The 232,801-nt window shown below is 38.8% G+C and overlaps 12 protein-coding genes and 4 long non-coding RNA genes across 18 annotated transcripts; 8 read left to right on the top strand and 8 right to left on the bottom strand.

Annotated features, from left to right (window-relative positions):
- Positions 1–9,700: 9,700 nt before the first annotated feature.
- Positions 9,701–10,086, bottom strand: LOC133527029 (dolichol-phosphate mannosyltransferase subunit 3). The gene has a single exon (XM_061863916.1). The coding sequence runs from the start codon at positions 10,061–10,063 to the stop codon at positions 9,785–9,787; it is 279 nt and encodes a 92-aa protein (XP_061719900.1). The 5' UTR covers positions 10,064–10,086; the 3' UTR covers positions 9,701–9,784.
- Positions 10,087–10,517: 431 nt separating this feature from the next.
- LOC133527018 (phosphatidylinositol 3-kinase catalytic subunit type 3) lies at positions 10,518–61,471 on the top strand. Its single transcript, XM_061863905.1, has 19 exons — positions 10,518–10,661; positions 10,737–10,925; positions 13,566–13,722; positions 16,577–16,714; positions 17,482–17,604; positions 18,919–19,014; positions 20,096–20,268; positions 21,672–21,739; positions 43,770–43,875; positions 46,794–46,900; positions 48,377–48,484; positions 49,371–49,482; positions 51,766–51,965; positions 53,553–53,980; positions 54,459–54,663; positions 55,893–56,106; positions 56,515–56,622; positions 58,898–59,042; positions 60,983–61,471. The coding sequence occupies exons 1-18, from the start codon at positions 10,591–10,593 to the stop codon at positions 59,019–59,021; spliced, it is 2,727 nt and encodes a 908-aa protein (XP_061719889.1). The 5' UTR covers positions 10,518–10,590; the 3' UTR covers positions 59,022–59,042; positions 60,983–61,471.
- A 1,794-nt stretch (positions 61,472–63,265) lies between these two features.
- On the bottom strand, positions 63,266–66,015 carry LOC133527020 (vacuolar protein sorting-associated protein 33B). The gene is made up of 2 exons (XM_061863907.1): positions 65,679–66,015; positions 63,266–65,377 (listed from the first exon to the last, which is right to left on the bottom strand). Exons 1-2 carry the CDS (start codon positions 65,846–65,848, stop codon positions 63,592–63,594), a joined length of 1,956 nt encoding a protein of 651 aa, XP_061719891.1. The 5' UTR covers positions 65,849–66,015; the 3' UTR covers positions 63,266–63,591.
- A 243-nt stretch (positions 66,016–66,258) lies between these two features.
- On the top strand, positions 66,259–84,360 carry LOC133527025 (probable isocitrate dehydrogenase [NAD] subunit alpha, mitochondrial). 2 transcript variants are annotated; one of them, XM_061863911.1, is made up of 7 exons: positions 66,259–66,414; positions 66,749–66,916; positions 67,275–67,453; positions 74,941–75,156; positions 76,186–76,321; positions 77,441–77,554; positions 83,621–84,360. In XM_061863911.1, exons 1-7 carry the CDS (start codon positions 66,388–66,390, stop codon positions 83,846–83,848), a joined length of 1,068 nt encoding a protein of 355 aa, XP_061719895.1. In that variant the 5' UTR covers positions 66,259–66,387; the 3' UTR covers positions 83,849–84,360. The 2 variants fall into 2 exon arrangements, with proteins under 2 accessions (XP_061719895.1, XP_061719896.1); XM_061863912.1 differs by lacking the exon at positions 83,621–84,360 and adding an exon at positions 80,096–80,781.
- LOC133527032 (uncharacterized) lies at positions 71,482–73,545 on the top strand. 2 transcript variants are annotated; one of them, XR_009800809.1, is made up of 3 exons: positions 71,482–71,643; positions 71,914–72,088; positions 72,586–73,545. It is a non-coding gene; the product is annotated as an uncharacterized LOC133527032 (long non-coding RNA). The 2 variants fall into 2 exon arrangements; XR_009800808.1 differs by lacking the exon at positions 71,482–71,643 and having other exon boundaries at positions 71,723–72,088.
- Positions 84,361–85,305: 945 nt separating the features above from the next.
- On the top strand, positions 85,306–123,013 carry LOC133527031 (nucleolar protein 6). Its single transcript, XM_061863918.1, has 15 exons — positions 85,306–85,413; positions 85,555–86,620; positions 87,355–87,616; positions 88,326–88,541; positions 89,329–89,433; positions 102,408–102,550; positions 104,568–104,756; positions 105,476–105,640; positions 107,775–107,977; positions 110,061–110,158; positions 114,973–115,208; positions 117,778–117,992; positions 119,440–119,622; positions 121,617–121,718; positions 122,859–123,013. The coding sequence occupies exons 1-15, from the start codon at positions 85,402–85,404 to the stop codon at positions 122,985–122,987; spliced, it is 3,324 nt and encodes a 1,107-aa protein (XP_061719902.1). The 5' UTR covers positions 85,306–85,401; the 3' UTR covers positions 122,988–123,013.
- A 3,590-nt stretch (positions 123,014–126,603) lies between these two features.
- Positions 126,604–138,089, bottom strand: LOC133527021 (myogenesis-regulating glycosidase-like). Its single transcript, XM_061863908.1, has 10 exons — positions 137,984–138,089; positions 133,905–134,024; positions 132,420–132,620; positions 131,344–132,004; positions 130,863–131,055; positions 130,460–130,569; positions 129,913–130,062; positions 129,434–129,539; positions 128,380–128,536; positions 126,604–127,692 (listed from the first exon to the last, which is right to left on the bottom strand). The coding sequence occupies exons 1-10, from the start codon at positions 138,000–138,002 to the stop codon at positions 127,505–127,507; spliced, it is 1,905 nt and encodes a 634-aa protein (XP_061719892.1). The 5' UTR covers positions 138,003–138,089; the 3' UTR covers positions 126,604–127,504.
- A 2,164-nt stretch (positions 138,090–140,253) lies between these two features.
- LOC133527252 (myogenesis-regulating glycosidase-like) lies at positions 140,254–156,420 on the bottom strand. Its single transcript, XM_061864189.1, has 10 exons — positions 156,322–156,420; positions 152,768–152,884; positions 146,112–146,321; positions 145,206–145,866; positions 144,771–144,963; positions 144,064–144,173; positions 143,394–143,543; positions 142,940–143,063; positions 141,010–141,166; positions 140,254–140,559 (listed from the first exon to the last, which is right to left on the bottom strand). The coding sequence occupies exons 1-10, from the start codon at positions 156,344–156,346 to the stop codon at positions 140,291–140,293; spliced, it is 2,016 nt and encodes a 671-aa protein (XP_061720173.1). The 5' UTR covers positions 156,347–156,420; the 3' UTR covers positions 140,254–140,290.
- A 1,403-nt stretch (positions 156,421–157,823) lies between these two features.
- LOC133526955 (myogenesis-regulating glycosidase-like) lies at positions 157,824–170,454 on the top strand. The gene is made up of 9 exons (XM_061863811.1): positions 157,824–158,328; positions 158,868–158,969; positions 159,304–159,471; positions 161,803–162,656; positions 163,934–164,043; positions 164,310–164,459; positions 164,900–165,005; positions 166,826–166,982; positions 170,010–170,454. Exons 1-9 carry the CDS (start codon positions 158,304–158,306, stop codon positions 170,189–170,191), a joined length of 1,854 nt encoding a protein of 617 aa, XP_061719795.1. The 5' UTR covers positions 157,824–158,303; the 3' UTR covers positions 170,192–170,454.
- A 920-nt stretch (positions 170,455–171,374) lies between these two features.
- LOC133527048 (chymotrypsin-2-like) lies at positions 171,375–173,532 on the bottom strand. The gene has a single exon (XM_061863933.1). The coding sequence runs from the start codon at positions 172,751–172,753 to the stop codon at positions 171,965–171,967; it is 789 nt and encodes a 262-aa protein (XP_061719917.1). The 5' UTR covers positions 172,754–173,532; the 3' UTR covers positions 171,375–171,964.
- A 2,881-nt stretch (positions 173,533–176,413) lies between these two features.
- Positions 176,414–177,586, bottom strand: LOC133527292 (uncharacterized). Its single transcript, XR_009800853.1, has 2 exons — positions 177,022–177,586; positions 176,414–176,770 (listed from the first exon to the last, which is right to left on the bottom strand). It is a non-coding gene; the product is annotated as an uncharacterized LOC133527292 (long non-coding RNA).
- A 389-nt stretch (positions 177,587–177,975) lies between these two features.
- Positions 177,976–181,534, top strand: LOC133527291 (tubulin-specific chaperone A). The gene is made up of 2 exons (XM_061864266.1): positions 177,976–178,238; positions 181,336–181,534. Exons 1-2 carry the CDS (start codon positions 178,030–178,032, stop codon positions 181,463–181,465), a joined length of 339 nt encoding a protein of 112 aa, XP_061720250.1. The 5' UTR covers positions 177,976–178,029; the 3' UTR covers positions 181,466–181,534.
- LOC133527290 (programmed cell death protein 7-like) lies at positions 181,512–186,164 on the top strand. The gene is made up of 4 exons (XM_061864265.1): positions 181,512–182,039; positions 183,180–183,366; positions 183,668–183,872; positions 185,044–186,164. Exons 1-4 carry the CDS (start codon positions 181,512–181,514, stop codon positions 185,126–185,128), a joined length of 1,005 nt encoding a protein of 334 aa, XP_061720249.1. The 3' UTR covers positions 185,129–186,164.
- Positions 186,165–193,731: 7,567 nt separating this feature from the next.
- LOC133527256 (DDB1- and CUL4-associated factor 12 homolog) lies at positions 193,732–229,394 on the bottom strand. Its single transcript, XM_061864194.1, has 10 exons — positions 228,940–229,394; positions 228,141–228,288; positions 211,580–211,732; positions 210,471–210,592; positions 208,612–208,711; positions 207,549–207,699; positions 202,237–202,394; positions 201,958–202,114; positions 200,438–200,535; positions 193,732–195,219 (listed from the first exon to the last, which is right to left on the bottom strand). The coding sequence occupies exons 1-10, from the start codon at positions 229,035–229,037 to the stop codon at positions 195,067–195,069; spliced, it is 1,338 nt and encodes a 445-aa protein (XP_061720178.1). The 5' UTR covers positions 229,038–229,394; the 3' UTR covers positions 193,732–195,066.
- On the top strand, positions 196,820–198,444 carry LOC133527015 (uncharacterized). The gene is made up of 2 exons (XR_009800807.1): positions 196,820–197,364; positions 198,203–198,444. It is a non-coding gene; the product is annotated as an uncharacterized LOC133527015 (long non-coding RNA).
- On the bottom strand, positions 198,983–200,275 carry LOC133527014 (uncharacterized). Its single transcript, XR_009800806.1, has 3 exons — positions 199,891–200,275; positions 199,492–199,690; positions 198,983–199,421 (listed from the first exon to the last, which is right to left on the bottom strand). It is a non-coding gene; the product is annotated as an uncharacterized LOC133527014 (long non-coding RNA).
- Positions 229,395–232,801: the final 3,407 nt, after the last annotated feature.

The raw sequence follows: 232,801 nt of genomic DNA, 5'->3' as shown, positions 1-232,801 counted from the left end.
TACTCAACCACATCGATTTGAACCTACACGTGGTTATAAATAAACGCCGAATTCAGCGCTAAGCCCTGACAGGCGAAGGCGAAGGGTGACGGTGCAAGATGTTCGGGCTTTTAAGGTATACACAGGTAGACTACACGTAGGTTACACGTAATTTCTGGCAAAAGGCCGATTCTGAATTAACAATCTGTTATACATGTATAGGCATCTCACACGCACCAATGTGCGATATGCCTAATGAGACAGTTTTCTAGCTGTTTTGGTTACCCACTAGCAAAGAGAATTTGAAATAGAGGTTAGAGGATCGTCAAAGAAAATTTTGTAGCCACGGTATATTATATTTACTCCCATATTTAGACACATTATTAAAACTTTTAAAACGCCATTAGACTTTGATCCTTATTCTTTCACTAATATGAGTTACATTTGTTAAATATCAAAAAGTGACGCTATATTACCGGGCACGGCTAAAGGTTGTGGCGCCATCGCTCGAACCCATACTTCTTATATCTTTGCCCTTTGATCTATTATATGGCGCCACTTTTTGATATTTAACAAATTAAACACATATCAGTGAAAGAATAAGGATCAAAGTCAAGTGGCGTTCTGAAAGTTTTAATCATGTGTCGAAAGATGGCGGTAAATTTACTGTGGCTACGAAGTTTTCTTTGACAATCCACCTCTATTACAAATTCTCTTTGCTACTAGGTTGGTGGTCAGTGTGTAAACCATTAGCTAATGACGTAGAGAGTGTTGTGTCCAACCCGTCATTTCACAATAATGCCGAAAACGAGGGTAGTTTGTCGCCTCCCCTGCCGCCACCGTTGCTCGCGCGTGGTCTCGTTAAAGCTCATCTTTATGGAGCGAAACATGTCGAGCCATCTTCGACTTATAATACGTGAGTGACTTTAATGCGTATACTTTAATGTCTGTCTATATGGCGCTGGTAGCCTAGCGGTAAGAGCGTGCGACTTTCCGATCCGGAGGTCGCGGGTTCAAACCCGGCTCGTACAAATGAGTTTTTCGGAATTTATGTACGAAATAATATTTGATATTTACCAGTGGCTTTTCGGTGAAAGAAAAAACCGTGCGGGAACCGCACTAATCCCAATGAGGCCAAGTTTACCCACTGGGTTAGAAGGTCAGATGTATGTTCGTGAAACGTACCTACGCCAATTCTTGGGATTAGTTGCCAAGCGGACCCCAGGCTCCCACGAGTCGTGGCAACAAGCCGGGATAACGCAAGGTAGATGATGAATTTAATATCTGTGTCACGGATGTTATTAAAATAGCGTCACATGTAGTACTATCTAGGTACTGTGTACTGTGTACACGACAGTACGACGTGGGTTACTGTGTACACGTTGGTATAATACTAGTCCTTTACATTTAGCAGTTTCCACTTCGACTGTACTATTAATAAATTATTATATTTACTCCTTAGTCTATACTATATTGTTTAAATCTTGAGAGGAAAGTTTCGGACCAATTTTAAGTAAGTACCGAGTAGTTCAGTGTATCTTATTTGATATGGAAGGTAGATTTAAGGAACGCAATCTCCATAGGCAGAACTTATGCAAAAGTGTCCAGTGGTCAGCTATAAATAATAGTTCCAAATCTCTCCAGAGTAGCGCTAGAGTAGCTAAGAACCTAGGCGTTATTGACGGAGAGAAGTGCGCTGTCTATGATTTGATTTTTTCTTCAAGTATTCTAGGTATTGTAGCGCCACCTATTTACGGTTTTTTGATGACACTTTTTGGTATATGGAGATTCCATTCCTTATCTCCACCTTCCGTATATTTGATTTTCGTTTTGACGTTTAAATATGCTGTGTCCGGTAGAATAATATTTAAAAAAAAATCGGGTCGAGAGAAGTGTTCTTATGCCAAGAGATCGAACCATGAAAAAAGTTGTCAAACACTGAGTTACATCAACACTTGGGGCTTACCGAATGACATAATAAAAATAGCTGAGCTTAATATACAAGAAGAAATGTAAGGATTTGATTTTTACTTATTTCCAAGATTGCATATACTCGAGAAATTGCGGGGATCTTTCTCTTTTACTCTCACTAAGACGTAATTAGAGTGACAGAGAAAATGCCCGCATGTTATGGCGTTATGTAACAGCACACCCTGAAGACGACAGTTCAAATCCAGCCTCCGCAACTGGAGAGCTTCAATGCCGGATTTAGAGGTCTGGAGGCCTCGGGCAATAGAGGAGTGGAGGCCATTGGCCCCAAATTTTTTCCAAATAAAATGGTAAATTTACCGAATTTTCTATTGTGGAGCCCCTCTTTTGTGGAGGCCCGGGGCAGTAGCCCCGGTTGCCCTCCCCTAAATCCGGCCCTGGAGAGCTTTGTCACTTATTCATTTGTAGGTACATGAGACCTATTTCAGTTTATGAAGCTATTCCAAAGCTATTCTTTTATATCATTTGGAAGCTCTCAGTGTTTATGTAAAACTATTAGGTTAGAAAAAAACGTTGATAGTAAACATAGTTTACCTTAATAACACAATTTATCTCAACTCCTTAGTTAGCGACACGAAATATATCTAGATAGACGGAACTTTATAAAAGTTGACCGTTATATTTTATTCATGAGTACGGGGCGCCTGGAGCGATACCCGGAGGCCGATTTTGATTTGCCAATTTGTTACGGTTTTTTTTATTATTAGTGTTCGTCAGTGTGCGCCGCTGCGGCTACACCAATATGCGAGATCAGCCCGCGTAGCCAATCGTTAACGCTTCGTAGCGAACGAAGCGCAACTGTCACTGTCGCACTAAGACGAAAGGGGACGATCGCCCCGAAACCACCTTTCCTTACAAACGTAGTCCCCATTTTCCTCTCTGGATATTAACATTATTGAAAATATTTTTACGCAATTTGATGTGTTTTAATCATAGCTATCGTTTAATTTTTTTCGACATTTTCCATATTATAAGAGTTAGGAGCATTTAAAAATTTGTATGAAACCTGTTTTTCGCTCCTAACTTTTATAATACATAATTAAAAAAACCAAAAAATCAAATGGTCGGCCATAGCTATGACTAAAATACATAAAAATCTGTAAAAATATTTTCCATAATGTCAATATCCAGGAAGGAAAACGAATCAATCGTGCTCTTTCCTCTTAATATGGAAAAATGAAGTGAAGTGTGAAGTGGGTAGTGGAAGTGAGAGAGATGACTACGATACGCTACGGGGCGTTGACGATTGGCACGTTGGCTACATGGCGAGGGGGCTCAGCATGGTCGCATTTTATCACCTGTCACCATACCTGTCACGTTCTAACAGCGATGGCAGCATGATTCCATTTCTATCACCTGTCACTATGCCCGTCACTTTCGCACTCACATACTTGTTAGAACGTGACAGGCATGGTGACAAATGATAAAAAGCCGACCCTACAGGAATGTAATTGCGAAAGTGACAGGCATAGTGACAGGTGATAAAAATTAAATATATTTTTTTTGATTAAATTATTTTTATGAAATAACTAATTCTTATTATATATTTACAAGTGACTACCAATAGAAATAACTATATGTAGGTAGTACCTATAAGGTTTTTGTTGCGCTTTAGGGTCCACGTACTGTACACCTGTCATTGAGTCGCATGTTTTGGTTGCAAATAAATCATTGAAATTGGAGATCAAAACCTTATCAAATTGTTAAAACAAAATTGGCCTCCGGCACATCGACTATGAAATTCATTCATGCCTCGTGCCTATCTGAATTCTTGAGGCAACGGAAAATGTAGTGTTCTTTTTATTTGGACCAATCAATTTATGCATTACATTTTTGCTGTCTCCTGTGTTACCTTTCGAATTCATATTTAATATAACTACAAGTATTTCTATGTTGAGGTATTTTAATACTATCAATCGTTACCTATACCTACGATTTATAAAAGAGAACGTAATATCAAAATCTTTCTAATCACTTTAGTTTTGTCTCTTGTGTTACCGAGCAGAGTGAGCGTTTGAAAGTTTTATGCTATATATAAGACGAATCATCTGAAAAATGCCACATTGAACTGATTTTACGTGTTTTAATAACGAATTAGGTATCTCGTAAAATATAACAAACAAAACATTGATATACAATGAACGGGTACCGCCGCAATGTACCTATACCATGAATAAATTATAACGATACAAAATAAAAGAATTTTAGTTAATAGATAAATATTAAATAATTCTCACTTCTAAATCCTTCACCTACGTAGTTAGATACCTCAATTGTAGCTTTAAATCTACATCATATCATCCGCTATATAGTAGCTGATTTAAGCAAAGTTAACATTTATGCTGATTTTACTACCTACTACATTTATTATTTACTTCAGACCATTTTCGTCATAAAGTTATAAAGTCAGGCAAATTGTCGTAGATACATGCAATGCTATCATATTTAAATTTTATCTATTATATCCGCTGCTATCTTATAATTTACATTCAACTTGTTAGAATAAATGTTTTTTTGTTTATGAATCCTAGCTTGTTTTAATGGTTCATCTTCACTCTATAAGATAAAATATATTGCATTTTTTTTCTGCTTTTTGTAATCAACTTCGACAGTAATGAATCATAGTGCATCACTTCAAGCCAACACTATGACTTTCTTCTAGAATGTCCTATTGTTAATATTTCTTTTACGTTTAAATTGTATAACTAGAAAGTGTATGTAGATCAGAGGGCTATATATAATATAATTGCTAAAGGTGTAGACAAAATCATAATTTAGCACATTATTTGTAAATAGAAGCATTCACCGATGATTCATTGATACTAATTATATTTCATATTCTACTCGAAAACAGAGCAATCAAAACTACCCACATAATTATGGCCACTGACGGAAGCAAATATGTTAATGATTTCTCAATGAACCGATAAACTTTAGGTATTTTTTAATTAATCAAATGTGGTTTAAATTAGAAATCCTAGACAACGTATATGGCTGTTCAAAACCTGAATGTCTAGTCTAGATATAGCGTCCCAGTACTCCTAGTAGATCTGTAACCATCTAAAGTAGATAGATGTATTGGGTGAATCAACTTTTTAGTGTCACTCGTTTCCACGCTTACTTTCCCCTGGACAACTCTTAAACCTCTGATTTTATGGTATTTAAATTTACCAAACATTCATTTTGTGGTAAATACATGCCACAATAGACCATCTACTAAGTATGTTAGTAGATCGTGACACATTTCTTCTAATAAACTGTACCACAGTACCCGTACCATGAATCACTGACAGTGTCAAAACTGACATATACGCTATCGAGAACGTAATTTACTTTCTATACATCTCGCTCGCACTTATATGCGAGTACGAGCGAGATGCATAGAAAGTAAGTTACGTTCTCGATAGCGTTTACGTCAATGCCGAACTGGTGGTAGCCACACTATTGTCTCTATAACAATACAAAAAAGTTGATCCACCCATAGATTATAAATTATAAACAAAGTGATTGAGGGAACACCATGTATAATTTGAATTGGACCATAAGTGTGATGAATTAGAACAGGGGTCTCCATTACACACGCAAGCTGATTCTAATCGCGCACGAGTATTCACCCACTTCTTTTTTCTTGAAAGTTGCCTATAGGTACATAATAACGTTAATTAACTTATTTGTGATTCAATACTTAATAAGCTGAGAGAAGGAGGAAAAACGAAAGGTTTAGTCTTCATTGTCATCGATGAACGAAATGATATAATGTACCTAAAGTCAGACCAAGCTAACTTTGCATAGCATTTGCAATGACAAAGTGTGGCCATATCATCGTTAATGTCAAATTTATATGCTAATATGACGTTTATTCTGACACTTTGTTCTGTTCAAGTCGATGTGAAGTCAGCTTAGACGGATTCTAAGCAAAAAATATGGGTGACTCTTGTTCAATCATTGTAAGTAGCTACTGTGTAAATACATTAGTATCGTATTGCCCACGAGCTTAGACGTGGAGACCCCTGTAGTAGATGCGCTAGACGTAGTTAGGCGCTTCTACATCCTTCATCTTTTGTCAAAAGGTTTACCTTCTTCTTCTTGCAGAAAAAGCGGAATCAAATTTTAGACCGACAACTTTCACGTCTCTGGCATTACTGTGTCTCTGGAGTTACCGAGAATTCACTTTTCCAATTTAATATTTATCTTAATTTTAGGTATATCTGAGAACAAGTAGCTTATTTTAACATATAAAATAAAATTATATTAAAGTGATATATTATTTTACAACCGAAATTTTCTATTGAGGTTGATGTTGTGGTCAGATTAGTGTTGGTCTAAAAGTTGATTCGCCCAAAAGCTATTATAAAACCAACTGGTGAGAAGTTAAAAACACCATTTAGAGAATTTTGTATTCTACTATTACTCGAAAGCACTGTTTTTAATTCACCAAGTAATTAGATAGTGAAGATAGCTATGAAGTAAACAAAGTTTTTTTTTACTTATCACGCCTTTTCATTGGGGACCTAACTTTTATCACAAAATTTAATTTAAATCTATAGCTACAATGTGAAGACAGTAAATGGGCATATTATCTAAATATATCGACGAGAAAAGATTTATTTAGAATTTATCTAGACGGTTAATAACCAACTAAACTTTTAGTGTCATGAAAATTACGAAGAATTACCTTACTTAAACTGGTTTACCTTCTTTAAAAACATGGTTTTTAAGAGGAAATTGTAAGAGTAAAATTAAATTGTTAATTTTCATTTAAGCTGTATACTTATTGTCTCCTGTGTTACCTGATATAATAACAGCTTTTACAGAGTCGTACCCAATTGTAACTTTAGTTAGCCAGACCCTGTTGTATTATGGTGTATTCGGGTAATTCCGAAAAGTTCAGAATTTCTAGTAGTTCCAAAAATGCACTCTTATATAATGGAATGGGTGATTTTCAAAATCAGCCAACATTTTGAACTAGTCAGAAAGTACCCGAATATACCTTAATACCTATAAAGAATATCAAGCCTATAGGCTTTTCGTTATAGTTTTCCCCCTTGCACTTCCATTGATAATACACAATAAGGTATGTGATATTTTGCCGGTTGTATACTTTGCATATTGTATTGATAAGAGAAAAACAGCTTTAAAGTTTGTTGTAAATAGAGTTAAGATGCAATTTTAAATTTAATTGTATATTCAAGGTCCAAATTGTGGCAAAATGTTGCTCATTTTGATGGTTATTTGAGCTTAATGTAAAAGTTATGTTTAAAGATTCACTCCTTAATTTAAAAAAAAATGTATTTAGATAGTAACACTTTTTTAAATGTCTTACTTCAGGGCAGGCGTTTAAGAATACATTTTAGAAATTAATAACCTATTATTAACACGTAATATGAGTAAATAAATCTAGTGTTGTCAGGTACACATACAGTCTAAAAGAATACTTCCAATCTGATTCTGCTGTGAGAGACGGAGAAAGGTATATGTTATTTCCTTGTCACTCTCAGCAAGATAGCACAGTGTTGTCCAACCGGATAGATGTAATTACTCTTAATTTATTAATGTATGTTAAAATGTTGCTATCTAAACTATTTTCAAATTAAGGGCAAATAAATTAGTTGCTTTAAGCCAAAAAGGACCAATTTTTGTCAACATAAAACAACATTGTTTTGAATAATTTTATAGAATTGTTTGCTAATATAATATTGTGAAATGCCTGTTATGTTTGAGTTGATGGCATTAAAATTCTATATAATAGATATATTGTAAGTAATTCAAATGTAAATATTCTATGCAAATAAATTAACTCTTAACTAGCTTAAAATAAATCTTAATAAAATATATAATTGTTTTATTGTTTCTTTCACCTTGAATGAATGGTATTTGAATAGTGAAATTAACATAAATTAAGAGCAAAAATATATATAATTCTTATCATCATACCCCACACTCTAGACTCTAGAGGCATTTTGCAGGCAAGTCAGTAAGGTTTACAAATAAACAATAAATTTGTGAGTTGTCAAAACAAGGTATTGGTACTTAGGCCGCAATTAAACTATGATAGAACGCCAAATTTGTTAAAATGGTTGTTATTTAATTAACCTATGATGGTGTAATAGGGCCCATCAACTTTTTTATATAATTAATAGTGTTTTTTTTTAAACTTCAATTCCTATTTGTTTTTGTATATTTGACGTAAAACTATAATTAAATTGTTGCCACCCATAAAATTCATTATTTTGACAACTTCTGCTGTTTATTGTGTTCCGATTACTCAAAACGTGTCCCCTGGGTTACCCACGATTGATCTAATAAAACTTAATTTAATCGAAAGAAATGATTGTCTACTATGTAAAAGAACTCAAACGCTTTTCTTCTGGCAACTCAGAAATGGGGAGGTCCTGTTTGATTTTCCATAACAGTAATCATATTTCTTCTGGGTCACTAATGACAAAAAATCCACGGAAAGTTTCTATATTAGTGTAAATTATTCTCCTGGGTCACCACTGGGGCTAAAAATACTAGGTAAGTTACAAAAACGAAGTAAAAGTTTCCTTAATATCCTTTGCTATAGATCTCAACTTGGTCACACATACGGATCGTATTCCAGTAGGCTTAAACATTTCAACCTGCCATGTCTGTCGTCGCGGAGACAGTGCAGTGAATTATTCAAAATTCAAAAATTTATTCTGCAAGTAGGCCTCAAGGGCTCTTTTACAAGTCAGTAAGACATTATAGTAACATCATATAGTGACATGAATAATACATAACAACATTTATAAATACAACAGCCAATACCTGGGTAAACATTACATTATAATAATCTTAAAATAAATATATATTAATGTCTCTCCTCACTTGCACTGACACATGTAATACTGACATGACTTATCCTTAATAATTATTTGCAAGTTTGATGCCATATATTATTGGAGTTATTTTATACACAGACACTAATTTATTGCATGTAAATTTGTTTCTTGATGTGCACACATATTTAGGGTTAGAGTCCAGTTCAAACCGCTGTAAGCCTCTAATATGCATGTAAACGCAATGACTGTAACCTGTTGTGTGAGCCTAAATAAATTAAATTAAATTAAAAGTATATTAACTTGTAAGTTAAGTTTTTTTTCGGCAAACCTTGCTAACTGACATACCCACAAAATGCTCCCTTGAGTGTGATGCTGATGTATGCTTATCATTTCTAATTTCCATTAACTTTTGGATGCAAAACTTTGAATACAGCAGCTAATTATGACCCCTATCAAAAATGAATAGTAATATTTCTTACAGTACATATAATGCTACTTTACCGCCCTAGTACAGTAATTAGCACTATAACTTTAAAGGGTCATATTTACTGTAAAACACTGTACAATATGCATGCAAATTTCCTACTTTTTGCACTTGTATCGTAATGTACTATTTCTAAATACAAGTTTACCAACTGCTTAACAGTGAAGAAAAACATTAAGGAAACCAAATTAATCCCATAAACCAAATTAAACTAGGGTTGGCAACATGCATGTAACAGCTCTCGAGAGTTGCAGGCATCCATAGGGTATGGTGACTGCTTACCAGGCGGGCCATATGTTTATTTGCCACCGATGTGTGGTAAAAAGTCACTAACTGTCTGACTACACATTCTAGTGTAAGTAAACATTTAAAAAGTTGCTTTGGCATAACTTACCTAACATGAGTTGCAGGAGAAGACCATCACAGCCATATTAAAAGTCTGTAATCAACTTCATTAAATATATAATATAAAATTTACAAATTATCCTTACATATACATCTTAATCTTAGTCAACTGGAATGTATGGCATCACCAACTGAGTCCCTTGCTCGCCAAGTCCTTCTTAGCCTCCGCAATCTCTTCCTGCAGCTCTTTCGCTGCTTCTTCGCAATTATTGAATGTAAAAACTCGATATAAGACAACTGTTACCGCGTATAAGCCAAACAAAATCACAAAGATTATAGGCGATATCAATATGAGATTCATGTTGGCTTCTATCACTGGGTGCTTTACGTAGCCACCGACGAGGGAATACCAGACTGCTAGCACTGCTGAGAGCACCGATATCCATTCTAGTAGCTTCGTCATGATCCTGTAAAAGAAAACAGAATGAACAATACAATCTGATGATGGCAGTTATTTTTGATAACTATAAATATTAAAAAAAAATCCGTTATGCTAAAAAGGAGTAAAAAAAGTATACTTACTTCTTTGAATAATATAAACTGCTTTATTTAACTGGAAGAAGTGAAGATTACAAGCAAAACATAACCTATTCTTTTATAACTTTTGACATTTGTCAGACGTCGCTGACGTTTCAGATTAATCGAGTTGTTAGTATACATGTTTGAAAATTAAATGTTTATTTGACTGCCTTAAATAGCTACGATGTCTAAGCTATTTGAGCTCTAAGGTTTACAGCGCTAATAAGTTTGCTGCAAACTCTTAAAGCAGTTTTTATTATGACATAGATACCATTTTGAACTGCCAGTGTCAAAAAAAGCTGTCATTTATTTTATTTGGGTTGCGTTTCATTATTCATACGAAGAAGTTGTATTGTAACACGTCGTACGGACGGAATTTCATAAAAATCTTCGTAACATTACAATTTCACTATGAACGACATAGATGATAAGTTTTACTACGTGTACAGTTCATCGTTAGATCACAAATTGGAGATAAAAATGTGTGTAATCAACCTTGTTTACAACAACCCTTTGTTTTTCAAGTTACAAAAACTATTCAAACCTTTCTGTTATAGAGGAACTTTAGAGGGTAAGCGTGCGAAACCAGAGTATGATAAGTTGCTCTCGGACCCCATGTTGAAGTTCTCTGGCTTGTATCAAGAAGGGTGCTCTGATTTGTACGTGAGTTGCCAAGTGTTGACCGATGGAGTTCCCTTGGCACTGCCAGTCACTACGTCGTACAAGGCGTTCACTAATCGATGGAAGTAAGTTGATATTTAACACAAGTATGTGTGGGTATGCTCACAATTTTTATGTTTTAAGTAGGAAGATTCAGATGTGTTAGACATTTTTTTTTTTATAAGACACACCAACAGTACATAAACAAAGCTAGCAAAGTAACAAGTATAGTGGCCACGTATAATATCTATGCACCAATAACAGGTGTGCAACAACACTCAAACAGTTCGAGGCTTTTTACACTACATTATTAACTACAACTACAACTGAATTCTAAAGACATCTGAATTTACTAGGTACATAACTACACCCATATACATTGTCTCCTATCTGTTTCTCTATACCAAAAGACGGGTTTTAAAAGTAACAAATATGAATCAATACATGTATATTTGTCACCCAAATGGATGACCCAATTAAGCATGCTTTTTGGGTAAAAAAAACTTTTTGAAAGTGTTGATATAAAGTGGTAAAGGTCTTTTGATAGTGTTAATTCACAACATATGATATGATATGATATGATATTTATTGGTAAATATTTACATTTACAAGTCCTTTTATATACAATTATCTTGTGATAGATTTTACATTGTTTTACTTACTATACTCATGTATTAATAAACATTTCATTGTTAAAGTTATAACCTCATAAAGCCCACCATACAAAATATTCCTATTTTTAATTTGACCCTTTTTATATTACATTATGTTTTTTTAAACTCCATTAACTTCAGGGTATGGCTAAGTACATTTTTGGAAACTGAATGGCATAGTTAACTATTTTCTTAAAAAGTATTAATAGTGTTGTAAAGCAGACAGTACTTTTTAAATTCAGTGAACTTTTGATAATTATGGCATATCAATGGCATTTCGAATATCGATCGTCCGAGATAGTACTTGCATTTAGTAGCAAATGTATAAACTCAGACTAAACACTAATCAATATGTAAACAGGCCCTAAGGCAAGTGTACACACTCATAGGGGCCTAATCACATAAATATAAATCATTGATTATCTCCAAAATGCAGTTAATTAGAATAGTTTCTTTGAGAAAGTGACTTTATTGAAGCTCAGGAATGCACTCTTAAACTTAATGGACTTTTAAAAAATACAGTGTATAGTAAATTGGGATACATTTTGTTTGTTTGACAAAGTAATCAAACAAAAGGTATGCTACTTTATTTCAAATATCAAATATCAAACATTTATTCAGCAAATAGGCCACAGGGGCACTTTTACATGTCCATTTTTACAAACAATAAATTAAAAAAAAAAAAACAATTACAAATATCGAATCTATGAAATAATAAATACTTTATTAGAGATGTATACTGTCTCTAAATGTCAAATTACACAAAAAAAACTATGATAAAAAAATAAAACCATAAAATACTAAAATTCTTTAGAGATGTATAAGTCTCTAAGTGTCAGAGATAAAATATAAAAATATATATTAAATTATCCTTAGAGATGTAGAGGGTCGCCAAGGCTTGAATTCTTATATAAATAATTAAAAGACAAAAAAATTAAAACAGACAAGAACCGAATGAAGTGTCTCACGTTAATGTCACTCAAAAGTAAAGTTACATACTTTACATTTGGTTTATGAAAAATTCTAATTAGATTGAAACTCAGTGTTCCTTAGGAGGATAATTATTTGGTGAGTTTCTACATTTTAATTTTTCCTTGTAGCTGCCCAAAGTTCTATGAAAAGACCTTTCATTTTACATTTAATCAGATTTACAAATCTAAATGGCATTGGTGTTGACAAGTTTGATTATTGAGCTAATATGTTTCTGTTTAAAACTAATTGGCATAGTTAATTTAAAAAAAAATGTTTATATGATTTTATTTTTATAAAACGTAATTAAATGTTGCATATAGTGTTGTTGTATCATGGGCATTACATTTAATTAAACCAAACAATTTAAAACTGACATATCTAATAGATAGTATTTACGTTTAGTAGCAAATGTACACTCTCGTACTAAACACTAATCAATCTGTAAACAGGCCCTAAGGCAAGTGCATACGCTCGTAAGGGCCTTATATGACAAAAATAAACTATTGATGATCTCCGAAATGCAGTTAATTAGAATACCGGTGTCTTTGAGAGAGTTAAGCTCGAGAATGCACCCTTGAAATTAACAAAAAAAAAAAAAAAACTTGGTGTATAGTTTTGTTCACTGTAAATTTTTATTCTTACTCTTAAAAACTTGTATTACCATCAGTATATATGTATAACGTATTTGCATTAACCACATCACGCTGCACTATTGCCCTTGCCATTTGTATCCTTTGTCCTAGGATATCAGTATCATTTGTAACTTGAGAATATACACATTAGTGACCAACCAAAGCCAAAGTTGGCCAATCTTTTATTTCATCTATTTATTATGATTTATTTATTTAAGCCTTTATTTTTCCGTATATATTTTTACATAATAAAAGTTTTCTAACAGTATCGTTTTTCATTTTTCTATGTTAAGGACCCCTGTCGGGTATAGGCCTCCTCCATATCTTTCCACCTTCTTTTATTTCATCTATGCTTATTTATTTATATATATCGTTGTCTGAGTACCCACAACACAAGCCATCTTGAGCTTACTGTGGCATTTAGTCAATTAGTGTAAGAATGTCCCTATAATATTTATTTATATTACAGTTGGAACGAATGGGTGACCCTGCCTGTATACTACAGCGACCTCCCCCGTAACGCCATGCTGGCCATGACCATATATGACTGTGCCGGCCCCGGGAAACTCATGGTTGTGGGTGGGACAACCATATCTTTCTTCGGGAAACATGGCATGTTGAGACAGGTATTTTTTTAATGCTTTTTTGTTCACTTGTACAAACTGCCTTTACATGGTTATTTGCAGTCGAAACTGGCTGGCTGATGGTTAGCCGGGATTATAATAGTTGTTAAAAGCATTAAGCCCATATTAATCTTACTTTGGGATGAATTTCAAAAACGCTCTATTAGTGGAGCTCTACAACATTTAAAGAATATCATTATCTTCCTTGCATTGTCCTGGCCACAGATCAAGGGAGCCGGGGGTCCGCTTGGCTACTAATCCTAAGATTTAGCGTAAGCACTAGTTTTTACGAAAGCAACAGCCATCAGACCTTCCAACCCAGAGGGTAAACTAGGCTGTATTGGGATTTTTCCGTTTTCCTCTCAATGTTTTCCTTCTTCGAAAAGCGACTGGTAAATATCAAAATATTTCGTACATAAGTTGCACATTTCGCACACGGTATAGTTCATGTCATCCACGATGACGCGCGGATTTCTCAAATCAACCCTTTAAGAACATCAAGATGGCGTCGTCGTGAATGACCCGATCTATAGTTGATTATTTACGTATAAATCCTTACCCGTTGGTATAGATTTCATCGACCTAGGTCAGAACGTTACGGTAGATGTGCCCGCATTTGTCAAGTCCTTGTCAATGATATGTTTAAACACACACACACACACTACCACTAACAGACACACTACCACTAACACAGACACTACCACTAACACACACACTACTACTAACACACACACTACTACTAACACACACTACCACTAACACACACACTACCACTAATACACACTAATAACACTAGACCCTACTCATGGAATTGTTTTCCTGCCAGTGAGTAAGGTTGCCAGAGTATTAGGATCGGCAGAGCGCATGTAACACCTCTGGAGTTCCAGGCGTCCATAGTCTACGGTGACTGCTTACCATCAGATAAGCCGTATACTTGTTTGCCACCGACGTAGTATAAAATACTTTTGACCATACTTATAGAGGAAATTGGCATATTGCACAGCAGGCTGGGTGGTATACATCATTATTCAAGTCTCGAAACTATGGCCCTTGTGCCGAAGGATAATTAAGGCCTGGCCGTGAATCTCGGGTCAAAAACTTTTGAGATAGGTAGCTAAGTAGCACAGTAATAGTGCCCATAAAGATACTATGCAAGTTTTGATAAACGCGGTACAGAAAAGAGTAGAGTCAGACGAAGCTAAAGTGGCAGCGATTTTAATAGCCCATACTGTGCAAGTGTTATTTAATCGTCAAACTTCTATGAAATTATGACGTTTACTTAACACGTGCACAGTCTGGGCTATCAAATTCGCTGCCAACTTAGCTTGATCTGACTCTATACTTTGTATCTTTAGGTATTTAAATAAAATTAAACAAAATCTACCCTCAAATGGCTCCTTAAGCCAGTTGAGGGTAGATGAAAACATTACATGATAAAATAATGTAGGCTAAGGTTAAGACATTCAGTCACAGATCCAGGCGGTTTTGTATTTGGTTGGTTAACCAATAAATGTGAAAACTACCCGAAAATGTAAAAAAATGGTTTACTTTTATTTAAATACCTAAAGATACAGAGTATAGTACTAACTATTCTTTAGAGCTATTGAAAATGGTTGAATATATACACATTAACATTTCGAAGAAAATTGCTCTAGACTTACCGAATATCGCTAGATCAATATTTACAAATGGATCATGCACGTTGGCTGACCGGTGGGAGTCACCGTGGCTGAAGCACTGGGTGCAGCTACATGCCCCAACATGTAGGAATTTGTATTAATGTCATGTCATACTAACCCTAGATTTAAGTATTTGTATGTTACTAACACAATATGGACATTGTTCGAAATAAATTGTTTTTGATTTGATTTGATCATACTTCGATATTTGCCTAGATTGAAATGTATACCTACATTAACATAAATAAGGAAAAACATACAAAACCTCTAGCCTTACCACGAGTTTGACACTGACCTGACACTGACATGTTCGCTAGGGTGTGCGTAACTCACTTTCTATTCATCTCGCACGTAGTGGCTTCGGGTACCCACAACCCATATTGGTGCGAGCAAGATAAGTGGCATATTAGTGGTAGCCGTACTCAACATATGCGCGTGAATTCTATGTTCTGGAAAAGTTTTTATAAACTATTAGAGATAGCCGAGTCGAGTGCACGACCGGGCTACGGTTCAATAAGTCGCTGATTTATGTTATGATCGATAACTTTAAGTAGACAGTTGGAATCTGCCACTCCCCCAGTTTATTTCTCAAGTCTCAGGATTGTGCACGTCTTTTAATGCTTTTTAAAACTTTCACGCATTCAAACTCCTCAAAAAAGTTCTTTTAAACAAGTGAAGAACGCCTAATAGTTTCTTAAAAACATTTAGCAATATTGTTGTTCCTTATGTGTTTTTTAAATATCGAAGCGGTCCTGGGAGTGCGTTCGTACAGTAACATGCTAGTGCCGCGGCATCATAAAAATTGGCAAAAGACTTTCAAAGTTACCTAACATTGACAAACATTGTGTTTCGACGCTTTCGAAGTGGGCATAGGAACAGTGCTGTTACAGCGAATGTGTTTGTTGTTTCGTTTAAGAATAGAAATATCATATCATGTTTTTTTCTTCGGTTTAATGATATAAATCTTAGAGTGATCGAGCATATTTTCTGAAAAAAGAAATATAATAACTCAAAAATATCCCGTAAAAAACTTAAATCAAACAGTCTTTAGCTTCAACTTAATAATACACCAACCTTTTCAAAACGCAGTAATGGGTCATTCGTTCAGCATCCTCCGCAAGAAATACTACCTATCCTTCAGAGTATCGTTGAAGAAGTTTTCTTTCTCTTTGAAAAAGGGGATGTTCGACCTCCGCGTGTGGCCGGGAGTGGAGGGGGGAGAGAAAACGCCGGGCAAGGCTCCGGACCGGGGGAAGGAGCAGATGCAGCGGCTGGCCAAGTTGGCCAAAAAGCACCGGAATGGACATATGCCGAAGGTATGTTTTACTTATGAAGGTTTAATTTTGCGGCATTTATAAATACAAGTGATTCATTTGATGTTCTATTTTTTATGCCGTGTGTTATTAGATTTGTTAAAGCAAGACATGGATGGAGTTTAGTACACTTACTCGTAACTGATTATTTCTCACATTAAAAAAAAAATGTTAAAAATACACAGATTAATGCTACTTACTTGTGCGATTTCGACTATTGTAGGTACCTTATATGACCGACATAAGACGTCATAATATAACATATTCACGGTCATTCAAACTTCATTCTAACTAATTGTTACTGGATTTCGGAAATTGAATGAATTGCTAATTTGAGTAGCTATCCCAATCCCCTTCCTTAGATATCAAATATTTCATGACTTTAGGCCCATGGTACAAGCAACACTCTTAACCGTCCATCGGTGGACCTTATGCCTTTTGTATTAAGGTCTATCGATGGACAGTTAACAGTGTGGGCGATGGTACATACGATGCGATGGAAGATGGTACACATAAGAAAACATCTAGATTCGGGCAAGTGTAGCTACAAACAAATATGCACTAGTAGATTTAATCGACAAGTCTGTATAAACTTGCATTCGTATCGTTGCCAACACTGGTTTCCGGCGAGTGTGGGGTGTGATGCGACGTTTCCAGCGCAGCGCACGCCCTCCCATTTACTCGACCCCCGAATGCACAGAATTGATACGCGAACTATACGTACTAAATACAAAATAGTCAACTTTCTAATAAAGTCAGTATACTTTCAGGTGGATTGGTTGGACCGGCTTACGTTCCGTGAGATAGAAATGATCAACGAGAAAGAGAAGCGAGGATCTGACTACATGTACCTCATGATTGAGTTCCCCACCGTCCACATTGATGGTATCAACGTAAGTACTGTCATACTCCAGGTGGGCTGGCTGGCCCGGCGCCGTGAGATCGAGATGATATATGGGAAGGAGAAGCGAGGGTCTGACTACATGTACCATCACGTTCAAATTTACATGGACATTTTATGAGTGATTCATAACTTGTCTATGCACTTTTGAACCCTACTGTACCTCATGATTAAGTTCCCCACCGTCCACATTGACGGTATCATCGTAAGTACTTTGTTACTCCAGGTGGACTAGCTGGACCGGCTCACGCTCCGTGAGATCGATATGATTATAGGAAGGAGAAACGAGAATCTGTGTTTTAACGTAAGTACTTTAGTTAGAGGTAATTTGTATTAAAGTTTTTGATTCTCCGTTCCCTAAAGAAAGGACGCCTAGCACGAGGAATTTCGTACATTTAACCGCCTGTTCCGCTCTCTATCGCACGCGCACTGTTATATTGTTGTCCCCTTCGCACAGTGTCATTAACTGCCGCCAACATGGGCGGAACAGCAATATAATTACTCGAGAGCGCTAGAGATAGAGATACAGGCGGATCAATGTACGAAATTCTTCGTGTTAAGCGTTCTTTCTTTAGCTTAAAAAACGTGGGATAAACTAAACGTAATTTACCGACTCTTCCTACTACCTTATTTAAAAGCAGCGGTGATGGCCTTCCTACTTGCTACCGGCAGCGCTGAGATGGGCGGGTCACCTGGAAAGCTACCCGATATAATAGCTTCAAAAATTATGACTAGGTGGACGCCATAACAGAAAAGGCCTAGTAAGCAAAAGGGGGCTGGACTGTGTGGAAGAAGATTTTAGGAGGATAAGGAAGTATACCAACTGGAGGAAGGTTGCCAAGGATCGCGACAACTGGAGGAAGATAGTGGAGGGCCTCCTCCAAGACCCACAAAGGGCGTTATACCATCGGAAGTAAGAAGTAAGATGGCCTTCCTACGGATAAGAGGACTGTACTTTAACGGACCACTCTGTATTGTTTTGTGTTTATTTTTATATTATTACGGCTACGAGGACTTAAAAGGCCGCCTTTATTCTGACGATTTGATGGCTATTGTAACTATTTATAACTGAAACCAATTTAACATATAAATAAAAACGCACAGACACAACTGCTAGTGAATTACAAAAATGTTAAGCTTACCCTGTACCTAACTCTATCATCTCTGCCGTATGACTCCTCACCAACCATTAAAACTCAGCAAAAAGCCTATAGGAACTGCTTAAACTTTTCTTGCCGTTTTATAAAAACAAAATCTATTTGTGATGTTCGGCGTTGAGTTGGTGCTGACGTCATTGTGTTTGCAGCACGCAGTAGTTTACTACGAGCAAGACGGTGACGAGATGTACCAGTTCCGCGCACAGGCGGAGATCGTCACAGTACCTGATCATGAAATACAGCAGGTAAGCACTCAGTCAGCGAGCAACAAATTTCATTCATAATGTGTCTATGCACTTTGACGTAGAACCAAATAGAACTGTAACTTAAATTGCTAATCAATATTGACCCTTATTACTGAGCAAGGCAGTTGATCATAGGAGACTAGAGAAGACGTATCTAAAAAGAGGATCAAGCTAAAGGACTGTGTCTTGCACTAGTTAAAGTATTATCATAAACTGATATATTGACTATTTTTATCGAGTTCTTTATCACTGAAAGGTTGAACCACTGGTTTTTATTACATTTTTGTATTTCAATGATTGCAGTCTGCATCGTTTTGTAGTATAGCTATTTTTGTTTAAATGCTACTTTTTATATCACTAGTTGCTATGTAACTTGGAGCATATGTTAGCCACACCCTCAATACGTCATATTCATATGTTGAATAGGTTAAAGGTGATATTGAAATGATATCTTACTTTCACAGTACGCTTGCAAAATAATTTATGACGTAATTATAATATATTAGTACTGAGTTCTGATTTATTTTTATTACCTTTCATTAGGTAAACCTATTAAATAATCTTATCATAATGCAATACGGTTTATATAAAATTATAAAATGTAATATAACATACGAGTATACAGACAATATGCAGCAAGTAACTGCATCTCCTTAGAACGTCATTCGAATAATCTTCTAAAAAGCCTTAAAAATACATAGTGGCTCTCACGGTGAATTTGTATGTATAATAAACGAGTTTCAAGTGCGAAAGTAACCCTGAAGTTGCGAAAAAATGTTGCTTATCCTATATAGAAAACATCGACAACAACAATCGTTTTTTCGCGATGACGGGGTGGGGTAAAGTAAAAGTTATACAGTATGACCTCTTATTCACCTAGAAGAGTCTGACACAGTAAACGTTGTTAAGTATGACCTAAATATTCACCTAGAGGAATCGACTAAAGAAGTTTTCATCAGACATCGTTATATGCTTAGCGCTGTCTCGCTCATACAACGCAGCGACTTGTGCATCCGCATTAGTATGACAATCGCTTAAAAAATTAAGAAACACCGTATATAATAAAACCCTTCTTTGACAGGAGAACCTAGTAGAAAACAAACAGCATCGTCTAGCGCGTTCCCTCCGCGCCGGCCAAGGCGGGCGAGACGCCAAACCAACTGCAGCTGAACGCGACCAGTTGACTGCTATTGTTGCAGCACCCCCCGCCTCACCCCTCACTGCAACATACCAAGACTTGCTGTGGAAGTACAGGTACATACTTACATTACATCCATTACAATACATATACCTCCGCTGCACAGCCTTCTCTAAAACCATTTTTTTAGCCTGCTATGGTGTCCCACTAGGCACAAGTCTAAATCATTACCAAAATATTATTACTTATAAAGAAAACCAGCTCTGTACCAATCTCTAACGACCTGGTTTTGTTTGTTGGGTTTCTCTTAAAGTCGAATTTACCATAGTTAGATTAGGAACGCTTTTACAATTGGTGCCTTGACCAGGATATCAACTGATCTAAGGCAAGAATACCATTACAAGACTAGTGTTTCTTTCTTCAGAGCCATACGGCTCAATTCGAACAATCCTTATAAGATGTCACACCGATACGATACTAATCTGTCATTGTCAAAAGTGACATTTCATCAACCAAAAACTTCACTTTTGACATCTTATAAGCAATGTTCGAATTGTACCTGCAGTGTCCACTTTTTCAGATGGCGATAGTATGTCTGCATATTTATACTTGTATAAAGCTATGGAGTTTCATTTATTTTATACAGAAACCATTACTGAAAAGGTGCTACATCAAGATGGTCACCCTGCAAATGCATAAAATTTTCTTAAAAATTGTTTAGTACTTAAAAATGTATAGCATCAATCAAGCATTTTCATCACGCTCTCAAAGTTGTCCAGTTCCAGGCATTTTATCACGGAAAAATGTCTGATATATTTGACATTAGATTGAGTTGCTTTACTTCAAACTTGAATAAATTCAGTTGTCAGTTTTTGGCGATTTTGGTATTAAGAAAAGGTAATAGGGTAGATATTTCCTAAGGTCGCTGGGTTAGGGACCTACTGGACGTAGAAATAATAACGCGGACTGTATAAAATAGTCTGGTTATTCCGCCTTAAGTACAAATAATTCCCGGCCAAACAATTATAAAACCTAATTCGGTATTCGCTTTACCTACTCGGATGACGTCGCGCTCTGTCCGCCGCCCGCGTGTCTCTTCCCGTGCGTATGTCCAGTACTTAACATGGAATAAAACGTGAAGACTTCCGGCGCCGTCAGCAAGCTCGTACAGACTGCCATACAACACCGGCGAACATTACGGCGTGCATACGCGCGGTGCACCGAGGGGAGGAGGGGAGCCGTGCTAAAACCGTGGCCGTGTACAAACCTCCATAGTAGCCCATACAACTTGGGAGACCGCGTCTAGACGCGGTTTAAAAACCGTGGATTATTAGGGCAAAAAAACGTGTGTGTACAAAAGGCCTAAGAGGGTCTGATCGATTTGTCCTAATTTGAAGTTAAACGACTAAATTGAACATGTCTCTAAACTCTCTCTCTCTCTCTTGACTATTCCTGGATTTTGATTATTTTATTTCCAGATGCGATAGTTCCGATATTAATATTAAATTGTTTGTGCTAGATTCTACCTATCTTCGCATCGACGCGCTCTCACCAAGTTCCTGGAATGCGTCAACTGGAACCGACCAGGTATGTCACAACTTTCAGAGGAAGCAGAGTAAGATTAACTTTTTGACACAATTTCATTTTAACCCCCGGTGCAAAAAAAGGCTGTTATATATTTAACGCCAATCTCTGTCTGTGGCATCGTAGCTCTCTAACGGATGGACCGATTTCGATGCAGTTTTTTTTACGTGAAAGCAAGTTTCGAGTGGTGGTTCGGTAGAAATCGACCCAGCACTTTAAAAGGTATCAGCACTTTTCCAAAAGGCATTTTTGGCATGATATTCGACGACCGGTTCGAGGCCTAGTGGGTAGTGACCCTGCCTACGAAGCTGATGGTCCCGGGTTCAAATCCTGGTAAGGGCATTTATTCGTGTGATGAGCATGGATATTTTGTTCCTGAGTCATGGGTGTTTTCTATGTATTTAAGTATTTATAAATATTTATATTATATATATATCGTTGTCTAAGTACCCTCAACACAAGCCTTATTGAGCTTCCTGTGGGACTTAGTCAATTTGTGTAATAATGTCCTATAATATTTATAATAATATTTATTTAATATTTTTATCGTTTTTTTGGCATATAGAGTTTTTATTTCATTATTTAATAGTTATTGATACTGCTTTTATAGCTGACTGTACCTTTTTTTATCAGGCGACTAATACTCATCGAGACAATTCTAAATACCCCAAACACAATTAGGTTACGTTGTTTTATCACAGAGTTCCTATGGCCACCTCCTGTCTCCATCATCAGATCTGCTGGATGACAATATAATATTATGGCACCATCACCAACACCAACATAATATATGTATGTATATGTGAAAAACTAGACAGTGCGAGTTGGACTCGCCCACCGAGGGTTCCGAACTTTTTAGTATTTGTTGTTAAAATATGTATGTGAAAATTTCAACTGTCATGAGATACAGCCTGGTGACAGACGGACAGACAAACAGACAGACGGATGGACAGTGGAGTCTTAGTAATAGGGTTCCGTTTTACCTTTGTGGCACGGAACCCTAAAAACAAATCATTTATGAATAGATTTATTTATATACTTACGTTGGTGGCAAACAAGCATATGTACGCCTGCAACTCCAGAGGAGTTACATGCACGTTGCCGACCCTAACACTCCGCACCCTCGTTGAGCTCTGGCAACCTTACTCACCGGCAGGAACACAATATGAGTAGGGTCTAGTGTTATTTGGCTGCGGTTTTCTGTAAGGTGGAGGTACTTCCCCAGTTGGGCTCTGCTCTAGATCTGGAATGACATCCGCTGTGCTGTGCCCTACCACACAAAGCGAGATGCCATTCACAATGCCCATACCTCTCTTAAAAAAGGTACTTAAGTTGTATATCAACTTTTACATGCCTTAGCCGTGACGATATGTTCCGCTGGCTAGTGACTTATGGAGTCATAAGTCACGTAATGAGCGATAAATAATAATGAAATGCAACGCTTTCTATAAAATAACTTGTATTTATAATTAATTAACTATCCAGCACCAAAATACAATTTACGCTTTAAAGAAGCGCTGTTGGTCTAGCGGTAAGAGTATGTGACTTTCAATCCGGAGGTCGCGGGTTCAAACCCCGGCTCGTACCAATGAGTTTTCGGAACTTATGTACGAAATATCATTTGATATTTACCAGTCGCTTTTCGGTGAAGGAAAACATCGTGAGGGTACCCGACTAATCCCAACAAGGCCTAGTTTACCGTCTGGGTTGGAAGGTCAGAAGACAGTCGCTTTCGGAAAAACTAGGGATTAGTTGTCAAGCGCACCCCAGGCTCACATGATCCGTGGCAAAATGCTGGTACAACGCGAGGGAGAAGAGACAGCACAATACAATTTACAAAATTAAAGCGGGAATATCGATAGAAAGAGACAGAGAGAGGCCTACCGTATAAACCGAAATTCGCAAATTGCGGGGATCTTTCTCTTTTACTCCAATGAAGGCGTAACTAGGGTGACAGAGAAAAATGCCCGCAATTTGCAAACTCCGATTTTCGCGGTTACAGCCCAGAATCTTCCTCCCTCGCACAGCTCAACTTGGGAATGAAGTGTTGCCTGCGGTATTCCCGGACAGATTCCTTCCCTTCAAACCTTTATGAAAAAAGCGTCCTCCTATTTTAAAGGCCCTTGCAACCCAATCTGCAGGTTTCCATAGGCGACAGTAATTGCTTACCATCAAGCAATTCGTCTTCCTTCTTAGTGAATCTACCTTAGAAAGAACTGAATAAATTTATGGCTCTGCCATTTTGAATTATCTCCTAAAACTGAATCGACAAAGGAAGTCCATATAATTATCGAACCTGCTTACAAATTTCATGGTTGGGTAATAGTTATTTGTGTCCCAAGGGATGAAAAGTAGGAAATTGCGTGCCGCGTGTAAAATTGTTACCCGAGCCGAAGGCGAGGGTGGCATACACGCGGGATGGAATGTCCTACGTTTCCTCCCGTGGTGCGTATACTCTACAGCGAGCGTATGCTCGACGGAGGCAGAAAGCGGCAACTTCGTTTAGCGCAGCGGGAGCAAAGTTAACGCTTTCCGCCCGGAGGGCAGAAAAATGTTGTTCCCAAAAAATGTGACGGAATGGAAGTTTTGTATGAGATGAAATTTAGTTTTTAAATTTTCTCGTGTTAAATATAATCTACAGATAGAAAGACATACAATATCACTCTTTTTATTTAATTTGATAAAAAATACAAATACAAGCGGACAGAGTGGCCAGAAAAACCAACCAACCAACCAACCAAACCAATCAACCAACTGGGGAAGTACCTCCACCTTACAGAAAACCGCAGCCAAATAACACTAGACCCTACTCATAGTGTTGTGTTCCTGCCGGTGAGTAAGGTTGCCAGAGCTCAACGAGGGGGGGGGGGATGCTAGGGTCGGCAACGTGCATGTAACTCCTCTGGAGTTGCAGGCGTACATAGGCTACGGAGACTGCTTACCATCAGGCGGGCCGTAAGCTTATTTGCCACCGACGTAGTAAAAAAAAAAAAGACCACGAAAATAATTTTGACCCAGTTGTGTTTTCGAAAGCATTTTTTACCTAAGCCGAAACGGAGACGCTTCGCGCTCGCTCGATCGAAAATCCATAAATCGCCTAGTTCAAAGGCCTATGCCACGGAAAACCGTCGTAACAAATAATTAACCTAAGTATCACTTCGCACAACTGTCACATTAACTATATTGCACATTAATCGTCCAAATATTACACAATTCTACAATAACTTCCAAACCTCACGTTTAACGACTTTTTAAATATTTAAAAGCAACCTTAAACTATACAGCTTAAAATACATTGTTCAATAGAACGGTTAATGAAGATAAGAGGTTATAAAAGTAATTGGTAATGATTATACAAGATTTAGGCAACCTGGCGCGTGCCAGTTTCAACCGCATTTTTTTAAGAAACGAACGTGTTTTAACGGTTTTAAAGTTTTGAATAGTGCGGACTTTAAAAAAAAAACTGAAGTGTTTTAAAGTTTTATTAATGTGACTTTGATTTGTGTGTGTGATAAGGATTGTAGGAGGAAATAATCATATTATATATTATTTACTAAATTATTATAGATGTGGGTGTTAAGGCCGCTAAGCTTAAGTGGGGTTGGGCAGGACACGTCTGCCGTATGCACCCGGATCGGTGGGCCAAATTGGCTACCGAATGGATACCGCAGGTTAGCCGGGGCAGAGGCAGACCAAAAAAGAGATGGCGGGATGACCTCGACGCGTTTTGCAGAGACTGGCGGGAACATACTTCAAACCGTGATGAGTGGCGGAAAAAAGGGGAGGCCTTTGCCCAGCAGTGGGACACAAGATAGGCTATTTAAAAAAAAAAAAAAAAATACTAAATTAAGAGTTGTTAAAAAAACAACAGAACTGCTTGGGAGTAGCGTTGAAATAACCCGGAAAATTTCCAAACAACTCGTTTTTTTTCAAGTTTCTTTCGAAAAAAACAATGCAAATTATATTTACAATACTTCCGAAAAATCAAGTTTTTTTTTAAACTTCTGTATTTATCCATATGTACTTAAGTGGGAATTTAAACTAGAAGGTTAAGGTTGCACGTCTAATGTGTTAGTTTCTGGCATTTTATATATTAGACACTGTCATCACTCATCAGTGGCATTGTCTATGACGTATTTAATTTCTCTGAATAAAACAGGAAAAAATTGAAAAAGACGAAATTTGGTAAAATTCTTGAAATAAACATTTGATTTTCTCCGGAATTTTCATCCCTACTTGGGAGCAAAAAGTAAAGATCTAAGACATAAAATAAATTAGAAAAAAAGTACCTATATACAAATAATATATAGTCTTTTGTGAGGTCACAACAAAGGATTGATCTACACCAAATGCAAGTGTTGGCATTTTTTCTAATACCTAATTCTAGACGCGTTATACGATTGACGACCGGTCTGGCCTAGTACATAGACCCTGTCCATGAAGCTGATAGCCCCGTGTTCAAATCCCGGTAAGGGCATTTATTTGTGTGATGAACACAGATATTTGTTCCTGAGTCATGAGTGGTTTCTATGTATATAAATAAGTGTGTATTTATCTACATACGTATGTATAATTGTCGCCATTTTACAAGCTTTGCTTAGTTTGGGGCGAGGTCGATCTGTGTAAGGTTGTACCCATATATTTATTTATATTATACATATCCTTGTTTTTTATTTAATATAATGAAGTGCTTTAACAGTCTGTAATATTATCAAAAGTTTAGAAAAGTGGTTTAAAAATCAGGAAAATGGTATAGCCTTTGATTAGATAATTATTAAAATGATAGTTAAATTGTATCGTAAATTATGTTAATAGTTAAAAATAAAAACCGGGCCAGTGCGAGTCGGACTCGCGCACGAAGGGTTCCGTACCATTATTTATAAAATGGCAAAAAAAATATGTTTGTTGTATGGGAGCCCCACTTAAATATTTATTTTATTCTGTTTTTAGTATTTGTTGTTATAGCGGCAACAGAAATACATCATCTGTGAAAATTTCAACTGTCTAGCTATCGCGGTTCATGAGATACAGCCTGGTGACAGACGGACGGACGGACAGCGAAGTCTCAGTAATAGGGTCCCGTTTGACCCTTTGGGTACGGAACCCTAAAAAGCACGTGGCTAAATTAATATATTTCTTTAATTATTTTGAAATAGAGCGCATGGAACCAGTTTTACGATTTGATCGGTACCAACGTTAATGGTACCTAATATTAATAGTTACCTCCGTGGTGGTAGGTACAGAAATATCTTCTTCTTCCTCGCGTTGTCCCGGCATTTTGCCACGGCTCATGGGAGCCTGGGGTCCGCTTGACAACTAATCCCAAGATTTGGCGTAGGCACTAGTTTTTACGAAAGCGACTGCCATCTGACCTTCCAACTTCCAACCCAGAAGGGTAAACTAGGCCTTGTTGGGATTAGTCCGGTTTCCTCACGATGTTTTCCTTCACCGAAAAGCGACTGGTAAATATCAAATGATATTTCGTACGTAAGTTCCGAAAAACGCATTGGTACGAGCCAGGGTTTGAACCCGCGACCTCCGGATTGCAAGTCGCACGCTCTTACCGCTAGGCCACCAGCGCTTAGGTACAGAAATATGTTATAAAAAATTAAATACCGAACTAAATAGGTACCAATGGTTTTTACAATATCATTACACATTAACACAAATACACAATAAGTTTTACACAACAAGTAATTTGTCGTATCCATACTCTATAATAAACGGTCGCTACTCAAAAGTACTTGTGTTCAAACATATACATATTCTGCCACCGTATAGTAATAGTTACAAGAACATGACAGTCCCATCACACAGACAGACATAAATAGCCAATAATAATCATATCAGCCTTTTATCGCCCACTGCTGAGCATAGGCCTCTCTTCTAGTACGCCACTTATCCCGGTCCCGAGCCAATCTCATCGAGAAGTGTCCCGCAGTCTTCCGAATGTCGTCCACCCAACGAGCCAACGGACGCCAAGCACTCCTTTCGTCTGAAAGCGGCCACCATTCCGTTAGCATTTTGGCCCACCTGCCATCACTATGCCTGGCAACATGTCCCGCCCAGCTCTATTTTAATTTGGTCCAATTCATTTTTGAAGTGAAAACTTCTTTAGGGGCGCTGTGCACTTTTTTTGATGGGGTTTTTCCCCTGTTAAACTCACGTCAGGTGTCACGTGACCGTCAGATTTAAAATTCGTCAGACGGACACGTGACATCATGGTGACGTGCAAATTGAATGTCATCGAAGCCTGGTTACTTTTGTAAAATCGTATCTCATTCATGTGTGACATTTTATTTTCTTCATAATCAAAGTGCTGTCATAACGGTTAAAGAGGTTTAATCTTTGTTAATTGTGTTGTATTGTATCTTTGTGTTGTTGGGTGTCCATGATTGTAGATACTCAAATTTTTCCTTACTAAAAAGTTAAATAACATCTGAAGAATCCTAATTGTTTTACTTAATATGATGGTGAACGATTCATTAACATTTACTGATTGTGTAGGCTGTAGTCCTGCTCACGTCTCATGAAGTACTCTGTATATGTTATATATTAACACTAAAATTCGTATTTCAAAATAGCTTCCACACTCTTATTTACTTAGGTATAATAGAGAATCATCTCTTTTTATAAAACTGCTACTCAATTTCTACAATATATCAAAAATGCACAACGTTAATATTCTAGTTTTCACTTCTGCCGGCACTCCCGGAGTGCAACCCGTTGTTTTTTTTTACACGGTACGTCGAAACACCTTTCTTCCATGCAACCTACGCTAATGCAATTGAGGTCAATTTCGTTGACAAACGAGTTCCGCGACTTTGACTTTTATTTTTAATTCTCGACCGTGAATAGTGTTGAAAACATTGCGTTACTTGAAACATTTTAGTTATAGCTCTTTTAACCAAAGTTGTGACCAGGAGTAATGTAAATAAATAAATATTTAAGCTCAAGAAGGCTTGTGGTGTGAACAGTCTCAGACAACGATATATATATATATATATATATATATATATATATATATATATATATATATATAATACAAACACGTAAATACATAGGAAACACCCAAGTTTCAGGAACAAATATCTATGCTCATCACACAAATAAATGCCCTTACCGGGATTCGAACCCATGACCGGTCACTACCCACTAGACTAAACCGGTCGTCAAATTTCGTAGTCAAATAAAGTGTAAAATTAAATAATATCCCAATCTCTACTAAATATTATAAATGACAAAGCAAACCTGATCTGATGATGATGATGGTATCCTATTATGCCTCATCAGGGACATAGGGCTCTCAGAAAGGATTTCCATTTTTCACGGTCCCGCGCGGCCTCCTCCAGCTCCGCCCAGCCGAGGCCAACTGATGCAGCCTTCTTTCCACTTTGCGCCTCCAGGTGGCGCAGTACCTAATATGAATAACATAATTCCGTTTATTTTTTGCCATATCTGTCTGTCTGACGAATAGGGGTCTATAAAAACCATTCATTGATAAAGTAAATATTTTCGGAAATACTTCTTCTTCGTCATTCCCTCATGCCTGAGGATCGTGACCAACAACTATATCCCTCCATTTAACGCGATCAAGTGCTATGTGGCCTGCCCTCTGCGTGGAACCACATGTTTGTCTAATGGAATCCACCCATCTTGTAGGGGCTCTTCCTCGAGAGCGCTTGCCTTCAACAAATGTTGTTCAGTCTACAAAACTATTTCCAGATCAAAATAACGCTTTTCTAAATACATACGAAATACAAATTCAAATCTAAATAAATATCTGATAAAGTAAAAGCTAATATTAATTTAAATCGTTACAAAAACTTCGCCAGTGAAAAAATAAACGACTGCCAAGTAAAATTGAATCTTATGTCAAAGTCACAAGATTTTTTATGATTTATTCTTAGTTTATCTAAAGGTGCAATGTTTTAATAACCTGTAATAACTTACTCAGAGATAAGATATTTAGTTCAGATAAATCCCAGGAGGCGTAATTGAACTATAAAGCCCTCAACTTGATTTGATGTTGCATTATCTCGGGCGCACCACGCACGAACTAGATGCACGGCTATAAATCCTTCCTAATATAATATACATACCTATACATATACAATGTTATAGTTAAATGCGAAAATAACTCGTTATATGTGCTACTTTTTCACGCATACACCGTTAGCGTCAGACCACGCTAAGTTGGCAGCGATTTTAATAGCCCACCCTGTGCACGTGTTAAGTAAACATCATAATTTCATAAATGTTTGACGTTTAGAATAACACTTGTAGTATCTGGGCTATCAAAATCGTTGCCAACTTATCTTGGTCTGACTCGAAACTGATTTATTTAGATGAAAGGTATGGAGATACTTTTAGTCCTCGGAAATGACAGGATAGTTTTTATCACGGAAATCATCCCTTAAAGGCGTGAAAAGGGGGTCAAATTGACTCCATAGTCAATTCACTATACCATAGCCTTACCAGACCATAGCCTTTTCACTTCCATGAATGGTATGTGGAAATACTATTTCTACGCAGACCAAATCACGGGCAGTATCGAATAAATATCAAACTAAGTTGAGATTCTTAAAGTTCAATTAGGCTTCCATATTTTCCACGCAACTGTACAGCAGTGGCGGATCGTTCAAAGAACTCGATTCCCATCGGCTTGTCTAAACTTCAGCCCGCTGAGTACTTTCACGATCGGTTCATGGAGAAAAGGAAAGCAAAATTAGCTCCGGGTTCCCTACGAATGTTTGTGACGCGCCGCCACTGCTGTACAGAGTGTACAGTCACAATCATATGTTATACATGTTCATGATTATGACAGTACTCATTTTGACCTTATTCCAATACGGTAATGTCAACTTTGCCAGTAGAAAGAGGCGGCAAATTTGATAAATGTAGGCGAGTCTTTTTTTTCTATTTCACACTTTTACTAATTATAGGGTAAAAAAACTGTTGCCTTTTTTAAAACCTTTTACTGCAATTAAGACTTGATTTGTGTAATGTGGTACTAATTAGAACTAAATATTCAGCTTAATTAGTACGAGTGTACATTACGGTATCGATAAGTGCATTATTATGACCGTGACTGTACCTAACGTAAAAATAATTATTTTCATAGTGCGTTACTGTTGAATTTAATAGTGTAAAAGAATAAAACTATGTGAATATTGTGGCATTTGTGAAATTGTGATGTTTTGAAGACTAATGTGAAGTGTTAAGAATGCCGCAAAAGGAAGTTAGCAATGGTATGTATTAATTTATTCGAAAAAGAAAAAAATTAAAATGTGAAAAGATATAATATAAAATATGTATGTACAACAAATACAAATGTATGTATGTATGTACCTAATTTAACTGTGGAATATATTGAAGTAAAATCAGCATGAAAAATAAAACGGAACGCATATTATACTTGTTCATTTAGTCACCTGCAATAACTTACGGGGTGAATATATAGGTCATACTGAGCAACTTTTACTATGGGACCAACGCCGAAATAGCGAAAAAAAAATTGGCTGTTTCATACATTTTGGCTGTCTGACCTTGACATTTTCTATGGGAGAGTAGATTTTTTTCGCGATTTCAGGGTTGGTCCAAAATTGCTCTACGACCTATATATTTATTATTTATTTATTTATTTAATATTTAATATATATATACAGCATTACAGTCGAGACCAAAGCACTGTACAATTCAGATTATATGATAGGATTACATACTAGGAAAAACAGATCACAATCAACTTTCGTCCATCACCTCGCAATACCGCAGACACATCTGATACACAGCCGTCCATCGACTTGCAAACATATCACAATCTGGTGCCCATGACAGAAAGGAGTTCAGCAGCCTTAGAGCCCGCACAGCAGGCGAGTTTTTATGTGCTACAGTGCGTGTAATTGGGACGGCCAAAAGCTTGTGACTTCGCGGTCGCAGGAGATTTTTGGGCACAAATGGAATAGCGAGTCTAACAGTTCGTCCTACCAGTTCAGGACAGTCTGTCTCGCCACGTAAAACTCCACATGCTGTCACCAGGAGATTGTAATTGCGTCTGACTGCAAGGGAATTAAAACCTAATGATCCTAATAAGTACTTGGTCGGGTATAAGAATGGATAGTAAGTATATAACTTCTTATACAAGAACCTAAGAAATGTTTTTTGCACTTTTTCTACGAGAAGGGCGTATGTGATTTCAGCTGGGTTCCAAACAATACTTGCCGCCTCAAGCTTACTCCTCACAAGAGCCGTGTAGAGCAGTTTGATGGCTCTGGGATCGTTAAATTCGCGCACATTCCTGATGACGAAACCAAGTCGCTTATAACAATTGGCAGCTAATCCTTTTATGTGGTCATGAAAAGTAAGAGAGGCGTCGAAGGTAACACCCAGGTCTTTGACAGTTTTTACACGAGCTATGACTTCTGAGCCAAGGACATACTGTGCAATTAAAGGTTTTGGCGAACGAGTATAGGACATAACGCAACATTTAGAGACGTTGAAATGCAGTTTATTCGCAACACTCCATTGCAAAACCTCATTGATATCTCTTTGCATCGCTTCACAATCCGCCATCTGTTTAACACCAAGCATGAGTTTTAGGTCATCTGCGTACAAAAGGCACCTAGTATTCTCTTTCAGAACTACCTCGAGATCATTTATCATGATGCCAAATAGCAGAGGGCCAAGAATGGATCCTTGACTAACTCCGGATTGTGTAGAATAAGTGGATGAAACAAAACAACCATGCTTTACGAATTGTTGCCTGCCGCTCATGTAACTGGCAAACAATTTTAACAATCGCGGCGAAAAACCAATGGCACACAACTTTCCAAGTAAAACATCATTATCAACTTGATCAAAAGCTTTCCTGAAGTCAAGATAGAGGACATCAACCTGTGTTCCTCTATCTTAGTGTTCTGAAATGATGTTGGTAGCCGTCAACAGGTTGGTGTCCACTGATCGTTTCGACCTAAAGCCGTGCTGTGCGTCACAAAGGAATGGTTTTAATTGGGGAGAAATCAATGCCTTCAGTACAGATTCAAACAGCTTCGCTAACGTAGAAAGTATGGCTATGGGGCGGTAGTTCTCTACACTTGAAGTGTCACTAGATTTGGGAATTGGAGTTACTCGAGAGAGCTTCCACCGTTTAGGATACACACCAGTCGCAATCGACAAGTTAAAAATGTACAATATTGGCTGAAGAAAGTGATTTTTACATCCCTTTAGTATATAAGGTGGAATATTGTCCGGTCCTATGGAGCTTTGAGCTTTAAGTTTAATTAAGGCCGTTTCAACGTCGCGGGGTGTAATAAGATTGATATGCACATAGTTCGCGGATCTGAAGCTATCATTCAGCATCACGGCATTATGATCTAGGGACGGGGTATCGGGGAAGAAAACGCTAGAGAAGAATTTCGCGAACGCATCAGCTGCCTCCTTACCGCTGAATTCCTGATCACCAAACCTAACACAAGGCTCAAAGCCACCTCTGGACTTAAGGCTACCTATATACCTCCAGAAAGCACGAGGATCGTGACACACATTAGCTTCCAGTCCACTGACGTAGTGATCATAAGCTTTGTCTATTCGTTGCTTTATGTCGGCACGTAGTTTTGAAAACTCATCGTATATAGCTACATTAATTCAATTCAATTCAATTCAAATATACTTTATTCATGTAGGCCTAGCAACAAGCACTTATGAATAGTAAGACAGTATTACATATAATTATCTTAATCTAATTATCAGAGCAATTTATTGATGTTGTAAATATTATTCCATATATAATACTAATGAATATAATTCATAGATCAAATTTAATACTAAAACTTTCACAAAATACAGTCATACAAAAAAAAATGTATAAAAAATACTAGTCTAGATTGTTTCTAGAATAAATTCTAAATGTCAAACAAATATAATAAAAACAACAAAGGAAATACATGCATTGGAATATCCATTTCATCATCATTATTCAAATATAATAAATAATTAATCATTTCGAATCACAATTAATCCCACGTTGTTTTATCATTCATGTAGTCTTGTGTGGTATAATAAGCTTTAGAAATAAGTTTACGCTTTACATGATTCTTAAATTTATTAATTGGTAACTCAGTAATATGGTTTGGAAGTTTATTATAAAATCTCACACAATTACCCATGAATGATTTTTTAATTTTATGGAGCCGAGTGAAGGGCACGGCGAGCTTATGTTTATTTCTAGTATTAATATTATGAATGTCACAATTTTTCTTAAAATCGGCAATATTTTTATGCACATACAGAATATTCTCATAAATGTATTGACAGTGCACTGTCATGATGTCAATTTCCTTAAATTTACCTCTCAGTGAGTCTCTATGGTTCATTTTATATATTGCTCGAATAGCCCTCTTCTGCAGAACAAAAATGGTATTTATCTCTGAAGCACCACCCCACAGTAAAATACCATATGACATAATGCTATGGAAGTAACTAAAATATACTAATCGAGCTGTTTTGACATCAGTTAACTGACGGATTTTGCTTACTGCAAAAGCTGCAGAACTCAGTCTATTCGAAAGAGTAGCAATATGGGGACCCCACTGGAGTTTAGAATCTAAAGTTATACCAAGAAAAACTGTACTATCAACTAATTCCAATTCCTCATCCTTCACAATGACACTTGTTTGTACATGCCTTACATTACTAGTGACAAACTTAATACATTTAGTCTTATTCTCATTTAACAATAAATTATTAACATTGAACCAATTTACTACTTTAGAAATAGCATCGTTTACATCATTGTAAGCTTGTTGCTGTCGTTTGACTTTGAAAATAAGTGAAGTGTCGTCTGCAAACAATACTATATCATGGTGGGTCTTTACAAGGAATGGCAAGTCATTTATGTAGATAAGGAACAGGAAAGGTCCCAATATTGACCCCTGTGGTACACCCATAGAGACCAATGACCCCGGTGATCGCTGTCCATTCACATCGACCCTTTGTATTCTACCATTTAAGTAGGACTTAAGTAAATCCAGTGCCGCTCCTCTAACTCCATAATAGTGTAGTTTCCTGATTAATGTTTCATGACAAACGCAGTCGAAGGCCTTAGACAAATCACAGAAGATACCTATAGCATCTCGTGACTCCTCCCAGGCATCGAAGATATGCTTAATTAGCTCAACACCAGCATCGGTTGTCGAGCGACCCCGTGTAAAACCAAACTGCTTATTATGCATTAAATTATTGACGTTAAAATGTCGTACTAATTGAGAAAGAATTAATTTTTCAAAAATCTTACTGAACGTTGGTAGCACAGATATCGGTCTAAAGTTAGTGGGGTCAGAGTTGCTACCCGATTTAAATAAAGGAGTTATTTTACTATGTTTCATTAAATCAGGAAACTCGCCGCAATCAACACTGTTGTTAAATATAATTACTAAGTCAGGCGCTATAATTTCTACTAAGGATTTGACAGCATGGACAGAGACTCCCCAGAGGTCATTCGTTTTTTTTGACATTAACCGAATTAAACGCCTTTACTACATCGGAGGTACAAACACGTTCAAAATGAAAATCTCCACAACACTCTGGAGCGTTATCTTTTAATAGAGTAACAGCAGATGAGGGTGATGAATTTAAATCCTTAGTTGTGAAAACTGGTACGTCAGTGAAAAAATTTTCAAATTCTGTAGCTACTTCTAAATTGGAATCTATAATTTTGTTATCAATATTTAGTTTAAAATCATTCACTCTGTGTTTCGAGCGACCAGTCTCCACATTGATTACTTTCCAGGTTGCTTTAATAATGTTGGGACTATTTTTTATTCTTTGACTTAGATAATTTCGCTTAGCTATATGACAATCTATTTTAAACTTTTTCGAATATTGCTTGACATGTTCTTTAAATTCATCACTCGTGTTAAACCGCCGTTCCTCATACAAGGCATACAGTGCACGTCTTCGTTGATGTAAGTCCGCAGTAGCCCACTCACTAAAAACTGATGCACCACTAACTATGACCGATTTTGAAGTAAATATCGCATTATAATGATCCATAAAAGTGTGAAAGAATGAATTATACATACTATTTGGACCCATATCGGAAGACAAATAGGGTAGCGCCTGAACTAGACTTTGCTTCATTCTTTCTACGCGGTCCGAGGTTACTGGTACAAAAGTTATTTGTTTTCTCAAAGTATTTTTCCTTAATGTCTCAAATACCATTAATTGACCTAAGTGGTCTGATTCTAAATTACTGATAACTTTTTTAGTAATAGGAACAATATCAGTGAAAATATTATCTATACAGGTTGCACTAGTAGCAGTCACTCTAGTAGGCTCCATAAACATGTGGTTGAGATTACCAGATTTGAATAGATTCAACAATCTACAAGACATTGTTGAATTTTCCAAAATATTTACATTAAAGTCGCCGCATATAAATAATTTCTTACTAGAAGATGATATTTTAAGTAGCACAGAATCCATTACGCTTTCAAATATTTCAAAATTACTTAATGGCGGCCTATACACACAGACAACAATAAATTGCTCCAATTCTACTGCACTTAGTTCTATAGTCCGTTCAACAGACATGGATACAATATCCTTACGTTCCTTAAATTTTAACTGACTATTTAATATAATTAACGACCCACCATGTATGGAACTAATTCTGATGAACGAACTTCCCACCTGATGATTATTAAATTGAGGCATTAATTCATTATTTGTTAACCAATGTTCAGTAATACATAAAATATCAACATAAAAATCGTTCATAAAAAGTTCAATCTGTAAATCTTTTCCTCTAATACATTGAATGTTTTGATGTACCAGGTGGATATACTTTCCATGTTTACAGTATTTTTCATTATATTTATTTAAAACTAAATTGCCAGAGACAGAATCTTTTGTCTTAACAGCTAGTTTAAATCATTGGTTATGACTGGAACCAATTCCAAGCTCACACTGGGCTGCTCAATAGGAGCAGAGTTGTCTGCCAAATTCTTGGCAGAAATGTCAAGTAAATAGGATAGCGATAAAGCTATTTGTCTCTTGTAATAATTTGAAAGGTAACACTTACCTTTAGTCAAAAACACCATAGGCATATGGTATTTACTAACAAATTTGTTAGTGTCAATTATGATAAACTTACTACTATATGTACAAAGATTATATAGAGATATATTCAACTTATGTCTAATGTTATTTTCTGCCTCTGACATTTGCTCACAATAGGGGAATGTGAAAATAATAATTTCATGCACTGCAAGTGAATTTAACTGTTCAAAGTATTTAAGTAAATTATTTTTGTTCACATTTCCCCTATTACCCATAAGAATTAGCAGTGTTGTCTTAGAATTAATATTACTGTCATTTAAAATTTGTTTTAAGATATTTTCAAAGCTACTGTGAGGCAGACAATTGCTGATTGTACTAAGTCCCTTCAGGTGATAGTTTAAAAATGAGCTCATATTGCTCCCAATTTCATCACAATACATAATAATATTAGGTTTAGGTGTGCTTTGTTGTGGAGTGTGGAAGGAGCTATTATCATTTATTTGCTGTTGTGGTAAACTGTCACACAGGCTTGGATCGACTACACTGGTAAACAAATGTCCAGTCGCTTGCTTACATGCACATGACTGGGCATTGGTCAGCGACTCAAACCGCTCTGAATTGTGCTTAATCTGGGATATTAAATCATCCATGGCTAAAGAATATTCATTAATCACCTTTTTCGAACTCTCATTTATTGTTTCTAGGGATTGTATAGAATCCTCCAAACTCTGAACTTTTGATTTTAAAATCTGTGTGTCAGTTTCATACTGTAGTTTACTATGTTCTAATTGAACAGAATACAAGTCTAACTTATCCACTAAATTAACATTAATTTTACAAAATCTCAATTTCTTAAAAAACAATTTATTCATTTTTGATAACCTCTGGTTTTTTTTAATCTTTCTATTTAATTTAATATATTTTTTGAGTTTGTTTCCGCTGCAATTTACTAGTCTTGGTGTGGTGGATTCATTGATTAAGTCTATACTAACAACAGGGTTTTCAATTGGAGCGGCAACCAACTGTGAGTCGGGCCGGACCAGTTCCTCGAATAAGTTTTGAGTGTGTACCGCCGCAGCAATATTTTGGGCCTCCTGTAGCTCGTAGATTTGCTCGTGGGCATCGTGCAGTGCTCTCTCTAATGAGTTGATGTCTGTCAAGGCCTGTTCATATGCTGCACTACACTCAGTAAACTTGTCAACCGTCTCCTGGAGCCGGGCCCGCTCTGAATTTACATCATTGTAAACATTTTCTAAAGAACATAGTTCCTTCTTTAACTTCTCTACACTATCAAGTGATAATAATAGTTCCTTTTCACTATCCTCTCTTTCACTAAGCAATTGAGCACACAATTCCTTGGATTTTTTTAATTCCAGCAAGGTAATTTGGAGTTTGTCAGCCTCCTGCTGGCGAACCGCTGCAGCTGCTCTGCGAGTTAGCATTATAAATGTATTTTATAGTAGGATAGACTCAAAACAAACCAGGGAATTGCTTACTCAAGCTAAGCGATATTACGAGCGTACTTACATGAAATAGTGACGTTTCACTATGCCTACACTGTGTTCTGACTCTGTACAATGATTTACTACGCTGTAATACAAACAAAATTGGTAATAAATAGCGATAAAAACATAGAAAATATACCGAGACGAACACAAATTTAAATTTATAACCTACAACGGCTACAAATTTAAGATATTACAAGACACTTGTAAACGTCACTAAAGCACTTCACTTATTATGTATACATTAAAATTAACACTAAAACTATTTAATTGACACCAAAATGGCTTAATATTACATGAAATATAATTAAATATAGAATAATTAAAAGGGACCTAGCAAAATCAGCTGCTGATTCTTTGACAGCCAGGGTTGCCATCTGACAGCCAGGGTTGCCAACTACATTATTAGTGCTTTTCCATTTCTTGTGCATTCTAGCTTTGCGGGTTATATCGTAAATAATATCTTTACTAAACCAGACCGGGTAACATCTAGAACGACGTGTAGACCTCTTTTTCCTTAAGAATACTTTATCAAATAAGTCATATACAATACTATAAAAGATGTCAACAGATTTGTTAACTTCCTGCGCAGCCAGTACATCTTGCCAGGATACTTGGGATACGAGTTCATAAAGTAAGTTCATATTATGGGGGTCCATGTAGGAGGAGTCAAGTGTAAACAGCGGTATAGTCAGTTAAATAATGAACATTTATTGAAACGTATCGTCGTCTTATATACAATTCCTAAACGTACGAAAAAATAGAAAGATAGGTATCTTAGAACTACAGAATCTAATCTACCCTTTTACGTAAATCGCACCTCTCTAGAGTGCGATGGCATATCTTGTATCCCGCTCACAATCGCCGGTTGCATGAAGTGGGTAGTAAAAAATACAGCAATTCAGGACTACCGCAGAGAATGTCGCTTGCGAGAGTAGCACGCCCTGTCTTCCATCTCGCTCCAACCGCTGCATAAATACGTGCGCGCCGCCTGCGCGCGCCTCAGTTGCGTCCGGCCGTCGATGCGAGCGCATGTCCCATAGCACTCCCTCTCAAGCGAAGCGAACACGTTTCGTGACTCTGCCCGATCTCGTCACATACGTCTGAGTGTTTGGGCTAGATGCAGGAGTCTGGCTGTCGCTTGTGACGTCTTCATTGTAGATGTAGGCTGGCTTCAGACGCTCTATAGTGACGACAGTAGTTCGTTGTGGCATTTGTATCTTGAAATACTTGTCGTAGCGTTTGAGGACTTCGAACGGGCCATCATATGGTGGTGTGAGCGGGGGTCGTACGGTGTCATTACGCACGAATACGTGAGTGCACGACGCAAGGTCCTTATGCACGAAAGGTCTCCATTGCGTGGCGTGCGTCCGGGTTACAGGAACAAGTGATGACATTATCTCTGACAAACGTCGTACAAACTCTGCATCTTCAATCGTCGACTTTGTAGGTACGAAGAAATCAGCTGGCATGCGTAGTGGGGATCCATACGTCATCAATGCAGGACTTAGGTTGTTATCGCTGCGTAATGCGGCTCGTAATCCAAATAAAACTGTAGGCAGCTCTTCGGACCATCTTGAACTTTCGCCCCTTGCCATAAGAGCGGCTTTCAAAGTGCGGTGTAGCCTCTCCACTTGAGAATTCGCCTGAGGGTGGTAGGCAGTGGTACGTATCCTTGTGGTCCCAAGCTTCTTCAGGAGAGCGTTGAAAAGGTTTGACTCGAAGGTACGACCTTGATCTGACGTGATGCGTAGCGGGCATCCAAATCTCGTAATCCAGTGCTCGTACAGGACTTTAGCGACAACTTCAGCTGTTATGTCGCGTACTGGTATTGCCTCGGGCCACTTCGTGCAGCGGTCGATCATTGTGACGCAATATCGATAATCATTTGATATTCTTAGGGGTCCCACGATATCGATATGCAGATGCTCGAAACGCTGAGATGGCGGGAAATCTCCGATAGGTGGAATCACGTGACGATGTATTTTAGCTCGTTGACATCCAATGCATGCTCGAGTCCAAAGTGCGACGTCTCTGTTCATTGCTGGCCAAAAGAACTTAGATGCCATAAGTCTCCTCGTTGCGCGTACACCTGAGTGGCTTATATCGTGTTGCGCTTTGTAGGCCGCATAACGATAAGCGATAGGTAGGTACGGTCGCGATGTGCCAGTTGAGAGCTCACACGTGATTGGTCGATTGATGGCTGGTAGTGTGACTTCAGTGAACTTCAGATTTTCTTGAGTTTTCAATTTTGTTAGTTCTTCATCGGTGCGCTGGTCGGTGGCTAATTTGTCGAAATCTATTGCGGACGGACATTGTATTTCTTCGATTCTTGATAAGGCGTCAGCGATGTTGTTTTTGTCGCCTGGGATATACTGGATGCTCGAACAAAATTGGCTAATGAAGTGCAGTTGGCGCTCGCGTCTCGGAGTGTCGCTGCTGCTCGGTGCTCGCGTAAGTGCGTGCGTAAGTGGTCTGTGGTCCGTGTAGACGATGACGTCATTGCCTTCTATAAGTCGTCTGAAGTGCTTTACAGCCATGTAAATCGCTAGGAGTTCGCGATCATACACACTGTAGCGGCGTTGCGTCGGACTCAGTGCCTTCGAGAAAAATGCCAGCGGTTTCCAAACATTATCAACTTTCTGTTGGACCAATCCTCCTACGCTGTGGTCTGATGCATCACTCATGATACATAGAGGAGCGCCGTGAACTGGATACGATAGCGTAGTTGCTTCCAATATGCTTTGGCGGCATTTCTTGAAAGCTTCATCTGACTCGGTGTTCCATTCGATAGGAGTCTTGTCATTTTTCTTGGAGTTGTGCAGATACTTGTTGAGTTGAGACTGAAGTTCCGCTTGATGTGGTAGGCAGTCACGGTAAAAATTTAACATGCCTAGAAATCTTCTCAGCTCACAGACTGTCTTCGGCTTTGGGTAATTCGATATTGCTTCGATCCGCTCTTGAGTGGGACTGATGCCGTCGGGTGATACTTCATAGCCAAGGAAGTTGATTTTTCTTCGTCCGAACTCGCATTTATCGACATTGAGAGTTACGCCGTATTTATCTAGGCGTTCCAGGACTTGTCGAAGCAGTGTTTTGTGTTCTTCTTCATTTTCAGAGGACAGGAGAAGATCATCGACGTAACAGAAACAACCATCTATGCCTCGTAGAACGTCGTGCATGAATCGTTGGAATGTTTGGCTTGAGTTGCGGAGCCCGAACGTCATTGAGTTAAACTGGAACAACCCGAACGGTGTGATTATTGAAGTTTTCTGCGCGTCTTCTTTGTTCATGGGGATCCAAAAATACGCCATCTTCAGGTCTAATTTTGAAAAAGTCAGCCGGTAAAATATTGCAGGTGACTAAATAAACACCCTGTATATACACACTACCTTGCCGTACAGTCACGTTTGAAAATATCGACACGAACAATTTCCCAAAAATATCTATACTTACTTAATCCGTTGGCTCAGCGACCCAAAATGAGACTTGGCATCCAACACAAGACAGCGCCACTTTTCTCGGTCCTGTGCGACCTCTCGCCAATTGTCGACTCGAAGCTCGCGCAGATCCGCCTCCACCACGTCGCTCCAGCGATACCTAGGGCGTCCGATAGGTCCTCCTGCTAGGCGACCCAGGTACGCTCTTTTTACGTTCCGATCTTCCGATCTTCGTCCATTCTCTCAAGGTGTCCCAACCAACGGAGTCTGTGGGCTTTATTTTCTCCCATGATGTTAGGTTCAGCCGCTAGGTCTTCAATCTCACACAAAAATATCTATACACATCCATTATTAATTTTTGGATTGTGAGAGTTGCAACGTCGTGCCACAAGATTGTAACAGATGGCTTTAGCACGTTCTGCATCGCGCTTACGGAGTTGCGAATTTCAGTATATTATATTTATATTAATACAACCCGGCAGCTTGAACATGTCATGCTCGCTTAAAAGTCTTTACTTACGGTGGCGTCGTTGATCGGGTCGCCACTTTCCCGAATGAAGGTTGAGGGAGGCGATGGCTGAGATACGCGTCATACTCGTGAACGGGTGCTGTTTGTGGAGACCGGTCTGTTTAAGCTTACACGGGGTACAGGTTATGTTAAAGTATGTAACTTTACTTTTGAGTGGCATTAACGTGAGACACTTCATTCGGTTCTTGTCAGTTTAAATTTTTAGTCTTTTAATTATTTATATAAGAATTCAAGCCTTGGCGACCCTCTACATCTCTAAGGATAATTTAATATCTTTTTTTATATTTTATCTCTGACACTTAGAGACTTATACATCTCTGAAGTCTCTAAAGAATTTTAGTATTTTATGGTTTTTTTTTATCATAGTTTTTTTTGTGTAATTTGACATTTAGAGACAGTATACATCTCTAATAAAGTATTTATTATTTCATCGATTCGATATTTGTAATTGTTTTTTTTTTAATTTATTGTTTGTAAAAATGGACATGTAAAAGTGCCCCTGTGGCCTATTTGCTGAATAAATGTTTGATATTTGATCAGTTAATATACAAAACTTACCTCTCAGTGGATTTCGGTCCCCAGGCACAACAGCCGCCTAGAAAGAGTGCTCTCAATTACGCCTCTCCTTGCCACAGTGATTATACCCCAGTTCATTTACCATGGCGGGATTCCACCTGTCAAAAAAAAGTCAATATATTTCTTATTCAAATAGGCCTAGCAACAAGCACTTTTAAATCGTCAAATTTTACAAATATCATCTTATCTAAATATCAGAGCAAACTGCACAAAGAGAATCATAATGTTGATCTATTGTTTAACAATTGCTTTACGAGCTCTGCTCTTCAAAGCGAGCGTGTAATCAAATAATAACACATAAGCAGCAGGACTGGATAGTTACATGTAAGACACGACGCCGCAAAAAAAGTTTGCCGGGTATATTTTGTTGTCACTGCTGTATTGTTTACGCAATAGGGTTGTTTCCAATTTTTTGAAACGCTTATATTACGTTCTATATTAGCTAAAAGTTGCCCTAAAATTCAACTTTTATACTAAAAACGGCTTTAAATATGTTAAATTAACAAAATATATTTTGACAGATGCTTTCGCGCCCAAAACGCTCTTTGAAAATAGTGTGACGTCACAGTTTACGGTTTGACACAACTACATACACACGTAGAAGATACGAACTGTCAACTGACATTTGTCATTTGTTGTTTATCGCCTAACTGTCAACAGTGTCAATCCGAGAGTTGTGACGTCATCAGAATCTTCAAAGACGTTTCGAGTTTGGTCACATGAAGTGTGCCAAAAGATATTTAAAATTCAATATTTACAAAAATATGGTCATTACAGGTCCCCTAAAAGTAGTTTAACATGTTGTTATAATCCAAAAGAATTTATTGGGATACAATTCTGCCCTAAGATTTGTAGATGGAAACAACCCTATTGGAATCCCGCCAAGGTAAATGAAATAGCGTATAATTGAGTATGTTTTGCAGCGGAGGTGCGGCAAGCCCTGTCGATGATGAAGCAATGGGCTCCCATGGACGTGGAAGACGCTTTGGAGCTGCTCACACCGAAGTTCACACACCCCGCCGTTAGGAAGTAAGTTATAGGCAGCATGTTTGAACTGTGGGTAGAGGGCAGCACCAGCACATGAGCCCCCTGTTTATTGGCGCGAAGTGTTAATGTCAAGTTTAAGCGTCACTCGATGGCAGAACCTAAAATGCACAAGAAAACGTACCTGAACTGTAGAGCCTGCTTTGGCGTTAAGTGGCAATCGGCCCGATTCGAAGAATGTGATACGATAGTGATAAGTTCTGGTTTATATAAGTTCTCATTTAGATATTGTTTATAAGTCGTATAATTGACAGAAGCAGTTCGATTCGGGCAACCAATGTCACTTTGACGTTAGAAATATCGTAGATAGACTTATTGGGATCACAGCGAATTCCAAGATCCTAAACGTTAATCATTCTTCGAATCGGGCTGAATATCAAGTTTATCTTTACCGTTCAGGCCACAAGATGGCAGAACCTTCAACGCGCACTTCCCCTATACTAAATTGTACACCTTATTTTGTAAGAAATATACACACGGTTGCGTCGCCAGTTCCTTTTTCTTTGAACTTGGCTGGACACGCTACCGCGTGTCTAGATATAGCGGTTAAGAGGCTGTCAACACCCAATGTCCTTGAAATTGATGTTACTTAAACAGTTTTTTATGAAAGACTATTTGTTTTAGTCAAGTAAGAAAAATATATGTTCATATTAATTATATTTCAAAGACCTTGGTTGTACTCGATACATGATTGAACGAAATCGGCTCGATAGAAAATAATTGCAAAGATTGGTCTTAAAATCACAATTTCAAAACATTTATATCTAAACCGTGGTTGAGTAAAATATTACACTAATAATCTACTTTTTTAGGGTTCCGTAGCCAACTAGGAACCCTTATAGTTTCACCATGTCCGTCTGTCTGTCTGTCTGTCTGTCTGTCCGAGGCTTTGCTCCGTGGTCGTTATTATTTAAATATTTTTCTTATTATTGCCTTGCCCAGGCCCAGTAACATGCGACAGTGCTATCTCATTTACTCCGATACAAATAGACAGTGTGCGCGCTTTAGGTATTGACAGCCTCTTAAGTCTTCTAGTGAAATAGTAAGAGCAGAGGCGGCCACCGCTTACGACCTGGCACCTCAAATGAGTAGGTATACGTCGGACACAACGTAAAAATGTTCGTTATTTCTTGCGCTCGCAGAGGGCCTCGCTATATGTACCTTGCCCACATAAAATTTTAGTCTTGCCCCGCCACTGAGTACAGTTTTCATACCCTACAGTTAGAGTTATATAGTCCTCCTCGTCGATTTCGTTGAGGGCGACCTCAGTAATCACGGATTACGCCGATTATGGGCCCTAATGTCGCTGGCCAGGCCGAACTGGTCTTAAAGACTCTTTTGCAGGTGTTACAATATAGTTACCAGATGCGTTGTATGTATACGTGTAAGAGGGCTTCGGTCTCTCTTTACGTTGTTGGCGTTTGGTATCTTTTTTTTAATTCATTAAAGTTCCAATTAGTTTAAAAAAAATCGCAGAATTCCATGTATACTTACTGCTAAAGTCATGAATGGCTTAATTACAGCAAGGGTTCGGACTTATTAAACTAATTTATATAACAAAGCAAATATATGTTTACAAAATATAGTCGTAATGGGGTTGGCAACTGTCAAAGGTTTGCATAGATGGCGCCATCATAGCTTGCCCCTGTCTCTAGTTTTGTTCTATGAGATTTGGCTTAAAGTACTGGAATCCAGGTCACAAAATTCCAAAAAAAAAAAACAAGAATTTGACACAATTCTAGGGATTGACAGGGCAAGCTATGGTGGCGCCATCTGTTTAATACTTCAACCGGCCAACCCCATTATTTGATATGCAATAATTTTTAACTTTTTTAATTGATTTAGAGTTAGATAGGTATACATCTTGTATGTGTTTCGGAAGGCTATTTATTATTTTCGTAAGTATGAAATTATTAGTTCTCGTTCCGTAGACATTATTATATGATGGTAGTATGAATCTAGGTGCATTAGGGATACTTCTTAATCTATTGTTTCTGTGATATTCATTTAATTTATCTATGTGTAGGTGTTCTTCTTTAAGAATGGACAATTTAACTATAGGGAGCTCGCATGAACTGTAGGAGGCAGCACAGGAGCCGTCAGATTTTTGGCGTGAGGCGTAAATGTGATGTTTTTTGTTCCGATGTAGCCCACAAGATGGCAGAACCTACTATGCACAAGAAAACACGTGACGTGTGAATGTACATGTTTATGGTTCCGATTCAGGCCACAAGATTGCAGACCCTCCAACACGCACGGTCCCTATATTTTGTATCTAAGGCATTGAGGCGGTTTTCCTCAAACGATTTGATATGGTTAAAAATGGTCGCCAAGATGTTCTGTCTGCAGCAAGCTCCTCCCAGCGCGCAGGGTTGATGTTGCAAGCATTCCGGTGTCGTTTGAGCACGTCCTTGTAACGCAGATGCTGACCGCCGTGCTTGCGTTTGCCTTCCACCAATTCAGAGTAGAATACGGTTTTGGGCAAACGGCGGTCATCTATACGGACGACACGACCACACCACCTTAACTGTCGCTGCATTAGTAGTAGATAGTTAGAGTTATAATGCTAATTTTTAATTTTTTAATTGACGACCGGTTTGGCCTAGTGGGTAGTGACCCTGCCTACGAAGCTGATGGACCCAGGTTCAAATCCTGGTAAGGGCATTTATTCGTGTGATGAGCATGGATATTTGTTTCTGAGTCATGGATGTTTTCTATGTATTTAAGTATTTATATATTAAATATATCGTTGTCTAAGTACCCTCAACACAAGCCTTATTGAGCTTACTGTGGGACTTAGTCAATTTGTGTAATAATGTCCTATAATATTTATTTATTTATAATTATTAAATCACGGCAGTCGAGGTGCAAAGTAAAATATTGTTTGTAACTTTACTGTGCAGATACGCCATTTCAAGACTGAAGCAGGCACCAGACGAAGATCTTTTGCTGTATCTCCTGCAGCTCGTGCAAGCTTTAAAATACGAAGATTTCAACGAAATACACGAAGGTAGGATAAAATGCTTAAAATATCACGCTATAACTATTTATTGTAATACGGTGGTGTATAGGTGATAATCTTAACTACATTTTTTTTACTAAATTAAACTTGTCTAAAACAATAAAAATTAAAAAATTATATATAAACTTGAACATATAAAAAAAAAAGTTAGTCACCGGGCGTGATTCGAACGCGTAACACTCGTTTCTAGCCGTCCGCGTCTTAACCCTCTGGACCAGACGGACAGTGGCCGGCAACACGAAATTAGCGACCATATTCTGCGTCGAAAGAAAAACGCATGAAAACTCGAAAACACGCGTTTTCCCAAACATAAGACTAATCTAGATCGATTGTATACCCTCAAAAACCCCCATATACCAAATTTCAGCGAAATCGTTAGAACCGTTTCCGAGATCACAGAAATATATATATACAAGAATTGCTCGTTTAAAGATATAAGATTACATGTTCCTAAATTTAGTAACTGACAAGAAGGACGCCGCAATATGTGAGATACAATGAAGATGTCTCGATCTCACTTCTATATGTGACAGTCCACCTCAAAAGTGACACTAATACTAATTCAGTACTATATTCGACCTAATGGCCGACCGCCATAAGGTCCCTTTTGATGTGGACTGTCACATATATTGCTGCACTGCAGTCATTGAGGTGTACGACGCCTTTTACCCAGTAGATAGTTTTCATCACTACTTAGGTAGGAACTAAAGGTGTTAATCAAAAAATAGATTGATTATAGTTAATTTCACATAAACTTTACGAGTTTATCGACTTATAATCTGTAGGAATTGTGGGCAAAGGCTATATTCTGTTTCTTTAGGTATTTAAATAAAAGTAAACAAAATCTATCCTCAAATGGCTCCTTAAGCCAGTTGAGGGTAGATGTAAGCATTACATGATCAAATAATGTAGGTTAAAGTTAGATCGTTCAGGGACAGATCCAGGCGGTTTTGTATTTGGTTGGTTAACCAATAAATGTAACTACCCGAAATTATACAAATTGTTTGTTTTCTTTTAGTTTTTGCCAAAGTTTTTGGCAAAAAATTCATTTTTGGTACAAGCTTTTATCGCTGACTGTACTTTTCTTTCCACATGCAACTAACACTCATCGAGCAAATTCTAAAAACCCCAAACACAATTAGGTTGCGTTGTTTTATCACAGAGTTCCTATGTCCACCTCTTGTCTCCATCATCAGATCAGCTCGATGGTACCATAATATTGCATTGTCATCCGACTTACATATGTATGCAAATTTTCAGCTCAATCGGAAACCGGGAAGTGGATCAAATTTAACTTGCAAGATTTGATTACAAACAGACAACGTTCAGGTGAAAGTAAATAAAAGCTTGTAATAAATTTGAATCAATTGACCGGTTTTAGAAATATTTCAAAATGGCGAACCAGTGGGTGTTCGCTAGACAGTTTACCAGTTAGCCAGTATATAAATTGGTGACTTATTGCAGAGTACGCGCGCATATGCGGCAAAGATGTGGCCGTGTATTCGGATTCAGAGGGACGTCTGTTGCAGAGCGGCCCGAGGGGAAGCCAAGCGAGCCTGCTGTCCACGTCTGGTAATACCTCTTTTAACCCTTTGGCTCCCACCGTCGGCCATAGCCGACAAAGGTTAAAGTATAATATAAACCTTAATGCCCAGAAAGATCGGTTTACTGCCGTCTTTCGAAACATGATTAAAACTTTTAGAACGCCATTTGACTTTGATCCTTATTCTTTCACTGATATGTGTTACATTTGTTAAATATCAAAAAGTGGCGCCATCTAAAGATATGGCGGCATCGTTTCGAGCGATGCCGTCACAACCTTTAACCGATGCCCGGTAAGATGGCGCCACTTTTTGATATTTAACAAATTTAACACCTGCTTGGTCCGGTTTGGCCTAGTGGGTAGTGACGCTGCCTACGAAGCTGATGGTCCCGGGTTTAAATCCTGGTAAGGGCATTTATTAGTGTGATGAGCATATATATTTGTTCCTGAGTCATGGGTGTTTTCTATGTATTTAAGTATTTATATATATTTATATATTATATATATCGTTGTCTAAATACCTTCAACACAAGTCTTATTGAGCTTACTGTGGGCCTTAGTCAATTTGTGTAATAATGTCCTATAAAAAAAACATATCAGTGAAATAATAAGGATCAAAGTCAAATGACGTTCTAAAAGTTTTAATCATGTGTCGAAGGATGGCATTGAATTTACTGTGTCTACAAAATTTTCGTTGACAATCCACCTCTATTTCAAATTCTCTTTGCAGCTGATCACTCAAAATGTGGGGGGCGCTCCCTTACAGTACCGAATAGTGACAAATCAAAAGAAGCGCTTAAAATCTGTAGCCTTATTTTATCTTTTTACGTTTAAAAAATTAAGCAAACAAAGTTTTTAATTTGAACGCGATTTTTAGGCGATTTTCAGCAATAATTAGATTAATATAATTTTCAGTACTAACAGCAAGCGAGATGACATCATCGACAAATAGTCGGCGTTCCGAAGACGATACGCTGACGGACAACACCGATAACAACAATTCTGTCGTTGACAACAACTCTTACGGGTGTGTACAACTTGATTGCCTCTAGTTTGTGGTTAACAGATAGTTCATATCTGTACTCTGTATCTTAAGGTATTTAAATAAAAGTAAACAAACAATTTGTACATTTTCGGGTAGTTATAACATTTATTGGTTAACCAACCAAATACAAAACCGCCTGGATCTGTGACTGAATGACCTGGCTTTAACTTACATTATTTGATCATGTAATGTTTTCATCTACCCTGGCTTAAGGAGCCATTTGAGGGTAGATTTTATTTACTTTTATTTAAATACCTAAAGATACAGTTGATTGAGTAAGATGCGTAAAATCTAAGACAATTTCGTGCTTCGAATTTCGACAAGTAAACTAGATGGCGCTGTACAGCTCCATACATTTTGCGGTAACTCTGACTATCAAAAGTTGACGTTTGACAATAGTAACATATGGCGCAGTACAGCGCCATCTCTTTTTACAAGCTTTTATTTACTTTCACCTGACCGTTGTCTGTTTGTAATCAAATCTTGCAAGTTAAATTTGATCCACTTCCCGGTTTCCGATTGAGCTGAAAATTTGCATACATATGTAAGTCGGGTGTCAATGCAATATTATGGTACCATCGAGCTGATCTGATGATGGAGACAAGAGGTGGACATAGGAACTCTGTGATAAAATAACGCAACCTAATTGTGTTTGGGGTTTTCAGAATTTGCTCGATGAGTATTAGTTGCCTGTGGAAAGAAAAGTACAGTCAGCGATAAAAGCTTGTACAAAAAATGTAATTTTTGCCAAAAACTTATTCGATGTCAAGCTAAGGCTCACTTTGTTTTCTTACACCCTTACTCTTAAAACTTTACGAGCCTGATTTAGTTAAATAATGTTTTATCATTTTCTTACAAATACATAAGTCAAATGACAGATAAAGACAAACGATTCATAGCTAATTCAGGCCAGTAACGCCATTAGACTTTATCTCTCGATTACAATAAATAATATAAATAAATAAATATTATAGGACATTATTACACAAATTGACTAAGTCCCACAGTAAGCTCAATAAGGCTTGTGTTGTAGGTACCTAGACAACGATATATATAATATATAATTATAAATACTTAAATACATAGAAAACACCCATGACTCAGGAACAAATATCCATGCTCATCACACGAATAAATGCCCTTACCAGGATTTGAACCCGGGACCATCAGCTTCGTAGGCAGGGTCGACCCACTAGGCCGACTGAAAAAGACCAAACAATCATCTCTTTGATACCTATACGTAATTTGATTTTCTCCTACTCTTAACAGTCATACTCATAGCCATGGGGCGGGGTATCCTAAATATCGAATCCGTTGTTTGTGTTCAGGCACAGACAAGTTAGATTTTTTATAAACACCTTTTTGAATCATTGTTAATTCCGAACGCGACCGTAAGGCCAGAGAGGACAGCTTTGTCAAGTTTACCAGGGGGGAGAAACTGCAGCATTCGGGCATTCTCGGCTCAGCTCGGCCCAGCATTGCTCCGAGCAATTATTAGGGTTGGCACAACTTGACGTCCCTTTGCGTGGACGACCACAGATAAAATTATGACTTGAATTTTGACAACCCTAAATAGCCGAAAGGGACAGTGCCATACATGTGAAAGAGACAGCATGATTCGTCCCTGAATCGCTGTCAAACTTCGGTTTTGTAGGAAGTTTCTTTTCTGTACGACAGTACTATTACTTCTATGAGTTTACAACTTGTCAACTAGATCTGCCTCTATCGTTTTTCCATATTGGATGGAGAGTCATAACGAAGGGGCCTGGCCGGAATACCATAGTAAATGTAAAGAGAATTTCAAATAGAGGTGTATTTTCAAAGAAAACTTTGTAGCGACGTACATTTACTGCCATCTTTCGACACATAATTAAAACTTTTAGAACGCCATTTGACTTTGATCCTTATTCTTATTGATATGTGTTCAATTTATTAAATATCAAAAAGTGGCGCCATCTAATAGATCAAAGTCCAAAGGTATAGCAGCATCGTTTCGAGCGATGGCGCCAAAACCTTTAGGTAGTGCCCGGTAAGATGGCGCCACTTTTAGATATTTAACAAATTGAACACATATCAGTGAAAGAATAAGAATCAAAGTCAAATGGCGTTCTAAAAGTCGAAAGATGGCAGTAAATTTACGTCCCTACAAAGTTTTCTTTGACAATACACCTCTATTTCAAAGTCTCTTTGGTAAATGTAAGGAAGCCCATACTTTCCTCGACTCTTCTCTTTCCGCACAGACTCTATTTTGCCTTTATTTCACAGCGATGGAAACGACCCAACAGAGGAACGCCTAAACCTGGCAACATTCCTCATCTCTCGCGCGTGCAACAACAGCGTCCTGGCCAACTACTTATACTGGTACCTCCTCATCGAGTGCGAGGATCGGCAGACCACACAGGAAATGGCCATCAGGAGCATGTACCTTACTGTCATGAGGACCTTCAGCCATCAGCTCGCTAAAGGTAAAAAAAGAAATTTTTCGTGTACCAGCTAGTAAAAAAAATCTGTCTGACCGAAACTTTCAAAGATACCTAGAGCTAGTTGTACTAAACCTGACCTTATACATCTCCAAACTTAATGTATTAACCGTGGAGACTATACGTCTCTGTCATACTGTATAATATATTTGACTTGGTACATACTAGTTATGTATTCTGTAGCATTAGTTTATGAGACTGCTAGTTTAACAGTCCAGACGCGGTTTATTTATTTAGTATAAATTTTATTTTGACACTTGGAGAGACTTTACACCTCCAAATTTTATTAGTATTAGTACGACATTGGGGACCTTTTACATCTCCAGATTTAATGTGTTTTTAACCATAGAGACTATACATCTCTATTGTATTGTAGTAATTATTTATTTTAAGGTTATTATAATGTAATGTTTACCCAGGTATTGGCTGTTGTATTTATAAATGTTGTTATGTATTTTTCATGTCACTATATGATGTTACTATAAATGTTGTATTGACTTGTAAAAGAGCCCTTGAGGCCTACTTGCAGAATAAATTTTTGAATTTTAAACTATCTATTAACATACCTAGTTCGTTATTAATTATCTTATATATTAAAAGTTTGACGGTTCTATATGGGACAATGCGATTTGGGGGATCTTCGAAATATCCACCTAGCCCGAAACTGTGTTAACGGCACCAATCATGGGACATTTAAGAGAAAAATTGAAGTATCTTTGATATTTTACCGACATCTGTAAAATTTCTATTGCTTTTAAGTTGAATGTCTAAATTCATCCTGTATGTTTTCTATGTATTTAATAAAAGTTACTGTAATTGGTTTCAATATTAATCTATTAATATTTATTTTATTGGTTTCAATATTTATTTGGTTTAATAATATATATTTATTTGTATATATGTATGTATGTTGTGTATATATGTAGGTATATTTTGCTATGATTTTTATATGTGTAAATGTATAAATAGAATATTGTTGTATTATTTAGAATAACTTGATTTGTGTTTCATATTCCCTCTCGTTGTGTACAATCCTGCACTAACTGCAAGTTTCTGTTTGACCCAATGGTTGACTGGTAGAGAATGCCTTAAGGCATTAAGTCCGCCATTTGTACAATTTTATGTCATGCAATAAAGTTTAAATAAATAAATAAATATTATTGGCCAATTAAAACTATGGTTTTTGCTCCACTCATGGGATGTATGGTGTCATTAATTTTCAAAGTAACAAATATCAATAAAAAATTAAAATTCAGCAGCTCTTTGGCAGGCTTCGTGCGTGCGTGCGTGCGTGCGTACGTGCGTGCGTGCGTGCGTGCGTGCGTGCGTGCGTGCGTGCGTGCGTGCGTGCGCGTGTTTGTATGTGTGTGTGTGTGTGTGTGTGTGTGCGCGTATGCGTGTGTGTGTGTGTGTGTGTGTGTGTGTGTGTGTGTGTGTGTGTGTGTGTGTGTGTGTGTGTGTGTGCGTGTGTATGTGTGTGACACTGGGGTTCAGTCGTCGGACTTCGGACCTTTTCGCGGATTAGCAAAGTAATAATTTTGTTTTAATTTTAAAACCCAGTCTTTTCCCCAGGCACCGCCTCGCACCAGCGCACCCGCTCGTTCCTGGCGCGCCAGCAGGTGTTCCTGGACAAGCTGGTGCGGCTGGTGCGGAGCGTGGCGCGCGAGAGCGGCAACCGCCACAGGAAGGCCGAGCGCCTGCAGCAGCTGCTCGCCGACCCCGACGCCTTCAAGTTCAACTTCGCCAACTTCGAACCCATGCCGTTTCCTCTAGACCCTAACGTTACCATCAAAGGAATTGTCGCCAAGAAGGCCAGCTTGTTTAAATCGGCTTTAATGCCTTCGAAGCTGACGTTCTTGACGACGGAGGGGGTGGAGTATGAGGCGATGTTTAAGCATGGGGATGATTTGAGGCAGGATCAGCTGATTTTGCAGATGATTACGCTGATGGATAAGTTGTTGAGGAGGGAGAATTTGGATTTGAAGTTGACGCCGTATAAGGTGAGATTTTTTGTTACGATAGATATAAGCTATTTCAAGCCCCTTTTAAGTTCTTACAGTGCTTCTAAAAGACTTTTTTAAATCTTTAAAAAAAAAAATTTAGCCTCCTGGATCCCAGAAGCGATGTTTTGTTTTTGAATTTGGAACCCCATGTCTTTTTTAGTGAAAGTAAAATATAATGTTGGGATTTTGTCCTTTATAAAGGCCTCCGGGACTCAGGAGGTTAAATTAATGATAACACTGTGTTTTTATTTGAGAATCTGTCGATTTTTAGAACTCAATACAAATACTGACTTGAAATACTGTTCTTGTATGAAAGGGTGCAGGTAACAAAACTAAAATATCACTTAATAACGATTTCAATTTTTAATCGATTTAAAATTATCAGGTACAGGTTATAACGGCTATGTATCATCTACTATTAACTACGGCATTCTATTATGGGGTAATTATATTCAAATTCTTGATACTTTTACAGGTCCTAGCAACAAGCTCAAAGCACGGCTTCCTCCAATTCATCGAATCCGTGACCGTGGCCGAAGCCCTAGCCACCGAGGGCACTATACAGAACTTCTTCCGAAAACATAACCCTTGCGAGGGCGCGCCGTATGGGGTCAAACCGGAGACGATGGACACTTATATTAGGAGCTGCGCGGGCTATTGCGTTATTACCTATCTTCTCGGTGAGTTTTAATAAACTGTAGGACTAAGATGGTCGGGTCTTTATCATTTGTCACCATGCCTGTCACGTTCTAACAAGTATGTAAGTGCGAAAGTGACGGGCATAATGACAAGCGATAAAAAAGTAATCGTGCCAATAAATGAAATAGAAATATAAATGATTTAATTGCTGTGAAGTGTGAACACAATAGAAAAATTTAAAGATAAAATTAGTAAGCATTATTTCTTGTCGGCTGTAGCTGAAATTAAATAACAGGTTAACAAGCAAAACTACTAAAAAATTATAGCGGAAGAAAATATCATAGCATGTTCAATTCTTAAAAATCGTTAGTAAAGCAGACATCTACAAATAGCGATTTAGGGCTTGTACACAAATCGCGCGAGGTTTTTTCGGTTACTTTTTGCTTCCGCCCCCCCCCCCCCCCCCCCCCCTTTCCTTCTCCTACATAACTCGAGTGTTTTTTTTTTTTTAAATTTTATCGACGTAATTTTAAGATAAACGTACTGTATAAAGTAAATCTTGTTTATTTTTCTTTTTGCGTTATGTACAGTCAACCAATTTGATTCCTAGGCCACTATAGAACCATGCCATAATGACTTCTACGACAGTGCTTATTGAGTGATGCGTGTCAAGTATCTAGTAGTTAAAGCGACAAGGTTCTATAGTAGCCTAGGATTCAAATTAGTTGACTGCACGTGATGTATATTTATTTTCATTACACCAACTGGTAAAGGCCCTGTTGATTGTTCAGAATGAGAAAGTTGCATCTTAGCCACATGTGGGGCAAAGTAATTAGATGCTAATTTTGTCTCCTTATGTTAGCTGGTAGAATTGACTTTTGATGATTTAGAATTCTATTTTTTACCTGACTGCCAAAGGGAGGAGGGTAATGTTTTTCGAGTGTATGTATGTATGTCTGTTTCTTTGTGGCCTCCTGTAGCCTAAACGGCTTGATGGATTTTGATGTATGACGTATCGCTAGATTCGTCTTGATCACGGGAGTGTTATAAGATTTTTTGGGGGTAACTAAAAAGTTATAACAAAAAATTAAAAAAAAAAAAAAAAACCTGACTGCACTTCTTCTTTTTTAGTGTGCAGTCGGGTTTTTTGTTTTTCTTTATATATATTTTCTTTACGTGTATTTTGTCTCCTTACCCCGCACCCCCTTTCGAACCTCGTGTGATTTGTGCACAAGTCCTTCCCACAAATGAAAAGCGGCGATGTGTCCAGGCGTGGGCGACCGGCACCTGGACAACCTGCTGCTGACGCGCGGCGGCGCGCTGTTCCACATCGACTTCGGCTACATCCTGGGCCGCGACCCCAAGCCGCTGCCGCCGCCCATGAAGCTCAGCAAGGAGATGGTGGAGGCCATGGGCGGCGTGCACTCCGACCACTACCAGGAGTTCCGCAAGCAGTGCTACACGGCCTTCCTGCATCTTAGGAGGTCACTATAAGTAAACTAGCCTGTCTTCTGTCCACGACTCTTCGACTTCGCACTAGCTGGTTTCAGTGCTCCACTGCTGAGCAAAGATCTCTCCCCTTGATTACCACGAATCCCGATCGAATGCTTCCACCGGCTAGTTGTTTATTCAATGGGTCAAACTAAATTGACATCGATTTTGATAGCGCAACCTTAAAGTAACGTTTAACCTTTTGACCGCCAAAGACGTCATATGACGCGCGCGGCTACAGCCCGATATCAACCTTCATGCGTACCGACAAGGTTCACGATTACGCGCCGCGTGCGATAGGCCTGGCGTTCAAAAGGTTAAAATAAGACTTGCACTGTCTGAGTTGTTAAAACCGCTGCCAACTTATCTTCGTCTGACTCAATACATAATTAACCTTTCAGACACGCCAACCTGATGCTGAACCTGTTCTCCCTGATGGTGGACGCGTCCGTGCCTGACATAGCCCTGGAGCCTGACAAGGCGGTTAAAAAGGTCCAGGACAAGCTACGGTGAGGAACTACTAAACAAAATTACGATGAAATACAGCTCGTCATTGAACTAAAATAAATTCTTATGTTTCGTAACACTTACATACTCGTATATACCCCCTTATTCATAAACGTCTACTAAAGTTGACAAGCCGCTAATAATTGTTTGTCCCTTTCCATCATACTAATACGTCGAAAAGGGACAAAAAATTATTAGCGGTTTGTCAATTTTAGTAGACATGAATAAGGGGGTTAGTCTTTTCAAACTCGAAGGGTAGGCTGACACATGAAACAAGCAATGATAGGGTTGTGACAATACAAAAATAATAACGATTTTTACGATTCTCGATTAAATCTGCAGTCCACATAATCGATTCTGCTGGTGATCATTTATATTTTTAAACGATTGGACACGAGCGGAATCGATTCGGCCGATAAGTAGAGTCAAACTCTATTGCAATAAGGAGTATTTCTGCAATGTTCTGCCGCCAGAGTGCAGCACTAGCACCTTTCATAAACCATAGAGTAACTTATACATACTGTGCCTTAAACTGTTTGACAAGTTTTCACAGATAATGAAATATGACATTGATGCATCAAGGCGGTTTGTTTACTATGGGCCTAACGGAAAACGCGAAGACTGAAATTTAGTTATTTGCGTTTCCATCGCTCGAATACGCAAGAGTGATAGAGAGGTTAGATAACAAAATTTCGATTTTCGTTTCGCGGTAGACCCTCAGATTGTGATGGATTGAGGGAGTGGCGCCCCCTACGCAGAGTTTCGCGTAATATTCCGTATTGAGTTCCGTTTTACGTTTTAATGAAACTCAACAATATTAAAATTTATCTTTTTATTTTTATAACTTAATTTATGTATAATTTGATGACTTGTGTCTATTATAATGAGATTATTTTTTGTCCTATTGGGATTCAAGTTATTCTTAAAAAAATAAGGATTGGTCTGAACTGAAACGTCAATGGCATGAATTAAAAAAAAGCGGCCAAGTGCGAGTCGGACTCGCCCATGAAGGGTTCCTTTATGACGTATTAAAAAAAACTACTTACTAGATCTCGTTCAACATTTTACCACTTTGGACACACATTTTACCACTTTGGTAGTGTCTCTCGCGCAAACTATTCAGTTTAGAAAAAAATGATATTAGAAACCTAAATATCATTTATGAAGACCTATCCATAGATACCCCACACGTATGGGTTTGACGAAAAAAAAATTTTTTTTTTAATTTTATGACGTATTAAAAAAACTACTCACTAGATCTCGTTCAAACCAATTTTCGTTGGAAGTTTGCATCGTAATGTATATCATATATTTTTTTTTGATTTTTCATTCTGTTATTTTAGAAGTTACAGGGGGGGGGGACACTTTTTTTCACTTTGGAAGGTTCTCTCGCGCAAACTATTCAGTTTAGAAAAAAATGATATTAGAAACCTTAATATCATTTTTGAAGACCTATCCATAGATACCCCACATGTATGGGTATGATGAAAAAAAATTTTTTTTTTTAATTTCATGACGTATTAAAATAAAACTACTTACTAGATCTCGTTCAAACCAATTTTCGGTGGAAGTTTACATGGCAATGTATATCATATATTTTTTTTAGATTTTTCATTCTGTTATTTTAGAAGTTACGGGGGGGGGGGACACACATTTTACCACTTTGGAAGTGTCTCTCGCGCAAACTATTCATTTTAGAAAAAAATGATATTAGAAACCTCAATATCATTTTTGAAGACCTATCCATAGATACCCCACACGTATGGGTTTGATAAAAAAATATTTTTTGAGTTTCAGTTCTAAGTATGGGGAACCCCCAAAATTTATTGTTTTTTTTCTATTTTTGTGTGAAAATCTTAATGCGGTTCATAGAATACATCCACTTACTAAGTTTGAACAGTACAGCTCTTATAGTTTCGGAAAAAAGTGGCTGTGACAGAATCGGACAGACAGACGGACATGACGAATCTATAAGGGTTCCGTTTTTTGCCATTTGGCTACGGAACCCTAAAAAATCAAATGTCACCCTACCCTTCGCGTTTGAATAATACTAAAACGCTCATATCAAATTAGTGGTTTTCGTTTTTCCTATACGATAACTTACCTGATAAAAATTAATTGACAAGATTTTTTAAAGACAAAATTGATAGGTTTTTTACGAAACGCCATCTAGTACTTAAATTGCTCTTTCTAGAGTCCTTTTTATGCATAGAACTGTGAGAAAGTACAACCTACGAAAGAAGTTTGTATTCTTTTTATATATTTTTTTATTTCCAGGTTGGACCTTGGCGACGAGGAAGCGGTACACTACTTGCAGAACCTCCTGGACATGTCAGTGACAGCTGTCATGGCGGTCCTGGTGGAACAGTTCCACAAATTCGCTCAATACTGGCGGAAATAGACGTCGACATTCGACAATACAGTATGCAAATAATTTTGGAAGGTAGAGGCAAGGTACAAAATCTCCATATACCAAAAAGTGTCCGACAAAAAACCATAAATATGTGGCGCTACAATACCTAGAATACTTGAGAAAAAAATCAAATCATAGACAGCGCACTTCACTTCGTCAATAACGCCTAGGTTCTTAGCTACTCTAGCGCTACTCTGGAGAGATTTGGAACTATTATTTATAGCTAACAGCTGGACACTTTTGCAACAATTCTGCCTAAGGAGTTTCTGTTCCTTGCCTCTACCTTCCATACATATAATAGTAAACAAATAAATAATAATAAATAAATATTTATAGGACATTATTACACAAATTGGCTAAGTCCCACAGTAAGCTCAATAATAATATAATAATAATAATAATAGACGTTTATTCAAAAAGTTTAAATATAGGTACATAATAAAAGTACACAATAATGCTTAGAAACTAATTGAAAGGGAAAGTGGGAATAAGGCTTGTGTTGAGGGTACTTAGACAACGATATATATATAATATATAAATATTTATAAATACTTAAATACATAGTGATGATGATGATGATGATGTCCTCCCAGACGTATCCGTCGACGGCGACATCCTGACAAATAAAAGGGTCTTAACTATTACGTGCATGGGCGCGGACGTGGCTTGCGAATCCAAATTTTGTTTTAAAAGTCCGGCAACACGAATCACAGTAGAGCTGCCCAGATGCGTTGTATGTGTAATGGTAGGAGGGCTTGGGCTGAGTTTTTCGGAGCTGGCGTTTGGCGTCAAGATCTTCAAGTCGGGTGTGCTCGAAGTTACTAAGACCTGTGTTGACAGCAGTTCGCCAGTCCGATCTCCGAGATGCAAGCTCCTCCCACGACTCGCATGATACGCCGGTGGCCGAAAGGTGGCGTTTTAAGACATCCTTGTAGCGTAGGTACTGCCCACCAGCCTTGCGTTTACCTGCAGCTAGCTCAGAGTAAAACACTACTTTAGGCAGTCTAGATGGTGCCATACGTACAAGGTGCCCACACCAACGCAGTTGGCCCTTTATGAGCAGACATTCCATACCCGGCATGCCCGTTCGACGAAGAACCTCCGAGTTTGGAACACGATCCTGCCACTTCAACCGTAGTATTCCTCGGAGACATCGTAGATGGAATGTGTCTAGCCGTTTTATGTCCCCTTTGTATAGACACCAAGTCTCCGAGGCATAGAGCAACAGAGGTACAATAATTGCTCTATAGACGGCCAGCTTTGTTTGAAGACTAAGATCATGCGATTTCCAAACTCGTTGGTTCAGACCGCCAAAGGCTGCAGCAGCTTTGGCAATCCTAGATGAAAACACCCATGACTCAGGAACAAATATCCATGCTCATCACACGAACAAATGCCCTTACCAGGATTTGAACCCGGGACCATCAGCTTCGTAGGCAGGGTCACTACCCACTAGGCCAAACCGGTCGTCAAACAAATATAAATATTTTGAGGACAATGTCCTAGCCTCAACCTAATCAAAGCTTGTATAAGTATTTAAGTACTATGGGTACTAGGCGACGATATTTTGCACGCACGGTGTTTCACGAGAAACGCGGAAGATGTATTCCTGATCATATTTAAAGGCTAAAACTTTTCTGGAATTCGCCTAGTGTCAGAGTTAATGCCAATTAAAAAAAAGTCATTTTTATTGTTACTCAGTGCTAAACGCCTTTTTGATGGTGATGTTGCTACTATGGGACGTAGTCTGAATATCCTAATTGATAGATGTAAAAATGTAACGAATAATACCTTGCGAAACTAGGTAAAAAAAAAAAAAAACATTTTAAGAGACAGGTTTACTAATAAAATTTGATTTTTATATAAATATACATTCAAAAAATCATACAAAAAAAAATATTTTTGAAATGGACCTTAACTCAGTTTTTTTTGCTTTCTTTTGTCCTCAGAAATGCGTGGTTAGAATCTTTCGGGTTCCTCGGTTACATCGTGTATAGATCCATAACTCAACCTGCGACCTGTATCTTGTTTTTTTAGGGTTCCGTACCAAATCGAGACCCTATTACTAAGACTCCGCCGTCCGTCCATCCGTATGTCACCAGGCTGTATCTCATGAACCGTGATAGCTAGACAGTTGAAATTTTCACAGATGATGTATTTCTGTTGCCGCTATAACAACAAATACTAAAAAGTACGGAACCCTCGGTGTGCGAGTCCGACTCGCACTTGTCCGGTTTTTTTTACATTTGTTTAGGAAAAGATATTAAAGTTATATTTGAGAAATCTGCGAGTCATCGTGGATGACATGAACTATGTAGCTTATATTATAAATCTTATAATTTAGTGTAATGCTTGTTAATTAAGAAGTGTTGCTTCTAAGGTAATCCATTTTGTACTGTGATAATAGTATTATAAAATAAAATATATTAATATAATAACATCGTTTTATTTTCATATGTCTATTTTTTCAATAAGGTATCATATCAAACGATATAAATAATATATGAGATTCAGGTTTCATAACTATTCAACTAAATATCTCTTAACTAGGTGTATAGTATACTAAACTTCACGCAACACCGGCTTCCGATACGTCGGAAGGCTCAGCCCAAGCGATATCTCACCGTACAAATCGTTCCGCCATTTCTTGCGGGAGGAAACGTGCACCTCTCACTCACTACCATAGAGAAATAAGAAGTAATAGAGTGCTCACTCCATACATCAGTTTTGGTACCAAAATGCTTATTATTTTCGGAACTATTTTCAACTCCTTACGCTTACTCTGGTTATAATATTAGCTGAAAATCGTTGAGTATTAGACTTTGTTTGCCGCATATCTATTGTCGAGTAGCAGTACTGAGAGTTCCGCTATTCGATGCTAGATGTCGACTGCGAAAATAATCATTTTGGTATCAAAACTGATGTATGGACTGAGCACTCTATTACTTCTTATTTCTCTACATACAAAATCCAATCTGTAATGACGACACAAATACATAGAAAATGACAAATCTTGCACACCTCGATCTCTTTTTGTGTACGGACGAGTCACAACATGCACCGCCATAGGTACAGTAGTACCTATGTTTCGGCAGAGGGGAAATAGTACGAATGCCGTCTCCCTTCCCGGTGTTGCTCGAAGATAGTATACCTACACTGTATAGATCGTGTCGTTCACGAAGACGCGTGCCTGAACTCGTATTAACATCAATCAATCAATTTTTCGTGTTATGGCTCCATCAAGGTGTTGATGATTCTGCCAATGTCGAGGTTGGATATGTTACTAAAGGTTAGAATTTGACAAATCTGCGCGTCATCGTGGATGACACGAACTGTACATTTTAAAACCTTTTCGCCGCCATTGACTTAATATAAAGTCAGTACATTTCGTGCCGCACACACCACGACTTCATATCGAGTCATGGTTTTGGTCGAGTTTGTGTATGTGCAGTTTTTGACGTGGCGTTGATGACACTATTACTTCATTGACGTGGCGGCGAAGAGGCTGTCAATACCTAAAGCGCGCACACTGTCTATTTGTATCGGAGTAAATGAGATAGCACTGTCGCATGTTACTGGGCCTGGGCAAGGGAATAATAGGAAAAATATTTAAATAAAAAAAAGTAGATTATTAGTGTAATATTTTACTCAATAGCGGTTTAGATATAAATGTTTTGAAATTGTGATTTTAATTGCAGACCCATAAGTCAAAACAATAAAGACATAGAACCGTTTAGTCGTGATTTTAAGACCAATCTTTGCAATTATTTTCTATCGAGCCGATTTCGTTCAATCAGTCTTTGAAATATAATTAATATGAACATATATTTTTCTTACTTGACTAAAACAAAGTCTTTCTTAAAAAACTGTTTAAGTATCATCAATTTCAAGGACATTGGGTGTTGACAGCCTCTGCAGCGCGTCATTGTGAACCTTGTTCATGTACACGAAGGTTGATATTCGGTTGTAGCGAGCGTCAGTTGAAGTCTTTGACGGTCAAATAATTAATCTTAGAGCCTGCATATAGAGTTAGACCAAGCTAGGTTGGCAGCCATTTTGATGGCCCAGAGAGTGCAAGTGATATTTAAACATCATAATGTCATAGTACTCTGTTTAAAATAACACTTGCACTACGTCTACCTTCCATAACTTGCACGAAATGGCTGCGAACTTAGCATCGCCTAACTCTACCTTACTAAGATGAGATTTCGCAATAATAAAAAAAAAATAAGTGTTTAAAAAAACCCTTTCTTACATATGTATGGCCTTTATAATCTTATAATATAGCTTATTAGGTATGTTTTTCTTTTACATAGAACACCAAATATAGCAAAAATAAATAACTTTTTTACACATAATACTTATGTTTTACTTAAAATTAGCATATATTATTTACCCAGGTGATTCTATTGGACGCAATATATTCAGCAAACGTTTTACGGATTCCATAATGTCTGAAACTATACATATATTTCTGCTTCTATTATAAAACAAAGCTAAAACCTCACTATCTATCTAAATAAGCCGTGAAATACTTAAGCCCCTTTATACAGTTACCTCAAGTGTTAGCAGCCATAAGATCACCCCCATTAGCTATGCAGTCGCTCGCCACATATATCTTGCTGCCTGTCGCAGTTTGTACGACATCGCATGCTGCTATCTCAGCATAATTCACACCCCCAACAACATATACTAACACACTTTTAGGCTTGAGCGGAAACCCACCGACCCTGGTGTCATTTTTAAGTAATTTAACTAAGTTTTTCGCATCTTTGCAACCGAAATCAAGGTCACTATGGGGTTTTAAGTTGTCTATTTTTTCATCAAAAGTTTCGATACCAACTTTGAAACTCTCAACTATTTTTCCACCAACTTTAAAATCAGGTAAGGCAGATAGCTTAGTCAAAACATCTAGTAAGGAATCTGCAGTCAAGACAGTATTGCAAAGTGTTGCAATTAAGGGTATGTAGCCTCCGTTAAAAACATAGCCTGGAGATGATTTACTGGAGTCTTCAGGAGGCAGCATTTTAAGTTTGTTAGCTGTAGTTTGGAAACTGTTCTGCCATTTTGGTAATCTGTCACTTAAGTTTCCGAGATTTGAAATGTTAAGAGACAACTTTAATGTTGAAGGTTGAATCAGCAATCCAGCATTTATCAAATTGTTAAATACATACAAGAAATTATATCCAAAAGCTAATAAGTACTTGTTTTCTAGTGAATTATATTCATCATATGACAGTCCTTGTGTTAAACTTAGTAAACACATAAGCCTTAAGCTGTTGTAGATGTGTATATCAGTGCCAAAGTTCTCATCAACAAATGTAAAGTTTGATTTTTTATTCTTGTTATTCAGCATATCTGTCTCGGTCAGTTTAAGGTTCTCAAACTTATTGCTCATTTCTGAAATGATGGTTTCACAGGCTAATACATGGTTGACTAGACTTTGCTTGAAAAGTGTGACTTGTTGTAATTTTGTGGCTACAAAATGCTTAATTTCTTGTATTCCCAATGCTTTAATATCTTCATTTTTCAGCAGTTTGGCTTTTGAACTAAGAACACTTAGCACTTCTGAGAAATGTCTGTGTTTTATCTCTCCATATAGGCAGTCTATTGAACTATCTAAGGTCATCATTGTAGTTTTTGCTACCGTTTTATCTTCTTCAAAGTCAAAATTCAGCTTTCCTTTCTTTATCTTAGTGTCTTTGACATTTAGCTCTAAATGTCCACAAGTAATTTTAAATATTTCACTCAATAATCCACTGTAAGTAGCAGGAGTGAGAAGACTGGAAGCATAATCCTGACTTCTATCAATAACTATCAATGCACCAATTTCATTTGAACTTTCTTCTGTCAAGAAATCCCTCACATATGTTTCATTGTAAACCTCAAGCATATCTAAAACACTTGCTGATAACTTCCCAACAGAAAAAATAGCTTTAGGCCGGCCTATGACATGGAATAAACTCCACAAAGACATAGAAATGCTTGACAATAAGGAATGATTTTGCTCAACAAATAACTGCTTGAATAAAAAAGGCAGTTCTAAGCTTAGTAGCTGTTCATCTAAGGCCATTAGTTCCCAAGTAAAGGGATGTAGTTTCACTACACCATATAGGCCTCTACTCTCTAGTAGAGAATCATAAGAACATACAACTTTTGGTACTATTATAATGTGAAAGCAGTTCTGGTCGGCTAGGGAGGAGTTATGGCTGAGTACAGAAGATATCTGGTCAAGGACACACTTGTATTTCTGGATGCAGGATGGGATGAAGTATACACGGTTTGTATTGGCTGTAGGACCCAACTGCGGGTCCATTTTGTAGATTTTTTCAATTCCATGCTGCCTGTAATATAAAATTAATATTATATACAAATTGGTAAGAGAACAAATCAAGTGCATCAACCAAAGAGGTATACCAAAACATAAACATTTAAAAAGAGTCATAATATGAAGATAATGCATTTTTACCAGCAAAGCAAAATATTACTTTAGGTATGCTAAGAACCATGAAACACTTTTATTTAAAAATTTGGCGTATTTAATGCCAACTCAGAAAGACTTTCCTGTACCCACTTTGAAATGAGGCTGGTGGCAATGGATTTGTTAATAGGCTGGGTTCATTAATACGATCAAATGTAACCTACCGTAGCCAGCTGACGCCACAAATTCTTTCCAAAGGCTTGATTAGTACTGGATCAATAATTAAGTCCTTTTTATCACCACATAGCGACAGTATCCGTTCTAGTTTGCATTGAGATATGGCGCTCAAAGAACTTAGTTTGAGGGAAAGAGGATGCTCCATGTTTCTGCTCATTGTATCTTTTACGGAGAAAAGCTTTCTTAGTACTTGAGCCCTAAACTTTATACATGACGTATCAATAGCATCATCTTAATTTAAGGAATAACGTGATTATATGCTCTTTGATAAGAAGGAAATTATTGGAGAAAAGAAAATATCAACAAATTCCAATAAAAGACGCAGTGTCAAACTTATGTCATGTGTCATTGTCAACATGACAACTTTTTGCCATTTTTGACATTATAAATGTTGCCGGGGAAGAATAGTTATATTAGAAGTAAATCCGATCAATACACGAGCTTTCTTGGTAGAACATTATAAAATCACAACATTTGCAGCATATTAATGGATAACCCTTCTTAATAAATCCATATAATTAGCCATAATGATTACTAAACAAGCTACAAATAACAATCACATCGATTTATTCAACGTTTTTAATGACAATTTCCGGTCATGCGCGTAGTTGATTTGTCGCAGTCGTAATATCCTCCCCTCCCTCCACCCCTTCGCCGCGGAGCTGTCTCTCGTCGTCGTATAGCGAAAATTTGGAAATGGCTTCAAGAATCATCAGGAAAATTGTAAGTTTGTAGTTCGGTGTTCCACTCTTAACATTCCTTGCGAGTAATGCATGTAATATTTGTTTAATCAGTCCAAACAGACCCTACGCTTTTATTCTTGCATTCCAAAAATAGATTAAGTATAGTTATGTCGAAGAATTACATAAAAGAGCTTTTGAAGCCTTTTCGTGAGAGTAAAGTGTTAGGAAGTTGGCTGAAGTGGTTCGAAGCTGATGCCGGGGGTGGCGCCGGAGGGCATGGGGTCACGGAAACCAAGGTTGAGTGTGTTTTTTTGTGTTTTTTCTATTGTTATGTGGTTTGGAGGTTATGTGACGAATTTCTTGGTATTCTTCAGGTCCCGGTGACGAAAGTAGGGACGGCGCAGTACAGCTCGGGTGTGAAGCGGGTGACGTTAATCCCTGGCCATGGGATCGGCCCGGAGATCACCGTGGCGGTGCAGAAAATATTCGAGGCCGCGAAAGTCCCCATCGAATGGGACGAAGTGGACGTCACAGCTGTTAGGGTAAGCCCTTGCGTGTTTTCACACGTACTGAAGTGATGATCGTGAATCTCTAATAAAATAGTAATTGAGTGAGAGCCATTCAATAGTGATACAATGTTACTCCTTTTGGCATAATGATACACAATCTTGGCCAAAGCTATTTGATTTCCATGTGTTCTTTGCACAGAAATGGAGGTTCAGTTTTTAGTTAAGTATCTTAAAAGTCTACTGTATGAAACTAATATATTGACCAATAAAAGAAACTATTTTTATTCAGACACACTTTAATAATGCTACTTTAAAATGACATGGTTATGGTATATTATTTATTTATAATTGAACAGAATGAACTGTTTTAATAAGTTGTACAATCTTCCAGGGCCCAGATGGAAAGTTCGGCATTCCCCAAAAGGCCATAGACTCAGTGAATGAGAACAAAATCGGGCTAAAGGGGCCTCTCATGACCCCTGTTGGCAAGGGCTACCGCTCCCTCAACTTGGCGCTCCGTAAGGAGTTTGACCTGTATGCCAATGTGAGGCCGTGCAAAAGTTTAGATGGGTAAGTTTTTTTGTAATTCATTTTAAAATACCCTCTAGCTGCCCAGAGGTCTATAAAAAGGTCCCATTCCATTCTAATTTGAATCTTTATTCTGACAAATCATAATTGCATGTCTTGGCAGGTTTTGATGTCTGGGTGGTTAGAGGTATTGAGGTACATGCTTTTGGCAATGTTTTACATATAAATTGGTTTTTTATTTCTGCAACTTACGCAAAGTATTATTCATTGGACTAAAAGGATATTCCTCTTTCTATTTTATATATGATTGAACCCGTTAATGATCATAATTAAATAAAACATACAATTCAAGCCTCATCCGTCTCATCACTTAAAGTCCTAAAAATTCAGGATAATAAAAAAAAATACAAACAAATGAATTTGCCATTTATAATCGAAGTCTGCTCTATAAAGGGTTAAACACAAAAAATATAGAAGCCTGAAATCTGTACAAGAAAAACTTCAAAAATATTCAAAGAAAATTTTCAAATCTTAAAAGAGTTGAAGGATTTTTTGAACCAATTGTTTTTTGGTATTTCTTCATAGGATGCACTTTGGTCAGTAACAATCCATTTGATTTATAGACATCATTCATTCACATCCGCACTTGAGAGCTTATCTCCTACGTGAGTGTCTAGACACGGTCAGATAGTGTATCTGCCGAGATAAACCTGAATCGTGATATCAATGACCTTTTTCATTACCAATCTGGTCACACCCCCAAAAACAATGTTTTCTTATTTTATCATTTAATTATTTTAAGCTTTATTGTCCATAAAGAAAGAGTACAACAGGCGGACTCAATGCCACTATAGGCATTCTCTGCCAAATAATCATTAAGCTCAGATAATCATTATGGGCTTGGTTACTTGCAGTTTGCGATTTGGCACTTTTAGCTCATTAACCGACTTCAAAAAAGAAGGAGGTTCTCAATTCGACTGAATTTTTTTTTTGTATGTATGTTGCTTGATATCTCCGAGAATCGTGAACCGATTTTCAATTTTTTTTTTAATCGAACGGGTTTTACCCCCAGATGGTCTCGTTGGCACCAAGTCGGGGTCTGATGATGGGATCTTGGAGAAGTTGAGGACATTTTTCAAATGTTATAGGTACATGTATGGCGGTTTTGGTAATATTTGAAGTCGGTTTTATTTTTTGTTAAAAAGTTTTTTTTAACACGCGATCTATAAAACAATTAAGTACTGTTTGTTGGTTTGTATTTGTACCCCATTCTCTAATAAAAGAGCAGGTTTTCCAAGTATATTTAGTCTGTCTTTCCCTTGAGGCGGAGATAAGAGATGTGCAGGAATCAACTAATAGTAATCTCGACTTGTGTCTATTCTCATACCCACACTTTGCCATCCTGCACCAAACTGTCTCTGTTTAGACCAATGGTTTACTGATAGAGAATGCCGTAAGGCGTTAAGTGCGCCATTTGTACTTTTTTTTTTTTGTAAATTGGTGCAATAAAGTTTAAAGAAGCGCTGGTGGCCTAGCGGTAAAAGCGTGTGACTTGCAATCCGGAGGTAGCGGGTTCAAACCTCGGCTTGTACCAATGTCTTTTTCGGTACTTATGTAGAAGTGCAATAAAGTTTAAATAAATGACTAAAGTAAATAAGGTGGAGTTATCAAAGTCAAATAATTGATAGATAAAAAAGAGTTAATAAAACCGGGCAAGTGCGAGTCGGACTCGCGCACAAATAATGGTTCCGTACCATTATTTATAAAAAACGGCAAAAAAATTATGTTTGTTGTATGGGAAATATTTAAGGGGGGCCCCTTAAATATTTATTTTATTGTTTTTGGTATTTGTTGTTATAGCGGCAACTGAAATACATAACCTGTAGAAATTTCAACTGGCTAACTATCACGGTTCATGAGATACAGCCTGGTGACAGACGGACGGACGGACAGCGAAGTCTCAGTAATAGGGTCCCGTTTGACCCTTTGGGTACGGAACCCTAAAAATGATAAGGCAATCTTCACCCTATTTGTATGCAATAACCGCGTATAATAATAACACAGATTAAAATCATTATACAATTTTCAAAAAAATTCCATGAAAACAAAATAATAACTATAAAACCATTTTCCATATCAGTAAGTTGAACCGATTTTTCTGGACTGCAAAATAACAATTCGGGTTCTGTGAACTCCTTACTATAACTTTAAACACAGACTTACAACACTGTAAACAAACGCTCATAGCCATAATTACTAGAATTCCGTAACACGACACTGATAAGTCGACTCTTATGATACATAACTTCGACCTTCTAGTAGATTACAGGCGAGTACTTATGGAGCAATGTGATAATTTACTAGGACATGTGCAAATTGGCAATTTATGGATATTGTGGTAGAAATAGTTTTAATGGCATACACTACACTGCTTATAACAATAATAATAGGCACTGCATTTCTTGGTTTTTACATTGACTTGAAAAAAATATGACACAAGCAAAGAAAAGACAAAGTGACTCAAATAAATTTAAAACATGTGAAAATTTTAACCACACCTGCAGGGCTAAGATGGTCGGCTGTCTATCATTTGTCAACCTACCTGTCACGCTCTAACAAATACGTAAGTGCGAACGTGACGCATGATATGACAAGTGACAAAAACACGACACGACCATGATACCGCTGCTGTTTGATTTGTCTGTTGTCTAGTTAGCAGTAGAAGCTAAGCGAGCGTGTGTTCAATATTATCTGAACACTTTATTAAGAGCATAAAAGCGTGTGCAGTAGGTTTAGCACAGGAGCGCCGTGACAGTATCTCGACCAGGGTACGGTATAACGGTATGGTAGCGGTATAAACTTACGATACCGATACATTATACCGTTTAGGCCGCGCGGCTCCGATATAAAGGTATCGCTACCGTTTTAAAATAACGGTACCGGTATTTTTCCGGTATATACCTTAACCGTTATTATAGCCAAACTGATAGTATTAAATAAAATTAAAAGGGTTTACGGGCTTACACTTACATAGACAGCTTCATCCAATAGGAACCAAGTTGGCGCACGGCGCGGTGGCTTGGCAACGACGCCTATTAAGCTGATAGGGTACCTTTATGAAAGCGGTTAAAGTACCCGAAAAAATAACGGTACCGTTATTTACCGGTAGCGAAATAAATGTATTCGGTTACCTAAATGATTCGGATTAAAACGGTATGACGTCATACCGTTATATAAAGGTATCGTTATTTTTTTGGTTATGCAGTCCCTGATCTCGACCGCGAGCCACTGGGCATTCTGAACACTTGGCCCGCTTAGTTGCTGCTAACCAACCATAAAAAAATCATTTTTCAAGCGGCATAAAATTGCTTATTATGCTCTAGTGCATAGAGTAAAATCATCTATTGAGACCCTTATTATCTTAGCAATAAAGTCCAAGATCTGCCATACAAACTGGCAGCCCTGCCGGTGCGCCCTCGACCGGCACGAGTACGATTTTCTTTAGTCTTGAACAACACAAATAGACAAGTCCCACAGTAAGCTCAATAAGGCTTGTGTTGAGGGTACTTAGACAACGATATAAATACTTAAATACATAGAAAACACCCATGACTCAGGAACAAATATCCATGTTCATCACACGAATATATGCCCTTACCAGGATTTGAACCCGGGACCATCAGCTTCGTAGGCAGGGTCACTACCCACTAGGCCAAACTGGTCGTCAAAATGGTCATGGTCGTTACTTGCTTTCTTACTCACAATCTCTTTCATAATTTCTTTTCTTTTTTACTCAGAATCGAAGTGAAAAGTAGAGTATACAAGTAGGGCCTGACACTCTTTGATAGAGAAAGATAGTCTTATTGCGATTCCTATAAGAGGAAAGAGAAAATAGTGCAATGCTTTGTCTTTATCACCGACCGGGTTTTTTTTCATGGTCGGGTTATGGCAGCTTAGGAAGGAGGCTGATGGCGATATACCGAAATTTATAAGAGTGAAAGAGACAAAATCCCGCAAGATGCCATACATTAAACTGTCAATCATATTGTCAAGAGTGCTAGTAAACAATGTGGTTTTCTTATTGTAGAAGATTTATAAAGTGAATGATTGTGTTTATTAAGTATTTAATGGAGGTGTAAGATGTTTTTACGTACAATTAACATGGTGGGGTGTTCAGTGGTTGCCTACAAAAGCAATAGCTTGCGAAAATAAGCGGGTGTAACATTTCATGCGTAAGTACAAGTTTTTCGTATTTTGATCATGTATTTCTTTCTCAAATCTCACAGGAACCAAGTTACTGAGTTACATCATTAGTTGGATTATGAAAAACTTCATAAAATAGGAGATATCAGTAAATTATTGCTAAAAATAAAACAGAAAGTTTGGTTATGTAAACCAGTCAAATTCAGTAGTATTTTATTTAGGGTTGCAAACAAATAGAAAAAAAAGTCCCCTGCAATTACCCCATATTTCGGGAGTTTCAAGCTATTTGATATTTCCAGCTTTCCGACGGAGGATGAAATTGTTAAAGAATGGATTGCGGGAACTGGAAAATCAAATTGGATGCCTCACAAATACTCGCGTATTTGTTCCAAACATTTTGAACAACATTGTGTCCGCAAACTGGGCAAACGAACTTTCATCGAAAAGTTTTCTTTTCCAACCTTGTTCATACACGTAAGTTGGCTGTTATTAAATAAGTAATAGTAACTAGTGGGAATAACCCGTTACACTATACACTATATTAGAGTTGGTACATCTTATCATAGGTCTCACAGTGTTTTGAAGTATTTATTTGGGTTCTTGAACTCTAACAAATTATTGGGGGTAATTCAGTAATCACCCCCAATAATTTATTAGAGTTAATTCCCAGTGGAATTAAAAATCCTACCTATTACCAGTGGGAATTTTATTTCCCAGTAGTTACCAGTGGTAAAAGGTGGGAATAAAGTTAGTGTAACTACCTGTGGTAAAAGGTGGACAAAAGTTCCTAGTAGTTACCACTAGTAACAACTTGGTGGTAACTAGTAGGAATAACCCGTTGTACTATTAAGACCACAGACTTAAATTTTTAAATTATTTCTTTGGAGGCTTGGCACATGGGATTACGGATTATATGAGTATAAAACTCTAAAATAATGTAATTATTAAAATTGATTAATACTACCCCGCAGGAGAGGAGAGAGAAAATTCTTTTCTTCATCATGTCATGGAAATCGTCCATTCGTGCACGTCGTCGTCGTGGCAGTCTCAACAGCATTCTGAAGCTATTATTGAACTTCATATAATTGATCCACAGGTTACAAGTGTATGTGTAAATAAAGTTTTCTTGACCCCCACAGTATGTACAACGCGCAACACGTAAGATTTTTTATTTAAACATAAATATTCGGTTTTAAGTAACAGTTTTTAATGTAAGCGCTGGTGGCCTAGCGGTAAGAGCGTGCGACTTGCAATCCGGAGGTCGCGGGTTCAAACCCCGGCTCGTACCAATGAGTTTTTTGGAACTTATGTACGAAATATCATTTGATATTTACCAGTCGCTTTTCGGTGAAGGAAAACATCGTGAGGAAACCGGACTAATACCAACAAGGCCTAGTTTACCCTCTGGGTTGGAAGGGCAGATGGCAGTCGCTTTCGTAAAAAATTGTGCCTACGCCAAATCTTGGGATTAGTTGTCAAGCGGACCCCAGGCTCCCATGAGCCGTGGCAAAATGCCGGGACAACGCGAGGAAGAAAAAAAAAGTAACAGTTTTAATGTAAATGACCATGTTAGCTTAAAATCATATACTGCGTATCTAATGAGGTGTCGCTCAAGCACATCGTCAAGAACCTTCGCTGCAATAGGGTTGTTTCCATTTTGAAATGCTTGTATTATATAATATATATATATTTACCAAATTATGGCCTAATATTCAATTTATTTGTGTTGTTCTCAAGTAAAAGGTACCGCATTGTCGCTTATCATAAGAACGCTCTTACAGGTTGTACGTATAGAGAGCAAGCAAATTGTATCCTTATGGTAAGCGACTATGTGGTACCTTTTACTTGAGAACGACACATTTAATTATTATTTCTAGTAAGTACAGTTATAATAATATAAGTTTTGAATAAAGAAATTACCTCTTTTGATAGTTTATCCTTTTTATTCCAACAATCACCTAATCTTATATCAACTCAAAACTTCATATAGGTAAGTAAGGCTTATTTACAAGTTACTACAAAAACAAATAAACCGACTACTAGTTGCGATTATGTTCGCGATTTCTCTTGCGATACTTCGCAAGTTAGGGAGTCAAAATGGCGACTCACTCATTACGTAATTTAAGTACTTGTTGCATCGTTTTCCTATTACATTTTAGGGTAATTTTTTGCGACCATGGTAACCCCATATTATGATGTCATGATGACGTCATATATGTCTTTCTCTTACCCCTGGTCGCTCGACTTCTTGTCTAGTTATATTGTATGTCTATGAGAGTATACGACTCGGGCATAAATGCCCTATGCTATCCTCGACCCATATACATTGCCTCGGATGACATTAATCACTTTATGCCCTAGTTGTATAATCTATTACTTTTTCCTTATAAGCCATTGGACATCATTATTTTTCCTTTGTTCTATATATTTACAATTCTTAAAGGTAATAAAGCCCATTTACTACGCCACACTTGATACTACAATACATGTAGCGATCAGGTGCCAAAATTGGGGGACATGAAATGTGCTAAAGCGAAGTTTGTTGTCCATTCTGTGAGTGACATTCGTGAAAGTACTACAATATAAAAACAAGATAAGAATGGGAACAATAGGTACATAAAATGTTGAAGAAATTATTTCAGCTTCATGCTTATCACTAGCAACAAATTATACATATTAGATATCAGCTTAGTCGTTAGAATTTGTAGTATAAACATAGCAGAATTTACGTACGCTTATTTGTACTTCTATGGGCATGGTATGAAAATGATGGTTTTGTTCATTTGAAATGAATAATTTGAGGTCGAGTTTTATCATTTGATAAGCTTACAACAGAAACATATAACGCTTATAAGTTATTATGTTGAAAGTTTTATCAACTTTGGTCGGAATCAAATACACTGGCAATGATTCTATATTTGATAGATACACACACAGGTGTGGTAAGATTATTTCCCTTATTTTATCACTTTCTAACAAACATACATTTCAAGGAAGAAATAAAGTATAGGAACCCAGGAACAAAGGAAGGAGGATAGGAATTAGATGTTCAGTTGGAACGCTCACCACAAACGAATTAAAATTCGCATTGTGTCGAGATTCCAAGTACAGCAGCGTCGGCAGTCTTGCAGGGCGTAGCAAATGGTTGGGCGCAGTCGGTCGCCCATGATGAATAGGAATATAGATTAAATTTAAATTAAATAATATTTATTTCATTTTTATAAAACATTTCCATCATTGAATCTTTATATATAATAGTTCAAATGACCGACTTAACGACTCCATCAGGAATAAATCAGTAAAATTATATATTTACATTTTTCCAGTATCAAAACCCTTTACGACAACGTGGACGTAGTGACCATCCGAGAGAACACCGAAGGCGAGTACTCCGGCATCGAGCACGAGATCGTCGACGGCGTGGTGCAGAGCATCAAGCTGATCACCGAGGAGGCCAGTAAGAGGGTGGCCGAGTTCGCCTTCCAGTTCGCCAGGGATAACAAGAGGAAGAAGGTCACCGCTGTCCACAAGGCTAACATCATGTGAGTGTTTGTAGACTTTTATCTTGTTGCAATAAAGCTCAAGAATAGTCAATAGGGTCCACACAGAGCGAGCATACGCGCAAGGCAAGTTCCTCGCCCACAAAACGGCCAAGTGTAGACGTGTCTCGCTCGAGTGCGACCTTTGCCAAGCCGCTCAAAGGTGCCTCAGACGTTTGGCGCACGTCAGTGTAGACGTATTTGTTTATGGTGCGCGTGGTTATTTTGTTCGTACTTACGTTAAAAGTTGTCAAAATATGACAACGTTGGAACAAAATAATAATAACGAGTGTCGCAAATTGTCGCGTCCTTTTTTTCTTCATTTTCATTTGAATTGCTTTAAATAGCAAAATGAAAGATACGCAAGCCACTGCAGTCATTACGTGCGGCGCCATTTTGAACAGCTGACTGAGTGACGCCATCTTGCTGAACAAACTGGCTCGGGTGAGGCAAAAGTTACACGAGCACGCGGCCGCGCAAGGCCGAGCGTTTGTCGCGCGAGGAAATTTCTTCGCGAGGCTGTTCGCTCTGTGTGGACCCGCCTAATAACTGTGTCGAGGGTCGGTTAGCGTCCATCCGCGAAATACCCCATTTATTACGCCACACTTGATACTATTAAACATGTAGAAATCAGGTGCCAAAATCGGGGAACATTAAATGTACTAAAGTGAAGCTTGTGTCTTATTAATTGAGGGATATTCACGGACGTACTACACAGTCTACAATTGTATAGACGTGTCAATGGAAATTTCAAGAATTGCGAAATTTCCCATATAGAAATATCCCGAACACCCAAAATTTCCGATGAAGAAATTCTACACTAGTTTCTGAGAACTTACCAGAAACGTTATAAATCTTCCACCATCGAAGTTTGTGTACGTTCAGGCCCTGGTCTGCCGACCAGGAATATCTAGTAGTTGTTAAAATGTTTCAACTAAGCTAACTAATTCATGCGTAGCACATGATTTTAAACTTATCTGCGGAATTGATGAAAACTAATGTTTTTTTTTTCCTTTTTGTGTACAACTCCAGGCGTATGTCGGACGGTCTGTTCCTGCGCTGCTGCCGCGACCTGGCCACGAAGTTCCCCGACATCCGCTTCGAGGAGCGCTACCTCGACACCGTCTGCCTCAACATGGTGCAGGACCCGTCCAAGTTCGACGTGCTGGTGAGTACACCAACCTTGCGATAAGGCTCGTGGCTATGGAAGGTGGAGGTAAGGAATACAATCTCCATCTACCAAAAAGTGCCCGACAATAAACCTGCAATAGGTGGCGCTAAAATACCTAGACTATTTAAAGAAAAAGTTCGCGCACTTCACTCTGTCAATAACGCCTAGGTTCTTAACTACTCTAGCGATACTCTGGAGAGATTTGGAACTATTATTTATAACTGACAGCTGGACACTTTTGCAATAGTTATGCCTATGGAGATTGTATTCCTTACCTCCACCTTCCATACTCGTAACTCTAGCCATATGTCACTAAGTACCACAAGTTAGATCTTATTCCACTGTAATAAGGTTCACATGTAGTTCTAAACATTCGTATTTTTGCTTTCTGCTAGAGAGTTATGGCTTATGGCGTCATTCATAAACCCTTGTCAAGTCTAACAAGCATTTGATTATATTTTGACCTTATCCATAATTTTGACATAAAATTTTGTGAGAGAGGGACAAAATTTAACAGTGGTTTGCTAAGTTTAATGAATAAGGGGTTTTGTTTAACGACCGGTCTGGCCTAGTGGGTAGTGACCCTGCCTATGAGGCCGATGGTCCTGGTTCGAATCCCAGTAAGAGCATTTATTTGTCTGCCCTGATATTGTGTTGCCCTGAGTCATGGGTGTTTTCTATGTATATAAGTATGTATTTTTGTATTACAAATATGTATATCGGCACCCATAGTACAAGACTTGCTTAATTTGGGGCTAGGTCGATCTATGTAAAATATCTCTTATTATTTATTTATTTACGAAGATGTATAATATTTAATTATGGTCTAATTAATATCTAATATGGCTTGACAAAACAGTGATACCCTACCTAGCGATTTTCTAGCTCGAAAGACAGCTGTTCACCTTCCCCCATTACTAGGAATTAATTAGATACCTATACATAAATAGAAACATTGGTAGAAATCACTTTTCAAGTCAGACATTGCTGATTAAGTTTATGTTAATATTACAAATTTGAATTGAGCAATTCCATTTGAATGACTCAGTTGATTATTGTGTTATTTATTGAAATCTGGTTTAAAAAACGACCTAAATATTAACTGTCCATTTTCAGGTGATGCCTAACTTGTATGGTGACATCATGTCTGACATGTGCTCGGGTCTGGTCGGAGGCCTGGGTCTGACCCCCTCAGGAAATATCGGCAAGAACGGGGCACTCTTCGAATCTGTAAGTATCTCCTGATGGCGGCCTACATTGCGCTATACCCAGATGCAGAGCGATTAAATGTAGAAGGTGGTTTATTTTAATTCCCATGGCTCAAACGCCTTTATTATGCTTTCATTGTAGTTTTGTGCCTGTTACAGTGGTCAGGCTAGTCCTATTTGACGTTTTCAGGGTGTCCACTTTATGGAAAGTCAGGAAAACATTTCGGGGTTTGTAGTGGACAACCTGTGAAGTCATAAATAGCAGTAGAATTGCAGTTTTACACTCAAAGCTACAATGCAAATAGCGCCATCTGCAGCAATAATGTGGTGCCGGCTGCGTAAACATGACGCCAATCGTTAACGCTCCGTGGCGAACGAAACGCAACTGTCACAGTCACACTAATATGGAAGAGTGATAGAGAGAGATAACTACGCTACGCTACGGAGCGATTGGCACGTTGTTTACGCACCCTGATGTAGTGAATATCGTATTTTCTCAGAAGCGTTCGTATTTGGAATGGGAGAGGATTATTCACCACACGTGTACGCGGTACCGCGGTGTTGTATTAAGATGAAGTGTTGGTATACAGGGGATGTAACTAAAATTGGGACTGAATAGAAAAAGTAGAGGATATTTTTTTGACGCGAAAAAAACTACTTTTTCCTATTTAGAACACCATACCGAATATGCTCTTAAACGGATTCCCACTATTTTTGTTTCACCTTGTTGGTTCACGTCTGAAAATATCGATACGAACAAAGTACCAAAAATATGTATACACTATCTTATTATAAGATCATGTATATATATTTTTGGCACTTTGTTCGTATCTATATAATTAGACGCGACTGTATGATCTTGTTCATGAAGAGACATACTAGATGTAGTTACGCGTCCAATTTACGAAGTAATTACGGTTATTTTTTAGTTTAGAAAGTCTTTAACGACTTTTTATACAACTATTGAATTTTTTTATATTTATTATACAGTGAATAATAATGAATAATAAAAAACAAAAGTAAGTCTGTTTCTCAAAGTATATGCGTGTCGACTAACTGGTGTGGATCATGTTCGTCCACTAACACATGTCATGTTCAATCAGTTCTTGCATGATGTCAAATGAATGTATTACTAAACGTTAACCCCCTTATTCATAAACGTCTACTAAACTTGACAAGCCGCTAATAATCGTTTGTCCCTTTCCGACGTATTGGTATGATGGAAAGGGACAAACGATTATTAGCGGCTTGTCAACTTTAGTAGACGTTTATGAATAAGGGGGTAAAATCTTCTGTTATTACTAAACTTTCTGTCATGTTTTGTGGCTCAATTCAGGGGGTATAACAACTAATTGATTTTAGTAACAAGTTGTCGAAATTAATTAAAACGATCATTTTGACTATAAATTCTCGATTTTGAATTTAGGGGTATAACTAATATTTAAATAGGGAATAAAGTCAGTCAATGTTGAAATATAAAATTAGAATTTTATCCATGTACTTACTTAATCATATAATAAGTCAGTCATAAGGTTCTGAACCGGTTTTTTTTTTCATACAAAAAATACCGGTGTTATTATGTTCTTTTTCGTTCTTTGGTTTATTATTTCATTTTTAATGGGACAATCTAGTAATACGAACTTGTTACCTAAATATATCATTCAGTTCTATGTGAAGAGCATAAAATAATTAAAAATATTGGGCTATTTGGGTTAAAAAAAAACTGTTCTGAGCCCTAGTTATATATCTAACACTAGAAATCGCAAAGTAATGGTTAATTATGATTTTTCAATGTTAGGATACTTAGGATCTTGATGTCAGTACTGTATATTCAAGTTTGCAGCTTCGAAAGATCTCTGCCAATTTTGTACCACTTATAAAACCCTCAAAAATTTTCGCCTTTCATGGTATTTTTTTAAATATATTCAATTTTTGTAGTTTTTATTTTAGTGATATGATTGTACTGGTAATGATGCTATTGCTAATAACATATTAAAAATTGAAAATTAGCCGTTCGTTTGCGATTTTTAAGTCTATGTGACTGGCTTACGTGTACAGTCAAGTGCAAAAATATGTATCGAATAAATATGGTACTACGCTCTTATTACACTGGAATAAGATGCTATGGGACATATTTTTGAGTAAGATGTGTACACCTATATTTACACTTGACTGTACATCGATTTCATCGTACTTTCAAAACATCTAACCTTATACCATGTGTCAGGCTAAAAGTATGGAAACAAACTATTCGGTACTGTCGGTTTAAAAGATTTTTTGTCAATTCATTTCAAAGATCGGTTAATTGTTATCTAATTTATCTTAAGCTGTATTATGAACTGAAACGGAGCGTGATTGCGTGTAAATAAATTATCACCGATGTCCCCCGAGCGACGTCGCTCCCGTAGTCTCGGAGAAGCAAATTTAATAGTAGTAATAAGTAAATTTTGTGTGTCATTTTGTGGTACAAGTAGTAGACCAGTTTTAGTTTAGTTTCCATACTTTAGCGTCGTCCGTCCATAAGTTTCCGTTCGTGTATGTGACGCTCGGCACTAACCTGCAGGTGCACGGCACGGCGCCGGGCATCGCGGGGCGGGACCGCGCCAACCCCACGGCGCTGCTGCTGTCCGGCGTCATGATGCTGCGCCACCTGCGCCTGCAGCAGCCCGCCGCGCGCATCGAGCGCGCCTGCTTCGCCGTGCTGCGCGAGGGCCGCGTGCTCACCGAGGACCTGGGGGGGAGCAGCACGTGCACCGCCTATACTGATGAAATCATTAGGAATCTAGATTAAGGGGATTCTAACCTCAATATGCATTTCGAAGTTGGTTAGGCGAGGAAATTGTCACGCGAAGCTCGGACCCGCTAGCGTGAGTTGCATTCTCGTCCGTTCCTTACGTCTAGCGCGACTTCAAGTATGAGTTCGCGCGCGAGAATGCTATAGCACTAGCCGGTCAGGTTGGGTAGGCCGAGGTTTTCGGCGAGGGCGTTAATCTCGAACGAGGCACATAGTCAAACTGACATGACAAAGTGTTGTCACACATCATCATTAATGTCTAATTTCTATAAAAATATGACGTTTATAATGACACTCCCTCACTTTATTCTTAATCGGTGCAGCGTAAGCTTAGACGGACTCTGTAAAGCTTCGTGTTGCAATTTTCTTACGAGTCAGTTCGTTCTGTGTGAACCCACCTATACTCTGTGTCTTTAGGTATTTAAATAAAAGTAAACAAAATCTACCCTCAAATGGCTCCTTAAGCCAGTTGAGGGTAGATGAGAACATTACATTATCAAATAATGTAGGTTAAAAGCAGATCGTTCAGTGACAGATCCAGGAGGCGATTTTGTCTTTGGTTAGTTAACCAAAAAATGTAACCAACTTCCCGATTTTTTTATTCACTTTTATTTAAATACCTAAAGATGCAAAGTATATTATGTTGAGATAAAACTTATGAAATCTAACACATTTGTATGTATTAATCCGACTACTGACCGGCAAATACAGTTAGTTTTAACGACTGTACTTGCTGGTCGTCTGTTAGTTAAAATTTACGAAAGAATTAGTTTTAATCAATGCATTAAATTGATGGTTTGGTCACTTTCAATCTCGGTGCTTAACAATATAAGTTTACTTAACACTAGAAATATTTCAAACATAGTTTATGAAGAAATCTTAGACCTTATTAAACTATGCATTAAATATAATAACAAGTATTCAACTACACAGTATTACTTTGCGATTAGATTAGTGACCAAAACCGCAACTATTCTTTACATTCTAATAATAGTTAAATTATTAGATAAATTGTTGACTAATACCCATCAATTACATAGTATAGTGACAGTAGTAACGAATTTTTAACCTTATTTATAAAGACATAAGAATGAAATTCTAATTCATTTACATTACTGCCAAAGAAAGTACTCAGAGGATACTTATCTGAGATTACTTTTAATGTTGAGATCTCGGCATTTCTTACTTTCCATTTTAAATAATAGCCGTTACATTTGGTGTTCGAAAATTCTAGAACTAACAATTGGTCATAAAAACATACAAAGTTTTGTAACCAAGTTAAAACAAGATGTTTAACCTTTTGAACGCCACGCCTATCGTACGCGGCGCGTAATCGTGGACCTTGTCGGTACGCATGAAGGTTGATATCGGGCTGTAGCCGCGCGCGTCAATATGACGTCTTTGGCGGTCAAAAGGTTAATTTATTGGAGTCTACGTTGTCAAATCAAATTTGACCCTAAGATTACATTTATTACAATATAACCCAAGGTTCCCTTGTTTGAAAGATTATTTAGTTTAAGCTTGACATTCCGTTATATTTCTGACTTATTTAGGTTATTTATTTATGCATGTTTGTTATCAATAAGTTAGTGAGATACTGGCTGTTTTCGAATAAGTGCCACAAATGTATTTTTTCCATCAATAAAAATAATATTTCCGGACCGATACGACCTTCAAACCTTCAAGAAAAGAGCGTACTCCCATCTTAAAGGCCGGCAACGCACTTACAACCCCTCTGGTGTTGCAGGTGTCCATGGGCGGCGGTAATCGCTTACCATCAGGTGATCCGTCTGCTCGTTTGCCTCCTATGCCACAAAAAAAAAACATTTGAAGCTTATGGATCTTATGTCACCTAACTCTAGTTGCGCACAAAAGAGACAAATAAAAAAGAGCGCGTTGGGTGTAGAGATACAATAATAACCTAAATTCATGAAGTTGAGGGTTTAGCCACCTTGTGGCCTAAATCGAAAACTTAAACTTGACAATTCACCGCAGTACCTAAGTAGGTGCTTCTCCAGATTATAGTTTACACATTGAAAAATTTGAAAAATACCAACTCGATGGAAAACAGGTTTGTGGAATAACTAAAGTGTAGTTTTAACTTTGTGTTTAGAAACATTTTATGTTCCTTATGAAGTATTAAATTCGTATTTCTTAAGTTACCAGTATATTGAAGTCTACCTAGGTATTTCATTCCAGTATTTTTTAGTTCAAGCAGCATTTTTTTTTACGATTTAATTGTATTAGCTCTATAGCTCGATTTTATGCTATTTTTAACATTGAAAAAGATATAATATGTATGTGTTCTTGTACCGAAAAATCGAAAATGCTTATTTTATTTTTTTTATATTTTATTTATATACCATTTGTATTTATTTTACTTTGAAATGTGATTCAGATAAAATCTGACAATAAATGTAATTTAAGAATCTTACACCAATAGATATTCTGATTGCTTTTGCAAATAGGTCAATGTGGAATCGTATTAGTGTTTATTTATTTATGTAAATAAAATAAACGCCGAAATAAAGATATGATTGAAACATTGTTTTATTATTCTAACATTTACAGTCAGTTCCTGCATTAGGTAAGTTGTTCAAATTATTTGCAAAATGCGACCCTGGCTACCCATTAGATACTTACAGGCCAAATAGAACGAACACTGATATCAGAATGATATCTACATGAGGTCATTTAGTTATCGTCAATTTATATTAAGTACATTAAAAATGCACAACGTTAATATTCAAGTCGCGCCGGCGGTCTACTGGCTTCAATGACATTCTAAGTTTTTCGATCAGGTCACGTGTCCGTCTTACGAATTTTCAATCTGACGAATCTGTCGGTCACGTGACCTGACGCGAGTTTAACATTTTTTCCCCATCGCAAAAAGTGCACAGCGCCGCTAAAGAAGTTTTCACTTCAAAAAGCGGGGGGTGAGGGTTCATGGAAGTTAAATAGTGAAATATGCTTCGCGGGATTATATTGTTCGATTAGTTAACGGAGCTCTATTTTGCTGTTGCAGTACATACTCGAATTCGAGTGACAGAGATGGCAAATTATTAATAACTTCATCTACTGGTAGGTAACGCAAACAGAATGACCGTTGACTATCGTAATATCAAGCTAGGTACCTTGGAATGCACTAAAATTTTAAACTTTAAATTCTAGGATTTAAGTTCTGTTCATCAGTAGGGAATGCCAACTCTTCAATACAAATAGTTACAATGGTAGTAGTTAATTTTGTGTATAGTAGTTGTGTCTAATGAATTGAAATGTTTATCTCACCCTCAGGTCCACGGCACAGCACCTGACCTCGCCGGCAAGGACATGGCCAACCCCACAGCTCTACTCCTCTCCTCCATCATGATGTTAAGGCATCTGCAACTCAATGAGCATGCTGATAAGATTCAGAATGCTTGCTACGAAACTCTGCGCGAAGGAAAACATTTGACCGGCGATTTGGGAGGCACTGGCAAATGCAGCGAATACACCGCTGCTATTATTTCTAAGCTGAACTAAATAGTTACAGAATTTATTGAACTTGATTTGATTCGAATCCACCAAATATTCTTTGTAAGTTGCTTGGCGCCATTTTTACGCCTACTTTTTAAATTCTGTCCACAGACAAAGTTGTAAAAAACAGTTTGACTTCCGTTTGATACGGGCGCATTTTAGTTGAATGGCCGTGTAACGGAACGTTACTGATGTTGGTGGAAAAGTTTGCAAAGAAACATTACTTTCTTTAATGCTTACTTATTTATTGATTTCCTAGAAAGTATTATTTATATTGTAAAAATGTCTAAACTCATGTAAATAATCCGCTATTGAATTATTTATGTGATAAAATCTGCATAAATCATATTCTACCTACCCTTAACTTTACTCTTGTAGTGTACCTTTAGTATAGATTTATAATACAATAATAAAATAAATATTTATTTATTGGTGCAGATTTGCTCCAAACTATTCTTCATTACAAAATGTAGACTAATGATGACATAATACTTTGTTAATATAATTTTGTTTAAAACTGTTGGCATTTTATTGAATATTATAAAATAACAATTATAGTCTGTCAAGCCATTTTCATTAGTAGAAAAGAGCAGCCAATTAAAAAAGTGTAGGTGCGAAGGGTTATCGTCCCATAGAAAATCTGAATTTCGCACCTTTTTGTACTGACAAAGTTGTTTGACAGACTATAGCTGTCAAGCTAGCGCCTCATTCATCCATATCCATACAGACAATAATTTAATATATCTTGGGGACAATACAGAAACACTGGCCCGGCAAACCCACCTTGTCAGTAGAAAAAGGCGCGAATTTAATGTCCATGGGAAAACAATCCTTCGCGCCTACATTTTTATAAATTTACCGCCTTTTCTACTGACGAAATGGCTTGCCAAACTATATGATTAAGTTTATTATACAATATAGTTTGGCTAGGGACCAAAGAATACAATACTCACTAGGAGCTTGCGACTGTCATTTCAAACATAGACAGTGAGAATCATACGGTCTGTCTTACGCTAGTGCTAGCACTTAAAACATATGAGTATAGTTTTTTCTTATTTACTGTTAATTTTTTTTATTATAGGACATCGGTTTGCCGGACTCAAAGAGCATATAATCACTACGATATATTTCTCCATGCCTTCATTAATTTAATAATCTTGAGAATGAACCGAAAAAGTGTTGAATGAACCGTATACGTCAAAAGTGATAAGACAGCAAGCGTTCCGATAGTTTAACTTATAAATAACAAGGTTTTTGTTTCTATCAAGTTTCTACTCTCTTAGTGAAATTTAATTTAAAATTTAAGCAAATTAACACTATCTAAATAAAGTTTTAATAGTTTTTAGGTGAAAGTAAATGGGACATTACAAAAAAACCTTGAATACCAATCGGTGTAGGCTAAAAGTTTAAAGTTTCTGAACGCACTCGATATGTGTCAAAAGTTTCATTTAGTTTCGTTTCAACGTTTCATGCTGTCGCACGTTGTTTACGTCTGAATAACCTATATTCTCTCATGAATTACTGTTTAATAAAGCTTATTTATCCTGTAAATTGTGACAATGGTGAAGAGAGTAAGTACAGGGGCTAAATATTACTCTGTTTGTTATAATTTACGTAGTCCGATGCTTAATGCTTAACAATTACCACGTCTGAAGTGAAATTAACACATGTTTGAATTAATTCGTTCTGTAAATACTGTATAATTGTTTTAGGGTGCTAAAGCCTCTATATCAGAGGATGAAGAGTCATGCCAGTTGTTAAATGAAAGCGAATCAAAGAAATCAGAGCCCGCGAAGAAACGCTTAAAAACTAAAAGTTTGTATCGGCAACCGACTGTCAACGAACTAAATAGACTTCAGGAAACCGAGAACTTGTTCAACTCAAACTTATTCCGTCTCCAAATAGAGGAAATATTACAAGAGGTTAAGTTGAAAGAGAAAACTGAGAAGAAAATACAAACTTGGTTTGAAGGTTTAAAAAAGCATCTAGAAGATATCCCTGAGGATGACACAGAATATGATTTAACTGAAAAAACCTTAGTTAAGAAGCTCAAGGTTAAATTACCGGTGAACAATCAGCTAGACAAGACAAAATGTGTCTTTAAATTTCACAAGTTTAAAAGTGTTGAACTGGTTGGTTCATATGCCTTAGGCTGTCCTATAAACTCCAAATTGGTAATAGATATACAAATAACTGTACCCGCAGAGACTTACACCAAAAACGACTCAATAAACTACAGATATCATAAAAAACGGGCAGCATATTTAGCATACACAGCGTCACACTTGAAAACACTAGAAACTCTTGAAGACCTATCATATTCGTTTTTAAACGGATGTCAAACACATCCAGTCCTGGATTTAAAACCTGTTGGAAAGTTGGGGAACTCCATAACAGCCCGGATTCACATAGCTTGTGAAGCTGAAGCATATAAACTGCACCGATTCGGCCCTAGCCGTAACAATTTAAGAGAGACATGGTTATTAAATAAAGAGAATGAAAACAACTCCGATGTTGGACCTCCTACCCCATACTACAACAGTAGTGTTCTCTCCGATATAACAGCATCAGCGAATATAGATTTTCTAAAGGAAACCTTAAGTAATAGTGAAAATTTAAAGCAAGCGGTAGTGTTGCTGAAAATATGGCTTCGGCAAAGAAAGCTGCAAGTGTCAGGGTTTATCATCAGTATGCTGGTTGCACATCTTGTTCAGATAAAGAGGATAAATAATATTATGAGCAGTTATCAGATTATTAGGAATGTCTGGATTTCATTAAGTAAGTAAAGATTTTCAATTTGTTTTTGCAATTCTCAAGTTGGAGAAAAGAGAAGTTTTAAACTCACTAAGTGAGTTATGGGTCACTTCAGTAATTACTTGGCTATTGGAAGATGAATAGCACATTATTGGCACACCTCATAGATACAGCTTAAATAACGACAATTGAGTAGTTGATTGGATGTTCATTTTATTTACTTTTTTTTATTTTATTATAAATGTATGTGTTACCTATTTATGTTTCCAAGGCTCTTCCAAATCACTGTGGTATATAATAGTTATTTACGATACAAGTGTGAACAATTTGGAAATTCACAAGGAGTGGTGAGAGAGATTTTACAGTGCATATGGTGCTTAAAAATTTTGACATAGCCACGGAAGGTGCTCATGGAAGGTGCAAATTCTCCCCACCAGTGCGGGAATGTAGCACCATGTGTCCTGTAAACAATTTTAAGAACCACTAAGGGCCTGGTTCACAATATCCAAGTAACGCCCTGAATAAGCTACTTGCCACTTATCTGACAATAAAATAAAGTCATTGTTGGCGTTTCACAATCTTCAGATAAGCTTAACTGATCGATAAAGTGCTAAGTTTTGCAGGAAGTTTTTTTCTGGCAGTTAGTTTATTTGTTAATTAGCCATCCAATACTTTACTTGGACATTGTGAAACAGGCCCTAAGTTAAAGAATACTCTTCATATCATTTTGTCACTCACAATAAAAAATCCATTTTCAGAAACCTCCCAATGGGCCAAAGGCATCTCCCTCAATAAAGACACCAGCTCTCCACCGGTCTCAGAGTTCAACTTCCCCGTAGTATTCCTCGATATTACTGGTTCCTACAATATTTGCTGGCAGATGAGTGCTGGAACATATGAGGCGTTGAAGCGTGAGGCGAGCTTAGCGGTTGATATGTTAGATGATGGTAGTGTGAACAGCTTCATACCGTTGTTTATGACACCGGTGACGCCATTACTGCAGTATGATTACATTTTGAGGTAAGTGCTTGATACCACTTGCTACTACAATATATGAGTGTTAGGACATATGAGGTGGGAGGTATTGGTGGTGGATATGTTGAATGATGGCAGTGTGAATAGTTTTATACCGTTGTTTATGACACCGGTGACGCCATTACTGCAGTATGATTACATTTTGAGGTAAGTGCTTGATACCACTTGCTACTACAATATATGAGTGTTAGGACATATGAGGTGGGAGGTGTTGGTGGTGGATATGTTGGATGATGGCAGTGTGAATAGTTTTATACCGTTGTTTATGACACCGGTGACGCCATTACTGCAGTATGATTACATTTTGAGGTAAGTGCTTGATACCACTTCACTCAGCATCACTGCCCAGGGAAGTCTATCTGGGTCCATATGTAGAACATGGCCTAGCCACCGCAATCTTCGCTGTTTCAGGGTGGCAGTAATACTACATCAGACAAGAAAGTCGAGAACCGTTTTTTTTTTTTCATTTTTGCAAAACAAAAAGATTTTTTTTTCATAAAAGCGAAACTTATAAAACCTATATTATGCTGAAGCGATTGACATCAAAATCACAGTGATTTATTAAGATTTAGTTAGTTGAATTCTCCTGAAATGGAATTTCATAAAAAAATTATGTTACTTCACTAGATTAAAAAAGCTATTCTTCACTCTTAATTATATTTAATTTAAACTTATTAAATTATTTTCCTTCCAGGTTTAAAAACTTCCCAAAACTGAAGCAAGCAGTTCTAGATAAAGCACCTCTAGACTCCAAAGTGAACTATGGCATAGACGAGCTACCTCTAGTAGTGGAAACTCTACACTCTCTTCTAGCAAAAGGCTTAACTTGTAGAGTGGATCTGATACTGCCGATTGTGGAGGCTGACTTCTCCTGGCCTGTTGGGAAGACGTATGAGAAGGTTCGAGATGGGTGAGTTCACATGGACAATATTGAAATGATCTGCCCAAGTCTTGTATAAATTCCGTTTTACCATCATAATCAAAAATTAAATTTTAGGCAAAAATTCCTAAAAACCCCCAACACCTTTCGTTGTTTTATTACAGAGTTCCCACGGCGATCTCCTGTCTTTATCATCAGATGAGTTCCATGGTACCATAATATTGCATTGTCACCGACTTACATATGTAAGCAAAATTTCAACTCAATCGGAAACCGGGAAGTGGGTCGAATTTAGCATCCAAGATTTGACCCACACAAACATACACACATACATACATACTAACAGGGCAACATGGTTTTAACAGTAACCATGCTTGGATAGATGGCGCCTGTAAGCATAATAGGATGACCGGTCTGGCCTAGTGGGCCACCCTGCCTATGAAACTGATGGTCCCGGGTTCGAATCCCGGTAAGGGCATTTATTTGTGTGATGAACACAGATATATGTTCCTCAAAGTCATGCGTGTTTTCTATGTATTTACCTATATACATATGTAAATCGTTGTCTAGTACAGTCAGCTGCAAAAATATGTATCGAGAGAATCGTCTCATAAATATGGCACTACACTCTTATTACACTGGAATAAGATGCTTTGGGACATATTTTTGAGTAAGATGTGTACACCCATATTTTTACACTTGACTGTACCCATAGTACAAGCTGTAGTTTAGGTCGATATATGTAATATTGTCCCTGAATATTTGTTTTATTTATAGTATGAAAATCCCTTATTTAAGCATAATTTTTGTATTGTAGGTATGAAGAGAAGCTGTGTTTCGGCTTCATCCTGAACCAGGAGCACGCACTAAACATCATCGACAAAGGGCCCGCCGCCAACTTGCCCGAGGCTGAAGAATTCAGGTATTTAGGACTAACACCAGTGGGGCGACACTCCTCCTTTCGGGCATTCTCGGCTCCGTTCGGCTCAGGGGGCCTACCGTGAAAACCGAAATTCGCATTCATAACATCACTCAAACCCCAGGATCCGGGGCGCAAGCGAGCCAATGTAAACCTTGCTCGAAAGTGTGAAGGTTGCTTTGACACTAACACCTATAGGTGTCCTTGGCGCTGTTGGCACGACTAGTAACGACGACTTTTGGTGGTCTTGGCGTTCAATAGGTTAAATAAATAATAATAATAATAATTAAGCCTATATACGTCCCACTGCTGGGCACAGGCCTCCTCTCATGTGCAAGAGGGCTCGGGCTATAGTCCCCACGCTAGCCCAATGCGGATTGGGGACTTCACATACACCTTTGAATTTCTTCGCAGATGTGTGCAGGTTTCCTCACGATGTTTTCCTTCACCGAAAAGCTAGTGGTAAATATCAAATGACATTTCGTACCTACATAAGTTCCGAAAAACTCATCGGTACGAGCCAGGATTTGAACCCACGACCTCCGGATTGAAAGTCGAAATCGGAATTGGAGGTTAAATAAAAGCTTGTAAAAATACAAACTATAGTGTTGATTTTGTATCCCGAACAAGCGAAATAATAGTACATTGTGCAACGAGGGGTAAGTGAAATTTTGGAAATGGGGGTAGGAATTTAAGACCCGACGAGTTACAAACAATGTTTTTCATCACACTTGCGAAGAAAAAACTAAAGTTTAACCGAGATAATTCTTTTTTTTTTTTTTTTTATTAAAAACTGATCGGCGATTGGCTCTAGTCACACCTGATGGAAAGTGAAGACAGGGCCTAAGATGGAGCTCACCGGTTCAGTAGTAGCCTATTCACTCTTGCTTTAAAGAGACCGAGGTCATATTTATCAGGGAATACAGAGGGCGGGAGCGCATTCCATTCTTTAGCCGTCCGTAACAAAAAAGAGGAGGCAAACCGTTTAGTGCGAACAAATGGAATGTGTACCACGAACGGGTGCATTCGCTCCCCACGCCTGGACGTCCGATGATGGAAAGGGGAAGGTGGGATCAGATCGTGCAGTTCCTGTGCACACTCCCCGAAATGTATCCGATAGAACACCGTGACATTTCAGATAATTCTTAAATACTGTGACATTTCAAACCAAAGAGTAAAGTAAGTATCTTCTTCTTATTTTAAAATATGGCTTCCATCAAATCTATGATGATTTTGCCAATGTCAAGTTTCGTTGTAAGTTTTAAGTGTGCTCGTAGAGCATGACGTTGTTCGGTAGTTGCTTTCAACTTCAACTTCAAAAATCGTTTATTCAAGTAGGCTTAAAAATAAGCACTTTTGACAAGTCAGTATAGGTACAAAAAATAAAATATATCTATATATAACAAACATTCATTGGATTTTAAATAAGAAATAAATAATAACAATTGGTAACAATTAATCAATGTCAAAAATTACATATAAACAAGAGAATAAAAGTCAACCCGAAGAATAATAAAAAAAAACAATATAAAAATAAAAATCAGATGTTAACTCAGTCCCAAGCAGTTTTGTCATTAATATAATCTTTGATGCTATAATAAGATTTACAAATTAATTTACTTTTAATGTATTTCTTAAATCTATTCATTGGAAGATTAGTTATATTATTTGGCAGTTTATTGTAAAATCGTACACAATTACCTTTAAAAGAATTTTTGATTTTTTGCAGCCGTGTGGTTGGTATTGCTAACTTGTCCTTGTTTCTTGTGTTAATATTATGTATGTCACAATTTCTCTTGAAGTTATTGATATGCTTATGAACATAAACAATATTTGCATAAATGTATTGGCAGTATACAGTAAGTATATTAATATCCTTAAACTTATTTCTAAGAGAATCTCTAACCTTCATTTTATAAATTGAACGAATGGCGCGCTTTTGCAGTACAAAAATGGTATTGATTTCAGCAGCATTACCCCAAAGCAAGATGCCGTATGACATCACACTATGAAAGTAGCTAAAATACACCAATCTAGCTGTTTTTTCGTCCGTTAAGTGACGGATTTTGCATACTGCAAATGCTGCAGAACTAAGTTTGCCTGCGAGAATATTTATGTGGGGGCCCCATTGCAGCTTGGAATCTAATGTCAGACCTAGGAATACTGTACTATTGATCATTTCCAATTCCTCGTCTTTGATAGTGACAGTCGTTTGTATATTTCTGACATTTGTAGTGGTGAACTTTATATAATTGGTTTTCTTCTCGTTCAATAATAGGTTATTGACATTGAACCATTGCACTACTTTTGATATAGCACTGTTTACATGATCACTGGCATCTTCGTGACGTTTGACTTTAAAAATGAGGGAAGTATCGTCAGCAAACAGTACTATATCATGGTGATCTCTCACTAAGTACGGCAAATCATTTATATAAATGAGGAAAAGAAAGGGCCCTAATATTGACCCCTGGGGGACGCCCATAGAAACAAGTGATCCTAGAGACCGTTCCCCATTCACGTCCACTTTTTGGATTCTTCCATCTAAATATGATTTTAGCAAATCCAGCGCTTTGCCTCGAACACCATAGAAGTGAAGTTTCCTCACGAGTGTTTCGTGACAAACGCAGTCGAACGCCTTGGATAAGTCACAAAAAATTCCAATGGCATCATGTGACTCCTCCCAGGCATCGAAAATATTTTTAATTAGTTCTATCCCAGCGTCAGTGGTCGATCGACCCCGAGTAAACCCAAACTGCTTGTTGTGCATCAAATTGTTCGTGTTAAAATGGCTAAGCAACTGAGATAAAATTATCTTTTCAAAAATTTTGCTAAGTGTGGGCAAAACTGAAATAGGCCTATAATTAGTGGGATCAGTCGTACTACCTGTTTTAAATAAAGGAGTATTTTTGCTTTGCTTCATTAGGTTTGGAAACTCGCCACAGTCGAAGCAGTTGTTAAATATGACTACTAAGTCAGGTACTAGTAATTCAATAAGGGGCTTAATAACGAAGACAGAAACTCCCCAGAGATCATTCGTTTTTTTAACATTAATAGATCGAAATGCTTTTAGTACATCTAGGTTAGTAACGTGTTGAAACTTAAACTCCATGAAACATTTAGGCAAATTATTTTCTAACAATCCAACAGCAGACGAACTTGATGATTTAAGATGGTTGGTCGTAGTAACTGGTGCACTAGTAAAGAAAGTTTCAAATTCAGTGGCGACATCTATATTAGACTCTATTAATTTCCCATTTACGTTAAGCCGGTATGTGGTTTTTGTCCTTTTTTTGCGACCAGTCTCCTCATTTATAATTTTCCATGTAGTTCTAATGACGTCGGAACTATTTCTTATCTTATTGCTTAAAAAAATACATTTAGCTAAACGACAATTCAATTTGAAGCTTTTAGAAAATTGCTTTACATATTCTTTAAATTCATCGCTCGTTCTATAGCGCCGTTCCTCGTAAAGTTCGTATAATTTTTTCCTCTGATTATATAATTCTGCAGTAGCCCACTCACTAAAACGATTTGCACCGCCAGCTACAACCGATTTAGAAGTGAATATTGTATTATACTCTTTTAAAAAGGTTTTGAAGAATGTATCGTACATATCATTGGGACCCAATTCCGCTGTCAAGATCGGTAACTGAGGAGCAAGGTTATTCCTCATCCTCTCCAAACGCTCTGAAGTTACTGGTACAAACGTAATTCTCTTCTTTAAAGGACTTAAACTCTGCATTCGTTCAAATGTAATTATTTGACCCAAGTGATCTGATTCCAGTGCACCGATTACATTTTTACTAATAGGAACAATATCAGTAAAAATGTTATCAATACAGGTTGCGCTGGTAGGAGTCACCCTTGTAGGTTCCATAAAAATATGATCTAATCTAAAAGATTTAAAGAGACTGATCAAGCTAACACTTAAGGAAGAGGTTTCTAAAACATTGATGTTGAAGTCTCCACATATAATTAGTTGTTTTTTAATGTGTGATAATTTTGATAAAACTGTTTCCATTTTATTTTGGAAGATTTCAAAACTGCCCAAAGGTGGCCTATAAACAGAAATGACAATGAACTGCTCTAATTCTACAGCGGCTATTTCAATAATTCTTTCGACTGATAAGGACACAATATCTTTACGTTCTTTGTATTTTAACTGATTATTTATAATAATCATAGACCCGCCATGTATGGATTTAACTCTACTGAATATACTACCAAGTTGATGGTTGTTAAAATTAAACATTATTTCATTAGAGCTTAGCCAGTGTTCGGTAATGCACAATATATCTATATTATTACAATTTAAAAATAACTCAATTTGTAAATCTTTGCCTCTAATGCTTTGTATATTTTGATGGACCAAGTTGATGCGACTTACATGATTGTAGCCATTTTTTTTGTCATTAATCCTTACATTATTATTATCACTTAACTTATTAAGTCTGATGCCAGCACTGGAGTCCACTGTTGTCGCATGATTTAATTTAAATTAATTGAGACCGTTACCACGTTTGTGCTTGTCTGCTGGAAATTAATGGACTTGCCAGCCAAGTTTCTGGTCGTTACATCAAAATAATATGATAGGGACATAGCTATCTGTCTCCTACAATAATGATAGAGGTAAAATTTACCTCTGTTCAGTGTGTAAAAATTCCTAACATATTTGCTAGTGTCAATAATATGAATGTTTTTATTATACGCACACAGATTATACATTTGTAAATTTAACTTATACCTAATTCTATTCTCGGTCTGTGACAACTGCTGGCAGTAAGGAAATGAAAACAAGATAATTTTTTTAACTTTGAGGCCATTCATTATGTCATGGTATCTAATTAAGTCAAGTTTATTTATTGATCCTATATTCCCTATGAAGATAAGTAATGTTGTATTACTGTGAATGTTATTGTCTTTCGTCATGAAATTTAAAATATTCTCAAAGCTATTACCAGGCAAGCAATTACTAGTAACACTTTGTTCCCCAGAATATCTGTGTAGAAGTGTGCCAATATTTTTACCAATCTCATCACAATACATGATTATGTTAGGTTCGAGACCATCCGAAGGCAGCGTGCGCTCAGCCGTAGGCGGCGCGGACCCAGCCAAAGGCGGTGCGGGCTCAGCAGAAGGCGGCGCACGCTCAGCCGAAGACGGCGTGGGCACAGCCGAAGGCGGCGTGGGCACCGCCGAAGGCGGCGCGGGCTTAGCCGAAGGCGGCGCGCGCTCAGCCGAAGGCGGCGAGGGCTCAGCCGACGGCGGCGCGGGCTCAGCCGAAGGCGGCGAGGGCTCAGCCGAAGGCGGCGAGGGCTCAGCCGAAGGCAGCACGCGCTCAGCCGAAGGCGGCGCGGGCGCAACCGAACGCAGATCAGCCGAACACGATGCGGGCTTAGCCGAAGGCGGCGCGGACTCAGCCGAAGGCAGCACGCGCTCAGCCGAAGGCGACGAGGGCTCAGCCGACGGCGGCGCGCGCTCAGCCGAAGGCGGCGCGGGCTCAGCCGAAGGCGGCGAGGGCTCAGCCGAAGGCAGCACGCGCTCAGCCGAAGGCGGCGCGGGCGCAACCGAACGCAGATCATCCGAAGACGACGCGGGCTTAGCCGAAGGCGGCGCGGACTCAGCCGAAGGCAGCACGCGCTCAGCCGAAGGCGGCGCAGGCGCAACCGAACGCAGATCATCCGAAGACGACGCGGGCTTAGCCGAAGGCGGCGCGGACTCAGCCGAAGGCAGCACGCGCTCAGCCGAAGGCGGCGCGGGCTCAACCGAACGCAGATCAGCCGAAGACGACCCGGGCTCAGCCGAAGGCGGCGCGGGCTCAGCCGAAGGCGGCGCGGGCTCAGCCGAAGGTGGCGCGGGCTCAGCCGAAGGCAGCATGCGCTCAGCCGAAGGCGGCGCGGGCTCAACCGAACGCAGATCAGCCGAAGACGGCGTGACCTCAGACAAAGGCGACTTAGGCTTAGCCGAAGGCCACATGCGCTCAGACGATGGCGGCGCGGGCTCAGACACAAGCCTACTTGTTTGGGTTACGTCGCTGGGCTCCATCTCAAGATAGTTATCTAGGAACAACTCTGTCAATTCTCGGTTTTGTTTGCTCAGCTGAGTAAGTTCTGCCGTAGCAATGGAGAGTTCCTGGATCTGTCTGTAGGCTGAGTTTAATTTTGCAGTCAGAGTTTCGAGCTCAACACTTTGACTTAATAATGTAGTACTCATCTCCAGCAATTCCTTTTTTGATCTGATATATTTCCTACAGATTCTCATACAATGCTTAATTTGTGATCTTTTTTTAATTTTTTGTGTTGTCTTCGAATGCCTGAACAATTGTTTTTTATTGCCGTAATAAAAGCTATGACCTGAGTCGGAAAAAGATAAAGATGACAGTTCCTCAGATAATGTATGTACTCCATCATGTCCCTTAGCTTGTTTTAAAATATCTATTTCATCCTGAGCTTCACCAAGCTGATGCTGTAAGAAAGAAATTTTTTCGAGGGCGGTCTCGTACACTGGTTGACACTCTTGAAGGCGGTCCACAAGTACCTGCAGAGAATTTCTTTGTTCTTCAGTCTCTGCTAGATGGTCAGACAACTCGTTTAGTTGGCGCTTTAACAAAGAGTTTCGTGACACAACAGACTTAATTTCTGCCTCATTTTCCTCTTGTTCTGCTAATAGTTTATCACATAAAGCTTGTTTACTTTTCAGCTCTTCTTGGGTCTTACATAGATTTTGTTGAAGATACATCCTTCTAGTGGTCATTTTTATTATTGTTATCAACTAAATAATTAATTGTATAATTACAACAACTCATCAGTTCGGTCTCGCTTAACTTACAGCGCAGTCGTGTTCCGATTTAATTGCAATTATTTTAATACACCGAACAACCAAAACTAACCTTATAATCGTGATCTCTAAAGTTGACTTTTGCTTGGAAGTGTATCTATAAGTTGCGCGTGCACAGTGCGTGTAACCCTGCTCTTCACCCCCGCGCGTCGTATGCGCCGCCGGTCGCTAAGTTGTAAACAACGTTAAGGAATTCGGCGTCGTGTGGAATCACCCGCAATTCCTACCTAAATTATGGGTACTCCTCGTACACCTACTAAAAGTGGCTCCCAGCCGGAACTTCCTACATATATAGACCAAGAAAATCATCACATCACCTTACGGAAGAGAAGGCATCCGGATCTTGATTATGACATCAAACAGGAACTTGCTGCCTTTAGACAGGATATGACAACACTCCTTAAAGATTTCACAAAGGATTTTACTAGCTCGCAAGATCAAAAGTTGGCCGACATGCGTGAGGATATAAGGTCTGAAATTCGGGAGCAGCTAAGTGAATTTAAATCATTGTCAGAGAGCTTGAAGGAGACACAATCACGCGTCGAAACCAGTTTGTCTGATTTCGATACTAGAATTACTACCGCCGAGAAGAAAGTTGCCTCAGTAACATCTATTACAAAAAATCTCCACGAAGCCCAGGAAACTATCAATCGGCTAGTCATTGAAAACAATTCTAGTAAACAATTTTCAATGCTTAATAACCTCGAGATCTCTGGCATACCGTACTCCAAAGGTGAAAATTTAATGACCATCCTTCGAGACATATGCGCCAAGGTCGGGTATCATTTGGGTGAAAGTGACGTCGACGTTATTCACCGGGTGCGTCGCTTTCAAACGAGCCAGGATGAAGCGCTAAAGAATAGCAGACCACCGGCAATAATTGCTAGATTTACACAACGATGCCATAAAAATGAATTACTCGTTGCCGTTCGTGCGCGCCGTGGCCTGACAACGGCTGACATCGGTTTGCCGGGGCCCGCTGCAGCTGTGTACGTCGGCGACCACTTGACCCCCGCTAACAAATTACTCTTGAAGCAGGCTAGGCAATTAAGATTAGAGCATAACTATACTCACCTTTGGGTTCGTGATTGTAAAATTTTCATTCGAAAAACCGACCAAAGTAAAGTTTTACTCATTAGTAACGAAGCCGATCTCAAAAAAATAAAATGACCATTGTACTCTTATTTCATTTGGTACCTATATAGCATTGTCATAATTATTTCTGTGAATTTATTTGCATTAGCTACCTTTTTAACACCATGTATACTCACACAATGTTATCACGATATCCCCGATTATTTGGTCGGTATTTACGCTTGTTATTTTAAAAACATGTTTACCTATGCACTTAAACGTTTTTTCCGAGTTCTATTTAGCAAATACCATGCATGCACGTCTTATAAATATAAATATATTACTGATCTATTTTTGATATATTTCCTTACTTACATCTTTTCTTCTATATTAATCAATTATTTCTTTTTGTCTCTTGGCGCAATGAAACCTGTTTATCTGAAACATTATATTTTAAATATTTATGCCTATAATAATGGCTAATACACTCTTTAGTGGTTATTACCAAAATGTGAGGGGCTTGCGAACAAAAGCTGGTGAGTTTTTCTGTAAAGTAGCTCAGTCAGATTATGATTTTATTTGTTTGACGGAAACCTGGCTTACTCCTGATTTTTATGACGGGGAATTCTTTGACAGTAGTTTTAATGTTTTTCGGTGTGATCGGTCGGTGGCGGATAGCGGCGCGACTCGTGGCGGCGGGGCGGCCGTGGCCATCCGAGCTTGTTGCCAACCGGTACGCCGCGACTGGCCCGTGCCGCCGCGCGCCCATTGTGAATGTGTCTGGGTTTCTATTCCATTCGACCCGCATGGAAGAAATGCTCGTAACCCTCAAAAACAATCTTTTTTAAATATAGCCTGTATTTACATTCCCCAGGGTCCTGGACATAGGGATTCCCTAACTTCTTTTTTTGAAACTGCAGATCAAATTATTACCGATAGGCCAAATGATCTATTCTTGCTTACAGGAGATTTTAATATACCGGAAGCCGAGTGGGTGCCCCACTCGTCCCCGGGAATGCATTTAATTACAGGTAACAGTTACACAACACGAGTGCTGCATGATTTTTTATCTTATACGGAATTAAAACAATTTAATGGAGTTCATAACGTTAATAATCGCATTCTCGATTTAATATTGTGTAGCACAGAGTGTACAGTTGCTCCTTGCGACCTACCACTCACGCCTGAAGATAATCACCACAAAGCGTTAACAATAGATTTATATTTAAAATTTGAACCCTCTCTTAATCCGAAACCTAATAGTATTTATAATTTTAAGAATGGTGATTATAACAAAATTAATTTAGAATTATCTAAAATCAATTGGTATTATATCATGGAAAATATCGATTTGACAAACTGTGTAACAAAATTCTACGATATTTTAAGACAGTTGATTAGTTATCATATCCCTATGCGTCGAATCAACGTATCGGCGTCCGTTCCGGTGTGGCACACTAGACCATTAATAAAGTTGTTACGTGAAAAACGTAAGTTTCATAAGAATTGGAAAAAATACGGCAATCCTTTGGATTATGAATCTTTTAAAATATTACGTAAACGAGCAGAAAAAATGGAAGCACAATGTTACAAAAATTACATTTCTTATTCCGAATATAAAATAAAATCATGTCCAAATTATTTTTGGTCTTATATAAAATCTATAAATTCTAAAAATAAATTACCACAAACGATGAGATATAAGGATCATGCTACCTCAGATGGCGCAGAAATCTGTAATTTATTTAATGACTTTTTTCACTCCGTTTTTGAGGAATCTCGTAACAGCTTATTTGTCGATACTTTACTGCCACCCGCCGAACCCTTAGTAGATATGTGTACTATAAACATTAATCGAGCATCTGTCCATAGGCTTTTAAATATAATTAATACGAACAAAGGTGCAGGTCCTGACGGCATTCATCCTATTTTCATAAAAAAATGTTCAGCAAACCTCGCAATACCATTAACTATAATTTTCCAAAAGTCTATTAAATCTGGCTGTGTTCCCGAAATCTGGAAAAGAGCATTCGTGACGCCTATCCCCAAGGGTCAAGTTAGCAACAATATTGAACAATTTAGGCCTATATCAAAATTATGTCAATTCAACAAAATTTTTGAAAAAATAGTCACTAGTCAGCTTTCTCAAGTAGTTAAAAACCATATCAACCCCAATCAACACGGCTTTTTCAAAGGTCGGTCGGTAGACACTAATCTCTTAACTTTTGCCAATGATATTTTAGTCGCAATGGATGGAGGCTCATGTGTAGAGGCTGTGTACACTGATTTTGCCAAAGCCTTTGACAAAATTTGTCACAATAAGCTTCTTCTCAAGCTTTGGCACATCGGAATACACGGAGACCTTTTCCGTTGGATTAAATCTTATATTGAAAATCGAAGCCAATGTGTAGTATTATCGGGTTACACTTCTCAATGGAAAACAATTAGTTCCGGTGTACCCCAGGGATCTCATTTAGGCCCGTTGCTTTTCACGCTATTTATAAACGATATAGATAAATATATCAAACACTCGAAGGTTTTGCTCTACGCAGATGACACGAAAATTTATAAAGTCATAAATACGATTGATGATTATTACTTGTTGCAGGATGATTTAATAAGTTTTGAGACATTCTGTAAAGATAATGATTTATTTTTAAATATAAATAAATGTTCTGTAATAAACTTCACACGGAAAAAAAATAATGCACAATATAACTTCACTTTATATAATAATTACCTGCGTAGAGTAACACTAATCCGTGATCTTGGAGTTCTATTGGATTCTAAACTGTCGTTCATACCTCATTTAGATTCTGTCATAAAAAAGGCGTACAAACAACTAGGCTTCATTCTAAGAGTTGGTAAACCATTTAAAAATAGTACCACCTACAAAATCCTTTTTAATAGCTTTGTTCGCAGCCATCTCGAGTTTGCTAGTACAGTTTGGAAACCTTATCATAACATCCATATTGAACGGGTGGAACGGATACAAAGAAAGTTCCTTAAAACTCTCGATTTTAGAACTGGTCACACACATGTTAGCTATAGCGAATCACTGATCCACCATAAACTTCAAACACTTAGTAACCGCCGAGATATCGCAGATTCCGTCTTACTCTATAAAATTATGCGCAATATATTAGATGTCCCCTCGCTACTACACCAAATACAGCTCAGAGTTCCTCGTAGACGTCAGCGCCACTGTCAGAAGAAAAGGTTATTCTCGATTCCCAACAGTAGAACGTGTTATGCACAAAATATATTCATAAGACGTGCCTGCAAACTATTTAACGAAAATGACAAGCTCTCTAACATAGATATATTTACTTGTTCCATTAATATTTTAAAACGTGCTTTTCTTTAGGTAACAAATGTAATTATGCATGTTTTCTTTTCTTTACGCTCTCAAATGTTTAGTTTTGGGTAACATTTAAAATTGTAATCTTAAAGAAAAAAAAAAAAAAAAAGAAACAGACTGATTTTATGTAAAAAATGAAACTCTAGGTCTAAACTTAAGCAATTTTGTATAGGTACTGTTTGTAAACGACTGTATGTTTCTAAAGTATAATAAATAAATAAACTTATCTGTAGTTTCAAATTGTGTGAGGCGTTTTTGAACACTCTCTTTTTCGAAAGCGGTGTGATTCCGTCCTTTAGTATCGGAACGTACCCTGTTCATATGTCAATGTCACTTCCGATGTTAGTCTCAGTGTCAAACTCAGCTGATGATTACCGCTGTTTTTAATTAATATTAATGGACAATTTCTGTTGTTTTTAAAATGTTTCAATGTGTGAGTGTGGTTTTTAAAAGTGCCGTTATAATCCTAAGTTGTGTTTTGGTCTAAATTCACAAATACGGCTCACCATAACGCCTGAGGCTTCTTCACTATAATGCTCGTATCTTCTCGTAAGTTTTGCACATAAAGTAGAACTATTTTTAGGAGTTTAAACATTATTTCATAATTAAATTGAAAACACTGGTGATAAACATGACTGTCAAATCTCACGCACACACACACACTCCCGCACTTTTAGCACAGATCATAAATAATATTTTAGTAAAGAGATAGCTGGACTTTACTAAAAGCCACGATGGATTGCCGGATGTTGATTAAAACATGGTTAAACGCGTTTCAAGATTAGTTTTTCATTAACTGCACACTTCTACGATAGTTCACTGCATAATAAGCTATCAATACTACACTTTGAACAACATAAATGAGCAAAACACAAAAAAATATTCTCGAGACGTCTTCGCCATCTTGAATCTCAACGACAACCTAAAGTAAATATGTTTCAAACATTCGTCCGCCATATTGTCATTTTTGATAAGTTAGGCATCGAAGGCACAGACCTATATACTTACTTTACTCTTTGGCACAGACCTATTTGGCATTCAGCCACAATTGAAAATTATGTAAAAAAAAGTTAAAACGGCTACTTATTAAATCAATCAAATTAAATATTTTTAAATATAACAAAAATATTAAATTATAAACGTTAGTATTTTAAAAGTAAAACTCATAGTGTTGTGTTTAGTGTTGTGTTCCTGCCGGTGAGTAAGGTTGCCAGAGCTCAACGAGGGGTGGGAGGGGGTTAGGGTCGGCAACGCGCATGTAACTCCTCTGGAGTTGCAGGCGTACATAGGCTACGGATACTGCTTACCATCAGGCGGGCCGTATGCTTGTTTGCCACCGACATAGTATAAAAAAAAAGTCATTTATGCTACTTGGTTTGTATGAATTAGTGACGTAATTTAACACATTCACTGCCGGGAACCCACCTGGTGGGCGCTCGTGAACTTTGTTCAGATGCCGGACAACCCGCTGGGCAGATTGTTTTGTACGCAGCTATAGACAACCGGTTTCTGGGGTAGTGCGCCGTTTTTTGTCTGGCAGTGAATGTGTTAAAAAAATCTGTAACTCCCTAGGGAGTAACAATATAGGCCTTTTTCCTTCAGTACACCTGCATGGAATAAGATCTTTATCGAGCAAGTGTGATGAAAATTTATTTACATTCTTGGTCGTAGCTTTAGTTTTTTACCGATTTTTTTTGTACAGAGGTTTCTGGGGCGACAAGTCTGAACTGCGCCGTTTCCAAGATGGCTCCATCACCGAGACGTGCGTGTGGGAGGGAGACACCCTATCGGAGCGCCGCTCTATCCCACGACAAATCGTGGAATACCTTCTCAAGATGAAATATGGTGAGTTTAAAACACATATAGCTAGTGTTTTTAATTCATAATTCATAATTATTTATTTGCACCTAAAAGGGGTTTACATAAAATGTGTTACAAAGGTTACAAATCCTAGCCTTTTTAGCCGTTTTTGACAGCATGCAAATGGGTCCCTATAATACATAAAATTTGTACTACATGAGGACCTTAAATTAACTTAATTAATTACGAAACTACATTAACGAAGATTAAACTAATATAGAAAAAACAATAAGTCAATTTTCCAGTATACAGTGCCAGCTATAGCTACAGTTTATAATAGGCTCTGAATACTAGATTAAAATGCAAGTACCGTCTGAAATACCAACCTTTTTTATTACAAACTATAGCGATAACTCCTATTCTAGTCTGATGGTTGATTACCATTGACATTATATCTAAGGACGGGCCTTACGGGCAGTAAGAGTAGAGTAAATAGCGCATATTCGTGACAAAATAAACGAAAACGACAAGTAACAAAACATAACATATAACTCACGAAATAGTTCCGACTCCGTATTTAAGTATTTAATATCGCGGAGACCAGCAAGCTTTGCTTGGAAAACATATAAAAACTCAAACATGCGCTTTTTCCCAGAGATAAGACCTAGCTAGATCGATTTTACGTCCCCGTAAACCACCATATAGCAAATTTCAACGAAATATATAAATGTACATTATATACAAGAATTGCACATTTAAATGTATAAGAGTACCTGGGCGACCGGTTATAACTATTTATTGTAATATGGTGGTGTATAGGTGATAATCTACATAAACTTAAAGAGTAAAATGTGAACTGACAATTATTATTATTTACAATCGATTTCAACCTTACAGCACTTGTCACAGAGTAACGCCATCTATTGTCAATTTCTCTTATTACATAGCTCATTTTTTTACTAAATTAAACTTGTCTAAAACAATAAAAATTATATATAAACTTGAACATATAAAAAAAAACAAAAGTTAGCCACGGGGCGAGATTCGAACCCGTAACATTCGTTTCTAGCCGACGCGTCTTAACCCGCTGGACCAGACGGACAGTGGCCGGCAATACGAAATTAGCGACCATATTCTACGTCGAAAGAATAACGCATGAAAACTCGAAAACACGCGTTTTCCCAAACATAAGACTAATCTAGATCGATTGTCTCTATATATATAATATCGTTGTCTAAGTACCCTTAACACAAGCCTTATTGAGTTTTCCTACTCCTCTACCGTTATCTGTCATTTATGCATTCATTAAAACGAATATAAGAACATATATAAAAGATTTCAAGAAAAGTCTATATTGTCTATTCCTCATAAAAGCTCTTGTGCTTTTATAAGCTATAATGTTACTGCGATTAATGGCTACCAACCTTACAAAACCAAAACGAATACAGTTTTAAACTAAGTGCATTGATGCCAACTTACAAAATATTCATTTGGTTGCATAGTAAAAATAATTACTTCATAAGTCAGAAACACGCATGTGACACCCGTAATATAGCAACACCCATAGACTACGAAGACCGCTTAGCGTTGCTTGTTAGTCTCCGTAGGCTACGGTGGCCAAAATTGAGAAAAAACTGTCCAAAAAATTAATTTAGCAAGTAGCAAGTACCAGGGCCTCACGAGTTACGAGGAGGTGTCGCCGACCGGCCGGCCGCGGCCCGGGGCGGGCCGGGCGCGTAACAAGGTATGCTCGCGCGTCTTGGCTATATACTTTTGCTGTAATTTGTTTACCTAAATTAAGATTTATTTTTGTTGACTCGTAGGAAAAATATTGTATGCAACGTTGTATAAGTTGGTCAAAAAATTCTCGTGACGTATTCCTTTACAATGTTCGCCTACGCCTTCGGCTCCGGCTCACATTGTAACTCACGCCACTCGCCTTTTTTGACCCTTCTTATACAACTGTTGCATAAAATACTATTACTGTAGGACTTATTCAATTTGTGTAATGTCCTATAATAATATTTATTTATTATTTGTTTAATAAAAACTTTATTTGCAGACATCCCACCCACAGACTTATTCCACATCCTCGAACAGCTGAACTCTCTCACAACCCGCAAACAGTACACGCGCGAAAAAAGAATCGAGAGCGAGGAGAGCGCTCTAGCGGCGTTACAGGCGGCCGATGATTTACGCAGAGACTTACGTGCGCTTACGCAGTTACCGTTAGATGTCAGCGCTGTTTATGGTAAGTTTTTTTTAGTTACAATTTTGGATGCAAAAGAGCCTAATGAATGGAAACATCCTCTTAGATGAATATAGGGGAGACCGAGGCGAGTTGTAACAACGTACATTTTGAGTTAGACTGTTATCAAGCTGGAAAAAACGATGTTAAAGCCGCGCCCCACCGTCCGCAAGTCCCACCGTTTCATTGCCTCAAGACGATTCTATAGATACCGAAAAATTGACGTTGTTTCAACTTACCTCTGTCTCAACTCACCTCGGTCTCCCGAGACCTTAGCTTCGCGTGATACATAAAAGGTTTCAAGAAAAGTCTATATTGTCTATTCCTCATAACAGCTCTTGTGCTTTTAATCGCTATAACGTTACTGCGATTAATGGCTACCAACCTAACAAAATCAAAACGAATAACAATAGAACTGCTTCTGGGTCTTAGGAGGATAGGCATGTCTTATTCCAGCTACACAACACATCATCCATATAGGGAAGGCCCTACAAACCTACAGTATAAGTGTATGAACTGTAGGGGGCACCACATACAATACCATGTTTATTGGTGCGAAGTTTAAACGTAATGTAAAATGTTTATGCTTTCAATGTAGCCCACGAGATGGCAGAACCTATAATGCTCAAGAAAACGTACATGAAATGTAGAGGCAACACTTGCGTTGGCACTTGTATAAGCGCCATCTACCATCATTTTCAAGAACTAACTCAACTTTCTAGGCACATCGTCGGTGTTTAGTTACTGCGACCCCACACCGCCGTTGCCGGCGCCGCCATACAATCCGTGGCGCCGAGGCGGCACGTGTCTGATTAAGGATATAGAGAAGGATGGCGTTTTCCAAGCACCAGAATTCGTGCCTGTTTGCGAAACCGTTGTTGAGTTGGGTAAGTTTTTTTACTATAATCCACACTATAAAAGACCCGATTTTCAGTCATACATAGATAGATTTATATTGCATGATAAAAGACCCAAAATCAACTATATTTCTTACACTGTAATAGGTTCAAACTTCTCTGGCATATTTCGGACTTTTTTCTTGTAGGGCGGGGCGTTAGGAGGGTGATAAGATAAGATAAGATTTCTTTATTGTCAAAGCTGTGTTTGTACATAGGTCTAATAAACATCACAAATGTCCATCAGCTTGCCCATTTCGGGCGTACAATAATAAACTAAACTAATACATGCAAACGTAAAACAATAACAGTATCATAACATCAAAACAATTAATTTTCTATGTACATCTTAGGTGAGCATCTTACTATATCCATTCTTTACTCCTAGAAAAAGATGACATAGTATGTGGCATTTGCAAAGCTATTTACACGGATACAGTATTAATAATTAATAAATGAAATACATTAGTTATATTAAGCATTTCATACAGATTACAATGGTACCTTACACCATACACGTGCCATAGTGCGCACGCGTACTCGTCTGCGCCTGCACTCCCCCGTACTGCGCGCAACTGCGCTCGCTAACTCCTTACTCCCGGCCCTACCAGAGTGTGATCTGTTTGCGACAGGGATAGGAAGGCTAATATCTGAGTGGAAGGGAATGCTTGAAAGGATGCAAGACAGATATTCGTAGATGTAAGTTAGTTTTTAATTAATAAATAAGTAGTTTTTAAGTTATGAATCTACGTAACGCTTTGGCGTAAGCTGTAATGTTATGATAACTTGATTCAATAAATAAATACAATTTAAATAAATATTTCAGGAGTAATCGTAAATGGAAGTTTTCGAGCCATATAACTTGTACGAAATGTTAAAGACGCTATCCGCATTTAGTTCTAATTTTTACCACCTTATGCGCTGGGATCGCTTTACTTACCCCCGCCATGCACTTCGTACTAGACATGTGTAAGTAATGCGCGTAACATCACAAATGAGATATCACTCAAACGCGTAATATTGCATTACGCATCACTCCGAGAAACCAAGCATTACTTCAAACATCACTCGAGCACATGACTGGCCGAAGCGCGCGTAAACTCGTAAAGCATCAATATAGATTGACGCGCCGGTAGTCGGTACGAAAGGTCCGTTCAAGTCTATATACAATCCGCGTAATGTATAATGAGCAATGAGACGTGATGGTGTGATGTGTGATATTTGTTTGCCATGCTATCATTACTTTGCTATCCCGCTCGCACCCGCACTCACTGCTCGCTCGCTCTCATTCCGCAATGCTTTCGGAACACTTCGGATCGGTCCGCTCGGCCGGTCGGTAGCAGTCGCATTTGAGTTATTGCAAATTTCATTAAATTGATACGATAACGGATTTTTGCAACTGTAATACGTTAACATAGAGCTTACAATGTTTTTAGTATTTTACCTATAAGGATGCGGCTAAATGATAATTCGCTTGCGAGTTTGAATTTGACGAACAAAAACGTATTTACTGTTTATTATTGTTGTGAAATGTTTGGTTTGGTTGACTTTCGCGGCAAACTAAATTAAGCACGAGTGAAGTTACTTATTTATCTTTAATTTAATAGTGAGCTAGTGTTTACAGTACATTCTCGTATCAGTATCATATCATAATTTTATTGATATACCCAAATAAAAAGACTACTACGTGACTCTCGATGGCGTTATCTCATTAATTAACAGATATTTTCTTTTATTTTTTATCTATGATGCATATTTTACGACTATAAAAATAAAAACATTAACAAAAACGATCTATCACATGGCGGTGACAAAACGCAATGCGTAATAGATCGACGCGCCGATATGATACGCCCTAGAGTCCTAACACTCGCTGCGTAATGTAGTTAGTACTGTGATGACTGTGATGAGTGTGATGTTGCCATCACGCGCACGCCCGCGCGCTGTATTCGTTCGGGTAAATGTTTCGTTTCGAGTGATAAGTGATGTGATATCTCAGTGTAACATTACGTTTTCGAAAAAGTGATGTGATATAGCATTACTTTTTGAAGCACTGTTTCGCGCATGTCTACTTCGTACGTAGCCAATTGCCACGTATTCATTTAATGATATATTCATATTTTAGGTCACAGCGGCAAATGGCCCGGTGAACTAGAAGCCTTCCGCTGCCTCAAAGCTGCCTTCAATCTCCAAATAGCAGACAGATTAAACAAGCAGTTCGATCTGCCAACCCAGGCCTACCCGACGCATATAGACGTCTTGAAGAATGGACTAGTTTTCAGGCTGGTTATCGCGCATCCGAAGGAAATCACTCTTTTGAGGAGAGAGGTAGGTTTCAAGCTACTGATAGATTAAATAGACAGATCGATCTGGCAACCCACGCCTACCCGACGCATATAGACGTCTTGAAGAATGGACTAGTTTTCAGGCTAGTTATCGCGCATTCGAAGGAAATCACTCTTTTGAGGAGAGAGGTAGGTTTCAAGCTACTGATAGATTAAATAGACAGTTCGATCTGGCAACCCACGCCTACCCGACGCATATAGACGTCTTGAAGAATGGACTAGTTTTCAGGCTAGTTATCGCGCATTCGAAGGAAATCACTCTTTTGAGGAGAGAGGTAGGTTTCAAGCTACTGATAGATTAAATAGACAGTTCGATCTGGCAACCCACGCCTACCCGACGCATATAGACGTCTTGAAGAATGGACTAGTTTTCAGGCTAGTTATCGCGCATTCGAAGGAAATCACTCTTTTGAGGAGAGAGGTAGGTTTCAAGCTACTGATAGATTAAATAGACAGTTCGATCTGGCAACCCACGCCTACCCGACGCATATAGACGTCTTGAAGAATGGACTAGTTTTCAGGCTGGTTATCGCGCATCCGAAGGAAATCACTCTTTTGAGGAGAGAGGTAGGTTTCAAGCTACTGATAGATTAAATAGACAGATCGATCTGGCAACCCACGCCTACCCGACGCATATAGACGTCTTGAAGAATGGACTAGTTTTCAGGCTAGTTATCGCGCATTCGAAGGAAATCACTCTTTTGAGGAGAGAGGTAGGTTTCAAGCTACTGATAGATTAAATAGACAGTTCGATCTGCCAACCCACGCCTACCCGACGCATATAGACGTCTTGAAGAATGGACTAGTTTTTAGACTGGTTATAGCGCATCCGAAGGAGATCACTCTTTTGAGGAGAGAGGTAGGTTTCAACCTCCTGACAGATTAAATAGGCAGTTCGATCTGTCAACCCGCTCCTACCCGACGCATATAGACGTTTTGAAGATTGGACTAGTTTCAGGCTGGTTATCGCGCATCCGAAGGAAATCACTCTTTTGAGGAGAGAGGTAGGTTTCAACCTCTTGACAGATTAAATATACGGTTCGATCTGTCAACCCGCGCCTACCGGACGCATATAGACGTTTTGAAGATTGGACTAGTTTCAGGCTGGTTATCGCGCATCCGAAGGAAATCACTCTTTTGAGGAGAGAGGTAGGATTCAAGCTCCTGACAGATTAAATAGGCAGTTCGATCTGCCAACCCGCGCCTACTCGACGCATATAGACGTCTTGAAGAATGGACTAGTTTTCAGGCTGGTTATAGCGCATCCGAAGGAAATCACTCTTATGAGGAGAGAGGTAGGTTTCAACCTCCTGACAGATTAAATAGGCAGTTCGATCTGTCAACCCGCTCCTACCCGACGCATATAGACGTCTTGAAGAATGGCCTAGTTTTCAGGTTAGTTATCGCGCATCCGAAGGAAATCACTCTTTTGAGAAGAGAGGTAGGTTTAATCCTCCTGACAGATTAAATAGGCAGTTCGATCTGTCAACCCACGTCTACCCGACGCATATAGACGGTTTGAAGAATGGCCTAGTTTTCAGGCTAGTTATCGCGCATCCGAAGGAAATCACTCTTGAGAAGAGAGGTAGGTTTAATCCTCCTGACAGATTAAATAGGCAGTTCGATCTGTCAACCCACGTCTACCCGACGCATATAGACGGTTTGAAGAATGGCCTAGTTTTCAGGCTAGTTATCGCGCATCCGAAGGAAATCACTCTTGAGAAGAGAGGTAGGTTTAATCCTCCTGACAGATTAAATAGGCAGTTCGATCTGTCAACCCACGTCTACCCGACGCATATAGACGGTTTGAAGAATGGCCTAGTTTTCAGGCTAGTTATCGCGCATCCGAAGGAAATCACTCGTTTGAGGAGAAAGGTAGGAACATAATGAAACAACTCAAAATTTGCAAGATTACTTTGCCATACATGTGGAAAAAACGGAACTATCTCATTTTTGAACAATCCAGAGAGCCCTTACCAGCTTGTGTGATGAAAATATAAAAACCATCTCTCAAGAAACAAACCTACTACATACCAATTCTCACTCTCATTGTAAATTTTCTTCAGGTGGAGAACGGAGTAGTGAAATTCAAAGAAAGCGAAGAGAGCATAAAGTTGCAGCGAGATACAGTCCTGTTACCGCGACTTAGAGGTGCTTTGCACGGGTAAGACAATGCTATTAACCAGTAAGAAAATGCTATTAACCAGTAAGAAAATGCTATTAACCAGTAAGACAATGCTATTAACCAGTGAGACAATGCTATTAACCAGTGAGACAATGCTATTAACCAGTGAGACAATGCTATTAACCAGTGAGACAATGCCATTAACCAGTAAGACAATGCCATTAACCAGTAAGACAATGCTATTAACCAGTAAGACAATGCTATTAACCAGTAAGACAATGCCATTAACCAGTAAGACATTGCCTTTAACCAGTAAGACAATGCCATTAACCAGTAAGACAATGCTATTAACCAGTGAGACAATGCTATTAACCAGTGAGACAATGCTATTAACCAGTGAGACAATGCTATTAACCAGTGAGACAATGCTATTAACCAGTGAGACAATGCTATTAACCAGTAAGACAATGCTATTAACCAGTAAGACAATGCCATTAACCAGTAAGACATTGCCATTAACCAGTAAGACAATGCCATTAACCAGTAAGACAATGCTATTAACCAGTAAGACAATGCTATTAACCAGTGAGACAATGCTATTAACCAGTGAGACAATGCTATTAACCAGTGAGACAATGCTATTAACCAGTGAGACAATGCTATTAACCAGTGAGACAATGCTATTAACCAGTGAGACAATGCTATTAACCAGTAAGACAATGCTATTAACCTAACCTATTAATATTTGTTTACAATGCGTTATTATTATCGCGACATTTCCTTTAAGCACTATACCTCTATAGTTTTGTTTTGTAAATGCATTTCGCACTTGTAGTTTATCTCCTGGTTCTGAGTGTGATATATGTAACCTTAGAGGTAGATTTCCTAAATAACAAATTCTCCAAAGCTAGTTAATGTATGGCTGTAACAATGAGGTCAATAAGCGATCGTATTTTTATTATATTTTAGAAGTTATTGACATGACTCAGGGTATGGGTCACCGTGGCCTGGCGCTACTTGTAAAAACTACGAATGTTTCCGTAGCAGGCCAAAATAAACTTTATTGGCTGGTTTTAAAGCTTATTACATGATGAAGCTGTTTGATATTGTACCATTTTACAACCGATTACTGTTTAGATACATGCAAGCAACATTTACCAAGCCGTAGTATATATATTTTTTTTTTGTAACAACGAGGATTTTCTCCCACTGTACTTTTATGTCATAATATTTGGTGATCGTTGTATTGGGTAAGCAATTACCTACTTACAATTATAGTAATATTAATTATTTTTTTCGTTACAATATAAAACAAGGCAGTTGAAATAGTCACCACCTCACCACTATAGTCTGTATCTTTAGTTATTTAAAAAAAGGTAAACAAACAATTTGTAAATTTTCGGGTAGTTTTAATATTTATTGGTTAACCAACCAAATACAAAACCGCCTGGATCTGTCACTGAACGACCTGACTTTAAACCTACATTAGTTGATCATGTAATGTTTTCATCTACCCTCAACTGCCTTAAGGAGCCATTTGAGGGTAGATTTTGTTTACCTTTTTTTAAATACCTAAAAATACAGACTATAACTAATATTGTATTTTTTAAAACGCCTTCGTGGTTTCTACGGTAGATTAGAAATAAAGTACTATAATACATTTGAAGTGGTCTATTGTGACTAAGTATATTATAATGACATTTACCAAAACAAAGATAACGACCGACCAAGTGTAAGCTTATCGGACACACTTGGACAATAAACAATGAATGCATCCGAGCGGCGGTATTATCTTTCATATGGTATTTTCACAGGAGTTCAAGAAGTGTTTCATCCCATCCCCCCCTATTAGAGATGTAATTTGGAGTAATATGGGAAATATTATTTAGTCACGATTTATTCGTCGGCAACTTTGTACTGCTCCTGCGGTGGCAGCATGGTTGCATTTTTATCAGTTATCACATATCACTATGCCTCCCACTTTCGCACTTACATACTTGTTAGAACATGACAGGCATGGTGACAGACGATAAAAATGCGACCGTGCTTAGCCCGCTGTGCTGTTTATTGATTTCGTATTATTTGACCTTGGCTATGAATTACCGGAACTTTTTTGTTTTATTTTTAATTTTTGGTACAAGCTTTTATCGCTGACTGTACTTTGTTTTTCACATGCAACTAATACTTATCGAGACAATAGTAACAACCCCAAACACTATTCGTTTGCGTTGTTTTATCACATAGTTCCCATGGCCGTTTTCTGTCTTCATCATCAGATCAGCTTCATGTTAATTATAATGTTCAAAATTCAAAATTCATAATTTATTCTGCAAGTAGGCCTCAAGGGCTCTTTTACAAGTCAATACAACATTTAATAATAATAACTCCACGGCCGATTCGGCCACGGCGACTGCTATCAACTCCGTTGCTGTCTCTGGTGTGCTCGCAAGTGACTGATGTAGCCGATCTTGCTACTAAAAGTTCGCGAACATTGCGGGCATGTGAGCACACAAACAACATACAACATTTATAGTAACATCATATAGTGACATGAAAAATACATAACAACATTTATAAATACAACAGCCAATACCTGGGTAAACATCACATTATAATAATCTTAAAATAAATAATTAATACAATACAATAGAGATGTATAGTCTCTATGGTTAAAAACACATTAAATCTGGAGATGTAAAAGGTCCCCAATGTCAGAGTACTAATACTAATAAAATTTGGAGGTGTAAAGTCTCTCCAAGTGTCAAAATAAAATTTATACTAAATAAATAAACCGCGTCTGGACTGTTAAACTAGCAGTCTCATAAACTAATGTTGCATTGTCATTCGATTTTAATATGTATGCAAAATTTCATCTTAATCGGAAATCGGAAAATGGGTCAAATTGAACTTCCAAGATGTGACCCAAAAAAACAACAACAACAAACACAGATAGTTAAATATGTATAAAGTAAAAATGTTCATTCATACAAACTGCAATCTTTTTTCTTTGATATGCACAGAAAAAAGGTGATTAGTAAAAATGTTGCATAATGTTGTTCAACTGGCCGGCTTCATAAGCGGCGATTTATTTACCGTACGCGCCAAGCCAGAGACCCATAAGCTGAGTCATACGTTTTAGCTAAAAATGGTTTGTATGGTGGCCCGGCGCGGCGTATTGTGTACGTTCGACAGGTCTTGGCCATGAATGGGTTAATAGTTAGATAAGCTAAATTAATAGTTTTGCTGGCTGTACCTACGATGTTTGTAAATAACGTAATAAAAAAACCACCGACATTACGATGGTATTTAGATTAATAACCCACACTGTCGTATCCGTGACATATTTTTTTTAAATAACCTAACAAAAAATTAACTACTTCACAAACCATTTAAAAATGCGATCATTAAATGATCATCTGAAAATATGAAGGCTCGAAACTTTCATTATACGTGATCCTAAGTCTTAATCTAATACCATGGGGAGGAAACTAGAGCATTGCTCCGAGCAATTATTAGGGTTGGCACAACATGACGTTCCTTTGTACGCACGATCACAGATAAGATAATTACATAAATTTTGATAATAAATAATATTAAAAGGCTTTTATTTCATGCAAAGAATAAAAGTTATATATTTTTCAAGGCGAGAAGAAACTAAAATTAATTCAAAAAGTAAAATGAATCATATATTATGTGTTTTCTTTTTTGTTTGAGAATTTTATACTTAACCCTAAATAGCCGGAAGGGATAGTTCCATAGATTAGAAAGGGATATCATGATTCGGCCCTGAATCGCTGTCAGACTTCGGTTTCGGAGGAAGATTCCTTTCTGTACGGTAGTACTATTGCTAAAATGTGACGTTCTCAAGCAAATTGGTTCACACGCACATATTCATACATATATACTCACATATATATACACATACCCTCACATAAACACTTTCACTTACATACAACTTACTGAAACCTTTTTAACTGTTTTTGTGCTTAGTTTGATAGTTAGTCATATAATAAAAAAATCTTACTTAATTTGGCTTTAACAATAATGTTATAAGAACCGCACCATTTCGATACTTCTCTGAGATTCCCACGTTACAGGCGAAGCCTAGTGTGGGGATCAATGTACTGCTGCTCTCGTAATGCCAAATTCTTGAAATAAATATATTATTCTATTCTCTTCAAATGGTACCACATTGTTGCTTACCATAAGGACGAACTTTGCTCGTATATTTATGAGAACCTACCTTTTGCTTGAGAATGAGACAAATAACAAATTACCCTCTGAAGTTGTGAACTCTTGTAGTGTGAATCAATTTAAAAACAATCTTGACAGACTATCTAAGCAGTGAAATCGTGTAGTGAACTCTGATTTAGACGTACCAGCATCAGCTGCCTGTCTTAAACCAAATAATAATAATAATAACGCAATGTTGTCCCCTTGTCGCTCCGTGCGAGCGGCCGTTTTCGGGGACCCATATTGTGAGTTGGCAAGTCACCACCTGCCCATTTTGTCGTGTTTTTAAAAACATATGATCAGGGCAGGTGCCATAGTATTCTCCATAGTCCCGGTTACCAGTCCACATGCAACTCAACCCAATAGCCCGGTTTATTTTGGTATCCTTTTTTTTTACAATAGTCCTACACTAACCGGGGCTTGTCCTTGGGTGCACTGCTGTAGTGTGAACAGGGATAATCGTCGGTTGGTGTCGAATTACTTTTAGAGTAAATTGTCTTATTACAAGGGGCCTCTACGTGTTGGCTTCGGCCCCACGCACGCCTTCAAAATGCCCGGGACCACATGGTCCCGAGAATTTGTAAGAGACATACAAATAATAATAATACTTACTGTCCCAGGCTCCACCAACGCCACCCGTCGTTCGGCGTGTCCGCCTGCCTGCTGCAGCGCTTCCTGTCCGCGCACCTGCTGGCGCCGCAGTTCCCGGCGCGCGCCGCGAGCCTGCTGGCCGCGCGCGTGTTCCTGTCCGCGCCCGCCGCGCCGCTGCTCGGGTTCATGAGGAGCCTGAGGCTGCTGTGCGAGACCGACTGGGGGAGCGAGATGGTGGTGCTGGATTTTAATGGGGATATGAAACGTGAGTTCATTCATATCTTATACCTTTAAACGAGCAATTCTTGTATATATATATATCATCATCATATCAGCCTTTTATCGCCCACTGCTGAGCATAGGCCTCTCTTCCAGTACGCCACTTGTCCCGATCCTGAGCTAATCGCATCCAGAAGTGACCCGCAATTTTCCGAATATATATTTCTGTGATCTCGGAAACGGCTCTAACGATTTCGCTGAAATTTGGTATATGGGGGTTTTTGGGGGTATACAATCTATCTAGATTAGTATTATGTTTGGGAAAACGCGTGTTTTCGAGTTTTCATGCGTTTTTCTTTCGTCGCAAAATATGGTCGCTAATTTCGTGTTGCCGGCCACTGTCCGTCTGGTCCAGCGGGTTATAACGCGGACTGCTAAACGAGTGTTACGGGTTCGAATCTCGCCCGGTGACTAACTTTTTTTTTTTTTATATGTTCAAGTTTGTTTTTTAATTTTTATAGTTATAACCGAACAAAGCTCGGTCGCCCAGGTACTGTTTTATTAATATTACAGAAATTACTCGAAGCCCGAAGTCAAAGTCAAAATATTCTTCATTCAAATAGGCCTAGCAACAAGCATTTTTAAATCGTCAAATTTTACAAATATCATCTTAATCTAAATATCAGAGCAATTTATTGATGCAGTTATTATTGTTCTAAAAAAAACATTGAACTATTATAGATATGGTAAACTTAATAATAAGAATTTCACAAAAGGATCGTCAAACATCAAAATTGTATTAAAATACTAGTCTAGAAACTTTCTAGAATACAATCTAAATGTCAAAAAATACGGTATATATATACATTGAATTATCAATTTCATCATTAATAACATAACAATAAATAATTCATTCTTTACAATCACACTTAATCCCACGGTGTTTCATCATTCATGTAGTCTTGTATGCTATAATAGGCTTTAGAGATAAGCTTACGTTTTACATTGTAAAATCTTACACAATTACCCATGAATGATTTCTTAATTTTATGGAGCATCAGGTATGTGTGTATTGGGTTAATTTCGAAAACTGGGTAGTTTTGAATCACTAATATATACTAAATGGTAGCGGAAAGAAAGGTGTTACGGATGATCCTGGGACCTATCAAGAGATGACGGCACCTGGAGGATCCGTACGAATGCCGAAATCGAGGAGTTAGTGGCCGAACCCAATATCATCGGCGAAACGAAATGCCACAGACTTTGGTTCGGCCACTGAGAATGGGTGAGGATCGAGGTGTTAAGAGAGCTTATTTGGGACGACCGACTGGTCGCCGTTCAGTGGGTCGGCCCAGATACCGCTGGAGCGACAGTGTACAGGCGGATCTGTGCCAACTCAAAGCCGATAACTGACAGATAGTGGCACAGGATCGGAACAGGTGGCGTTCTCTCGTTTTAGAGGCCAAGACCCTCTTTGGATCGCTGCGCCACAATAGTTAGTTAGTTAATATATACTAACCCTTATTCATACAAACTTAGCGACCTCTTACAAATTGTCTTCCTCTTACCCTTTGTACGTTTCTAACAAACACAAATGTAAAAATGTTTGATAGGGACTAACGATTATCAACGGTTTGTTAGATTTGACAGACGTTTATGAATATTTTTTTTTTTAATTTTTTTTATGGAGGATAGGCAGGCGTTTGACCACGATCACACCTGATGGTAAGTGATGATGCGGTCTACGGTGGAGCACGCTCACCTGAGATACCTATTTACTCTAGCCTTGAAGAGATTCAGATTGTACTCATGCGGAAACACAGACTCGGGCAGGGCATTCCACTCCTTGGCAGTTCGCATAAGGAATGTTGAAGCAAAACGCTTCGTGCGAATTTGTGGAATACCTACCATGAAGCGATGCCGAAGTGCCGATTGTCTGGTAGTCCGATGGTGAAATGGGGACGGCGGCATAAGGTTGTGCAATTCCTCAGCACACTCTCCGAAATGTATCCTATAAAAGATCGTTAGGCTGGCAACCTTGCGACGATGCTCCAGACTTTGAAGTCGAGCATTCGTCAGATCGTCGTCATTAATAATTCTCTTGGCTCTCCTCTCGACTGACTCGAGCGCCTCAAGCTGGTATTTGGCTGAACCATCCCACAGATGTGAACAGTATTCCACACACGATCGGACTTGTGCTTGGTAAAGGTCGAGCAGCTGCCTAGGTGAAAAATACTGCCTCACCTTGTTGAGGATGCCCAGCTTTTTTGCTGCTAACTGTGCTTTCGACTCGATGTGCGGGCCGAAGTTGAGTTTCGAAGTCAGCGAGATTCCGAGAAGCTCAAGATGGTCGGTTATCGGAAGGGATACATTTCGGAAAGTAGGAGTCAGATGGAATGGACTCCGTTTAGCGGAGATAAGACACGCCTGGGTCTTACTAGCATTGAACGAGACCAAATTGGCTTCACCCCAATCGGACACTGCCTTCAGTGACAATATAAATCAAAAACACTTCATGTTTTGAAAACAGGAATTAATTACACCACTCACATTCTATCTTTAAAATAATTATATAATATTTGCTTCATATTTTTACACATCGTATTCATCCACAGGGGAAGAACTCCTAGAAATCGAAACCAAGTTCTCCCAACGTGACTCCACAGCGCCATACATGTACATAGTGACGTCATACGACGGCGACCTCCCCTCAGTATGGACCATGCAAGCACCCACTAAACATACTGTACTACGTGCTCAAGCGTTGGCAAGGAATACATTAACTTACATGGAGAATAAGTTGATGAAAGACATGCTTGATAACGTATTGGTGAGTAATTTATGCTAAAAAAAATACACGAACCGGCTCTCTTTCTCCGACTGAGGAATGAATTCAAGGAATACGTTGAAGGTCAGACATACTTTGACATTCGTGGAGATTAAATTGATGAAAGACATGCTTGATAATGTATTGGTGAGTAATTTATGCTAAGAAAAAATTACACGAACCGACTCTCTTTCTCCGGCTGAGGAATGAATTCAAGGAAAACATCAAAGGCAAGGAATACGTTGAAGGCAAGAAATACTTGGACATTCATGGAGATTAAATTGATGAAAGACATGCTTGATAATGTATTGGTGAGTAATTTATGCTAAAAAAAATTACACGAACCGGCTCTTTCTCCGACTGAGGAATAAATTCAAGTAATACGTTGAAGGTTAGAAATACGTTGACATTCATGGAGTTTAAATTGATGGAAGGCATGCTTGATAATGTATTGGTGAGTAATTTATGCAAAAACATGTTTTCACGAACCAACTCTCTCCGACTGAGGAATACATTCAAGTAATACGTTGAAGGTTAGAAATACTTTGACATTCATGGAGATTCAATTGATGAAATAATGTATATTGGTGAGTAATTTATGCAAAAACATGTTTTCACGAACCGACTCTCTTTCTCCGACTGAGGATTTTTTTTAATACTACATCGGTGGCAAACAAGCATACGGCCCGCCTGATGGTAAGCAGACTCCGCAGCTATGTACGTCTGCAACTCCAGAGAAGTTAAATGCGCGTTGCCGACCCTAACACTCGCACCCTCGTTGAGCTCTGGCAACCTTCTAGTGTTATTTGGCTGCGGTTTTCTGTAAGGAGGATTTACTTCCCCAGTTGAGCTCTGCTCTAGATCTGCGCCCCCTACACAGAGTTTTGCGTAATATCCCCTATTATTGTCAGAACTTGGCACCAATTTAGATCTCAATTCTTTGGTCGTTGAAGTTAAGGACCATGTATAAATATATTTTCACCACACTAGCTGGTAAAGGCCCTTTTGATTGTTCAAAAACTAATGAGAAAGTTGCTTTTTATTCACATGTAATCAGATGCATATTTTGAGCTGTTTCCTTATGTTAGCTGGTAGAATTAAGTTTTAAATGATGATTTTGAACGATATTTTGTTTTAATACGTTCATTTGGATTTGATTTGGATGGATTTTTTTGATATTGCATTTTGAGTTTTTTCTTCGCGTGGTGAAAATTTTTGTGTTTCACTCGGAGGCAAAGTTTGATTAGCTCTCGTACCTTGAAACCCTCGCCACGTTTATGATTCCGCTTCTCGAACCACTCGCTACGCTCGTGGTTCAAAATTGGAATCTTTCGCTTACTCGGGTATCAATATTAGCACGAGCTGTTAAACAACAACTTTGCCCCCTTGTAAAACAAATAAATATTATATTGAATAAAAAATATAATTTTATGTTTATTTGTTATTTCAGAGCATCTTCGTGCCGTCCTACGCCGGCTACGACGTACTAATCCACCTCCACCCCTCACTGACCCCCTACTTGTCTGAGCGGGTCGACGTGAAGCCCAAACCTAAACCGTTGCCTGACGGCGCCGGTGACGTCATACCGGTCGTGCAGTTCAACCCTGTCAGGAGATACTTGGACGAACTTACGGTAAGTTTCAAATGAACATCATTTCCGATATAATTTATCTACATACATTGTTAAGAAACACTGTTCTTTAACATACCAACGGAGCGGCAGCTGACGTTCACGTGGCTTTCTGTAGGCCTAGCACATGATTGTTGCGACAGTATCTCGCGGTGAGATAGACTACCCGTCTTTTTCTAATTATATTACGTAAAAAGGGACGGGTAGTCTATCTCGCCTCGAGATACTGTCGCGCCAATTATGTGCTAGCCCGGTTAATACACATACTATATCTGTCACTTAATGTGCGAAGCGCATATAACATAATATATATTTTAATATATATTTTGACGACCGGTCTGGCCTAGTGGGTAGTGACCGTGCCTATGAAGCTGATGGTCCCGGGTTCAAATCCTGGTAAGAGCATATATTTGTGTGACGAACACGGATGTTTCTGAGTCATGGGTGTTTTCTATGTATTTAAGTATTTATACATTATATATATCGTTGTCTAAGTACCCTCAACACAAGCCTTATTGAGCTTACTGTGGGACTTAGTCAATTTGTGTAATAATGTCCTGTAATATTTATTATTTATTTATTTAGTGTTAACAGTGTCTCACGGGTGTCGTCGATCCGAGATTTAGGTCATTTAGGGATTACTCTGGATGCTAAACTCTCCTTTGTTGAACACATAGATAATATTGTGGCGAGAGCATATAAAAAATTAGGAATGATTTTGCGTTTAAGTAAACCATTCAAAAGTACATTCACGTTAAAAGTTTTGTATTACTCTTTCGTCCGTAGTATTTTGGAGTTTGGCAGTGTTGTTTGGAGCCCACATTTTGGCATTCACAAGTCACGACTTGAAAGGATTCAGAAAAATTTTTTGTAAGTCCCTTGATTACAGAACCGGCCGCTATAACTGTGATTATTTTTCGTCAGCAGCTAAACATAGTCTCCCTCCATTGGAGAAAAGAAGAGCATATCTAGATGTTTTATTTTTATTTAAAGTTATTAGAAATCACATAGATTCTAACCTTTTATTAGATAGCGTTTCCTTCAAAATCTCTCGTTTCCACTCACGTTCTAAACCCACATTTTCTATTTCCTCCTGTGGCACACAGTAATTATGCTAAAAACTCTTTCTTTAGGCGCACTTGTTATTTGTATAATGAATCTCTTAACGATATAGATATTTTTGTTCATAGTTTGTCCGTGTTCAAGAACAAAGTTCGGCAAATTTTGTTTTCTAGAAATTGATCAATTTGGTTCCAGTCATATTTTTCATACTTTTGTATGTTTTCTTAACTTACTTGCATGTAGCACACAACTAAACCGGTAATTTATAATTGCGTAATTTACATTTCCATGTAATAGTTTTCTTAGTAATGTAGGAAACTTTAGGCCTATTTTTAGTTCATTTACTTTAGACATATTTGTAAAAGGCTGTTTGTTTTCTAAATAAATTAAAAAAAAAATATATATATATTATTTTATAATAAGAGCGCGATGCAATTTTTACTATATCTGTATATTTATACAGCCACACATTGCAACCGCAAAGTCCGTACAGTTAGTGTAGGCAGACTGTATGTATGTGTGTCAGTTAAGATTGACGACATGCTAATCCGACTTGTATAATGTATGAAATCTTCTTCCTCGCGTTGTCCCGGCATTTTGCCACGGCTCATGGGAGCCTGGGGTCCGCTTGACAACTAATCCCAAGATGTGGCGTAGGCACTAGTTTTTACGAAAGCGACTGCCATCTGACCTTCGAACCCAGAGGATAAACTAGGCCTTGTTGGGATTAGTCCGGTACCCTCACGATGTTTTCCTTCACCGAAAAGCGACTGGTAAATATCAAATGATATTTCGTACATAAGTTCCGGGAAACTCATTGGTACGAGCCGGGGTTTGAACCCGCGACCTCCGTATTTCAAGTCGCACGCTCTTACAGCTAGGCCACCAGCGCTTGTATAATTTATGAAATATTGCAAGTATATTGTTTATTTCAGAGTGCATACAGTGACTTCGCGTTATTCTTCCATGATTACTACGGCGGTGAGATAATCGCTGTGCTGTGGAAACCAGACATTGGAGACGAGAAAGAGTTCCAGGTGAGATATCATCATCTTCAAGTGTACATATAGAGGTATATAGTGACGAGCATGTACAATATTGCATGGCTTGAGAAACAGATATAGACGAAAACAGTTGAAAATAAGAATTACTTACTATAAAAATAGAAAAACGGTTGTAGGCAGTTTCATACTTATTAGCTAAAGTGTAACGATGGTAAGGATATATATTTATACACATCACATCATCATCTATTTATATATTATGAAGAACAAATAAGTATATATGCCATTTAAGAAGTTGAGAAATATTATAAAAATTAGAACAAATTACATTGATATATCTGTAGATACAAGATGTAGGTATGATTTATGGGTAAATGCGTATAAACTTTAAGCCTGGCGATTTGGGTAATCCATGGTAGGCGACGGACACGGCATTTGCAGACTAAAAATATATTTTACAGTACATATGGTGCTACTTTATAGCACTAGTGCGAAAACTAGCATATTACGTTACTGTGTCGAACATTTTAAGGGCCATATAAAACGGGCCACTGTAAAACGTTGTACGATACATGTGCGAATAGGTAATTCGCAACTCGTGTCGATTTAAAACACTCCCTTCGGTCGTGTTTTAATTTATCGCCACTCGTTTCGAATTTCCTATTTTTCGCACTTGTATCGTAATGTACTATTCCAAATTTGAGTTTGAATGTGAAAAGTGTCGTGGCGTTACGTATAGGAGGAGGTATGTTATTCCAGCACTTTGTGGCAGTTTTCCGAAATTATCATGAGAAACATTTCGCGATTTTGAAAAGGACTGCGTCAAGATGGTCCAAAAACCAAGAGAGTTGAGAGTTATCTCATTTAAAATCCAATTCTATTACAGAACTGAAATAATCAAGTTATAATCGAGAAGTACGCATATATTGGTTCCTTCGATCGGTCAAATTATTTGCCGCGCTCGCCCGGCGGTGCGCAAACATCTGCCCTGCAGCAATTCATTTTCTTATATGAACTCTATTGCGTAGGTAATAAGGATGAAGACATTTTGACTAAAATACATCGCTGGAATTCCGCTTTGTGCCCATTGGACCAGACTCCATACAAAGCTGCCCATGGTTCTTTTACGTTGGCATATCAGTAAGAATATTCAATATTCTCTCTCCTATTCAGGTCGCTAATGCAAGCGCCCTACGACCGACAGGCAATGGCGACAAGTACAAAGTGAACACGGCAGCCATTATTGAAGACTTCAAGATACTGGGTGCGGGGTTAGTGAAACATGTCACTGTTAACAACTAGAACATTTAATATAGTTGTTGAAGTAATTACAGACTTTTATTTATCACTTATCATCAATCATAATAATAATAATAAAAAATAATAATTCAGCCTATATACGTCCCACTGCTGGGCACAGGCCTCCTCTCATGTGCGAGAGGGCTCGGGCTATAGTCCCCACGCTATCATTCATAGTCTAGAATAAATTTAAAAGTGGAAAAATTACTGTCTTGGGTGAGACTTGAACTCACGGCCTCTGGATCGATACTCCAGCGCTCTGCCATCTGAGCCACCAAGACCTCATCCCTAGGCAGCAAAAGTCTCATCCAAGACAGTAATTTTTCCATTTTTTCAATTTATTCTAAGCTTTAATAGCATCGTTCGCAGACGTTTCTGCATTAAAAAATTAATCATAGTCTAGTTTAGTGCATACTAGAAATAAACCATTTTAAAACAGCGCGTTCTTTATAGTATTTTATGCAACAGTTGTATAAGAAGGGTCAAAAAAGGCGAGTGGCGTGAGTTACAATGTGAGCCGGAGCCGAAGGCGTGGGCGAACATTGTAAAGGAATACGCCACGAGCATTTTTTGACCTACTTATACAACGTTGCATACAATATTTTTCCTACGAGTCAACAAAAATAAATCTTAATTTAAGTAAACAAAGCAAAAGTATATAGCCAAGACGCGCGAGCATACCTTGTTGCGCGCCCGCCCCGGGCCGCGGCCGGCCGGTCGGCGACACCTCGTAACTCATGAGGCCCTGGTACTTGCTACTTGCTAAATTAAATTTTTAGACAGTTTTTTAGCCTACGGAGACAAACAAGCAACGCTAAGCGGTCTTCGTAGTCTATGGGTGTTGCTATATTACGGGTGTCACATGCGTGTTTCTGACTTATGAAGTAATTATTTTTACAGTACATATGGTGCTACTTTATAGCACTAGTGCGAAAATTAGCATATTACGTTATTGTGTCGAACATTTAAAGGGCCATATGTACTGTAAAACGTTGTACGATACATGTGCGAATAGGTAATTCGCAACTCGTGTCGATTTAAAACACTCCCTTCGGTCGTGTTTTAATTTATCGCCACTCGTTTCCAATTTCCTATTTTTCGCACTTGTATCATAATGTACTATTACTATGCAACCAAATGAATATTTTATAAGTTGGGGGCAATGCACCTAGTTTAAAACTGTATTCGTTTTGGTTTTGTTAGGTTGGTCGCCATTAATCGCAGTAACGTTATAGCGATTAAAAGCACAAGAGCTTTTATGAGGAATAGACAATATAGACTTTTTCTTGAAACCTTTTATGTATGTTCTTATATTCGTGTTAATGAATGCATAAATGACAGATAACAGTAGAAGAGTAGGAAAAGGGCGGTTTCAGACTAGTGTATTTTAATTTTACTGCGCGTAAACGGTCTGTTCGGCGTTACGAGCTTACACGCGTCGTTTTATCTCCGCGTGCTTAAAACGTTTCATCTAAATAAAAGGCTGTTTTTTATTCCGTAGACTATTAACATTGCAAACACAAATGTCAAAAGTAGAAATTATGTGAACAGCTTAAAACAAACAGTGCTGATCTTTAATTTAGGTTTGTTAATAACCGATTTTAACCAATATTAATTGGGAAAATAAAGACAAAAAAAATATTTCAAGTTATCATTATGAATAGTATAATTCTAAAACAACACAAAGTTTCCTTAAGAAACTAATATGATACAGGTAAGCGTTTACTGCTTCGTAATCTAAATAACTATTTATAATCATGTATTTAATTTTGTTTCTATTATTAAAAGTGCTTGTCAAATAATAAATACTTACTTTGTGCAATAAGTTAATGTGGCTAAAATTATAATCTTAAATACCATACACCAAAGAAAGTTACCAAATCCACCGGTGGCTGAGGCGGGAATCGACCCCCCGTCTTTAGCGTACGCGGCTAAAGTCCTGACCACTAGGCCACCGGCCACGGTTGTACCCCGTCCCAAATTCTCTGGTGTATGCTATCTTTGATACGCTAGACGCCTTCGACCAACTCTGACGTCCTGAGGGCCTACCGCGAACCACGTTCGACGTGTTGCCTCCCTATCACACTTAAGCACGAATTTACAAGTGCGACAGAGAGGCAACACGTCGAACGTGGTTCGCGGTAGGCCCTCTGGTCACGACATTGGTCTTAGCGACGGGCGGTGCGACGGACGACGCAACAAAGTAGAGCGAAGCGACGAGCATGCCACGTTCGCTGTAGCGTGGCTCAATGGAGCGAATGGGACGTCTTCAAGTATTTAAAAATAATGTTTTTATCGAAAGTGGCTACACTAGAATGAGTGTAGAAACATTAATATTTTTAGTTACGAATACGGGACTTAATCGCGTAAACTTACGTTTATTAACCCTGTTGTCTGCCTGTGACTACGAGCGTAACGTCACGTTCGAAACGTCAGGCCATTTTTTTTTACTAATTTAAAAAAATGTACACAGCATTACAGCGAACTAATACACTGTGAAATTTATAATAGACAGTATTTATACAACCTTGGAACATTATACAGTCTAGAAGTTTTAGGGTCGGCAACGCGCATGTAACTCCTCTGGAGTTGAAGGCGTACATAGGCTACGGAGACTGCTTCCCATCAGGCTGGCCGTATGCTTGTTTGCCACCGACGTAGTATAAAAAAAATGTAAGAAAGAAGACTAATACAAGACAGAAGATTCTCGCTTATCCATCGTCTCACAGAACTTCATACATTCTTTACACAGATCCATCCAACTACTTGCAAATACATCACATTCCGGTGCTGAAGTAATAAATATAATAAACGTAAGTTTACGCGATTAAGTCCCGTATTCGTATTAAAACTATGAACGAAAATCGTGTTGGTTTAAATCAATATATTAATATTTTTATTTTATACTCCAACATTTGGACAAGTATTTACACAAACCTGTACTCGGATCAAAAAGAGTTTTGAACAATGCACAAAAGCTGTTCTGTATCTGTTTTTTATGTAGTGTGCAATAAAGAATTTTATTATTATTATTAAAAGCTGTTTCTCGAGTTAAGGTAAGCAAAAAAAACTACATAAGTTATACTTATGTCTTCCATTAATCTACTTTTGTACGTAATCGCGCGCGATCCGTCTAAAAAAATTTGTTCCTTGATTCGCCGTCGCTGTCGCAAGTCGCGCAACGTCGTGGCCAGGCGGTAAGGGCGAGCAGTGTGTTGCACCTCCTATACAAATCCTTTACTACAAATGAAAACATATCACTGGAAAATCTTAATGTTTCTATAATTTGTAAGTTCATCTGATTTCACATATATATATATATATATATATATATATATATAATGTATATGCATTTGTATCAATATTATTTATATATATATGTTTGTTTATGTTTGTGTATTTCTTATGATTGTATTGTGTTCGTACATGTACGTAATTGTTTCACCTATACCTCATGTTTTACCGCCTACAACTTGTCTGCTTTGCCTAAAGGTTGACTGTTAGAGAATACCTTACGGTATTAAGTTCGCCAATTGTACAGTGTGTTTTCTTATGTGCAATAAAGATTAAATAAATAAATATCAGAAATATTTTATAATTTGATTTGTTTCCTAGCTGGTGGCTAAAATTGTTAACGAGAGTGGAATATCGAATCGGGTTTCCTGAGAGAGCTCTAACGATTCGTGTTTATAATTTGATCATATATGGTGTGACAAACTGTTCTTATCATAGGAGATAAATACAACATAAAGCCAAAATAAATATAAGGTATAAAAATTAATAAATAAAATGTTGGTAATAGTTGAACTAATATTAGTTGGACTTTGCACTGCACTAGCCCAAGCCGAAAAGCTCAGTTGATATTAACTTTACTGTAGATTATGTGTCGATAGTATTTTTAAAAATAAAATTTACCTATATATTATCTCCTTTGTTAACATGATTTATTCAGATATTATGTAAGAATAATTAATAGTTTAAAAAACACTAGAAAGACGCTTTTTTAAATGTGAAACCTGATCGTGTTCAAAGTCCATTACGTGACCTTTCTCACAAGTGCAAACACGATTATGATACGATATTCCATCATGGAATGCCAGGGCCTATCTTCCGGCTTCATCATCAGACCTTGAAACCTAATCGTGGTCGATGTTCACAAGACTTCTAACAAATCCAAACACAGCCCTACGATGTTCCATCATGAAGTTCCAGTTCATATCTTCCGGCTCCATCATCGGATCAGTTCGACAGTACCATATTATTGTATTGTCATCAGAACTACATACAGCTGCCAATTTTCATGACGCTACGATCCTTGGAAGGTGGTTAAATGGACCTTAGATTCCATTACATAGTTACATACAGATCGACCTAATAAAAGCGTGTTAAAAAAAGCACTTTAGATAATATTACTCTTCCGTGGGGCGAGAAGAGTGTGAAATGTTGATAAACTTAGAAAATTAGAAGTATATTATCATTGAGTCATGTTTTAGCCACCCTACAATCACACTAACATAATATTACTCTCTAACAAAGTAGGGTAGGGTATCCAACGGCGCCGGGTAGTTGCGTATCCAGTCGCCGCCCCGCAGCGTCGCGCCGGGCGCGCCCTGCGCGCGCCACGCGCCGGCCGGCAGGTACACGTCGCGCGCGCGCGCGCCGCGCTCCACCACGGGCGCCACCAGGATGCTCTCGCCGAGGAGGTATTCTGGAACAGGTTTTAGGTACAGATTTGGTGAACTCCTTTGTCTATTTTAACAATTTGATATGGTATTTTTTATTTTATTTTGTGGCGGTGAAATGCAATAAGGAGTTGTTTTAGATATCCCTCACACGTGGTGCGAGCGAGATGCGTTATCCTCAAGGTAGTTTTAAAATAAGATGGAAACCATACCAAATTTTTAAAACAGTCGGCCTCCTGGTTGCCTGCCCGCTTTACTAAGATTCGGGGTCGCACTGACAATGTAGGCGCTCTTTTAGCGCTAGTTAAGTGGCCTAACCAAAGAGCGTGCGACTTGCAATCCGGACGTCGCGGGCTCAAACCCCGGCTCGCACCAATGAGTTTTTCGGAACTTATGTACCAAATATCATTTGATATTCACCAGTCGCTTTTCGGTGAAGGAAAACATCGTGAGGAAACCGGACTAATCCCAATATGGTATGGCCTAGTTGGGTTAGGTCAGATGGCAATGGCAGTCGCTTTCGTAAAAACTAGAATCTACGCCAATTCTTGGGATTAGTTGCCAAGCAGACCCCAGGCTCCCATGAGCCGTGGCAAACTGCCGGAACAACACGAAGAAGATAAATGATTACAAATTACGAGAACTTTGGAATGCATAGTCGTAAAACTCCGTTTTAAACATTAGTGTAAATGATAGAACACATTTGTGCTTACCGTCCCAAATGTCATGCGCAGTGGTGTCAGTAGGGTCGATCCACCAAATGGGCGGGTTGACGGGCGCGCCGGTTTGCGCGGCGCGCGCGCACGCGGCTACAATCTGATCGGCGTACTTGGCGTGGAGCTGTACGAACTTCTTGCTTATTGCGATCGTCTGGAATCGTAGTAAAATCATTAATACATATTTCCCACCGTATTATGAACTTTGTATTTTTTTAATAAGGTTTAAAACTTATGAAAAAACAGACAACCTCATGCTCATTTAAAGGGCTAAATCCACTATTAAGTATATGTGACGTCCCACGGGTAAAGGTACCTTATGGAGGTTGGCGCTTACGACGCGTAGCAGCGTGTTCGTATAGGAGCGTCGTGAATAACAGCGTAGGCGCCAGCCGCCATAATGTACCTTTTCCCGTGGAACGTCACATATATACTTTATGTCTCTTTCATTTTGTGGCAGATCTACGTACGGCCAGCGCAATGCTGAACAGGTAGTCCATTATTTGAACTTGAACCTTAAGAAAATCTACGTCCATTACGTAAACGCATCGGAAATGGAAGTCTATCGATATTTCAATGACCAGGATCTGCGAATCAAACACTTTTCGAAGGTCAAAATGCATTAAGAAAAAAAAACATTTAAAACAATTGAAATTTTGTAACGTTTATTGCTTTAAACAGTTCCATATGAGCCTATCGAACAAAACAGTAAATTTTACTGCTTTGAGTAACTAAAATGTAGTGACTTAGTTTATTTTTGTAGTTTTTTCGACATTTAGAAATGTTCAAACAGTAACGTTACTGTTTTGTATTTTACTGTTTTTCAAATAGGTATTTGTTGATATTGTATAAAGCAGTTAACCTTAATGAAAATCACTTATGTTTGCTCGATGGATCATATTTTTTTCAGTGTGCGTTTGCAAAAACCAGATCATTTGTTTGGTCCTCCTTGTATATTTGCGTCACGCCACACGGTAGGATAAGGAAAGTAGGTAGTCGTTCAAATGATCATCAATGTCATCATAAAGTCGGAGACAATAAAACGACCTACCTCATTGTCAAAGTCCCACGGCACGTATGAGAACTGCATGCTGGGCATGAAAGTGTTGGCTTGAAGCCATCGGATGAATAGCTCTTTGGTCGGAGCCTCGTTATACCTGAAAGACACGGTTTAATCAGTATGAAGCTTAACGGTCTTCGTTACCTACTTTGATTCTAATTTACCACTTCATTGTGTATCGTCAGAAATTACCAGAAAGAACTTGAGAGATCGGGAGCGGTTTCGAATATTGCTCCAAGTGTTATGAAGGCACATAGGAGCCTTCATAAGCTAACGTCACATTTCTCGATTCCCAGCAATGCTCCCAACGTCACGTCCTAATGGTTTCGAATGCTTCTCATGAATGTCCGCGCTCGAAAAGTGCTTTTTTACCTTCAAATAATACTTCCGAACTACTTTTAGGTTAGAATTACCTATAATTAAATAAAATAAATCTACCGAAAAATTATGCAAGTGCTCGGCACACTTACCCATTCCCTCCAATCATATCAGGTAACACGAGCGGATACCCGTTGATGTTCATCTGAAGCAGCGTTGTAATTAGAGTTGGGAGACCGTTCTCGAACGTCCAGTACGTGTCCTTGTCGATCATGCGCACGAAGATCGGGAGGTCTTGCGTCCTGAAGTAATGTGGTGATTTGTTATAAATTGTTTATACAGATGTCTATCACAATGAAAATGAACAGTGATCAACTTAGGTTAACGTGGGATTCCAACCCACAACTCTAAATTGCCGGTCCAACGTCTTTTAATTACAGCTGACCGTTAGAATTTCACAGCGAATGTTGTCATTGCAATCATGATACGTCACTAGAGTGACATGGTCATTTTTTTGTATAAATTCTAGGCAGTTGCTTTCACCAACTCGTTCTCCTATTTGTGCTTGTTTATATTAAATTACGCAAAATTGTAAAGTTTTGTAGAAGAATGTTTAATTTTTGGGTAGTTGTCGTCTTTCAAGATTTTATCTAAAAACTAATTCATTCTGTTCTGAACGGTATCGGTAAGAACACAGACCTGTAGCCAGCTCGGACTTCGGTGATGGGCCCGAACGTGGCGGCGGCTCGAACATAATCGGCGGTGATCACTCCAGGCTGGTCGCGGATGTCGCCTTTAAGTACCGGAATCTGAAATGTTTTATAATTATAAATATTATAATCTGCAATTCCTTTAAAGATTTGCTTGATCTAATTTCGTCTAGATTGTCCCAAAGATCGAAATCGATCATCAGCCTGAGCACTACGATATGCTACAAACACATTTAAGTACAAAAGTATAATGCAATGGCAATGTGAGCCCGTAGGAAAGAAATACAAATCAAAGTTATCTGCTGTTTTATCTTGAAGCATGGTTTTGAAAGATCTTTGAAATACAAACACAAAAAGCACAGTATCCATTGCTTAAGCCTTAAACATTATACCTGCGGCGACCAATCCGACTCCCCCCCGTCAAACTTATAGCTGTCGAAGCCATATGCGTTCTGAAGGTTCTTCAGTCTCCCAATGTGCCAGTTCCTCGCCTCCGGCTTCGTGAAGTCGATGTAGGCCGTTGTCGTCTCATTGTCGTTCCACCAGCTCGTCTCCACGGAGCCGTACTCCGAGAAGACCAGGTAGCTGAAAGGTAAGCTGCTTGGTTATTTGTTGTTTCCAACATGATGACAGCGTATCTATAGGTATCTATGTTGCCAACAAAAATATATCTATACAGGGTGTCAACTTTATAGAGCTGATGAAGACCATAATAGACCTTCGTTTGATCCGTGCTTAAAGCAACATGTACATGGTCTTTTATTGATTTAAAATCATGTATTGCTCTTTTGAACCAGGTCTCTGAAAGTGCATGGCTTCTTGCCGTTGCAGTGGTTTACATAGGGTGATTTGTGCCTCTGACTAATAACTTACCCTTTGTTAAGCGCTTCCGTATACCACGGCTCGCATCCCTTATTGATGAACGGATGTGTCCAAACCGTCACCCTGAATCCCTTCGCTTTCAGCATTTGCACTGTGTTCTTCATATCCGGAAATCTATCTACATCCACTGTCTGGGATCCGTAGCAGGTTTCCCAAAGATCATCAATTTCCAACTGGCTATTAGGGAATCCATAGCTGTTGATCTCATCTGCGAATTTTAGAACTGTTTCATGGTCAACGTTAGTTTTATACCTTGCCCATGTTGACCAAATTGGATACTTAATCATCAATGGATCAGGTACGCCGCTTGGCTTACCAAGATATTTACCCACCGCGTATTCATGTGCCTTTCTGACATCATCAAAGATGCCTACGGCATATACTAGCTCATTTCTCTCTCGCTTACTCGAATAGGGAGGTTTGACTTGAGCTACGAAACACGCTGCGTTTTTCTCCAAGTCATTTTGGTCGACGAATAAAGGGACTTTCTTGTCTAAGTAGTAGAAGATGCCTTCGGAGTTAAGCCAGTAGGGCTCGGCGATGCCGCAGTTGTCGGCTTCCTTGGTGACGTAGGAGTAGTCAACGAGGGTCAGGCGCTCTATCGGCCAGTACTGTCGCTTCTGCTGAGGACCGCCGTACCAGTGTCGGGAGCCTGTGGAACAATACAAATACGTTAGGGACTTAACTGAACATGTACTGCATATCATGACAGTGAGTACCCCAACTTAAGTACCTTAGCACGTCGCCATACTAGCTGTAGAGAAAAGTGGGTTAGTGCACCGACTGTACCTAAGTTAAGGGCAGATAAATAAGTTTTGAAGATAGGCTGTGTTGGCGACAAGGCAAAGGAAGGAAGTTTTAGAAAGGAAAAGCATTCCTTGTGTCCCGCCAGGTGAGATGCGGTAGAGATAGTTGGAAATAATTTAACGGATTGGGTTTGCTCAATACTGATTATTGTTTATAAGTAAAACTGCAGTTTCTACGACAATCCGTCGCGTCGACTCGCACCGTCGGCTTTCACCAAATGGTTTATCATAAAAATATTACTGAATGAATAGATAACCTACCTAAATTAACGCAGTCCTCCAACCTCATGCCCTTAGGTGCCTCCCAACTAATAGTAAGTATCTGGCCTCCCCCCGCCGCCTCCACCGACACCCGCATGGACGTGTCGTTGGCGAACTGGATCACAACGTCGCCGTCTTGGACCACGTCTTTGATCGCGCCGGTGCGCCGCCCGATTACTGCTACCACTTCAGATAGTCCCTCTGTTGAAAAGGAATATCGTTAGTAATATCAAACGAATCATAATTTAGTCTTTACTTGCTATATGTATGTAACAAATTAATAATATATTGTCATCAAGGTACAAAAAGGTGGAAACAATTCGTCATGTGGTTGTTTCCCCCACTCCACTTTTGTGTCCCGATAAAAAGTTGTTCATTTATAACCTATAAGCGGGTTTTATTTACGCCGTTTAACATAATCACTGCCAAGAACGTATGTGTTCATTTTGAACTGGAAACGGGGCGACCGGCACCGAAAGTGTTAAGCATGAGGTTTAACTCTAAGGAATATTTTCAAGGTGTTGTTACCACCGTGTATTTGTAACCTGTCGTTGATATCACCGCCAGGTACATGAAGGCTAGTATTTTGAACCTACATACTTATACTCGTTAGTTTTCTAGCAGGCCTTTACGGCTAACTCATTGTCTATTGTAAGTAAAACCGCACGGGCTACTTACCTGCATAAAAAAGGTTCGGTCACTTTAACCGGTTATTGAATTACAAATCCTATGGAAATTGCAATAAGATTCAAAATGAATATAATAAAATATGTTGCCAGGCTGTCTGTGGTTCCTCTACGGTTACTGAGTGCCGGAGGGTCGAACGCTACAGAACCAGTCTAAAATGTGTCATCGAGATGCGTAATAAAGGCGCGTTATCGGAGAGCGCACTTACACTGGTTTTTTTAAGCGTTGAACTAGCTCGCGCTCAGGTGCCAATTAGAATTATTTTTTACAAGCTTTTATTTAACTTGCCCTGTTAGTATGTACGGGACAAATCTTGCAAGTTAAATTTGATCCACTTCCCGGTTTCCGATGAAGCTGAAAATTTGCATACGTATGTAAGTCGGATGACAATGCAATATTTTGGTACCATCAAGCTGATCTGATGATGGAGTCAGGAGGTAGCCATAGGAACTCTGTGATAAAACAACGCAACCTAATTGTGTTTGGGGTTTTTAGAATTGTCTCGATGAGTATTAGTTGCCTGTGGAAAAAAAACTACAGTCAGCGATAAAAGCTTGTACCAAAAATGTAATTTTTGCCAAAAACTTATTTTCATATAGTAGCACGTGCGGTTTTACTTACAATACACAAATAATTAGCCGTAAAGGCCAGCCCGAATACTAACGACTTATACGCTGTTACAGCAATAGGTTGTTGTCTCCATACACTTTAGTTTCAAGTCTCGCCTGCATTGTGATTCAACGTGATCAGTATTTTGATTATTATTAATGTTACAGGCGATAGTATTTAAACACTTACTTCGTTTAAGTAACAGGTTGAGTCCTCCATAAGGGTTGTTTTCGAGCCGCGCCTGCAGCGTCGGCGTGGTCAGTATGTTGATGTCCACTGCCTGCGTAGTCGCCGCCATCGCTAGCATCACTGTTAGATAAATAAATGGACTGTAACACTTAAGAGGAAATACCAGCGGAGCCCCTTCTCTGATTTGAAAATTTTAGGTGAATATCTCCGTCGTGCTGATGGGGGCGACTCCTAAAATTAAAGCGATAAGGATAATTGCACCTTAGGCGAAAAATTCTGCGTAAAATCTCAAAAATCGAGGTAACGAAATTTTGGGGAGGGAATTTTATTTTATTCGGAAAACCAACAACTTAAATAAACTAAAACTAGGTTAACATAAATATGTATCAGAGAAGCCAATTACAGGTTTCCACAGACAAGATACAAAGGTAGTCATATTACAGGTTAGCACAAAATTAAAGACTTTACAAACGCCAAAACATGCTATGAGAAAAGAAAGAATTAATTTGTTTGTTATTTAAATCAATAATTAAATTAAACCTATGCTAATCTTCTGCAGGCAGGGGAGCAAAGAAACTAGATGCCACGAGGTTTTTAATTATAGCAGGTTTCATTAGATGTAAATCCAGTTGATCGTTGCTATGACACAGTTCCGTTGGAATGACAAAAATATTATCTGTTTTGGTTCTTATGGTTGTTGCCGATTTTGTATGCTAGGCGTAAGTTTACGGCGCATTTATTTGGCCGTTTTTTTGCACTTTGGTTACCTAGTTACCATGATAAAAATAATATCAAAAAAGCCAACCGTACATACACAGGTACTGGTAATATTGAACTCATATAAAAAATACATAGCGCCAAAATCTAGGGAGAAAAATGGCGAGAAAGTTTGTGGATAATTCCACGAGACCGTAACGTCAGTTACCAATTCTTTCGTGTGTTCTTACATCAATTAAGCAAATTTAACCTTTTGACCGCCAAAGACGTTATATGACGTGCGCGGCTACAGCCCAATATCAACCTTCATGCGTACCGACAAGGTTCACGATTACGCGCCGCGTGCCATAGGCGTGGCGTTCAGAAGGTTACCAGAAATCTACCTGTAGGGCTACGCCAGACATACAGACACTTAAATTCGCTTAATTAATGTAAGAACACACGAAAGAATTGGTAACTGACGTTACAGTCTTGTGGAATTACCCTTGTATGGAAAAATTACCACTTATATTTCTTCTTGAGTTTCAATAGTGATGTTGCCAGTATTTAAAATAATTTTTATCACACTATGGGCGAAACAAATCACCAGAAAGTTATAAGAAAAACGTAGGTTGTAGTTATTTTGTAACACAATTTATATCTTAAGTCATATTAAATTTCATAGTGGCTAATCGTTTTGACAGTTCGAAAAAAGAAACTGATTTGACTAGCAGGCACGTTGTAACCCTGTTGGCTTTTTCTATATACGATTGTTATAGCTAGGCCCCCAGCCCCCCAACAAGGAGCCTACTGCGACTGCTTACCATCAGGCGAGCCGTATGCTTGTTCGCCACTATCGTAGTATATATAAAAAATCCTACAGCGTTCAAACGCGACAATTTTCAAAATGTTTGTTCACCCTCCACGTTATTTTAACGCCTCCTATCAATAAAACCAGTTTCCTATAATGACGCTCTCATCATTGTATTCTGTAATTGTCGGTATCCACCGTGACATCTTTGCAAAACACCAATTATAATAATACGTGGTTGCAGGTATTGATTGCTTCTTAGGAAATCTATTTATAATCGTCTCCGGGTTTAAATTTAAATAGACTTACTTAATTGACCAAATGTGTTTGTTTCCCTAATTTATTTATTTTACATTTGATTTTACCACTTTGAAAATATCTTCTATATTGCCAATTAGCAGTGACTTTTCTCAAAATTATATCTATAGGTATACGACTACCAGTTGTAATGTACATATTGTTATTAAAATAAGTCGGATTGAGCCCCAGACGGTTCCAGTCCATAGCTGATTGCAATTCGTTATGCCGGTTTTCGACAATGCATACAATACATACTTATTGCTAATTTTTAGACAATTGTTTTCAATTGTAAAATACAATAGCTGTCTCAGTAAGTGGGTCGTTGTTGTTCTAAAAAAGTGTGCAGAAAGTGATACGTCTGCTCTAGAGCATTTTACTTTCTAAGTACTTTTTTTATTTATTTACGATAATCAATTAAAAATAGGCTTTAAATGGATTTTTTGTACATTTCCATTCTGATCCCTCGCCATCCCATAAATACCGATACTTTTACCAAAATTGTTAATTGAAAGTACCCTCAAAAATACTCCGATAAAAGCACTTTGTCACGTTTATTAAACACTTGTAAAATACACTTTCCTCGTATTCGAAATGAGAAGTAGAGCTTTTAACTCTGGTGAAAGGCATCATTTCAGTATCGGACTATTGGCACATTACCTGGAAATTACCTCGATAGATATGAGTGCCTTTCGTCCCTTAGTTAACAATCTACTAAGGGCCACTTGTAACATCCCACTAACCTCAGTTAACCAGTTAAACCTGGAGTTACCATAGTTACCAGTACAATTTGACACCGGGTTAACGGTTTAACCGCTTAAGGGGCCATCAGGGTGCTCACTAGCGCCAGTGCTAAAAAAATTTGGTTCTATAAATTTAACGATAGATATTTAAAAAACCGGACAAGTGCGAATCGGACTCGCCCACCGAGGGTTCCCTACTTTTTAGTATTTATTGTTATAGCGGCAACACAGATACATCATCTGTGAAAATTTCAACTGTATAGCTATCACGGTTCATGAGATACAGCCTGGTGACAGACGGTGGGACAGCGGAGTCTTAGTAATATTAGGGTCCCGTTTTACCCTTTGGGTACGGAACTCTAAAAAGGTGCCGCTTTGTACTGTATTTTGTAATTAAGTATCTTTTGAATAAATCAAACTAGAGAGCTGATGAGCTGAGAGTCAACGAGGGTGTTAGGGTCGGCAACGCGCATTTAACTCCTTTGGAGTTGCAGGCGTAGGTACATAGGCTACGGTGACTGCTTACCATCAGGCGAGCCGTAGCCTTGCTTGCCCCCGACGTAGTATAAAAAAATGTTACTGGATTCGTCGATCTATGAACTCAAAACAAAAACGGCCGTTTTAACTTTGACCGCCTAGATTGACGAATCCAGCAACGTAAAAACTATTATAATGTATTCAAAAGGTACTTAAATATAAAATACAGTACATAGTGGCTCTATCTCTATCGTTAAATTTAAATAATCACAATTATTTGACGACCGGTTTGGCCTAGTGGGTAGTGACCCTGCCTACGAAGCTGATGGTCCCGGGTTCAAATCCTGGTAAGGGCATTTATTCGTGTGATGAGCATGGATATTTGTTCCTGAGTCATGGGTGTTTTCTACGTATTTAAGTATTTATAAATATTTATATATTATATATATCGTTGTCTAAGTACCCGCAACACAAGCCTTATTGAGCTTACTGTGGGACTTAGTCAATTTGTGTAATAATGTCCTATAATATATTTTTTTATTATTATTTTTATTTAGTAGTGGCACTAGTGAGCACGTTGATGGCCCAAAATTCAAAATTCAAAAATTTATTCTGCAAGTAGGCCTCAAGGGCTCTTTTACAAGTCAATACAACATTTAAGCGGTTAAGCGGTAAAGCCCCTTAAGCGGTTAAACCGTTCCGGCACCATCTCACTAACCCCGGGTTAGTGAGATCGTGCAAGTGGCGCTAAGTACTACACCGAAAACAATAAGCGCCTGTATTAATTACACAACTACAGAAGAACTGCTTACATTTTGAAACTACTCATTGTAACGCATTGTAGTGTCAGTTTATACTTTTACTGCTGTGTCTGATGTGCCAGATAAAACTTCCTGCAAAACTTAGCACTTTATCTACCAGTTAAGCTTATTTGAAGGTTGTGAAACGCCAACGATGACTTTATTCGTCAGATAAGTGGCAAGTAGCTTATTCAGGACTTTACTTGGACATTGTGAAACAGGCCCTAAGGCAACCAAAACGGATGAGATACTTACAGCACAAAATGGCGGCCATCCTGAAGGGTCCTTGTCCTCCACCTTCCAGCACTTCACTGGCCGTTCAGGCTCTATGAACTATTATTTACGTGACGCATATCATTATCACACCGTTTAATTGGTTCAGCACGTAAAGGAGGTTGTGCATTGCATTGTCAGGCTCCAGTGGGTACATAATTAAATACACCATCACTACTTAGGAAGATGTACCGACATAACGATCGCATAGCTACTTATAAGTAAGTAAGTCAAGTAAATATTCTTCATTGCACCACAAAGAAAACAAATTTAAAAACAGATTTACATTGTTGAAATTGAATTGAAAGAATTGAATTGAATTGTAAAGAACTTGACTTGAGTGTTCTGTCGATACCCCCCGTCAGGGGGGTATGAGGGGCCGCTACCGCACAATGGCTGCGGCGGCTGTTGCGGGTCGCTTCCCCACCGACTGGTGGGGTGGTCGAATGGCCGTCTTTTTGGGGACGGTGTGGGTAGCTGGTGTGGAATTGTAAAGAAAGGTAGCAACAGGAGGTCTTATCGCTGTAACAGCGCGGTTTACGTGGGCGATGCCTCGCGAATGCGACGCGGCGCGGCGCGGCGGCCCAACGGCATTCGGAGATCGCCCACGTAGTACACTTCCATAGGTATCAAAGGATTGAATTCACCCGCGCCGCGCCGCTTCGCGTTCGCGAGTTAGTCGCTCAGGTAAGACACTGGGTATCTCCCTCTGAAAGGTATTTAATTTCATCTGGGTTCCAAAAATTCGTACAAAAATTGTTCCTTATGTTCGTAATTTCCTTACTTTCGAGCATCTACAATGTACACTTTTGCAGCTGGGTGTTGTCGGTCGTTATTCTCTTCTGTTGTTCTTGTATCATATGGATCCTGACCTGACCTAATTTTTTGGTAATCTTTTTGCATTTTTTTTGGAAGATTTATTACGCTACACAGCACAACCACACACATAGGTTAATACTCGTAGGTAGGTTGGTAAGCAAATACTTCATACAAAATTTGCTCTTGGTTGCATTATTTTTTATTACATCTGTGCAGACAGCCAGACAAAGCGCTGGTGGCCTAGCGGTAAGAGCGTGCGACTTGCAATCCGGAGGTCGCGGGTTCAAACCCCGGCTCGTACCAATGAGTTTTTCGGAACGTATGTACGAAATATCATTTGATATTTTCCAGTCGCTTTTCGGTGAAGGAAAACATCGTAAGGAAACCGCCGGACTAATCCCAACAAGGCCTAGTTTACCCTCTAGGTTGGAAGGTCAGATGGCAGTCGCTTTCGTAAAAACTAGTGCCTACGCCAAATCTTGGGATTAGTTGTCAAGCGGACCCCAGGCTCCCATGAGCCGTGGCAAAATGCCGGGACAACGCGAGGAAGAAGAAGAGACAGCCAGACAAAAAATATGTATCTTTTTTATTGTATTGTCATCGGAAACAAGACTAAATAGACGGATTATATCGCGTAAAATGAATATCCTTTTCCGAATTGAGTCCCTAAACCTTTTTTATGGCCCTAAGGATTTCGCGGGATTTTTTCTTCCAGTAGTACCATTGAACAGACTCCTTAATAAACGTCAAGAAACATTAAAAGCATTACTACGGCGCTTAGCCGCAACAATAGGGCAAAAACAGCCATACGTAAACATTCTGACAGTAGTTGACGGCTTCCGCTACTCAGGCCATTTGTCATCTAGGTCTTAATCACAGGGTTTAGGCTAGAATGTACCCTAGAAATAAGTGGATGAATATACAAAGTGGTTCTGGAGACATGAGCAGGGTTAACCCTGAGCGTTCAGCAAGCCGCCGGTGGGGTCGCGGATGAGTACGTAAGCGTTCCTGTAACCCCACCAATAAGGCGGCGAGGTGGCATATGGGGGTTTTTAGTGGGTATACCGTAGGCCTCATTAGCCTAGACGGGAGTCCCACATAACCACTCGGGTCACCCCCCGCACCCGGGTGGTATGCGGAATGCATTTTCCCCCCTAGAAAAAAAAATGAGCGTTCAGCAAATTAAAAGCTACTATAACGTAACAGTGTTAGTGAGATTACGTTGAATTGAATTATTAGTACTAATATCAGGATGGGGTCGATAGAGGATATGTGTCCCGAGATGCCGCATTTTTACTGGTGCGTCTATAAAACGGTAAAAAATTGAAAAAAAAAACAAGTAAAATCCACAACTCATTTTATAAAGAGTATTGTATTGTATTATTTTATTTCTTAACAATAAATATAATTATTTACAAAAGAAACACCAAATGGCATTTATAAACCAAAAAAATCTTTAATAATTTGCTATCAATGGTACAACAGTCCAAGGATCAAAACAGCGCCGAGCAAAATGGCCGAAACTTGGCTATGGCTTGCTGCGTCCGGCTCAGTTTTGCGTACAAAGAACGCAAGATCATCTATAGGCACACTATGACCCCTGATCCATCCAGGCCCAATGTGTACTTTGCTTTTTTCTCCCTTTTCTAGCCATTCGCCTTCGGGAAGGTAGATGTCTCGGGACGTCGCGTTTTCCACGAGGATCGGCGCGACTATGATGTCTTCTCCTAGGAGATATTCTGAAAATTATAATAGATTTGGGTTATTGCTAATAAATTTATGACGATGTTCTTTGGGGATAACACTTAAGTACTGTTACTGAACTTACGAAATAACTGGGGAACAAATCTAACCATAAGTAGTATGTTTTATTGGTTTGCGTTGTTTTAAGTACTTACTAAGTGAAATAGTGTACTTAGTTAAATACATTACTAAATACATAGATTATAACTGAAATTGATATTACTAAAACAAAAGTGACCAAGACCTCCAGTGGCCGAGGCCATATGCAAACTAGCTTCTTCAGCATTCGCAGTTAGCGCCATAATTTCTAGGCCACCCAGTCACGGTGGCACCCGTCCCAATTTTATCCTATAAGCAATTTTGCAGAGCTTTGGCCGTATTCTAAAAGCAAGCCCTACTTACTGCACTTAAGTAGGTTTATCTATTTAAGTGTACATTGTACTTACGGTCCCAGATTGCGAGTGCTTGGTCGTCATTAGGCGCGATCCACCACAGCGGGCCGTTGACGGGACGTCCGTCTATAACTGAAGCATTCATGGCAGCCTGGATTTGCGTGGCGTACTCGGCGTGCAGTTTCGTGTATTTCAAACTTATTTCCGATGTCTGGAAAAAATAACAATGAATATGAATTATTCCCTAGTTATATGGACGGCAGCGACATTCCTCTCCAGCTATCCCTTCTGAAGTTGATCAAAAGGCGGCCGCACTAGAGAAATTTCGATCTGCCGCGAGTCTGCCGCGAATGCAGAGTTATATGTATATCTAAGTACAGTCAAGTGCAAAAATATGGGTGCACACAAGTTGTTCAAAAATATGTTTAAGCTCTTATGTCGGCGAATTAAGAGCTATAGGGCATATTTTGAGTAACTAGCGTGACTGTACACGACATCAATTTTAGCTCATTGTCAGTTGCACAGCACAATTAGTTCGACAAAATGGTCCGATGTTTATGCCATTTTGGCTATGGAACCTTTAAAAGTAAACTTCTTTAGTTAGCTTTTAAATACTTGGTCAATGACTAAAACCAATTACACACAACAGACACAGTACGTGTTGTAAATGCATAATTAATGATTGTAATTAGCATAATCAAAGTTTTTACGATCCTGTGAAACGGTATTAAAGTTTGCTGATGTAACGTTTTGCCCTCATTTTAATACAATGGCTAATACAGGTAGTCATAGGCTATGATTTGTATAATATAGATTATGTAGGCATACACCGCATACATAATATATACTATAGGCCAATTTTTGTACCGCGAATTCAAAATTTATGAACTAATAAAATAAAAAAATCTTTTTAGTCTTTTTTTCCAGCCTGTATTTTCACAAAAAACAAGTTATACTAAGAGGGAGAAACCAGATCTTTATAATCTTGAACAATGAGAACATTAAACTTAGGTACTTTGTTCCATGTCTTCAAGACCGACGACAATTATTGATGGGATTAAAAACTAAATACAAGTTATGGAACACAAACATGTTTCGGCTAATCCTGAAAGAATCCGTTTAAGTAGGTATAGCCTATTCTGTAGTGTAGTGGAAGTGGTGTGGTGGCAGTGGCATTTTTAGGCGTAGACGACATATGGGCCACCACCTACGGCCTCGCGGCCCGAGTGATGGCGTCGCACCCCAATGGTTTATGCAGAATTCGGCCACCTGGCAAATAAATTTTGGTCTTGCGCCGCCACTGAGTGGAGGTACTTTCCCTTTCGCACTAACTCTAGCGATATGTATGTCATTTCACTGTGCGATATGAAATCCAAACTAATATCCAAACCCTTAATCTTAATTCATATTGAAGACACACCTTGTCCAAAGTCCACAGATATAAGAACTGTATAGACAGGAAAGAGTTAGCCTAAACCCATCTGATAAACAGAGAGCTTCGTCTCGTCGGCAAACCAGAGTTCGCCAGAAGTTGTGGAAGTGAAGACTGACCACATCTTGGAAGCGCAACGGCATGGCTGACAACAAAGTCTTGCCTACACCCATTAAATGAACATCACCATTGGAAGAATCCTGTGGAAGTGGGACTGACCTCACCGTCGAAGCGCCGCGGCACAAAAAACTGTATAGCTGGCAGGAAATGTGTTGACCTGCACTTATCTGATCAGCAGCTTCGTTGGTAGACCAGGGTCTGCCAAGATCTGTGGAGGTTGATTGAACTCACCGTTGAAGCCCCAGAGGGCCTCTCAAAGAGGTAGAGGAAGGAGAAAGAGGAAAAACGGTAGAGAGGCAGATAACTATTTTCAATTTTTCCGTTTCGGTTCACGAACTATTATGGCTGGCAGTAAGTGGTACTCTGTACCTATCTGATGATACTCGGTCGGCAGACCAGAGTACCCCAGGAGCTATGGCAGTGGAGACTGACCTCATTATCGAAGCCCCAGGGTACGAAAGAGAACTGCAAGGCTGGCAGGAAAGTGTTGGCCTGCACCCATCGGATGAACAGCTGCTTCGTTGGCAGACCAGAGCCAGGGTTTGCCAAATTAAACCTGCATACAAGAAATTGCTTGATTTTCATTTCATGCGGGTATAAAAGAAATTGCTTAATTTTAATTTTATGCGGGTTTAAAAGAAACTGCTTGATTTTCATTTTAATTTCCGGGTGTAAACTGCAGAGGGTAGCACCGGAGTCCTTTGCTTATTAGCGGAGGATTATTAATAGGTCACATGATCGTAGTTTCTCCAATGGGAAAGGAAACACTTGAGTAGGGTGAAGTGACAATCGTCAAGGAAAAGTTTTGGCCAAAGGGTGATGTTAAGTTTTGGCTTTTCCGTAGACGGCTCCCTGATACTGAGGGGTTGCGTAGTTCATGTCTTACCCGTTGCCACCAATCATGTCAGGCAGTACCATCGTGTAGCCGTTCAAGTTCATCTGGAACGTTGTTGTGATAACGGTGGAGAGACCGTTAGTAAGGCCCCAGATGGAATCTCGGTCCACCATGCGCACGAAGATCGGAAGCGTCTGGGTTCTGAGAAAAAGATTTTAGATTAACCTAAAAATAAGAAAATCTTTTTCTTCACTTTGTCCCTGTACCAAGGATGCTGATAGCATTTCCTTGCTTAATCGCAATTCCAGTTACTAACATTACTAAAGTGACTTTGTTGCCATTGGTGTCAGGCTGTCAGGCCTTAGGGCCCAGCTGCACAGGACCTCTGCGAGTACTGTCCAAACGGCTGATACTCGAAGAGGATAAAACAGCTGGCAGCTTCCTCGCTAATTGTATTGTATATTCAATTTAATTCGATGTTATTTGTCAAAATGAGCTCAAGATTGTAACTGAAGCAGAGGCAAAGTTAGAAGAACTGAGTAGAATTAATTGTCATACTGAAATAATGACTGGAATCAGCAGCAGCAGGACAGTAGCAGGCCCCCTTTACCCCTGTGAATAAATGGGTTTTTGTCTAAAATAAAAAATGCTCGTCAGTACAGCTAAGGTAGTGGCAGCAATGTGGGGTAAAACGCTTCTCCCATGAGTCAGTGATACTTACTGGAATCCGGTGCGTACTTCGATCATGTTCCCAAATCTCGCGCAGGTCCTCACGTACGCCTGCGTGATGTGGTGCGGGTGGAGGTCTATGTCGCCAGTTTGGACTGCCACCTGTAAATAGTCATAATATAAATCGTCAGTAGAAAAGGCGTTGTTTTGTCAGGCACTTTGTAGTACAAAGTTTTAGAAGTCAACTTTTCAGTTTCAAGGGATATAGATATATATGAGATACTCGTATATAAGGGATAGGGATATATATGAGAACAACGTGAGAGTCCGCCTAGTTTGACAGAACATAGTGTGTGGATAAACATCATTTACACAATCAGCTACACATTTCGATTTTAACACTGTTGGTGGAGTCAATCTATGAAGCCACAGAACAGTTGCTAGGTTTTTTTATGACATAGGAGGCAAACGAGCTGATGAATCGCCTGCGGTAAGTTATTACCGTCACCCATGATAGGACACCTCTGGTGGTTTGCCAACCTAAAGGCAAACCACCATCTTAAAAGATGCTCCCATCTTTTACTTAAAGGTTTACTTAAAGGTTTGAAGGTCGTATCGGCCCGGAAATACCGCGTCGTAGTTGTTACCTTAGGAGACCAAGTTAGCTTCTTTAGCGTGGAACTCCAAGCTGTCCATATCATAGGTGTCTAAAATCAACTTTGCAATGTTAGTGAGAAGTATGGCACAAGCCAGTTTTACCTCAGGAGACCAGCTTGCTTCTCCAGCGTCGAATTTCAGGCTGTCGATGTCATACGTGTCGACGATCAGTTTGACACGTTGGTACCACCATTCGGCAGCGGTGGGGTTGGTAAAGTCGATGTAAGCTGCCACCGAACCGTTGTTGTTCCACCAGGAGGTATCTGGGCTTCCGTCTTCGTTCAACACCAGATAGCTAGAAAGAAAGCAGTTGTGTTACGTATATCAGGAATCCAGGATTCAGACATTATAGAAAAAACCGAGAACATCAGAATCTTAGAGGGCACGTTGTATCATCTTGGGATAAGAGTGTTCCATGGGTTTTTAATATTTTTATGGCCTAATTTTTTCACTAAAATATGTCTAAAAGTAGCCATATAAATCCTTAACTTAAAGATTAATTCTAAATAAAGTATCTTAATGTTTAAGTTGACTTACCCCGCAGCCAAAGCATCAGAATACCACGGCTCACAATTTTGATTAATGAAGGGATGTATCCAAATAGTAGCGCGGTATCCCATCGCCTTAATATCCTGCACAAATTTCTTCATATCACTGAATTTCTTCACGTCCACTGTCAAAGACCCGTAGCAGATCTCCCAAAGATCGTCGATCTCCAGCTGCGCATTGGCAAACCCACGCTCTTTTATCTCTTGCGCGTACTCCATAAGATTAGTCTCATCTATGTCCCTTGAGAACTGAGCCCATGTCGACCAGATAGGATGCTGAATCATTCTAAAATCCGGCGCCCCAGATGGCCAGCCTAAATAATTATTCAAAGCATGCTTATGAGCAGCCTTAACATCAGAAAGGAACCACAGATCGTATGAGAGCTCAGTATGGTTCCTCTTAGTCGAGTACGGTGCAGCGATTTGGGCTCCAAAACACATGTGGTTACTGGTAATATTATTGTAATCGATGAATAGAGGGACTTGAGGGTGGACGTAGATGTATTCTCCGGCAGAGTTGAGCCAGTATCTCTCCATGATGGCTCCGTTGTCTCTTTCCTTGGTGTAGTAGGGAGCATAGACTTGGGTGGACTTCTCTATCGGGTATGTTTGGGTGAGCTGCATTGGGCCACCGTACCAGTGTTTGGTTGCTGAATAAAGAAACAGATAATTTGTTTCTTTTAGGCGGAGATATAATTAGATTATTGGATTTATAATTAAATTAAGCAGTGACTTTCATGCCTTGCTTTTGGTGATTGGCTTTAGAACTGTTGAATTTTACGGAAAAGTCCGCTGTGAAAGTAGGTTCTTCAAAGCGGGCGAGGTAACGTAAAGAAAACTGGGACGGCAATGTACCTCCATATCGTGGATCGCGGAGGACAAAGCCAGGTCTTACCGAAATCAAAGCAGTCTTCCAGCCTGGTCTGCTCATTAGCATCCCATACTATCTTAACTCCTCTAGCCCCCGCTGCCTCATCAACCACGGTGTGGATATACAGCTCAGCCCCTGGTAATGACAGCTGCATGCCACCGTCTATCTCCTTGGATGAAACGTAGGTGGACATGAGGGTGCGGCCGATGGTGGCTTGGAAGATGGTCTCGTCGTCTGTGGATTTGGATAATTATTAACTTCACAGATACCAGGATATAGACATTGATACAAGTCGAGAGCTGAACGGTGAATGACTTAAACCCATAAGTGAGTGTTTGAATAAGTTGCTACGTTACCAATCATTTATTTTGAAATGTGACAGTTTCTTATATAGATTCTATGATAAACTAGCATTACCTAGTTTGCGTCTGGAACAGCGCCATCTACCAGGAAATTGGGACAACAAACTAAACATACTCCCGCCTTAAATGACGTGACGTCATTAGAAAATAATAAAATGAATCAATGTTCCAACTTGAACATAATTAAACAAAATAACAACTTATTACGGACGCAAACTAATTTTCTACATCACATAATAAAGGACATAATTTGGTTATTGAACGTTGCAATACTCCTGACGAGGTTCGTAGGTCATAAGTTCTGGTAAGTTGGTCTTTTCCAGGGTATTTTTTTATAATTCTTCCCATAGGCCAACGTCCAGGAGGAAGCCTCTGGTCTTTTATTAGCACTAAATCTCCTTCTTGGAATTCTCGAGTAGGCTGTCTCCATTTAGGCCTCTGTTGCATCCTACTTAAATACTCGGATTGCCATCTTCGCCAAAAATCTTGTACCATTCTGGTTGTTAATTGCCATTGATCGAGTCTATTTATCTTCACATCTATTAGATCTTCAGATGGTATGACATTAGTTGGTTCTCCGATAAGAAAATGACCAGGTGTTAAGGGGTTCAAATCGTCCGGATGATCGCTGATGGGCGAAATGGGTCTAGAATTTAGACATGCTTCAATTTCTGCCAGGACCGTGCTTAGTTGTTCAAATGTTAGCGTAGTATCTCCAACTATTCGTTTCAGGTGGTATTTGGTCGACTTGACACCTGCCTCCCATAATCCGCCAAAATTGGGAGCGCCTGGAGGAATATATTTCCATTTCGTCCCTTCTCTATCTAGCATGGAAATAAACTCATCTGGAACACTGGATTTTCCTTGACTCCACATTTCCAATAACTCTTTCTCAGCGCCAATGAATGAAGTTCCGTGATCACTCCACATTTCTACTACATGGCCTCGTCTTGACACAAATCTTTTAAATGCCGCTAGAAAGGCTTGTGTTGTCATGTCACTTACAACTTCAATATGTAGTGCCTTTGTGCACATACAAACGAACAAACATATGTAGGCCTTGTAAGACTTGGCACCTCTGCCTTTGCTCATTTTGACATTTATTGGACCCGCAAAATCCGTTCCGGTGATTAGGAATGGTCTGCATCGTCTGACTCTGGAATCGGGTAAATCTCCCATTTTTTGCTCTTTGTTCTTCGCATTCTGTCTTATACATGTAACACACTCCCGTACAAAACGTTTAACGCTATTTGCTGCGTTTATCAGCCAATATTTGCCTCGTAAGTATGTAATCATCATTTGCGGAGGACCGTGTAGTGTTTTGGCATGAGCTTCTCTCAATATTAACGGAAGTAATACATTGTTTTTTGAAATAATTATCGGGTGTTTTCGTATGAATTCCATATCGGCGTGCTTCAATCTACCGCCGACTCTTAGGATGCTCTTATCGTCAAGAAAAGGTGATAAAGCTAGGAGGTTGCTTTTAGATTTTAAGTTTCTGTCTCTTTTCAGGTCTTCTATCTCTTCCGAAAATTCTACTTCTTGTGACATCCTAATACATATAGTAAGTGCATCGTTTCTTTCTTCGTATGTCAGGTAAGAAGGTAAGTTACTTTTCTCTTTGTCTATAATTCTTAGCCAGCGTCTACAGTATGCAATAACACGTGTAAGTTTCTCCAGTGACGAAAACTTCTTCAATAAGGTAAGTTGTTCTTCATTCTCATTGGTTACTACCATAGTTACTATATTCTTTCTCTTTTCTATTGCTGTATCTAGTGGAGTTCCTTTTTCTAATCTTATTTCTTTCTCTTTCAGCATTGCAGATCCGTTCCACCATATCTCTGTGGACATTAGTTTGGAAGGCATAACTCCTCTTGAAGCAGGATCAGCAGGATTTTGCTTAGTGTTTACATAGAACCAGTGATTAGCATCGAGTATCTGCGTGATTTCTATGACTCTATTCTTTACAAAAGGCTTCCATTTCATTGGATCTCCGTGTATCCAAGCCAAAGTCACTTGACTATCTGAATAAGCGTATACGTTGTCAAGATGCACATGTAGTGACTCAGCTACTTGTTTCAAAAGTTTACTCAATAATGTAGCAGCCAGTAATTCCAAACGGGGTAAGGAAACTTTTCTAATCGGCGAGATTTTTGTTTTTGCTGTCACGAGGGATACTTTAATTTCTCCTTCTTCGTCTATAACTCTCGAGTATATAACTGCCGCATAAGCTAATGCTGAAGCGTCTGCATATCCATGCAGTTCAAGAGTTGATTTACTCGTAGTGTGCATCCATCGATCTAAGCTGACACCTTTCAAAGCTGGCAGTTCTCTCTTATACTGTGACCACTCTTTTTGTAGTTCTGCCGGAAGTTCTTCATCCCACGAAATGCCTTTTTTCCACAAAACTTGCATAAATATCTTTGCTAGTATGACACTTGGAGCGATCCATCCCATTGGGTCGAATATTGATGCTATCTCAGATAAAACGCTTCTTTTAGTCATAGGTGTGTCATGGGAATCTTTGATATGATTAGGTATGAACAACTTATCTTCCTTAACTTCCCATATTATACCTAATGTTTTCACGCTCTCTTTGCGTTTTATTTCGACTGTCTGCGTTTCTTCTCTCTTTTCTTGCTTGTCTAATGCTGTCATAAACTCTTCGCTATTCGAACACCACTTCTTTAGTGTGAATCCTCCAGAAATTAAAATCTGTGTAACTTGTTTTTGAATTTCTATAGCCTCTTTTTCTTCGTCTGTACCTGAGAGCAAATCATCCATATAGAAATCTCGTAGTATCATCTTCTGAGCTTCTGGGTAGTCCGATCCTTCATCCTTTGCTGTTTGCCTTAAAGTTTTTATTGCCAGATAAGGCGCACAGGATGTTCCGAATGTAACAGTTAAGAGTTTGAAGTCTTCAATGGGTCCCTTTGGATCTGGTCTCCATACAATTCTCTGGTAATTTGTGTGTTCATCTTTTACTCGTATCTGTCTATACATCTTCTCCACGTCGGCAACAAATGCTATCTTGTATGTTCTCCATCTAATGAGAATGACTCGTAGATCTTCTAACAATGGGGGTCCGATTAATAACTCGTCATTTAAGGATACCCCGTTGCTTCCCTTGCATGAAGCATCATAGACTACCCTTAATTTGCTCGTTTCTCGCTCCAATTTAATCACAGCGTGATGGGGGAGCCACACGCCATTTTCTTTTTCATCTTTGGTTTCTATTTTCTTCATGTGGTTTAGCGTCATGTACTCTTCTAGAACTTTGTTGTATTCCTCTAATAGATGAGGTTTACTCTTAAGTCTGTTCTCTGTAGACTTCCAGCGTTTCAGTGCAATCTCTCGGCTGTTAGATGGTAGAACTGGTGGCTCGTGTTTCATTGGCAGATCTACTATGTAACGTCCGTCTTCGTCTCTAGTGGTAGTTTTCTCATATATTTCTTCTACTTTGATCTCTTCTGCAGTTAGCTTGTGTTTCTCTTCATCCATTGTCTCTAGCTCCCAGAATCTCTTTAGCATATAATTTAACTCGACATTTAAATGCATACTAATGAATGGTTTTTCTTCTCGCTCTCGTTCTATTCCGACTGTGACTTTTCCTGATATTATCCACCCCAAATGGGTTTGTAAAGCTATGGGAGAGCCTGGAACGCCTTTGATCAGACCAGGCTGTATCATCTCGTTGTAAACTTCTACTCCCAATAGAATATCTATAGAACTTGGTTGGTGGTAAGTCGGATCGGCTAGTTGTAAATCTCTTAGATGAACCCAGTTATCGATAGTAAGTTTCTCTGAAGGCATGATGTTTGTAACTCGCTTTACTATGTAAGTTGTTATACTCATTTTCTTTTCAGGATTAAGACGTGATGAAATCTCGATATCAGCAGCAAATCGGATGGGTGTGCTCATCTCATCAAGACCCGATACGTTTCCGTTCACGCGCTTTCTCTTAAGGCCCATAGTTTGAGCTGCAGACTCGTTCAGGAAAGACTCTTGAGAACATGGGTCTAACAAGGCTCTTAATACGAATTCTCTTCCTTGGTGGTTCGTCACGTTAATTTGGGCTGTAGATAACAATCCTGTCATGCTTCCTGTTGTTAGATGGGTAACTATCTCTCTCTTATTTCTCGTGTCTTGCTTGGGTTCTTGTTTAGAGTCTTTCTCTCGATTGCATTCTTTGTTTTCTCTTTCTTGTTTTGTTTCTTCTTTGTGCTCTTTCTCTTTGGATTGGTACGTATTGTTGTGCAACAGTGTGTGATGTCTTCTTCCGCACTTTTGACATGAGAACTTGCTTTTACAGAATCGGACAGCATGACCAGGGATTAGGCAGTTAAAGCAAAGTTGCTGGTTTTGAATGAACTCTGTTTTCTTTTCAAGTGTAAGCTCTTGGAACTCTTTGCATTGATTCAAGTAATGGTTCTGCTTACAAAATCCACACTTGATGGCTGGTGACACGTGAAATGACTTAGACTCGACAGTGAAGTTATTATCTCTCTGGGTGCTTCGGTAGGTACTCTTCATGTTCATGTTCGTTGTTTGGCTAGGTTGCATCATCTCTAAAACTCGGAATCTCTTTTCTAAGAACTTTTGGAACATGACCATGGTAGGTAACTCTGTGAGGTTCAGATTACTTGCTTCTTCTTCCCACTCTTTATGTGTTTCAGCGTCTAACTTCTCAACAATGATGTATATAATAAGTGTATCCCATGAACTTGTATTAATGTTTTGTACTTTCAACTTGTTAAGACACTCCATAGTTGTATCTAATATCTCTCGAATCGCTTTAGCAGTGCCCGCGTGAATTTTCTTTTGATTCATCAACTTGCTTAAGATTGAATTAATAATGACTCTCTTGTTGTTATACCTGTTCTGTAGCGTGAGCCATGCCAATTCGTAGTTTGTTTCAGTGACAGCTAGATGATCCAACAGTTGGGCAGGTTCTCCAGACAAGTAGCTTTTTAAATAATGCAACTTTTGAACACTGCTCAAGTTTTGTTTGTTGTGAATGAGTGACGTAAACATATCGTAAAACGAAGTCCAATCTTGGTAGTTACCGGTAAACTTCGCTATATCTATTTTCGGTAGCTTCACGTCATCACTGTTGGTGCTTGGTGTTGGATTAGTGCTGCTCGTGCACGGCGTAGTACCCTCTAGCATGTCCGTCATCTCTGCTTTCAAATCAATGAACATTTCCTCGCACGCTGAATACACATCTTCTTTGAAATATTCGTATTTCGCTTTGTCTGAAGGTGTTGATATTTTTATCAAGGCTCGATTATTTGCTACGAACTGACTAAAATAATTTTCTATGGATTCTTTTCGTGTCTTGATGTACCCTCTTGTTAATCTCGCTTTTGGTGTTTTCTTGAAGTTCGCTTGCGCTTTGAGAATTAATTCACAAATATTTTCTTGCTCAGCTATTAATCCCGGTAATTCTTGAGACATTTTGAGATATTATTCTTGAAAATTAGTAAAATTCACAGCGAAATCTTGATTGTTTTGTTTGACGTGAAAAAATCTTGACGTGATTCTATTTCCGAAATCTTATTTTTCCAAATCCATAAAACCCAATCTAGTAAATATAACTGATTTAAAGCGGCGAATTTACTGCGTTGACTCGTAGGCTTGTAAATATAACTTATTTATTTAATCTTCTCGAAATCTTGAATTTTTATTTTGTAATTTTGTTGACAATTTTGACATTTGGTTTCTGAAATTACTTCTAGATGCTGTTTATCACTGACCCTTTAGTTTGATTTTAGACTCTACAATACTGTACTTTAAGATCACTTTCGAATGCACTGTCTTTGTCACTTAAGTCACTTCGCTTCTACAGTTCGAAGGACCACTTTGTTTGAATAAGTTGCTACGTTACCAATCATTTATTTTGAAATGTGACAGTTTCTTATATAGATTCTATGATAAACTAGCATTACCTAGTTTGCGTCTGGAACAGCGCCATCTACCAGGAAATTGGGACAACAAACTAAACAGTGAGTATGTGACCCAGAAAAATCGGCATGCAATGCCAAGTTACAGCGTCTTAATTGTCTAATAAACCTACTTCTGTCTTTAAGTTGCCTTGGTATGGCAGGTACTTATTGACTCGCGGGGTAGACAGATACATGTTTTTTGTGTATTCAGGCGGCAAGGAACACCCATTAACGGATCAGATTATAAGACATCCTCAATTCAAGCCCTGATTGATTTAGGGAAAAAATACAAAAAAATTACGTTATGGGATAGTAATATCTTATTGTGCCCCATATAAAGATTAAAATTAGCTAGCTAGGATGAGTTGCTTACCTTTGATGATCGCCAAAGAGAAGCCTCCAGTGAGTTGGGGCTCCAGTGAGAGCGTAACATCTTCCTGCCGCGTTGTCAGCGTTGCTGTGTGAGCGTGAGCACCCAGCGCAGCTACCGCTGTCGACACAAAATTACTACATAGTAAGGTCATTCTCTTCTCCTTAACCTATTAAAATTTTCCACTGCTGGACCTTTGTCCAGAGCCTCTGCTCTCCCCTTGATACAACTCCCATTGTTGTGACTTTTCCGGCCAGTTACTGATAAAGGTGTCTAAAGCGTCCCTGTCGTCAAGCTCACCATACTTATTAACCTATCGAATGAGCTAATGCTTTTACGGATACTGGAAAGCGATATGTAAATGTACTACATACCTATACGAGGCCTGGATGTTAGTGAGATGACGATATGGGTTGTGCTGGTGTCCGACTTTATTATCACATGATTATCCACCTGGTTTCTTGAGCTTAATAGTCGCCTCCAAACCTCCCCTTATAGCGACCCCATTCCTCACACAAAGTTTACCTTAAGTTCATATTAGCCTCACTGGATCACTGTTCACTCTGAGTACTGATAACGTTGGTCACAATATACCAGAGACACATCATTATTCTAATAACACCATAAGAACGTTCTTGACTTGATCTAAAAGCAAATATCACTGCCGCGTCGATTTGTTCGCACACAACCTCCTTTTTCGTACTGTCGTTCTCATCTACCCTCTCAACTTTCCTCAAAAAATCCCAATAACCTAGAAGCGGCTACTTAAATTAAACGTGACTACTAGCGCCATCTACTCCATGACGTTGGCAAATATTAGCTGGTTCGCAATACGTTCGCGACAGTCCCATCATCTCCGCCTGGGCCTGCCACGTCCGCGCTTATCTTGCGGCTATCACTTGGTGGCTATACTAGACCACCTATCCAGATACATGACTTTAAAGGTCAGGTCAAGAAAATAATAACTAGAAAGTACGTACTGGCCCTTATAATCCAGTAACGTTGTCGCCTTTTGCAATGGGGTTCGTTTGCGTCAAATCTGTAGTTCTGATTTTTTGCAGATTTATCTATGATGTTGGCTATCAATAAATAATTTAAGTTTGTGATCACACGCGCCGAACACAACCTTGTCAAAATGTTTAGGCTTTTAGGGTTCCGTACCCAAAGGACCCTATTACTAAGTTTCCGCTGTCCGTCCGTCCGTTTGTCTGTCTGTCCGCTTGTCACCAGGCAGACTGTTAAATTTTTCACAGATGGTGTATTTCTCTTGCCACTATAACAACAAATACGAAAAATCAGAATAAAATAAATATGATTACCTAATACAAACGGAACTTAATCGCATATTAAGTTTTAAAATAAATATTTAAGGGGGCTCCCATACACTAAACGTGATTTTTTGCCGTTTCTATAGATGATGGTACGGAACCCTTCGTCCGCAAGTCCGACTCGCACTTGGCGGGTTTTTTTTTTTTACATTAAGCCTAAAGGACTAGTTTTTGATATTACTTTCTCAGGGCGTTTTTAATGTAGACTAATATTGCTACAATACGAAACGTTGATAGAGGAAGCTGCCAGCTCTACGGCGACGTCCACTATCCTCTTTAAGATGATTTTAAAAAGGCTTGGGCGCTCGAACCTCATGGGCCAAGGCAAGGGTCTCGACCCCAAACAGTAAGGTTCCACTGATTACCAGTTCGCCGGACGATATCGGCCTGTCAGTTAGGTTTAAAGATCTTTATTTCTCATAAGAATACAAAATATTCACTTACATGAGATTTTTTTTTTTCATGAAAAATACATTTTAGCGGTGAGCGCACACTTGTAACAAACAACGTAGGTATATGTATGACAAACTAAAAATCTAAAAATTAAACTAAACACAATAAAATTTAATAAAAACATTTTTGGTGGGTAAGTGAAATAACGAATCGAAACAATTTGCAATAGAATGCAAGCGTAGTTGCTACGGCCCGTTCGCGAAAGCTGACAAGCGTAAATAACTGACAGGCCGATATCGTCAGGCGAACTGGTAATCAGCGGGCCCATTTTTATTTTATTTTATTTTATTTTATTTATTTAACACAGTGCAAGCTTACAGTACTACACCAATTCGCTTACACACTAGAAAAATAGATGTCTGGAAAATAAAAACATACAAACAGATAACATGTCAAGAAAAATAAAATTTACATAGTCAGTCAATTAATTACAATATTTAGCATATATAAAATGTCAAGAAAGATCAAATTTACAAATTCAGCCAATTAATTACAATAATTCGAATTCAAAAAATGTCTAGCAGTATTGCATAGGTACGCTAATAATTTAAGTTGTATACGGTGCCGCTAACTCTGTATTATATTGTTATGATATATACTAGTGATACAACCCCGTTCACATCACTCACCGCAAGCGTATCATATCACTATCAAGACCTAATAGATTTTAACGACTCTAGATAATATGAACACTTACATGCAAAAAAGGTAGAAAAAAAAATCTCTAGTTTTTTTGTGTTGGTAATAAGAGATATTTAATTTATACAAGCTTTAATTCACAGCCTTGTTAGTATGTATTATATATGTATGTATACGGAACCCTTCCTGTGCGAGTCCGACTCGCACTTGGCCGGTTTTTATTTTTAAATACATGTATTTTACATTCCCCGTATTCGAAATAAAAAGTAGAGCGTTCAACTCGGGTGCAAGCACTATTTGAGCCTTTGATTATAAGATTACGTATACGAAACTGTTATTGGGTACTTTTCATGTATGGGCTCCCAACTCAACTTTAATATTCTTTTCGAAACGGTTTAGTCAACTATACTGAAATTGACCAATCACAGCTCGCCGCGGTCAAGAGTACGAAACAAAACGATAGCTCAATTATATACTATGTTAATTAGGTTGTATAGTAGAAACAATTGCTTCATAAGTCATACACGCACATGTGACACCCTTAATATAGCAACATCCATAGACTACGAAAACCGCTTAGCGTTGCTTGTTAGTCTCCACAGGCTACGGTGGCCAAAACCAAGAAAAAAACTGTCTAAAAATTGAATTTAGCAAAGAGGAAGTACCAGGGCCTCACGAGTTACGAGAAGGTGTCGCTGACTAACCCGCCGGGCCCCGACGGCCGGGGCCCGTAGGAGTATGAATGATGTCGCTACTAGCAAGTCCCAGGTATCCAAATCACCGACGAAAGTAACTCGTTCGGGTCGTCGTCGTGTGCACTTCCCCGACTATTATCGCCCGTAGTCACGGTCTCTGGGGGGGAGTGATGTAGGTAACTGGCATAACGCGATTACATAATTATTATGATGAAAAATAATATTGTATAATTATTTATGTATTTATATATAACACAAACATACACATGAAGCTATCGCGGCTGCTCGCGTATCTTAAATAATACTTCTGATTTGTTTACCTATACGAGTATGATTCTATTAGTTTAAAGTATTATTATTGTTGACTCGTAGAAAAAGTATTGTAAACAATAGTGGTATAATCAAGCTAATCTATAAATATTCTGTTAATTATAATTCTCACCCATCAGTATCCTGAGCACCGCCATCTCTGCCTGCAGCCGACTGACAAGAAAGCCAGAACCCAGCTAGTAGCAGATATAGATACCATATCGCCTCTTGAGATAAACTCGACAGCTCTCGGTGGGACTATACCAAGGAGCTGAGTGCTTACTCATATATTGCCTTGAATCTTTGTAGATATTTGTTTGTAATTTGTTGAAAACTTCTTTAAAAACGACTATGGTCGCCAACAATAAGTAGCTTATCGACAAACGGTAGTCGAAAAGTAAAAATTATTTAAATCTTTATTAAAAAGATGATAAAACCTACCAATCTATAAATCAGTAATCTGTTGTTGCCTACCAATTTGTATATTTTCTCAATTTCTGTACATTATCTTTTTTTAAATGTAGTGTGCTATAAATAATTGTATTAGTATTATTATCTTAATATATTTTCCTTCTTATGTTAGGCTTTTTACAGCATGAATTTAAAAGTAAAATACATATTATAAAAAACCTAACCTAGGGTGCCGCCAGTGGCAGGGCAGGGCCCAAGCTGCCGGTGGTCAGAGCCGCAGAGAGAGGAACCGGCGGACTATCCGCGCCGTGTTCAAAATTACCGCCTTCTGCATCTGACCCTTGATCCAACCACCTAGCGAGAGTCTCTCAAGGTGTTGGCCGAGACTCTTGGCTATGAGACCGTTCGCTGAAACGATTATCGGGACAATGATCGTCGAATCAACAACCCACATGGCGGTTATCTCTTGAGCCTAGTCTAGTACTACTTACTGGACTTGTCCTAATCAGCTTTCACGAGATGTCGACAAGCACGGCCCGGCGTTGGGATTATTATAAAAATACTTAGTTACATTAATTGTATAACACAAGATTATGACTACTTATAAAATAAAACTGCTAAAACTAAACCTACCTAGAAAATTATTAAAAATAAAAGTTTCTAGAGTCAGACCAAGGTGGCAGCCATTTTAATAGCCCAGCCCAGCCTGTGCAAGTGTTAAGTAAACGTCATCATTTCATAGATGTTTGACGTTTAAAATAACACTTGCACTGTCTACCTAATTTGTAGATAAGTATTTGTTTCTGTCCAGGATCGCAGCAGGTCAAAAATATCTGCATTAAGATTACGACGAAAAGTCATGTCATCATTTCCATTTCCATACGTTATAATAAGGAGGAAAAGATGGAGGGATATATTTAAAGACATACACAATATGTAATATGTTTTCTAAAACATATATAAAAATCAGCCATAAGAATATTGAGAAAAGTTAGTTATATTTATACCAACATTTAGCGACTTGTACCGGCCAAATGGTCGTCGAGCCAATGTAGCAAGTATGCAGACATTAAAAATACATACTAACACTATATTATCCCATACATTTTATTCATGAGAAAATAAGAGAGGTCTGGCGGCTCTGGGATCTTGGACTATATATATTGCTCTTAGGTATATCTTAAGTTCCACGTGATTTCCGATTTGAGAATCGCTTAGCAACGCGGCGATGGAATGTTCAAAACGTCAGTGTATGGGAACATACACATACTACGTGACCAGTTTATGGGGGGAGGAGGGATCTTCAAAATACCACGCTTGGTCACAGGAGGGTGTCGATATCCTTTAGGGAAATCTCACGCTTTTCCGAGGTTTATTCAAATATGGCGGCCAGGGTTTAGTGCTGTTGAAAGTCACATTCATTTAGATATCATTTTGAAGTCACAATGTAAGTATGAATTATATTCCTATACAATACACGCGTCCGTACTTACCCACTAATCGTCCAAAGGTAAGACAACGACCTGTCACTGCAGTTTTGTCAAGATAAGGATAAAATTTCCGCCATCACGCCCATATCCTGTCATGGGGTATGCTATCGAGACGATAGCTTATCATCCCGGACAGATTGGATATGTGAGATGATATAAATATTGGGCGACGCTGGCATCTGTAGTACTCGCAGTTTAGCGTGACTCTTAGAAGATGAAGCTGTTCTTTTTACTGGCAGGTAGGTAAGCTTAAGATATATAGGGTAGCCATACGGGACTGTCACCGTATTTAAGTGTCACGTCCCGTATTTTTATTCGTCCCGTTTTTGTTCCGTATACAATACCGCTGTAGAATATGTATAATTTAACACTTATAAATTGAATAAATAAATATAAAGTAAGTAACTTTCCGAGAAGAAAAATAAAATTTTGCAGATACCAAATGTAAAGTTTCAGAAAAAAATCCTGCCCAGGATTGACAGCTGAACTAGATGATGTCATATGGCGTTATTACCTTAAACGCCTACTTTTATTTACAATCTACTTTAGCTGCACGTATTCACGGCACGATATTTTATACCTGTCCTACTAACATACTCACTGCCAGGGAATCTCTCTGCGGGTTTTCTGTTCGTAGGCCCTTTTCGCTGCAAAGCGGAACAAATACGTTATCTTCCACAAGCGCATTGGCAGTGGATGCGTCAAAAACTCTTTGACGATATGCAGTGAAGGGTGACAACCGGAAACCAAGGGCTAAATCCGTTTTTTTTTTCGACAGGAGTCACGGTGGTGCTGTGCGCTGCGCCGCGCGCCCAAAACACCAGGAGTCTGCTGGTCGAAGAACATTCTGATGGCGGCTTCCATCTCACCATCGCTGACGGTAGTTTAATAAAATTGCAGAATGCGCAGTGACGGTGATCATGCAAATCTGCAGAAGCTTGTCGGCGGAGCATTTTGGCGGCTTTCATCTCACCGGTGGACGTGCATAAAGTGCTAGATTAGGAACCTTCATCATTAGTAGTTCCACTTCATCAAATGTCACTTACACAACTTTGAGAACAAATCAAATTCTTTTTATCAAATATCTGGAACTGGTCCCAATTTCGCCGTGGCGAAGTGGCCTAGGAGTTTATATATTATCACAATTTGTATAGCTTTAAGATTTGAGGAGTTCCCTCGATTCCTCATGGGTCCTTTATTGTTTAATTTTTCAGATGGAGGAGTGTCAGAGGTCCTCGGCATCTTAGGCCGCAACGTCGTCGTCGACGACTCCGTGACTTTTGATGTGACCTCAACCTTCGATGAGGGCAGCGGCGGTTACAGAATCACTGTGACGTGGGACGGGCCTAGTGACCGGGTGTTTGAGGACTGCTTCGACTTCGGTGAGTGACCTTTGACCAAACTTCAACCTTCGACGAAGGCAGCGGCGGTTACAAAATCACTGTGACCTGGGAAGTGGGAAGGACCTGGTGACCGGGTGTTTGAAGACTGCTTCGACTTCGGTGAGTTGATTAACAATTTGAATCCCTGATCAGCCGACGTTAATGAGGATATAAGGCATCAAGGTTGGTCGATACCGAAGGGGTCACGCGTACCTCTTCCAACGTAGTGTAATAAAAATAGTGGGTATCCGTTTTAGGTCATATTTAATATACCTATATGCATATACCTAATTTAGGTATCGTGTACTGATTAGAAAAAAGTAGAAGAAACATTTTTTTGACACGAAAATTTGTTTGCCTTTGTTTGGAGGGTTGGCCGACTTGGACGACCTTCCTCGTGGAAAAAAAAAATCTTCTACTTTTTCTTAAACAGATAGGTACCAAGCATGCCCTTAAACGGATCTCCACTATTTTTGTTACACCTTGTGCCTGTAGCTTTAATGAGAGGTAAAGATGGGTAACGCCGCCAGAGTAATGGCACCGTGTGTGACGTCGGAAAGTTTACATAATTACGAGATTTCCACATTGAAATTTCGGAAACTTCTTATATTTTTCTATGTGTATCGAAATGTTCTGTTTCCAATGACAGTTTCCTTAATTTCCAATGATTACATTTTCTATACATTGTGCAACTTTTTCTTTCCACAACTTTCGCGCATCTGTAGGGCCATGACGCGGATCGGTTTTGAACGCGGTGTCCTTTTTGTGATTGGGGTTTTTGAGTATCTTGATTTAGATGGTACTTTTAGTTTTGTACTATTACATTTTTTTGATCATTGTTACCATTAATTTCATTCCTAGATTTAATTTTAAAAAGTATAATAAAATCAATAATTTGTAAAAAAAAAAAAAAAACGAAATAATTCATACAGCGCCATCTAGTACGTTGAAACCATGTGTAAATGATCTTGACAGAGAATAACTACATTCGACTAAAAACCGCAATCATATAGGTTCATCCATTACGATGCCACAGACAGACACACAAAAACACATATTAAACTTTATAAGTTACATAATATTACTGTCGAATACTGCAGCTCTCAGTTTTGTTCCTAAATAAGTATCTTGACATGAGATTTATTTTGAAAGGTTTGTTTGATATTTATTATCATCAGTACCTCCATGAGATACGGTTAGCAACAAGCTGTATCAGATTAAATAACAAACACTTCACTTTTCAGATGCACCTCGATTGATCTCGAACAAGATGATATCTACCTATATAGAGTTTAAAATAAAACATGTTATAAGACAGATAAGGTAAACGTTCTAGTGTCGTAGAGAGGCGAAACACGTGTCGAGTTTTGTACTTTTGGTGGTGAATTGTTATATTTACTTGCGTATTTATTTTTTCGGTGGGAGGGTGGGAACATTAATTGCATGTAAAAATACGCAAGTAAGTATAACGGGTTAGCACATTATCTTTTCGCGGATTAGCTAAGTAATATTTTTTGTTTTAATTAGTATGGATTTCCGCAAAATAACGCCTGATTCTATTAATTACCCTGCTTTTACCTTAGGAATCATCCTCCTTGTCACACCGGGTCACATTTTGCAACCCCCTTCTCTTGGTGTGACATCACATATTTGGAAATCTAGTTCTTAACGCAATAAGCAATTCGAATGAAGTATTATTATTTTAATAAAAAATATTTTTAATAATAAGTAGTAATTTTGATATTTTATGACATAAAACCGATTAGGAATAAAAATGTTAATGTCAGTTGCAAAAACTAGTTATTTAGCTGTATTGTGACTACTGGGAATTAAAAAAGTCACAACAATTTTGGTGTACAAGTGAATTACTCGTAAGTCAAGTCACAAAGCAGTTCACTCCCCCCTCCCCCATGTCACATTTTTTGTAACCCCTCCCTCCCCCTAAACGTGGGACGTAATTAATGGATGACCCCTTTTTTGACAATGACTCGAGTACCTACAATGATGACATGTAACTTACAGTCGTCAACAGATATATCGGGCCGGCCAAGGTTCATATATAATAGGTATGTATCTGGACAAAGCGTCTATTATCAAGGCCCCTATCGAAGTATACGTATATGTTCATATTTTTGAGCACCTTGGCTGAAAATTTATAGTGGCATCGCCCATTTCCCGCTACGGTGCTGCTGGCTCAATCCATATGCTGCCTTTATTGTAAAGTACGCTTGGTGAACACCTGCTTTGAGCCCTGTTGGCTGCTTTGTTACTATAAGTTTGTACGGAATTTAATGTGTGTATAGTATATTAAACAAATCTCACTATTCATAGGAAACAAACAATGGTTCGCCGGCCCCGAGCAGAAGGAGCAATACTGGCCCCTCCAACACGCAAACCTGAAGAAGTACTCCATTATCTCCAAAGAGGACGACAACGCCGCCGTCTCCGAGCGCTACTGGCTCAACTCCGCCGGACACTACTTCTACGTTCACCCCGAAGCACCCCTTTTTGTGGACTACCACAATAGCCTAGACAACCATATTTGCTTCATTGCTGAAGTCACCGCTCCTTACTCCACTAGACGTACCCACAACGTCCTCAAATACGACATCTGGCTGTTCGAGAACACTAAAGTAGCTCACCAACACGCTGTCGACACTTATCTAGGAAAACCGTCAGGCATACCTGACTATCGCATGATCCAGTACCCAGTCTGGTCTACCTGGGCGAGATACTCGAGAGAAATTGACCAGGATAGTCTCTGGGCTTTCGCCAACGAGATTAAGGATAGCGGATTCCCTAACGCTCAGTTCGAAATCGATGATCTCTGGGAAATCTGCTACGGATCCTTAACTGTTGATGAGAGGAAATTGCCTGACTTTAAGAAACTAATCCAGGATATTAAAGGGTTGGGTTTTAGAGTTGCTATATGGGTGCATCCTTTTATTAACAAGGATTGTGATCCTTGGTATTCTGAGGCTCTGGAGAAAGGTTTTTTGGTACTTAACGAGGAAGGTAGCCCTGATTCGACCTGGTGGAACAATAACGGATCTCTTCCTGGTTACATCGACTTCACCAATCCGGAGGCAGCTGCGTGGTATAGCAGCAGGCTCCACGACCTGATCGATACCTACGATATTGACACGCTGAAGTTCGATGCCGGAGAATCCAGCTGGTCTCCTCAGGTAAGTTTCACCTTTATTTAAGTACTTGAGATAAGACCTTACATAAGATTTTTCGGAGTAGTTTTTGCAGACATTATGCTATTAGGTATACATAGTGTTCCGTTGGTTAAGCTATGGGATTTGCGTTCTTGTTACTCATCGCGTGGTCTTCGCAACTTATTTGAGGAGGGCAAAACGAAATAAAAAAACTTTGTTAGCCTTTTAATTTCAAATCTCTCCAAGTTTGAATAGAAGATAATAAATAGAATAGACATCTTTAATGCGAAACCATGGTGCATATAGTTGTTACATTAAAGAGTGTGAAAACACATGGCACCCTGTTAGAGCATTGCAAATTACATCTAGATATTTTTTGAACAGTAGGACTAGTGTTTGTACATGACATGTAATGCTCCTTAAATATAAACAACCTATCAACAGCCTACCAATGAACCTAAAAATTAACAAACGTTGTACATATATAAAAAACGCCAATCAATATTGAATAAGCATGGAAATATTTTTTTTGTCTTTTAATTATTTATATAAGAATTCAAGCCTTGGCGACCCTCTACATCTCTAAGGATAATTTAATATATATTTTTATATTTTATCTCTGACACGTAGAGACTTATACATCTCTAAAGAATTTTAGTATTTTATGGTTTTATTTTTTTATCATAGTTTTTTTTGTGTAATTTGACATTTAGAGACAGTATACATCTCTAATAAAGTATTTATTATTTCATAGATTCGATATTTGTAATTGTTTTTTTTTTTTAATTTATTGTTTGTAAAATGGACATGTAAAAGTGCCCCTGTGGCCTATTTGCTGAATAAACGTTTGATATTTGATATTTGATATTTGATATTTGAATAATCATGACACTTTTCATTTGCATCTGACCTCCCAATATATTTTTACATTGTCGATAAACAATTGTCATTTTTGCTACGGCCCCTGTTGGGACTTGAGGATCCTCCACTGTCTTTTGGTAACAAATGTGAAAAATCTATTTATTGACAATAACAATATACATAATGGATATATACAGATGATTACTATAACTAGCTTATATCTAAAATAGGCCCTTGAGGCATTGTACCAAGGATGCTGGCGGCATTTCCTCGTTGTATCGCAATACTGATACGTTGTGCGAGGAAGCCGCCAGCTCTTCGGTCACCAGTTACGTCAACCAGACGTTTCGCGATTTCTCCAAAAAACTTGTGCGCGCTGGGACCCCATGGACCTAGAGTTTAGAGTTTTTAGGTAACTGTACACTTGAATTTGTTGGTAGATCCCTGTACAAAATGGCGACATCGACCTTCACCCCGGGCACATCGTACAGACCTACGTCAGAGAAGTGGCCAAGTTCGGACCCGCCATCGAAGTACGATCCGGAATGAGGTAAAATTCGTCCAATTTTTTTTTCATTTTCATACTCGTATCAGACACAGCTTTTTAGAATCCGTCTATGATGTAGTGATTTTGAAAGTGTGACTAAAAATGTGAAAGCGCTCTCATAGAAAAATTCATAGAAAGTCTACGTTTATGATGGCACTTTCACACTTTGTTATTCCAAAATCTGTGCAGGAGTCAACTTAAAATACGGAATTTATTTAGATAGGCAAGCGTCATCCTCATCTTTAATCCTCAATTTATGGTCACCACAGGACCCAAGACCTGCCCATATTCATCCGGATGGTGGACAAAGACACGCTGTGGGACTTCAACAACGGTCTGGCGACTCTAGTTACCACACTACTGTCTATGAACCTGAACGGCTATACGCTGGTGTTGCCTGATATGATTGGAGGAAACGGGTAAGTAGACGGGTGTGCAAGGAACTGGGGGCCTACCGCGAAAACCGAAATTCGCAAATTGCGGGGATCTTTCTCTTTTACTCTTAGTAATCAGAGTGACAGAGAAAAATGCCCGCAATTGAAGAATTTCGATTTTCCCGGTAGCCGCCCTGTTCCCACAGTTCCTGCGAATGCGAATTGCGAATAGGCCTCAAGGGCTCTTTCAGAAATCAACAATATAATTATAATGATAATCAGTTCAGTGACAACACTGCACTAACTGTTTCGAGTTATTCTCGTGTGTTGATTTTTACTATACTTATCACTAGATTTTTTACGACAATTATTATACGTACTAATTCGCATAACTATACACCAGCAATGCCACTTATGAGCAAGTCTCGAGAACTTATTCCTGACTACCTTCTATTTGTCTCTAACACATTGACGTTTGTTCACAGATACAACGAGAAGCCAAGCAAGGAGCTGTTCATTCGTTGGTTGCAAGCCAACGTCTTCATGCCGACGCTGCAGTACTCCTTCGTACCCTGGGACCATGATGATGAGGTGGGTCTCTATTGTTTCCCATAAAGTTTTAAGTCATAATGTATTGTTTGTCCGCATTTTCGTTAGTCATAATTTGGTTTTTCTCAGAAACGCGTAACTTTTCAGGATTGCCATAAAACAAACCTAACCTAACCTAACCTATCTATAGGATAATCTAAGGAAATTCCTGAAAAGTTAACGGTTTCAGAGTTATGACTAATGATAATATGACTATCATTACATTATGACTTTCAATAATTATGTCAAACAAAGGGATCCGTGATGAGGTAATTAACTAATTAACCCTAAGGCCGAACATATCAAGGGTCAATAATGTATACTTAATAGTATCTAATGTACCATATGTTCTTGTGAATAAACTTTTATTCATTCATTTCATTAATTCATTCCACACAGTGATGATGATTGAAAGAGTCGTAAAAATTCAAGATGTCGGACGTCATTGGATATATTTTGGCATCGTTTGTCCGATTGCATTCATATCCAGATTAGAGCTAACTCTACACACAATTTGCAGTGATAGAGTATGAAATTTTCACAATTAAGTTCAAAATCCTATGAAAAGAACATACATTTTTATTATTACATTTACATTTTTGCCAAACACTTTCTGCTGAGAGAGACAGAGAAAGTTATAAGTATGTCCAACAAAAAGGGGAATATATAACAGGCAGCATTTCGACAACTTCATATGTGTCGAATTCTAGTCAAAGGTCCCAATTTGTCGCTTACCATAAAGACGAGATTTTCTTATATCTTTATACGAGTAACCTGTCAAAGCGTCCTTGTGGCAAGCGGGACTTTTTGCTTGGATACGACACATATAGGTATCTATTTTTGTATTTTGAATGGCCGTTTCTTGTCACAACGTGATGCAAACACTTATCAGAACTTATCAGACCCTTGAGATATCACGTTGGCAAACACTCTTATAGAATCTAAAGGACTTCTCTACATTCAGTTTCAGGAAATCTCCTGGAAATTAAATAATATGGTGAAATTAGTCGAGAGTCGACGCCGATATCTAATTTTTAACACGACTTTCGTTCGGGCGAACTTTTCTAAAAGTGATACCAATTTCACTGTATAAATTTTACGATTATCTAAGCCCAACTCACATTGATGGTAGGATACAATAGATGTGCTATATGCGTGCGTCCGCAAGGGACAAAACAATGAGAATATACGCAATGTGACAAAATTAAAAACACGTTTTAACATACCTGACAACATACCAAAAACAACCTACGTAATTTGGTCAGGTTATTTGTTGCCTACCATAAACCATACTAAAATTTACGTCGAGGAATTTAAAAAATGAGACTGTGACAAGGACAAACAATAAAAGCGCTTTCTCTGCTACTCCTACTGAAAGTTCCATGCATCTTGTTCGGTCACCTCCCGGCTCTACCATTTCATCTCCATGCCATCTCATCTTTTTTTTTTTTTTTTTATTTAGAAACCAAACAGTCGTATAAACATATCAACAATGCAATACAAACGATGTACCACAACAAAAGGTAAATACAACAAAAAGACCTGGAGGTTCATAAATTATAAATTATGTTAACTGATATAAATATAGTTATATAGCTACTTAATGTAAATTTTTGAATCTGATAGAAAAAAAATAACTGATATCTGTACTCTGTATCTTAATCACAAAACAGCGTAACTTATCAGTTAAACTAAGGTAATAAATGTTCTAGTCGATACAGCCACAAGTAGTCGAGTCATTCTCAATCTTAATTCCTGGCAATAAAGTGTAGGAATTAGGTTTCAAGCACTGGGATGATTACATAAATGTCATTCGTTTTCAGACGGTGGAAATCTGCAGGAAATATACTCAGCTTCACGCCGACTATGCCGATGACATTGTGGCAGCTATGGAGGCGTCTGTCAGAGATGGTACCCCTGTGAACGCGCCCATCTGGTGGCTCGACCCTACGGACGAGATAGCTCTAGCTACTTGGGATGGTAATACATTTATATAGTAAGGTAGACTCGTAGGCTATGCTGACGAAATCGTGGTAGCAATGGAAGTATCAGTCAGAGATGGTCCCCCTGTGAACGCGCCCATCTGGTGGCTCGATCCTACGGACGAGATAGCTCTAGCTACTTGGGATGGTAATACCTACATTTGTATGGTAAGGTAGACTCGTAGGCTATGCTGATGAAATCTTGGCAGCCATTGAGGCGTCTGTCAGAGATGGTACCCCTGTGAACGCGCCCATCTGGTGGCTCGACCCTACGCACGCGGTAGCCCTTGCTGCTTGGGATAGTAATATATTTGTACAGTAAGGTAGACTCGTTAACAGTGCTCAAAATCGTGGCAGTTACGCGCATGTAATAACTCCTCTGAGGTTACAGGTGTACTTAGGAGATCGCTTACCATCAGGCGGGCCGTATGCTTGTTTGCCACCGACGTAGTATAAAAAACAGCTATGGAAGCATCTGTAAAAGATACAATACAATACAATACAAATATACTTTATTGCACACCTCAATACAGAAACAGTACAAATAATACAACACATAAAGAAGAGGTAAACAACAGGCGGTCTTATCGCTAAAAAGCGATCTCTTCCAGACAACAATAAACAGACAGAAACATAATAATAAAAAAAAAAAAAGAAAATAATTCAGAAAGATAATAATTCAGTAAACGCTAACATCAGGTAACCACGGTAATAATTGTCGCCTGACGGTGACAATCCGACACAGATTGCTGGTACAACAATTGACGCTAGCATCGTTACTTGGTGAACCAGAAGTGGATAGGAAAATTGTTAGGGCCTGTTTCACAATGTCCAAGTAAAGTCCTGGATAAGCTACTTGCCACTTATCCGACGAATAAAGTCATCGTTGGCGTTCCACAATCTTCAAATAAGCTTAACAGGTAGATAAAGTGCTAAGTTCTGCATGAAGTTTTATCTGGCATTAAATTTTAATTTTTAAATAGCTGTCCGATACTTTACTTGGACATTGTGAAACAGGTCCTTAGTGTCAGGTGGTGGAATAGGCCCCTGGCCCTGTTTACCTTATGTCATAGCTAAAAGGTCCATAAATAACTGAATGGTTACACTGATGTTATCGGTCTCCAACGAACAATATACTTCGCAGCTGAGTTCAACATACATTACAATACGTTACAAATTGTGATAGTGCCTACTTTCATACAAAATACTTGATCAATAATTTATTAATGCAAGTTTTACTGTCCCTCTTCAATCTAATTGATCGATTGCCCAGAAGTCGCACTCATTAATGCCCTCATTACTTAACAATTAGATAGCGCCTCTGACAACAGAGCGATTCACAAAGCTAATATAAATATACGGTGCGCTTCAGAACCAACTCCACAGTCAGTCAATTCGGATGGGCCTCTACTCACTTCAATTCGATCGATCGATTAAATGCCGTAATATAACGCAAATCGCATGCAACTATCGGTGAAGTGTGTAGAGCCCCTGAGTTGTTGCGAATGCTTTGGATTTTATTTTATCGTAGGGTTTTATTACGTTTTTAGGGTTCCGTAGTCAACTAGGAACCCTTATAGTTTCGCCATGTCCGTCTGTCTGTCTGTCTGTCTGTCTGTCTGTCTGTCTGTCTGTCTGTCTGTCTGTCTGTCTGTCTGTCTGTCTGTCTGTCCGAGGCTTTGCTCCGTGGTCGTTAGTGCTAGAAAGCTGAAATTTGGCATGGATATATAAGTCAATAAAGCCGATAAAGTCGTACAATAAAATCTAAAAAAATATTTTTTTTTAGGGTATCTCCCCTACACGTAAAGTGGGGGTGAAATTTTTTTTTCGCTTCAACCCTAGAATGTGGGGTATCGTTGGTAAGGTTTAGCTTATTGTGACGGAAGAGTAACTACGTAACCCTACACTGAGCGTGGCCCGACATGCTCTTGGCCGGTTATTTATTTACAAGCTTTTATTTAACTTGCCCTGTTAGTATGTATGGGTCAAATCTTGCAAGTTAAATTTGACCCACTTCCCGGTTTCCGATGAAGCTGAAAATTTGCATACATATGTAAGTCGGGTGACAATGCAATATTATGGTACCATCAAGCTGATCTGATGATGGAGACACGAGGTAGCCATAGGAACTCTGTGATAAAACAACGCAACCTTGTGTTGTGTTGTGTTAGGGGTTTTAGAATTGTCTCGATGAGTATTAGTTGCCTGTGGAAAGAAAGTACAGTCAGCGATAAAAGCTTGTACCAGAAATGAAATTTTTGACAAAAAGTTATTTTTATGACACGATCTCACCCGATGGTAAGTGATGATGCGGTCTACGGTGGAGCACGCTTACCTATGAGATACCTATTTACTCTAGCCTTGAAGAGACCTAGATTGTACTCATGCGGAAACAGAGTCGGGCAGGGCATTCCACTCCTTGGCAGTTCGCATAAGGAATGTTGAAGCAAAACGCTTCACGATTTGTTCTAAACGTTTTGTGAATCGTATGTGCTGTCTGTTTCACAAGATAAGCGATCAGAAGTGGCAGTTTTTCCCATGCAGGCGGACAATAGGAGATATATTTACAAAAACAGTATAATTAATGTAACTCGGCCTGACATTTACAAGTGCGGTTGATGGAGTTTTTAACTTTTTTTTACCGTTTGAAACTTCAAGCAATAAATGTTTTTCTTTCTCACAACGATACAATGTATTTTTTCTTACGATTACCTATTTTGTATTTTAAATTACCTTAATTTAAATTTTAGATTTCCTCAATAGTTTCGGGAAATAAGGTAATCTAACTGTCATTTAAGAAAAGAAAATGTATAAATGTCTTTTTTTAATTAAAGAAATATTTACCGCATCGATTAAGATTTAAACTTTGGTCTATTCGGAACCAATACGACCGGTGCGATAGTTTGGTCGAAACCTTTGGTACATGTTATGCGCTTCCCTAAGGAGTAACAATAACTGAGAGATCCGTTTATTAATTTGAAAGTCATGAAATTTTCAAATAATTTATATTAAAATATATTTCCAGAGTTCCTCCTGGGTGAGAAGATCCTGGTAGCACCCGTGCTGGAGCAAGGAGCGGTGTCCCGTTCAGTGTACCTGCCGCGCGGGACGTGGCGCGACGCCGAGGGCGCGGTGTACGAGGGACCGACGACCCTGGACTACCCGGCGCCCATCGATGTGTTGCCATATTTCATTCTCCAAAACTAATGTTCCGAAAAGCTGGTTTATCACACCGGGAGCAACTTCTTCTATACACAAATTGCCTACTAGAATACCCGTACAATCTATATGCCGCGCGGGTCCATGGGCCGATTACCCTGAACTAATACCTGGCACCGATCGGCGTGCTGCATGACTTCATTACCCCTCTTGGTTACAACATATCAAATCACGCTAAATATTACAATACGTTACTGTTTCCTGTATTTCTATTTATTAGTGTTTTTTTAATAAAATCTACTCGAATTGAACATTACTAGGATTATTATTTACATTTTCCTATTTAATTATATATCCTATCAAAGTTTGAAGTTTTGCCAAAAGCTGATGTTCGATGTCGATGGGCAACTTCCTCGCTCATCTCAACGCAGAAATTCCCTGCTAGACTCACTGCCGCGATTCTACCCGGTGCCCTATTGATTTCCCCCGATTAAAATTACATCGATTTTCGTTTTGCAGATAACGATTCTCAAACGGGTCCTTTGGTAGGAGTAACGTTTGGCAGAATTTCATAACGCAGAGTAGACGTTTGCGGGAGTAGTCAGTTGGCAGAGCAAAGCATTTATACGCAGAGTAAATCTTTTCGTAGAATAATCGCTAGTCACAATAAGCTAAGAAACCATTGGCCGAACGACGCTAGGTAAAGTGAATATATGATAATTATTTTCATTAGATAATAACGACCTCACAAAATAGTTATAAATGCCATTTAATTTTTTACAAGCATAAGTACTGCATCTCATAACAATTATAATTAGCCTCAAGACTAATTTTTTTTTTAATTAGGTTATCATTTAATTCAGGCATAACGCATATAAGTGTAAGTTACAGCCTTAAATATTAATGTTAAACATGACTTCTACAATTTTATTCCGTAGAGCCTACCATGCAACATGTATACTGAAGGCTAGGACAATACAATACCGGGTAAAAATCTTATGCCGTAGAGGAGTTCCATTTCACCAACACGCATTATTTAAAAGCAAAATGCTTGGTTTTTAGATAAAAACGAATGCATCGCTATAAGTATACTTAAAAGAGTTCAGCAGTGGCAGCATGGTTCCATTTTTATCATCTGTCACTATGCCCATCACATTCGCACTAACATAGTTGTTAGAACCTGACAGGCATGGTGACAAATAATAAATACTTAGCCCTACAGAAGTTCCCACAATTCCTCATAATCCATCATCAGAAGTCGAGTTTGACAAAAATGTGGCTTGAAAACCTAAAGGCCCCAGTTCACAGTGGCCAGTGATGAGAAAAGATGGGAAGAAAGAAAGAATTGGGAAAAGACGAGATGAACGACAAAAGGCAAGATGCGACGATGTTGTAAAAACAGCTGGTAAAAACTGGGTAACCACATCTTAAAACAGACAAACATGAAATAAGATGGAGGAGGCTTTCTACCCTATAGGGGCCATACAATAAACCTTATATCAACTAAAAAGTGTATCAAACATGTAAATAAATGTATGGATAAATAAAGCTATAATAAAAATAATAATAAGCAACGAGGTATCGACCCCAGCATACAGAGGCTGACTTTAGAATTACGATTTAAAGTTTTATTCCATTTTTATTTTTTACATTAGGAGACAAGGCCCACATTACATATACCTTAAACAATAACATTCATAGATAGGTATTTGTATTTATACCTAAAAATAATACTGAACACTTACGCACAAAGGCGTGCCTTTGTTGCACTGTTATCCCAGCGAAGGATTCGGGTAGCAAATAAGAAAAAAAACGTCATCATTAAACTCTTCCCGTATAGTTGCCCACAGATTGCATTATGTTTCGGATCCAAACGACGTATAAACTAACGGGTATATACTGTGTTATGGCTAGGTTATCTTTGGTCAGGATAGACCTCTCGATTCCGATGATCCACCCTCTATACATGAGCGGGCCGCCGGCGTCTCCCGAACGAGCCTGCTGGTGGTCCTTGGTACATCTCGGTGCTATGCACAGCGTACTATATTTAAACGACTCGTAAGACTCGCAAGGGATCACTACACCTCTACCGACTTGCAGCGGAATCAACTGCTCTTCCAAAATGTCAAGGTGGCTGGTGGGCCTGAGATCCTTGGTTATTCTTCCAAAACCGGCGTACCTGACAGGCAGCCCGAACAACGTTTTATAATCAAGCGCCAGGAGTTTCCCGAACGGTAATCCATTAATTTTCTCGTTGAATATCAGTGCGATATCATTAAAACCGTGAACGTGAGAGAAGCTCGGATGGAGGAATATTTGGAATACTTTTGCGATTTTATTAGTTTCTAACATAGTGAAGTCTCCATATTTGATTGACATATCTAAAGGTGTCCGGGTTTCTACGCAGTGGGCCGACGTGAGTACCCAGCTGAAGTCTAAGAGATTTCCAGTGCAGAACCTGAGGTTATTTTTCACGTATATCAGAATAACGGCGAAGGAGAATTGGCCTTTGGTGTCGTCTTCACCGGCGTACACGCGAAGATCGTTCTTGGACCGGATTGCACCCACGGTGAACTCTACCATTAACAGCAGAAGAAAGATGGACATCATAAAAGGTTCCGTACGCTACTTATAGATCCGGCTAAACTGTTTTATCGAGCGCCGAAAGAAAGCAATAAAATATGGTGCACTTAGTTTTATGTTCGTTTTTATGTTTCAATTGCATTTTATAACAAGAAACCGTTTATTGAAATGTATCAAGATTAAAAAAATATACAACCTCCTAAGACCCTGAGTACAAATTTTTGTACATATTCCAAAATCTATTTTGAACTTTTATTATGTAACTAAGGAACGCTTCGGCTGTGGAATAAGCTTCCTGCCGAGGTTTTCCCAAGGGGCTACAGTATGGGGTTCTTCAAAAAAGGAGTGTACATGTTTTTAAAGGGTCGGCAACGCGCATGTAATGCCTCTGGTGTTGCAGGCGTCCATAGGCTACGGTGACTGCTTACCATCAGGCGGGCCGTATGCTTGTTTGCCACCGTAGTGGTATAAAAAAAAAAAAAAAACAAAAACTAAGGGTTCCACATTCAAAAACAAAACAATTGCTTCTGGGTCTCAGCAAAGAGCATATAATCACTACGTGGTCTCAGGAGGATAAATAGGTATATTTTCTCGACAACCTCATTAAACAATATCAAACGGACAAAATGGGATCTCAGCAGGAAATCATTAAAATAACTCAATCAAGTTGTTCGCGTATGTAATAAATCAAGCCATCATGAGGGCGGAAACAGTTCTCCACGCCTGTCCGTGCGAAGTCATTTGCGATGACAATTGTTATGTGCCCCACTGCGTATTAAGAGGAAAGAGGACGGCCGCTTCTCCATACAAACGTATACGTATTTTCCTCTCTGCGTATTGACATTATGGGAAATATTTTTACATAATTGTATTACATAACATGTATATTAACCATAGCTATGCCAATACGTTTGACTCTTTTCGATTTTTTGATTATTGTTAAAATTAGGATCGAAAAACCCGTTTTATACAAATTTTTAAATGCTCTTAACTCTTATAATAATTAAAAAAACCGACAAAAATCAAATCAGGCATATCTATGGTTAATATACAACAAACAGTGTAAAAGAAAAATATATTCATACGGGGTGTTTATTTAGTCACCTGCAATAATTTACGGGCTGAATATATCGGTCAAACTGAGCAACTTTTACTATGGGACCAGCCCCGAAACCGCAAAAAAAAATTACTCTCCCATAGAAAATGTCAAGGTCAGGCCGCCAAAATGTATGAAACAGTCAATTTTTTTTCGCGAAATCGGGGCTGGTCTCATATGACCTATATATTCACCCCGTAAATGATTGTAGGTAGCTAAATAAACACCCTGTATAATGTTAATAAATCCCTGAGAGGAAAATGGGGACTGTGTTTGTATGAAAAGACGATTTCGCGCGGGGCCCTCCACTTTCGTCTTAATTAGCCGCACAACGACTAGAATAACTATAAAAGTCTAACTAGAGCCTACCATCAGGCGGGCCGTATGCTTGTTTGCCACCGACATAGTATAAATAAAAAAAACGGCCTAGAGCAGTCGGGCCATGCTCAATGTAGGGTTCCGTAGTTACCCTTCCGTCACAATAGACCTTGATCGGGTGTTGTTAGTTGTAGGCCTTCTGCTCCTGGATATCTCAAAAGTAAATTCAATCTTCGATACTCCTCATCTAGGATGTGAGCTGCGTACCTCCCGCATTCTCAAACTGACCAGACCTTCACACCATACTGGTTTTGTGAGTTATGACTAATTCTTTCGCCATCCAGGCTAGTCATCTTTGGAATTTACTCCCTCTAAATATTAGACAAGCTCGAAGTAAGTTTTTTTAACCGGATGTTCATGGACGCATTACATACAATGTATGCTCCTCTGCGGCATCTATTTAGTAATTTTTAAATAATAATTTAAGCTATATAAAACAACCCTCACGAATCGTACCTGGCTCAAATGTCCCCATGACACTGGCAGCGTTATCACGCTGAATGGCTAATGAGCTCTGTTCGACCCTCATTTGGACCAGGCCGCGTAGCCAACGTGCAAACCGCTTACGCTCCGTAGCGATCAAAACGCAACTGTCACTGTCGCACTAATATGGAAGGGTGATAGATAGACACAAAGCGATTCGTTTTCGAAGACATAGTCATTGTCACCTTGGCTAGGCCGGCAGGTACGATCCGGGCCGAGGATTGCACCCCCTCTCCCTCAGCCGCCGACCCAAATCCCTTACGAACTCCTGCGGCGGGGGAACGCAATTTTTATTCCCTATCAGAGCGATTGTTTTCTAAAATATTCACTTTATCAAAAAACTAGCGAACCGCCCGGCTTCACACGGGTTAACAATCACTCTATTGATAGGTGAAAATCGCATGCTTATCCGTTCAGTAGTTTTGGGTTTACCGAGAACAGACAGACGCGAGGGGGCACTTCGTTTTATAAGGTGTTAGTGATTGATTAGTGATATTTGTTGAATACCCCTATTCGTTTGGAAATACCTATTTAACGACACCCCACACCATAGGGTTGAAGCGAAAACCAAAAAGATCCACACATTACGTGTAGGGGAGATACCCAAAAAAAAATTTTTAAGATTTTATTTTACCACTTTGTCGGTTCAATCAATCCTAGATTCTAGATATACTACTAAATACTAGATTCATGGCGGTAAAGCCCTGTAAGTTAACTGAATGTTGCCCCTGTAAAAAAAAATCTGTGACCACAGAGTAAGGCTCTGGGGGACCTACCACGGAAATCGAAATGTCGTTATTTACCTCTGCATCGCTTGAATATAGAAGAGTGATAGGGAAGCAGATAACAAAATTTCGATTTTCGTTTTAGTGGAACGCCTTCTGCATTTTTGAAAAAAAATCAGCGCGTCTGTTGACTTACTGCGGACGCGGCGTCATTTCGAACGGAAATCTATAAGTTTGGCCCGGGACCAAAGAATATAATACTCACTAGGAGAAGAACGCTAACTCCATACAAAAAAATGCCCCTTTCAAAAGTTCGTTTATACTAGTGGCGCTCTCTTTGTATCTCAGTACTAAAATTGACAACCGGTTTAGCCTGGCGGGTTTTGGTAGGTAGTGATCCAGTTCTAGCTAGTGGTTCTGGGTTCGAATCCCGGCGACGGAATTTCTTTTTGTATTTTTTCATTTTTTGTTTTTGTTGGGGTGAGGTTTTTAAATTAGTATTTATCAAATAAAAAAATATTATGTTACATATTAATCAAAATCACAGGCATCTTTTGTCCTAAGAGATAATGATATCTATATTTTAAAGTTTTTTCAATATAAAAGGTAACAATACAGTTTATTATCAAGTTATAAATATTTTTATTCCTATATATTAGGATCAAAAGAGCTTAATTCGTTCGAAAAACATACAATAGGCAGGAAAAAAGTCATTTTCTATACAAATTTATGTATCGGACGGGGCTTGTTGAACTAACTGTGACACTTCCATATAATATCTACATACCTATATGAATTTTATTCAATGAGACCACAGGTCGGTAATTTCGGTTCATTATTGATGTGGGTACCAAATAGTTAACCTATCCTGTGCGTGTGATTATCTTTTGATTTTTTTAAGGCGTTATTTATGTTTAGGTCGTCTATTTTTAGCGCATGTTTTAATTCCCAGATCACCTTCATAACAATAAATAGAAGTCATTAAAATCTTCATGATAAAAACAATTTTATATATATACATATACTATTTATTGCATTTAATATAGCTTTTTATATATCTAAAACATGATCTTTGGCACATCTGATTTTACTCCACAATTGCAATTAGTGTAACTTGTAATCATATCACATATATCAGCCCAAAAAACTAAAAATTACATGAATATATGACAGACAAAGTTGTTATTACATCTATCCGATTGTCGGACACTTTCTGCTCCACAGCTCAGTGCAGCGGTCTTGTTGATGGTCACCGGGAAACTACAACTAGTCACAATTATGTGGCGGATCCGTGCCTTTTGATTTTGAGCCTTTCCAAGGAAATGATATGACGCCCAAGGATTTTTTGCTCACGTTCACCCTCTAAAACAAAACGATCACATTTTAAACAATACTATAACCTATGTCCCTAATTACTAACCTTGCTAATAGCTACCAGAGTTCTAAATTGCCAGCTAAAACAATGTTAGAATTTACATCTATGATGAATTTAGATTGTAATTTTGGACGCGATAGGGCGGCCGTGCGACTTAAGAGGGTGGTAAGATTAAATTTATGTATTTGAATTTGGCAATAGTACACTTATTTTATTTATAGATTAAAATATTTCTTACCTTGAAATAATTGTTGTTTCTTAGTTTAGTACAATGGATTAAATTTTAACCGAGTCTGAGCGGAGATACTGTGCGGTGGATTTTTAATTTTAAAAATTAATCAATAAATCTATTTCAACAACATAAATCATTATTTAATCATTTTATATGAAAACTGATAGTTTTGAAAATAAAAATAGTTTTGCGTCAATGACTTTGACAGCATTGACATTGCAGACTTTTGTCTATGTTCTAACCGGCCAGACCCAAGTGCAAGGCTTTATGGAGGGTATATGTGCCTCTGACCTCCATAGATTTTATGAACATAGACTAAGACAAACTGAAATAGGTAATAATTTATATAAAATAATAATAATTTACATATGGTAGTGTGACATAAATCAAAATATTTGATAAAAATGATTTTATTTGTTCCCAAAGTTGAATAGACAAAGTTAGATAGGAGCAATGTTGCTGTAACAAAATATTTTTATATTAATAACTGGTATCTATTTCCAGAAGGTCAGACCACACATGCGCAATTATGAAGCGTCATGTCTTTCTAAGGAAGTCGACAGGCCTTGCCCGGGACTGTCTCATTTCAACATAGAGAGAATCATACTGCCTTTGACTTCCTAGTACTAGCAGAGTACCAATAGGAAGGGATGAGTATAGTTGTATTTGTTTTTATTTTGTGTGAATCACTGAGCACTGAGGTGAATCAAGGTACTGTTACACATGTTACACAAGCTCTGCAATAGCATGCTAATAAACGTATATATGCTTATGCACTGTATACATTTGCTATTTGCCACTAAAAAGGTTATTGTTAACGACGTCCTACTTTTAAGCATGCTTTTTAGCGCGCGCATGCTAGTAGGAAGCAAGCTATCGTGCTAGTATCTATCATGTGTACAGTATACCTTTATGTGAACATGTGAACGCACCGCTATGCGCGTACTGTGAGTACTGTCAGTGTCACTGTCATAACTCATTAAAAAAAAACAAGTGAAGCTATTTTTGAGCACGATGGCAGATCCTAGAATTCGGCAAATTAAAATCAAGACCGGCGTTGTGAAGCGCATTGCTAAGGAGAAAGTGGTTTATGAAAAGGAGGCCGAGCTACAAAAGAACAGGATACAGAAGATTAAGGACGAGGGCCAGGACGAACACAACATCCGAAAACAAGAGGAGGTTCTGCAGGAGTCCCTTATGATGGTCCCCGACTGTCAAAGACGGTATGTGTAAAAAAGTAATTTGCTAGTAAAAATATTGTTTTAATGCTTTTTTTTTATTTTGGGCCATATTTACGCGGCAATTGTGCAATAACGGAACAGATGGTTTTGAGGTTATGTTTGTAGCATCTTTGTTTATTGGAACAAAGTAGCGAAATGTATTAGTCATCCTCTATGACTATACATATTATACTAACTATATCCTTGGTATTCATTAGAAAAAGTTCCTACATCTTTGGTTTTTGTTATGGTTTTGTTTCAATTGAACATTTTTTTACTCATCAAATAACAGTAAAGACATTGAACTTTGATTTAAAAACTGTAATGAAACGTTGATTTTTTGTTATTAACTCTAAGGCATCAGTAAATTTGCTACCTTATTTTTTTTACATTACTTAACCTGTCATGGAACCCAAAATGGATAACTCCGGCCAAACAAAAGCCATATACATTTGTCAAGGTTTTGAGAAAAAAGCATATATGTATCTACCCAGGCTGGAGATCCCTGTCAAGTATTTTGTGCCCCGTATTTGTTACGAACTTCCAGTCTTCATACCTGCAGTCGAAAAGATGCTTTATTTAAATTAAAATGTGTATTATTTTGCTGGGTACCGATAAAAAAATATGTTGTCTTAAAATCTGATGAAATGAAATATGTTTTTGATTGAAACTTATTTGGACTCTATAAACACCTCTAAGTCTTCACTTTGATTGCTAAATGTGTCATTTTGTATGGGATCAGGTATCTTTTTGATTAAGAAAATAAAACCAAACGGTTTTTGAAAATGTTTTTATATTTAAATATAATAAGTCACAGAACTCTTCTGTTAAAAAAAACATCAAAAACTTTCTTTATCTACTTATTTCAGTAAAAAAAACTTGCGTAGCAAAATCAGACTGTTGTGATGTCTCACATTATAATATTTGTAACAAGTTATCCTTGCATATAACATTGTGTTGAACTCTTTGAATAAAATATTTTCTTTGGTAATATCTAATTACATTAAATTCCACAAAGTAAACGGTTTTCATCAAGTATGTGGTCTTTATTAACATAGTCTGAAAGGGCCTTGTAAAGAAAATATTAATTTGAAATGTAATTGTACTTAAGGTAGTGCCCTTGCGCTTGGCTTTGCTCGTCTTGGCGGGGGCACTACCATGCCCCCAGATAAAACAAAGTTGGTGTCTAGACAAACAAACAGGATTGAATGGTAAATTTGGGGATTGGGATTAAACTTTCCTCCACCTGCGCGTCGCGACATCTTGCTGGAACTTGTTTTTTACTAAGACTGGCATTTGTAAAAGAGAGACAGATATATTTCAGATTGGTGGTAAGCGATTGGCTCTCAACACCACACCACCATCGCCTGATTTTTAAGCCAGAAATATTAAAAGTTCCTAAAGGACTCTTGGCTCTTATATGTCAACCTAAATCCTTTGAAGGCCTCAGGGCTCAGCGCCAATTATATCCACCCTTCCTAGTCGAGTTGCGTCAATTCCCCGAATGTCTAGTAGTCATACGTCCATTTACTGAAACGACTAGTGTCTACAAGCCTAATTCCCCGAATGTCTAGTCGTCATACGTCAATACGGGCAGGCTATATAGCTTGAAAAACCGATAACAGTTGGGCCAGAAAAGTCCAAGAGTGGCGGGTTAAATGGAGACAACTGTCGGGCAGCCACAGGCCAGGTGGACAGGGCTATAACCACGAAGTTCGAAATTCGAAAAATTGCTATTTGCATCCCTTTTGCGAGTGTGATAGGGAGGGAGATAGCAAATTTCCATGTATCCTACTTCGCGGTACCCCGTGGGTGCAGTGTGTAAATACGTATTCCCGGAAATGGACGGTCGCAGAAAGAGGCATTGGAACTAGACATTCGGGGAAATAGACACTCGTGGAAATGGACGTTCGCAGAAAGAGGCATTGGAACTAGACATTCAGGGAAATAGACACTCGTGGATATAGACGATCAGGAAAATAGACATACGTGGAAATAGACAATCAGGGAAATAGACATTCGTGGAAACTGACATTTAGGGAATTAGACCCCCATGGACCGAAGCCTAGTTAACAATATTTGAAATGTAAAAAATACTTTGTCTCTAGTCGCCAAAAATCTTCAAGGTTTAATATTTTTGCATATGAACCACTTTTTTACATTTCAAATATTGTACACGAATGTGCTGATATTTGGTTAAACGGAAAAATATTCTTTCTCGGGCCCGAAATCGGGTCAGATGGCCTACCGCGAACCACGTTCGACGTGTTACCTTACCTCTCTGTCGCACTTATAAATTCGTAAGTAAGTGTGGCATGGAGGCAACACGTCAAACGTGGTTCGCGGTAGGCCCTCTATATCAGGGGGCCTACCGCAAAAACCGAAATTCGCGAACTTCGATTTTCGCGGTCGACCCCAGGCCTGATAAAGTGTGGATGTAATTGGCAATTGTATACATACTTTATTAGTCGTCATCCAGTACAAATGCAATGAAGTGAGCTACAAATTGATGCCGAATATAACTTCACTTTCTAGAAATACGAAAAGTTGCAAAACATGCAAACAGTAAAGTTAAAAGGTTAAAGTTCTTGCGCGAGTCGGGTATGTACGTCATACGCTATTTTCAAATCCGTTCAAAACAATATTTTTTACATATATCCTAAAATAATTCACATTTGTCGATAGGCTATATATTTGAGTCACAATGAATAAAACAAGTTATAATTATAAATCACTACTTATCCTAATTTACGAGCATATTTGTAGAGAATGTCACATTTTTTCCACGTTCTGCGAACGAGCCATGGTTTCTGTAATGATATATGTTATGTGCTTATAGTATTTCCAATATAAACAAAATGAAGCCATGCTCTTCCAAAAAACAAACACTTGAAATATGAGCGATAAACTAGGGTTAAGTGGTCTGCTCGCGTGATCTCACAGATCCATTAACAAATAAGTTGGGCCCCCAGTGGGGAGTGCGTAGAAGGGGGCAGCATAAATTTAGCCAGATATCTCTTGTCTGGGTAGATAGAGGGGTAGTATGTTAAGGAATTAAACTGTTTAAAAAAATATATATACAAGTTTAATGTATTTTCAGGTTAGCAAAAGCATTCGCAGATCTCAAGAATACTCTAGAAACAGAGCAGGACCTCAAGGAGCACGAAGACTACCTTGCGGCTCAACAGGCGCTGAAAGACGCCGAGTGCCAATTGGTCACTGCCTCGTAAACTTATACTGAACTATTTTTAATTATTTAATATAATCATTACAATCATGGCTTATTATAATAAAAATTTTGATAACCGGAATTCAACATTCCAAAATATTCCACCTCCACCCCCACCACCAAGCTATTACATACCCCCTGCGGTCACTGATGAACAGTTTGTAAAACAATTTGAGAAATTGGATACTAAAGTTTCTAAAAAAGCAGTTTCTATTACTGAAATAAGGGCAAAAATGCGAGCGCTGGTGCTAACTGTAAATAAATTTAAAGAAAAGCGAAAAATACTGGCTGAAAACTTAACCACATTGTCAGAAGAAGAATGGAGTTCTACATTAAGTGAGATGAACGAAAACCAATTAAAAATTGATGAAATTTTGTCTCTTACGAATGATTATTGTTTGGAAAATATGAGGAAAGCCTTGGCCAAGAGATCTGCAAAGAGATTGAGATTAAAACGGTTGAATAACGAGAGGAAGAAGGAAAAGGAAGAGATGATCAAGGAAAGGGAAGAAAGTTCTCGGAAAATAGATGAGAATCTGCAGAAAATTAAGGATGATATCAAAAAAGTCAAACTGGTAAGAACTTTTATCTACTATCATAAGAATCTGATATGTTACTTTTTTTTAATAATCGGACAACCTTACACAACTCAATCTAGTCTCACAGTAAGCTCAATAAGGCTTGTGTTGTGGGTACTAAATAACAATATACATATTCCATTGTATTTTGAATCATTATTTTGACATTTTGTGTTGTCAAGTTTTGATGTGTGGGTGCCTAGACCTAGAGTAGTGGTGGGCAAGCTTTGTTGGTGGCCAGGAAGTGTAAAGTGTGCATTACATTATACAAATTGCAGAGCGCTAATAAGGCGAGATAAATAAGACCTTGTTCATTACAGTACACTAGCTAGCGAAGCTAGTTAGTGTCTTATTTTCAATTCGGCAGTGATCATCATTCGAATTGAACCACATCTTTCGAACAGAGCTAGTATATCAAGGCATAAAAATGGCATGTCTTTATAAAGTTCAATCATGTTTAGCAGTACTTCCTTTTCCCTAGTCTGGCTGCGTCATTTTGTACTTGAAATGCAATAACTAAAACAATAAAACATCCAAACCTTCTACATTCTAGTGCGTTGGTGGTGTGCCTAAAACCATTTACACTATGCTTTCTAGTGCGCTAGGTACCGCTAGTGCGGCAGAGCTCATATGATCGCACTAGATTGGTTCGCTAGTGCACTAGCTCAGCTAGCGCTCTGCAATTTGTATAATGTAATGCCCACTTAAGAAATTTAATAGTGGGGCTGGCAATTACAGCAAAAATTTATTATTATTTGCGATTATTGTGGGCCAATGCCATATACTAATTATTTCATAGGACCGTAGCGGCAGCGGGCTGGATAAAATACTTTCACGAGCTGGCTCGCGGGCCTTACTTGGCCCAGCACTGGCCTAGAGGATATACATAAATACTTAAATATGTAGAATACATCCATCTCAGAATTGTTGCTGTCATAAATATTGGGGAATTTGATGATTATTCTTTCCTCCATTTATGTATGTATGTATCCTCCTATGTTTTTATTAACAGTGTTTTTCTATGGCATAAGGTGACAGTCTTTAAAAGTTCACAAAAGTAAAAGGTTGCCTTAATAGATTAACATAAAACTAAAAACGAAATTTATTTAGTAATTACCTTTCAACTTTAAATTTCAGGATGAAGAAGCTAAACTAGCAGCGGACAGCATTCTCCGCGACACTCTCAGCATGAAGCACGATGCCAGGAAGCTTATCGTAAAGCTGGAGGCCCTGAGGAGGCTGCGGAGAGCCCGCCAGAACACTGCCAGGGGCCGCGGGGAGCAGTGCTCGGAGAATGATGAGGCGGAGTTCAACAACAATATTGGTAAGTAATACTCGCATATCACCAAACTCAGGTGACAACTAAAACTCACTAAAAATTGTAAATTTAAATATTTTTCTCAAATATTAATTATATTCTCATCTGGCATAATAGTACATTGTGCAACGAGGGGGGGGGGGGGGGGGGGGGGGTAAAGGGAATTAAAGATAACTCCCGCGGGAACAAAATAGGCCTTTGTCCTTGAGCACACCTGCATGAAATAAGATCTTTTTCTAAGAGCAAGTGTGATGAAAATAACTTATATTACGATTAGATTCATTGTCATGATTTAATTTGTCAACAGAAAAACTAATATCCCTCTGGAAAGCCAGGCTCTCGAACTACGAACTAGAAGAGCAACTGCTCCGCGACCAACTGAAGGAACCTCAACCAGTTGTCGGCAAAATGGAGGGTGTTCTGGACACACTGAAGATGTGGAAGGATGTTATGTTCGACGGGGAACCACAGTTTGACTTTGAAGGAGATGTTGGCGGATTTTTGTCGGTCAGGTATGGTTATGATTATAATTTAAAAATATTTTTTGATATTCATGTCAAATATAAATTAAAATCAAATAAAATAAAAATTACGTATTGATTTCGTTTAAAAAAACTATACAGTATGCGGTTTGTTTTTGTTATAAATATTATAATAAAATTATAATGAATTTATTTCTTGAAATTGCAATACTAAAATAGTAATATTACCCTAAAGTAAACTTAAGTAAGTAGACATTCATCGAGTTCGTTCCGATACGGTTCTTATTTATTCCTGGCAAGACCGTGCACTTATGCGAAAAAACGGGCCGAGCGAGAGATGACTTAAATGGAGTTTGTCCCTTTCTTTCACAAATATTACCAAGACGTATAGGGTACACTGACCCCTGGCACATTGTTAGAAAAGGACACACTCTGTTCGACTATCCTGTCTCGTGTCGTTTGTTTGTAACTTTGTAGTAAAGCAATATCAACCTTAAAAGTAGCTAAATACGGTTCCAATATGGTTTGTCAAAAATCTCCAGTGCACAGTCTTGTTATAGTTAAAGATCTTTGAATTAATCCCTCTAATTCCAGGGTACTAAAATTAGCGATTTGATCGGAGCAACTGAACTTTGACTCTCTATGTTGATCCCCATATGAAGATGTTGATGAAGATGAACATGCACAGAAGTTTAGTCGAACTATGGAAGGTAGAGGCAAGGAATAGAATCTCCGTAAGCAGAACTGTTGCAAGTGTCCAGCTGTCAGCTATAAATAATAGTTCCAAATCTCTCCAGAGTAGCGCTAGAATAGCTAAGAATAAGAAACCATTTATTGCCACACAAAATACAATGTTTAACTTTTTTTTAAAAATAGGCATGCGCGGCAAAAGGAACGGACTCAGCATAAAATTCAAAATTCAAAAAATTTCAAAAATGCGGGTCAATGGATTTTTTGTTTTTACCAAGAAGTTTTTACTAAGAACCCAGGCGTTATTGACAGAGTAAAGTGCGGTGTCTATGATTCGATTTTTTTTCAAGTATTCTAGGTATTGTAGCGCCACATATTTATTGTTTTTAGTCAGAAATTTCTGGTACATGGACATTCTATTCCTTAACTCTACCTTCCATAAGTCAAACTTTCGATTGTTGAATTCCGCCATTTTCTAGTTATTTGACAGTTTGACTAATTTTTTTTTCAGGGCCCAATGGGACCAGCATATCAGCAACGACGGCTCACCTCTCCCTGTTGGTTGGGTCGTTCCTGAACCTACTACGAAAAACTAATAAATAATAATGCCTTACAAACCTACTATTTAGAGTACTAATACTCTACCTGCCTGTTTATTTCTACTCTAATCATAAGTGCGAACGAAAAATCATTCATATCTTGTTTTCGGGAGTTCCGATTTTTTTTACAGTTATAATTAAGTACCCATGAGTCCCACGGACGCGACAACGGGTCAGCAATGATAATCAGTATTCAATTCTAAATTTAAAACCTTAAGGTTGTTTTTTGACGGGCAAACTTCTCTCTGTCTCAAAAGACTAATGTCACAGAATAAATAATATTAGCGGTACTATTAGTTTGACAGCTATTCCGGGACGAATTATGCTGTCCCTTTCTAATGTATGGCACTATCCCTTTTGGCTATTTAGGGTTGTCAAAATTAGAACACAAACAGTCACATATACAAATGGATTTGAAGTACAATGTAGAGTACTTAACATACTTAAGAATCATAGACCTGGAGGTTCATTATTAAGTACATAATGTTAACATACATACTAACAGCATAAAGAAAATTAAATCATGAGCCATACTTAAGTAAAATCTATTTACTAGCTAGTCTTCAGAGGAGAAAAAAAAATACAATAAGTAGTAATACAGTAAGCAGGTTTGACATTACTGTCTGTTTCATTAATTATCGGATATGTTGTATTTTTTTTTTACTAATATCTTATCTGTGGTCGTGCACGCAAAGGGACGTCAAGTTGTGCCAACCCTAATAATTGCTCGGAGAAATGCTGAGCCGAACGGAGCCGAGAACGGCCGAAAGGAGGAGTGTTTAGAAAATAGCTCTTGGCGCCAAATCCCGAACATGAAGCGTTTTAATCGTTAAAAGGAGTTAACTTTTTTCAAAGATTTCTAGACTTGTACAATTTCATGGGATGTTTGTGGTACATTTGAAGCACTATGCTTTTAATTTTTGCATTTTTTAAATTTAAAATCACAATTGTTATTATTACTGTGTAACCGATGATTTATTTGCTATGATGTGGCCTTAATTTTATCAATAAAAATAATTTTAATGCTTTGTAATTTTGTAGTGGTTTCTTTTTCCCAATTTACGCGAATGAACTAAAAATAAGCATCTTAAAATAAGGGTTTCATTCCAAAACTTTTTTTAGCATTTTCCGAACTTTGTCTCGCGTTTTGGTAATTTTCAGAAAAAAAAACTAGTTTTTTTTTTAATTTTAGATATGATGGTTTAGGATTATTTTTTTACTCCAGAATCGCATTACCTGCCGTTATAAAATCTTAAGTGTGTACGGAAAATCCAGATGTACCTAAGTTTAAATAATTCCGAGCAGAAGTCACTTGATTTTTTTTGAGATAGGTGTTATTATTCGTGGAATAAAACAACTGTATTCCGGCTTCCGGGTTCATAATAAAGTCTTTTATTTACTGTCCAATGTAGGTATATGGATATCGAGTACGAAGTTACGGTAAAAACAGTCAAACCACATCCTTACGGTATTCTAATACAACTCACAATCTCGGTTATAAATGTTACAATGTAAAAGCTTGTGCTCACCGGATGCATGCTTAGATCTGCACGGGCGCTGCGCTAATATCGAGAATTTGAAATAGAGGTGGATTGTGAAAGAAAACTTTGTAGCTACAGTAAATTTACTGCTATCTTTCGACACATGATTAAAATTTTTAGAACGCAATTTGACTTTGATCCTTATTCTGTCAATGATATGTGTTAAATTTGTTAATTATCAAAAAGTGGCGCCATCTAGTAGAAAGTATTACTGCAACGTTCTGCCGCCAGAGTGCAGCACTAGCACGTATATTAAACCATAGAGTAACTTATACATACTGTGCCTTAAACGGTTTTTTGACAAGTTTTCATAGATAATAAAATGTGACATTTGTTTACAAAAGCCCTACTGGGAAACTCGAAATTTAGTTATCTGCCTCTCTATCGCTCAAATATGCAAGAGTGATAGAGAGGTTAGATAACGAAATTTCGATTTTCTTCCGCGGTAGACCCTCAGATTGTGATGGATTGTGGTAGTGGCGCCCCCTACCCAGAGTTTCGCGTAATATTCCCTATAGATCAAAGGCCAGAGAGGCGGCATCGTTTCGAGCAATGGCGCCACAACATTTAGCCGATGCCTGGTAGATGGCGCAATTTTTTGATATTTAACAACTTTAACGCAATCAGAAAGAATATGGATCAAAGTAAAATGGCGTGTTAAGTTTTAATCATGTGTCGAAAGATGGTAATATATTTACTGTGGCCACATAATTTTCTTTGACAATCCACCTCTATTTCAAACTCTGGTAATATACAGATCCGTAAGAGATGGCACACCGTTTGCGTGACGTGTGTGATCTGCTAACATTTTAGCGTATGCGCACGTGCCCGTCTGCGCGCACGCAGCCGGTGTGGCCTTTAATTAATGAAACATAATCCGTTTAATATTATATGACCCTGATTTGTTGATGCATGATTTTAAGTAGGTATTGTAGTTTATGTAACTAGACATGATGGTAAAGTAGTGCAAAATATTGTAGCCAAAATGTTCACAGCTGAAGAGTAGATGGCGCTGTACGGAGCTATAACTGTTAGTAACGGAATTGTCAAACGTTATCGTTCGTTTTTAGGGTTCCGTAGTCAACTAGGAACCCTTATAGTTTCGCCATGTCCGTCTGTCTGTCTGTCCGAGGCTTTGCTCCGTGGTCGTTAGTGCTAGAAAGCTGAAATTCGGCATTGATATATAAATCAATAAAGCCGACAAAGTCGTAAAATAAAATCTAAAAATTTAATTTCTTTAAGGGTACACGTAAAGTGGGGGTGAATTTTTTTTTTGCTTCAACCCTACAGTGTGGGGTATCGTTGGAAAGGTCTTTCAAAACTAATAGGGGTCTTCAAGAAACATTTTTTGCTAAAGTGAATATATTCAGAAATAATCGCTCCGAAAGAAAAAAAAATGTGTCCCCCCCCTTTAACTTTTGAACCATAGGTCCAAAAAATATGAAAAAAATCGTGGAAGTAGAGCATAAGAAAGACATTAAATGAAAACTATAGCGGACATGATGATCAGTTTAGCTGTTTTTGAGTTATCCCAAAAAGTTTCCCCTTCATAGTAAAAATACCTACTTTAATTAGGTACTGATTATGCAAATTTGCCTATTTGTCTAACTCGCGTAAAAGGTACCGTTTCATCCCTTGGTTAACAATTTACTATACTTTAAGCTCCAGTTTAGCTTATTGTGACGGAAGAGTAACTACGGAACCCTACACTGAGCGTGGCCCGACATGCTCTTGGCCGGTTTTATTTAGCATTAGAAAAGAAGGTAAGCGATTTTGACGTGTCTTCTTATTGAAAAACTCTTTTGAAAAATAAGTCACGGGTCACGGTAAACATGTAACAATTATAAATCATTTACATTCTTTTGCTTTCTGTAATAGTTCCTGATTTTTACAAAGCGTTTGTATACTTTTTGTCTAATGCTAAAAAATGAACTATAGCGTTTGAACACTTTGTCATTTAAATAAAAAGGGCCGTACAGCGCCATCTTTAGTCTGGCAAAACTAAATTTTCAGGAAATAAAAATAAAGGAAACTATACTCATCCCTTTTTTTGATGCTAGTACTAGCGTATTTAAACACAAGTTATAGAAAATATGTATACATACTCAACTTAATTCTAAAATTCGTATTTACAATTTTACTAAATTGCACGCTGATACAAACCTTATGCGCATACGCAATAAAATTAATTATGTGCACCGTTTTATAATAATGCATTACGATACAAGTGCGAACAATTGGAAATTCGAAACGAGTGGCGATAAATTCTCGCAAAAAATAAATGTTCGCACAGTATGTATCGTACATTTACAGTACATATGGCCCTTTAAATTTTCGACATCCCTAATAGTTTCGTAATGTGCTCATTATCGCACTAGTGCGGTGAAGTAGCACCAAATGTACTGTAAATATCTTTTTAATACAGTTGCTCAAAAAGTGCTACTTTACGTAGCTGTTTAGCGTGCGGAAAGTTGGATTTCGCGAACTAGTGCTTTTTACTTTTCCACTTGTTCCAATTCATGACTACTTATTGATGAGTGTTAATGTTAGTTTCCTTTAAAAGTCGTAATCAATATAAAAAACCTACTGTTAATGTAAAAATAATAAATATAAGCATATTTCATATTTTATTACTAACCTCATCATCATTATTACACGTTTATTTTTTAATATTGAATATTGAAAAACCGTTCTTAATAAGTTGTCTGAATGGAACGGAATAGCTGCCGAAACGCGTGTCAAAGCAGAGGCGTTTTTTCTTACTGCAAGAATGTTTTAAGTTTCCAAAGGCAACATTCGATATTGTTGTCATACAATTTAAATATTCGATACACACATAATCGTAAATAACGATACTTAGGTAATAATAGTATAATATTTTATATTTACAATTGTTTCTGTCTTATAGAACATGCATAAAAAAGTACTTATGGTTTTTCTTATTTTTTCGCAACTGTATTAAAAAACGTCGTTCGATACACGTGCTGAAATGTCATTCTTCACTCGCCTACAGCTCGTGGCAAGTTATCTCGGTACTCGTGAAGTAATGACATACTTTCCGCACTAGCATCGAGATTAGATTACATATTAGACAGCATATTACATTTATTAGCATATTACGTTACTGTGTCCAACATTTAAAGGGCCATATGTACTATAAAACGTTGTACGATACATGTGCGAATAGGTAATTCGTAACTCGTGTCGATTTAAAACACTCCATTCGGTCGCGTTTTAATTTATGGCCACTCGTTTCGAATTTCCTTGTATCGTAATGTACTATTATACCCAGTGCACAAACGAGCATTAATGTCTTAGAATTAATAATATATTAATCAAAACGCTCGAGTCTATAAAGATAGCTGGCTGACTGGTAGAGAATGCCTTGTGGAATTAAACCCGCCTTTTGTAACTGTATCTTTTTTTACTGTGTAATCAAGTTTAAATAAATAATTCACTTACACTTTAAAAAAAAAATTGCAAAGCACACTTTAAAAAAATTGCAAAGCAGGCATTGTATTAAAGTACGGAAGGTGGAGATAAGGAACGAAATCTCCATGTACCAAAAAGAGTCATCAAAAAACTTTAAATAGGTGGCGCTACAATACCTAGAATACTTGAATAAAAAAATCAAATCATAGATAGCGCAATTCACTCCGTCAATAACGCCTAGGTTCTTAGCTACTCTAGCGCTACTCTGGAGAGATTTGGAACTATTATTTATAGCTGACATCTGGACACTTTTGCAACAGTTCTACCATAAGAGATGCCACTCCTCTTAATTCCACACTCCATATATGAAAGGTTACATTTGACAAATTTGCACGTCATCGTGGGTGACACGAACTATAATTTAGTTCTAACGTCGTTTGTGCAACTGGTTGCTAGGCCCATTTCATTTTTATACCTTACAATTCAAACGAAGGATTTTAATGTCAGAAAACAATTTAATAAGCTCTCTAGCGTTATAATAGCTAATAGTTATTTGTGTCCCAAGGGAGGAAAAATAGGAAATTGCGTGCCGCGTGTAAAATTGTTACTTGAGCCGAGGCGAGGGTGGAAACACGCGGGATGGAATGTCCTACGTTTCCTCCCGTGGTGCGCATACTATTTTTCTGCTCGACGGAGGCGGAAAGCGGCAACTTCGTTTAGCGCACCGGGAGCAAAATTGACGCTTTCCGCCCGGAGGGCAGAAAATAAATTTGTACATATTTTAATTATTGCTATATATAATTTTGCGATTTGTTTTTTTAGGGTTTCAGTTTTTTGATCCTTTGGGTATGGAACCCTAAAAAGTTGATCCACCCATATCCATACCATCACCCACATTGTTAACCCTTTGTACGCCACGTCTGTCATTACGGCGCGTAATCCTGAACCTTATCGGAATGTACGAAGGTTGATGTTGTGTTATATAGGATGTGTCATCCAAGATGACGCGCAGATTTGTCAAATCTAACCTTTAATAAAATGACATCACGAGTTATGGCACGCGTCTTCGGGAATGACACGATCTATAACCGCGTCAGTTGACGTCTGCGGCGGAAAAAGGGTCTCTAGCTGACCAATTGTAAAGCTTATTTCAAAGACATAAGGTCTAAACATGGTTGGTTAAGTGTCGCAGTTAGAATGATTTTGAACGAATTTACAGGGATCGTACGCGTTGGACGGTCTGCCATCTTGTGGCCTGAATCGGAAACATAAACATGTACAGTCAACCAATTTGAATCCTAGGCCACTATAGAACCTTGTCGCTTTAATTACTCTATACATGACATGCATCACTCAATAAGCACTGTCGTAGAAGTCATTATGACATGGTTTTATAGTGGCCTAGGAACCAAATTGGTTGACCGTACATTGACACTTCACGTTAAATCAAGTGCTGCCATCTACCGTTCCCGTACGTTTTCTTGAGCATAGTAGGTTCTGCCATCTTGTGGACTACATTCGAAGCATAAACTTCACATTTACACCGCGCGCCAAAAATTTCAGGTTTCCTGTGCTGCCTCCTACAGTTTATGCACGGTCTCTAGCGGCCCACGTACGGAAGGTAGAGGCAAGGAACATTATCTCCATATACCAAAAAGAGTCCGACAAAAAACCATAAATAGGTGGCGCTACAATACCTAGAATACTTGAGAAAAAAATCTAATCATAGACAGCGCACTTCACTTCTTCAATAACGCCTAGGTTCTTAAGCTACTCTGGAGAGATTTGGAACTATTATTTATAGCTGACATCTGGACACTTTTGCAACAGTTCTGCCTAAGGAGATTCTGTTCCTTGCCTCTACCTTCCATAGGCCCACGATACAAGAAAAATTGGCAGTTAAGTTTAAATCAATGGTATTAGAAAATGGAATAGAATTGTTTTGTTTTAAAATGGAACGAAAAAACATGCAATTTTGTTCCTTTTTCTTTTTAATTCATGATTTTAATTTAATTGGAGGTAATGTGTACTAGTATTAGGACCGCGGGACGCTAGAAGATATAATTATACTCGGAGGGCCTACGGCAAACTTTAAGTTTTATTTTCTACCCCTGAATATTATATCTGTCTCAGTCACTCCAATACCTTAAGCCAGGGATCGGAAACCGGTATTTTTTGTATGGGAACGAAAACGGTATTTTTTCGTTCCTTGTTAATTATTTCCTTTCTAATTGGGCAATCTAATAATACGAAGTCGTTATCTAAAAACACAACCGAGTCCTATATTTGGAGTATAAAATAAACCGAAATATATGTTTATTTCAAAGTTTTTCCAAAAAACCGGTTCCGATCCCTGCCTTAAGCACCAACATAGGGAGATATAAAATATTTGAAATTCTCATATCGGCCCCTTCGCCAACCATTTCTATTCCTAGAAACCGACAAATAAAATAAAAATTGCACATATTACAATCAATGTATTTTTTTTATATATTTTCTGACATAGTTTCTCCAATACATTATGCCGTAATATTAAATATAAATTACGCTAATATTTCCCTTCATCCAATAGCCCAGTTCATTAAAAATTCTATCTCAAATAGTCCTTACACCCTGGGTGTTGCCTCTGCGTGCGTCTCATGACACATACTCGTTACATTTCATTAGTATCAAAAGGGCCTCTACGTGTTGGCTTCGGCTCCGCGCACGCCTCCCAAAGGTCCGGAACATCATTGTTTCGTGATGAGAAAAACATCAATAATTATAATGTACGTATTGGGGCAAGGGCTTCACAAAATTGAATTATTTCTTTGCGTTTAGAAGTCAGGGCCAAATCTGAATCCCACTCCGTCAAAAAAGGGCCAAATCTGAATCCCACTTCGTCAAAAAAAGGGCCAAATCTGAATCCCACTTCGTCAAAAAAAGGGCCAAATCTGAATCCCACTCCGTCAAAAAAGGGCCAAATCTGAATCCCACCCCGTCAAAAAAGGGCCATACCTGAATCCCACCCCGTCAAAAAAAGGGCCAAATCTGAATCCCACTCCGTCAAAAAAGGGCCAAATCTGAATCCCACTCCGTCAAAAAAGGGCCAAATCTGAATCCCACTCCGTCAAAAAAGGGCCAAATCTGAATCCCACTCCGTCAAAAAAGGGCCAAATCTGAACAGTCACTCAAATATAGAACTTTTGGTGTATACTTAATCATGTACATAAAGATATTATATATTGGTAAAACCTGATAGATTTTAAAGGTAATTCTTGACCACATCTATACTCTGTATCCTTAGGTATTTAAATAAAAGTAAACAAGCAATTTATACGATTTCGGGTAGTTATAACATTTATTGGTTAACCAACCAAATACAAAACCGGCTGGATCTGTCACTGAACGACCTGACTTTAACCTACATTATTTGATCGTGTAATGTTCTCATCTACCCTCAACTGGCTTAAGGAGCCATTCGAGGGTAGATTTTGTTTATATTTATTGAAATACCTAAAGATACAGAGTATGGAACGTAGTAGTACGTCAGAGCATTCCAGAGAAGTAATCCTACGTGGGATTTCAAGGTTTGTCCAATGGCTAAGGTCATCCTGTATTTTCTTAGGGCCATTTGCATCATCCCACTAATCCGGGGCTAACCGGTTAAACCGTTAAGTCAGTGTCAAATTGTACCGGTAAACATGGTGAATCCAGGTTTAATCGGTTAACCCCGGGTGATTGGTTGAGGCCCGTTACCAATTTAATAGACCTATTTTACCAAAGAACTCCAGTGTTGCTCTGGAGTTCCAAATGGCTGAAGACCGTTTGGATGCCCTAGGTATCGTTGGAGACGAAGTCCAAAAAGACCTTAGTGACGTCGGCCTCGTCGACTGGACCAAAGAGAATTAAGAAGACAAAGAGTGCTAACTCCATACAACGGTTTTGTTACCAAGAATACTATATACTATTTTCGTAATCTACATCTAGCGTCAAGTAGCAGAACTCTCAGTACTGCTACTCGACAATAGATGTCGCGGCAAACAAAAAGTTTAATGCTCAACGATTTTCAGCTAATATTAATACACTCGGGGGCAGTGGGATGCTGCACCCTGATAACTTCATTATCCCACACACTTTGTTTAGCTTCACTCCGTGTGTTTGTTGTTTCCCAGTGTCTGGTTGAAATGAAATCGAGCACCTATACCTACTGTTCCCATGACAATGCAGTAACAGACTGACTAAATAGGTAAACAAACCTAGTTAGTTAGTCTGTTATTGCTACTAATGTTTATTGTTAGCTTAATGTTTATCTAGTCTGCCTATCTAAAGCTATTACAATTGTTTGTAAGAAATCGCACTCGCACTATAAATATAGCTATAAATCAAGTAAGCAATAACTTACTTAACAATGTTGGAGGGTAGAATAAGTTTTCTGCCAACAAACTGCTATGCAGTTTGGCAGATAAGTGATCATAGCCGATGTAACTTCTCTTTTATAAATTTTTTTTTTTTTTTTACTTTTGAAGAAACTTTATTTATTGACAATAACAATATACATAATGGATATATACAGATGATTACTATAACTAGCTTATATCTAAAATAGGCCCTTGAGGCATTGTACCAAGGGCCTATTTTAGATAAATTAAAAAAAAAAGCTAATATTATAACCAGAGTAAGCGTAGGAGTTGAAAACAGAGTTCCGGTTACTTATGTTACTATTGTCGAGTAGCAGTACTGAGAGTTACGCTTCTTGACGCTAGATGTAGACTACGAAAATAATAGTATTTTTGGTAACAAAACCGTTGTATCGAGTGAGCACTCTCGGTCTTAATTCTCTTTGACTGGACAGAGAAGCATGGCGGTCTTCGGTGTCGGAGGCCAAGATCCACTTCGGGTCGCTGCGCCACAGCAGTAAGTATTTTACTAAAGAAAAGCCAATGGGCATATTGATGATGTCATTATACTCGGAGCCCAGCATCACTGCCAGATGCCTGCGTAGTTGCCGATGAGCGGCGCCGGCAGCGGTCCTCCGGCGGTGAAGATGCGCGTCCCGGAGGAGTCGTAGCAGTGCGTGTAGATGGCCGGCACGTACTTCACCTGGTTGAAGCCATCGGCTTCTTCGTCTGGGAACTGACAAAAAAAAGACCATGTCACAATTTCGGCCTCACACGGAATCGTGCCGATTAGACGCTTAGGGCCTCCGAACTTATATAGGACTCGGACTTCGGCCTCGCTCTGGACCATAATTTTTATTCCATCTAGAGCAGAGCCCAACTGGGGAAGTACCTCCACCTTACAGAAAACAGCAGCCAAATAACACTAGACCCTACTCATAGTGTTGTGTTCCTGTCGGTGAGTAAGGTTGCCAGAACTCAACGAGGGGGGGGGGGGGGGGGGGGGGGGGGGGGTTTTAGGGTCGGCAACGCGCATGTAACTCCTCTGGAGTTGCAGGCGTACATAGGCTACGGAGACTGCTTACCATCAGGCGGGCCGTATGCTTGTTTGCCACCGACGTAGTATAAAAAAAAAAAAATCGGCCTCACACGGAATCGTGCCGATTAGACGCTTAGGGCCTCCGAACTTATATAGGACTCGGACTTCGGCCTCGCTCTGGACCATAATTTTTATTCCAAGCACTACTGCATAGGTAAAACTAAAAAGGTAAGAGCTGTAGTAAATTTTTTGTGATTTTTTTGGATAATTTATTTTGTGCAATTTTTGTGATTTTTTTGGATAATTTATTTTGTGCAATTAAGTTTATTTTGTTTTATCTCACGTTGTATGTTATTTTTATTTTGTATCTTTGGTAGTTGTGGCAATAAACATTTTTATTTTGTATCTTTGGTAGTTGTGGCAATAAACATTTTTATTTTGTATCTTTGGTAGTTGTGGCAATAAACATTTTTATTTTGTATCTTTGGTAGTTGTGGCAATAAACATTTTTATTTTGTATCTTTGGTAATTGTGGCAATAAACATTTTTATTTTGTATCTTTGGTAATTGTGGCAATAAACATTTTTATTTTGTATCTTTGGTAGTTGTGGCAATATTTTTTTTTATCTTTATCTACTTTCCTATGACCTTAGGTGTACAGTCTTATTACTGTACATTTTTCCGTTTAATCCGACTGTAGCGTAAGCCTAATGTGGTGCACACGTCATGTGATATTAAGAAAATAGAAAATACATTAATTAATACAATAGAATGTCTAGTATTGTATACTTTTGTTAAAGGCTACCTAAATGTCAGTCACGTAGCTACATAGTATATAAACCCTGTTTTCCCTAAATAAATCGTTCAGTATCCATCCAACTTTCAGCATATTATTCTACCTCCGCCACCAACGCACTCAATTACATCAAGCAGTGTACGGAAGGGTTAAACGGCCCGTACATTATACTCTGTATCTTTAGGTATTTAAAAAAAAGTAAACATAATCTACCCTCAAATGGCTTCTTAAGTCAGTTGAGGGTAGATGAAAACATTACACGATCAAATAATGTAGGCTAAAGTCAGGTCGTTCAGTGACAGATCCAGCCGGTTTTGTATTTGGTTGGTTAACCAATAAATGGTATAACTACCCGAAAATGTACAAATTGTTTGTTTACTTTTATTTAAATAAATAAAGATACAGAGTATAGGCCTTAGGCGGGACTTGACCTTCAGGTGGTTCGTTTTTCATACTAATGTATTTATCCAATCATGGGCGAATGGAGCATGGTTTTACAATGAAACCACTTCCATTAATATTCAATTTGATATTTGTTTGCGGGAAATTATGTTTTTGTAATAAAAACATTTGAATAATAGCTTAACTGAGAACGATATTTTAGTTAAAATTTGTCAATGTGTGAGTGAACGGTGACAGCGTCGTACACTAAGCGTATGTTCAGTGTGTGCGTTGAAAGGCTACGTTGCGAGCTGGCCGAAAATGCGACGATGCCGCTCTTCACTCCGCACGGGCTCAAGCGCGCAATGAGGCGTTTGTGTAAATTGATAAATTTCATTTTTCATTTCACCAAACGTCACTGTCATTTTGATTGACCGGCACGCGGCACCGGCAGTTTGGCAAAGAGCATATAATCACTACGTTCTTGGCAGTTTGGCGGCAGTCTTGTTGTTTCTTGTTTCGCTAGTTTGATTCTAATAGTGAACTTTATCGAGAGAATGCCACAAACATCCCGAAGATTATAAAAACCATCAATACTCAGGCCCGAGAAAGAGTCGGAAACGCAGCCATGGGCAAATGAAACGATATCACGGAGAAATCAAAAGGTAAGTTCAATGGAGGCTGACTTATCTATATCTTTTTCACTATCCCACTATATTATAAATGTTTACATGTTTGTTATTCAATCGTTCAAGAGGGACCGTATCTGGGACTTAGAAAATTGCAGTGTGATATTTTTTTCCCAACTTAACAGTAACTTTTTATTACCTACGTTATGTAGGAAATGTTCAATTAGGTATGTTTTGTCATGTGAAATATCTCCCTAAGACCAGTAGTTCTGGAGATAGGTGAGGTTGTGATGGTGAGGTTGCTTGTTGTCTCACCTATCTTGCCTCTGTCACTTACATTTTCTCTAGAAAAATGTCAAATGACAAAAGATACTAAATGTAACATTTCCTACATGATAAAGTAATATAAAGTTGGTATCAGGTTGGGCTAAAAATATCACACTGAAATTTTATAAGTCCCAAAAATGGCCCCTCTTTAAGAACGTCAAAATTTTCCTATATGGGTGGATGACACTGGAAATTTACTAATAAATAAAAAACACAATTACTACTTTCAGGTTAGAACTACCTACATAAGATAAAATATAGTACATTACGATACAAGTGCGAAAAATAGGAAATTCGAAACGAGTGGCGATAAATTAAAACACGACCGAAGGGAGTGTTTTAAATCGACACGAGTTGCGAATTACCTATTCGCACATGTATCGTACAACGTTTTACAGTACATATGGCCCTTTAAATGTTCGACACAGTAACATAATATGCTACTTCTCGCACTAATGCTATAAAGTAGCCCCATATGTACTGTAAATGTAATTTTTATTACAGTATTCATGAGAGACAGTTTTGATAATGGGTATTCTGATTGCAGATCCAGGACCAACTGCGGGTGACACAAATGATGAAATGTCACTTCATTTGTTACATTTCCCCAAGTTATGGCATTACAGTTTTGGAAGTAGAGCGCGATGAAACTTTTATAGAAAAGATGTTGCCAAAACTGATAAACTTTTATAAAAAAATTATATTGCCCGAGATTGTACTGCGAAGAACAAGGAAAAATCTAAAATGTATAGATGTTTCTTTGTAGTAAATGTAAATAAAAAAACTGTTGTTATATTGAAAAATAAACTATCTTTATCTAAACTGTTCTTTGTCTGTGTCCCATTGTAATTCGCGCGTTATTTAGAATGGGATGGAACCTAGTCATGGTGACTGGAAAAAAATTCAAAATTATGAAACCTTGTCTAAATAAGGTCATCGGCTAGGTTTGGTCCCATTCTGATTGTGCACGGATTATATTTTCTATGCTAAACTAGCAAGATAAACTTTAGGACAGATATATGGTGCCATACCATCTTATTCTGTTTTTAGTATTAAATTTGTTGTTATAACGGCAACAGAAATACATCATCTGTCTAAATTTCAACTGTAGCTATCACAGTTCATGAGACAGCCTGGTGACAGACGGACAGTCAAGTCTTAGTAATAGGGTCCCGTTTTGACCCTATGGGTATGGAACCCTAAAAAGAAGGATTATGAAATATCGAACTTAGAAACTTAGTCCTAACAAAGGCTAGTGATAGTATTGAATTTAGGGTATTACAAGATGTGTAACTTTTTTATACTGGTAGAAGATTAAAACACCATATTTAGTTTCTATGATTTGTTTTATTTTTGTAGAGCACTGCAACAGGGCTAGGCACTTCCATTATTATATTTATGTCCATAAAATACTTAAGCTCTCTGTGGGATCCTTGTAATGCTTCATCAGGTCTTGACAGTAAGAATCCCATTTCATCATAAGGCTTCAAAGCAGAGTTTCTGTTATACCTTGGGAACAGGGCTTGGCATCGGTGACTCTGGGGCAGGCTAACAGGATTACCTGTATTAACCCACCTGTTATATATACATAACAATGAAAATATAAGCTCGGACATATATTTTAATTGCTATAAATGTAGTTAGTATTACTTGAATTTATTAAATAAATAGCATGATTTATATAATCAAGTCAGTAATAGAAACACTGGTACTTTCTTGGATGCTTTGGGACTGTTCTTGTTGACACAAATTGATGGATGGCTCACCTGAAATAAGATTTGATTGCTAAAAAAGGAATTTAAATTTAACATATTGAAAATTAAAAAATATACTTACTCACGAAATAAAACGTCATCTTCTGTATCCGTATTCTGAATTTGAGCTAATTTCGCATTGATCCAATCTTCGTCATTCCAATGTCGTCGAGCATAAAGCTATCATCGGATTGCTCGCTTTAGACGCTCTCTGAGATTACGAACATATTGAGAGATGTATCCACCTGAATGCTCATAAAGAAGTCGAGAGTTTCGTTGATCTGCAAGTGTAATAACTACATGAAGTATATTGCTCACACAGTGAAAAATACCATCCATATGCGATCAGGAGTACAATATTTCCCATAACTTTCGAAGTCCCAAAAATCACTAAAATACTGCCATAATCACAAGAACATCATTATGTGTATTTAATACAACTAAAATTTTGTCAATAGCATCACTATTAAATAAAACTTACCGTCCTGTACGACGTGGTGAATTTTTTAAAAATATTTCGCACGTATACAACATATCTTGTTGAAACTTGATTCCGGCATTTCATGGGCTTTCTGACTTTGACATCTGTCAATCATGACAAGTTTGCGTTCCGTTTCACGAATTTTATTTTGGTCATAGGTAAAACGTTTTGAGTGTGTGTGTGAATACTTCGCTGTCACTGCTGGGTTTTAAATTATACAAATAAACTTGTTTTATACACTAAACCTCGTCTCAAACTGAGTTGAACACGTAAGAAACAGCATACTATTACCGTGAAACTTATTACTTTTTAAGAATATTTACATTATCATACATAAATTAATTAAATATGTCAAATTTTAACAACAACGCCATCTATTAGCGTAATAGTGCCTAGCTGACCGTGACGAACCACCTTAAGGCCTTCATTTTGACATATACTCTACCCACCCGCTTTAAATGTCAAAAATGGTTGACTAAAGTGTAACTTACTAATTAGACAACTTAAAGCAACTATTTTTTATTAAATAGATAATATGACAACTTACCACGTATCCCCTGGAAGCCCTGAGCGTGACAGTCTTGGACGAGTGTATGTGGCTCTCTAAATACTTCGCCGCTCGCATGTCGTAGAACATTAGCAAACCTGCAAATGGATAATGGATATTGTCACTCAACTAATTTAACCGTAGAATAAATTTAAAAGTGGAAGAATTACTGAGTTATTGAACTCACGGCCTCTGGATCGATACTCCAACGCTCTGCCAATTGAGCCACCAAGACCTCATCCATAGCAAGCAAATTTTCCCACCATATGGGTCTAGGGGACCCTAGCGACACCTACTGTAAGAACGTTACACTTCTTAAACGGCTAGCGTTAACCATTAACGTGAGTTGGACCTTTTTAAATCGAGAGTGAATAGACATCTTTTAGGTAAGCATGTTCCATCCTAGACCACATCGGCACTTTCCATCAGGTGAGATAGTGGTCAAATGCTTACCTTTTCGGAATAAAAAAAAAAAAGTTCAAGTCCACTTTTAAATAGTACATTACGATACAAGTGCGAAAAATAGGAAATTCGAAACGAGTGGCGATAAATTAAAACACGACCGAAGGGAGTGTTTTAAATCGACACGAGTTGCGAATTACCTATTCGCACATGTATCGTACAACGTTTTACAGTACATATGGCCCTTTAAATGTTCGACACAGTAACATAATATGCTACTTCTCGCACTAGTGCTATAAAGTAGCCCCATATGTACTGTAATGTATATTGTGGCTTTACTAAATATCCAATATGGCGTTGGTCGGGACAATGCAACAATTTGAAACTCAAATACAAAGTTAAATCATACATTAGTCAAAGACCAAGTCTGTGCGCCATATGACAGGGTAGTCACCTAGTCCAGTCCCGATAGTGAGCATGTTGCCTCTAAAGCTGGCAGACCTGATCCCACAGCCGCTGTACCGCGAAGTTATCTTCCTAACTGGAGAGTGCAGGTCAGTAGTAACGTGTAGGATTTGTTAAGTGTATGATATAGTTTGTCAGTATGATGGAATAATCACCTAGTCCGGTGCCGATAGTGAGCATGTTGCCTCTAAAGCTGGCAGACCTAATCCCACAGCCGCTGTACCGCGAAGTTATCTTCCTAACTGGAGAGTGCAGTTCAGCAGTAACGTGTAGAATTCGTTAAGTGTATGATATAGTTTGACAGTATGATGGAATAATCACCTAGTCCAGTCCCGATAGTGAGCATGTTGCCTCTAAAGCTGGCAGACCTGATCCCACAGCCGCTGTACCGCGAAGTTATCTTCCTAACTGGAGAGTGCAGTTCAGCAGTAACGTGTAGAATTCGTTAAGTGTATGATATAGTTTGACAGTATGATGGAATAATCACCTAGTCCAGTCCCGATAGTGAGCATGTTGCCTCTAAAGCTGGCAGACCTGATCCCACAGCCGCTGTACCGCGAAGTTATCTTCCTAACTGGAGGGTGCAGTTCAGTAGTAACGTGTAGGATTCGTTAAGTGTATGATATAGTTTGACAGTATGATGGAATAATCACCTAGTCCGGTGCCGATAGTGAGCATGTTGCCTCTAAAGCTGGCAGACCTGATCCCACAGCCATTGTACCGCGAAGTTATCTTCCTGACGGACTGGAGAGTGCGGCAGTCCAGTAGTAACGTGTAGGATTTGCAACCTATCGCGTAAATGCCGCTTTCCTGAAAAATATACGTATATTAATCGGTCATTTTACGTATCTAATCAATATTTTAACAAGTAAAATGTTTAAAAACTTAATTCTGCTACTGTTTGTTTCATATAAAACCTGGTAGGTAGCTACCTGAGTGGCAAGGCATACGAGGTCCTGGCACGAAGGCAGCTTTCTGGAGAGGGTCTGCTTGAAGGTCTCTGCGTTGAACACGTGGATGTAGCCGTTGAGGGTTAAAGCGGCGATCTCGCGCCAACGGGGGTTGAATGTTAGCGCGCGGACTTTTTGGCCTGGAAGGTAAAGAAATACTGATTTTTTTTGTTGACTCACATGGGTTGAGTTTTTTATTGTCCCACTGCTCGAGCCTATTTCTCCAACAATATCATAGATGGTGATACGTCGTGGTGTAGAGCTGCTTCAAGAGGACAACGTTTCATGGATATGCCGGTCATCAATCTAAGGCAGTTTCTTACTTCGCCTGCTTTCAAAGTATAGATGCTTACGGCTTTATATTATGGGAAACGAGCAAGTGATATTTATATAGTATTTATTTTGCGAATAGTATATCAGCTATCATTGTAAATTTAGTTTTATCTTTTGAACCTTGCTTGCATGATAGATATGGCAGAAGAGGCCTCAGAGTCAAGTGCATGCAGTGGAAATGAGAGCGTTGATAAGTGTGTGTGGTGTGAGATTACAAGATAAAATTAGGAACAGTGTGACAAGGGAAAAGTCTGGACTGGACGAAGATGTAGTAACAAAAATTGAGAAAGGTATGTTGAGATGATTTGGACACGTGGAAAGAATGAGTGAAAGAAGGCTAACAAAGAGAGTGTATAAGGGAGAACTAGAAGGGGAAGCTGAAAGGGGTAGACCTCGGCGGACTTTTTCAGATAAAATCGGGGAAATCCTGAAAAAGGCCAGGTCAAGAGCACCCTAACCCGGGGTATGAAAGTGAAAGAAGCGAAAGAGAATGTCAGGATCGTAGTAAGTGGACATCCGTTGTCTCTGCCTACCCCTCCAGAGAAGAGGCCTGATTAAATGTATGTATGTATTACCGGAGCGACACTCCCTGGTGACTACGGGCGCGATGTAGTCGTGGTGCGGCGCGGGCTCGGGCGGCGTGACTATATGTATGTATTACCGGAGCGACACTCCCTGGTGACTACGGGCGCGATGTAGTCGAGGTGCGGCGCGGGCTCGGGCGGCGTGACTATATGTATGTATTACCGGAGCGACACTCCCTGGTGACTACGGGCGCGATGTAGTCGTGGTGCGGCGCGGGCTCGGGCGGCGTGACTATATGTATGTATTACCGGAGCGACACTCCCTGGTGACTACGGGCGCGATGTAGTCGTGGTGCGGCGCGGGCTCGGGCGGCGTGACTATATGTATGTATTACCGGAGCGACACTCCCTGGTGACTACGGGCGCGATGTAGTCGTGGTGCGGCGCGGGCTCGGGCGGCGTGACTATATGTATGTATTACCGGAGCGACACTCCCTGGTGACTACGGGCGCGATGTAGTCGTGGTGCGGCGCGGGCTCGGGCGGCGTGACTATATGTATGTATTACCGGAGCGACACTCCCTGGTGACTACGGGCGCGATGTAGTCGTGATGCGGCGCGGGCTCGGGCGGCGTGACTATATGTATGTATTACCGGAGCGACACTCCCTGGTGACTACGGGCGCGATGTAGTCGTGGTGCGGCGCGGGCTCGGGCGGCGTGACTATATGTATGTATTACCGGAGCGACACTCCCTGGTGACTACGGGCGCGATGTAGTCGTGGTGCGGCGCGGGCTCGGGCGGCGTGACTATATGTATGTATTACCGGAGCGACACTCCCTGGTGACTACGGGCGCGATGTAGTCGTGGTGCGGGGCGGGCTCGGGCGGCGTGACTATATGTATGTATTACCGGAGCGACACTCCCTGGTGACTACGGGCGCGATGTAGTCGTGGTGCGGCGCGGGCTCGGGCGGCGTGACTATATGTATGTATTACCGGAGCGACACTCCCTGGTGACTACGGGCGCGATGTAGTCGTGGTGCGGGGCGGGCTCGGGCGGCGTGACTATATGTATGTATTACCGGAGCGACACTCGCTGGTGACTACGGGCGCGATGTAGTCGTGGTGCGGCGCGGGCTCGGGCGGCGTGACTATATGTATGTATTACCGGAGCGACACTCCCTGGTGACTACGGGCGCGATGTAGTCGTGGTGCGGCGCGGGCTCGGGCGGCGTGACTATATGTATGTATTACCGGAGCGACACTCGCTGGTGACTACGGGCGCGATGTAGTCGTGGTGCGGCGCGGGCTCGGGCGGCGTGACTATATGTATGTATTACCGGAGCGACACTCCCTGGTGACTACGGGCGCGATGTAGTCGTGGTGCGGCGCGGGCTCGGGCGGCGTGACTATATGTATGTATTACCGGAGCGACACTCCCTGGTGACTACGGGCGCGATGTAGTCGTGGTGCGGCGCGGGCTCGGGCGGCGTGACTATATGTATGTATTACCGGAGCGACACTCCCTGGTGACTACGGGCGCGATGTAGTCGTGGTGCGGCGCGGGCTCGGGCGGCGTGACTATATGTATGTATTACCGGAGCGACACTCCCTGGTGACTACGGGCGCGATGTAGTCGTGGTGCGGCGCGGGCTCGGGCGGCGTGACTATATGTATGTATTACCGGAGCGACACTCCCTGGTGACTACGGGCGCGATGTAGTCGTGGTGCGGCGCGGGCTCGGGCGGCGTGACTATATGTATGTATTACCGGAGCGACACTCCCTGGTGACTACGGGCGCGATGTAGTCGTGGTGCGGCGCGGGCTCGGGCGGCGTGACTATATGTATGTATTACCGGAGCGACACTCCCTGGTGACTACGGGCGCGATGTAGTCGTGGTGCGGCGCGGGCTCGGGCGGCGTGACTATATGTATGTATTACCGGAGCGACACTCCCTGGTGACTACGGGCGCGATGTAGTCGTGGTGCGGCGCGGGCTCGGGCGGCGTGACTATATGTATGTATTACCGGAGCGACACTCCCTGGTGACTACGGGCGCGATGTAGTCGTGGTGCGGCGCGGGCTCGGGCGGCGTGACTATATGTATGTATTACCGGAGCGACACTCCCTGGTGACTACGGGCGCGATGTAGTCGTGGTGCGGGGCGGGCTCGGGCGGCGTGACTATATGTATGTATTACCGGAGCGACACTCCCTGGTGACTACGGGCGCGATGTAGTCGTGGTGCGGCGCGGGCTCGGGCGGCGTGACTATATGTATGTATTACCGGAGCGACACTCCCTGGTGACTACGGGCGCGATGTAGTCGTGGTGCGGGGCGGGCTCGGGCGGCGTGACTATATGTATGTATTACCGGAGCGACACTCCCTGGTGACTACGGGCGCGATGTAGTCGTGGTGCGGCGCGGGCTCGGGCGGCGTGACTATATGTATGTATTACCGGAGCGACACTCCCTGGTGACTACGGGCGCGATGTAGTCGTGGTGCGGGGCGGGCTCGGGCGGCGTGACTATATGTATGTATTACCGGAGCGACACTCCCTGGTGACTACGGGCGCGATGTAGTCGTGGTGCGGCGCGGGCTCGGGCGGCGTGACTATATGTATGTATTACCGGAGCGACACTCCCTGGTGACTACGGGCGCGATGTAGTCGTGGTGCGGGGCGGGCTCGGGCGGCGTGACTATATGTATGTATTACCGGAGCGACACTCCCTGGTGACTACGGGCGCGATGTAGTCGTGGTGCGGCGCGGGCTCGGGCGGCGTGACTATATGTATGTATTACCGGAGCGACACTCCCTGGTGACTACGGGCGCGATGTAGTCGTGGTGCGGGGCGGGCTCGGGCGGCGTGACTATATGTATGTATTACCGGAGCGACACTCCCTGGTGACTACGGGCGCGATGTAGTCGTGGTGCGGCGCGGGCTCGGGCGGCGTGACTATATGTATGTATTACCGGAGCGACACTCCCTGGTGACTACGGGCGCGATGTAGTCGTGGTGCGGGGCGGGCTCGGGCGGCGTGACTATATGTATGTATTACCGGAGCGACACTCCCTGGTGACTACGGGCGCGATGTAGTCGTGGTGCGGGGCGGGCTCGGGCGGCGTGACTATATGTATGTATTACCGGAGCGACACTCCCTGGTGACTACGGGCGCGATGTAGTCGTGGTGCGGCGCGGGCTCGGGCGGCGTGACTATATGTATGTATTACCGGAGCGACACTCCCTGGTGACTACGGGCGCGATGTAGTCGTGGTGCGGGGCGGGCTCGGGCGGCGTGACTATATGTATGTATTACCGGAGCGACACTCCCTGGTGACTACGGGCGCGATGTAGTCGTGGTGCGGGGCGGGCTCGGGCGGCGTGACTATATGTATGTATTACCGGAGCGACACTCCCTGGTGACTACGGGCGCGATGTAGTCGTGGTGCGGCGCGGGCTCGGGCGGCGTGACTATATGTATGTATTACCGGAGCGACACTCCCTGGTGACTACGGGCGCGATGTAGTCGTGGTGCGGGGCGGGCTCGGGCGGCGTGACTATATGTATGTATTACCGGAGCGACACTCCCTGGTGACTACGGGCGCGATGTAGTCGTGGTGCGGCGCGGGCTCGGGCGGCGTGACTATATGTATGTATTACCGGAGCGACACTCCCTGGTGACTACGGGCGCGATGTAGTCGTGGTGCGGGGCGGGCTCGGGCGGCGTGACTATATGTATGTATTACCGGAGCGACACTCCCTGGTGACTACGGGCGCGATGTAGTCGTGGTGCGGCGCGGGCTCGGGCGGCGTGACTATATGTATGTATTACCGGAGCGACACTCCCTGGTGACTACGGGCGCGATGTAGTCGTGGTGCGGGGCGGGCTCGGGCGGCGTGACTATATGTATGTATTACCGGAGCGACACTCCCTGGTGACTACGGGCGCGATGTAGTCGTGGTGCGGGGCGGGCTCGGGCGGCGTGACTATATGTATGTATTACCGGAGCGACACTCCCTGGTGACTACGGGCGCGATGTAGTCGTGGTGCGGCGCGGGCTCGGGCGGCGTGACTATATGTATGTATTACCGGAGCGACACTCCCTGGTGACTACGGGCGCGATGTAGTCGTGGTGCGGGGCGGGCTCGGGCGGCGTGACTATATGTATGTATTACCGGAGCGACACTCCCTGGTGACTACGGGCGCGATGTAGTCGTGGTGCGGGGCGGGCTCGGGCGGCGTGACTATATGTATGTATTACCGGAGCGACACTCCCTGGTGACTACGGGCGCGATGTAGTCGTGGTGCGGCGCGGGCTCGGGCGGCGTGACTATATGTATGTATTACCGGAGCGACACTCCCTGGTGACTACGGGCGCGATGTAGTCGTGGTGCGGGGCGGGCTCGGGCGGCGTGACTATATGTATGTATTACCGGAGCGACACTCCCTGGTGACTACGGGCGCGATGTAGTCGTGGTGCGGCGCGGGCTCGGGCGGCGCGGGCGGCGCGCGCCACAGCGCCAGCTTGGAGTCACGAGACCCCGTCACCAGGAACTCGTCGTCCAGCCAACACATGTCGAGGATCTAACATCAAAACTCTAAATTAAAATCACTAACCCCTTATTCATAAACGTGTACTTAAGTTACGATGCCGCTGATCATCGTTTGTCCCTTTCCATCATACCAATACGTCGGAAAGGGACAAACGATGATCATCGGCATCGTAACTTTAGTACACGTTAATTAATAAGGGGGTTAATTGGTAACCTATCGTTTCCCACAGAAGCAATATCCGATCAGCAATGATCTAATTAAATTTTGTTTTTCTACTCGTCGACTGTAATGGTTTAATTAAGATTTCGTATACCAAACTGTAATTGCGTACTTTTCATGTATGGGCTTCTAACTCAACTATTATATTTATTTATAAACGCTGTAGTCAACACAGCGCTTCTATAGGAAAGACATAAATAAAGGACAAATGGACAATAGTCACGCGTTTGTCTTTTGAACTACATTTTTGTTTACTGAGATACTTACAAATTTTCATTAATTATTTATATTTTCATTAACTATTTAGGTTTAAGAGCTAAAAAAATTTTTAGATGGCTTGTACAAAAAGTATTGTACACAATAATGATATACATATCAAGCATTTCAATCTCGTACCTTACTTAGGCAACTCAGCAAGCTTCGTTGCGGTACTCGAATGGAAAGCTCTGTATTATATGACAATTGTATAAAATACTAATTTGAAATTTAAAGGTCGTTTTTGCCTAGAAAATTTAGACCTATGAATAAATTAAGAGAAAAAAAATCTTGAGACTTTCAGATTCGATTATTGTCTCAAAAATTTAATTTCTTAAATTATTTAGAAACTCTACTTATTTAAAAAGGCAAAAGTATACGTGAGTTTTATTAGGCGAATTAAGCAAAACATCGATATGTCTAACATCTGTTATCCTTAACATAAACAACTATTCCTCCTAAACTAACCCAGTCTTTATGCGCTTCTCCGACGCAAACAGGGTCCAAGGTAGGCAAGCTGTAGATGGCGAGTTCACAGGAATTCTGCGCTCCCGTCGCCAGCAGTGTTCTAAAATAATACGGAACATTACCATCTTACACCGTTCATAAACAACCCACTAGCCTTATCAAATGCGTTTCGCGTTCTCGAGGTTACAAGTGTTACAAGAGCCTAGACAAATAAAAGTAAAATTAACCAAAAGTATTCTGTAACTTTCTCTAGTACAGAATTTTTATAATATTTCATAGAAGTCATAGATGGATTTTTTGAGTTTTTCTTTAAATTAATGAATGAAATGAAAATCATTGTTTCAGGTAACTTAATGACCCTAATAGCTTAGTTTCATTGATCGATAGTTCGGTCGATATACAGCATGCGGGTGACTCCCCGCAGGCGGTAAGGTGGTATAACGACTAGTGAAACTCATAAGTCGATAGTTCGGTCGATATACAGCATGCGGGAACCTCCCCGCAGGCGGTAAGGTGGTATAACGACTAGTGAAACTCACAAGTCGATAGTTGGGTCGATATACAGCATGCGGGAACCTCCCCGCAGGCGGTAAGGTGGTATAACGACTAGTGAAACTCATAAGTCGATAGTTCGGTCGATATACAGCATGCGGATGACTCCCCGCAGGCGGTAAGGTGGTATAACGACTAGTGAAACTCATAAGTCGATAGTTGGGTCGATATACAGCATGCGGGAACCTCCCCGCAGGCGGTAAGGTGGTATAACGACTAGTGAAACTCATAAGTCGATAGTTCGGTCGATATACAGCATGCGGATGACTCCCCGCAGGCGGTAAGGTGGTATAACGACTAGTGAAACTCATAAGTCGATAGTTCGGTCGATATACAGCATGCGGGTGACTCCCCGCAGACGGTAAGGTGGTATAACGACTAGTGAAACTCATAAGTCGATAGTTCGGTCGATATACAGCATACGGGTGACTCCCCGCAGGCGGTAAGGTGGTATAACGACTAGTGAAACTCATAAGTCGATAGTTCGGTCGATATACAGCATACGGGTGACTCCCCGCAGGCGGTAAGGTGGTATAACGACTAGTGAAACTCATAAGTCGATAGTTCGGTCGATATACAGCATGCGGATGACTCCCCGCAGGCGGTAAGGTGGTATAACGACTAGTGAAACTCATAAGTCGATAGTTGGGTCGATATACAGCATGCGGGAACCTCCCCGCAGGCGGTAAGGTGGTATAACGACTAGTGAAACTCATAAGTCGATAGTTCGGTCGATATACAGCATGCGGATGACTCCCCGCAGGCGGTAAGGTGGTATAACGACTAGTGAAACTCATAAGTCGATAGTTCGGTCGATATACAGCATGCGGGTGACTCCCCGCAGACGGTAAGGTGGTATAACGACTAGTGAAACTCATAAGTCGATAGTTCGGTCGATATACAGCATACGGGTGACTCCCCGCAGGCGGTAAGGTGGTATAACGACTCATGAAACTCATAATGGCATGCGTTTTGGAGATCTCCCGCACTCCGCATACGGACCTATCGACCAATAAAACTGAGCCAATAAATAAATACCTTTAAATTAGTATATTATAAAAATATATTTTAAAACTAAATACTACAAATCACATTATGGTAGATGCATTACGTAACCCCGCAGTGTAAATACTCAATGCTGTAAGTTTATTCATATGAGCGAGCGCAAGATTCGACGGATGTGTATCAACATTTTTATACAGCTTTCTTGAATCAAGATTATAAAAAACAAATGGATTTCTAGAAATTGAAAACTGATAGGAGCAGCAAGAACTAGATTGGCATAGTATATCCCCGTAATACCTCACCTGGACGGGTTGATCTGTAGCGCGTGTATGCCGGTTTGATGCTCGGCCCCGGCCCAAGGTGCACGCGGTCTCAATGTGGGTATATCGTCTAAAGACCGCGTGCGAACGTCGTACACTTTCAACTGCAAAAAATGAATTTTAATAGATATAATACTTAATAAGTTGGACAGAGAAAAAAACGAACGAGGAAGTGCTGCGAATTGTTGGAGACAGGAGAAACCTACTGAGGACCATGGAGACGAGGAAAGATGATAGGTCACTTGATAAGACACGACACTTTCTTTAAAACTATTTTAGAAGGTAAGATCGAAGGTAGAAGAGGAAAACCACGAGCAAGTTACACTCAGCAACTAAAAGGAAAAGCAAATGTCGTGTCTTACAGGGACCTAAAGAACTTGGCCGAGGACCGCGAAAACTGGCGTCTACTCCACCGACAAAAGCCATGCTCTTAAATGATGAGGATGATAACAGTTAAACACATACGCAATAAATGCATAACCATATCGAGTACTCCATTCTGTATGATTTATCCTTAATTATAGTCAGACAGTGAATAGAACTTTGCAATGTTAGACTGTGTCGTGGATAGTATTCTAAGTGGTTGTTATATTAGGGGACGCAATTTTGAAACTAAGGCCCTCAGCACACGGAGCGTAAAAACGTTACGAGTACGAGACGCGTAGAGTTCTGGGCACCAAGCGTCGCGTAAGCGTAATCGTTTTATAAATGAAATCATGGCGTCGCTGGCGTCTGATGTCTTCGGCGGATGTATCGACGATCCTACTTTCTCGTCAGATGATGAAGATTTTTTTATTGTATAATTATGTCGAAAGTTTTGTTTTTACGCCTGTATTACGCTACGCCTATCGTAATAAAGACAGAAATCTCATACGCTTTGTGTGCGGACTTGTTTGAAGTTGTACGTGCTCGTAGCGCTCTCGTTCTAACGCGTCTCTTAAGCTTACGCTCCGTGTGCTGAGGACCTAAGAATGGCGATTGAAGATCTCTAGCAAAAATTTGACTCGAGATTGTATGTTTTGTTTTGAGATATCTTCAGTCATATGACAAGAGGGTGCATCAAATACTACCCTAATATTAGTGGCACGCACCTTATTGCATTTGGTCCCGAAGACAACCTGTCGGTCTGAGAGCCATTGTGAGCAGAACACCTTGTTCATATTGCCCAGGTTGAGAGGGGTCTCTCGGAATAGATCCCGGGTGAGCATGTGGCGGGTGGCGTAGAGGGGATCCACGGATCTAGGCTGCAAAATAGATAATTACTTAGTTTCCTGGTCCATTAGTCAAAATTAATTGAGGTTTTGCATTACCCTAACAATTTGATATAATTTCCCTGCTATAATATTATAAATACCAAAGTAGCTATGACTGTCGGTCTGTTACCTCTCCATGCTTTAACCACTGAACAGATTTTGATGAAAGGAGGGTGGGCTAATTGGCCCATTTGACCAATAAGGGCAAGCGGTATGTCACTGGATAGGTTATTCTAAGTGGTAAAACTTTTAGTATGGCCGGTAGTCCCAAATCTTTGTGTGAAATAAATTAACGCCGCAAAAAGTAGTATGAGTTGAAACGTGGCTAATTAACTACACAGTTTTTTTTCGATAAAAGTTTCTGTGTCGCATATCATGAAGATTTCATAATTTGTGTCATAATTGTTTAAACAGAGATTTGTCAACTCTCGACATACAAAAAATGGAGTATATAATTTTTCGATGGTATGTCACTTGTTCTTATTGGTTCATGGGCCAGTGTCCGTATAAATCTGCCCATCCTCCGTTGGTATGAAGATAATTCGAGGCCCAAGTCGCACGTAGAAACTAGTAATATAATAAGGTAATTTGTGACTGCGGCCGGTAAAATAACGCAATTTGTCGCTTGCTATAAGGACGCCTTCACAGGTTATTTGTATAGAGATACAAGCAAATCTCGTTCGTCGTCATTTGAGGGCTAATGATACATTGTTGTATAGTGTAATTAATAATGATTGCTTATGATCTTATAATGGTTCAATCACCACAAATCACCACTGGTTCGTGCTTTGTACTACATCAACGCACTTCTCCAGTCCGCTCCAGACTGCGATCTTTTTGCCAGTAGTTGGAGGCAAAGGACAATGGGCACTTTTGTATGGGGAGTGTCCCATGGATGTATACTGTTGAGACATATGTCGTTTTAAAGCTCTTAATCGTAGTATTATATTATTGTATGGCACCAACCTTGGACCACTTGCAGGGACCGAGCTATATAAAAAAAGAAGTTGCGCATATAAGCAGTTATATTTCCTTATACGCGGGATATAAAAAGTTTTAGCGTATTTTATTCGAAAGAATATAAAAAATGCTTTATGTTTTTTGTATCAACACCAATGATAAAGTATTTAAAGGGACACAATGAACAGTTTTAAAAAATCGTCATTCTAAAAATTACTTGATACACAGCGAAATAAGAGTGTATACAAATGCCATGTATATCATGTGAAAAGTATTTTTATAAGCTATTTTTCGTATAATATAACTGGGGTCAAATCGTTGCAGGGACCAAAATAAAACCATTTAATGAGTTAATTAATTGTAGTTAATTACGCCTTAACTTTTCTACCCAACGCCAGATGTCGCTCTAAAGCAAAATTCTACTTGACGTAAAACATTTATACATCGCGGTAATCTCGTCAGTCTTACTCCATCATTTTAAAAAGTATAGACTAGTTTATGGATTTCTAAAGTTATGTCAAAATGACTCTGAATGTAATATTGTCAACAATAATTGTCAAAACACGCAATTTAAAATATTCAACATTGTAATTACAAAATAGTATATTTCTAATACGCTATAATTTTCTCCAATCGAAAGGCACTCCATTCCATTGATCTCAGAGAGTATGCTCCTTGATGATCTTCACTATTCATGGGGTAGGTAAGATCAAAGTATTATTTTTTCTCGTATAGCTGCTATATAGCGTTCGACTCCATGGAAAATAAAGGCTCCAAATTATATAAAAAATGTAGCATATATACAAAGTGCAATTTAGATAGTATTCCAGAAAAAAATGCGCCAATGTAAATGCTGAAAAGTTTCCTATCGTATTGTCGAACAAATTCATATCTACTTCTGATCTACGCGACCTTAGAAGTTTGGATTGTCCTACCTAATCATTTTACATTTTATTGTTTTCAGAACAAGAATTATTTTACTTCCCACTGTCTATGTAAGGGGACTTAGAGCGGATTCATACTTTACTATACGTGTCGTGTCGAATGATAGGCCCTATGTCAGTTTCTCCAATTCTATTTTGCGTAGGATAAGTTAAAAAAATAATTAAAAATATGTGTTACCGTATTTTTATTCGTGAAATGTTACCTATATTTCTAAGTTAATGATTGTACTATACTTCCAAAAATATGTCTGACAAACATTTTATATGAAAGCCATTTTTCCATGTAAAAATGAACTGTTATAGGGACCATCTTTTGAATTTATGATAATTTATTCATATTTTAATGTACTCGGGTAATATTGCAGGCATTATATCAGCACCAAATAAATGCTGTGAACCAGATATATATTAAGTGGCGAATAACGTTTCCAAATCGCATTTTCTTTTGACATATTTTTCTTTTTTTTTGCTCTTTTTTTCACGACCGGTTTGGCCTAGTAAGTCGATGATCCTGGGTTTGAATCCCGGTAAGGGCATTTATTTGTGTGATGAGCACAGATATTTGTTCCTGAGTCATGGATGTTTTCTATGTATTTAAGTATTTGTATATTATATATTATTATGTCGTTGTATGAGTACCCACAAAACAAGCCTTCTCGGCTTGCCGTGGGACTCAGTTAATTTGTGTAAGAATGTCCCTATAATATTTATTTATTGTTATTATTATTGTATGTCCGGTAACAGAACTCCCCAGGAGCACTCGGGTGTGTAAGGTCGCTACTCCCCAACTTATTATAATTGTTATTACTTTCAGCATTTTTAAGTTGTTCATCGGACACTGAGGCCATTGAAGTTTCAAGCTGGCGGCATCAAAATGGAGTACCTAGGTACTGTTTCAAATAAATGGGTGGTAAGTAAGTACATTTGGTGAAGTGGAACTGCTGATGTTGATCAGAAACGGAACTCTTCCACGCGCGTGATTTGTCTTCTTTGTTAAGTTTGTAGCGAGTAAGTTTCAAGTACCAAGGTTTTTAGGAACCTTTGTGTCAAGGTAAAGGTCTGACGATGGGTTCCATGAGGAAGCGAGGGAACACCTCAAATCTTATAGGCATATAGTCATTTTGGATTTTCATCAATACCTTAAGCTTTTTCATTCCCACTAGTGGCATTTAATGAAGTGGAACTACTGATGTTGACCAAAACGGAACTCTTGAACGCGCGAGATTTTTCTTCTTTGTTTTTTTTTTATGATATAAGAGGCAAACGAGCAGACGTCACACCTGATGGTAAGCGATTACCGCCGCCCATGGACACCTGCTAAACCATAGGGGTTGTAAGTTCGGTGCTGGCCTTTAAGATTGGAATACGCTGTTTTCTTAAAGTTTTAAATGTCGTATTGGTCCGGAAATACCGCAGGCAACAGATCATTTCATAGTTTAGCTGTATGAGGCAGGAAGTTTCTAGAGAAATGCACAGTTGAGGACTGCCAACCATCTAAGTGGTGAAAATAAAAATGTTGTAGCGTAGAGCGATGACGAAAAGAGGCGGCAAGGATTAATCCGAGCAATTCGATGGAACACTCGCCGTAATAGATTTGTCCTGATAAGTTTGTAGAAAGTAAGGTTGTTAAGAAACATCTGTGTCTAGATCCAGGTCTGATAGATACCTCAAACCTTATAGAAATACATATAGTTTTTTTTTGGATTTACATCAATATCTTTGTCCGTTTTATTAAAAAAAAGCTACATTTAATCAAGTGGAACTGCTGATATGTTCCAGAACGGAACTTTTCAACGCACACGTTTTGTATTCTTTATTAAGCTTGTAGTGAGTAAGGTTCTTAAGGTGTACTTAATACATCAATGTCCAGTTCTGATGATGGGTTTCATGAAGAATCGAGGGAATTCCTAAAATCTTTTAGGCATACATGTAATAATTTCTGGGATTTTATTTACATATCAAGCATTATTATTAAAAAAGTGTCATTTGACTAAAAGTAACAGCTGATGTTGACCAGAATGGAACTCACCAACTCGCGCGCGATTTGTTTTATTAGTTAAGTTTGTAGCAAGTAAGTTTTAAGTATTAAGGTTTCTAGGAACATTTGTGTCAAGGTAAAGGTCTGATGATGGGTCCCATGAAGAATCGAGGGAATTTCTTAAATGCTATAGGCATAAATGTAGTACTTATTGGATTTTAATCAACATATTATCAACTTTTATTCACAAAAGTGACATATGATGATGTGGAACTACTGAACGGAACTCCAACGCGTGCAATTTTTCTTCGTTAAGTTTGTAGCAAGTAAGGTTCTTAAGAAACATTTTTGTCAAAGTACAGTTCTGATGATGGGTTTCATGAAGAATCGAGGGAATTCCTAAAATCTTATAGGCATACATGTAATAATTTCTGGGATTTTATTTACATATCAAGCATTTTTATTAAAAAATTGTCATTTGACTAAGTGTAACAGCTGATGTTGACCAGAATGGAACTCGCCAACTCGCGCGCGATTTGTTTTATTAGTTAAGATTGTAGCAAGTAAGTTTTAAGTACTAAGGTTTTTAGGAACATTCGTGTCAAGGTAAAGGCCTGATGATGGGTCCCATGAAGAATCGAGGGAATTTCTTAAATGTTATAGGTATATATATATATATATAGTACTTATTGGATTTTCATCAACATATTATCAAGTCTTATTCACAAAAGTGACATTTGATGATGTGGAACTACTGATGTTGACCAAAACGGAACTCCAACGCGCGCAATTTTTCTTTGTTGTTAAGTTTGTAGCGAGTAAGATTCTCAAGAAACATTTTTGTCGAAGTACAGTTCTGATGATGTGTTTCATGAGAAAGCGAGGGAACTCCTCATTCTCCTCAATTCTTATAGGCATATAGTCATTTTGGATTTTCATCAATATCTTTAGCTTTTTTTATTCACATTAGTGGCATTTGATGAAGTGGAACTAGTGATGTTGACTAAAACGGAACTCTTCAACGCGTGAGATTTTTTCTTTTTTTGTTTGTTGTGATATAAGAGGCAAACTAGCAGACGAATCAACTGATGGTAAGCAATTACCGCTGGCCATGGACATCTGTTACACCATAGGGATTGTAAGTGCGGTGCCGGCATTTAAGATAGGAACACGCTCTCTCCTTAAAGTTTGAAAGATCGTATTGGGCCGGAAATACCGCATGCGACAGATCATTTCATAGTTTAGCTGTATGAGGCAGGAAGTTTCTAGAGAAATACACAGTTGAGGATTGCCAACCATCTAAGTGGTGAAGATATAAATGATGTAGCGTAAAGCGGTGACGGAAAGAGGCGGCAGAGATTAATCCGAACAATTCCTCGGAACTTTTAAGTTTGTAGAAAGTAAGGTTCTTAAGAAATATCTGTGCTAGACACCAGTGTCTAGTGTCTAGGTCTGATGATGGACACCTCAAACCTTATAGAAATACATATAGTTTTTTTTTTTTCATCAATATCTCTAGGTGTTTTATTAAAAAAAAGTTATATTTGATCAAGTGGAACTGCTGATGTTGTCCAGAACGGAACTTTTTAACGCACGCGTTTTGTATTCTTTATTAAGCTTGTAGCGAGTAACGTTCTTAAGGTGTATTTATATCAATGTTCAGTTCTGATGATGGGTTTCATAAATAATCGAGGGAATTCCTGACATCTTATAATTTCTGGATTTTTATTTACATATCAAGCATTTTTATTAAAAAGTGACATTTGACGAAATGCAACAGCTGATGCTGGCCAAAATGGAACTCGCCAATTCGCGCGCGATATGTTTTATTTGTTTATTTTGTAGCAAGTAAAGTTCTTGAAGACATTTGTGTCATAAGGTCTAGTTCTGAGGATGGGTTCCATGAGAAATCGAAGAAATTCCTCAAATCTTATAGGCATACAATACATACAGTAATGTTTGGATTCTCGTCAACATATCAAGCATTTTTATTTAAACAAGTTAGTGATATTGACCAGAACGGAACTCTTCAACGCGCGCTTTTCTTATTCTTTGTTAAGTTTGTAGCAAGCTAGGTTCTTAGGAAACATTTGTGTCAAGGTCCAGTTATGATGATGGATTCAATGAGGAATTGAGGATTTTAAATCGATTTGAATTCACAATTGGGAGGAATTGAGGATTTTCGTCAACATATCAAGTTTTTTTTATTTGACGAGTGACATTTGATGAAGTGAAACTGCTGATATTGAGCAAAATGGAACTCTTCAACGACAAGTATTTTACCTTAGGCGTGTTTTTTATTTTATTTCGTTTATAGCATGTAAGGCTTTTAAGGAACATTTGTGTCAAGGTCCAGTTCTGATGATAGGTTCTACGAGAAACCGAAGGAGCTTCTCATATTGTATAGGATAGGCATACATATAGTCATTTTAGGATTTTCATCAATATTACAAGCATTTTTACTCAATAAAGTGACATTTGTTGAAGTAGAATTGCTGATGAAGAACGGAACACCTCAACGACTTCCAGATTCTTTATTTTTATTACTCTTCTTTCTTTTTCATTATTCTTAGAACAGGTATTTCTACTAAATGAACCGAACTGATACTATTACTAAAAGTAGGTAGGTAGGTAGGTTAAATAGGTTAAAACTGTAAGGATTATTATGTATAAGTAGTCTTTCTTTTAATTAAACATAGGTAAGTAATTCTATTTAAGTATAAGTGTCTTTAAAAAAAACATCAATCGACTCTTATCTGTCACTAGTTCCAGTTTCAGAGTATAAAATCCGGGTACACAGCCACGGCCAGCCGGGTAGCCAGACAGTTCGAATACGGACAAGTTATTGTGAATAAAAAATCTTATCGTCTTGCAAAAGTTATTGTCATAAATGTATAGGTTTCGAATACATGAATATAAAGTTAAAATGCTGGTAAAAGTATTAGTTTTTATCATTAACCATTTTATATCCCAACAAAACTGTTACCCTTACAAAAATAAAATGCTTTCATTACCTAATGTAGGTTACGTTAGTTAATAAATAAATAAATAGGTAGGGACAATCTTACACAGATTGGCCCCAAACTAATAAAAGCTTGTACTATGGGTACTAGGCGACGTTAAACATACTTATTTAGATAAATATATATTTACGTATATACATAGAAAACACGCATGCCTTTGGAACAAATATCTGTATTCATCACACAAAGAAATGCCCTTACGCGATTCAAACTCGGGACCATCGGCTTCATACTTCATAGGCAAAAGGGTCGGCAAAAGGTAAAGATAATTAGGTAAAGACAATGAATAATTAAACGTATTATAAATTGACACCAATATCCATCAAATAGTATAACTAGGTATGCTAAGAGCGGGCTTCAGGCCATTACGTCGCACCTGTAGAATTAAACTAATTTGGCTCAAAAAGTACGACTACTTTATATATGTAGTTTGGTAGAACAGTAAGAACTCACTATATGTGTCTCTTTTTCATGCGGTGAAATCCCCCCCACCCGGAAAGGGTAGCGACGCCCATTTTATCGACTCTCGAGCCGACTCCAATCTGATACTAATAGTAAGTAAGAACTTACTTAGTAAGCAAATTGTAGTAGTCATCCCTTCTTAGTAAAAGGAAAGTATTGTAAAGATACTACTTTTTAACCGACTTCAAAAACTTTCTGAACCAATGTTGAAAATTAGTTATCGTTTGAAAGTGGGTATATAGTTCCAAGATGGTCCTATTTTTGACAAAACCACGAGGAATTAAGGGAACTCCCCAAATCTTATAGGCGTTTTTTAGTTTCATCAACAGACCAGGCATTGCCATTCAAAAAAGTGCTATTTGAAGAAGTGGAACTTCTGATCAGGACCAGAAAATAACTCTTTAACGATGCGTATTTCACGCTAGACGATTTGTCTTCTTTGTTATGTTTGTAAAGAAGCTACTTGCTTAACGAGGTTTAAGGAATATTTGTGTAAAGGTCTAGCTTACATCATGGGTTCCATGAGGAATTGAGGCAACCTCTCAATTCTTGATGGAACGTAAAACTGTTTATTGACATAATTGTCGATAGGTATCCCATCTGCTCTAATTTACCCCACTTGACGGTACTTACATGAAAAAAAAACTTCTCTTAAAAATAGGAAACCGACTTCAAACATAGGTATTAGAAAACAATACAAAAACTGTTATTGTATTTTCAGAAACCATACGGAAATAATGAGGATGCATCGACATAAGAAGAATCGAACATGGGCAAGATAAAGTTCAAGAAAAAAGCAAATATAATGTGTACTTGTGTGTAGTCAAAGAAAGTTGAAAAATAAAGCATAATTAATGGCCATAGAATACAGAACCTATTAAAAATAGACATATAGGTTAATCGTACTACTCGTACTAATGTATTTCTTTTGTTCAATTATAGTATTGCATTAAAGTTAGATTCTCTAGATATATATTATTCATAGGTTCTGTATTCTATACGAATTGTTTCAGTGTAATTATTGTACTAAATACCGTTGACCGCCTGTCAACAGTATTTATTTCTACATTACTATCACAGAAGATTTTAGGCCCTACAGTAGTTTTTGAATTAGTATTTACTATGGACAAATATAGCGAAATGTGAGTTTTTACCTAAAATATCAATCTTTTGTGAACGTGGTGTAGAATATATACAGCCTAAGACTGAAGTAGCTACGCGGGTAACGTTTTCAAAATAGAATCGTGTTCATGGTCGGCCCATGGTAAAAATAATTAGGTACACGTAGACCCGCTAAATAAACCCCGTGGACCCACCAGGAGAACATATTGGAGAGACTAGAGATAATACACCGCTTTAAGGGCGGTCGCACTCGGCATTGACATCTGGCGTCTAGATGGCGGGTGGACCTCAGCGAATTTCAAAGAAATATTTATAAACATCCAATGACGTCCGGCTCGGACACCAGATCTTCAATCTCCTGATTCCTGTGGAGTCTCCAGGTTCCATCCTCTCCACGTGTGAGTCCTAGGATTTTTCGCGCTGCCAGACTCCGATGACTCAGGCACGTAGTCCAGATGGGTGAGGATCGTGCAGCCTGGAGTCGCCTGGAGGGCGTACTCTGAAGTTCCAAATGGCCGAAGACCGTCTAGACGTCCTAGGTAGGTCCCGCTGGAGAGATGAAATGCAAAAAGACCTTAGCGAACTCTGCGCCGTCGACTAGATGGAAACGGTTTTGGACAGAGAAGCATGGCGGTCTTTGGTGTCGGAGGCCAAGATCCACTTCGGGTCGCTGCGCCATAGCAGTAAGTAAGTATTTATAAACATACTGTACCTTCTGTGTACCTAACCCAAAACGAGATATTTAACCCTTTACCAGGCCAAGGGATATATTTCACCCACATCTTATATCGGTTACCGTAGTCAGGTTTTAACTCCAAACCACCTACAAAATATTTTGTCAATCCCTGAAAATATTATTTTATGATCTTCATTCACAACACGCTTCTAAATTGCGTAATATATCTTTGGCAGCCGTTTAAATTCACTTGAACGCTAATTTCAGTAAACTACGGATAAATTCGAACACTTTTCATAATTTCTATGAAACAGAAGTACATAGGTCGAACAATTTTTTGATATTTTGTAGATTTTGAGTGTTGAAAGCTAATGTAATCGGAAACATTGCTAAATATTCATGCATTATTGTGTATGACCAGAATTAGGATGTGGGTTGACATTATCCCATGGCCTTATTAGAGTTTAACTGTGTGGGAGCTATATTTCCCATGGCCCGGTAAATTGTCTTGTCATGTCATAAAAACTCACGTAAGTAAGTGATTTTTTTTCAGTGATTGATATAATGTTTCGTAGGAGATTTGGAGTTAAACCTTGACTATTATAACCGATATAAGATGTGGGTGGAATATATCCCTTGGCCTGATCAAGAATATAATAAGACAACATCTAGTATGACAGTTCATTACTTAGACAGGCGATGGGATAACCTTAACCCACATTTTTATTTCTGGTTTAAAGGAAGATCTCCGACGTTCATAAATACATTTTTTACAGGGCGTTCAATACGGTTTCAACAGAATATAAAGTACGTATTAAGACACGCTGGTTCTTCGGGGCCTGGTAAAGGGTTAAGTAACAATCTCTTCAATCTGGTGGATCGAGATGGTGGATCCTACTGGACAGATGGAACCTATGGATAAGAAAACGTTATGCTCAACAATTTGGTAGCAGAAGCGATGTGATTTTTTAAAATCGCGACTGTGTCGTTGACATAATATATCTGAGGACGGGCCTTACGGGCAATAAGAATGGGGCCAGTACAGCGGTGTTCAACACTCAAATTCTACAAAATATCTAAAAATTGTTCGACCTATGTACTTCTGTTTCATAGAAATTATGAAAAGTGATCGAATTTCTCCGTAGTTTACTGAAATTAGCGTTCAAGTGAATTTAAACGGCTGCCTAAGATATATTACGCAATTTAGAAGCGTGTTGTGAATGAAGATCATAACATATTATTTTCAGGGATTGACAAAATATTTTGTAGGTGGTTTGGAGTTAAAACCTGACTACGGTAACCGATATAAGATGTGGGTGAAATATATCCCTTGGCCTGGTAAAGGGTTAACTGATGGATCGAGATAATGAAACCTACTGAATAGAGCGGGTCGATTGGATATAACAAAGTACGCTTATATGAAACGCTACTCCGGTGTGCGAGTGAGACAGTCAGGCCAATTTGAACTTGCATTTGACAGAAAACTGACTCCATCAAACGCTACCAGTTCCATTGCCGGCCTCTTCGCTGCCTTCTATAGTGGTTCAATCTTACCTTGCTTATGAATAAAAAGGGGCGTGCACACCGATATTAGAGTAATATTGGAATCATATCAGTTAGTTGTGGGCGTCTCGCTCGCACAAATACATGCGTATAAGTGCGAAATGAACACACGAATGACAGCTAACTGGTATCATTCCAATATTATTCTAAAATTGGTTTAATGTCAGTTGCACTTTCGAATTGGCCTACATAGCGATTTCCTTAGCCTGCACACCGGATCGGCGTGTGGGCCGGCATCTAGCTAATGTAAAGCCACCTCATTAGGTGCTTTTAGCCTTTGGAACGGCAAGAACACCTAAAGATGTGGTGAGAGAAAGCCGCGCGTCCCTCATGCACTGCACTAGCTTTACAGCTTGCATTGCGACCAATGTATGCCGCTCACCGCCCCGCCGGTCGCGTGGGTCCAATCCACGGCCCTAGAAGACGTACTTTACATATAAACAAGAGCACGCGAGCATTTTGCGAGTTGTGTATGTGTACTTGTGTTATCTAGGCGCACAAACGGTTACAATAACAAGAAGTGTACACCGCGTGTGCAGTCCAACACGGGAGCACGGGTGCGATTCGAAAATAACGCGCTAGCGACGCATTACGACATTGATATTTTACCCTTTGAACGCCATAACAAAAACGTTACTCACATGCCAAGGTCACGGGCGCAAGTGAGCTTGAAAGTGCATGAGTATTACATTAGGGACTTTGACAGCAATTATAACAGCTATAATCATTAATGTGTTCATGGCCCTTAAATCATGTCTAGTGACGGCGCCTTTAGGTGTTCTTGACGTTCAAAAGGTTAAGGGCGTTTGCTAGCTGGCGCTAGTGCACGGAGCGGGCAAACACGCGCAGGTGCCTTTGTAAGTAAAATCAGTCGCACGCGTCCGCGCCAGTTAGCGTTGCTCATACTGTAAGAGCTCGTTCCCACTATGTCGGATGTCGTGGCGATTTTTAATCGTACGTTCCACTGGCAGAACATTTTATATGAAGCTGTTCACACTCGTCCGACAACGATTTTGTGTCGGATACGACATAAAATGTCGTGCGTTTTGCCAGCCCTCCCAGCCCGGAAAAAAATCGTGTCGTGTCTCGCTCGCGTACGAGTGAATATAGCGCTGTTCACATTTTGTCGGATGTCGGAACGATTTCGCCCGCGCCGCCCGCGCGGCACCCCCTCACACACCCGCGCGTCGCTGCCGCGTCGTTGCGATCGCTTCTTAATTCAGCTATCAAATTCTGAAATATTCATAAGGTAAATCTTTCCCTGAGAATTGGGTGTACCCAATATCTCCTTTTTTAACTGCCTCTAATCGTTTCTTTCGCAAATAATACAAAACCACAAACATTTCGTCGACGTTCATCTTGTACTAAGCCTCGCTACCCACTCGAAAAATACACGCCAGCTGCGATCGTGCACGACAAACGACTAGTGGGAACAGTACCGCCGATACCCGATTGAAATCCGGATCCGACATCCGACATAGTGAGAACAGCGGCAACGACACACGATTAAAAATCGCCACGACATCCGACATAGTGGGAACGAGCTCTAAGCCGCACGCCCGCTCCATGCACACGCGCGACGTTGCGGACGCCCTATGCCCTAAACCTTACTTGAAAGTGTGAAGGTTACTCTGACAGCGGCTATATCAGCTATAATGTATTTATGACGCTTTGAGCATAGCTAGTTACGACGCCTTAAGGTATTCTTGGCGTTCAAAAGGTTAAGGGCGTTTGCTAGCTGGCGCGACTGCACGGAGCGGGTGCACGTGCGCGGGTGCCTTTGTAGGTAAAATTCGTCGCACGCGTCTGCGCCAGCTAGCGTCGCCAGTTACTGTTTTTCGTTAACCCGCTTCAGCTAGCAAACTAATCGCAAATGGTCCGAGATTGGCGCAATAACCATGCATTCCCTTATCTGGATCTGGATGCACCTATTCACCAAAATGCTTGCTTTAAAGTAACTTGTCGACTCGTCCTGATAATATTTGTGCGACCGTGAAGAAAATCTATGCCGTCACTTATTTTTCAATTTATATGAAATAAAGATGTTAAATGTATTCAAAAGTTTTTATTTAATAAAGTATGTATAAGTGCTCTGTGCATCCGCACCAGCTAGCGGTGCCCTTAGCAAACCAATCGCAAATGATCCGAGATTGGCGCAATAACCATGCATTCTCTTATCTGGATCTGGATGCACCTATTCACCAATGCTTGCTTTAAATTAACTTGTCGACTCATCCTGCTAATATTTGTGCGACCGTGAAGAAAATGTATGCCGTCAGTTATTTTTCAATTTATATGAAATAAAGGTGTTAAATGTATTCAAAAGTTTTTATTTCATATGTATATATAATGGAACGAAATACAGCTACTATCTTAGCTTGGCAAGCAGTTAAGAGTCGCTGATGCTTTTATTGTATTCACTGCGTTAATTTTAGGTTTAAGATTCTTTATTCTCACTAAGAATTTGACAATTCACTTACATGAGAACTTAAAACTACACAATTTAATCCTGCTTCATATGGCAAACGAAGGAAACGTTGCTTTGAACCGCGACGCAATCTCAAATGTTTCACTTTTACACAATTTTCCTGCAGAGAGACAAAACAAGTATGTACATAGTACCTTTATACGATTTATTTTATCGTAACATATAAACTTAGATTTATTTTCTTGCTGCTAATTATGGTACTCCAACTACTCCATAAATACATTTACTTACCTACTTATTGCTTAGGAATCTTATTTCATGTTTAATAATAAGTTTATATAACGTTTCTAGCGGGACATAACGCGAACTTTAAAAAATGTAATGCTTTTTCTACCTTTATCACTCGAATATGTAAGAGCAAGAGAGATAAATAGACGAAACTTACTAGTTCAAGGTAACCACTCGTTTTATTGTCAAAGTTCCGAATTAAACAAACTTATTCTTCGGTGACATTTTTAGCGTTTATAAGCGACTATACGGATCCAGCATTTGCCGCTCATTCGGTTCTCCTATTGCACGCAAGATGTCAGTACTAGAGAGGATTTGAAAAATCATAATTAAGTAGTTTAGTGCCATTTATTGAGTAGTAATAATTTAAAAAAATATATAAATTACTTTTTCATTATATTTCAGGCATGCAAAGTGATGTAAATGGTTACAAAAGTAACTCTATATGAATGACATTTTTTAGTTCCAGTTTACGCCGCAGCGCATGATCAAAATTATTAATATCATCTTCCCTGGACACTTTCGGTCTTTGGTGTCATATAAGTAATTAATGCTTAATTGAAGACCTTCCAAATAGGATATGACTCAATTGTATATACCAATAGTAAAAATTACCCAAACTGCTACCAAGGCTCCATCTAGTGCCAGGTAGAACAAACAAAGCGGCATTTACCACAATTAATTAACGAAAAAACTCGTTTTATTACCGCCCCTGCAAGCATTTGAGTGCAAGTATATATATATTAAAATACCTTATAAAAATGTCTTTTAAATGATATATATGGCTTGAGTATACAAGCAAGTTTCAGTGTTTAATAGCAGTATTTTTAATTTAAGCATATGTTATATCAACTAATTCCAGCCCTGTACGTACTTAAACGTAAGTAGTGGTAAACAGAAATCTAGAATTTCTCATATTCTTTCATACAAAACACCTAACAACCGGCTACGTAACAAGTACTTTGTAAAACAACAGTTTATATTCGCCACTCTTTTTTTTTAATTGCTCAGTCCCTGCACGTTATCCAAAGTTGGTGTCATACAATAAAATAATGCTAAGAGTAAACCCTTTCAAACGAGATATGTCTCAACAGTATACATCCATGGGACAAATTGCCCATTCTCCTTTGTGAGCAATGCAAAAACCATTGTCAGGCAATGGATAACCGTCCGTCCTCAGTTAGTTATTAAGGTTCTCTTGTGTTTTGTTATTTTATTCTTCATGTATAACACAATTTAATGATCAATACCCTTCTATTTGAGTACGGATATAGAACTTAAAAATAATATTGACCTACCTAGTCCCAGATTGTATTCTGTACCTGATGTGTATGCATTTGTATACTTTCTGTCCTAAATTTCGCAATGCATTAGTACATACTGTAATGCTGTGTAATTTTGTTGTTAAAAGAAATAAATAAAAATGTACTTATGATTTGACTACTATGGCTAGAATGTTATATTGTAGATTTCATCAAATAACTCCTAGAAAATCTGGTACATGGGGTGGTTTAAGAACGTAGAATAAGGTAAGTACACGGTTTTCATTAGTAAAAAAAGTACAAAGCCAAAGTTTTTGGCACATTTAGACACTATATTATTTTATTATTCTGTGATGAAGTAACATAATTACATTCACCATATCAAATATGAGACAAAGGACTCAGTTTTATTAGAAAGGCCATACCTAGCCTAAAGCCGTAAAATAAGGGGCTGGGGGCCAATTGCATAATAAAATACAAGCTAATACTATTAGTGACTTTACATACAAAATCACTGAGAATCAGTAGGCCCCAGATTGTAACTTGTATCTCCATAGAAATACACATCCACCAGCCAGGTGGCAGAACGAAATAGAAGAACGACTAACTAGACAAAGTCAGATGGAAACAGGTGGAGGAGGTTTTTACTCCGAAGGGGTCTACTGAATAAAATTTCAAAACAATACTATGTACTCTGCGGAATAATAAAGTAAAAATAAACAAAAAAAAATCTTTCATTTGTAAAACCCCAAATTTTTCGCAAAGTCATTTCAACAACATTTCCGTGAATTCTTTATTTTCGGACGAAGTGTCAAGGGCATCTGCAAGTTCATGCACCAAGATTAGATAATGCTGATAAAAAATAAAAATGCATAGCTATAAACTCACAACAATGTCACTTCAATAAATATTTTGATAAAACAATTTAATTACAAACTCTTATTTTTAGATTAGTAGAGATATCATCCACAGCGCAGGCTTCGTCAAAAGCATAGATACAAAACAGAATCCGCAACAAACTTCGTCCATAAAAAAAAAAAAAAATAATAATAATTGATAAAATGATGTGAAGATGTGTAACATTGTAATGTCGAGATATTTTTACATAGCCCTTTTCGAAAGAAGGTATTAGAGGAGTTAAATAAAGACCTTATTCATCAAAATAAATTTTGACGCTACTATGTACCTCTGCTGGCTGCAGGAACAGTCTTACAACATTTGGAATCAAGATGGGCCAAATGATTGATATTTTTCAGTGACTTCTATTATTATGATAAAATAAGGGTGACAGCTAGTAGCTACAGCTACCAAAAGCATGTGAGTGCATATGAAGTTTACCGAATATGAATATTCTGCCAAATGTTCGGTTAAATTCTTACCAAACCAAATATTGGGCTGAACTATTTCAGGTGATCTATAACATCCTAAGAAATGCTTCAATTACCTACATTAGTAGATAAAGCGCGTTAAATGCTTCTTAGGTATTCCCTAAAAATAAACAGGCAAAAGGCAAGGGACTTGCAAACAAATTTTTAAGCCTTGTCAAATTAACCAAAACAAATTCAACATGTCTTCTGAATTGAAGTGGGGACTTACGGTGATATAAAATGTATGAAAACTAGTCTTAGGTATTAGCATGAAATGACATATTATGTGTATCATACACCTAGTATGCAGGAAATAAATTTCTTACCTCCGGGGCTTGTATTTCTCTAGAGCGGACATAGTCCACAAAGTTGTATGAGGTAGTGAGTATGCGGTGCTGCTGGAACGGAGTCTCTTCCTCACTGTCACTGTCCGAGTAGCACACAAAATCTTCTGGTTTGTCAGGGCGGCTTACCCTGCAAGTATAAAAATATTCTATATTAAAACATTCTAAAATTGTATAAAACAGGAAAATACATATTAAAAAAAAACACTTGTCTATTTGATGAAGCCATAAAACCATCAGTCAGCCATCTTTGAATTTATTTATTTACCATTAATTGTCAGTCTTATACATCTTGATACTGATTTCATGTATCCAGGATAAGTATATGTTTTATTTCTAAAAATACTGCAGATTCTATGTCTATATTATATTTATTGTGTACTGAAAGCTTAATTTTCCATAACATTAAGTAAAATTAATATATTACGTTTATAGAATAAACAAAGTTTTTCAGGTGGTTCAGTATCTAATCTTGTCCTAGTTTAATTCATTAGAAATTACTAACTAAACAAATAAACAGGCAGAGTAATGACCTGTACAAACAATTTGGTGAGTTCACGAATAGCAACTAAAAACCTACATTCTCTGAACATTTTTTAGGTCAAACGCAAGATAAAACACCACGAAATTAATGCGTGAGTGTCAAGAACAAATAAACATAAAATTGGCTACATTGTAAATTCCTTGGCCTAAATAGAATCATAGTAAATTAAAAAGTATATATATTTTATAAAAGTTGCGGTCAATTCAATGGCAGTAAGTTATTATTTAATTAATTTACCTCAGCATTCCAGCTTTTGCTTTGCGTTCTTTTAGTCTTTTCGGAATATAGCAGGAGGGATACCTCCCTTCAATCGCCCGACGCACAGTTTGTGCCATTTTAACTACAAAAACCTTGGTAACTAGGAACAATTAACACCGAAATCCACACGCTAAACTATTTATTCACTTTCGTTTTGTCCTGTTGTATACAGATCCATAAATCGACATTGTCCGCACAGCAATGGAGTCCGACCATTTCTTTCACAAGTCACCACTATGACGGAAGAAATTTATTTAACATTTTAGTAATCAAATGTTAATTTGGATGTAATTCTGAAGGAATATAAAGTTATTTTCAAGAGCCACGGATTATTTGCAACAATAAATACGCTGACGGAAAGCAGGCTGGCTGTCTGTCAGAGTCAGAATGAAAATTGTTGCCAGTAACAAATAAAATATCACGCTCATGAATGCTCATTACTATGAAATATAATGATTAAATCAATAATCATATAAATTATACTTCCGTGACACTTAAAACCATACTAAATAATACCTAATAGAAAATATGTGACTCTTGTTAGAGACTCTATTGTTTGATTGTAAATTGTAATTTGTAATCACTTATAAATGTTAGGTTAGCTGTGATGACCAACAGATGGCGCTTGCAACATCATTTTATTCATCATGGTAAAAAAGGTCACTCTTCACTATTATATGGCACTCCCAATTTTATTTAGGTCCTGGGTTGGGAGTTATTACTATATTTACGCATGGTGGTTGGTGGTATCCCTCTCGTCAGTTACTAAATCCAGGAAGGTTCCTTCGAAGGTATAAGGGACGTTTCTTCGGAAACCTTCTGAGTACAGTGAGGTGGGCCGTATAATAACCCTTTTTTTAGGGTTCCGTTGTTTACTAAGTACCCTTTATAGATTCGCCATGTCCGTCTGTCCGGGGCTTTGCTCCATGATCATTAGTGTTAAAAAGCTGCAATTTGGCATGAATATAATAAGTATAAATCAATCATGTCGCAAAGCGGTAAAATAAAAACCAAAACAAGATATTTTTTTAGGGTACCTCCCCTATACGTAAAGCGGAGATATTTTTTTTTCGCTTCAACCCTATGTGGTGGGGAGTCATTGAATAGGTCTTCAACAACAATTTTTATTTAAAAACTGTATTTTGGGAAATAATGACATCAAAAGAAAAACAACTCTGAGAAATATTTATATGGGTAAAAAATAAGAAAAAGTCCTGAAAGAAGAGCTAGAAATACAGACATTCAACGTAAATTATAGCGAATATGATCAGTTCACTTGTTTTTGAGTTATCACAAAAGTGTTCCCTTCTTAGTAAAAAGACGTACAAAGCGCTGCGAAGGTATTCCCCTTTCCTACAATATGATACTTACTAGAGTGAGACCAAGATAAGTTAGCAGCTATTTTGGCAGCCCAGACAGGGCAACTGTTATTTTAAACGTCAAACATCTATGAAATTATGACGTTTACTTGACACTTGCAAAAGCTGGGCTATTAAAATCGCTGCCAACTTATCTTGGTCTGACTATAAGAGCCCCCGTTCAAGTCAGCTTATTGTGATGGACGGGTTTTTACGGAACCCTAAAAAAGCGTGGCATGATATACTCTAGGCCGGTTTTTTATCTTTGATAGGTATCGTAAAAGTAAAGACAAAGAGAGTAAAATGCTTAGAGATATATATAGGTTGGAAACCTTCACAGTCACTTGATAGATAACTGGCAACGATTATTTGAATTCAGAACTATCGCCCTGCTGAAGGAATAAAGATCTGCAGGCGTTTTCATTCTGAAAGTTCCAAGCATCTGTGTTAGTCGACATTATTGTATTTCGTTTATGAAGAAAAACTATATAATAATATTAGAATCTACCTGGAGCGTCTACATTCCCCACCTCAGCTAGTCCGTACCCTTTCACAATACCCACCTACTTATTTCGTATGTCAGAAGTCATTTTCACTAACCAACTAACACCACTAAACTATGAACTTAATGAAATTTCAACTTGTTATCTGATGCAATCTAAATTATCAAAGTGATTAAACTATAATTCGGTCTATAGTAAGTACTATAATGGCGCTATTAAGTATGTTACTTTGTTCACTTTATTTAATTAAACCGTCGTCTCGTGGGACGTGGACTCCCGGGAGAAAAGTCTGCGTTTAATATCAAAATGGGATTTACATAATAGGTAGAGGTACTAGGTCCTAACCTACTAAAGGATGCGCAATCTCAAGCCTTCGAGACTTTGAGTGATTTTACAGATTTATAGCAACAGCACGAATTAAGAGAAAATTTGGAGTATTTTTTATATTTCACTGATTTACCACTTACTGTTAGATACTGCAAATGGTTTAAACAAAATACCTACTACTACTACTCTACTCTGTTGGCGCAGCGACCCAAAATGCCCAAAATGAGACTTGGCCTCCGACACAAGACAAGCGCCACTTTTCTCGGTCTTGTCCTACGCTACTTCTCGTCACGTTACCTACCCTAGTTTTTCATTGTGTCCATATCAACATATTAAAAAGATATTTAGAAGTGGAAAAATGTATTCTCTTTTTGTATTTCTTTTACCACGACGGTGGCAATAAGCATACGGCCCGCCTGACTAGCAGTCACCGTAGCCTATGGACGCCTGCAACTCCAAAGGTGCATACATGCGCGTTGCCAACCTTTTAAAAATCTGTACACTCCTTTTTTGAAGAACCTAATACTGTAGACCCTCGGCAAAACCTCGACAGGAAGAGGAAGTTCCTCTTAAACCGCACAGTGCGCGACCATTTAGGTTTTAGGGTGTGAGGATGAACACCCTGCCGACGGCGGGAGTGCGGTTATAGAAAGTAGCCGTGGACATTATGTCAACTAATTCTTCAGAGCACAGCCCATTGTACAAGCGGTAGGACACACATAAGGAGGCAAAGTCTCTCCTTGGACTTCAAGGTTCAATACCGCTTGTGAGTTTAGGATCGTCGACAATTCGTACAGCACGCCTTTTGGACTGAGTCGAAGGGCCCAAGCTGGCATCCAGGTGCCCAAAGGTGACAGCAATACTTGGAGTCTGACTTGCGATTTATGGACGATCACGTTGACACAGAAAGATGCCCACCGCAATATGCGAACTTCGGTGTTCGCGGTAGGCTCTCCAGGAATTGTTTAAAATTACTTTTAGAGAACCATATTAAGTTCTCAAAATACCGATGTTTAAAACTTGCATCAAAATTTCGATGCGACAACGAGAATATTTTCTAGAGACATTCCCAAGACAGCCGCATCCAAGTATGTGAGCCGCGTCGTAAAATGTAAATCCGGCGGTTATGGTTCACTTACCTGCGCGCTTGAGTTGATAACTTGTTTATATCGCACTCTACTAAGAGTTTTAGTACTGGATTGTCTTCTAAATATATTATCATTTTAGTTTAAGTATAATCATTATTAATCAATACTGTAAGTACATAAGTCCAGTTCGAAAATCCAGCGCGTGGTATAATTCCTTGCCTCGGTGTAAGCAAGTGTAAGGTAGTTTTGGTTTACTCAAAAACCTTAAAAAAACTTTATTCATTTTGATGGTTGTTTTTAGTAGAGTATGAATTAAGCGACACATAATTATAAAGTTCATAACGATGTTAGGGATTTTGCTGAGATATGTTGGCTAAAGCGAAAATTGTCCCCCCCCCCCCTACCCTCCCTCCCCCTCCCCCCCTCCCCCTCCCCCTAGGTCCCCCTTTTACGCTTAAGTATGTAGCCGAAAATAAAAAAGAAATAAAGTCAGACCAAGATAAGTTCGCAGCGAATTTTATAGCCCAGGCATTTTTAAACGTTTGACGTTCTATGAAATAATGAC

Source organism: Cydia pomonella, chromosome 17 (assembly GCF_033807575.1).
Source record: "Cydia pomonella isolate Wapato2018A chromosome 17, ilCydPomo1, whole genome shotgun sequence".
In the NCBI taxonomy this organism is placed as follows: Eukaryota; Metazoa; Arthropoda; class Insecta; order Lepidoptera; family Tortricidae; genus Cydia; species Cydia pomonella.
Note: the sequence above shows the minus strand (reverse complement) of the source record. Positions and strands in the feature narration are given on the sequence as shown.

What these genes read in the sequence shown, in the direction of transcription:
- LOC133527029 (XM_061863916.1), bottom strand. Translation starts at nt 10,063, where the DNA reads ATGACGAAGCTACTAGAATGGATATCGGTGCTCTCAGCAGTGCTAGCA.
- LOC133527018 (XM_061863905.1), top strand. Translation starts at nt 10,591, where the DNA reads ATGAACGACATAGATGATAAGTTTTACTACGTGTACAGTTCATCGTTA. An exon ending in GAGCCTGCTGTCCACGTCTG is followed by an intron (nt 48,485 to 49,370) that starts GTAATACCTCTT and finishes TATAATTTTCAG; the next exon opens with TACTAACAGCAAGCGAGATG. An exon ending in TGAAGTTGACGCCGTATAAG is followed by an intron (nt 53,981 to 54,458) that starts GTGAGATTTTTT and finishes ATACTTTTACAG; the next exon opens with GTCCTAGCAACAAGCTCAAA.
- LOC133527020 (XM_061863907.1), bottom strand. Translation starts at nt 65,848, where the DNA reads ATGAGCAGAAACATGGAGCATCCTCTTTCCCTCAAACTAAGTTCTTTG. An exon ending in TGTGGCGTCAGCTGGCTACG is followed by an intron (nt 65,378 to 65,678) that starts GTAGGTTACATT and finishes TTTATATTACAG; the next exon opens with GCAGCATGGAATTGAAAAAA.
- LOC133527025 (XM_061863911.1), top strand. Translation starts at nt 66,388, where the DNA reads ATGGCTTCAAGAATCATCAGGAAAATT. An exon ending in CAAGAATCATCAGGAAAATT is followed by an intron (nt 66,415 to 66,748) that starts GTAAGTTTGTAG and finishes GGTATTCTTCAG; the next exon opens with GTCCCGGTGACGAAAGTAGG. An exon ending in TGGACGTCACAGCTGTTAGG is followed by an intron (nt 66,917 to 67,274) that starts GTAAGCCCTTGC and finishes ACAATCTTCCAG; the next exon opens with GGCCCAGATGGAAAGTTCGG.
- LOC133527031 (XM_061863918.1), top strand. An exon ending in CTTAGAGGTGCTTTGCACGG is followed by an intron (nt 110,159 to 114,972) that starts GTAAGACAATGC and finishes TTACTGTCCCAG; the next exon opens with GCTCCACCAACGCCACCCGT. An exon ending in GATACTTGGACGAACTTACG is followed by an intron (nt 119,623 to 121,616) that starts GTAAGTTTCAAA and finishes TGTTTATTTCAG; the next exon opens with AGTGCATACAGTGACTTCGC.
- LOC133527021 (XM_061863908.1), bottom strand. An exon ending in ACGGAAGCGCTTAACAAAGG is followed by an intron (nt 131,056 to 131,343) that starts GTAAGTTATTAG and finishes CTTACCTTTCAG; the next exon opens with CTACCTGGTCTTCTCGGAGT. An exon ending in AGTCGGATTGGTCGCCGCAG is followed by an intron (nt 130,570 to 130,862) that starts GTATAATGTTTA and finishes AAAACATTTCAG; the next exon opens with ATTCCGGTACTTAAAGGCGA.
- LOC133527252 (XM_061864189.1), bottom strand. Translation starts at nt 156,346, where the DNA reads ATGGCGGTGCTCAGGATACTGATGG. An exon ending in GGTGCTCAGGATACTGATGG is followed by an intron (nt 152,885 to 156,321) that starts GTGAGAATTATA and finishes TTGTGTCGACAG; the next exon opens with CGGTAGCTGCGCTGGGTGCT. An exon ending in AAGCAAGCTGGTCTCCTGAG is followed by an intron (nt 144,174 to 144,770) that starts GTAAAACTGGCT and finishes GACTATTTACAG; the next exon opens with GTGGCAGTCCAAACTGGCGA.
- LOC133526955 (XM_061863811.1), top strand. Translation starts at nt 158,304, where the DNA reads ATGAAGCTGTTCTTTTTACTGGCAG. An exon ending in AATCCAGCTGGTCTCCTCAG is followed by an intron (nt 162,657 to 163,933) that starts GTAAGTTTCACC and finishes ATTTGTTGGTAG; the next exon opens with ATCCCTGTACAAAATGGCGA. An exon ending in GATATGATTGGAGGAAACGG is followed by an intron (nt 164,460 to 164,899) that starts GTAAGTAGACGG and finishes GTTTGTTCACAG; the next exon opens with ATACAACGAGAAGCCAAGCA.
- LOC133527048 (XM_061863933.1), bottom strand. Translation starts at nt 172,753, where the DNA reads ATGATGTCCATCTTTCTTCTGCTGTTAATGGTAGAGTTCACCGTGGGT.
- LOC133527291 (XM_061864266.1), top strand. Translation starts at nt 178,030, where the DNA reads ATGGCAGATCCTAGAATTCGGCAAATTAAAATCAAGACCGGCGTTGTG. An exon ending in GTCCCCGACTGTCAAAGACG is followed by an intron (nt 178,239 to 181,335) that starts GTATGTGTAAAA and finishes ATGTATTTTCAG; the next exon opens with GTTAGCAAAAGCATTCGCAG.
- LOC133527290 (XM_061864265.1), top strand. Translation starts at nt 181,512, where the DNA reads ATGGCTTATTATAATAAAAATTTTGATAACCGGAATTCAACATTCCAA. An exon ending in ATATCAAAAAAGTCAAACTG is followed by an intron (nt 182,040 to 183,179) that starts GTAAGAACTTTT and finishes TTTAAATTTCAG; the next exon opens with GATGAAGAAGCTAAACTAGC. An exon ending in GGCGGATTTTTGTCGGTCAG is followed by an intron (nt 183,873 to 185,043) that starts GTATGGTTATGA and finishes TTTTTTTTTCAG; the next exon opens with GGCCCAATGGGACCAGCATA.
- LOC133527256 (XM_061864194.1), bottom strand. Translation starts at nt 229,037, where the DNA reads ATGGCACAAACTGTGCGTCGGGCGATTGAAGGGAGGTATCCCTCCTGC. An exon ending in GCAAAAGCTGGAATGCTGAG is followed by an intron (nt 228,289 to 228,939) that starts GTAAATTAATTA and finishes TTATACTTGCAG; the next exon opens with GGTAAGCCGCCCTGACAAAC. An exon ending in GAGAAGCGCATAAAGACTGG is followed by an intron (nt 207,700 to 208,611) that starts GTTAGTTTAGGA and finishes TTTTGATGTTAG; the next exon opens with ATCCTCGACATGTGTTGGCT.